This window comes from Amborella trichopoda, chromosome 8 (assembly GCF_054954075.1).
Source record: "Amborella trichopoda isolate Santa Cruz 75 chromosome 8, AtrichopodaSantaCruz75HAP2 v2.0, whole genome shotgun sequence".
Taxonomy (NCBI): domain Eukaryota; kingdom Viridiplantae; phylum Streptophyta; class Magnoliopsida; order Amborellales; family Amborellaceae; genus Amborella; species Amborella trichopoda.
This window is the reverse complement of record NC_142343.1, coordinates 17,090,458-17,378,815: the sequence shown is the minus strand read 5'-3', so window position 1 is coordinate 17,378,815 and position 288,358 is coordinate 17,090,458. Positions and strand designations below refer to the sequence as shown.

Below are 288,358 nucleotides of genomic sequence, written 5' to 3'. Positions count from 1 at the left end.
TCACGAAGGAGATTGTCGCAAAACGATAAAAAAGGATCAAAACGATCACAAGGAAATGAACATCAAGAATATAACAATATATCAACCCATCTCATACTGCAAGTACCCGGGAAGAAGTCTCGAAGTTTTGACTATGGTGACGGGCTCCTCAGAGAAGGACGAGTTTGTCATATTTGTAAAAGAGTTTTAGGGCATTTTTGTCATTATACCCTATTTCGGTACTTTATTTTAATTACTTTTAATTGTATTTAGGCTTAGTTTTTGAGTATCCACCCCTGTTTGTGGAAAACTCTATATAAACGGGCTTAAGTCAATTGTAAAAAGGGGATTACAATTCAATAAAGAAGAGGCATTACGCTTGATTCTGCTTGTCTTTTCTCTTAGCCCTAGCGTCCCAAGGAGAGGAGAAAGAAAATTTTTGCAAGAGAGGGAAATACCCCTGACTGCATGGGTACGTACTTTCCACTTCTTGAAGATGTTTATCGATTCCGAAAGTTTCTCTTTTCTTTTCCCATACATGTAATCCCATGCACGTGCAAGACTGTGCGGACTCGAGCAAACCGGAAAGGGTTTCGACCAATGAGCATTCGTGTCTAATCCTTCCTCCTCACTTAGACAGGCTGATAAGAATGACAAAGTTCCCCACTCGCTTGTTCGATTAACGAAAAAGAAAACCAACCTCGAAATGAAGAATCAATACATCCATCGAAACCTAAACTTGAGAGGAGAGAAGAGGTTCGTAGCGTTTGAAGAGAGTCCTTGACCAAACCATGCTGGTGAACAGCCGGAGTGCTTTCGTAACTGATCTAAGGGGTCGAGCAGCCCAGATGTGTCCCACGAACCTGCAATGACGAGGTAAGAGAATCTTCCTCGTCGTAAAATCTCTCTTTGTTGGTAGCCTATTCGCACACTAGAAAGCTAGCGTGCTCGCATCACCCGACGGGCCATGCACGTAAACCTTCGGTGGTTGTTTGAGAGAGGATCTTCTCCCCGTGCCTCAGCGAGAGAGAGTCAGAGAAAATCAAGCCTCGACCAACTGGCGACTCCACTGGGGACATGCCACCCTATAGTTGGCTCAGACTGTTTCAGATGAAAATCTTCTTCTCCTCTCTTTCAAAAGTTTCGATAGATTCCCACCCTTATTGTCTCCTTCAAATCGAGGATTTTCTCATCCCCATATCGGTGACTCATTCATCTATGAGTGGGTTGACTGACCCTTCTACCCTGGTCCAATCTAGGGTAACACGGAGTATGGGCATCCACGCCGCTACTCCTTCCTCCACCCTTGACTGGAGGGAACCCACTAAGGTTACCTCCAAGGACTACGTCGCGGTCACTCTTCCACACCTTCACGATTGACACGTAGTCAGTCGTAGACTTAGATGTGGGCTTCCCTGCCACTCAGTGGACCCCAAAAGGGCTGCCACCTCCATCGATGCTCGTAGAGTGGGATGATCTATCCCACTTGCCATCTGTGCAGGTCTGTCCTCCTTCACGTGCACTCTCGTCACCGCTAATGGCCTAACCATCGCGATGGCAAGTCGGGGTGGATGGCAACCCATCTCGATCCCTTCACCCACCTCAGGTCTCTTTTGACCCAAGTTCACCACACGCGGTCCGCTGACCACCTCCATGCCACATGACAAACTCATCGCTCGGGGCAATCCACATGGTAAACCCATGAAGGCACACAACCTTTAGATCATTCGAAGGTCACAAAAACCCTTGCACATATATGTCAAAAGCCATAAGGCCCACCAAATCAAACGGCCAGGCATTCCAAGTGTCGAGTTTTGTGCAGCATGAAGGGATGAACCTAGCTCCATCCCGAACACCGTGATAGCTCACACACACCCGTGTAGGGACAGACGCCCTGTTAGCATGAAGAAAGACATACAAAAAACCCAAGCCGACGGCCAAGTACTGACCACCGCCTGGCTCTTGTAAAAATTCTCAGCAAGCACTATCCTTTCAACCCCGCTCACACTATACTCACGGGACCCCCCCCCCAGAAGGAGCTCAGGGCAGGCCGCATCCGAAAATGATCTGTCAGCCGCCCCCTTATTCGAAAACATGACCATCGCAAAAAGCGAGCGCAGGATCATCCACCGCGAAGACCAACCCGCTCCCTCGACAAGAGCAGGAATGGTAGACCTAATTAGCCTTAGAAGGGGGACAAGCTGAACATTCATCCACAGAGGGTCTGCTGAAGAGAAACCAATTCTACTTGCTGTAAGACACATATCCTCTTGCGATGGTTGACATCAGTGAATGTCATATCGTCGAGATATGAGAAGATGAGTCCAACCCGCCCAACTCGCGAAGCTCAGCAGAACCCCATCAAGTTAAAGATATATGATCCAAGGATTCTCACATGCCCATCAAGGACAAGCAATGGCCCTAAAGTCTTAAAGAACCACACTCGACAAAACCTCATCCTTCAGGTCACCTAGAACCTGTGCTCACCCGGGCTATGAGGTAATTTCAGGCTGAGGGAGGACAGGCTCAACCACTTATAACCGGTGTCCCAGCTGAATCGTCGAGCCCTGGCGAACGAGTCGAAGTAATGGTGGTGAACCATGAGGAAGGAGAAAAGGAAGATCCACCTCCAGGCATTGAAAGCATCCTAAGATATATCCTCGACATGATTAAAGTACTGGAGGACATTTGCACCGCGGTGTCTCTCCATCAGGAGGTGAGTTCTCCCTGTAGACCCCAAAATGATGAGAGGAACAGAACACTGCCACTCTCGTAGGCCAAGCATCAGTACACGGTGATCCACCCATCTCCTTCTAAGATCAACATAATGCAGTCTTGAAAGCCGCCTCAATAACCTTCACTCAAGAAGACATCCAAGCGATGATCAACAAGAGCATTCAAGGCCTCCAGGTGTCGAAAATGCCCAAGAATCGCCAATACAAAAATCCTTACTTGCCTTCAATTGACCAAGTCCCCTTCCCCACTGGATATCAAAAAGGGAAACTACCGGCCTTCGACGGCACAGGCTTACCACAACAACACATAGCCCACTTCACGTCTGCATGCTAGGAGTCAGCTACAGACACCAGACTACTCTTGCGACAGTTCTTCGAAACCCTCGAGGGACCTGCATTCAAATGGTATACATGTCTGCCACTAAACTCAATCCACTAGTGGGAAGAAATGGAGCAACTCTTCTACAAACGCTTCTTTGAAGCCAAATTGGAAGTCCAAACCATAGAGCTACTCACCATGAAGCAAGAACCAGAAGAGTCAGTAGGAAAATATATCTAGAGATGGCGTGACCTCGCCATATGTCTGAGAAGCCCTATGAGTGAGATAGAATCCGTGCAAACATGCATAACAAATATGAAACAAGAGATTGCCTTACACTCCGAGGAGTCCAACCCTACTACCGTCTCCAACAAGATCACAGAGGCTGCCAAGATCGATAGCCTATTAAAACACCATGGAGGAGATCGAAGTTCAAGCATCAGTCAGACTCGTAACGCTGCGGGCAATAGGCCCACACAAATCAACCCAAGAATGCAATCAATGCAGCCATCACAACCACACTCCTTGGCGCTAAACCTGCGGCCAATACAACCCCTCTTCCAACCCTAGGCATGTCATGAGGGATACCGACTAAATCCAAGATGGATGTGCAGTTGCAAGCCCCTCAGAAGCAGAATTACAATAACATGCCACCTCCACAAAAATACCATCAAACTGAGGAATTCTTGCACAGATTAAATAAAAAATATAGCTTCAATTAAGAGTGGGTCCCCACCTTCCTGAAAATGCTCCTTGATCAAGAGATGTTGGTACTCCTGACGCTAAGAAGCTGGCGCAAGCAGAGCTCATTGACGACCCCAAATATTGTGCCTAGCATCTGAGCATTGGACACCCAATTCAGGATTGCATCCAGTTAAAAGAACACATCGAAGCCCTGATCTAAAATGGATAGATCAACATAGAAGGCCTCAAAAAAGCTTTTGAGACCCTAGAAACTTCCCACATGGTCACGGTCCACGAGGGATCCATCGACTCTTCTCCAACCATGCTACCTCCCGAGCGACTTGTTGTCTTATTCGACATGATGTCCCATCATGAGATGATAGTGCCCTGCGTTCTCAAAAGACAAGAATTAAACATGCAAAAAGGCCAAAACCCTTGGTGCAACTACCATCAACAACAACTGCAGGGAGTTCCTCTCTATCTTGAAGAACTGCATCCAAATCGGTCAGATAGTCCAAACTGATGGACGACCTTCATCACCACAAGGAAACCAGGAGGAACAGGTTTCCTCGCAACAAGGATCCTAATCAACCTAGCCCTCGCTCTCTACGAGCAAGGAGAATCTGAAGACCTGAGAATAATCCAATCAGTCCTGAAGGCAGGACCTTAAATTTACCTTAAAAAAAAAAAAAAAAATTTAGGGAAGACGATGGATGCACAAGAAAAAGGAAGATCTTCATTACAAGTAAAAGAAAAATAGAGACTATAGACATGGAACAATGGGTACGTCAAAAGAAGAAAAAGCCCTAAATACCGTCAAGGGCCTTAAGCATTTTTCCTTCAACACTTGTACCCTCTCTTGCAAAATTTGCGTCTGCTCTTCCAAATGAGAAATGCCTACCGAAATCTCCTCAAAAGCTGCGTGAGCTGCTTGCTCCTTAGATCGTGCCTCCTCCAAATCGCGAGCCCTCATAGCTGCCCCCTTCCGATAGTCGTCCTGATATGCCTTTAAATTGGTTATGTGCAATTGTAGATGTGCAACCTCGTCCTCCACCTCCACGATCTGATGAGAACACTTCCCCTCTTCATCCACGAATCAGGCATGAGTAGTAATAAGTCATCCCTCCCTCTTTGCATAACACTCTGTGTCAGCAAACCCCTGGGCTGCCTTATCCCACAGAGTGGCCTGATACACATCAAATTTCTCTCGAACTGAGGTTTCGTGCGATAGGACCTCAGCACCCCAGTTGGCCAAATCCTATAATAGCTCCTTCAGTCACCTAAAAGCATCTTCATCATAATACCCAAACATCAAACTGGCTGCACAAGACTCTAGAGCCTCGGCCTGATCCTTCAAATCAGAGAGAGCACAATTCTTGAGTGCTTGGAGCCTTGAGCGGATCATGCAATGTATCGTGGCCTCCTTAAAACCCAGCTCCGAGGGTGGAAAAACTGGGGAAGTAGTTGTAGAAAGAGAAAAGATGTCTAAAGAGGGGCCCCCAGTCCAAACCTCCAGGTTCTCATCAGAAACAGCAGACGAAAGGAGTAAACCTCGGTCATCCCATGCTTTCGACTCTATTTCTGAACGAATAGGAACAGAGCCCCCTCGTCTCATCACAGGGATTCCCTCGATTCTACCTACAATCTCAACATTCGATACAGACACCCCACGAACTGGAGTCGTAGAAGGAGGGGCATCCACTCTTGAACATTTTACCAAAGGAAGCCGCATTGAAGAGCCACCTCTTTTCACACCAACTTCCTTCTCCAAGACCATGACAGATAAGTAAAGAAGCTCCCTTCGTAAAAAGAAGGGTAATTTTCATTCTTTTCTTGGGCCCCTAAAGACTAGGCAAAGCAAAGAAAGGAAGATGTACAAATAGAAAGAGAATGATGATGGTTGCAACTCTTATTCTTTCTCTCCAAGATAGATGAGCCCTTCCTGAGACTAAGAAAAGTCTCCCCCCCATCTCGCTTATAAATAAGAAAATGAGGAAGAGGAATCGTGCTGAGAAATCAGCGGCCTGACATGTGTCTTAATCACAGAGGGAAACCAAGCAACAAGGAAGGCAAACCACCCTGTGGAAAGAGGCCCACGAAGCACCACACATGCGAAACGTCACACAGTTCAGAGGTACAACAGTAATGAGATGCACACACAACAAAAGATGTCACATGAACGAGGTTGATGACGCTCATCCCAAAGAAGAGCAGTCATGCAGCAATTAAAGCACGCCGCCAAAACCTGAGTCGTGGTCCTCCTTTTTCCATGACACACCGAAGAAACAGCACGCGTGCACCAGGCCAAGCGCCACCCAGGTACGCAAACACCCTTGTTTGAAGACATTGGATCCAGCACGTTCGAAAACCCCTACGAGTCAAGTTTCAGCTTAATCAAGCACTTCAAGACAACGTTATGGGTAAAAGACCAAAAATGAGTAGGTTGCACACTATTCTCATGCACCATCTCTGCATCAAATCACCATTAAAGGTGAATTTTTACATTCTTGAGCAGTGACTTTAGGGGCCATATCTCATTTGTCCTAAGTCGAATCGTGCTCAAATTTTGTGAGCGTGTTCTTCTCGTCAAGAAGAGTGTTTCAATATGTGGAACGCCTCTTGAAGACAGCCGAACAGGGAAAAACGCTAGAGAGAAATTGCTGATCCTTGAAGAAAGTTGCAGGAAAATCAGCAACAACATGCCTCACTCGAGCGGTCAAATCACGACACTCACGCATCGGATTGACGCGAGACTAGTTCCATTGTGTGCGTAAGATCTAGGGATATCTTTGGTCCGAACCTCACACATGATTAATGGTCGGATTAATTACACAGTCAATAAAGTGATTGTAAATTTCAACGTTGGAATTCTAGATTCTGGCCATGACCCAAAAGTTACGAAATCTTCGTCCGGACACAAAATCGAGCTGCGTTTGTTACAACGCGATTGTGACGGCATGCTTAGTGTGATCCAGTGAATAAATCATGAAGAAACATCAAGGAATGAGAAAACTATTGATTCGACGTTTTCAAGATTCATCCAGATTTCAAGTCACATGATCCTGGCTTAAAAACACAATCCATGGGTCAAAGTTGGTATCAAATCGATCGCCATGCCAAGCCCTACAAGAAAACAATCATATTTTAGTCAAACGGGCACCAAAGCAACCCTGGATCATCCATGGAAGATCACGTATGTTCTACGGCAGCAATAGGGACTGTTTTGAAATTCTATGAATTGTTAGGCAGGGGGAAAAGTGTCATTTTGTACCCATTTTTAGAATTTTTTTTAATTCAAAATAATTGTAATTATCATCAATTGAGATAGTTTTTGGGCATCCACCCATGTTTGGGCCCAATTTTATAAATACATGCTAAATCTAATTATAAAGGGTTCTTCCCTGATTCCCCCTTAGGCATTCAATTAATCAATAAAGTTTGTGTTTCTTCTTTGAATTCGTGGGTGTATATTGGAGAGAGAAGAAAAGGGTCAAACACCTTCGATAAGGTAATTTTCTCTCTCCTCTTCTCATCTCTATCTCTTTCTCTCTCCTCCTCTCGTCTCTATCTCTTTCTTTTACCTCCTTTTTTTCTCTCTCTTTATTCCTCTCTCTTTCCTTCTTCTTCTTTTCACCGCTTCTATCTCTTCTTCTTGGTGAACACGCACAGCGGTGGCAGAGCCGTACATGTCATCTTTTTCCTTCTCTTTCCCTAACCCACACAGTGTTGGCAGCATTGTGTGTGTCTCATTGTCTCTCTTTCTTCTTCTTCCTCTCGATCTTTCTCTCTGTTTCTCTCTGACTAAATGTGCTTGACGATGGTAGTGCCATGCACGAACCTCTCTCTCTCTATTTTATTTTCTCTATCTCACACACATGGCGATGGCAATGCTGTGCGTGTTTTCTCTATCTCACACACATGGCGGTGACAATGCCGTGCATGAATCTCTCTTTCTATTTTCTTCCCTCTCTGAAACCAACGGTGGTGGCAGCATCGTGCATATCTCTTTCTTCTCCTCTTTCCTTATTCTTCTTTTCTCTTTCCTAATCTCTTTCTCTCTTTCATACTTTCTCCTCTGGCTCTTTCCTAATTTATCTCCTCACTTTCCTTTGCCCTCTCTTCTTTCCTTTCTTCTCTCTCTACTTTCCTTTCCTCTTTCTCTTTCCTAAAATCCTATTTCCTCCTCCTTGTCTGTCTTGCATTCACTATGATTTCTTTTCTCTCTCCCCTTCAGTCGTGCACGTCAATGCTCATTGTCGAATATGATGTTCTCAGTCGTGTTTTATTTTTTTGGAAATATGCGCAGTGAACCGAGCCTTAACCCCAGTGGCCGGCCGAGCCTCTGTCCAAATTTCCCCTTTCTCATGTGGTGCACGACGATGCTCATCACCGTGCATGACCTCCATTTCTCATTCCTATCTCGCTCTCTATCATGGACGGTGGAAGTCCATCACTGTCCATGTTCTTTCTCTCTCCTCTTTTCTCTATCATGGACAGTGGAAGTCCATCACCATCCATGTCCTTTCTCTCTCCTCTTTCATCTATCATGGACGGCGGAAGTCCATCTCTATCCATATTCTTTCTCTCTCCTCTTTCCTCGATCATGGATGGTAGAAGTCCATCGCCATCCATATTCTTTCTCTCTCATCTTCTCTCTATCATGAATGACAGAAGTCCATCGTCGTCCATGTATCTTCTCTCTCCTCTTTCTTTGTCATGAAAGGCAGAAGTCCATCGTCATCCATGATTTTCTCTCTCTTCGTTTCTCTCTTCTTTCTCTCTTATTTTCTCTCTTCTTTCTCTCTCTTCTTTCTTTCTTCTCTTCTCTCTTCTTTCTCTCTCTATTCTTTCTCTCTCTTCTTTCTCTCTTCTTTTCTCTCTTCATTCTCTCTTCTTTTCTCCCTCTCTTTCTCTCTCTACTTTTCTTATCCGTTATCTCCCTCTTTCTTCTTCTTCTTTCTCTCTCATTTGACTAAGGGACAAGTCTGGCACTATCATGTAGTCTCATCGCCACCGGCGTGCCGATCTAAGTTACCGTGCCCGTCTTGCTGCCATGTTGAATTAGTTGTTGTGCCAGGCTGGTCGATGTTGGTGTTCTGTCATCGAGTAGTATTGGTGCTGTGCCAGTCTGTGTTACCGTGCCCGTCTTGCTACCAAGTCAGTTCAATCATCATGCCAATCTAGCCACCATGCTAAGCTAGTCACCCGGTCAAATGTCTCTTTCTTTTCTTTTTCTTCTCTCTTTTTCCTTGGCCCAACCCTCATCTCATCATTTCTTCTCTTTTCTCCTTTGAAATATCACGCCTTGTGTACATTCACCCAACGACAAGGTGGGCCTTTGGCCCCCTTATCTTGTAAAATTAACCATGTGTGTGTTATTGATGAAACAAGAGAATACAAGCCAAGGGAGGTGATTTCGAACCAGTTATAGAATTGGAGGGCTTTCTTTGTGATCTAAGAGGGTGCTCACACGAGCTAGCCCAAGTAAGTCCCGAACCCACCTTAAATTCCTCTCTCATCGGTTGGTATACTTGCCCTTGCTCCTGAGCAAGGTTCCCAAGAGAGCTATCTCAAAGTCCCGGGTTCCCTCGAAACCTGAGATGTGTGACGCTAGATAATCCAGATCTGGAGGGCGAGATCGAGGCACCTAACTAGCTTAGCAACTCCACTGGGGACTTACTACCCCTTTGTCGGATCGTCCTTGTTTGACTATTTTCTCCTTTGTTTGTCGGTTTTCACACGCCACGTATGGCTTATGGGTTCTCTAACCCATTTATCCGAATCGAGGATTTTTTAATCCCTGCATTCGGGAACTTCTCCAGGGAATAAGTTCCTCGAACTTCGTTCCTAACCTTCCTTTTGAGTAAAGACCCAGAGTCTAGCTCTCAGGTCTTAACCTGAATAGCCGTGAGGAGGGACTTAAAGGTCCCTAACTCCCCATCTCTTCGCCTTAGTAAAACTTCCACCAAGGCGCCCTTCATTAAGAGAACGTCTTCTGCCACCCATAGCATGCACCCTCTCACCGGCAAGTCACGTATCGGTCATATTACCGAGGTTTGCAGGAAGGCTGCCCAATCCCTTTATGCAAAAGGCAAGGAAGTTGCCATTTCTTCTATGGGTCACTGTAGGGCTTCCCCTCACATTCCTACACAATCTCGAGTCTCTATGATTTGAGACTCAACACATCGAGGAGGAGACCCTACGGCCTCTACCTCACACGCACACATTAAGGCTCGTGGGTCATCCACACGAGTCACACCTCGGGGCAACCCTTGTGCTACCTCAAGTAAGCGTTCAGGATCAAGCCTCCTTAGGCCGAAACCTGTGCGTATGCATATGCATCCCATTGCTTGGGGCAACGCCATTGCTGCACCAACCCAAGCACACGGGAGATGACCCCTTTATCCTCCCACTCAGCACACACTCGCGCACTCTGTAAGGGGCAGGCTTCCACCTATTCCCTTACAAACACGTGCTCGCAGTTCTCGGCCTCCCAAGGCCGGACCACCTGTTCGAGCCCGGGCTGACCCCCAGGTCACCAGAAATGCTACTTCAAGGGGCGTACATGCGCCACTTTTCCAGGCCACTGCTTGCTCCCGACCTAGGCATCGTCGAGAGCCGCTCCCCTCTTCTTCTGCCCTTTCTCCTCAGGGCAGAAACCTCAAGACCTGGTACTCGAAGGTTTTCCCTAAGAGTACCATCTTCAGCCAACCTCATCAGGTCCGCTATGCCTCTAGAGCCCACCAAGGAGTTCAGGACAAATGCCTGATGATTGATGAAGTTCTTCAACTTTTGAGGCAGCAGCCCAAGTTGACCCCCATCTAAAGTCCATATTCGCTAGCCCACCTTATGGATACTGCCCTCTCATGCTCTAAGAAGGCAGGTCAACCTCGACCCCAGTCTCAGTTTTGGAGAGAGGTTTATCGTAGTCTATAGATTAAGCATGATAGAGGACTGCAGATTCTGATGAAGGAGCTGACCAAAAAAGCCGGGGCACCTCGTTCCAAGGGTCTCCTCTGTCAAAATCCCTTCTCCCCTCTTCGAATCACAGAGACTGAAGAAGAAGTATGGGAATCATGCACCGTGGTCAGCATCATGGAAGACGACCCGACAACCTAGTAGCCACGGTCCTAAGACTGTTAAGAATCGGTCCTCACACGGTTCGCATATAAGACTCGAGTCTAGTCAGAGCATGTTGACCCTTTGTTGACTAATCTGCCATGTGCGATCCGCCACTCTCGAAAACCCTCAACTGCACCTAAGGCTGACCTTCCGCGAGAAACAGTCAGTGTCATGATTGTAAATGAGCCTGGCGACTCTTAGGAAGCTCGCATGGAAAGGTTTGAACAGATGGTGCAAGCAATGATGGAAAAGAGTGATCGCATGGAGGTCGCATGTCACTCGGTTAATCATGAGGTCCACTCCCATCATTCAGATGAGACAACAGCTAATGGAAGACTCCTACTCTGCCAGTTCATTGAAACCCTTGATTGCCCAGCTTTTCAGTGGTATGCTTGGCTTCCCCCAAACTCAGTACATACTTGGGAGGAAATGGAGAAACTATTCCACCAGTGCTTCTATGAGGTTGAGAGAGAGGTTCAAAAAATTGAGCTTCTCACATTGACCCAAGATCCAAATGAACCCGTAGATCAATTCATAGCAAGGTGGAGAGATTTGGCAGCTCGTCATCCCAATCCCATGCTTGAGAAGGAAGCAGTTCAGACCTATGTGCAAAACTTACGTCCTGAGATTGTTCTACATGTTGAGGCCCCAATTCAAACTCCATGTCATAGTAGATCCCTAAATCAGTTCCCATAGAGAGCTTGTCATGCCACCATAGTGGGTCACGACAACAATCTTCAAGCTTGGGAAACAGCCGGGGCAATGGTAGTTCTTGGGCCAACGCCTAGGGCAACCAACAGCTGTTACCGTCATTTATCCAAAGAAGGCTGCCTCTCAGGCTTTGGACCTCCCCAAAGGGGTAAGCACAGCAAAGACAACACCTCAGATAAGTAAACACCAGTCGTCATACAACCGGGTACCCCCACCTGCAAACCTTAACCGAGATGACTATTGAACCAGACATCTTTATCCTTTTGAAAAGGAATGGGTTCATGCGCTGCTCAGACTATTGCTGGAACAGAACATGATTGAGCTGCCTAAGATCAAGTTTCCCAATCAAGCTGGTCTCGATATGCACGCAAGATATTGTGCTTATCGTCGAATGGTAAACCACTCCATAGAAGAATGCTACACACTTAAAGATATCATCAAGGCTTTGATCCAAAAGGGTCAGATCAAGCTCGAAGAAAGCATTTGAGGCAGCAGAAGCATCCCACATAGTGACAATTCAAGAGGAAGATGAGGCACCCAACATCCTTCGCACCTTGTTTGCCATGATTCTTCATGAAGGTCTCATCACGCCGAAACCAACAAGACAACCCAAGAACTAGACTCGAGGAGCTGAGGGTCTCTGGTGTCCATATCATCTGATATTGGGGCATGACCTGAGCGAATGCTCTAACTTCCATAAGCTATTAGCAAAGAAATGTAGAGAGGCCAAGAAGTTGGTGATGTTCCAAACAGAGATCCCCAAATCTCTCCTCCACTAGTAAAAGAGGACCTGTTGACTCAAGACCCGGGAAATGATAATTTGGTCCCTCTTCTAGCCTTTTTTGAGGCGATGCTCCAACAAGGGCTTGTCACTCTTAAGCTAGCAAGGCAACCCAAACACCTTACCCAGGGGATCGAGAATCATTGGTGCCCACACCATTAGATATGGGGGCATGAGCTGAACGAATGTTATGGGTTCGAAGCTGTGGTTGCGTAAAAAGTCTTGGCAGATCACATTGCTTATGCTGAACGCCCACAATTCGATACTTCCACTCAGGAAAGCGTCCCAGTACAAGACTCTAGGAAGGATGCCTCTGATCTTGCTGAACCCTCGACTTCCCAGCCATGGAAAGTCTGTCACGGGTGGAGCAGGCTCAAGTCTTTAAATCGAGAAGCGATTCATCAAGCTAGAGCTATTCACAAACCTAGCAAGACGGACCAAGAACCTCCAAAGGTGACTAGAAGAAGATGAGCACCAAGGGCTGCTCACCGGAAGAACAAGGTTCCTCAGCCACCGGTCGAGCCAAAATTCCTCAGGCCTCTTCCTCCCTTACTGACTTTAAAAGACTTCATCCTGGTCGCCAACGACGTCATTCCTTCATCTCATCAAGAGGATACCCTTGAGTCATCTCTTACACGGGGCACGTCCAATGAGGGTGACGACGTTAAAAGCGCTCCCCAATAGTCAAGGGAAAGATCTAAAAGACTCCTTACACACGTCCAATTCTGGTAATGAAGCAAAAAGCTTCCCAGATCGGTCTAATGAGGGGAACGACCTTACAAGTCCCTCACGTACAGATCCTTCTCCTTCTTCCTCCTATTCTTCTTCTTACCCTTTCGTCTTTTATGTCTCCTGTAGGCACAACCTTGAAATGTCTAGACTTTGAGGCTCTTGATAGAGAGCTCGAAAGAACCAATATAAGAAGGACTTATTGGAGACGACTGAAAAAGATGTTAGACCAGGCGACTGGATTCTTAACAGTTGTTAATGCCTTGACGGCTCGAGCTAAGTCAGAGCCATCCTCTTCTACCACGAAGCACAAGAAGAAGTCAAAGAAATTCCAGTGGCCTCCTGAGCTAGACTTTGAGCAAAGACTGAGAGAATCAAGGGGGCAGAGCTTCTATTCTTAAGAAGCTTGCCACATGGTGTAAATCTCAGAAGCATCACCCAACACGGGGCAAATGAGTCTGAGATCAGAAAAAACGTTGTAACCTCCACCTCAAAAGCCAGGTATATTGAAGTTCCCTGATCCGCCACTTCTCCCTTACCTAAATACATCAAAAAATTTACCCATCCTCTAACTTCCTGGGCTCCTTCCTCGCCCAAATACCTGAAACAATTTACCCATCCTTCAATTCCCTAAGATGTCGCTGGTTCCATGTACTCAGCCATCTCCTAAGCCTCAACCTCAAACATCTACTCAGACTACCCAAACCAAGCCGTCTGCGCAATCAAGCCAGCCAGCAGCCCAAAATAAACTCCTCCCCCATTCGAGGTCATTGAAGCCACAACGACTTGTCATAAAACAAAGCAAGGTGTAGGGTATCCCTCCACGTCCCATTCCATGAAGGGGCAGAAACAATGAACAAGAGCAAGAGGAAGAATGCAGAGAAGCAAATAAAAAAAGAGTCACGCATAACACTGAAGCAAAAGAGAGAATTTTATTCATAAAGCAAGGGGATATTACAAGTGTCAGAATAAAAAAATAGAAAAAGGAAAAGAAAATAAGATGACAATGTCAAAATCGATCAATCACTTCATTGATCTTCCCCCTAATGTTGCGGCTGATGTCCTAGCCTGTTCGATGTGTCCCTTCAACTCTGCCACCATCTCAACCTCATGCTCCATCAAGGTAGTCCCTTCTTCCAAGGAGTCTTCGAGAGTCAAAATATTATTGGCAAACACCTTATCTTTTACTTCCCAAGCTGTAGTCTCCTCCTCCAACTTGTCAAGCTTTTGCGTCAACTTTAATATCTCCGCCCTCAGGGTCATCACCTTATGGTGGTAGGCAATGGCCTCCTCAGCAAGGTCAGATCTCTGGGAGACTGCAACATCCTTTTGCTACAATTGGGCTTCTACCAGTTCGCGATGGCGCATGAGTGAGGACTCCAAACGGGGCAATTGCGAGGTCTCCAGCCATTGCGTAGTTGCTACTTCATGCAAGGCCCTTATTCTTCACCCTTCCAGCTCGTTTATGACATCATCAAAATATGGGAGGACCTCTGGTGCACCCCCTAGAAGGGCGATCTGTCTTAACTTCTGGATTGCATTGTCAAGTTCAGTAAGAGGTAGATCTTTCAGTCTTTGCACACCCAGACAAAGCACATCTATGATTATGCCGGACATCCCACTGAAATTGGGCCTGGGCAATGCTGTTGGGGCCGCTGCAATTGAAGGAGCATCAGACTCAATGGTGGGGCTCGAAAGGATGATAGCCATGTGAGTTGCTGGCTCTTCTCGAGAGATTGAGAAGCCCAAGCTCTCATCATTTGTAAATTCAAAGGGGGCTCCAGTCTCAACCTGCTCGGCCCTCATAATATCAGCCTCCTCACTTGGCCTTTCAGCATCACCGTTATCAGGCTTGATCCCTTCAAGGCCAAGCTCTTCTCCTTGCCCCTTGTTTTTTGGAGTAGTCGCAATATGTCCAAAGTAGCCTTAGCCCTTTCAGAGCCAACTTCTTCTCCCTACTCCCTCTCTTCTTGAACCGCCATCTCCGCCTCGGTAGGTTCGATGCCTCTCCCCTCTTCTTCTTCGCCCTTGTCCTTTAGGGTAGCCATTTTAGCTATCGCTTCTTCTGTCGGGCTCTCTATAAGGCCCTCCACCCATTCATTACCCACTACAGCTACCATCTCTGGGCCCTCAAGATCAAGCCCCTGAGGACGTCCTACCTCTGCATCCACTATAGCTACATTGCCTGAAGCAGCAACTTCTTACTGCTCGGGTAGCCCCTCTTCAGTCCCTAAGGCACCATCCTCCTCTATGACCACAAGCTCTCTTAGGTTTTCCCTTTCCATGACCGCACCCTCTGCCTCGATAGGCACAACAACCTCTTGAGCCTCAAAGGATTTCTCTGCCTCGACTGCCTCATCAAGGCTGACCTCATCAGTCCCGTTGATCTCCATCGAGACTGGGCCTTCCCCCTCAGCCACAGACGTCACTTCCTGGTCCGAAGTAATGTCGATCGGTGCAGTGGGATCTTAGGCACTGACCTGAGTCTCTGAAGAGCTAGAGGAGGGCTCAGGTGAAAGGGAATACGAATCCTTAAGAGCAGAGGGCGATGCAGATGTAATAGGAGACATGTAGGACTCCAAGGAAGCAGATGGCGAAGAACCATTGGCTGGCTCCCGAACAATTGAAAGTCTGGGCCCCCTGCGCTTTGGAGCCCGTGTTGCAGTTCAAACCGGTGCACGAGGTACGACTGGGGAAGTCCACTTCCTCTTCTTCCCCTTCTCTTAAGAAAGTGCAGCACCCCCTCGAGAAGAGCTTGTGGCAAGTCTACTGTGGGGGCCGCTCCCTATCAACTCGTTTAAATCCTGGACTGGGCGCTTCTTGTACTCAGGAAACTTGCAGCCCTCCTTCCATTGGAAGATAGCAGAGAGGTTGTCGAAAATTCTATTCGTCTTCTTCTCCATAGCAAGAAACCGTGGCAGAGACTTGTCCACAGCAATTTGTCGGGGCCTCCCAATGACTCGCCAAACCCAGGGGAAGTCCAGGGTGAAAAGTTAGCCTAAAGGAGGGGTTCTCTCCATATTCTTCTGCCGCGTGTCCTAGCACCAATGGCAGTTTTTCCCTTTCTAAGGATGGTCAACCCCCCAGTATCCACTATTGGTGATCCGCCACCAGTGTTCATGGGCCTCAGTCACTCGCACCATTCTACCGAAGTGCGGCAACATGTACATGTTAATCTCCGTAAACTCTAACCATCTAGCCCAAGTTGTGCGAACATGCCTCGCGAGCCATGTCTCATGATGAGTCCCCAGTTTGTCCTTCTTTCTGCTATTGATCTCGCTGTAGCGCTTCTCAAAGAACACTGAGAAGGGGCAGCCTTGATCAAGCCGTGCTGTCGAGCGAATCTATGAGGGAAGTACCCCTCGAGCTTGGCACTATAGATGGTGCGGTAAGGTTGAACTCCGCCCCTGATGCTCAACATGAACATGAGCTCCTTATGATTAGTGGAAGCACCATTCAAGTTCTTGCCTAGTTCATCGGCAAAGGCAGAGTCTGTAAGGCATCCAATCGGGAAGGCGACCCGGCTCATGTGGAGGTGGTCATTGCTGAACAAGCTATGTGCATGACCAAGAGTATGGAAGATCGGCTTCTGCCCAGCAATCTTTAAGAGAAACAGACACATTGTTTCCTCCAACACCATATTTTTGGTATAGGTGTTGGGAAAATAAGCCCCAAGCCAGTTGTACACATAGTAGACGGGGAAAGGCGTCTTAAAATCCCCTGGGAAGGCTTCACTGTCCACTATGCCATTTCCCCCTTCATCTCCCTGATAGGCCTTCCCCCTAGACACGGCTCTCAGGTCATAGTAGATGCTGCACAAGACTGGCTGTGCAAGCGTGTACTCTCGCCCCCTCGTCATGCCGCAGGCCACATAGAACATGCTTGAACGTATGGTGTCTGCTCCTCCCTAGAGAGCGAACTTGCACAAGAAGAGCACTAAGTACATTGTCAGGAAGACATGGTTGTTCCCTCTTTGCAACTCAAATACCAGAGGGGTTCCCTTCATGGGTGCTTTCCCTTTTCTCCTTAGGCTCGGTCCAACTTCATCAATGCAGTCTCCACAGAAAAATGCCACCCATTGGGTGAAGGAAATGCATCCATTCTTGGACTCGGAGTAAAGCAATTGGTAAATTCCAAACAGTTCCTAAAGTCCAGCTGGTTGTTCTTATTTCCTGACCCGTTCACTTCAAAAAATGACTGAGTTCAGGGGCACGAACTCGTCGTACATAGCATCGATGAGTGGGAGCCCACCGATGAAGTGCAAATCTAGCAGTGAAATCCTTATGTCTCCATGACCAAGCAGCCATGTGTTACTGACGTGGCTCTAAGTTTCCAACAATACCTTGACTGTGTTCGAGCAACAGTTATCGTAGCCTGCCGAGCACTGGATGGCGGCTAGCAGGAAAGTGTGCTTCAGAATGCCTCGATATGGACCCAGCACTTTTATGGTCCATGAAGAATATCCTTTTAAATATTGGTGCTCTTCTTGCACCCGGAGACCAACAGAGGACCACTTCAGGCCCGGGGTCTTTATCATCCTCTTACCTAAGGTAGGCAAGTCCTCGACTGAGGCCACATTCCTACACAAACGGTGGAAGAGGGCTACCCCATCTTCCATCCTTATATTCCAGTCGCTATCTTCTCTGACCTTAAAGCATATAGGGTGACTAACAAAGGTGACACTCAAAGACCACCTTGCTTCACACAATGCATCGGTGAGCTAGATGAGCTCACCCGTCACCAAGCTTTCACCGGTAAACGTGTTGGTGCCAATTTCACCTACCCATGGGAGTTTCTTCACGTCAGGAATGGCTCTTGAAGGCTGGGCCATGAAGCTAAAAGCCAAGGTTTCGCTGTCGTGTGCAAGTCACTGAGGGGCAGTGTTACCGTCGTGCGTAAAAGGCAAGGTTATCTCGAGTTGCATAAATTAAGACTGACACCTGTTGTCCTGTCTACAAACACTAAGTCACACAGCTACTATCGTTTAGGTTCCCAAGGCATAGCACCGGCTGCATTCGCAAGGGCATATCGTCAGCTCGTTGCTTAAAGCCTAACGTCGGCTGTGTTTGTGGAGGCTATCGTCGTCTGCCCACTGAAGTAGTAGCGCCGTGCGTCGATCAAGGCGCAATGTTGTTGCCTGACCAAGAGGCTATCGCTGACTGTTGACTCAAGACGCAGAGTCATGTGCCAACCCATGGAGTTATGCTGTGAGGGGCTAACGCCGCCAGCATTCAGTGCCGACTGTGCTCAAGCTGTTCGCATGCGCCACACATGTCACCTCGAGCCTCGGGAGCATCGTCTGACAACTGGCACCACGACTCGGCCTGATGCATGTTTCACACGTGCGGACTAACAGGCGTTCTCCCCACGACCGTTTGACTACCTGTAGCTGTTCACTTTACCTACAACCTTCGGTTGCCCATCGGGAAACCCTCTCCCCGCTCGCTGGAAACCAAATGTGACACCTTTTCCACTACTTCTCGACGTCGGACAACACTTCCGCTCACCGCTACTACTCTCCCACTACTCCCTACTGACGGAAAACCACCCCAAAACAACAAAAAATCCACAGAAATGCCCCAGCAACCCTCGCTTGCCTCTTTCCCACTTGTCCAGTATCCCAAGAATAATTGCCAGAACCTCAGTTTGCCTCGGCAAGCTGCTTGTTCCTCAATTTCGGTGACGACAACCACCGAGACTATTCCTGTCTACCCTGCTGGTGCTTTCACCTCATAGCCAGAACCTTCTCTTGCTCTCCAGACTGCTTGTAAACCCTCACCCGAGTACTCTGCAGACGCCGGAGTTCTTGTCGGAAGTCCTTTGCTCTCTCTCAAGGTTACTGTTTTACTTAAGATAAAAACAATGAAAAATGGAGTAAATCCCCTTATATAGGTGAAGCTTCACCAAGGTACCCCTCACAAAGCAAGAATACGAGACAGGTCCCTGAAGGCCAATCAGTGATGGGTCGGACAAGGTCGAGCTCAAACCCAAGGCCCGAACAGAGGCTTACCACCAACCGCGTAACGTCGAGCACCAACCTTCAGATGGGCTGGACCGGGTCGGGCTCAGACTCAAGGCCTGAACAGAGGCTTACTGTCGCCTGTGCAACGTCGAGCATGGACATTCAGATGGGCTAGATCGGATCGGGCCCAAGCCTAAGGCCCGAACGTAGGCTCAATGATGGTTTTGTTCCGTATCACCTAGCATGACTAACGTCGTGTGTAACCAACACTACGCGCGCCAGTACTACTACTGCCCATGACCACTCCCATGCATGCCAGCGCCGCTCGTGCTAGCGCTATGTGCGCCAATGACTATCACCGCATATGTTGTTGCTGTCTGTGGCTAGCGCCGCGCATGTCTCATATTGATCATCACTATGAGTATTCTACCACTATCCCTAGTGGAGTCGCATTAAATCCGTAACCTCTGTCGTCCCCAGTGGAGTTTCATCCAAGCCGTTCTACCCAAGCCATGACTAGTCATTCCCAATGGAGTCAGGAGCAGGCCACTGTCCCTCATCCCCAGTAGGAACCACACCCGTACTGCAGCCCATTGATCCCCATCAGAGTTAAGGTCGTGCTTACCCCTTCAATCCCCTTTGGGTCAGTCTCGCACCAGGTTGTCTTATCCCCAAGAGTCGGGTTACCTTCCATGAGCTTATTCCCCATGGAGTTCTATCTTTCACCTTAGGGAGTCATACTTGTCCCCTAATCCTCAGTGAAGTCTGCTTCCCATCTGAAACCCCCGCTATCATTTGACCCCCAGGGAGTCAAATTACTAGCCACATACCTATTCCCCATAAAGCTTCACCTACTGAGCGACCCACACCATGGTCTGAGCTGCATGACCATAAACTGCACAACCTTGGTCCGTGCTGCATGACCTTAAACTGCACAGCCTTGGTCTAGATGCACGACCCTAAACTACATGGTCCAAACTATATGATCTTAAACTGTAGCGGAGGTCTAGTTGCACAACCTTAAACTGCATGGTCCTAGTTGCATGACTTTAAACTGTATAGCCATGGTCCAAGCTATATGACCTAAACGATAGTGCACATCCTGACCGCATGATGTTAAAAGGCTTAGAACCATGGTCCAAACTATATGACCTTAAACTATAGCGGAGGTCTAGTTGCATGACCTTAAACTGCATGGTCCTAGTTGCATGACTCTAAACTACATAACCACGGTCCAAGCTATATGACTTTAAACCATAGTGTACATCTTAGCCGTATGATGTTAAACTGCTTTGCACATGTCCCCGAGGCATGACCTTAAAAATTCCTTCACACAAGCGCACATGCCCTTTACATGCATTTTCACGCACTCTTTCCCAAACCTACCCATCCATATGTGAGCATCACCTTCATCACCTCCCCAATAAATCCACCTTTCTTCATTACTGTTCATCATTCCCCAATGAGTCTCACCCATGCTCATAAAGCGACAAGCAATCATGTCATCCATACTCGTTGTCAGCTAGTGGGTCACCACTTGTCACCTTCCATTCATACATCATCCATCTTTCATAGGTAGCCTCGTGCCATCTCCCCAAAGTGAGTCAAAACCACCACCATACTCACTCCATGGCCTCAACAGACTGCCATCCATCTCCACTATAGTCCAGCTGTATGACCTTAAACTGCTACGCACAGGTCCCGAAGGCATGACCTTAAACGCGCCTTCACAAAAAAATGGGCATGTTGTATACCTGGATAAGGGAACACCATGAGTAAAAATGACGGACGGGCATGGTCACGAAACCATGAGTAAAAGAGTTTTGTGAAAATAAAAACTCGGGCACGGTGAAAACTCGAAAGGGTGTCGTGAGTAAAAATGGAATGAATAAGGGTGGATATGGCCAAAATGTCATGGGTAAAAAAGCCCCAAATAAAAAGGGATTTGGTGAAAACCGTCTCTACGGCGCCGCTTCCCAATTCCAAGTGAAAATCCGCAAAGGACGCTTGGACCCATAAAGAGGTTGATGCAACACTCGCCTCAACAGAGGGCTTCAGCCCACATTTTCAAGAGAAAAAATCCCTAGTGTCACAATACCAGGACCCAAAAATATGAGCATCAAGCAAGATTCCAACAGCCTGAGTCCATTTTCAAAAGGACTTGAAAGATAAAAGACTCGCCAAGAAGGCAAGACAAGTCTCATGAGGAAGAGCATTATTCCCATGAGGTTACAAACACACTCCAAAATGCTAAAGATGCCCCAAGAAGGCCAAACTCAGCTAGAACTTGGACCTGCTATGCAAACAAAACTCCAAGCAGTAGGCCGGGGTTATACCCATAGTTGGTCATCTCGATAAACTAAGGTACCCCACCCACTGAGTACAATCTAGTGCACCACGCAGACGGTCGTCAACCGAATGCCCTTTAGTAGACCACCAATAACAAAACAAACAAACCCAGATCAAAATGGGAAAAATGCCCTTCAACATGGCACTCCACCGCCAAACGGGCCTGATTCTAACCAACGAGGTCCGTACAAAATCCTCAGCTGTCAGAATCACAATTTGTCCCTTGAGGGTGAGGACTTCGACGAGATCCCCCAAAAAAGTATCTTCTCCCCCTAAAGTCTCCATGGATTAACCTATACATTGCATCCAAATGTCAGGGCATCCTAGTTACAGCATTGTGTGAATCTCCTCGGCATTCACGCGGTCCTGTGGTTAGGAAGAAAAAAGTAATAAAGCCTAAGGAATTTTCTGAATGTTGTCCTTCTCGCTTCTCTCGAAGCATAACATTCGGTGGGACAAGTTGTTTGAAGATATTTTTCAACACCTTGGTCCCTGATGCGGAATAAAGAGGAAGTCGATCAATAAAGCCTGAATTACAGTGGAATTCTCAACAGTCTTAGAATTTTTCTAGAACGAGCAAGAATGTTCTCAAGCACTTTAAAAGGCCACTTGCCAAATTTCATCGCAATCCGATATGTCTAAGGTAGTTTAGACAAAGAAACAATTTCGGAAAAATCAATCTTTAGCACCCTGAAATTGACCCCGTAACTAAAGCTCTCATTTCAGTGCATCAAATTGCTGCGGGGCCACTATCATTGGATCCGGTACGGTATGGGTCAAGTTTCGTCTTAATAGAGCACTCAAGAACAAAGTTATGGGTAAAAGACCAAAAAGGGATAGGCCACACACTATTCCCATGTGCCCTCTCTTCATCAAATCACCATTAAAGATGGCTGTGTTTACAGTCTCAGGCAGTGAATTTCGAGGGCCATATCTCATTCGTTTTGAGTCGAATCATCCTCAAATTTTGTGACCCTGTTTGTCTCTCAAGACGAGCGCTTGGATATATGGCACGCCCCATGATGATGCCCATGCAGGGAGAAAAGCTAGAGAGAAATTGCTGATCTGTAAAGAAAGTTGCAAGAAAATCAATAGCGACATGCCTCTCTCGAGTGAACAAATCACGGCTCTCGCCCATCGAATTGATGCGAGACCAGTTCCATCGTGTGCGTAAGGTCTAGGGTTATCTCTGGTTCAAACCTCACGCGTGATGAACGGTCGGATTTTGCACACAAAGCTAATAAAGTGACTGTAAATTTCAGCACCAAAATTCCAGATTTTGATCATAACCCAAAAGTTGTGAAATCTTCATCCGGGCACGAAATCGAGCTGCGTTTATTGCCACACGATCGTGATGGCATGCTTAGTGTGATCTAGTAAAGAAATCATGAAGAAACATCAAGGAACGAGCACACTACCTATCCGAAGGTTTCAAGATTCATCTAAATTTCAAGTCGCATGATTGTGGCTTGAAGATAGGATGCATGGCTCGAAGTTGCTATCAAATTGATCTCCATGCCAACCCTTACAAGAAAACAATAATCTTTCAGTTAAATGGGCACCAAAGCAACCATGGATCATTCACAGAGGATCACGTATGTTTTAGGGTAGCAGCAAGGGCTGTTTTGAAATTCCATGAATTGTTAGGCATGGGGAAAACAATCATTTTGCACCTATTTTTAGAATTTATTTTAATTCAAAATAATTGTAAGTATCATCAATTACGATAGGATTTGAGCATCCACCCATGTTTGGGCCTAATTCTATAAATACAAGCTAATTGTAAAGGGTTCTTCCCTGATTCCCCCTCATGCATTCAATTGATCAATAAAGTTTGTGTTTCTTCTTTGAATTCGTGGGTGCGTCTTGGAGAGAGAGAGGAGAGAGAAGAAAAGGGCTAATACCTTTCGGTAAGGTAATTTTCTCTGTCCTCCTCTTGTCTCTATTTCTTTCTCTCTCTCCTCTCATCTTTATCTCTTTCTCTTTTCTCATTTTTTTTCTCGCTCTTGCTTCCTCTCTCTTTTCTTTCTTTTCTTTTCTCGGCTTCTCTCTCTTCTTCTTAGTGAACACGCACAGCTTTGGTCGTGTATGTCATCTTCTTCCTTCTCTTTCCCTAACCCACACGATGATGGTAGCTCTGTGTGTGTCCCATTCTCTCTCTTTCTTCTTCCTCTCGATCTTTTTCTCTGACTATATGTTCTTGGTGATGGCAGTGCCATGCACGAACCTCTCTCTCTCTCTATTTTTATTTTCGCTATCTCACACACATGGCAATGGCAATGTCGTGCGTGTTTTCTACTTTCTCCTCTCTGCTCTATCTTTCTCTCTGTCTGAACATGCACAGCGATGGCAATGCTATGCACGAATCTCTCTTTCTATTTTCTTCTCTCTGACACCGACGGCGATGGCAGCCCCATCAATGAGCCTATCTCTCTATTTTATTTTCTTTATCTGACACACACGACGATGGCAATGTCGTGCACATTTTCTACTTTCTTCTCTCTGCTCTATCTTTCTCTCTGTATTTCTCTGTCTGAACATGTATGGCGATGGCAACACCGTGCACAAATTTCTCTTTTTGTTTTCTTCTCTCTCTGACACCCACAACGGTGGCAGCGCCGTGCGTACGTCTTTCCTCCTCTTTCCTTATTCTTCTGCTACCGTTCCTAATCTCTTTCTCTCTTTGCTTCTTTCTCATCCAGCTATTTCCCAAATTCTCACGTCACTTTCCTTTACTCTCTCTTCTTTCCTTTCTTCTCTCTCTACTTTCCTTTCCTCTTCCTCTTCCTCTTTCCTAAAATCCCTTTCCTCCTCCCTGTCTTTCTTGCCTTTGCTCTGATTTCTTTTCTCTCTCCCCTCCAGTCGTGCATGGCGATGCTCATCGCTGGGTATGATGTTCTCAGCATTCTTTTATTTTTTTAGAAATATGCGCAGTGAGCCGAGCCTTAACCAGAGTGACGGGCTGAGCCTCTGTCCAAATTTCCCCTTTCTCATGTGGTGCACATCGATGCTCATCACCGTGCATGACATTCATTTCTCATTCCTGTCTCTCTCTCTATCATGGACGGTAAAAGTCCATCGTTGTCCATATTCTTTCTCTCTCCTCTTCCCTCTATCATGGACGACAAAAGTCCATCGCCATCTATGTTCTTTCTCTCTCCTCTTTCCTCTATCGTGGACGATGGAAGTCCATCTCCGTCCATGTTCTTTCTCTCTCCTTTTTCCTGTATCATTGATGGTGGAAGTCCATCACTATTCATGTTCTTTCTCTCTCATCTTCTTTCTATCATGAATGGTGGAAGTCCATCATTGTCCATGTACTTTCTCTCTTCTCTTTCTTTGTCATGGATGGAAGAAGTCTATCATCGTCTATGCTTTTCTCTCTCTTTATTCTCTCCTCTTTCTCTCTCTTCTTTTTCTCTCTTCTTTTCTCTCTTCTTTTCTCTCCCTTCTTTCTCTCTTATTTTCTCTCTTATTTTCTCTCTTCTTTCTCTCTCTTATTTTCTTACTATCTTTCTCTCTCTGCTTTTTTTATCCCTTTTCTCATTCTTTCTTCTTCTTCTTCCTCTCTCATTTGACCAAGGGACAAGTCAAGCACTGTCACAGTAGTCTTGTCGTCGAGCAGTATTGCTGCCGTGCCTGTCTAAGTTACCATGCCTGTCTTGTTGCCAAGTCGAACTAGCCGTTGTGCCAAGTTGGTCGGTGTTGGTGTCATATCGTCGAGTAGTATTGCCACTGTATCGGTTCGCATTACCGTGCCCGTCTTGCTATCACGTCAGGTCAATCATCATGTCAATCTAGCCACCGTGCTAGGCTAGTCACCCGGTCAAATCTCTCTTTCTTTTCTTCTTCTTCTCTATTCTTCCTCCTTCCAACCCTCATCTCATCATTTATTCTCTTTTCTCCTTTGAATGTGCACGCCTTGTGAACATTCGCCCAAAGACAAGGTGGGGTCCTTCAGCCCACTTGTCTTGTAAAATTAACCATGTGTGTGTGATTGCAAAAACATAAGTATACAGGTCAAGGGAGGAGATTTCGAATCAATTGCAAAACTGGGAGGTTTTTTCATGATCTAGGAGGGTGCCCACGCGAGCTAGCCCGAGTAAGTCCCGAACCCACCTTAAATTCCTCTCTCATCGATTGGCATACTTGCCCTTGCTCTTGAGCAAGGTTCCCGAGAGAGCGATCTCAAAGTCCCAGGTTCCCCCAAAACCTGAGACACGTTCCTTCAGATTATTCAGATCCAGAGGGTGAGATCGAGGCTCCTAACTAGCCCTACCCCGGACTACCCTAAGGGACATATCGCTCATCTGTGCAGCTCCGCACACAATCACACACCCACAAGCGAGAAGGACTTTGTTCCTCTCACTACTCACACACTCAAGAGGAGGCATCTGAGCCGTCCAAACGGGGCAGGATATCCCCTGCTAAGGAAAAAGAAGCAAAGAAGAAAAATGCTAAAAAATAATGAAGGAAAGGCGGAATACCCAATCCAGAAAAGAAGAAAGAGATTTCATTCATAAACAAAGGGAAATAAAAGTCTCTGTTATAACAAGGTCATCCTCCATAAAGCAAAAAGGGAATAAAAGTCTCTATTACAACGGAGAAAAGGCTGCTTCTACAGAACTGCTATGAAAAGCTACTTCGATTTCCTCAAGGCACAAATGATCGATCGACCATCTCGTAAAGGAATCGAACATGAAAAAGTCAAAGACATCACTCCACATGATGCAGGATCCTTCACGCAATAGACAACTTGGAATACCTAGATAGAAGGACCTCCCTTGTGCGAATTATGAAACTTCCCCTACCTATGCAGGTAGCCATCTCCAAGGAGCAACCTCGTTCTCCCTTAACAAGGCCTTAGTCCTCCCTCAACAAGGCCATAGAAAAACCAAAGAAGACTCCTTATTCTTTTTCATGACAAAGTGAAGGTGAAAAAGGAGAGATATTCAAAGAAGGCTAGAACAGGACACCCCTCTTGTTATAACAGATGACTCATCCAAGCATCAGTCAAAGACCATGACCAAACTCCCCATTTGGTCGATCTTCACCACCAAAGAGATGGTCGAGTCAAGAGCTTCACGACCCATCCTCGAATGAATGAGACCAGATCTAAATTCGACGATGAATGATGTTGGGCACACGGTGACAAGTATCCTTCTCCAACCCCCAACTAGAGGGCTCAAGCCCTTCATAAAAAAGATGACCCATTTATCGAGCCTCTTGGAGCAAGCTCAACTCTAAACAAGAAAAGGAAAGTTCCTTGTACTGCATTTCAGCCTAAACGCCCCCTTTTATAGAGAAAATTGTAGGCTCACCATAAAAGCACCTGCCATTTCCCAAAAGGATGCCTTGTACAACTACACCAACACATGTCATCGTGCGACGCTCCGACTCCTCAAATAGTCAGTGTCTTCAATGCCACGCCTTCCAAGCACCATTACCACCAGATCACGAGGTGGATTTCGTGTCGACGCTTCACCTGCCAAAAACATCACCTCACTGAAGAAAGGCCTGCCGCGCCTTTCCGAATTCCAGCATCTCCTTCTACCACGTGTCCCCAACGGGCAGCAAGTCCTCCAAATAAAATGATCAGACCCAGGGTTCCCGTCCTGGCTCTTCCTCAACAGCCCACGCTGTAATGTGCGATGGTGAGTAAACAAAACAAAAAACAAAAAACAAAACCGGGCATGGCGAAAACCCAAAAGGAAAAGGGCGTTATGAGTAAAAATGGAAAGATAACAAAAGGTGCACGCGACCCCGAAGTCAGTGGCAAAAAAACCTCAAAAGGGAAGTTGGTGAAAACCATCACCATGGCACAACTCCTAATTCAAGTGAAAACCCAAAAAAGGGCACTTGGAGAAAAAACAAAAAAAAATTCGGCCTTAGTACCACCCCTCAAAACAAAATTTTTGCCTCAGTGCCACCCCTAAAAACCTCTGTGCCACCCTCCAAAAATTTTCGACCTCAGCACCACCCCTCAAAAACAAAATTTCGGCCTTAGCGCCACCCCTAAAAACCAAAAATTCTAGCCTCAGCTCCACCCTCCAAAATATTTCCAACTGCAACGCCACCCCACCAAATAAAAATTTAGGCCTCAGGGCCACCCTCTAAAAAAATCTTTCGCCTCAGCGCCACCCCTTAAAACAAAATTTCGGCCTCAAGAACACCCCTCAAAAAGAAAATTTTGGCCTCAATGCCACCCTCCAAAAAAAATAAATTCGGCCTCAGTGCCATCCCACAAAACAAAAATTTCGGCCTCAGCGCCACCCTCTAAAATATCTTTGGCCTCAACGCCACCCCTCAAAAACAAAATTCGGCCTCAGTGCCACCCTCCAAAAATTCTCCGGCCTCAACGCCACTACAAAGACCTCTTGGCCCAGGGCCACCCCAAAAAAATGATCAAAGAAGAAAGAAGAAGCAGAAAAAGGAAAATCACTCAAACGGGTCGAAGATTCCCCCAAAGGGCACACAATTGCCAAGCCGGAGGAACAACACCCCCCACAAAAAACTCAGGGTAAATTTTTGCCAAAGAGACGGCCTCAAAAGCATTCTTATCAACTAGTTTAGACTAATCGGGACAGGCCACACAAAAGCCCCCAACTGGATCCGATAGGATGGGAACCTGAAGAGGTACCTTGAGCAGCCAAAACCACTCCCAACTCCAATGAAGCAGCTCATGCGCCTGGCAATGGCTCTTCTACCATATATCTAAGGCACAGGCCTCCAGATTGTCTTGGCGATGATTCTAAAACGATGAGCTTCGACATCAAAAACCACTGTTGGAAGACATTTTTCATCATCATGGGTCCTCGGTCAATAAAGCGTATCAAACAGTGGAAATTCTGATGGTCTCAGAATAATGCCAGAGCTGGCCATGATCTTCATAATGACTCTCTAAAGTCTCCTGTCAAGTTTTTTTGCATTCCAACATGTCTAAGACAATGCAGACTGAGAAACAATTTCGGCAGAATCGGCCTCTAGCACCTTGAAATGGACCCTATAATTAGAACTATATTTTTGGTGTCTCAATTTGCTGTGGAACCACCGTCATTGGATCCAGCACAGTTGAAAACCCCCATGGGTCAAATTTCAGCTTGAACAGGCATTACAAGAAGAAGTTATAGGTGAAAGAGTGAAACAAGAGGAGCCTCACGTTATTCCCTTGCGGCCACCCTGCAACTCAACCCCATTAAAGGGGCAGTCACGACCAGTGACTTTAGATGCTCATATCTCACCCGTCTCAAGTCGGATCAAGCCCAAATTTTATAAGCATATTCGTCTCATCAAGACGAGCAATTTGATATGTGGCACACCCCATGACGACTCCCAAGCGTGAAGAAAAGCTAGAGAGAAATTGTTGATTCATGAAGAAAGTGCAGGAAAATACGCAGCGTCATGCCTCACTCGAGCGCCCAAATCATGCCACTCACCAGCTCAATCAACGTGAAACCAGTTCCATCACGTGCGTAAGGTCTACGACCATCACTAGTCCAAATGTCGCGTATGATGAATGGTCGAATTTCGCATATGAAGCCTACGAAGTGACTGCAAATTCTGTCGCTGAAATTTCAGATTCTGGCAAAAACTCCAAACTTGCAAAACCTTCGTCCAGGCACAAAACGAGCTGTGTTTGTTGCCCCACGATCCTGACAGCATGCTCAGTATGATCCAGCAAAGAAATCACAGAAAAACATCATTGAACGAGCATACAGTCGATCCAAAGTTTCAAGATTCATTCAAATTTCAAGTCACATGATTGTGCCCTAAAAACACGATCCATAGCTTAAAGTTGGTATCAAATCGATCGCCATGCCGAGCCCTACAATAAAACAACCATCTTTCGATCAAATGGGCATCAGAATGACCCCGGATCATCCATGAAAAATCATGCACATTCTAGGGCAAAACAAGGATTGTCTTGGAATTCCTCAAATTGTTAGGAAGGGGCAATCTGTCATTTTGCACCCTACTTTCTAATTTCTTTTAATTCAGTTAAATCTTATTTTCCAGCAATTAGGTTTAATTTTGATCATCCACCCATGTTTAGGCACAATTCTATATATACCTCGTATCATCATTGTACCAAAACGGCGTGAACCCTTCACAAAAGAGAGAGTTTTTACTTAATAAAGTTTCTCTTTCTTCTCATTGTTGGGTCATGTTTGGAGAGAGAGAAAGGAGAGAGAAACTACTGGATCGGTATCCTTAGGCTCAAGGTAATATCTCCTCTCTCTTCGTTCTTTCTTCTTCTTCTTCTTCTTCTTCTTCTTCTTCTTCTTCTTCGTTTGAGCCTCCCTCAGAGGCCATGCACGGCAGTGGCAGTGTCTTGCATGCCTCTTTCTTTTCTATTTCCCTCTCCCTGTGGTTTCACAGGTCGCGCATGGTGACAGGAGCATCATGCGCGAGCTCCTCTCTCCTTCTGTTGGTTTGTCTCTATCTCTCAGCGAGGCTGGCAAACAGCGTTGCTCATCGCCGTCCGTAGGGGGGTCCTCAATGCCTTAGTGAAGAACGCAGAAGGTGAAACTCATTGCTGCCTGCAGGGGTCTTCCCCCTATTGCACGCCTATCACAGACGGTGATGCTTAGCGCTGCCTGTGAGAGGTCGCGACAACACTTATCGCCGTCTGGGAGCTTCCTTTGCGTGCTCGGTGCTTATCGCCACCAGCGAACCTCCTTTGTACGATCCTCCAACCTATCGCTGTGCGCAGGTTTCCCTTATGCCCCACACCTATTGTCGTGTGCTCCACAAGAGGTAATCGCCATGTGACTCATGAGAAGTTACCACCGTGCGCCTCGTCAGAAGCAATCGCCGTCCACAAGAGACGTGTGGCCTTCTCGGGTTGCCAAAGGCGATGCTTATTGTCGTTCGTGGGTTTCTCTAGTGTCCCATGTCTAGCGCCGTGTGCCTCATGGGGAGCTATTGTCGTGAGCCTCACCAGAAGCCATCATTGTATGCAAGGGACACGGTGTCTTCTAATGATGCCAACGATGAGGCCCATTGTCGTCTGGGTTCTTCTTCTCTCCCCCGTCTCGCTCTCTCTCTCTCTTCATTCACTCTTCTTCTCTTCATTCTTTTCTCTTCTCACTTGAACGAGGGTAGACTTAGCCTAGCAATGCCATAGCAGTCTGGCTGTCAAGCAGTGTTGTCGTCGCTCTGGTCTCGAGTACCATGCCCATCTTGCTACCACTCCAAGTTGGTAACTTTCCAGCTGTCACACTAGTCTCGCCCCTTCATCAAGTTCTCTTCTCTTTTCTAATTTTATTTGAGCCCTCCACTTCATCACTCTCTCATATGAAATACAGTGCCCTAAGATAAGGGTGGGTCCCTTTGGCCCACTTGTCTCACAAATTAACCATAGTAGTACTGTGCAGAAAACTAGGAGATTGCAGCTCAAGGGAGGTGATTCCGAACTAACTAAGCAGCTGGGGGCCTTTCTTCGTGATCTAAGAGGACGTACACGAGAGCCAACCTGAGTAAGTCTCGAACCCACCTTAAATTCCTCTCTCATCAGTTGGTATACCTACCCTTGCTCTTGAGCAAGGTTCCTAAGAGAGAGATCTCAAGTCTCGGGTTCACTAGAACGAGATACGTGCCGCAAGATCATCTAGATCTAGAGGGCGAGATCAAGGCATCTAACCAGCTTGGCGACTCCACTGGGGCCTTATTACCCCTTCGTTGGTTCGCTATTGTTTGATTAATATCTTCTTTCACTTTCTGCACTACTTCCTATGGCACCTGGGTTATTCAACCCATTTATCTGAGTCGGGAATTTTCTCATCCCTGCACTCGTGACTATCCTAGGGAAGCGAACTGCTGAAGTTTCCTTCCCTACTCTCCTTTTAAGTCGGGACTCATGGTCCGGCTCTCTGGTTCTTTCCTGGGTTGGTGCGAGAAGGGACTTAAAAGTCCCTGACTCCTAGCTTCCTCGCCCTGGTGGATCCTCCACCAAGGCCCCTTGCATTGGTAGCACATCCTCTGCTACCGATAAGTCCCTTGCTAGTCATATTGTTGGGATATACCGAAAGGCTGCCCGGTCCACTCTTGCGAAAGGCAATCAAGTTGCCATCGCTTCTGAGGGCCGCCGTAAGGCAACTCCCCATACTCCTTCACTACCCCGAACCTCTACACATGGAGGGTCAGCACACAGAGGTGGAGATCCTGGGGTCTTCACCCCACGCACACACCTAAAGGCTCGTGGTCCAACCACTCGAGCCACACCCTAGGGCAACCTACGGGCTACCTCGAACTCGCGTTCAAGGCTAAGCCTTCTCAGGCCAAACCCTGCGCACTCCATGCATCCCATAGCTTGGGGTAGTGCCACCTCTGCGCCAGCTCAAGCACATGAGGCTTGACCACACTGTCCTCCCTCTCACCACACACAGCTTCACCCTACGAGAGATAGATTCCTACCCCGTCCCTCACAGACATAGGATCGTGGGTCTCGACTTCCTAAGGTCGAACCAGTTGAGTCAACCCAGGCTAAACCCCAAGTCACCTGGACGGCTAACCCTAAAGGTGCACATGCACCGAATTTATAGGTTCCTCCTCGCTCCTAACTCAATCGGAGTCATGAACCAGCTCCTTTTTCTGTCACTCCTCTCTCACCAGGCAAGCACCGCGAGACTTGGTACTCAAAGGTTTTCTCTAAGAGTACCTTCTTGAGCCAGCCTCAGGTCAGCCGTGCACTTAGGCCCACAAAGGAATTCAGGGCAACAGCCTGATGTGAGACAGGAGCCTTCAGCCTCCAAGGCAGCGACCCAGGTTGCCCTCAGTCCTTAGGCCCCATTCTTTACTTCAGCTAATAGACACAACCCTTGCATGCTCAAGAAAAGTGGGGCAGTCCAAGCTTCAGGCTCGGTTCTGGAGTGAGGTCCATAACCGCCTCAAGATCAAGCAAAAGAAAGGTCTGCATATTCTGACCAAAGAAGCCCCCAAGGTAGTTGAGGTTACCACCATTGGTGATCTCCCGCCTTGTAATCCTTTCTTCCCTCTGCGAATCCTAGAGCTTGAGCCAGTCCAAGAATACTGCTCAGTGATCACAGCCTAGAAGCCACGGTCCCAAGACCATCGAGAATCAATCCTCACATGATTGACATACGAGGCTCGAGTCCAGTCGAGGCATGCTGAGCCCCTGCAGACTGACTTACCACTAGCGACTCGCTAACCCCGACCGTCCATTACTCTACCTGGCTCTGACCTTCCAGAAGAAACGTTCAGTGTCATGGTGATTAACTACAGGGACGACTCCCAAGAAGAGCAGATGAATAGGTTTGAGGTAATGATGCAGTCCATCCTTGAAAAGATGGAACGTCTAGAAGCTTCCAGGTCCCCTTCTTCTCACCATGAGACCGATTCCCCGTCTGGCTATTTACAATGCAAAATCGAAGCGATCTTCGGATGTAGGTCACTCTGATCTGACACTTTAAACTGATTAAAGTAATGAAAAGCAATGGTAGATAAGGTGGGAACAATTGAATTCAGATCTGTAGCGGAGCCAGCGTGATCCGAAGCATTTCAAAACACTATTTTCAATAAAAAACAAATCAAAGCCAAATCAAAATAAAATAAATATAATGAAAGAAAAGAGAAAATGAATTTGAAGAGAATACCGGACCGGGTCGGATGGCCCGAGCTTCCAGAGCCTTCGAGGGCTCGCCCGTATTAGAACTGGTTCCTTTTGCCCTTCGGGTCCAAATGTCTATCAGCAAGTCTCTGGTGATAGTTGTGCCCTGGAAAATGGCTTGGAACTAGGATTCCTAAGCTTAGGTTAGATAGAGTTTTCTATCTGAGTTTTTCTCTCAAATCTCAATCTCTTACCGCTCTATAGGGTTTCTAATCTCTATCTAGGGTCTTTTCTCTCGTCTCAAGCCTCATCCGGTTTATCTCTCTGTCCCCCCTAAAAGGTTCCCAAAAGATGTTGAAAGGGGGGCAAAATTTGTTAAGGATGATATCTTCTCGTCACCAACCAACAAGCTCAGTCAAAAACGCATTTTAGAGGTCTCAAATCTGGGTGACACGGGTCGTGTCGCTGGGGCAGCATGGGGCGTGCCGCCTGGAGGACACGGGTCGTGTCGTCTGGGCGGCACGCCCCATGTCGTACACACCAATGTTTGTCTATTTTTCACTTTTGTGTGTTCCTTAGCCTCTTGTGAAGCTCTCAGAGAAAAATTTGAGTCAAAATGGACTTTTTTACTATTTTTAATGATTTTTTTGGTAAAACAGGGCATTTACAAAAATCTGAGTCAAAACAGGGTTTCTACGGGGTTCTGGATAGGCCAACTGGTTTCGGATCACGAGGTAGGCTATGTGAATTATGGATTTGGGTTTACTAGGTTAAGTGTGGTCCTAAGTGCTCAGAAACCCATAGAATTTACCAAATTTAAAATGGGGTGTCTACAGTTGACCCTCTTTGGCACTCCCTATCCTTCAGGGGATAGGTGAGTGGCAAAGAAGTAGACACTCTAGCATTACCTGTCCTTTTAGGGACAGGTGAACATCAAAGATAAAGCAGATATTTTAAATTTCGTTCTGAAGTAATGTGGTTAAGGGACACACCAACTAATCCCTCTAAGTCATTGTGCTCACCAAGCTCACCGACCTAAGGTATTTTCCTTCCTAGGGTTTTCGACGTGAGATGTCGACGAGTTACACAAGCTTGAAACTCAAGTAGGATTTTCTAGCCATGCCACTTAACTTCAGGGGTTTTCACAATTTGAATTTTTAACCCTGACATTTTTTTTAATCTCCTTAGGGTTTCCTAAGGCTATATATAGGGAAAGACTTTCTATAAGAAGAGACTTGTTTAGCCGAATCTGAAATGAGAGACGAGGCAGCAACACGGCAAACGCGGTATTCATCATATACTGGTGTCCAAGCTCCTTCGTTTTAGAAAATGTTTTAGAAATTTTGAAAGTAGGGGGAGATTTGAAATAGAACCCGGAGAAAGGTCATGTTATGATTTTAACAAAGAAATTAAAGTTTTGAAATCATGACATAGAGTGAAAATTTTGAAAAGAGAAAGATATTTTGAAAAACAAGGTTGGTTAGCATTTTTAACTCCATCAACCATAGAGCCCTCTAAGCAGTTTAGCGTCATGCAGCGATGGACCATACACCCGACCCTTTTACGTCATACGAGGATAGACATTTGAACAAGGTGGTTGTGCCTTGAACACATTGAACATGGTGGTTGTGCCCTGAACAATATTGAATAAGGTGGTTGTGCCCTAAACACATCCAACATTTTACATCATACGGGGCTAGACGTTACCTGTCTCGGCTCTTTTACAGTGCACGAGTTTGACGTTGAGCTGGATATACCTGACCTTTAGCTACGGGGCTGGATGTTTAAACAGGGTGGTTGTGCCCTGAACGAATCTGATAATTTACGTCATATGGGCTAGACGTTACCTGTCTTGGCTCTTTAACGTCGCACGAGTTTGACATTTTTCCTATCTCAGCTCTTTAACATTACAAGCGTTTGATGTTTTTCCATTCTCGGCTCTCTAACGTTGCACAAGTTTGACGTTTTTCCTGTCTTGGCTCTTTAACGGCGCACGAGTTTGATGTTTTTCCTGTCTCGGCTCCTTAATATCGCACGAGTTTGACGTTTTTCCATTGAAATAGGGTGGTTGGGCACTGAATCGGACTTTGGGAGGCATTTTAGGCTCATGCCATCGAGGAGTGCTCTCTCTTTTTAATTTTTTTTTTTTTTTTTTTGAAATTTGGAAACTTGGTTAGTAGTTTAAGCTCATGCCACCGTGGAGCATTTTTATTTTTTTGAATTGCTTTGAAATTTTCTGGAAAATTGGTTGGCAGTTTAGGCTCATGCCATCGAGGAGCGTTGTCTCTTTTATTTTTTATTTTATTTTTGAAATTGGTTGGCCATTTAGGCTCTTACCACTATGGAGCATCTGATAGGATGTTCGAAACCAATGTGCTGCAAAATCATTTGAAAACAGTTTATTTCAAAGAGTCATTTTATAAAAAACTTGATTTTTTTATTAAAGTAATCATTAGAAAACAATTTATTTCAAAAAGTAATTTTATAAAAAAGATGATTTTTTTATTATTAAAATGTCCTGCGATCAGACCGGGACAAAATTTGCGAATAAACATTTGGGTGACATGGACCGTGTCGCCCGGGAGGCAGGGGACATGTCGCCCATCCAAAATATATATATATATGTTTTGATTAAATGAGGTGGGCGACATGGGTCGTGTCGCTCAGGCGGCATGAGACGTGCCACCCATATGCATATATATATATATATATATATATATATATATATATATATATATATATATATATAGAACTTCAGAGATTTTTAGGATGTTTGAACTATGTTAGTGATTTCTATCCTAACCTTGCACTAGACTCTAAACCTTTATATGATAGACTCAAAAAGCATCCTCCTCCTTGGACTGACATCCATACTCAAGCAATAAAGGTAATAAAGAGCAAGGTAAAAACCCTCGAATGCCTTTCTCTGCTACATCCTACTGCTTTCAAAATTATTGAATGTGACGCCTCTGATAAAGGTCTTGGAGGTATTTTAAAACAACAAATTGATTCCAAAGAACAATTATTACGCTATACATCCAAAGCCTGGAATTCCACACAGTTAAATTATTCTATGGTAAAAAAGGAATTATTAGCAATAGTTCATTGTGTCACCAAATTCCAAAGTGATATTTTAAACCAACACTTTCTCATACGCACTGACTGCAAAGCAGCCAAAGACATTCTGCAAAAAGATGTGCAAAATTTGGTTTCCAAACAAATATTTACCCGCTGGCAAGCCATTCTCTCTGCTTTTGATTTCTCAATAGAACATCTTCCCGGGTCTTCTAATTCTTTACCCGATTTTCTCACCCGTGAATTTTTGCAGGGGGCAACACTGACGCCAACGACGAATCTCCACTATCTCTTGCTCTCCAATTATTCCAAGAGAATCAAACCAATACTGATATTTCATATTTAAATATGGGATCCCGAGGCAATTCTCGCAGGGATAAACAACCCATGAAGTCTCTAGTACCTTATGAAGGAGAACCTTCACCTTTGAATATCCGTTCACCCTCTCAATCTTCAATCCATCAAATAACTTACCCAGAAGCACATGCTTCTACTCCTACATACTCACCAGCTCAGTCAAAATCTGTTCCTCCATCAACTATTCCAAGATCTGTATATATTGAAAGAGCCTTTTTAATGGATATCACCATTGATGAACATCAGGTTCACATGGATCCAAGTAAACTTGCACCCTTATACTTGTTCAATCATCTTAATCCTATCAATGGGGTTAAGACTCGAGAATACTATGAAGCCATACTCATGGAAACAGGGTCCATCTCTGTTGTCCATTACTTCCAACAAAATACTAGAATAATAGCTTATTCTAAAGTACAAATAAAGAAACTTCTCTCTTATGATGAGTGGGGTTGCAATCCCGCACAAGGAAAGAAATTGCATAACCCAGAATTTTCTTATAAATATTTTAAATACGCCGAGTATATAGAAGCCTGGCACAAATTCTTTTACTACCAAAATCCCAACAATACTCACAGCTGGTATTTACAGTTTCGGCTGCCTATTTTTGAAAGATTCCCCACATGGTTTCAAAACTGGTATTTTGTGTGAGGTTCAACTGCTTTGATTTTACCTCCTCCTTTCAAGGAGTTGCAGGAACAATTCATACAATACAATAATAGTGATACTTCAGTTGACACTCACCTTTACTTTATGGCATTATACCAAATCCCTTGGATTATGAAACGAGATTATACTATATCACCCAATACCACAAATGATTATACCTACATCCCTCGTTTGGGGAAGACCATATCTGTTAAATGGTGGGATATCTTCTAAATGGATCTCACCAAAACCACTCCAAAGAGAATACCTCCAAAAGCACTTAAATACCAGGAAAACCCAAATACTGCAAACACCTCTTTTGACTTTCCAACTTATCTCTGAAATATGCTACAAACCAATCCCCATGCATCCAAAGAGGAACTGGAAAAACAAATGAAAGAAATTTTTGCTGAAGCCAGAAGAAAGCCAACATCTTCCGAAGAAACCATACAGTCCTCTCCACTCCATACAAATAGGTATCTCCACCTAAGCCAAAATGATCCAAAAGAAACAGATCCGGAAGAAACAGATCCGGAAGAAGACGATCCAGAAGAATTTAGCCAAAGACCATAACATCATCCATGACGGCAGAAAGAGACAAAAAGCAATCAACAATAAACGACGAAATCACCGGCATATACGACAGACAGCATGGTCCTATCAGCTATCAAGAACATTGTGCTCCACTGTGACAATAATGTAATATGGCCAAAAGTGCCACTGTACAAAGATGCTCTTTTCTTTTCTTTTCTTTTCTTTTTTGTCTTCTTGCTTCCACTCTCTCTTGTCTTATTCAAGGCGAATCTCTTTTGCCTCCACTCTCTTATCCTCTCTTGTCGTCTTATACCGACAACCTCCACTCACTCTTGTCGTCTTATACCGACAACCTCCACTCACTTTTGTCATCTTATACCGACAAAACTTTTACAGTTTGTCGTTCTCCAATCTCCCTTTATACCTTTCTTCATGAGGAAGGAATCCCTCTCTATATAAAGGAAGCAGACCCTCTTCATTCGGGAGGGTCTCACTTCTCCTCCTCCTCTCTTCTACTCTCTTGCTCAGATCCCTTCAGGGTCGCTCATTCTCTTCTCTCTCTTCACCTGTAACCTGCAACCTACCTGCAACCTACCTGCAACCTGCAACCTACCTGCAACCTGCAACCTACCTGCAACCTACCTGTAACCTGCAACCTACCTGCAACCCGGAACCTACCTGCAACTTACCTGCAACCTTTGATATTTACCTTCAACCTTTGCTACCTACCTGCTACTGTATAACTCATCTACCTACACCTTTCCATTTCTGAAACCTTTAAACCTTTGTTCAAAACCTCAAAACCTTTCAGATAAGAACCTTTCAGAAGCAATAACAATTTGGAGCTATCCTAGCCCTCATAGCTCGACATAATCAGGTTCTTTCTTACCTTACTTTGTTAATTATGTGTGATTGTAATATCAATGATTTACCCTCATACTGCCCATATCACTGGAAGTTATTTTCCAGTTACTGTCTATGCACACAGTAAGTTTCCCTTCTTTATTTTACCTATTCTCAGTTTGATCTACCTATTCTCAGTTTGATCTCTCTCTGAAACATACTCTTTTCTCTTTTCTCTTCTCTATCTCTTTCTTGTACTATAAAGTCCTGATACTGTACAGTTTTGTAATATGTGTTGAGCACATGTTTGTATGAAATATATGTTTTAATCATGCAATTTAAGATTTTGTTTAATATTAAGATCGGAGAAAATAGTTATGCTCAGTGGATAGTATTAGATATATCAGTAGTCCCCTTATTAGGAATAATCTTGTTTTGCCTTAATTATTATAGAATTTTACAAGCAATAATTACTTACAACGGTTTATTATTCACATACTTATTATAAATTAAATACTTACATTCTGCAACTTAGAAAACAATAAAAATAAGCAAAAAGTGACAGTGCTGTAGATCCTGGCGAAAGTTGGTATCAGAGCCATAACAGCGAAACACTGTCAACAAATTACAACAGCAAAACTGTTCAACAGTGGAACTGTGTAAACAGTTACAACCGTAGAAATAGTAAAACTGTTCTTTTAACTCCATAAGTTAAAGATAAAGTTACATTTTACTATAAGATACTAAGTGAGATTGACCACCAAGAAAGTTGGTCCGAGAGTTAAGGCAAGAGACAAGTGAAAGCCTGAGGCAAAGTACCGCCAAGGCCAGGAAGAGCCGCTTAGGGAAAAAGCTAGGGCCACTGAATGTCCAGATTGTCATTATCCGCAACCTACGGATGGCTAATCTCATAAGGAATCTTACGGGAAAAACTGTAACTTCATCTCAAAAACTTAGAGTAAAAAATAAAAAACAAATTATTATAAATGATATTGAGGAAAATATCCAAAACTGGAATATTCCTAAGGTACCAACTCACGATGTCTATAATAAGGGATCATTTAAACTCAAGATGGGTTATGCCACCAAGACTGTAGAAGAAAGTCTATCAGTAACTCAAAACCAAGAAGACTTTCACCTACTCTCAAAGAAAGTCATCGAAAAACATAAAGAAAATAATTACAAATATTTACACATTGGCCTATTCAAATAGCCGTAAAACCTTTGACCCGTTTAGGGTTGAACACTTCTGTGCTTGTATGCCTAAGAGATACAAGACACAATATTTTCACAGACTCTCTACTGGGCATGGTTGAATCCAGCCTTTGTAGTGGTCCAATATATTTTAATTGTTTTCCTAATTTTTCTGTTTCTTTGACCGACCCAAATATTTTAGACTTATTAACAATAAATCTAAAAACACATGGATTCAACATGATTCATGGATCACAAAATTTGGCCATAGTATATCGAATATACTATAAAGTCATGAATACTTTAAGTCCAAATACTTTAAAACTTGATCAAAAAGACCAAACAATATTGTTTCAAACAAATATAGAAAAATCTAATATGATTGTCTCAAAAACCATAAAATGGTCAGATATAGTATTACCCCAATCATGGGCATTACAAAATGCCAACCAACCACAAGAAATTCCTCAACATCATATTCCCAATCAAATAATAGAACATACAGATGGAAATATTGAAATTAAATTTCAACAACCACAAGTACAGGATGATATTAATATTAATAGGAAAAGAAATATTAAAAATAAAATACCAAGTAGAAAATCCTATTCTCACAATCCAAATGTGATTATATTACCTCCTCCTACTCAATATTCTTCATCCAATTCAGATATTCAATTTCAGGGAACACAATGAACCACAGATAATGTTGTGATTCCTACATACACATCTAAATCTCATACAACACATACTACTGAACCCAGTATTGAAGAGTTACAAGATTTTCAAGTATGTACTCTACAAATAGAAGAAGATATATATGATAATAATCAATATTCAGATGAGTATATAGCAGCCTATCTAGCAGCTAAGCTAGAAAGGAAAAAGAGAAAAATAAATAAAGATTTTATCACAAAAGATTATTTATCCGAAGAAAATAAAAATATAAGAGAATGGTATTTGAAAAAATTTCAACCAAGATTAATAGAATTAATACATAAAAAATATAATAAATTTTTACACAAAGAAAGATTAAATATAGGATTTTTTCAATGGCTCAAAGAGATGTGTATAGAAAAGAATATTACTATTCCCTCATTTTATAAAATTCAAACAATAGAAGAAAAAACATACATTAGTACTGATGGTACTACAACAGCTAGTATACATCCGCCTGAAAAGAGTATTATACTCAAGGCAGCTATTCCAAAAAAGAATGAGCCTACACAACCTCAATCACTATATGACATAGTGGCAACACCTTATAAAATCATACCTAAAGAATTACATAAAAAACAAGAATATATTCCTCATATTGTGGAACAAAACAATTATACAAATATATATTTACAATCCTTAGGAAAGCAAACAGAAAGAATAGAAAAACTTGTATCCCAAGAAAAATCTGTTGTTACCTCTATTCCTAAATCAGTATTATTTAAACCACCTCCATAATTAAATAAAAATAAATTTCACATTGGAGACAATAATAAATCCCTTATGGATCAACTAATATCAAAACTATCCCAGTTAGATATTAAAGGAGTACCATCACCTCAAATTAATATTCCTCCTCCAACCATTATTTCTCAACCACCTGAGTCTTCTGACAAAGGGAAAGCCATAGTAATACCTGAGCATGAAACAATGATGCTTGCAGAAGAAGAACCAATTATAGAAGATACTATCCAAAATCAAGAAAGAGCATTTATGGATACTACTCCTATAACTGACACCATTAATAAGATAGCTTATGGAAAATATTGGAAACCCATAACAGCCTTACCCTATCATAAGAGACCTACCCCTGTTGATATCCAAATGGAAGAAGATCCGATACAACAGGCAGTAGCTTATTCAGGACGATCAATAGTTAATTGGCAAATTGATGGGTTATCTGAGTTAAAAATATTAGATGTTAAGAGGCATATGACAATGTATGCTTCTACAAATAAAATGGCAGGCAACCATGATCAAGAGGTTGCTAAGGTAATAGTTAATGGATTTACAGGATGGTTAAGAGGATGGTGGAATTTTTATGTAGATGATGATACAAAACAAAGGATTCTCAATAATACAAGACAATGGACAGGAAGAAATGAACAAAATCAAGAAGTAATATACACAGAGAGTGATGCTGTAAACACTCTCATATATACAATTACTTTACACTTTGTAGGCAGTACATCATTGCTAGCAGCAAGATCAGAGGATCTGCTATTTAATTTACGCTGTCCTACTCTATCTCATTATAAATGGTATAAAGATGTATTTTTCTCAAGATTATTAATAAGAGAAGATTGTCAGCTAGACCACTGGAAGGAAAAATTCATAGCTGGTCTTCCATATTTATTCGCAGAAAAGGTCAAAGAAAGACTGCGAAAGAAACATAATGGAATAATTGTCTATTCATCATATACACTTGGAGAACTCTCTGCAGAAATATGTGCTGAAGGTTTAGCCTTATGCACATATATGAAATTAAAAAGACAATTAGATAAACAAAAGATCACTAAGAGAAAGGAACTAGGTGATTTTTGTGAACAATTTGGATATTACCTTGATAAGAAAAATATGCCTGACAATTTATATAAGAAAAAGAAAAAATACAAAAAGGAAAAATATAAATATATATATATATATATATATATATATTATAACCTAGGTGAGCAACACGCGGCACGAGACGTGCCGCCCACCCAAAAAAGAAATTTCGGTCTCGAGATCATATTTGATCGTGACAAGGCATGTAATGAAGCCATTTTCAAGGGATGAATAAAATCTGAAATTGTGACCTATCTAGAATTTTATTTTGCATTCTGAATGATTTCCTGGGATTCTGGAATCCTCCATTATTTTTCAAAAAAAATTTTAATTTTTTTTTATTATAATGGGGTGGGCGGCACGGGTCGTGTCGCCTAGACAACACAGGACATGTCGCATAGGCGGCACAAGACGTGCAGCCCAGGTGAGCGATAGGGACTGTGTCGCCCAAGCGGCGCGAGACGTGCCGCCCATGTACTATTTTTTTTTGTCTTCATTTTAATTAAATAAGGTTGAGCGACACGAAGCGTTCTGCTCAGGGATGGGTGACATGGACCGTGTCGCCCAGGCGGCAGTGCCGCCCATGTACTTTTTTTTAGTCTTTTTTTTTTAATTAAATAAGGTTGGGAGGCACAAAGCAAGCCCCCCAGGGCTGGACGACATGGACCGTGTCATCCTGGCGGCACGAGACGTGTCGCCCATATGCCCCCCCCCTACCCACCCTTTATATAAAACTGAGGTGGGCGACATGGACCCCACAGTGGGTGCCAAACTGTTTACAGCGCAAAATCGATGTGATATGCGAATGTATATCACTTTAATTTGACACTTTAAATTGATAAATGAAATGAAAATCAATGGTAGAGAAGGTGGGAGCAATCAAATTCAGATCTGAGATCAGATCTGCCCAGAAATGAGCAGATCTAATCTCGGATCTGTGGCGGAAACAGTGTGATCCGAAGCATTTTAAAACATGATTTTCAATCAAAACAAATCAAAGCCGGATCAAAATAAAATAAATACTATGAAAGAAAAGGGAAAAAGAAGGTGAAGAGAATCAGTTCCTTTTGCCCTTCTAGTCTAGATGTCAATCAACAAGTCTCTGGTGATAGTTGTGCCTTGGAAAATAGCTTGGAACTAGGATTCTTAGGCTTAGGATAGATAGGGTTTTCTCTCTGAGTTTTTCTCTCAAATATCTATCTCATTCCGCTCTCTAGGGTTTCTAAACTCTATCTCTTGGATTTCTTCTCTCGTCTCAAGCCTCCTCCCGTTTCTCTTTCCATCCCCCCCAAATGGTCCCCAAAAGATGCTAAAAGAGGGGGGGGGGGGGGGGGGAGGGGTTATTTGTTGAGGAGGGTATCTTACCGTCACCAACCAAAAAGCTCAGTAAAAAACACGACCCGTATCTCTTGGGCGGCACAGGTCGTGTCACTTGGGCAGCACGGGTCGTGTCGCTTGGGCCGTGTCACACACATCAAGTTTTGTTAATTTTTCACTTCTGTGTGTTCCTCAGCCTCTTGTGAAGCTCTCAGAGAAATTTGGGTGTAAACGGTTTGTTTTACTATTTTTAATGATTTTTTTGGTAAAATGGGGTATTTACAGAAATCTGGGTCAAAATAGGGTTTCTGCATGGTTCTGGGCTGGCCAACGGGTTCCGAATCACGAGGTAGGCTATGTGATCTATGGATTTAGGTTTACTAGGTTGAGTGTGGTCCTAAGGGTTCAGAAAACGACAGAATTTACAAGATTTAAAATGGGGTGTCTACAGTTGCTCCTCTTTGGCCCTCCTAGTCCTTCGGGGGAGGGGTGAGTGGCGAAGAAGTAGACACTCTGGCGTTACCTATCCTTCAAGGCAGGTGAACATCAAAGATAGAGAAGACATTTTAAATTTCATCCTGAAGTCACGTGGTCAAGGGGCACACCAAGTAATCCCTTCAAGTCATTGCGCTCACCAAGCTCACCCACCTAGGGCATTTTCCTCTTAGGGTTTTCGTCATGAGATGTCGACAAGTTACATAAGCTTGAAACTCGAGTTGGATTTTCTGGCCATGCCACTTAACTTCAGCGGTTTTCACAATTTGAATTTTTAAACCTGGCATTTTCTTTGATCTCCTTAGGGTTTCCTAAGGCTGTCTATAGGGAAAGGATTTCTATAGGAAGAGACTTGTCTGGCAGAATCTGAAGTGAGTAACAAGGTAGCAACACGGCAATCGCGGCAAACACTATATTCATCATATACGGGTATCCAAGCTCCTTCGTTTTAGACAATGTTTTAGAAATTTTGAAAGTAGGGGGAGATTTAAAATAGAATCCGGAGCAGGGACATGTTACGATTTTAACAAAGAAATTAAAGTTTTTGAAATCATGACATATAGTGATTATTTTGAAAAGAGAAAGATATTTTGAAAAACAAGGTTGATTAGCAGTGTTAACTTCTGCAACCATAGATCCCTCTAAGCAGTTTAGCGTCATGCAGCGATGGACCATACACCCGACCCTTTTATGTCATACGGGGATAGACGTTTGAACAATGTGGTTGTGCCTTGAACACATTGAACAGGGTGGTTGTGCCCAAAGCACATCCGACATTTTACATCATACGGAGCTGATGTTACCTGTCTCGGCTCTTTTACGTTGCACGAGTTTGATGTTGAACTAGATATACCCAACCTTTAGCGTCATACGGGGCTAGACATTTGAACAGGGTGGTTGTGCCCTGAACACATTGAATAAGGTGGTTGTGCCTCGAACACATTGAATGGGGTAGTTGTGCCCTAAACACATAAGACATTTTACATCATATGGGGCTAGGTGTTACCTGTCTCGACTATTTAAAGTCGCACGAGTTTTGACGTTTTTCTTATCTCGGCTCTTTAACGTCACACTAGTTTGACGTTTTTTCTGTCTTGACTCTTTAACGTTGCACGAGTTTGATGTTTTTCCTGTCTCGACTATTTAACATCGCACGAGTTTGACGTGTTTCCATTGAAACAGGGTGGTTGTGCCCTGGATCGGACTTTGGTTGACAGTTTAGGCTCATGCCACCAAGGAGTGTTCTCTCTTTTTAATTTTATTTTTTATTTTTTGAAATTTTGGAAACTTGGTTGATAGTTTAAGCTCATGTCACCGCGAAGCGTTTTTATTTTTTTGAATTATTTTGAAAGTTTTGGGAAAATTGGTTGGCAGTTTAGGCTCATGCCATTGAGGAGCGTTGTCTTTTTTATTTTTTATTTTATTTTTGAAGTTGGTTGGAAGTTTAGGCTTGTGCCACCAAGGAGAGTCTGATAGGATGTCCGAAATTCAAAATCATTTGAAAACAATTTATTTCAAAGAGTCATTTAATAAAAAACATGATTTTTTTATTTATTAAAATAACCATTAGAAAATAGTTTATTTCAAAAAGTCCTTTTATAAAAAAGATGGTTTTTTTATTATTAAAATGTCCTGGGATCAGACCGAGACAAAATTTCCAAACAAAAATTTGGGCGGCATGGGGCGTGCCGCCCATCCAATTTTTTTGTCTTTTGTTTTTATTATTAAATGAGGTGGGCGACACAAGTCATGTTGCCTGGGCGGCACGAGACGTGCTGCCCATATGCAATTTTTTTTTTTTATTAAATGAGGTTTTTGGCGGCACATCTTGTACCGCCTAGGGGGCGACACCGAACGTGTCGCCCAGGCGAAACGAGACCTGCCGTCAATATAAGTATATATATATATATATATATATATATATATATATATATTATTTTTTATTTTGTAACCGAGGTGGACAGCATGGGACGTGCCGCCCACCTAAAAAAGAATTTTTTTTTTTTTGAAATAGGATAAAAAACGATTTCTCAAAAAAAACGTGGGCGACATCGGTCGTGTCGCCCTGGCGGCACAGGGCATGCCGCCTATGTTCTGGTACGGAATTGGGCGACACGGGGCGTGTCACCCAGACCTTCGACCCTCCAAATAAGTTTTTTTTTATTTTTCTTGATTTTAGTGTATCTAAACCCGCAGTCGGGGGAAGTGGATAACCATAGGGCACGTTTTGGGTTGGATTTTTTTTCTATAAAAAACATTCCCCTCCCATTCTTCCCTCATCTTTCAAACTCAATTTTCTTCCTCTGAATTTCCTCCTCTCCCTTCTTCATCATCTTCCCTCTGTTTTTACAAATTTTTCGTGCTCTCAACTTCAAGCTTTCATGGCTCCTAAGAAGGACAACACGATCTCCATGGGCAAAGGAAAGGTTTTTGAGCGGGTTGACAATGAAAGAGAGGAGGAGGCTTTGCCACTTTTCCCTAGGGTCAGGCACTTCCCTGAAGGTCTGCCCTCTCATATTTCGCACGGCCTTCGATCGGGTGAAGTTCCTCGACGTGGCAATGGCTTCCCTGTTATTATTAAAATGTTTGTGCTGCCTGGGCCCAGGCTGGGCGACACGGACCGTGTCTCCCGAGCGGCACGAGGCGTGTCACCAAGCCCAGATGGGTTTTGAAATAAAAGGGGTGCCCCTCCCCCATTTTTCCTTCACTTGTTTTGGGGTCTCACCCCCGTCTTTTTTTTTAGATTTAAAACTTTCCAACCCTATCCTCTTGGGTTTTCCTCGCGAAAATTCCATTTCATACCAAAATCGGACTGATTGTCAAGGATGGACGGCGAGGAACGTCAGTGGACACTCGGATTGGGTCATATCTCGAGAACAAAGGGGCAAGAGAAGGTAAGCCTCCAGCTTTTGAAATGTTTGATGAAATGCACTAATAAATGTTGGTATTTTTGAGGATTGCACATTACCTGCCTCGACTTGGAAGGGTCTAAAAAAAAATGATCTTGTTTTCCAATTTTCGAACTAAAAGATGACTTATAAAGATTTCATGGTATACTTTTGTTGTGATCAAATGTTTTTCGAAAAAGATGCACAGACATGCTCGTAATCTTCATTCGAAAAACTCTTCTGACATGCTCGTGAACTGTTGGTTAAAAGCCCAGATCATTGGGAGCTAGGTTGAGATGGTTTGAGATAGCCTTGGTGAGGATGATTAGCCAAGGATGTGGACAAGTCCAGAATAAGCTAGAATTGAGAATGACCAAACTACTCCTGAGTGTAAACACTACCCGTTGCTGATAATTTTGAATGACTGTTTCTGCCCCCATAATCTAGGGATGGTAGGATGACGATATTACTCTTCTGGGTGTAAAACGATCAAACTACCCCTAAGTGCAAAATGACCAAAATACCCTTGAGTTTGAACTCTATTTTTCTGGGGTAATTTTGAATGATGGTTCTACCCCCCTAGTATAGGGTGGTAGGATGACCATACTACCCCTTTGGGTGTAAAATGACCAAAATTCCTATGACTATAAAACGACCAAAATACGAGTGTAAACACTACCCGTTGGGGGTGATTTTGAATGACTGTTTCTGCCCCCATAATCTAGGGATTGCAGGATGACCATAATGCGCTTTTGAGTGTAAAATGATCAAAATACCCCTAAGTGAAAAATGAGCAAATTACCATCGAGTGTGAACTCTGTTCTTCGGGGGAAAGTTTAAATGACTATTTCTGACCCCATAAACTAGGGATGGTAGGATGACCATACTGCGCTTCTGGGTGTAAAATTCGCAAATGGGTAGCGTTGTTGACTCTTGGGCAGAGGCAGGCTCTTGCCCAGATTGGTTTATGGGAGGTCTACTGGATCGGGCCTTTTAGCTTAGATTGTCCTTTGATTATGGAGTTATGTCTCTGATATAGACCAGAGACCTGTTCCATTCCACTGCGATGTGGCGAGCTTGCCCCTACCCTTGAGGATGTTACCCGTATTCTTAGTGTTCAGAGTGAGGGCGAGCCTTTTTTTAGTATTCCCCCAGGGATGTCTATCAGTTATGCCTCCGACTGCAAGGAATTACTTGGTATTCCTTTTGAAAAGATCAGGGGAAGGCATGATTCAAAGATCAGCCTTGGGAAGATAAGGTGGGAATTTACTGGAGTATCCCACCGTGCAGAGAGGATGATAGGTGGTCGTGCTTCCCGCGTTTCAGTTTCTGTGAGTAGAAGACCGTCCCATAGGGGGAAGGCCCCTATGGAGGAGGATGCTGCTGAGGTGAGTGAGTCGGTGCAGGGTGAGTCTAGTCACCCTTCGACCGAAGGTGCTGCTCGATCATCAGGGGATGCAGAGGTAGCTGGGCATGACACTCCCGATCTTGGTTATAGGAGCGCACTTTTTGATGAGGATATGGTGTCTCCTCAAGTGTCGCTTACTGATGAGGAGTGGCGAGAGCAGGAGAGAGAGGGGATCTGGGATGCACATGAGTGGGCTATGAAGGACGAGTCGAAGGTGTTCCGGGAGGGGGTGGATCTTACCATTGATCATGGTCCTCTTTCAGATAGTGAGATATATTCCCTGCGGGCCTTCCTTGCGTACTTGTTCAAGGAGTTTCTATTTGTGGATTGATCCAAGGGTCGGGCCCATTTGTCAGTGGTTTGGGCGACCAGGCGGCTAGACTACTTGGAGCGAGTGGCATGAGGTCTAGCGATCGTGGGCTGGCTGCATCATCACCTTTGTAGTGTGGCCAGAGAAGCCCACTACTTGGGGGGTTGTTCGATCTTCTTCCAGGTCTGGGCATGGGAGCACATCATCATTCCTCACCCGCTTCCCGGTCGACCGGCACCATCATTCCTGACGGTTCATTACTGGTCATATGGAGTGTGAGATTCTGAAAGGATCCCTTTACAATTGTATTACTCGTTGTTCTTGGACACTCAGGCCGTAGGAGAGGTGAGTTATGTGCTTTATCAGTTCTTTCTTTGTTTTCTTCTTCTTCTTCCCCCCTTTCTCCTTCTTTATTTGACTTTGACATATCTTTTGTTGATTTCCAAATCGACTGGACTCCCATGAGGGTTGAGCCTGTCCCTACTATTTACACGTCTTCTTTTCAAGATTTTAGGACTACGGTTCACCTGATTTGCATATTTCTGGTGATGCCCACTTTCCCTGGTCGAGTCCGCCGTCAGCTTGACCTTCCTCAGACGTCTTGTGAGATTACCCTGCCCTGAACTCCCATAATTGTTAGCACCGCCGATGAGAATGCCTATCTAAGAGAGATGGCTCCTTGGATAGAGGAATGGAGGAGTAAGGCCGCCTGAGTTATTGGCGAGGAGGAAGAGGAAGGTATCTCTCTGCCTCAATATGAGGATAGATATAGGGCTCTTTTGAGAGATATAGCCACTCTGACCGAACATGGTGAGGGGGTGATGCGAGAGCTAAGGATTGCTTATCTTGATGAGGTCGATCGTCTACTAATGCAGTCACTTCCCTTCGTGCTAAGCATGATTCAGCGGTCTAGGAGTGAGATTCAATAGCATAGGATTTCGAGCATCTGTGCCAAAATTTTGATAGGATGGTGGTGGAGCGTGACTCCCTGAGGGACGAGCTGGAGAGCGTACGATCAGTACTCCTCTTTTGTTGCTCCTAGTCTTCCTGGACCATCTCTCGATCGCATTAGAGATTTAGAGAGACGCGTGCGCCACTATAGATCGGAGAGGGTATGCTTTGTTGTTATATCTCTTATTTATTTATTTATTTATTTATTTATTTATTTATGTCTATATATATATATATATATATATATATATATATATATATATATATATATATATATATATATAGATATATATATATATATCACAACCTCTCTCATTTCATGTTATTGTTTCAACAGAATTCTGTCAGAGATGAATGTCACGAGCTTAAGGAGGACGTGAAGGGTCTTATGGACAGGTGTGGCAGACTGTCAGGACTCCTATTGGCTGTAGGTGGCAACTCTTCTTTAGCAGATATGAATCCTTATGTGAGGGTGCCTTTACCATCTTCTGTTCAGAGTCAGTCACAGTCTTGGGCATCTACTCAGATGATGAGTGGTCTGAGGCAGGTTTGACTGAGATTGGAGGGAGAGGCGACCAGTCGTACAGCGGGGGTTGAGGAGCATTCAGTATAAAAAAAGTGACCTTCGTCTCTTTTTTTTTTTTTTGTGTAGGGACTAATCTAGAACATCATATGTATATATTGCTTCACTTTTCGTTCTACCCAGGCTTCTTTCTCTTGCTCGGTATCCTTCCTCTTTTTTTTTTTTGTGCGATTGATTCATCAAAGTAGAGGGGAACATGTTATTTGCACACACTTTTTAAACTGAATTTTTTTATTTTCTTTACAAACTCAGCCCCCTAGTTGTAGGGTTTTTGTTTCGAATTCCTAGCAATTAGGTCATCACACGCACACACAGGGACAAGTTTGCCTCATTTTGCCTCAAGGGATCCAATCGAGAAAAAAATGCTCGCAGACTAGCCAATTTCGTCATTGGCGAGGTTCACCCATCTCTGATATGTGATAGTTGGTAGTTATGTTCATACAACCATGGAGTGCCTGACTAGTTTTAAGCCTTCATAACAGGCATAGGAAGTTGGCGTCAAGAACGAGGCTAGATCGACTAACAGTTTAGCCTCTTGTAGTGGTGGAGGAAGTCCCTTCTAAAAGGAGAAAGCTTTTGAAACTAAATGATTTTAACAATCAAATTGAAACAACATTTTCAAAAGGGATGGGCCTTACAGTTTTCCCACTTGTGGCCCCTTTGGTGGTTATTTTCTTTATTATATTCTACCCAAAGATGATGAAAGGATTCCCTTGTGGGATCGTGAAAACTCAGAAATCATGAAGATGTCTTTTTACCTTTGGAGCTTTCATCTTCTGCTTCACAGATCTATGAAGAGTCCTCTAGATTCTTGTCGAGTTACGTTTTCCAAGGTTCATCGAAATCACTTTGGTTTTTCATTCATGTCACCCTCCTGCATCTTTCTGAGTTGGTTCTGTTGGGAACCTGCAAGGTTTAGGAGGAGTCTTCATCCTCAGGGTATGCTTGTGCAGTATTATTGAAACTTGGAAGTACTTGTTTGTACTTGAGTGCTTTTCATCGAAAGCTCCTTCTTGGAGATATTTTTATTCATTTTACCTGTGGTGCCTTTTCGGGTTTTCACCATGTCCCTTTTTTTTTTTTTTTTTTTTTTTTTTTTTTTTGTGATGCCTTTTCAAGTTTTCACCATGTTTTTTAGCCCATTATGGGTAGTATTTTCTAAGATACATTGCATTAATGGGATCGTTGAGTTCGTACCCCTCCTTATTTTTGACCTTATAATAATTGCATGAATGCATTCGGGTAACCACGAATGGCCCCTCCCAATTAGGTTTGAACTTGCCTAAAGTGTGTGGATTTGCAGGAGTGTGGAAGATTTTCTTGAGTACCATGTCTCCTTCTCTGAATTGTAGAGGAACAACTTTTCTTTGGTATACCCTCTCAGTTCTAGTTGGTAAGCAACGATATTCTGTGTTGCTCGTAGTCATTTTTCATCCAAATTAATGAGGGCAGTGATTCGTGCTTCGACCTTTTGTTCCTCATCTGAATTTTTATAAATACGGATTTGGAGAGATGGTATCTCAACTTTGATGGGTAACACTGCTTCCATACCATACACCGATGAGTATGGGGTCATGCCAGTAGGAGTCTTCTCAATTGTCCGGTAGGCTCATAGGGCGTCATTTAGCTTTTCGTGCTAATATTTCCCGCGTCCTATAGTTTTGTCTATGATCCTGAGAAACCCTTTATTTGTGGCTTCTTCTTGTCCGTTTCCTTGAGGTTAGTAAGGTGTGGAGAATTTATGCGTTATCCTGAACCTTTGCACACCTTAGTGACCTTTTCATTTTTGAGATTGGATCCATTGTCAGTGATGATTGACTCAGGAACACCGAATCTGAATACGATATTGTTCTTTACGAAACAGGCAACATGTTGGCTTTCAATTTTAACAAATGATGTGGCCTCTACCCATTTGGTGAAGTATTATGTAGCCTTTAATATAAAACGGTGGCCATTTGAGGCTTTTGGTGATATCATTCCAATGATATCAAGACCCCACATGGTGAAGGGCCATACGGGCGATGTTGAGTTGAGTGATACAGATGGTGCATAGATGAGTTCTCCATAGAGTTGACATTTGGGACACCTCTTAATGAACTTCCAATAGTCTTCAGCCATGGTGGTCCAATAATAGCCTTGGCGCCTGATTTTCTGAGATAAGGCGGCTGTCCCAGAATGACCTCCTTGATTATGCAGCTCTATCAGTACTTGGTCAATTTCTGGCTGATCAAGGCATCGTAGAATGATGTCATCGAAGGATTTCTTGAACATGAGGTCACCTCTTACCAAGAATCCCATCGAAAGCCTTCGAAGGGCTTCTTTATCCTTTTTGGTGGCTCCTTCAGGGTTAACCCATCTTTTAGTAAGGACAGAACATTGTGGAACCATGGTTTTGCCTTAACTAGCGCATTTGAATCACAAGAGACACTTCCTTATCATTCTCATTCTCTTGCTCTATTTCTTTTTCAATCCTCGATGGGGAAGGGTCATGTTTATTCCTGATGTAGAATGGCAGCATGGTGATTTTTGGAGGAATATCGACTATTGAAGCAGGGGTTTTAAGGGTGTCGACAAACCGATTATTTTCCCTAGTTACGTGCTGAAAAGTGATTTTGTTAAAGTATGGAATCATCTTTTCCACCTTTTCTTGATAGGGTTTGAGACTTTCTTCTTTCACCCTTCAAATCCCTTGAACTTGGTTTATGATGAGTAAGAAGTCACCAATCACTCGTGTTTGTTGGATTTTCATTCCCATGGCAGTCTCAAGCCCGGTTATCAAGGCTTCATATTCAGCAACATTATTGATACATGGAAAATTCAATCTGATGGTTGTTGGTATTAAAATCTTCTCAAGTGCGCATAGTATAACTCCTACACCTGACCCATATTCATTCTTTACATTGTCGAAGTATAGCTCCCAAATTGAGTCCTCAATTGTGAAGAGGTTCTCATCAGGGAGATCTGTGTTAATGGGAATGTTATCTGGCAGTGTGTGTTCAGCTAAGTGGTCAACAATGGCTTGTCCTTTGACTGATTTTTTAGCAACATATTCGACGTCGAACTCACTCAATAGCATGTTCCACTTCGCCAAACGTCTATTGAGGACTAGCCTCTCCAATGGTACTTGAGTGGGTCAATTTTTGATATGAGCTTGACTGAATGAGATAAGACATAATGTATTAGTTTCTGCATGGCCCACACAAGTGTTAAGCAGTGTTTCTCCACATCTGTGTATCTTATCTCATAGTCGACCATGGTTTTGCTAATATAGTATATCGTTTGTTCTTTTCCATGACCGTTATATTGTCCTAACATTGGCCCCATGGTCTTGTCTTTCACTGACATGTATAGGAACAGGGTTTATCTGGACTAGGAGGACAAAGGATGGGAGGTTTAGTGAGGTACTCCTTGATTTGATCGAACACTTTTTTGCATTCATTGTCCCATATGAATGGGGTGTCCTTTTCAAGGAGTTTATTGAATGGTGCACAGTTGTCTGCCAGTTGTGAAATGAAATTCCTTATGGCTTGTATGCGACCTTGAAGCCTACAGATTTCTCTGATGTTCCGAGGAAGAGGCATTTCAGTGATGGCTCGTATTTTGGACAGGTCCACCTCAATGCCTCTTTGGCTTACTATAAAGCCTAGTAATTTTTTGAATTCAACCCCAAAGGCACATTTTTGTGGATTGAGTTTGAGTTGATGTTTCCGGAGTCCTTCAAAAATGGTTCTCAGGTTGGTGAGATGATCAGACATGGTCTTTGACTTGACCAGAATATTGTTGACATAGTCTTCCATGTTGGTATGCATTAAATCGTGAAAGATGCTAGTCATTCGTCAACTGACAAAGGAAGAGAGAGAACCAGTCGGCACTAGGTCTCACTGATTGATAGAATAGGAGAGAGAAAGTCAGTTGGCATTGGGTTTTATCGACAAACAAACAAAAGGAGAGAGAAAACTAGTCGGTGTTAGGTCTTACCGACTGACAAGAGATGAGTGAGAAGATCAGTTGGCGCTAGGTTTCACTGATTAACAGACAGAAGGAGAGAGAAAACTAGCCGATGCTAGGTCTCGCCAACTGATAAGAGAGGAAAGAAAATCAGTCGGTGCTAGGTCTCATCGACTGATAGGAGAGGAGAGAGAAGACCAGTCGACGTTAGATTTTGTCGATTGACAAAAGAAGGGAGAGAAAACCAGTCGACGCTAAGTCTCACCGATGGACAGAAGAGGAGAGAGAAGATCAATCGGCATTAGGCTTCACCGATTAATAGGAGAGGAGAGAGAATATCAGTCGGCGTTAGGTCTCATCGACTAACAGATAGAAGGAGAGAGAAAATCAATCGGCACTAAGTTTCACAAACTGAATGAGGAAGTAGAAAACCAATTGGCGCTAAGCCTCGTCAGTTTTGACAGAAGGATAAAACCAACTGATGTTGGGCGTCACCGTTTGCATTAGAAGAGGACAGATGGAGATAGAGATGTGAAGAGAGGAGAGAGAAAGAAGAGAGAGAAAGAGAGGAGAGAGAGATAGAGATAGAGATAGAGATGAGAAGGGAGGAGGAGAGAGAAAGAGATAGAGATGAGAAGAGAGGAGAGAGAAAGAGATAGAGATGAGAAGAGATGAGAGGAGAGACGAGAAGGGAGGAGGACAAAAAAAGAGAAAGAGATGAGAAGAGAGGAGAGAAGGAAGAGAGAAAGTGATAGAGATGAGAAGAGAGGAGAGAGAAAGAGGGGAGGAGAGCAAAAGTTACCTGCTCGAAGGGTATCAACCCTTTTCTTCTCTCTCCTCTCTCCTGCTCCAAGATGTACTCACAAACTCAAGCAGAAATGGAAATTTTATTCAATCAATCAAAAAATGAACCGAAGGCCCTTATAATTTAGCTTTGCATGTTTATGTAGAATTGGGCTAAAACACGGGTGTACGCCCAAAAACTAGCTAGAATTGAAGATAATTACAATTTAACTGAATTTAAAGATACTCTAAAAATGGATGCAAAATGACTGTTTTGCCCTTGCTTAACAATGTGTAGAATTCCAAAACAGTCCCTGCTGCTGCCCGAGAACTTGGGTGATCTTTCATGGCTGACCCGAGGTTGTTCTGATGCCTATTTGATCGAAAGATTATTGTTTTCTTGTATGGCTCGGCATGGCGATCATTTTGATGCCAACTTTGAGCCATGAATCTTGTTTTTGAGGCATAATCATGAGACTTGAATATTAGATGAATCTGGAAAACATTGGATCAATTGTGTGCTCATTCCTTGATTCTTTTTAGTGATTTCTTCATTGAATCACACTGAGCATGCCGTCACGATCATGTTGCAACAAACGTAGCATGATTTCGTGTTCAGATGAAGATTTTGTCATCTTGAGTTTTTTGCCAGAATCTTGAAATTTGGCAGTAGAAATTTACAGTAGCTTTGATGCCTTCATGTGTGAAATCCAAATGTTCATCGTACACTACGTTCAGACGAGAGATAGCCTCGGACGTCATGCACATAATACAATTAGTTTCGTGCCAAGCGGATATGCGAACATCATGATCTGGCTGCTTGAACGATGCGTGCCGCTGCTGAATTTTCTGCAACTTCCTTAATGGATCAGTGACTTTCAATTAGTTTTTCTCTTTGCTCGGGCATCGTAACGGGATATACTAAATATCGAATTGTTCGTCTTGATGAGACGAACACACTCACCAAATTCGAGAGCGGTCTGACTTGGAATGAGTGAGATATAGGCCCTGAAAGTGACTGCCCGTGACTGTAAAAACAACTACTTTTAATGGTGTTATGGTGAAGTTAGGCCACACGGGAATAGTGTGCGGCCTATCTCTTTTTAGTCTTTTACCCATAACTTTGTCTTAGAGTGCCTGATTAAGCCGAAACTTGACCCATAGGAGTTTTCGACAGTGTCGAATCCAATGGTAGTGGTCCCATAGCTATTTGATGCACCAAAAATATAGCTCTAGTTACAGGGTCCATTTCAGGGTGCTAGATACCGATTTTACTGAACTTGTTTCTTTGTGTTCACTGCCTTAGACATGTCTGATTGTCATGAAACTCGGCATGTGGCCTTTTGAAGTGCTAATGAAGATCTTGACCAGTTTTGGGGCCATTCTGAGACTGTTGGGAATTTTCATTGTTTTGTTAGTCTTTATTGACTTGCTTCCTACCAGGGACCAAGGTGTTGAAAAATACGTTCAAATAGCTTGCTCCACCGAATGTTGTGCTTCAACAGAAGTGAGAAGGACAATCATTTAGAAAACTTCCTTCAGCTTTTACTTTTTGCTTCCTAGCCATAGGACTACGTGAATGCCGAGGAGATCCACGTCATGGTGTAACTAGGCTGCTCAGACGTAGGGATGCATTGTTCGTGGGTCCGTCTGTGGAGACTTTAGGGGGAGAAGAGAATTTTTAAGGGATCTTTTCGAAGTCCTCACCCTTTATGACTGTTGGTGATTCTGACTCTGATGATTTTGTAAGGACCCCGTCAGTCAAAATCAGGCCCGTCTGACAATGAAGTATCATGTAGAAAGGCATCGTTCCCATTTTGTCTAGGTTCGTTGGTTTGCTTTGGTAGGCACTGTTTGCTGCTACACCAGGTTTGCTTTTGACTTTCAAAGTACCACTATGGGTCTCGTCTACCGAGTCCAATTAGGGGCAGGTTCTATTAGCCGATCCCAAAGGTCTGATCGTGCTGATTAGACGAGTTGACGTTCTAGGAGGTAATCCCCTCGCTTTGTCAGTTTCTTTCCGTTGGCCTATTTGTTTCTAGAGTGACCTCGTGGGAATAATGTTCTTCCTCATAAGACTAGTCCTGCCATCTTGGCGAGTCTTCTGTTTATCAAGTCCTTTTGGCAACTGGACTCAGGCTGTCGAAATCTTTTCCTTTAAGCTCATATTTTTTGAGTCCCGATACTATGATACCACGAATTTTTCTTCGTTTGAGCGAGGGATGAAGCCGTCTGTTGAGATGAGTGCTACATCAATCTGTTTATTAGTCCAAGCATCCTTTGCGGATTTTCACTTGAACTTGGGAAGTGGCGCCGTAGAGATGGTTTTTACCAACTTATTTTTATTTTGGGGTTCTTTTACCCATAGCCTTTCGTCTATGTCCACCCTTTTCATCCATTTTTGCACACGAGGCCCTTTCGAGTTTTCACCGTGCTCGGATTTTATTCACGGAACTCTTTTACTCATGGTTTCGTGACCATGCGCGTTCAACATTTTTACTCATGACGTTCCCTTGTTCAGGCATACACCATGCCTGTTATTTTTTCTTTTCTTTTTTCAATGCCTTCAGAACCCATGTGAAACAGTTTAACGTCATGCAGCTTGGACGTGCACTATGGTTTAAGGTCATACAGCTAGACCGTGGTTATGCTGTTTCAAGTCATACAACTAAGACCGTGCAGGTTAATGTCGTTTAGCTAGACCTCCTCTATAGTTTAAGGTCATATAGTTTGAACCATGGCTGTGCAGTTTAGGGTCATGTAGCTAAGACCACAATGGAGATGGATGGCAGTATGTGGAGGCGCTGGAGTGAGTTTGGTGGTGGTTTGACTCACTTGGGGAAATGGCATGAGGCTACCTATGATGTATGAAGTGTGAGTGGATGATGGTGACCCACTAACTTACAACGAATATGGATGGCGGGATGGTTCACCGTTTCGTGAGCGCGGGTGAGACTCACTGGGGAATGAGGTGTAGTGATGAAGTGAATGAACTCACTGGGGAGGTAATGAAGGTGGTACACGCACACTAACAAGTAGGTTAGAGAAGGCATGCGTGAAAGTGCACGTAAAGGTGTGTGCGCATATGTGGGGGCTAGTTTATGGTCACGCCTCCTAGACCTGTGCAAAGCATATTATCGTCATGCGGCTAGGACGCGCACTATGGTTTAAGGTCATACCTGCAGTTTAAAGTCATACAACTAAGACCGTGCAGTTTAAGATCGTACAACTAAACCTCCGCTGCAGTTTAAGGTCATATAGTTTGGACCATGGCTATACAGTTTAAGGTCGTGCAACTATACCATCGCTACAGTTCAAGGTCATATAGTTTGGACCATAGTGTTGAGCCTTTTAATGTCATGCGGCTAGGATGTATACTATGGTTTATAGTCATACAGCTAGACCGTGGTCATGCAGTTTAAAGTCATACAACTAGGACCGTACAGTTTAAGGTCGTACAACTAGACCTCCGCTACAGTTTAAGGTCATATAGTTTGGACCATGGCTGTGTAGTTTAGGGTCATGTAGCTAAGACCATTGTATGGGTCGCCATGTAGGTGGAGCTCTAGGGGGAATAGGTCTGTGGATGGCAATCCGACTCTCTGGGGATAAAATGGTTAACGTCATACACAAGTAGAGGGATCAGATGGAAATGGTGACCTGATGAAGGATGGCCAACAAAGGCGGTCTTCACTAGGGCTTAGGGGGACAAGCTTTCTCCCTGGGGTTAAGATAGCTTGGGGTAAAACAGACCCGCCAAGAATTGAAGAGGTAAGAATGATTTAACTTCAATGGGGATAATAGGCTGCAGTATGAGTGCGACTCCTATGGGGATGAGGGATAGCTCCTGACTCCATTAGGGATGATGGGTCACAGTTTGGGTGCAACAGACTGAGTGCAACATCAATGGGGATGACAAGTCATGGCTTGGGTGCATCCTCACTAAGGATAAGTGGTAGGACGCACAAGACTTCAACTTGGAGTAGGTAACTGTAGGCTACTGGAAATACGCCAGCGCCAGGTGTATCGTTAGTGGTTTCTGGCGAGTGTTCAACTGGTGCTGAGTTCTAAAACACACAATCGACGCTGGGTTGTTAAAGATTCAGTTGACACTGTGAACAGCCTAAAATATTGTTTGAAGACAACTGACACTAAGTTAACTAGCGCTAGGGTCATTTGGAAACTCACCCGGTGCTAAGTCAACCAGTGCTAGGGTTGTTTGAAAGATACCTAGCGCTAAGTCAACCGACGTTAGGGTTGTTTGGAAGGTACACGGCGTTAAGTCAATCGACGCTAGGGTTGGGTCGATGAGAGTTACCTCGGGCCTCGAGCCAAAGCCCGACCTGTCTCATTGTCGCTTGGCTTCCCTTGGACGCGACTGGAATTCCCAGTTTCTGAGGGGCATTTAAGGGTAGTGCAGGCTATATAAGGGGGGTAAAATCCTGTTTTCCCTCGTTTTTCACCAGGGGTAAAACCTTAAGCACAAGTTTTCTTTAACCGTGAGGAGAGAGTGTTTGGTTGAAGTTCTGACGAGCAGCGGGTCTTCAGCAAAAGTTTCTACATGGAAGGTTTTCGGCCACCTTTGGGATTTCAAGCAGTTTTTGCAGGGAAAGTTCTTAGCAAATTTTTTGCCAAGAATTTGGCTAAGTTACGAGAGGAGCTTTTTAGCACAGGGAATTTTTCGGTGAGGGGAAGAGGTTCCGACTGCAATGGTTTTTGGTAGAAAAGGCAGGAAGTTAAACTGTGATCATTTCTGCGTGTTTTGGGAGTTTTTCGAAGAGTTTTTAAGTAATTTCTTGGGGATTGTCGCCACTTTCTGACACTGTTAGTGGTGTTGCAGAGGTTTCCGAGAACTTAAAGAAGTTTGCAAAAATTTTCTGTGAGGTATTGGTGCTGTCCAGGCCAAAAACATAGGCGGGAAAGGTTTTCAGTAGGTTTTTTGACCGTGTAGCAGAAGTGTCGTCGGGAGACGAACAGTTACAGGAGGTGAACCGTCGTGGAAGGTGTACGGTTTGAAGGAGGTGAACCGTCACAGGGGAGGTGTATGGGACGTGGTGACAGTTGTTAGTCGCTCGTGTGTGAGACGGCACCAAAGGATGTGAAGACGGTTGTCAATCGGTGCAGCTAAGTTTGAGGTGTCACGACTGAGATTCGTGGTACGTGCAAGAGATTTGATAACAGTCTGTACTGGCCTTAGACAAGCTCAACCGGCACTGGGTATTAGCAATCTCAGCTAGCACTGAGTATTGGCAATCTCAACCGGCGCTAAGTACTGAAAGACGCAATCGACGCTAGTCGTCTGGCATGCAACCGGTGCTGGGTGTTGGCAATTCAACCGGTGCTGAGTGCTAAACGGCTCAACCGATGCTAGTCATCTGGCATGCAACCGGCACTGGGTGTTGGATTTTCAACTGATGCTAGTCGTTAGGCACGCAATCGGCACTAGGAGTTGACAATTCAACCAGTGCTGAGTGCTAAAAGACTCAACCGACGCTAGTCGTTTGGCACACAACCAATGCTGGGTGTTGGCAATTCAACCGGCACTGAGTGCTAAAAGACTCAACCGACGCTAGTCGTCTGACACTCAACTGCCACTGGGTGTTGACAATTCAACGGGTGCTGAGTGCTAAAAGACTCAACTGGCACTAATGGTCTGGCACGCAACCAGAACTGGGTGTTGCCAATTCAACTGGCGCTGAGTGCTAAAAGACTCAACTGTCGCTAGTCATTTGACATGTAACCGGCGCTGGGTGCCAACGCTAAGCATTTGAAAGACTCAACTGGCACTAAGTGTTGTCAAACTTAACCGGTACTGGTCCAGTGTCTTAGGAACATTTTGGGAGTAAAGCACCAAGCCCTTTATAATGGTTGGCTCTACTTACCAAATTCCCAATGTGAAGAGGCATCCAAGAGAGGGAGAGATCGGCGTCTGTGATTTTACAGGTGAACTTTTATCAAGGGGTGAGCCCATTTGGCTGACCCAGCCAGTGTGCGAGCCAAAGTGGCCCCTTAGTGTCACTTTCATTACTGACCCTGTTTATTTCGAAGTGCACGAGGGTAATGGCGGCAATGTCAGTATTGAAGAAGGGATGGCACTTCTTCATTGTATGCATCAGAACATAGTTTCCAGGGAGAATTTGCGTACATTAAGGAAGCAGATGGTACAGGCAAAGGGATTGCTAAGGTGGTCAGGAAAAGGCCTTCAGATTCAAGGGGAGCATCAATACCTGAAGGGATACACTTCCTGAACTGCCAAGGTATTGGCGTCATACAAAATTACTCTTGAACGTGCTTCGCTATTGGCAGCGGTCCAGTGTTTGGGTAATTACTATGAGCGTTGCTCCAATACAGTAAAGGTGTTATTGGAGACATGGAGCCATGTCAGCAATACTTGGCTTCTTGGTCATGGTGAAGCGGGGATCTCTTTGCTAGATCTTTATTTCATTAGAGGCCCCCCGAGGATTGGGGCTAAGTATGACGAGTTTGTGCCCCCAAACTTGGTCATCTTCGATGGTTTTAACTTGGGGGATGAAGAGCCACCTGTCAGCCTTCAAAAGATCTTTGAGGTCTATCAGTCGATTGTCGGTTGATCTAACAATGGTAGGGTCACCTTTACAGAATGGGTGAACTTCTTTTTTGGGGATTATCCCGAGGGCAGTCAGGGTACTCCAATGGGAAAGGGAAGGTTGTCACAAAGGAGACACCTCCCATATATCAACTTGAGACTGACAATGACTGTGTCTTCTTGGCTGCATAATTGGCCTTATTCTTATGCAAATTCGTGCTTCCTGGCTGGGGGGATGACATTCATCCAGGCGTACTATATGTGCCTTGTGACATGGCCTGAGGGTGTGAGTATGCTCTTGCTCAGTCGGTCTTGTGCAACATATACCATGGCTTAGGGGCCATCTCCCACGGAAAGGCATACAGGAGACAAGAGGGAGGAAGTGGTATTATTGAAGGAGAGGCTTTACCCGGGGATTTCAAGACTCCATTTCCTGTGCATTATGTGTACATGTGGCTAGGGGCATATTTCCTTGATACCTACATCAAGCATCAGTGCTGGGGAGATAAGTTGTGGCCCTTCTTGATGAGGATTTCCAACCAGAGGGCTATCTTCCATACCCTAGGGGAGACTCGAGGTCTCTTTGGGCATGATTCTCTAAACATGAGGTGGGTCCCTTTTCTGGTCGGGAGCTTCACCGACCCTATTTTCATTGCTGAGTTGGGGAAGGAGCTAGACGGTGCTCCAACAACTATTAAGGAACTCATGTTCATCCTGAGCATTAGAGGGGGAGTCTTACCCTATCGGACTCCGCACAATGATAGGTTAGAGGGGTCTTTCCCTCTCCGGTTCGCCCGTCAGCACGTGCTTGATCAAGGCTGCCCCTTCTCAGTATTCTTCGAAAACGTCGGAGTAAGGCGATAAAGGGGAAGACGGAAGATTTGGGAACTTTTCATGAGTGTTGGCTGCCAAAGTATATACGAACCGCTTGGTCCATGTGTCTAGAGATGACAAAAACCTGCAAATATGTCATACCTCACTTCAGTAGAAGGGTTCGAATGACGAGGGCCTATGTGAACTTGTGGAGAATCATCAGTAAGGGATATTGGGATCAAGATCACCCCTGGAAAGGGGTGAACGATAACTAGAGGCAGGATACCAAGCAAAGGAGACTGGCGGATGCTCCCGCTCCTGATCAGGTGTTTGTCTTGGATTATCCCTCCAACTAGCGGGCTTTGGGGCTTCCTCCTGAAATAACAGCTGATGAGGCCTCGTCAGAATTCCTTGCAATAAAGACGAAGACAGGGAGAGTTTTCGACAATCTCAGTTCCATCTTCGAATGGGATGAGGGGTGACGAGTTCCTGGTTATGAGAAGCATCCCCCCACAGGATTTGAATGCCCTCATTAGGAGTGGTCCCCACAACAAATTAGCTGGAGGGTCTTCTCAAGGAGGTGGATCTACTTCAGGAGGGGGAAAGAAAAGAAAGTGCTCGACTGCTGCCGATACTCATGCCCTGCTTTCAGTTAGTGAGCGTATACGGAGGCACAAGAGTTTCAAGCTTCTTATGGCTTTAGAATCAAAAGGTAGCTCTTCCTCTTCTGGTCTTTCAAGAACTACTCCAGTATCACCTTCTGCGCTCTCTGGACCACCTTCTGCTTCTCCTGAATTGTTTTCTTTTTCTTTAGAAACTGAGGCAGACGATTCTGGCCATTCTGAGCCTATTGTCATTACTTCTAATCGGGAGATGACTCCGGATCTTGGGGAAGCGCCCTTGAGTCCCGGGATAGTTCCAGGGTCAGAGGCGGCTCGAATGGAGACTGATGAGGATGAAGGTGTTGTAACCACTGCTCCAGATAGGGGCTCTGATGTTGATGTGGCCTCCATGCCTCAGGAGCTTGGTGCCCTGACCGAGGCAGGGGCTATGACTCAAGGAGAAGAGCCTGAAGTTATTGACGTATCTGAGCACCAAGAGGTTGCTGCCCCCATGGACATAGGTCGTGAAGATGAGGGAATCGAACTCTTCGTAGCCGAGGTTCTAGCTGCTGAAGGCATAAGCCAAATGGAAGAAACCGTGGCTAGAGATGAATTAGCTAGCAAAGGCCAAAGAGAAGAGGCAGTTCCTGAACTTGATAATGCTGAGGCGACAGTTCAGGTGAATGAAGAAGAAGCAGAGGTCCCCATAAGAGAAGGTCAAGACAGCGAGACTAATATTATGGCCATTACTTCAATAAGCCCAGTCATTAAGGTCGAGGTTTCTTCAGTAGTCGTGGTCTCAGCAGCACCATCTAGGCTTGTTTTTAGTGGTGTTTCTAGCATGATTGCAGGCATGCTTAGAGCATGCCTTCAAGGCTTGAGGGAGCTGCCCCTTGATGAGCTGGGCAAAGCCTTAGCAAAACTTAGGGAGTTCACCATGACTACTGCAGTTGGGAGTGCCCCTGAAGTGCTTTCCTATTTCAATGCAATTCTAAATGAGTTGGAGAGCTGGCGGTTGCGAACGCTTCATCATGAAGAAGAAACTGGCAAGCTAGCCTCTTTGGAAGAGTCAATATGGAGTCGTCACGAGAAAATAGATTCCTGCATCGAGAAGAAGGCCATGATAACTGGCCGTCAACAAGAACTCAAGAGGGAGGGACAAGGAAGCTTCAAGAGAATGATTGAAATCTGAGAGGCGATGCTAATACTAAAGCAAGAATTCAAGGGCCTCGAAACAGAGATGATCCAGAGGAAGGCCATGGAGCCCTCATTGGTCGAAGATTTGTCCAAACTCAATGGCACAATTGGGTCAGAAACTGTGGCGATGACAGAGGAGACTCAAACGGTGGTGGAACTGAAGGAACGTATCCAGGGCACCAAGAACTCTCTTGCAACGTGCAACGCAGAGATCAACGAGATGATTGATCGTTTCTGAACATGTCATTTCCTCTTGGCAGTACTTTGTTAAAATTTAAATTGATGAATAAAGGGCTTCTCTCTTTTGACTTTGTTGCATGGTTTCATTCTCTTGTTACTTTTACTGCACCTCATGTGATTTCTTGTTTGAATCCCTCTCAACACTTTCATTGCCCCAAGAGGCTAATACCTTAGGCCTTGTCTAGCCCCATGATGGGTTGTCGTGGCTTGGATAGCTTTGAAATGGGGAGTTGTTGCTTTTTCTCCTTTTAGTAGCTGATTGGTCAAGGGCTCATAGTTCATTTTCCTCATGATTTGGTGAGCCTGGTCACTATAGATAGTCCAGTCAGGAGGGGCCTCGACCTCCATTAGTGGCGCGTTTACCTCAAGCTAATCAAAGCTTTTATCTCTGGCACGAACTCTTTGAGATGCTTTGAAGTGATACGCATGACCTCCAATTGACTCTGGAGAATGCGGACTTCGGTTCTTAAGTTTGCTAGGGGATCCTGCCCTAGAGGGGAAGAAAGTTGCTCTTTATTGAACTGCTCTCCTGAGAGGTAAGGGAGAAGTAACACTTTTAGCTGGTCACCGGTCTGAGGAGTATCCTCTATACTTATAGCAACCGAATTTTGAAAATAATTTCGTGGTAGTTACTGCGCCGCTTCGGCTCTCAAGAGCGCAATGGGGATATGCAAGACTTTCTACTGGTCTGGTGTATAGGTGATCCTTGGAGCTAGGAATTCTATCCCGATGGTTTCTCAATCTCAAGAATGACCTATGGTTCATCTTCCCATCAAGGTGGCTCAAACCTGGGGGTAGAGGGCGAAGACTCCTTTTCGGGCGAAGAAGGAGTTTCTTGAGGGATGATGGTTGGGATGTTAGAATGAAGAGTAGTTAGGGGTACAATTCTACTCTGCCTTTCTTCTTCTTTGAACATGTTCACCAGCGTCCTCCCAACATCCTCAACATCTTCATGAGACAAGGGCGCAGTCTTGCTTGTAGACTTGTGACCTTCATCATTCGGCTTCTGAGGTGAGGCTAAATCTGTGAAGTAATATTTAACATCTTCATAGTGAGTTTCGGCCACAGGGAACAATCTCTTATCGGCATAGACCGTATGATGTCTCCCATCTCAACTATATTTGAAGCACTGATGTAATGTTGATGGAACCACCCCCTGGGCGATCGAGGAGAATATTGTTATAAGTATCGGTGTCAATTACATGAAACTGGGCATAATTGTTCATCTCACCGATCTTAAAGCGAAGGCGTACTGTGTCGGTTGGCTTCTCTCCTGACTAGTTGAACCCTTGAACTATGACGTGGGTCAGGGTAAGATCTTTGGATCCCAACCCTAATCGAATTAGGATCCTCCTTGAAATAAGGTTGACTGCTGACCCTCCATCTAACATTATTCTGTTGATGGGACATGCATGTAATTTGCCAAAAATAAAGAGAGGGCGATTATGGAATTTTTCCCCTAGTTGCAGATCATCCTCTGAAAAGGTGATTGGCATACATCCTTGTAGAATTACCGGGTCTACCTCAATGGGTTCTACTTCGATTTTGCACACTTTTGGGTTAGAGAGTACCTGAATTAAAGCCATCTGGTAATCCTTCGAGAGCATGAGGGCATCATAAACACTGAGAAGGGCAGGCAGCTTCCGTAGATGCCCTATCACATCATATTTCACCGTTTCATGATCAAGGCCTTATTCTCCTGGTCCTGCCACCGATTTGGGTGGTATGTTGGGTTAAGGAGTAGGTTTGGGTAGAAAAAGTTTATTTTGTCCGCTGGCTGACTTGATTGCACAGCAGGCTTGGTTTGAGTGATGGAAGTTTGAGGTTTTGGAAGAGATTGGGTGCATGAGAAAAAGAGGTCCCAAGAAATTAGAGAATAGGTGGACTGCTTGAAGTATTAGGATTAGGAAGGAGCCCATGGAGCTGTAAGATAGGCAGACTAGTCTTTGGATTAGGGGCTAGTGGCCGACTGGGGAACTTTAAGGTGCCCGACTTCTATAGAGGAGGCTGCAGCATCCTCCGCAATCTGAGATTTATCTGCCCCGTGGTGGGTATTGCTCCTGAAATTTGCACCATGTGGCAAGCTCCATGAGAATAGGAGCTTTGCCCGTTTGATTCTCTCAATCTCTGCTCAAAGTCAAGCTCAAGTTGCCACCGAGGTTTTTTTAGCTTCGACTTCTTGTTCTTCTTTGGAGAAGGTCGCTCTACCTTGACTTTATCAGCCAGGGCATCGACAACTGTTAGGAATCCTGCTACCTGTGCCAGGGTCTTTCTCAATCTTTTTTACTGTGTCCTGCTTATATTGACTCTTGTAATTTCTCGGTTCAGATCCTCGAAGTCCGGGCATATCAAGGTTGTGCCTACAGAAGAGACAGAAGAGGGAGAATGAAAAGCTGGAGAATAAAGAGCATAAGGGTTAGAAGGTGGGGGACTTTTAAGGTCATTCCCCTCATCAGACGGATCTGGGCGGCTTTTTATGTCATCACCAGGGTTGGACGGGTGCAGGGGGTGTTTTAAGTCTTTCCCTTGCTTAGACCATTGTGGAGTGCTTTTAACATCGTCACCCTCATTGAACATATGCTGAGTGGGAGATGGCACAAGGACGTTTTCTTGATAGGATGAAGAAGGAGGAAGGATCGTGTCAGGGATGAAGTCCAGTAAAGTTAGCAGTGGAAGAAGGGGCTTGAGAAATTCCTGCTCAATTGTGGGTTGAGCCTTCTAGTTTCTTCGGTGAGTAGCCCTTGGTGCCCGTCGTTTTTTGGTTTTCTGAGGTGATGTTTGATTCATCTCGCTGAGCAGGCGAACAGCCCTAGCTTGGAAAACTGCTTCTCTTCTTAAGGACTTGAGTTTGCTTTGACCATGGTAGACTCTCCATGGCTGGGGAATCAACGGTTCCATAGAATCTAAGTCATTGATATGAAGGTCCTGCTCAGTGAGACCTTCTTGCCCCGATAGGGGAATGACTTGGGGATCACTTATAGAGAGAGTGTAGAACTCTTGAAACTCCCGCATTTTCTTTGCGAATATATCAAGGAAACTTGTGCACTTTGATAGATAATGGCCTCTTATCTAATGGTATGGGCACCAACGATCTTTAGTCCCCTTAGCAAGGCGACGAGGCTGCCTTGCTTGCTTCAATGTGATTTATGCCTTCTTGAAGCATTATAATGAAGAAGGCATAAAGGATACTAGGCATTTCATCTTCCTCTTGGATGGTTACAACATGAGAGACCTCGGCTACCCCGAAGGCTCTCTTTGAGTCTTCGAGCTTTATCTAACCCTTCAGAATCAAGGCCTCAATAATATCCTTCAGTGTGTAGCAGTCATCTGTAGGATGATTGATCCTCCGATGGTAAGTACAATAATTCTCCTAAGTGTCAAGGCTAGGCTGCTAGGGAATTTGGTTTCTAGAAGCTGGATCATATTCTGCTCCAATAATAACCGGAACAGCGTAGGGACCCATTCCTTCTCGAAGGGGTAGACCTTGTTCCTATGCCTAGTGAAATAATCACTTCGATCAAGGTTGGCTGGTGAGGGTACCCGATTGTACAATTGTTGTTGCTTGCCAGCCTGGGGTGTTACCTTCACTATGCCCCTTTAGAGAGGTCCAAAGTTTGGGAGGGAGCCTTCTTTGAATCAGTGACCATGACGGCCGCACTGATTACTCCTTTCTGTTGGCTGCCCCTTGTATTATTCCAAGAGTTACCATTGCCCCAATTGTTTGCTGAACTTGTAGATGGTTGTCGTGTCTCACCATGGTGGGGTGATAAACTTTTTATGCAGACTGATTTAGAGATCAACAGGTTGGATTAGAGGCCTCGACATGTAGAGCGATTTTGGGTCGCATGCTCCCCACGCAAGTTTGGACTGCTTCCTTCTCAAGCATAGAGTTAGGATGGCAAGAATCCAAGTTTCTCCATCTTGATATGAACTGATCCACAGGCTCATCAAGGTCTTGAGTCAGGGTGAGAAGTTCGATGGTTTGATCCTCTTTCTCGACCTCATATAAGCATTGATAGAACAAATTCTCCATCTCCTCCCACGTATGGACTAAGTTTGGAGGGTGTCGGGCATACCATTGAAATGCTGGGCCATCGAGGGTCTCAAGGAACGGTCGGAGAAGAAGTCTCCCGTCAGCTGCTGTTTCTCGACATGCTGCTTGGAAGTGGGAAATATGCTGGTTTGGAGACGTGGTTCTGTTGAATAAAGGAAACTTCCCTTTCTTATAATCTGAGGAAAATGGGACTTGATCAATATACAAGGGGTATGGCCTTTGATAAGGCGTTGCTCCCTGTATCCCCAAGATTTGTCTATTCTTTAAGCTATGGGTGACCATAGCATCAATGTCTATTGAGAGACGGGATGGGGGACAGAATTGTCTTGTGAGGTAGAAAGAGGGGGCTCCCTTAAAGGTGTACCATCAGAGTGATGGGAATTAACCTAATGGTTGGCCGACTGTCGTGCAGCATCGATACGATCGATCTTTTCCATCATCAAGCGCATCATATCCTCGAACTTGTTCATGCGCTCTTCCTGCATGTCGTCGGGCTTGCTTACGACCATTACACTAACCGTTTCACTATGGAGGTCAACGTTAATGGCAACAGAGGGCCTACGAACCTAACAAGTTGTACGTGGTAGGTTAGTCAGCAGGGGGTCAGCATGCCCTGAATAAACTCAACTCTTGTATGCTGATCGTGTTTGGATCGGTTCTCGATGGCCTTAGGACCGTGGAAGCTAAGCGGCTGGGTCTTTTTTTACAACAGTAACCACAGCACAGGGCTCATGGAGCTCTTCTTCAGGCTTCATCATCTGAAGGGGGTAGAAGGAATTCAGGTAAAGAAGGTCGTCAGAATTTTTTGTTTTGACTGCCATGGTCACCTCCTAGTCAAAATTTGCAGACCCCTATCGCATTTAGTCATGAGGTTCTGATGGACCTCACGCCAAAACTACGATCTAGGTCATGACTGGTTAGCTCTTCTTGCACGGGAGAGAGCTGTCTCCATCAGGTGCGGCAATAAATGAGAGTCAGGAATTGGAATCATCTTTCATCAGGGAGGATGAAGGACTCAATCTTCCATCAAGTCGATGCCCCGAGGTCTCTTGTGGGCTCAAGTGACACGACCAAATTGATGGGGTTGGTTCAGGATGGTACTCTTAGGGAAGACCTTCGAGTACTAGCGCTGAAGGGGCTTGCTCGATGAAGAACGAGCGAGTCACAGCCGGGTTGACTCATGAAGAGACCTGAGTCAAGGATGAGAGAGCATCTGTGATGGCGATGAGTGTACGCCCCTTGAAGAAGGGTTACGGGAGACCTGGGTGTCAACCCGGGCTCGAGCAAGTGTCTGCAAGGGAACAGGTATATGACTTCCCCTTACAGGGTGTGCTTGTGTGTGCAGAGTAGGAGGACAAGAAGGTCGTCTCCCGTGGTTGGCATGGCAATGGCATTGCCCCGAGCAGTGCGATGCATATGTGTATAGTGCGCAGGATGTGGCCTTAAAAGGTTCGATCTTGGACACGGTCTCGAGGTAACAGCAGGGTTGCCCCGAGGTGCGGCTCGAGCAGGTACCCCACGAGACATGTGGTGTGTATGAGGGGTGGAGACCGTGGGGCTTCCACCTCGACGTGATAAGCCTTTGAGGATAGAGAGAAATGGTGTAGAAATGTGTGGGGTAGCCCTATGGTGACCCATAGAAGCAATGGCATCTTTTTTGCCTTTTGCAAAAAGGAACTGGGCAGCCTTTCAATGTACCTCAGAAACACGACCGACAAGTGACTTGTCAGTGGCTGGGTGCATGCTATGTAGGGCAATAAAAGTGTTGCCAATGCAGGACGCCTTGATGGAGCTTTCGCCAGAGCGAGGAGATGAGGAGTGAGGGATATTTAGGTCCCACCTCACGCCAGTCCAGGTTAAGATCTAGGAGCTAGACAAGGGGTCTTTGCTCAAGAGGATGGTTGGAAAATAAGTTGAAGGAATGTGTTTCAGAAGGACACTCTCGAATACGGGGATAAAAAAATCCCCGATCCGGATAAATGGGTTATAGAACTCGCAAGCCATAATAAAGTGTATAAAGACAATGAAAGTAGATAATAAAAGAAGAAACTAGCCAAACAAGAACGATCCGACTAAGGGGTAGTAAGTCCCCAGTGGAGTCGCTAAGCTGGTTAGGTGCCTCGATCTCACCCTTCGGATCATTTTGGGATCGGGCAGCATGCGTATCGGGTTTCGAGAGAAGACCCAGGTTGTTTTTGAGATCGCTCTCTCTAGAACCCTGTTCGAAAATGGGGGAAGGTGTTACCAACCGGTGAGAGAGGAATTTAAAGGTGGGTTCAGGACTTACTCGGGTTGAGTCACGTGGGCGCCCTCTTAGATCACGAAGAAAGCCCCCCAGTAATAAAACTGGTTCGAAATCGCCTCCCTTAGCTTGTATTCTTCTTATTTTCTGCTTTTCTGCAATCACACATATATGGGAAAGGTTATAAAATAGGTGGGTCAGACCTTACCCTTTTCCTCTTTGATGAACGTATACAAGCATGCGCATTCAAAAAGAAGAAGAGAAGACAGATGGGGGAGAGAAGAATTCGACTAAGCGAGAGGATCAAAGCGGTGACTAGGCTGATGGATAATTGGCTTGACGTGGTAGTAAAACGGGCTCGATAACTAAGACCGGTTCACAGTATTACTACTAGACGTTGTTACCAATACCGACTAGCTAAGCACGGTGGCAGTCTTTCGTGGCAATAAAGCAGGCCAAGTAACCTTGGCATACCAACATTACGGCTAGACGACAGGACTGCTATGAGAGGCTAATCTCAATCCCTCTTAGTCGAACGAAAGAGTAACAAAATTAAGGCTATGAGGAGAGAATAAGAAGAGAAGAAGGGAAAGAAAAAAGGAATGAGAAGAAAGGAAGAGAAGAGTATGAAAGACAAGAGAATAACGGAGAGAGAGGGAAGGAAGGCGCAGTCGGGGTTAAGCATTGCCGACTGTGTTTAGAAGGAAGAGAGAGAGATCCAGCCGGTGCTAGGTTTTACCGAATGACAAGAGAAGAGAGAGAAAATCAACCGACGTTAAGTCTCGTCGACTGACTGAGGAAGAGGTCGGTGTTAGGTCTCACCGACTGATAAAAGAAGAGAGAGAAAATCAGTCGATAGGTTTCATCGATTGACAGAAAAAAGAGTGGAGAGAATGGGAGAGGACAGAGAAGATCAGTCAACACTAGGTTTCACCGACTGACAAACATAAGGAGAGAGAAAACCAGTCGACACTAGGTCTCGCCAACTGATAAGAGAGGAGAGAAAACTAGTCGGCACTAGGTTTCGTAGACTGATAGGAGAGGATAGAAAACCAGTCGGCACTAGGTCTCACCGACTGATAGGAGAGGAGACGAAAGACCAGTCGGTGCTAGGTTTCACCGACTGACAAAAGCAGAGAGAGAAAATCAGTCGATGCTAGGTCTCGCCAACTGACAGAAGAGGAGAGAAGACCAGTCGGCACTAGGCTTCACCGATTGACAAGAAAGGAGAGAAGGCCAGTTGGCGCTAGGTCTCAGCGACTTACAGATAGAAGGAGAGAGAAAACCAAATGGCGTTAGGTTTCACCAATTGACAAAGGAAAGAGAAAATGAACCGACACTAAGCCTCGTCAGTTGTGACAGAAGAAGAAAACCAATTGATGCTGGGCCTCGTTGTTTGCATTAGAAGATGACAGATGGAGATATAGATGAGAAGAGAGGAGAGAGAAAGAAGAGAGAGAGAGAGAGAGAAAGAGAGAAGCAGAGAGAAAGAGAGAGATGAGAAGGAGATAGAGATGAGAAGGGAGGAGGAGACAGAAGGAGATAGAGATGAGAAGAGAGAAGAGAGATAGAGGGGAGGAGAGAGAAAGATATAAAGATGAGAAGAGAGGAGAGACGAGAAGAGAGGAGGAGAGAGAAAGAGATAGAGATGAGAAGAGAGGAGAGATGAGAAGGGAGGAGGAGAGAGAAAGAGATAGAGATGAGAAGAGAGGAGAGACAATAAGGGAGGAGGAGAGAGAAAGAGATAGAGATGAGAAGAGAGGAGAGAAAGAAGAGTGAGAAACAGGGAAGAAGAGAGAAAGAGATAGAGATGAGAAGAGAGAAGAGAAGAGAGAGAAAGAAGAGAGAGAAAGAGTGAAAGAGAGAGAAGTTACTTGCTCAAAGGGTACCAACCCTTTTCTTCTCTCTCCTCTCTCCCTCTCCAAGACGTACTCTTAAACTCAAGCAGGAATGGAAATTTTATTCAATCAATCCCAAACTAAACTGAAGGCCCTTACAATTTAGCTTTGGATGTTTATATAGAATTAGGCTAAAACGTGGGTGTATGCCAAAAAAACTAACAAGAATTGAAGATAATTACAATTTAATTGAATTTAAAGATACTCAAAAAATGGGTGCAAAATGACTATTTTACCCTTGCTTAACAATCTGTGGAATTCCAAAACAGTGCCTACTGCTACCCGAAAACTTGTGTTATCTTCCGTAGCTGACCTGAGGTTGTTCTGATGCCTGTTTGATCGAAAGATTAGTGCTTTCTTATAGGTCTCGGCATGATGATCATTTTGATAGCAACTTCAAGCCATGAATCATGTTTTTTAGGCATGATCATGAAACTTCAATCTTGGATGAATCTTGAAAATTTCGGATCGATTGTGTGCTCGTTCCTTGATGTTTCTTCATTATTTCTTTAATGAATCAGCAAAAGCATGCCGTCACGATCATGTTGCAACGAACGTAGCTTGATTTAATGTCCAAATGAAGATTTTGTCGTCTTGAGTTTTTTGTCAGAATCTTGAAACCAGCGGCCAGAATTTACGGTATCTTTGATGTCTACGTGTGTGAAATCCAACTGTTTATCGTACACGAGGTTCGGACCAAAGATAGCCTCGGACCTCACGCGGATAATGCAATTGGTTTCGTGCCAATCAGGTATGCAAGCATCATGATCTGGCTGCTCGAACGAGGTGCACTGCTGCTAAATTTTTTGCAACTTCCTTTATGGATCAGTGAATTTCATTTAGTTTTTATCTCATCTCGAGCGTCGTCACTAGGCGTACCATATATCGAATTGTTCGTCTTGATGAGACAAACATGTTCACCAAATTTGGGAGCAATCCGACTTGGAACGAGTGAGATATAGGCCCTGAAAGTGACTACCCGTGACTGTGAAAACAGCCACCTTTAATGGTGTTTTGGTGCAGTGAGGCCACATGGGAATATTGTGAGGCCTACTGTTTTTAGTCTTTTACCCATAACTTTGTCCTAGATTGCTCGATTAAACCGAATCTTGACCCATAAGTGTTTTCGACCGTGGCGGATCTAATGGTGATGGTCCTACAGCTTGTTGTTGCACCAATAATATAGCTCTAGTTACGAGGTCCATTTTAGGGTGTTAGAGATCAATTTTGCTAAAATTGTTTCTTTGTGTTCACTGCCTTAGACATATTTGATTGCGATGAAACTTAGCAGGTGGCCTTTTGAAGTGCTGATGAAGATCTTAACCAGTTCTGGGGCCATTCTGAGACTATTGGGAATTTCCACTGTTTTGGTAGGCTTTACTAACCTGCTTCCTACCAGGGACCAAGGTGCTGAAAAATACGTTCAACCAAAGTCCCTAGCTAAAGAAGGTCCTATGTTCAGGAGTTGCATTTTCTAAGGCCATGGAGATTTTAGTGGGGTCCGTAAGTGGACATTCGATGACCCGCATCGCCGCCTCACGGAATCGACCGATAAAATCCTCGAAGGATTCTCCTGGGTTTTGATTGGTTGCACTGAGTTCACCCAGGGAAAGAGATCTTGGTGTCGACCCACGATAATGAGAGACGAAAGGGTTGAACATTTCGTCTGGAGTTATGTGTGGTTGAGCGGCCATTATTCTACGATGTCAGTTTAAAGCCTCGCCGATCAAAGTTTGTGAAAACAGGGCCCTCAACTAGTTAGGCATGTCGCGCAAGGCTCGGATGGAGAGGAGGTCTGCATTGATGTGAATATCTGGGTCACTGAATTTTTTTTAAAACTCTAGGATGACGAACCCAGGGGGAGGGCCTTCCATGCCTCAAAGGATCTCTTGAACATAGGACTTTGGGGCGAGAATATCATGCATTACGAGCATATCATGCATCGCTTTTGAAGTGCCTTCTTGTTGAGTATTTGGTGTGATGTAGGCCCACCGGTCGGTGGGTTCCTAAGTGTAGATTGGTAATTTGAAATTTTGGGTAGATGTGGCCCTGTATGGACCTGAGGTTGATGGGCCGCGGTCACCAAGACATCTTGATACATTTGTGCTTGAGGGGCATACTGACCCATAGGTGTCGCCATCGGTTGCAGAAATGGCACGGTTTGTTGGACCGGGTGAACTATGGGGGCCGATTGAAGAATCAGTTGACTCGGTTGTGCTAGGGGTTGGCCTATACCGCTAACTTGGTTTGGGTTTGACTCGTGAGCTGGGGCATGAACAGTGTAACTTAAGTCAACCATACTTTTAAGGGCAGCTTGGATGCCCATCTCGCCTAAGGGTTGATCTAAATTGACGCCTTTGCTCCGTACAGTGTTAAGAACATCGTGAGTGGTACTATGGTGGGTCGAGGTTGGATTGGATATCCTAAACCTAGGTGGGTCTTGGTTCTAAGACCACTGCATCTCGGGTTATCTTGGTTCTAGTTGTGGGAATTGGCGTTGGATGTCGCATGAACTTATTCCCTTTCATGGCTCTTGCTTTGATTTCCTAAGGTCAGACGGCTCCTACTATGGCTACATAAGGTTCCCTGTAGGACAATGGCTGGCCAGACCCCCTGGCTGTTCAATGTTTTTTGGGTGGAGCCAACTTTTCGAACCATACAGAACTCAGGGTTAGGAGTGGATCCCTAAGACTCGGCTTCTAATTGAAGACTTGGACGATGGATAATGGATTGGCCCGAGTTCTGGCCGTAATCCCAAGGGACTATGGCATACTGGTCCTTAGGTTTAGGAAGGTTCGATTTAGAGTCAGCCGTGGAGCTGTCATCATAATCGCCTTGGGAAATCGACATGATGACTTTCTTTGGTCGGGTTTTAGAGTCTAAACTTAGGTAAGATCTAAACTCGATGACTTAGGGCAGACTCAGCCTGACTCTAGGGGCAAAACCTTAACCAAGGTTAAGACTAACTCGGAATCTAGACTTGCTAAACTCAATGGGTTTTGGTTCAGATCCTAAACTAGGGTAGGCCAAGTCTAGCTCTAGAGGCAACTCTAAGCAAAAACCTATGCTAGAACCTAGACTTAGATCTAGACTAGATGGGTGCGAGTCTCGTCTCAAACCAAGGGTGGGTCCAGGTTCGAACTAGGGTGTGAGCCTGGTTCTGACCTGGACTGAGCTGGGTGCAAGCCTGGGCTTGGACCTAGAGGGTTTTGAAACTCAGATCGGATGTGGACCTGGACTGGATCAAGATTGAACTAGGAATGAGCCTTCGGCTTGGACCAAGAGGGGGCCTAGGTTAGGACCTGGGTGTGAACATGGTTCGGACTGGGGCTAGGCTGGGTACAAGGCTGAACTTGGACCCAGAGAGTTTTAATGATCAGACCAGCTGTGGACATAGAATGGATCTGCTAGGAATGAGTTTTCGGCTCGGACCAAGAGGGGGCTTGGGTTTGGACCTGGGTGTGAACTTGGTTAGGACCTGGGTGTGAACCTGGTTCGGACTAGGGCTAGGCTGGGTACAAGGCTGGACTTGGACCCAGAGAGTTTTAATGATCAGACCAGTTGTGGACATAGAATGGATCTGCTAGGAATGAGATTTCGGCTCGGACCAAGAGGGGGCCTGGGTTTGGACATGGGTGTGAACCTGGTTAGGACCAGGGCTAGGCTGGGTACAAGCTTGGACTTAGACCCAGAGATTTTTAATGATCTGACCAGATGTGGACCTGGATTGGATCAAAGATGAGCTAGGAATGAGCCTTCGGCTCGGACCAAGAGGGGGCCTAAGTTCGAACCAAGGCGAAACCTGGTTCGGACCTGAGCTAGGTTGGGTATAAGCCTAAACTTAGACCGAAAAGCTTCAGCTCAGACCAAAAGTTCCGGACTGGAATCTAAGATTAACATATCAGAAATAAGCAAGCAAGCACCCAAAAATGTTTGGCCTAGTCAAATTATGGGTAGGCTTGGCTTGAGAGTGGGTTCCTAACTATTGAAATGCGGCTAGGCTGATATAGGTCCCCACATAGGTCTTGGCCTCCTGTTATAGGATGTTCACCAGGTCCTACTATGCGCGGAGTTGCTTTGAGGTAAACGATTACGGAGGGGTGCTCACATTTAAAGTTACGTGAATCCCAATCGTCTCGGCTCTCAATGCTAGGTTCCCCTCACGCCGTTAACAGAGATTTTGGGGGTTTCAAACAAAAAATTTTCTTGTTTTTCGAGATTCCCAGTTGGTGTGTACTAGAGTGTGTAAAGAAGCACGCAAATGAAAATAAAGTCAAGCACACAGGAACACAATAAGAAAGAAAACAAGTGAGCGCTCGACACTGATCGCTCCTATCGATGCACGCTTCGAGACGAAATTCGTTCGAGGCACAATATAGATGAAAGAAGGGAAAACATGGTTTCAGTCAAAATTAACACACTAAATAAAAAAGAAAAAGTCAGGAGCAAGACAGACTTATCTGAAGCAAAATATTTTTTTTATATTTTTAAAATTTTATTTTAAGTCAAAAGTTGGTCAACAGGGAGCCAAAAGTCCCTAGAACAATCCTATGGGGTCCTAGGAATTTTCTGGGACCTTTGTGATAGAGCAACATGGGCCGTGTCGCCCGGGCGGCACGAGTTGTGTCACACCTACAGGTTGGGCAGCATGGGTCGAGTCGCCCAAAAAATAATTTTTTTATTTTTTATTTTTTTATCTTGTTGATATTGATGAAATAAGACTATTGAAACTTGCAGAAGCAAAAAAAACAGACTTTTTGATGAAATAAAATTAAAACAAAGTGAAACAGAAGAACGGCAAAATATTTTTTCCAAAAGAGACCTAGGACCCAGCCTGCAAAATTTCAAAAAATTTATGAATTGGGTGAGGGGGGAACTAGAGAGAGTGTCGCCCTAGACCTGAGCGACACAGTCCGTGTCGCCTGGGCGGCATGGTTCATGTCGCTTGGGCGGCAAGCCGCGTATCGCCCGGGCGACACGCCTAGTGTCGCCCAAAAAATTATTTTTTTTTTATTTTATTTATATCTTTTTCTTGTAAATCCTGATAAAATAAGCTTACTGTAAACAAACAGCAAATAAAATTTTTTTGATGAAAATAAATTAAAATAAAGCAATAGGAGGGGACTGCAAATCTAACTGAAAAATATATTTTTTTATATTTTAAATATTTTATTTTGACCTGAAACTTTGGGAATAGTCACAAAATGGTTCCTAAAACATGCCTGCAAAGTTTCAAAGTATTATGAGATTTTTGAAATTTTGATGCTCGGATCACGCTCTGTTTACCCCACGGTGGGTGCCAAACTATTTACAACTCAAAAAAGAAGAGATCTACAGATGTAGATCACTCTGATCTAACACTTTAACTGATAAATGAAATGAAAATAAATGGTAGAGAAGGTGGGAACAATCGAATTCAGATCTGAGATCAGATTTGCCAAAAAACGAGCAGATTTACTCTCGGATCTTTGGCGGAGCCAGCGTGATCCAAAGCATTTCAAAACACAATTTTCAATAAAAAAATCAAACCACGATCAAAATAAAATGAAAGAAAATAGAAAATTAAGGTGAAGAGAATACCCGACTGGGTCGTATGACTCGGGCTTCTCGAGTCTTTGAGGGCTCGCCCGTATCAAAGCCGGTTCCTTTTGCCCTTCTGGTCCAGATGTCGATCAACAAGTCTCTGGTGGAAGTTGTGCCCTGGAAAATGGCTTGGAATTAGGATTCTTAGGCTTAGGTTAGATAGGGTTTTCTCTCTGAGCTTTTCTCTCAGATCTATATCTCCTATCGCTCTCTAGGGTTTCTAATCTCTATCTCTATGGTATTTTCTCTTGTCTCAAGCCACCTCCTGTTTCTCTCTCCGTCCCCCTTAAATGGTCCCCAAACGATGCTAAAAGGGGGGGGGGGGGAGGAATTTGTTGGGGAGGATATCTTCCCGTCACCAACCAACAAGCTAATTCAAAAATGTGTTTTAGAGGTCTCGGATCTGAGCGACACGGGTCGTGTCACCTAGGCGACATGGGACATGTTGCCTAGGTGGCACAGGGTGCGCCACTTAGGTGGCACAAGTCACCTGGGCAGCACGTCCCGTGTCTCACACACCAATTTTTTTCGAAACTCAGATTTTTCACTTCTGGTTCCTCATCCTCTTATGAAGCTCTCAGAGAAAATTTGCGTCAAAATGGATTTTTTTACTATTTTTAATGATTTTTTTGGTAAAACAAGGCATTTAAAGAAATCTGGGTCAAAACAGGTTTCTGCAAGGTTCTGAGCAGGCCAAATGATTCCGGATCACGAGGTAGTAGGCTATGTGAACTATGGATTTGGGTTTACTAGGTTGAGTGTGGTCCTAAAGGTTTAGAAAACTACAGAATTTGCCAGATTTAAAATGAGGTGCTACACTAGCGAAGACACAATTCCCAGGCATACTCCCCCACCGGTCTCCTAAGATAGCTCTCGTTCTTGTGGGTGACGTAGATGCCATGGTGGCCCATAGCCTCAAGAACAAGGTCTCAGGCATGCAAGAGGCACTACTCTATCAGAAGTCGTACGCCTCGTACATCGATCAAGTGTCATTTCCCCCTAACTACCAAAAGGGGAAGCTCCCCCTGTTCAACGGTACTACGTCCCCACACCAGCATATTGCCCACTTCCAAGCAGTCTATGGAGAGACGGAAACTAACGTGTGACTCCTCCTTCGTCAGTTTGTTGAGACTCTCGAAGGGCCAGCCTTCCAGTGGCATGCTCGGTTGCCTCCAACCTCGTTGCACACCTGGCAAGAAATGGAGAAGTTGGTTTACCAACGCTTCTACAAAGTCCAAAGGAATGTGGAAACCATTAAGCTCCTCACTCTGACTCAAGGCCCTGGTGAGCCAGTTGACAAGTCATCACCCGATGGAGAGGGCTAGCGACCTTTCATGCCACTCCCATGATGGAGAAAGAAGATGTTCAAATCTTCATATGAAACATGCTTCCTAAGATCACCTTGCATGTCGAGGCCTCCAATCCACCCTCCATGTTAGAGCTCATCTCTAAAGCAGTTCGTATTGAGGGTCTGTCCAAACACCATGGCGGATCTCGTCAGCAACCCTCTTACTCAAACTCCAGCTCCAACAATCAGGGCAACCAGAAGAAAGCAATGATCAGTGCAGCTGTCACCATGGCTGACACTAACAAAGTCGTTTCTCAAACCCTGGACCTCTCCAAGGCACAAACGTCTCAGGCCGGGGGCAAGCAGCAGTCCTACAATAAGGTCCCACCTCCCAAAATAATTAATCGAAGCGACTTCTCGATCCAGCACCAGAATAAGGTGTACCCCTTCGATAAGGAGTGGATCCTTGCACTGCTTCGACTACTACAGGAGCAAAACATGATCCAGCTACCGGAGGTCAGCACTCTAGAACAAGCTGGACAAGAGATACCCTAAAGGTATTGTGCCTATCACAGAAAAGTAGGCCACCCCACCTAGGACAGCTTTAAGGTCAACGACACCATCGAAGCCCTTATTAACAAGGGTCAGATAACACTCGAAGAGTTAAAGAAAGCGTTCGGGGCAACTGAGGCTTCTCACATAGTGACAATACAAGAAGATGATGGGGCATCCGCTATCCTCCGTGCAATATTTGCCATAATGCTCGAAGAGGGACACATCATACCGAAGCCGACAAGGCAGCCCAAGTTCCTACCTCTAGGAACTGAGAACCTCTGGTGCTCGTATCACCTAATACGAGGCCATGATGTGAGCGAATGCACTGGTTTCCACGAGCTGCTGGCAAAGAAGATGTAGCAATGCCAGGAAGCTCATGGTAATTCAGAAGGACGCCCTCAAGTCCCGCTTCCAAAAGTGCGAGAAGAACTCCTAATGCAAGCCTCGGGAAGTCCTCTTCGAGGCAATGCTTCAGCGAGGTTTCGTCACTCCGAAGCCCGCCAGTTAGCCTAAATGCCTTGCCCAAGGTATGGAAAACCTCTAGTGTCCATATCACCAAGTATGGGACCATGAGCTGAAGGAAAGCTCTGGGTCCGAAGCTATAGTCACTCAGAAGGTACAGGATGGACACATCATTTGTGTCTTTCTCCCAGAGCACTCCCAAGTCGTCACCCCCAAGCATGGCTATCGTCGTGCTCATCCTAGAGACACACGAAGGCAGCACTGCATGCAACTTAATGTCACGCATGCCTTTGCAGTGCCCCAGTTCCCACCGTTTCCAATTCCATGGAGGAATTAACTCCCACGCCTTTTCAATTCCCCCAACCATCACTTCTCGCCGACGGTCCGCCCTCTCACAACCTTTCGCCTCCCCGACACTCCTTCGAGTTTCACCAAACACTCCTCCGTCCATTGGAAATCCCCATTGACCCTTGTTCTTTCCCTTATCCGATAGTCGGGAAAATCGAAAAAACCACCGGAATCCCCAAAAAGCCTCCCTGAGACCCTACCGGTTTCCCTTCTCCATGCCTTCGTACTTCAGCAGTTCGCCACAAACTCACCGGAATTCCACTAAGTTTCGGTGAGCACACTACTGCTCCTTCTTCTTCTTCTTCCGATAGCAAGAAGATCGTCAGCTCCCCTGATTTCCCTGCAACCTCCCTTTTAGCCAAGGGACTATCGATAAGCTCCACAACTCTGGCAAAACACCATTGCGACTCCTGCAGCTTCACCGAAAAAGTCTCGGTGAAGCTCTAAGTAGCCCCCATCTCTTGCTCAAGAAGCTTTGGTGCTCCTCGAAAACCAACCGCAAACACGGTGTGAAGCTCCACGACCTACTCGAGCTCGTCAGAAAGCTCCTAAAGGCCTGGGTATTACAGATTTTGGCCAAAAAACTCTAGCCGGGAAAAATCTTGACAAAGGCTCCTGCTTTCTCTCTCTCTATAACATCTCTTCAACTATTCGGTAAAATAGTAAAATGAGGTTTTCCCCCTTTTTATACTCAATAGTCTTGCAAACTGCCCCTTACAAATTCGAAAAGATGTTGCAGTCCCCATCTTTAGACAGCAATAAGACCGGGTCAGGGCAAGTCAATTTCAAGACCCGAAAGGGCTTTCGTCGTGTGCCTTTGTTAGAGGCTATTGTCGCGCGCCTTCGTCAAGGGACATCGCCATGTGCCTTCATCAGAGGCTATCGCCCCATGCCTTAGTCAAAGGCCATCATCGCTTGCCTTCATCAGAGTCTATCGTCACGCTCCTTCTTCAAGGGCCATCGCCTCGCACCTTCGCCCAGAGGCTATCGCCGTGCCCTTCGTCAAGGAGCCATCACCCTGCGTTTCGCCAAGGGCTATCCCCGCTGCACACGTCATCAAGTGGCTAACGCTGCACGATCTTCATCAAGGGCCTAATGCCATGAGCGCCATCCAAAACTTAGCGCTGTGCGCATGCCACGACACTCCCACCTGGACCTTTGTCCTACACCCTCAGGAAGTTCATTCCTTGCACCCCAGCCCCACTCCTCCAGGGGTCGGATTCCCAATGACGACTATATTCCCCTTGGAGTCACATTCTCCCCACACAACGGTCCGTGCTGCGAGACCTTAAACTGCATAGCCTTGATCCGTCTGCATGACCCTAAACTGCACAGCCATGGTCCAGATGCACGACCCTAAGCTACATGGTCCAAACTATGCGACCTTAAACCATAGTGCCAGTCCGTACTACACGACCCTAAACTAAGCTGCATGGTCCAAACTATATGACCTTAAACTATAGTGAAGGTCTAGTCGTACGACCTTAAAACTGCATGGTCCTAGCCACATGAATTTAAACTGCATAGCCATGGCCCGAGCTACAAGACCTTAAAACTGTAACGCATGTCCCTGTAGCAAGATGATAAATGGCGCGACAAATAGTCCATACGCATAACTCTAAACTATGAAATGGGCACACCTCTTCGCTAGGTGTATCTCATCAACATCCCCAGTGGAGTTAGGCGTATGCAAAAAAAAAAGAAAGGGAGTCATGCTTACCCCTTCAATCCGCAGTGGGTCTATTTCACACCAACACCTCAGTAGGAGTCACACCCTATTGCGACCCACTACCCCTAGTGACGTTGCATCTGTACTCTGGCCTATCATTCTCAGCAGAGTTACATCATACCATCACTCATCATTCCCAGGGAGCACACTTACCCTCTTAATCCCCCGTGAAGTCCACTTCTGCTTGCCACTCCTTGTATGGCCACCATCTTCATTTAAATATCTCTGCTTGTGTATAGCCTAAACTATCTTTATCCCTAGGGAGTTAGATTGCTATCCACGGACCTATTCCCCATGCAACATCACCTACATGGCGACCCACACAATGGTCTGTGCTGCATAACCTTAAACTGCACATCCATGGTCCATGCTGCATGACCTTAAACTGCACAGCCCCGGTCCGTGCTGCATGACCATAAACTGCACAGTCCTGGTCCGTGTTACGTGACCTGAAACTGCACAGTCCTGATCCGTGCTGCATGACCTTAACTGCACAACCCCGGTCCGTGCTGCATGACCTTAAATGGCACAACCCTGGTTCGTGCTGCATGACCTTAAACTACACAGCCCTAGTCCGCGCTACGTGACCTTAAACTGCACAGCCTTGGTCCTAATCGCATGACCTTAAACAGTACAGCTGTAGTCCGTGCTACATGACCTTAAATTGCACAGCCATTGTTCGCATTGCATGACTTAAACTGCATAGCCATGGTCGAAACTATATGACCTTAAACTATAGCGGAGGTCTAGTAGCACGAACTTAAACTGCCTAGTCCTAACCGCACGACTTTAAACTGCATAGTCACGGTCCAAACTATATGCCCTTAAACTGTAGCGGAGGTCTAGTTGCATGACCTTAAAATGCCAAGTCCTAGCTGCATGACTTTAAACTGCATAACTATGGTCCAAACTATATGACCTTAAACTGTAGCGGAGGTCTAGTTGCACGACCTTAAACTGCTTGGTCCTTGTTGCATGACTTTAAACTGCATAACCATGGTCCAAACTATATGGCCTTAAACCATAATGCGCATCCTGACAACATGGCGTTAAACTGCTTTGCCCAGGTCCAGAAGACATGACCTTAAAGATGCCCCCAGACATAAGTGCACACCCCCTTTACGTGCATTTTCACGCACGCTTTTCCCTAACCGACCCATTCATGTGCGCACACCTCCTTCATTGTTTCCCTAGTGAACCATTCATTTCACTACCACTATTTCATCATTCCTCAATGTGTCTCAACCATGCTCACAAAACGACATGCCTCTTCGCCACCCATACTCGTTATCAGCTAGTGGGTCACCATTTTCCACCCACCATTCATCATCATCAATCTTTCATAAGCAGCCTCGTACCACCTCCCAAAGTGAGCTAAAACCACCACCATACTCACTCCATGGCCACCACAGACTATCATTCATCACCACTACGGTCCAGTCGTATGACTCTAAACTATATTACACATCCTAGCTGCATGACGTTAAAAGGCATTGCACAGGTCTCAAAGGCATGACCCTAAACACTCCTTCACAAAAAAAGGGCATGGTCTACACCTAAACAAGGGAACACCATGAGTAAAAATGATGGACTGGCATGGTCATGAAACTATTAGCAAAATATTTCCGTGAAAACAAAAACCCAGGCATGCTGAAAACCTAAAGGGCACCTGTTGGAAGAGTGAAACAAGAGAAGCTGCACGTTATTCCCGTGCGGCCACCCTGTAACACTATACCATTGAAGGGACAGTTACAACCAGTGACTTACGATGCTCATATCTCACTCGTCCTAACTCGGATCACTCTCAAATTTGGTGAGCATGTTCATCTAGTCAAGACGAGCGATTCGATATGTGGCACGCCCCGTGACGATACTCGAGCCCTAAGAAAAGCTAGAGAAAAGTTGTTGATTCGTGAAGAAAGTGCAGAAACTTCAGCAGTGTCATGCCTCACTTGAGTGGCCAAATCATGCTGGTCACAAGCCCAATGACACGAGACCAATTCCATTGCGGGTGTAAGGTCTCGAGCCATCTCTGACCCGAACCCCATACATGAATAGCGGTCGGATTCTGTAGACGAAACCGATGAACAGACTGCAAATTCTATCGTCAAAATCCTTAATTTCGACGAAAATTCCAAACTTGCAAAATCTTCATTCGGCTACGAAATCGAGCTGCGTTTGGTGCCTCGTGATCGTGGTGGCATGCTCAGTGTGATTCAGTGCAGAAAACATAGAAAAACATCAAGGAACGAACACACTATCGATGCAAAGTTTCAAGATCTACTCAAATTTCAAGTCACATGATCGTGCATCAAAAAAATGATCCATGGCTCCAAGTTGGTATCAAATCGATCGCCATGCCGAGCCCAACAAGAAAACAATCATCTTATGATCAACCAGGCATCAAAACGACTCCGGATCAGCCATGCAAGATCATGCAAGTCCTAGGGAAATACAAGGACTGTTTTGAAATTTCACAACTTGTTAGGAAGAGGCAAATCTGTCATTTAATCTTAAGGTTACTTTTGATCATCCACCCATGTTTGGGGCACACTTCTATATATACGTTCCATCATTGTATGTAAAGAAAAAGCAGAGACAGAGGCATACACACACAAGAGAGAGTTTTCACTTAATACAAATTTCTCTTTCTTACCATTGTTGTGTCACGCTTGAGAGAGGGAGTGAGGTGAGAGAAACTTTGACTAATACCCCTAGGCTTGAGGTAAACCTTATCTCTCTTCCTTTTCTTTTCTTCTTCTCTCTCTCTTCTTCCCTCTCTTCTCCTTCTTCGTCTGAGTTCCTTACAGGGGTCATGCACGGTAGTGGTAGTGGCAGTGCCTTGCATGTCTCTCTCTTCGTCTTATGGGGCGCGCATGGCAATGGCAGTGCCATGCACGAGTATCCTTCCCCTTCTACTCATCTGTTCTTTCCTTCAAGTGAGGTCTGTAGACAGCGCTGCCCATCGCCACCCACAGACATAGCTTTGACATCTCGATGAAGAACCCTGACGGTAAGGTTTGTTGCCGCCTGTAGGGGTCTCTCCCTATCTTGCGTCTAATGTAAACGGTGATACCTATCGCCGCTCGCTAGGGGCTTTGGAAACACCTATCACTGTTCGCGAACCTCCTCCACGTGCTCGGTGCTTGTCTTCATTCTCCCTACGTCCCGTGCCTATCGACGTGTGACCTAGGAGAAATTATCACCATGTGCCTCGTCAGGAGCTAGCGCCGTCCACAAGGGATGCGTCGTCTCCTTGCATTGCCCACTGCGACGCCTATTGACATCCGAATTTCCCCTTCTCTTTGTCGTCTTGTTCTTTCCTCTTCACCTCTTTCTCCTCTCACTTGACTGAGGGTAGACTTACCCTATCATCGATGCACCGACCTCAGTTTCAAGTAGTATTGCCGCAATGCTAGTCTTGAGAACCATGTCTGTCATGCTACTACTCCGAGTCAGTAACTTCTGGTTGTCATGCTAGTCTCACCCCTATGTCAAGCTCTCTTCTCTTTTCTATCTTTCACCGAACCTTGCTCTTCATCGCCTTCTCATGTAAACGTGCATTGTCCTAAGACAAGGGTGGGTCCCTTCGACCCACTTGTCTTACAAATTAACCATAGAAGTGTTGTGCAGAAAACAAGAGGATTACAGGTCAAGGGAGGCAATTCTGACTAGCTCAAGCAGCTGGGGGGCTTTTTTTGTGATCTAAGAGGGCGCCCACGAGAGTCAGCCCGAGTAAGTCCAGAACCCATCTAAAATTCCTCTCTCATTGGTTGGTATACCTGCCCATGCCCTCGAGCAAGGTTTCGAGAGAGTGATCTCAAATCCCAGGTTCACCAGAAACCCGAGACACATGCCACCAGATCACCAAGATTCGAAGGGCGAGATCGAGTCACCTACCCAACTTGGCGACTCCACTGGGGACTTACTACCCCTTAGTCGGTTCGCTCTTGTTTGACCAATTTCCTTTTCACTTTCTGCACCTATTTCTATGGCACTTAGGTTGTTCAACCCATTCATCCGGGTCGGGGACTTCCTTATCCTTGCACTCGTGGCAGTCCCAGGGAAGCGAGTCGCTCAAGCCTCGTTCCCTACTCTCCTTTTGAGTCAGGACTCACGCTCTGACTCCCAGGTTCTCACCTGGATAGGCACAAGAGGAGACTTAAAGGTCCCTGCCTCCCTACTTTCTCGCTTTGGTGGACTCTCCACCAAGGCCTCTTGCATGAGTAGCACTCCTGCTGTCGCACACCCTGCTGCTGGCAAATCTCGTGCCAGTCATACTGCGGCAGTACGTCGAAAGGCTGCCCCATTCATCCCTATGAAAGCCAAGTAAACTACTGTCACTCCTTAGGTTCGCTGCAAGGCAACCCCCTGTGCTCCTTCACTACTCCGAGCCTTCACACCTGGAGGGTCGGTACATAAAGGCAGAGGTCCTAAGGTCTTCACCCCTCGCACACACTCAAAGGCTCATGTTTATCCACTTGAGCCACACCTCGGGGCAACCCTCATGTCACCTTGAGCTCACATCCAAGGCCAGGCCTCCTCGAGCCATACCCTACATGCACCATGCATTCACTTTCCACAGCTCAGGGCAACGCTAGCTCTATGCCACCTCAAGCACAAGAGGGTCGACTGTTCTGTCTTCCCTCCCGACACACACAGCTTCACCTTGTGAGAGACAAGCTCCCACCTCATCCCTCACAAACATAAGCTCGTGGGTCTCGACCTCCTCAGGTCGGACCCATTGATCAGGCCCGGGCTCAAGTCACCCGGATGGATAACCCTAAAGGTGCACACGCACCATCTTTATGAGTCCCTCTCGGATCCAGACTCAGGCAGAGTCACGAACCAACTTCTTCCTCTATCGCTTCCTCGATGCCAGGCAAGCACCTCGAGCCCCGGTTCTCAAAGGTCTTCCCTAAGAGTACCATCTTGAGCCATCCCCAGGTCAACCAAACACCAAGGCCTCACAAAGGAATTCGGGGCAACAGCTTGATGTCAGACAGAGGCCTCTAGCCTCCAAGACAAGAACCCAAGCTGCCCTCCATCCTTGGGTCCCCCACTCCCTGCTCCAGCTCATAGACATGGCCCTCGCCTGTTCGCAGGAAACAGGGCAGTCCATGTCTCAGACTCTATTCTGAAATGAGGTCCACAACTACCTAAGGATCAAGCAGAAAAGAGGCATGCAGATCCTAACCAGGGAAACCTCCAAGGCAGTCTAGGTCACCACCCCTGACGACCTCTTGCCTTGTAATCCCTTCTTTCCTCTTCAAACTCCGGAGCTTGAGCAAGTTCAGGAATACTGTTCGATGATCACCACCCAGAAGTCACGGTCCCAAGACCATCAAGAACTAGTCCTCACATGATCGGCATATAAAGCCCGAGTCCAATCGAGGCAAGCTGAGCCCCTCCAGACTGACTTGCAACGCATGACTCACCAGCCTCAGCAGTCCACTGCATACCTGACTCTGACCTCCCAAAAGAAACAGTTAGTGTTAGGGTGATCAATGATCTAAACGACACTTAGGAAAAGCAGATGAACAAGTTCGAGGAAATGATGCAAGCCATCCTCGGAAAGATGGAGCGCCTAGAGGCCTCCAAGTCCCCTTCTTCATATGATTCCCTGACCAGTGAGGACACAGCTCCTAGGCAGACTCCCCCTCCGGTCTCCCAAGACAGTTCCTCTTCTCGCGGGGTCTCCCAAACCAATATAGATACTATAGTGGCCCATAGCCTCAAGAACAAGGTCCCGGGCATGCAAGAGATGCTACTCTACCAAAAGTCGTATCCTTCGTACATTGACCAGGTGTCATTTCCCCTGAACTAGCAAAAAGGGAAACTCTCGATATTTAATGATACCACGTCTCCTCACTAGCATACGGGCCACTTCCAAGCGGCCTGTTGAAAGACGGCAACTGACGGACATCTCCTCCTCCACCAGGAGAAAGAAGTAGTCCAAAACATGCTTCCCAAGATCGCCCTACATGTCAAGGCATCCAATCCACCCTCCATGTCAGAGCTCATCTCTAAGGTAGTTCATATCGAGGGATTGTTCAAGCACCACGGCAGCCCTCGTCAGCAATCCTTCGGCTCAAACTCTAGCTCTAGTAGTCAGGGCAATCAAAAGGCAGTCATCTGCATGGTCATCATCGTGACTGGCACCAAAGGCGGGGCTCCCCAAACTCTCTACCCCTTTAAAACACAGACACCTCAGATCGGGGAAAAGCAGCAGTCCCATAATGTGATCCTGCCTCCTAAAAATAATAAGCAGAACGACTACTGGAACCAACACCAGAATAAGGTCTACCCCTTTGACACGGAGTGGACCCCTGCACTGCTCTAACTGCTATTAGAACAGAACATGATCCAGCTGCCAGAGGTCACCATTGTAGAGTCGTCGAGAAGGCGTCAAATGAGAAGTATTGCGCCTATCAAAGGAGAGTAAACCACCTCACTCACGACTGCTACAAGCTCAATGACACTATCTAGGCCCTTTTCAACAAGGTCCAGATAAAGCTCGAAGAGTTGAAAAAGGCATTTGGGGCAGCTGAGGCATCTCACATAGTCACGATCCAAGAGGATGACGGGGCACCCACTATCCTTCGTGCATTTTTCTCTATAATGCTCGAAGAAGGGATCGCCACCCCAAAGCCGACAAGGCAGCCCAAGTTCCTACCTCCAGGGACAGAGAACCTCTGGTGCGCATACCACTTGATACGAGGTCATGACATCAGCGAGTGCACCGGCTTCCATAAACTCTTGACAGAAAAGAGGCAGCAGTGTCAGGAGGTTCAGGGAGATCTGACGGGACACCCTTAAGTCCCTCTTTCGCCTGTGCAAGAAGACCCCCTGACGCAAGCCCTGCAAAATACTGAGCAAGACCCTCTGCAGGCCTCTTTGAGGTAACGCTCCAGCAGGGACTTATCACCCCCAAGTCAGCCAGATAGCCTAAGCATCTTGCCCAAGGCATGGAAAAACTCTAGTGCCCCTATCACTGAGTGTGGGGTCATGAACTCAAGGAGTGCATTGGGTTCAAGGCCATAGTCACAGAGAAAGTCCAGCAAGGCCACGTCGTCTATGCCGTTCTCTCAGGACGCATCCAAGCCCTTGCTCCCGTCCAAGAGGAAGCCTTGCTGCAAGCCCCTCATAAGCATGCACTTGACCTTTCATAGCCCTTGACCTCTCAGCCCAGGGAAGTCTACCATTGGCGAAGTAGGCTCAAATTCTTGAAATGTGAAGCAATCTACTAAGCTAGGGCCACTCACCAGCCTGATAGGGATCCCGAAGGAGACGGCAAGCACCTAGGTCAGCTCACCAAAGGAATCATCTTCCTTCGCCACTAGTCGAGGAAGAATTCCTCAGGCCCCTTTCTCTGCTGTCGACCTTGCGGGAATTCATCTCAAGCACAGCTCATCTCTTCTTCTCGTCCAATCAAGCAGACAGCCCTAAATTATCAATATCTCAAGAGTCGAACAAAATGGGTGATGATGTTAAAAGCACCCCACAGCGGTCAAATTCGGGGCATGACCTTAAATACCCCCTACAAACGTCCAATTTCGGCAACGACGTAAAAAGCTTCTTGGAACGTTCTTACTCTTCTTCTCCTTACCCCTCCTCTTCCTTCTGCAGGTACTATTAAACGGTGCCCAGATTTTGACACTCTAAACAAAGAGTTCGGAGGCACTAGCCTCACCACAGCCAAGGTAAGACTGGCCTCTTCACCTGAAGCTGCTAGCTTAATTCTCATGATTCACCACAGCAGCTCCCTCCTCTAGGGTAGCGACCACTCCCTTTGGTCCCTCTTCTCGGACCATCCCCACCTCAAGAGGATCGACACCCTCTCCCTCTCTTTCCTCGCCCATGTCTTTCATGGTGATTATTTCAGCAACAGTCTCCTCCACAGTGTCTGCCTCCTCTACGGTCAAGGGTGCTACGTCGTGACCCCCCAAGCCTAGTCCCTCAAGGCATCCTACTTCTACACTCCCCATAGATGCATCACTCGAGACAGCCACCTCTTGCTCTCGGATGACCCCTCTTCGGTTCCTAAGGCCCCGGCCTCTTCTATTATCACAAGATCTATCGAGATTTTCCTTTCCTCGATAGGCTTGATAGCCATCAGCACTCCAGGGGCCCTCTCTGCCTCCACCGCCTCATCAGGAGCAGCCCTATCACCCACGTCTACCACCATTGGGATTGAGCCCTCCCCTTTAGCCTTGAGTGTCGCTTCCCAATCTGAAGCAATTTCAATTGGGGCAATAGGCTCTGAGGCATTGGCTCAAGTCTCTAAAGAGCTAGGAGAAGATTCGGACGCAGAAGAAGGCGAAGCCTCAAGAGCAAAGGGCGACAAGGAAATATCAGGAGACGCACAGCCCTCCGAAGAAGTCGAGGGTAAGGAGCCATCTTCTGACTCATGAACCACTGGGATCCTACGCCCTTTGCCCACCGAGGCCCTGGTTGCCTTCTTGGCAGGAGTGCGAGGAATCGCTAGGGCAGCCTGCTTTTCCTTCTTTCCCTTGGTCGTCTCGGGCTCAACAGCTTGCTTTTTCTTCTTTCCCTTCGTCAGCTCAGGGGCAGCAGCTTGCTTTTTCTTCTTCTCCAGCTCAGGCTCGGCAGCCTGCTTTTTCTTCTTTCCTTCCATTGGATCAGGCACAGCAGCCTGCCTCTTCTTCTTCGCTAGCTCGGGAGCATCAGCCAGCTTTCTCTTCTTCCCTTTCGCTTGCTCAGGCGCAGCAGCTTTTGAAGTCCTTGACTTGAAAGAACTAGCAACCAATTTGCTATGAGGGCCGCTCCCTATCAGCTCATTTATGTCCTGGATCGGATGCCATTCATACCCACCAGGACTTTACGGCCTTCCTTTCAATTGAAGATCTCAGAGAGGTGGTCAAAAATACTCTTTGTCTTCTTTTCCAAACTAAGAAACCACGGCAAAGACTTGTCCATGGTAAGTCAGCGAGGCTGCCGAGTATGCGCCAGTCATAAGGAAAGCCTAGGGTAAATATTTCTCCTAGGGGAGGGGTCTTAGCCAATTTTCGATGTCGGGTGTCTTGGCTTCAGCGGTCATCCTCCCTTTTTTAGGGGTGGTCCGCATTCCAGTACCCCTTGTTCGTAATTCTCCACCAATGATTGTGGGATTTGATCGCCCTTGTCGTTCTGCCGAAATGGGGCACTACATACTTGTTGACCTTGGTGGCCTCCAAGCATGTGGCCCATGCAGTGCGAATGTGCCTCGGGTGCCAAGTCTCCAGACGGGTTCCCAATTTGTCCTTCTTCCAGAGGGCTGCCTTACTATGCCACTTCTCAAAGAGCACAGAGAACGGGCACCCCTGATCTAGCCCATGCTGTTGGGCGAACAGGTGAGGAAAGTAGCCCTTAAGCTTTGCACCATGGACAGTGCGATAGGCGAGAATGCCGCCTTTGACACTTAGCATATACATCATTTCTTTCGAGCTTGTGAAGTCACCATCCAGGTGATGGCGCAGCTCGTCGACGTACGCGCCGTCTGTGAGGCTTCCAACCGAAAATGCCGCCCGGGTCATGTAGAGGTGGTCGTTGAAAAACACGTTGCGCGCATGGCTCAGGGGATGGAAAATTGCCTTCTGCTCAACAATCTTCAGCAAAAATGGACACATGCTATCCTCTAGCTCCTTGGTTCTAAGGTATGTGTCCCGAAAGTAAGCTCCAAGTCAGTCGTACATGTAATGAACCAGGAAAGGGGTCTTGAAATCCCTTGGGAAGGCCTTACCCTCTACTATGCCATTTTTCCCCACATTATGCCCCTGGTACGGTCTCCCCCTGAAAATGGCACCCTGGCCATAATAAATGTTACACAGTACGGGCTGTGCGAGCTCGTATTCCCTCCCCTGCATCATGTCACAGGCCACATAAAATGTGTCGGGATGAATGACGTCTAACCCTCTTGATATGGCAAATTTGCATAAGAAAAGTGTCAAGTAAGCCACCAAGAAGACATGTCCATTCTTCTTCTGCAGCTCGAAAACCGATGGGATTTCCTTCCCCTCTTTTCTTGGTGACAGACCAGCTTCATCCGTATAGTTGCCATAAAAGAACGCTACCCACTTGGCGAAGGCAACCCGCCCCTTCTTGGGCTCATCATAGAGTTGTTGGTAGACCTCGAACAACTCACGAAGCCCAGCCAACGGGGATTCTTTGCCTACCTTTTCCCATCCGAAAATGACGGAGTTTGGGGGAATAAACTCATTATACATTGCACCGAGGAGTGGCAGCCCACTGACAAAGTGCAGGTCCATTAGCGAAATCCTTGCCTCTCCATGACCAAGTAGCCATGTGTTGCTAGCATGGCTCCAAGTCTGCAACAAGACTTTGACCGTGTTTGAACAACGGTCATAGTAGCCCACCGAGCACTGGAGGGCAGCCGGTAAAGAAGCCAGTCTCAAAATATCCCTGAAGTCCCACAGCACTTTCAAGGTCCAAGACGAATAGCCCTTTAGGTACTGGTGCTCCCCTTGCACCCACAGACCAGAAGAGGACCATTTCATGCCCAGGGTTTCCACCATTCGCTTGCTTAGGGTCGGCAAGTTTATGTTAGAGGCTACGCTTAGGTGCAGGCAATGCAGAAGGCCCAGAAGGCCTACCCCTTCTTCTATGCTCACGGCTCCATCATTATCTTCCCTCGTCACCAACTGAACGGGGGCACTCACAAAGGTGACGCTCAGAGGCCACCTGGTTTCACATAAGGCTTTGGTGAGCCATATTGGTTCACCTCTCACCCTGCTCTCGTCAGTGAAAATGCCAGTGCTAAGATCCCCTTCTCACGGGAGGTTCTTCACGTCTGGAATGGCCCCCGAAGGTTCGGCTATTAGAACAAAAACGAAGGACGTTAGGTGGCCACGAAGAAACTATGCTCACTAGGGCGGGACTATCGTCATCCGCCCACTGAGATTGAATTGTCGTCTCACAGTGAAAGGCAAGACTATCACCAACAGGAGGGAATCGACGTCTCGCGATCAGTCAAGGACTATCAACGTCCCGCAAACCAAGGGGTATTAATGCCTCGCTCCAGCTGTCAGCACGCGCCACAAGTGCGCTTGAAATTCGGACATGCCGCCTGACACTTGCGGTGTGGCCTGTCACCACACATGCGAAGGGTAACTGTTCGCCGCTCCATGACCCTTTGTCTTTGCGACCTTTACGATCCCCAACCCTTCGGTTTCCCACCGGCATTTCCCCTCTTCACCAGGAATTCACTCCTGCCCACTAGGAAAATTACTCCCACCTTCTGCTCGTTGCTAGAGTTAGCAAAAAAACCACCGAAAGTCCCCAGAAAAATCCCCCCTAAGTCCCTGCGACCCCGCAGATTGCCTTCTCCTTGGTTTCCCACTTCAACAATTCACCAAAGCTCACCGGGATTCTGCTAAGTTTCCGATGAACTCAATGCAGCCCCTTCTCCTTCTCCGCCAACAACCAGAGAGCTAACAAAGCCCTCTGAACTCTCTGTGACCTCCACTTTAGCAGTTAAATGGTAGGAGCAGCACTCGAGCCCCGGCAGGGCACCTCTGCAAATTCTGCTAAGGCCCCAAGAGACCGTCTTCCTCTCTCAAAAAGCCTCAACACTTGCTGAAAAGTCTTCGCAATCACGCTGCAATGCTTCGCACCTCCTAAAGCTTGCCATAAAAATCCTTAAGGACCTATCTCTGCAAGTTTTGGCTGGGAAGTGCTCACTGGAAAACCCTTGCCAGAAATCTTTGGCTCTCTCTCTCTGTCACACCCCAAGAATTTACAATACTAATATTCCTTAGATGTAACAGTCAAAATATATATACATCTCTTGATAGGACAAATTTACAGTGGCGAATTCTTACAAGGTAACAAAAGAAAGTTTAAGCACAACTACAATATCTTTCAAGGTTGATCTTGACAAGCACTCAAAATGAAATCGCAATTATCTTGAAAAAATGTTTACCATATTTTGATGAGTTTGGCTACTCAGTAAGTGATCATCATAATCCTAAAAATAATCATGATTGAAAGATATCAATATTTTCAAAAAGGAGATCTATTTACAGAAATGCATTAACAGTTTCACTTTAAAAAAAAAAAGCATAATTAAGTATAATTCGAATAATTGAAATGCGTATAACATTTTAACGGCAATGCATAATTCAAAGGATTTCACAAATTTACCCTACTGGCGTCCCAAGTAGGTCACCTATATACGCCACCAGCGTCCTGATGGGTCCACTTAATCCCTATTGGCGTCCAAGATAGGTCCACTTAATCCCTGCAGGTCCACTTATACCTCATCGGCGTACCGGATGAGTCCACTTAATCCCTATCAGCATCCCAGATAGGTCCACTTATACCTCACCGGTGAACCGGATGAGTCTACTTGCATACTTAAAGTATTTTTAAATCTCTTTAAACATTCGAAAGAAGCAATATCATGTACCCAACATATCATTGAAATTATTAATATGAATTCACTGAAACCATTAATAACAATCATTTTCAATAACACTTCAAAAATAACCAGTCAAATATTTTGGCTCAAATTTAGAAAGATAGCAGTTCGTAAAGAAATTCTAGCATAATTGCCAATCTAATATGTATAAAAAAAATTCTTATCGAAATTCAAGAATACGGAATTATCACAATTTATGGGATGTCAATTTGTAAATAAACATTTCACAGACAATGCTATAATCAAATGCAAAAATATCAGTTTTCAAATAATAAGGCAGACATTTGCACATGAAATTTACAGTGTCTAAATGTTCAAAAACAATAGAAAGAAATCTCACAATTTTAGTAAAAGCAGAACTATCACATTTATTTCTAATAATTTTATTTCTAAAATTTTCTAACAATAGACAAGAAAAATAAATAAATAAATTTACTTCTAGGAATTTACAGCATTTAAAATTTCTAATAAAATAAATAAATAAATAAATTTATTTTTAAGAATTTACAGCATTTAAAATTTCTAATAAAGAAAAATAAATAAATAAATTTATTTCTAAGAATCTACAGCATTTAAAATTTCTAATATAATAATTTTATTAAAAATATTATCTTTCAAAATAATGAGGTCGCTTGCGCGTAAAATTTATCGCGCCTAAAATTCAATATAATAAGAAGAAATAATTATTTCATTTCATTTTTATAATGAACGGATTATTTTTCAAGATAATAAAGTCACTTACCTAAAATATTTGAGAGGGAGCTTCCGATAAAAATTCGGCTAGAGAGAGAAAGAGCTCACTGTGTTTCGACTAAAGAGAGAGATCTTAAAACTTTCTAGGGTGGGAATCCTCACCTCTCCGAATTTAAATTCTTATAACATATTATTATATTATTTTATTAGGCTCCACCTCATACCTGAGGTGTTACCTTAATATTATGCGAGAGACGATTAAGGCCCACGTCAACTAAGGACGTGGTAAGAGAAAGGAAAAAGCTTAGACCAAAAGCTTTTGAAGATAGTGATGGCCCCTAAGGACCATCATGCTCATATGGACCATCACTTATTAAAAGTTTCTTTTCTCTCTTTTTTTTTCTTTTTTTTTCTTTTTTTTTGAAATTTTAGAATTATTACACTCTCTCTCTAAAAATTCTTTCTACTATTTTACCCTTTGGTAAAACAACAAACTGGGGTTTCTCCCCTTTTTATACCCCGCAGTACCGCGAACTGCCCTCGACAAACATGGAATGATGCTCCAGTCCCCAACTCTTGATGGCGATAAGACCAGAGTGGGGCGGGCCAAGCCCGAGACCTAAAGCATCATCGTCGTGCGCCTCTTCAAGACTTGTGTTGCCTGCCTCATTAGAAGGCTAGTGCCGCATGCCCCATCAAGACTTTTACCAAGCGCCTCGACCAGATGCTATCGCCACGAATCTTTTCTAGAGATTATCACCATGTGTCTCATCCAAGGGCTACTCCCGGGTGCTTAACCAAGGGACTTAACACATCACTTAGGCTTATTGATGAATGTGCCACTCCACACTTAGTGTCACACACAGGCCTTGGCACTCCCCTTTAGGCCATTGTCTCTCATCCTTAGGAACTTCATTCCCTGCATCACAATCTCACTCCTCAGGGAGGCTAGTCTCCGGTGAAGGCTCTATTACTTCATGGAGTCACATCCCTTCACCGCTACCACCATGGTCCATGCTGCATGACTTTAAATTGCACTGCCACGGTTCCTACTGCACGAATTTAAACTACACTGCCACGGTTCATGCTGCATGACTTTAAACAACACTGTCAGGGTTCGCCCTGCATGACCTTAAAATGCACTGCCATGGTCCATGTTGTATGACCCTAAACTACACTGCCATAGTCCTTGTCACATGACTCAAAATTATACGACCATGGTCCGAACTATATGACCTTGAACTATAATGGAGGTCTAGTTGCACAACCTTAAATTGCAAAGTCCTTGTCACATGACTCAAAACTATACGACCATTGTCCGAAGTATATGGCCTTAAACTATAGCGGAGGTCTAGTTGCATGACCTTAAACTACAAAGTCCTTGTCACATGACTTTAAACTTACGACCATGATCCAGATGTGTGACCTTAAACCATAGTGCGTGTCCTGACTGCATGATGATAAAAGGCTTAACACCATGGTCCAAACTACATGACCCTAAACTGTAACAGAGGTCTAGTTGCACGACCACAAACTACATGATCCTAGCTGTATGGCCATGGTCTGAGCTACAAGGCCCTAAATCTGTAACGCGCAGTGCGACAAATAGTCCATACGCATAACTCCAACTAGACCCCCAGCGGAGTTAGATGTATACAAGGGTCGTACTCACCCCGTCATCTCCAGAGAGTTAAGGCCATTCTTACCCCTTCAACCCATGGTGGGGTTCATCTATGCTCTGGCCTGTCAGAGTTCCATGCACACCGATATTCATTATCCCTGTGGAGTCACACTGGCCCGCCTAATCCCCAGTGAAGCCTCTCCCGTTTACTACTCCTCGTAGGGTCACCACCTTCATCTACATCCCTTCGCATGTGTATAGCCTTAACTATCTTTATCTCCAAGGAGTTAGATTGCTAGCCACATACCTACCCCCCCTGCAGCCCTACTGACATGGCGATTCATACTCGGTCCATGCTGCATGACCCTAAACTGCATAGCCATGGTCCAAACTATATGACCTTAAACTGTAGCAGAGGTCTAGTTGTACGCCCTTAAACTGCACGGTCCTAGTTGCATGAGCTAAAACTTCATAACCACGGTCCAAGCTATATGACCTTAAACCATAGTGCATGTTCTGGCCGCATGATGTTAAACTGCTTTACCCAGGTCTAGGATGCGCGACCTTAAAACATGCCCCCGTTAATCGCACACCCCTTTTACACGCATCTTCTTGCATGCTTTCCCTAACCGACCCATTTGTGTGCGCGTACCCTCTTCTTCTCCCCAGTGAGCCTACTTAGGTGCACATATCCTCTACAAGCATCTCCACACACGTCTTCCCTAGCAGGCCCATTCGTGTGCCCAGGCCACCTTCACCATCTTTCATCATCCCTCAGTGAGTCTTACCCATGCTCACCAAACGGCAAACCAGCTTGGCATCCATATTCACCGTCAGCTAGTGGGTCACCACCTTTCACCTACCATCCAATCAACTCTCCACATGTAACTTCATGCCATCCTCCCAAGTGAGTCAAAGTCATCACCAGACTCACTCTGTGGCCTCTATAGACTGTCATTCCTTACTGCTACGGTCCAACTGTATGAACCTAAATTATAGTGTGCATCCTGACCGCATGACGTTAAAAGGCTTCGCACAGGTCTCAAAGGCACGACCCTAAAACACGCCTTCTCAAACAAAAAACGGGCATGGTGTACACCTGGACAAGGGAATGGCATGAGTAAAAATGACGGACGGGCATGGTCATGAAACCATGAGTAAAAGAGTTTCGTGGAAAAAGATACCCAGGCTCGGTGAAAAACCTAAGAGGGCACTGTGAGCCAAAATGGATGAAAAGGGTGGACATGACCACAAAGTCATGGGTAAAAGGTCCCGAAAATAACAAAAGTTGGTGAAAATCGTCCTCAAGGCGCCGCTTACCATGTTCAAGTGAAAACCCGTGAAAGAGCGCTTGGACCGACAAAGCAGGTTGACGCACTTCCACAGCCTCAGCCGACTCCCCAGTTTCATGGCTCATCAGGGAGTGAGAGCACATAAGATCTCCTCAGTTTCATGGCTCATCAGGGAGTGAGAACCTCATAAGATCTCCCTGGCTTCATGGATCATCAAGAAGTGAGAGCATATAAGATCTCCCCGATTTCATGGCTCATCAGGGAGTGAGAGCACATAAGATCTCCCCAGTTTCATGGCTCATCAGAGAGTGAGAGCCTCATAAGATCTCTTCGGTTTCATGGCTCATCAGGGAGTGAGAGCCGCATAAGATCTCCCTAGTTTCATGGCTCATCAAGGAGTGAGAGCCTCATAAGATCTCCTCAGTTTCATGACTCACCAGGGAGTGAGACTCGCATAAGATCTCCCCAGTTTCATGACTCATTAGGGAGTGAGAGCCGCATAAGATCTCTTCAGTTTCATGGCTCGTCAGGGAGTGAGAGTCGCATAAGATCTCCCCAGTTTCATTTCTCATCAGGGAGTGAGAGCCGCATAAGATATCCTTAGTTCAACAACAACAAGAGTCCTTGAGGGTTAGGATGATGACCAAAAGATCCCTCCAAATATTCTCAAAGCCACCATGAAGGCAAGAAACTAATGAAGCTAAGGTCTAACCTGCCACAGGCTTTAGGGTAGTCTTCGTCAAACCCCTTAGCGTACATAGGACCAGACTTTCGGGTTAGGTCAGAAGCCCCCGACTGGACCCCACTAGATGGGAACTATAGGAGATACTAAAAGAAAACCAAGTGCACTAGCAAACAACGTCGATCGAAGGTTCGTAGCATTTGGCCTTCAAAAAAGGCCTGGTCCTGTACGAGGAGGTCTTGACAAAGGCCTCATGCTCCAGAACCACAGATAGTCTCTTGACGGTGTGGACTGATCCCTCAAACTTCTGTAATGATTGTACTTCTCGATTCTCTCTAAGCACAACATTCAGCAGGGCATGTTCTTGGAAGGTATTTTTCAACAACATTGGGAGCCCCGTTAAATAAAGGCCAAGCAAGTAGTGGAGATTCCGACAGTCTTAGAACAGCCCCACAACTAGCCAAGATCTTCATGACGTCTCTCAAGAGTCTCTTGCCAAGTTTCATCATATTTTAGCATGTCTAAGGCAGTGCAGAATGAGAAACAGTTCCGGTAAAATCGGCCTCTTGCACCCTAAAACGATCCCCTATAACTAGAGCTACATTTTCAATGTCTCAAATTGCTATGGGACCACCACTATTGGATCTGGCACAGTTGAAAACCCCCCGGGATCACGTTTTAGCTCAAACACACATTCTAAGAAGAAGTTATAAGTAAAAGAATGAAACAGGAGAAGCCGCACGTTATTCCCGTGCGGCCACCCTGTAACACTTCACCTTTGAAGGAACAGTCACGACCAGTGAATTTTCACCCTCAAATCTCACTTGTCAAATTTGGTGAGCATGTTCCTCTAGTCAAGACGGGCGATTCGATATGTGGCACGCCCCGTGACGATACCTGAGCGCGAAGAAAAGCTAGAGAGAAGTTGCGGATCCGTGAAGAAAGTGCAAGAAATTCAGCAGCATCATGCCTCGCTCGAGTGGAAAAATCACTTCGTTTGCCATCCCGATCGATGCAAGACTAAATCCATTGCGGGCATAAGGTCTCGGGCCATCTCTGACCAGAACCTCGTACATGATTAACGGTCAGATTTTGCACACGAAGCCGACAAACAGACTGCAAATTCTGTCACCGGAATCCTTAATTCTGACCAAAATTCCAAACTTGCAAAATCTTTGTTCGGCCACACAATCAAGCTGTGTTTGGTGCCCCGTGATCGTGGTGGCATGCTCAGTGTGACTCAGCGAAGAAAACATAGAAAAACATCAAGGAACGAACACACTATCGATCCAAAATTTCAAGATCTACTCAAACTTCAAGTCACATGATCGTGCGTCAAAAACACGATCCATGGCTCGAAGTTGGTATCAAATCAATCGTCATGCTGAGCCCTACAAGAAAACAATCATCTTACGATCAATCAGGCATTAGAACGACCCCGGATTAGTCATGCAAGATCACACAAGTCTTAGGGCAACGTAAGGACTGTTCTGAAATTCCACAACTTATTAAGAAGGGGCAAATCTGATATTTTTCACCCTATTTTCTAATTTCTTTTAATTCAATTTAATCTTAATTTCTAGCAATTAAGGTTACTTTTGATCACCCACCCATGTTTGGGGCACACTTCTATATATACGTACTATCATTGTAAGCAAAGAAAAAGAAGAGACAGAGGCATACACACACAAACGAGAATTTTCACTTAATACAAGTTTCTCTTTCTTATCATTGTTGTGTCACGCTTGAGAGAGGGAGTGAGGTGAGAGAAACTTTTGATCGGTACCTTGAGGTTTGAGGTAAACCTTCTCTCTCTTCTTTTTTCTTTTCTTCTTCTCTCTCTTCTTTTTTCTTTTCTTCTTCTCTCTCTTCTCCCCTCTCTTCTCCTTCTTCTTTGTCTGAGTTCCTCATAGGGGTCATGCACGGCAGTGGCAGTGTCGTGCATGCCACTCCCTTGGTCTCACAGGGCGCTCATGGTGATGGCAGCACCATGCGCTAGTCTCCTTCCCCTTCTACTCGTCTGTTCCTTCCTTCAAGTGAGGTCTGTAGATGGAGCCGCCCATCGCCACCCACAGGTGTAGTTTTGACGTCTCGGTAAAGAACCCAGACGGCAAGGTTTGTTGCCGCCGACAGGGGTCTCTCCCTGTGGCATGTCTGGTATAGACGGGATACCTATCGTCGCCCGGCAACACCTATCGTCGTCTGCGTGCCCTATGCTCTTCATCGTTCTCCCTGCGTCCCGCACCTATCACCGCGTGACCTAGGAGAAACTATCGCCCCGTTCCATGTCAAGAGCTAGCGTCATCCACAAGGCATGGGCTGTCTCCTTGCATTGCCCACCGCGATGCCTATTGACGTCTGGATTTCCCCTTCTCTTTGTCATCTTGTTCTTTCCTCTTCACCTCTTTCTCCTCTCACTTGACTGAGGGTAGACCTAGCCCATCACCGACACGTCGACCTCAGTTTCGAGTACTATTGCCGCCATGCTAGTCCTGAGAACCATGCCCGCCTTGCTACCACTCCGAGTCGATAATTTCTGATTGTCATGCTAGTCTCACCCCTCGTCAAGCTCTCTTCTCTTTTCTATCTTTCACCGAACCTTGCACTTCATCGTCTTCTCATGTGAACATGCATTGCCCTAAGACAAGGGTGGGTCCCTTCAACCCACTTGTCTTACAAATTAACCATATAAGTGCTATACAGAAAAACAAGAGGATTACGGGTCAAGGGAAGTAATTTCGAACCAGCTCAAGCAGTTGAGGGGCTTTCTTCATGATCTAAAAGGGCGCCCACGCGAGCCAGCCCGAATAAGTCTCGAACCAACCTAAATTTCCTCTCTCATTGGTTGATATACCTACCATTGCCCTCTAGTAAGGTTTCAAGAGAGCAATCTCAAATCCCGGGTTCACCAGAAACCCGAGACACGTACCACTAGATCACTTAGATCCGAAGGGCGAGATCGAGGCACCTAATCAGCACCGTGAGCAAAAAAGGATGAAATGGGTAGACATGGACACAAGGTCATGGGTAAAATAGCTCTGAATAAAAGGTAGTTGGTGAAAGCCGTCATTACGGCGCCACATCCCCAGTCCAGGTGAAAACCTGCAAAAGGCGCTTGGATCAACAAAACAGGTTGACATGCTACCACAGCCTCAGCAGAGACACAAACGTCAAACAGTCATAACTCTGGCTGGCGAGGTCTACTTAAAATCCTCAACTGCTAACATCCAATCCAATTAAAACACAAAATCTCCGAGAGTGAGAGCTTCATAAGAACTCCCACACTTCACTTCCAAAAAAAAAACAACAAGAGTCCTTGAGGGTAAGGACGACGACCGAAAGATCCCTCCGAAATACTAAAGATCCCCATGAAGGCAAGAAATTAATGAAGCCAGTGCCCAACCTGCCAGAGACTTCATGGTTATTCCTCGCCATGAGATCGCCTCGCCTAAAACCTTCCTAAGCCAACAGGCTCAGACTTTCGAGACATGCCCTCGACTGGACCCAGCAGGATGGGGCCCACGAGGCTGCCTCGCCTAAATGTCCTTAGCTGACAGGCCCGGACCTTTGAGACGTGCCCCCAACTGGACCCTACTAGACGGGACCTACAAAGATACCCTGATCATCAAAAGCAAACCTGGTGTAGCAGCAAACAATGCCAACCAAAGGTTCTTAGCACGTGGCCTCCAGAAATGCCCGATTTTAACCAATGAGGTCCCTACAAAATTCAAAAGTTGTCACAATTGTAAATAGTCCCTCGAGGGTGAGGACCTCCACAGGATCCCTCAAACGTCTCTTCTCCCCCTAAATTCCCCATGAATGGACCCGTACATTGCGTCTAGACGTCTGAGCATCCTAGTTACATAATTGTGTGGATCTCTTCAGCGTCCACGTAGTCTCGTGGCTAGCCAGGAGAAATTTCCCAAATGATTGTACTTATTGCCTCTCTCGAAGCACAACATTCGATGGGGCATTCTATTGGAAGACATTTTTCATCATCATGGGTCCCCAGTCAATAGAGCCTAACAAACAGTGGAAATTTTGATAGTCTTAGAATAGCCCCAGAACTGGCTAAGATCTTCATAAGGACTCTCCAAAGTCTCTTGCCAAGTTTCGTCGCATTCTGACATGTCTAAGGCAGTGCAGACTGAGAAACAGTTTTGGCAGAATCGACCTCTAGCACCTAGAAATAGACCCTATAACTAGAGTTATATTTTTAGTGTCTCGATTTTTTGAGGGACTACTACCATTGGATCCGGCATGGTTGAAAACCTTCAGGGGTCAAATTTCATATTGAACGGACATTCCAGGAAGAAGTTATAGGTGAAAGAGCAAAATAAGAGGAGTCGCACGCTATTCATGTGTGGCCACCCTGCAACTCAATTCCAATAAAGGGGCAGTCACGACCAGTGACTTTTGATGCTCATATATCACCCGTATCAAGTCGGATCATGCCCGAACTATGTGAGCGTATTCGTCTCATCAAGATGAGCGTTTCGATATGTGGCACGTCCAGTGATGACGCCCGAGCACGAAGAAAAGCTAGAGAGAAGTTGCAGATTTGTGAAGAAAGTGCAGGAAAATCAGCAGCAATGTGCCTCGCTCGAGCGACTAAATCACGCCGCTCGTAAGCCCGGTCGACGTGAAACCAGCTCGATCACGTGCGTAAGGTCCATGGCCATCACTGGTCTGAACCGCGTGTATGATGAACGGTCGGATTTCGCACGAAGCCGACAAAGTGACCGCAAATTCCGTTGCCGAAATTTCAGGTTCCTGCCAAAACTCCAAACTTGCAAAACCTTCGTCCGGGCATGGAATAGAGTTGTGTTTGTTGCCCCACGATCGTGACGGCATGCTCAATGTGATCCAGCAAAGAAATCACAGAAAAAACATCAAGAAATGAGCAAACAATCGATCTAAAGTTTTAAGACTCATTCAAATTTCAAGTCACATGTTTGCGCCCTAAAAACAAGATCCATGGCTTGAAGTTGGTATCAAATCAATCGTCATGCCGAGCCCTACAAGAAAACAATCATCTTTCGATCAAATGGGCTTCAGAACGACCTTGGATCATCCATAAAAAATCATGCACATTCTAGGGCAACACAGGGACTATCTTGAAATTCCACAAATTGTTAGGAAGGGGCAAATTTATCATTTTGCGCCCGATTTTCTAATTTATTTTAACTCAGTTAAATCTTAATTTCTAGCAATTAGGTTTAATTTTGATCATCCACCTATGTTTGGGCACAATTCTATATATACCTCGTACCATCATTGTACGAAAAAAGGCTTGAACCCTTCACAAAAGAGAGATTTTTTACTTAATAAAGTTTCTCTTTCTTCTCATTGTTGAGCCACGTTTGGAGAGAGAGTAAGAAGAGAGAAACTATTGGATCGGTACCCCTAGGCTCAAGGTAAAGTATTCTCTCTCTTCGTTTCTTTCTTTCTTCTTCTTCTTCTTCGTCTGAGCCTCCCTTAGAGGCCATGCACGGCAGTGGCAGTGTCGTGCATGCCTCTTTCTTTTCTCTTTTCTTCTCCATGTGGTTTCACAAGTCACGCATGGTGATAACAGCGTCATGCACGAGCTCCTCTCCCCTTCTGTTGGTTGGTCTTTATCTCTCAGTGAGGCTGGCAAACGGCGTTGTTCATCACCATCCGCAAGGAGGTCCTTGACGCCTTAGTGAAGAACGCAGACAGTGAAATTCACTGCCGCCCGCAGGGGTCTTCCCCCTGTTGCGTGCCTATCGTAGACAGCGATGCCTATCACCGCCAGCAAGAGGTCACGGCAACACTTATCGTCGTCCACGAGCTTCCTTCACGTGCTCGATGCCTATCGCGGCTTGCGAACCTCCTTCGTGCGATCCCCCAACCTATCGCCATGCACAGGCTTCCCTTGTGCCCCACACCAATTATCGTGCACTCCACAAGAGGTAATCACCATGTGACTCATGAGAAGTTACTGTCGTGCGCCTCGTTAGAAGCTATCATCATCTACAAGAGACGTGAGGCCTTCTCGCATTGCTAACGGCGATGCTTATTGCCGTGCACAGCTTTCTCTCGTGTCCCACGTCTAGCATCGTGTGCCTCACGGGGAGCTATCGCCGTGAGCCTCACCAAAAGCCATCGTCATCTGCAAGGGACATGGTGTCTTCTCATAACGCCAACGGCGAGGCCCATTGTCATATGGGTTCTTCTTCTCTCTGCCATCTCGCTCTCTCTCTCTTCTCTCTTCGTTCCCTCTTCTTCTTTTCATTCTTTTCTCTTCTCACTTGACTGAGGGTAGACTTAGCTTAGCACTGCCATAGCAGTCTGTCTGTCTAGTAGTGTTGTGGTCGCGCTGGTCTCGAGTAACATGCCTGTCTTGCTACCACTCCAAGTCGGTAACTTTCCAGCTGTCACGCTAGCCTTGCCCCTTCATCAAGTTCTCTTATCTTTTCTATCTTTATTTGAACCCTCTACTTCATCACTCTCTCATATGAACTACATTGCCCTAAGACAAGGGTGGGTCCCTTTGGCCCACTTGTCTCGTAAATTAACCATAGTAGTGTTGTGTAGAAAACCAGGAGATTGCAGGTCAAGGCGGCAATTCCAAACCAGCTAAGCAGCTGGAGGGCTTTCTTCGTGATCTAAGAGGGTACCCACGTGAGCCAGCCCCAATAAGTCTTGAACCCACCTTAAATTCCTCTCTCATCGGTTGGTATACCTGCTCTTGCTCTTAAGCAAGGTTCTTGAGAGAGCGATCTCAAGTACTGGGTTCATTAGAAACCCGAGATACGTGCCAACAAATCATTTAGATCCGGAAGGCAAGATCGAGGCATCTAACCAACCACTTCTTTCTGAATGTTGCACTTATGACCTCTCTCCAAGCGTAGCATCCATTAAGGCAAGTTGTTATAAGTCATCTTTGACGCACCTCAGGCCCTTAATCAAATAAAGGAAAAGAGTCAGCTACAGCCCGGTCACTGTGGCGCACAAGACATAGTTAACAGTAGCCGTAGAGGAAATATGCCTCGAATAAAGATGATCAAAGAATAAAGATGCCTACTCAAATAAGAGTCGAAGCCTTATCCCCGCCCCCATATGTATATGAGCCAGATGGGCATGGTCGTTGTCATCTTCCAAGAAAAGAGAAGTGGGTCTGATCTCAAACGGACCGACGTAGTACCCTAAGCTCAGACCATCATGAAGTAGGGTAGAGGCATGCCTTCCACCGTACGATCTCACCAAACCAGTCGATGGCCATGGCGATTCCTTGGCCACCCCTCGACGAGCTCGCATCTTCTTCCTTGTAGCAAAAGAGTAGCCGAAGGCCTCAGACACCCACGAAAAGTTTCGATGAAATCTCTCCCTCTGATGAACAAGTGCAAAAAGACAAGCCCCCTCCACGAAAGAGACAGAAAGAAGGCCTAAAACCATGAACGCCAGAATAATTCAGGACGATGTCTTGGCCCTTCGCAAAAAGAGGACTCGGCCGTGCGAAAACTAATATCGAGAAAAGAATACTTTCAAGAAGAAAACCCAAGTCAAAACATGACAGGCAGCATTCAAAGCAAAATAGAGAAAGGCACGAAACCCAAGGTCACAGCAATAAAAGAAATAAAACCCCAATCGTCGGAACTTCCTTTTTCGACGATCCACCAAAAGTTTAAAAAACAATGCAGAAGCAAATCAAAGCCTCCTACAAAAGCACTTAAAGAAAACCTTCTCCAAGCTCGCAATCGACTCAGAAATGCCACAGAGACCATCAAAGAGTTCGTAAAAACCAACCAAGTACCTCCACTCACAAAGGAGATTGCCGCAAAACGATCAAAAAAGACCAAAACGATCACAAGGAAACGAACATCAAGAATAACAATAGATCAACCCATCTCATACTGCAAGTATCGGGGAAGAACTCTCGAATTTTTGACAATGGCGGCGGGCTCCTCAGAGAAGGAGTTTTCTTTGTCATTGTACCCAATTTTTGTCATTTTTGTGCAAAAGAGTTTTAGGACATTTTTGTCATTATACTTGGGGACTTTATTTTAATTACTTTTAATTGTATTTAGGCTTATATTTTAGTATCCACCCCTGTGTGTGGAAAACTCTATATAAACAGGCTTAAGTCAATTATAAAAGAGGGAATGCAATTCAATAAAGAAGAGGCATTACGCTTGATTCTACTAGTCTTTTCTCAAAGCCCTAGCATCCCAAGGAGAGGAGAGAGAAAACTTTTACAAGAGAGGGAAATACCCCCAACCGCGCTGGTACACACTTTCCTTTTCTTGAAGATGCTTATCGCTTTCGAAACTTTCTCTTTTCTTCTCCCATACACGTGCAAGACTGTGCGGACCAAAACAAATCAGAAAGGGTTCGGACCAATGTGTGTCCGTGTCTAATCCTTCCTCCTCACTTAGACAGCCTGATAAGAACGACAAAGCTCCCCACTCGCTTGTTCGATTAACTAAAAAGAAAACCAACCCCGAAACGAATAATCAATACATCCATTGGAACCTAGACTTGAGAGGAGAGAAGAGGGTCGTAGCGTCTGAAGAGAGTCCTTGACCAAACCGCGTTGGTGAACAGTCGGAGGGCTTTCGTAACTGATCTAGAAGGGCGAGCCGCCAGGACGTATCCCACGAAATCGCAACGACGTAAGCGAATCAACCCTTCCCCATCATAAAATCTCTCTCTTTGTTGGTAGCCTATCCGCACTCTAGAAAGCTAGCGCGCCCCCATCACCCGATGCGCCATGCGCGTGAGCCTTCGGCGGTTGTTTGAGAGAGGATCTTCTCCCCACGCCCCCGCGCGAGGGAACCAAAGAAAATCAGGCCCCGACCAGTATGGTTATCCCCCAAGTTCATCCCAAGATCTCCCTCATCCAGTTACACAGGCTGACATTGATGCCATGGTCAATCACAGCCTGTGGAACAAACAGATTCCTGTGGCACGAGAGACAGCTCTGTACCAAAAGCCTTACCCCGCATTCATTGACTCGTTGCCCTTCCCCCCAAACTATCAAAAAGGAAGATTCTCGATCTTTAATAGTATGGGCTCGCCTCATCAGCATGTTGCACACTTCATATCAGCATGCCAAGAAATGGCCTCAGATGGCAGACTCCTCCTTTGGCGATTTGTGGAAACTCTGGACGGGCCGCCATTCAAGTGGTGTGCTCACCTCGCTCTAAACTCTGTCCACACATGGGAGGAGATGGAGCATCTCTTTTATAAATGTTTCTATGAGGTTGAGAGAGAAGTGCAGCTCATAGAACTGCTTACTATGACCCAAGGTCTAGACGAGCCCGTTGATCAGTTCACTACCAAGTGGAAAGATTTAGCAGCACATCAGAGCAACCCTATGACAAAAATTGATGCAGTGCAAACTTGTGTCTGTAATATGCGGCCTGAAATCTCATTACATGTTGAATCCGCAAACCTCACTACCATTACCGAACTTATCTCCAAGGCAGTCCGAATTGAAAGCTTGTATAAGGGGCCATGTCACGAATCATGGAAGGAGGAGCTAATCGGTATGCTGACAATAATCTCACCAACTCATGGGGCAATCAGCAAAAGAGTGTGGCTAGTGCAGTAGTCACCATCTCCACAGCCAAACAGACCGCTGATCAAACCCCTCTTCTAACCTTAGACATTTCCATAGGCTTGCTACCTTCAAATACTCAAGAAACCCTCATTAAGGACAGCAACAGCCACAGTCCTATAATAGGATGCCACCACCCCAAGTCCTCTATCAAAAGGACTACGGAGAAGAGAAGAGGAACAAGGTCTATAGCTTCGATAAATAATGGGTCCAATGCTCCTCCGGATGTTATTGGAACAAGGGATGATTGCCCTCCCTAAAGTAAAAAAGGTCAGAAAAGCTGGATTGGAAAATAACAAAAGCAATTGTGCATATCACCTGATGTTAAGACACCCAGTCCAACATTGCTTCACTCTCAAAGACCATATCGAGGCTGTGATTCAGAAAGGGCAAATACAGTTGGATACCCTCAAAAAGGCGTTCGACAGCACTGAGGCCTCCCACATGGTCGTGGTTCAGGAAGAAGAACAAGATCAAGGGATGCATCCTGATGAGCTCCCACTTGACCTTCTTCCCGCAATATTCACCATGATGGTCCAAGAGGGAATTATTTCCCCTCTTTCGTCACGGCAACCCAGACACATAGTTCAGGGGACTGAGGATCTTTGGCGTCCATAATATCAGATAGCGGGTCACGACATATCTCAGTGCTTTGATTTTCAGGCCTTGTTAGAAGAGAAGATAAAGAGAGGGCGAAATTGTTGTGGAAGTCTCAATCCCGGGTACAGATTCGCATGCTCAAGAGCCAGACCCGGTGGACCAAAAGGTCACTCAGGAGCAACCTTCACAAGAAAATACACCTCTTGAATCCCCCGACTCGAGCCTTCTACTTCGCAGCCATGGAAGACTTACAGGGGGCAAAGTAGGATGAAGTTCATGAAGAGAGAGGCAATTTGTCAAGAAAATATGGCTCTTAGACCCCGCATGCCCCGCCAGCCTAATCCTGTCAATAAGAAAGCGATAACCATGCTCCAGCCTTGCACACCGAAACTACCCCAGAGGGAAATCTACCTATGTCTCTACTCACACTTCTGATAAAGGTGAGGACTTAAAAAGCACCCCTCAACGGTCCAAACAGGGTCAAGACCTTAAAGACCCCCTGTACACGTCCGATAAAGGTGAGGACTTAAAAAGCACCCCTCAACGGTCCAAGCAGGGTAAAGACCTTAAAGATCCTCTGCAAACGTCCAACAAGGGTTATGATGTCAAAAGATCCCTGATCACGTCCAATAAGAGTGAAGGCTTTAAAAGCCTCTTTGAGTCCAATGCAGGTGACGACCCCAAAAGCTACTTGTCTTGGTCCAACTTGAGTGATGACCCTAAAAGCTCTCCCCCTTCTTCTATCGCCGAATCTTCAAGTCCTTCTTCTCTCATCCCATTTCTCACAACAGTTACTCTTGAATTCCCAAACTTTGAGGGTCTTAATGAAGAGCTTAAGAGATGTAATACTACTAAGCAGCATCGTAAGCAATTAAAGAAGATGGTAGCACAAGCAGCCGGATTCTTAATGGTTGCCGATGCGTTGGCCTCCAGGTTAAAGAGGATGCCCCTCCCCACTTCGGAAGAGCTGATTGAGCGGTACCGAAACCCAAGATCCAAAAAGTCTCGATGGCCCCCTGAGCCTGACCTGGAGCAGCAATGGAGAGATACTAAGGGGCAAAGCTACTCTTCTCATGACACATGCCACATGGTGCAAGTCACTGAGGGAGCGGTCAATGTCAATCAGATCGATCTGAGATCTGGAAAGAAGCTCCAACCACTCGTACAAAAACTAAAACTCTTGAAGTACCCAGGTCCACCACTGATACCATACCCAAATTCTCCAATCAATCCACCACCCTCCTGGTCCACCATTAGTCCCATATCCAAACCCATCCCCAACATTCCTCTTGAACCCTCAACCTTCTCAAACTACACTAACCCTAATTCCATCACCACCCACCTCGACTGTGTCAACAAACAAGCCAGCATCCATTCCCGCTAATCCATCTAACCAACCTATGCCCACCTCGGCTGTGCAGTCAAGCCAGTCTACCCAAGCCCTCCCCGCTACACAATCCAGCCAATCCACGTCTGCTCAATCTACCTCAGCTATGCAATTAAATTAGCTCTCATCCACCAACAACCCTCCTAAACCCGTTGTTTGAATGCATTTTTCAGCACCTTGGTCCCTAATGCAAAATAAAGAGGAAGCATGTCAAAACTTTTCGCTGTCGGATTTCAAGATTCCAGCTAAAAACTTAAGACGATGAAATCTTCGTCCGAACATGAAATCGAGTTGCGTTTGTTGCAACGTGATCGTGACAGCATGCTCAGTGTGATTCGCATGATCATGGCTTAAAAACATGATTCATGGCTTGAAATTGGTTGTGCAAGCTTATCGCCGCCTATTTTCCTTCTCTTTCCTCTCTTTTATCACAACCAGCACAAGCCTAGCACCGCCTATGTTTTCTTCCTTGTTCTTCCATCACAAATGGCACAAGTCCATTGTCGTCTGTGTTATTTCCCTCTCTTCTTTCTTCTATCACAGATGATGCAAGCCCATTGCTACATGTGTCCCTTCTCTCTCCCCCTTCTTTCACAACCGGCACGAACCCATTGCCGCCTATGTTCCTTCTCTCTCTTCTTCTTTACTCGTGGTTTTCTCTCCTACTCTGCTTCTTCTTCTCTTTTCACTTCTTTTCTTCTTCTTCTTCTGTTTTCTCTCTCTTTCTCTCTCTCTTTCTCACTCTTTTTCTTCCTTTCTTTTACTCTTTCATCTGATTAAGAGGGTTCGACATTAGCCTTTTATGGTAGTCATGTTGTTTAGCAATAATGTCATTGTGCCAATTAGAGTTACTGTGCCTGCTTTATCACCACGACAGACTAGCCATTGTGTCTAGCTAGTTGGTATTGGTATTGTCATTTAGTAGTAATTCTGTCGAGCCGGTCTGAGTTACCGAGCCCGTTTTACTGCCATACCGGGTCAATTACTTACTAGTTTAGTCACTTGTCGGTCTCACCGTCTGGTCAAATTCTTTTCATCCCAATCTTAATCCTCTCATTCTTCTCTTCCTCTTTTTTGAATGTGCACGCCTATGTACATTTTCCCAAAGGCAAGGTGACGTCCCTTGACTCACATGTCTTATAACATTTGTCATCGTATGTGAATGTAAAAACAGGAGAATATAAGCCAATGGAGGCGATTCTGAACCAATTTTATGACTGGGGGGCTTTCTTCGTGATCTAAGAGGGCACCCACGCGAGACAGCTCGAGTAAGTCCCAAACCCACCTTGAATTCCTCTCGCATCGGTTGATCCACCTACCCTTGTTCTTGAGCAAGGTTCTGGAGAGAGTGATCTCAAAGTCCCTAGTTCCCTTGAAACCCGAGACGCGTGCCGTCAGATTATCTAGATCCGGAGGACAAGATTGAGGCACGTAACCAGCTTGGCTACTCCACTCCCTTAGTCGGATCGTGCTTGTTTAGCTAAGTTTCTCCTTTTATTTTCTCCATCTTATGGCTTCCAGGTTCTGTAACCCATTCATCCAGATCGGGGATTTTCTTATCGCCGCATTCGCCAGTGTTCCCAGGGAACAAGTACCTCGAACTTCATTCCCAACCCTCCTTTTGAGCAAAGACCCCGGATCTAGGTCCCAGGTCTTAACTTGGATTGTTGAGAGGAGGAACTTAAAGGTCCCTAACTCCCCTTCTCCTAGCTCTGGTGGAACTTCTGTCGAGGCCCTTTGTATCGGTAGCACTTCTATTGACGCACACAGCACGCACCCTGCCACCGGTAAGTCACTTGTCGGTCGTATTGTCGAGGTATGCCAGAAGGTTGCCCAATTCCTTTCTGCAAAAAGGAAACAAGTTGCCATTACTTCTATGGGACGCCGTAAGGCTAACCCCAACATTCTTGTACCACCACGACTCTCTATTCCTAGAGGCTCAACACATCGAGGCAGAGACCGTGGGGCCTCCACCTCTTGCACACGCAATAAGGCTCGTGGGTCATCCACTCGAGCCACACCTCGGGGCAACCCTTATGTTACTTCGAGTCAGCATCCAGGATCAGACCTCCCAAGGCCAGGTCATGTACACGTTGTTCATATGCATCCCACTGCTCGGGGCAACGCCATCATTGCGCCAACCCGAGTACACAGGGGATGACCTTCTCGTCCTCTTGCTTAGCAAACACTAACGCACCCTGTAAGGGGCAAGCTTCCACCTATTCTCTTACAAACACCAGCTCATGATTCTCGACCTCCTAAGGCCAGATCACCTGCTCAAGCCCGGGCTGACCCCCAGGTCCCCCTTGATCCTTCTTCAAGGGGCGCACACACGTCACCGTCACAGGTAGCCCCTCGCCCTCGACTCAGGCGTCCTCATGAGTCAACCCTGCTTTTGCATGCTCCTCCTTCTTCGAGCAATCATCTCCACCCTTAACACTCGAAGACCTTCCCCAAGAGTACCATTTTGAACCAGCATCATCATTTCGGTCGTGTCTCTAGAGCTCATAAGAGAGCTCGAGGCAAATACCTGATGGACGATCGAGTCCTTCATCCTCCCTAGCCTAGGATGGCTCCAATCCTTGGTCCTCATCCTTTACCGCACCTGATGGAGACAACTCTCTCTTGTGCAAGAAGGGCTGATCAGCCGCAGTCCCAATCACAGTTTTGGCACAAGGTCCATCAAAACCTCAAAGTTAAACATGATAGAGATCTACAAATTCTGACCAAGAACGTGACCAAGACGGTCGGGGCAACCGGCTCTGATGACCCTCTTCGCCTGAATCCCTTCTACCCTCTAAGAAGGACAAAGCCTAAAGAAGAAATCCATGAGCCCAGCATTGCGGTAAATGTTGTAGAAAATGACCCAGTCACTCAGTAGCCATGTTCCAAGCCCATCGAGAACCAGTCCTCACGCGATCGGCATATAAGAGGCGAGTCCAGTCGGGGCATGCAGACCCCCTGCTGACCGATCTACCACGCGTGACTGATCAAGTTCGCAATCCGTCAACTGTAATTAAGGCTGACCTCCCTGGAGAAACAGTCAACGTGATGGTTATCAATTAACCTGACTCTCAGGAAGACCACATGAACAAGTTCGAAGATATGATGCGTGCAATGATGGAGAAGATAGATCGTATAGATGTCGCACGACAATCAACAAACCATGAGGTCAATTCCCACCACTCATATGTTGCACCTCTAAGGCAGTCCCTTCCCTCTGCCTCACAGGAGAATTCTGTCCCTCATCCCATCTCACAGGCAGACATTGATTCTATGGTGACCCATAACTTAAAGAGCAGACAAATTTCCAGGCATACAAGGTGCCACGCCTTATCAAAGGCCATACCCTTCATACATTGACCAAGTCCCGTTTCCTTCAGACTACAAGAAAGGGAAGTTTTCCCTATTCAACGGAACCACGTCCCCAAACCAACATATCTCCCATTTCCAAGCAGCGTGCCGAGAAACAGCGGCTGATGAGAGACTCCTTCTCTGTCAATTTGTTGAAACTCTTGACGGCCCAACTTTTCAATAGTATGCTCAGCTTCCCTCAAACTCAGTGCATACTTGGAAGGAAATGGAGAAACTGTTCCACCATCATTTTTATGAAGTCAAGAAAGAGGTTCAAACCATCGAACTTCTCACCCTGACTCAAGATCCCGATGAGCCAGTCTGAGAACGAAACAGTTCAAATTTGTGTGCGAAACATGCGACTTGAAATCACTCTACATGTTGAGGCCTCCAACCCGACTTCCATGTCAGAGTTGATCTCTAAATCAGTCTTCATAGAAAGCCTATCATACCACCACGGCGGGTCACAACAATCGTTTGCAAGCTCAGGGAACAACCGAGGCAATGGTAGCGCTCAGACTAACACCCGAAGCAGCCAACAAAAGGAGTAATTAGTGCAGTTGTCACAATCACTGATCCAAAGAAGTCTCCCTCCCAAACTTTGAACCTCTCCAAAAGGGTGAGCACAGCAAAGACAACACAGGCAAGCAACAACACTCGTACAACAGAGTACCCCCATCTGCGAATCATAATCGGGATGACTATTGGGTCAGGCATAGGAATAAGGTTCAACCCTTTGCAAAGGAATGGGTCCCTGCACTATTCCGATTATTACTGGAACAGAACATGATCGAGCTTTCAGAGACCAAGTTCCCTAAGCAAGCTGGCCTCGATACTCAGGCGAATTACTGTGCTTACCATCAAAGGGTCAGCCACCCCACAGATGGCTGCTTCACGCTAAGGACATCATCGAGGCCCTGATTCAAAAGGGTCAGATAAAGAAGGCGTTCGGGGCAGCAGAAGCCTCCCATGCAGTAACTGTCTGAGAAGAAGACGAAGCCCCTAGTATCCTTCACGCCTTTTTTGTTATAATGCTCCAAAAAGGCTTAATCACACCGAAACTGGCAAGGCAGCACCGATGCCTTGCCCGGGGAACTAAGAATCGTTGGTGCTCATACCGCCAGATATGGGGGCATTACCTCCGTGAATGTACCGGTTTCCCTGATATAATCAGAAAGAAAATACAGGAAAGGGAAAGAACCTTTAATGGACTTTATCACTGGCACGAGCCTCCTTCCTTCTCCATCCCATCAAGAGGAACGTTCCCGAGTCATCTTCTCCTCATAACATGTCCAATGAGGGTGACGACGTTAAAAGCACTCCACACTGGTCTATCTCTAACCTGGAACCACGCCACTAGGTCAACCCAACCCGGAGGGCGAGATCTAGGCACCTAACCACACGCGCCTTTTGCGTGAGAGTCACGCCCTCGATTGAAGCCCACTAAACCCCTCCTCCATCACACGCTGCCACAGATACGTGTGCCTTCTTCCCCAAGGGATTGAGCTAAACCCTTCTACATTGAGCCCAAGCTCGTTCCCCCCCTTCTCTCCTGGGTCCCTTCACACACTAGTATTTTACACACGAGCCAGACTCACGTCCCCGGCTCAAGCCCACCTAACCTCTCTTCTTCTTTTATGCGCATTTACTCACGTCAACCTCACACATATGCACACACGTGTGCACCTCATTCATGTGCACGTGCCACCATGCTCACCATCCCCAATGAGTCACACCACCCTCACTCACCTTGTCCCTCAGTGAACTGTCTTCTCCATTTCACACAAGAGCTCACTTCAACCCCTTGTGAGTCACAACCATGTTCATAATCCCCAATTGGTCACATCATCCACCGCTCACCATTACCTGATGGATCAAATAACCCCAAACCCATCTTCCACCTCCATGCCCACCATCAAACCACTGTCACCTCACCATTCCCCTCGTCATGTCTAAAATTTGCCATCCCCTAGAAAACCATCCTCATCACCCAAATGCTTGTTCCATCCCCGAGCAAGCAGCACCCTCCATTACAACTTCATTCATCCTCCACAGAAGTCCCATATCATTACCCCAGTAAGTCACACAATCCGTTATCAACCCTTCATTCCTCATAAAAACTCACGTCATTCCCCAGTGAGTCGCACCCTCCATCGCCATCCCATTCACCTCTCATAAAAGCTCACTTCACTCACCAGTGAGTCGAACCACAACTAGTTCCATTTATATTTATGTTTATATATATATAATAGCAAATAAATATGAGCGGGCATGGTCATGAAACCATGGGTAAAAGTGCTCACAGAAAAAAACAGGCACGGTGAAAACCTGAAAAAGCCGCCGTGAGTAAAAATGGTAGACAGGCATGGTCATGAAATCATGAGTAATAGTATTCTGCAAAGAAAAGGGCCGGGCACGGTGAAAACCTAGAAGGTGTGAGTAAAAGTGAAAAGAAATGTAGACGTGACCATGAAGCCATGAGTAAAAGAGCTCAATAATTGAAGGAAGTTGGTGAAAACCATTCTACGACGCCGCTTCCCCTATGTTCAGGTGAAAACTCGAAAGAGCATCTGAACCAATAAGCAGGTTGATGTAGTGCTCGCCTTCACAAGCGGCTTCAGCTAGCAATCCAGACAAGAAAAGCCCGATAGTTTGGGAACCAATACCCCCCAGAGGGTACCCTGCTACTGAAATCACAAATAGCTTAGGAAAAATCCAATAGTCTGGATCCGTCCATGAGAAGATTCAGAAAAATCAACAAGATGGCAAGCCGAAACTCCATGCCGAAAGAGTTCATTTCCAAGAAGTCACCAAAAACAAGAAAGTTATGCCGACAAGCCAAAGATACTCCCAAAAGGCAATTGATTGTCAAGCCAAATCAAGACCTCCACCGACATCCAAGGTAGCAGTCTCCCTAAGGTTCCCAGTTGCTGGAAGTCTAGACTTTTTGGGACGACCAACAAAAAGCCATTGACTAGACCCGCTAAGACTAAGGCTTCAAGCCCCAGAGAGTCTTCCTCGTCAAAGCCCCCTAATGACGGTCCAAACTTTTTAGGATGGCCAACAAAAATCCCCTGACTGGATCTAGTAGGCCCAGGCATGAAGAGGCACCCCCCCTGTCAAACAAATTCCAAACCCTAGTGTAGCAGTTCATACGCCCCATTAAGGGCCCTCGACTATCTATCAAAAACACAAACATCTCCTGAAGTGGGGAGAAAGCCCTTAAGCAAGGCCCTCACCAAAAGATTAAAAAGAAACCCTCTCTTTAAGGGAGAAGGAAACCCTTAAGCAAGGCCCCCGACTGCCATACAAACTTCGATTTTGGCTGATTGGGTCCGCAATCTGTCACATCCCAAGAATTTATAATACTGATATTCCTGAGATGTGGCGGTCAAAATATATATATACATCTCTTTTTAAGACAAATTTACGATGACGAATTTTTTTTTTTTTAAAGTAACAAAAGAAAGTTTAAGCACAACTACAATATCTTCCCAAAGTTGATCCTGACGAGTACTCAAATGAAACCGCAGTTATCCTGAAAAATGCTTACCATAGTTTGATGAATTTAGCTACTCAGTAAGTGATCATCATAATTCTAAAAATAATCACGGCTGAAAGATATCAATATTTTCAAAGAGAAGATCTATTAATGGAAATGCATCAACAGTTTGACTTTCAATAAATGCATATTAAGTATAATCCGAATAATTGAAATGCAAATAACACTTTAACGGCAGTGCATAATTCAAAGGATTTCACAAAATACCCTACTGGCGTCCCAAGTAGGTCACCTATATACCCCATCAGCGTCCTGATGGATCCACTTAATCCCTATCGGCGTCCCAGATAGGTCCACTTAATCCCTGCAGGTCCACTTATACCTCATCGGCGTACCGGATGAGTCCACATAATCCCTACCGGCGTCCCTGGTAGGTCTACTTATACCTCACCGGCGAACCGGATGAGTCCACTTGCATACTTAAATTATTTCTAAATCTCTTTAAACATTCGAAAGCAGCAATATCATGTACTCAACATATCACTGAAATCATTAATATGAATTTCACTTAAACCATTAATAACAGTCACTCTTTATAACATTTCAAAAATAACCAATAAAATATTTTGGGCTCAAATTTAGAAAGGTAGCAATTTGTAAAGGCATTGTAGCATAATTGCCAATTTAATATGTATAGAAAAACTCTTATAGAAATTCAAGAATACGGAATTATCACAATTTATGGGATATCAATCCACAAATAAACATTTCACAAGAATACTATAATCAATTGCAAAAATGTCAATTTTTAAATAATAAGGCAGTCATTTGCACATTAAATTTACAATGTCTAAATATTCAAAACAGTAGAAAGAAATATCACAATTTTAGTAAAAGCAGACATATCACATTTATTTCTAACAATAGACAAGAAAAATAAATAAATTTAATTTTCTAATTTACAGCATTCAAAATTTCTAACATATATAAAATATCACAATTTTTATTAAAAATATTATTTTTCAAGATAATGACGTCACGTGCGCATAAAATTTATCGCGCCTAAAATTCATGATAATAAGCAGAAATAATTATTTCATTTTATTTTTAAAAAGAATGGATTATTTTTCGAGACAATGAGGTCACTTACACACAAAACTTATAAAATAAAGATCCTGGATGGAAATATCACTATTTATTAAAAACAGACTATTTTTCAGGAAGACGATGTCACTTACCCACAAATACTTGAGAGGGAGCTTCCGAAAAAAATTCGGCTAGAGGGAGGAGTTCATTGTGTTTCGACCAGAGAGAAAAATCTCATAAGTTTTCTAAGGTAGAAGTCCTCACCTCTCTGAATTTAAATTCTACTAATATATTATTTTATTCTTTTATTACGTTACAGGTGTGAGCATTAGCTGACGCTTTAAACGCTTAAAGCCCACATCTTTTAGTGGACGTGGCAAGAGCAAGGAAGCAACAAAGCTTTTAAACAAAAAGCTTTGAAAAGTAGAGATGGTCCCTAAGGACCATCATGTTCAAAAAAATCATCATGTATTAAAAATTTATTTTCTTCTTTCCTTTTTTTTTCCTTTTTTTTTTTTTTTTTTTTTAAGTTTAGGATTGTTACATTCTTCCCCCCTTAAAGAAATTTAGTTCTCTAAATTTGTGTACCTGATTATTGAAAAATATTTTTAAATTTTCTAAGAATCTTAAACTTATTGCTCTGATACCATAATTGTCACATCCCAGGAATTTATAATACTGATATTCCAGAGATGTGGCAGTCAAAATATATATATACATCTCTTTTTAGGACAAATTTACGATCACGAAATTTTTTTTTTTTAAAGAAACAAAAGAAACTTTAAGCACAACTACAATATCTTCCCAAAGTTTATCCTGACGAGTACTCAAATGAAACCGCAGTTATCTTGAAAAATGTTTACTATAGTTTGATGAGCTTGGCTACTCAGTAAGTGATCATCATAATTCTAAAAAATAATCACGGTTGAAAGATATCAATATTTTCAAAGCGAGGATCTATTAACAGAAATGCATCAACAGTTTGACTTTCAATAAATGCATAATTAAGTATAATCCGAATAATTGAAATGCACATAACACTTTAACTGCAGTGCATAACTCAAAGGATTTCAAAAAATACCCAACTGGCGTCCCAAGTAGGTCACCTATATACCCCATCAGCGTCCTGATGGGTCCACTTAATCTTTATCGGCGTCTCAGATAGGCCCACTTAATCCCAGCAGGTCCACTTATACCTCACCAGCGTACCGGATGAGTTCACTTAATCCCTACCGGCGTCCCGGGTAGGTCCACTTAATCCCTACCAGCGTCCCTAATGAGTCTACTTGCATACTTAAATTATTTCTAAATCTCTTTAAACATTCGAAAGCAACAATATCATGTACTCAACATATCACTGAAATCATTAATATGAATTTCACTTAAACCATTAATAACAGTCACTGTCTATAACATTTCAAAAATAACCAATCAAATATTTTGGGCTCAAATTTAGAAAGGTAGCAGCTTGTAGAGGAATTCTAGCATAATTGCCAATTTAATATGTATAGAAAAACTCTTATAAAAATTCAAGTATACGGAATTATCACAATTTATGGGATATCAATCCACAAATAAACATTTCACAACAATACCATAATCAATTGCAAAAATGTCAATTTTTAAATAATAAGGCAGTCATTTGCACATGAATTTTACAATGTCTAAATATTCAAAACAGTAGAAAGAAATATCACAATTTTACTAAAAGCAGAAATATCATATTTATTTCTAACAATAGACAAGATAAATAAATAAATTTATTTTTCTAGTTTACAGCATTCAAAATTTCTAACATAGATAAAATATCACAATTTTTATTAAAAAGATTATTTTTCAAGATAATGAGGTCACGTGTGCATAAAATTTATCGCGCCTAAAATTCATGATAATAAGCAGAAATAATTATTTCATTTTATTTTAAAAAAGAATGGATTATTTTTCGAGACAATGAGGTCACTTACACACAAAACTTATAAAATAAAGATCCTGGTCGAAAATATCACTATTTATTAAAAACAGACTATTTTTCAGGAAGACGATGTCACTTACCCACAAATACTTGAGAGGGAGCTTCCGATAAAAATTCGGCTAGAGAGAGGAGTTCACTGTGTTTCGACCAGAGAGAAAAATCTCATAAGTTTTTTAAGGTAGGAGTCCTCACCTCTCTGAATTTAAATTCTACTAATATATTATTTTATCCTTTTATTACGTTACAGGTGTGAGCGTTAGCTTACGCTTTAAACGCTTAAAGCCCACGTCCTTTAGTGGACGTGGCAAGAGCAAGGAAGCAACAAAGCTTTTAAACGAAAAGCTTTGAAAAGCAGAGATGGTCCCTAAGGACCATCATGTTCAAACGAATCATCATGTATTAAAAATTTATTTTCTTCTTTCCTATTTTTTTTTTTTTTTTTTTTTTTTTTTTTTCAAGTTTAGGATTGTTACATTCTTCCCCTTTTAAAGAAATTTTGTCCTCTAAATTTGTGTACCTGATTATTGAAAAAGATTTTTAAATTTCCCAAGAATCTTAAACCTATTGCTCTGATACCATAATTGTCACATCCCAAGAATTTATAATACTGATATTCCTGAGATGTGGCAGTCAAAATATATATATACATCTCTTTTTAGGACAAATTTACGATGACGATTTTTTTTTTTTTTAAGTAACAAAAGAAAGTTTAAGCACAACTACTATATCTTCCCAAAGTTGATCCTGAAGAGTACTCTAATCAAACCGCAGTTATCCTGAAAAATGTTTACCCTAGTTTCGTGAGTTTGGCTACTCAGTAAGTGATCATGATAATTCTAAAAAATAATCACGGTTGAAAGGTATCAATATTTTTAAAGAGTAGATCTATTAACAAAAATGCATCAACAGTTTGACTTTCAATAAATGCATAATTAAGTATAATCCGAATAATTGAAATACACATAACACTTTAACGTCAGTGCATAATTTAAAGGATTTCACAAAATACCCTACTGGCGTCCCAAGTAGGTTACCTATATACCCCATCAGCGTCCTGATGGGTCCACTTAATCTCTATCGGCGTCCAAGATAGGTCCACTTAATCCCTGCAGGTCCACTTATACCTCACCGACGTACCGGATGAGCCCACTTAATCCCTACCGGCGTCCCGGGTAGGTCCACTTAATCCCTACCGGCGTCCCGGATGAGTCCACTTGCATACGTAAATTATTTCTAAATCTCTTTAAACATTCGAAAGCAGCAATATCATGTTCTCAACATATCACTGAAATCATTAATATGAATTTCACTTAAACCATTAATAACAGTCACTGTCTATAACATTTCAAAAATAACCAATCAAATATTTTGGGCTCAAATTTAGATAGGTAGGAGTTTGTAAAGGCATTCTATCATAATTGCCAATTTAATATGTATAGAAAAACTCTTATAGAAATTCAGAAATACGAAATTATCACAATTTATGGGATATCAATCCACAAATAAACATTTCACAACAATACTATAATCTATTGCAAAAATGTCAATTTTTAAATAATAAGGCAGTCATTTGCACATGAATTTTACAATGTGTAAATATTCAAAACAGTAGAAAGAAATATCGCAATTTTACTAAAAGCAGAAATATCACATTTATTTCTAACAATAGACAAGAAAAATAAATAAATTTATTTTTCTAATTTAAAGCTTTCAAAATTTCTAACATAGATAAAATATCACAATTTTTATTAAAAAGATTATTTTTCAAGATAATGACATCACCTGCGCATAAAATTTATCGCGCCCAAAATTCATGATAATAAGCAGAAATAATTATTTCATTTTATTTTCCAAAAGAATGGATTATTTTTCGAGACAATGAGGTCACTTACACAAAAAAATTATAAAATAATGATCCTGGACGGAAATGTCACTATTTATTAAAAACAGACTATTTTTCAGGAAGACGATGTCACTTACCCACAAATACTTGAGAGGGAGCTTCCGAAAAAAATTCACCTAGAGAGAGGAGTTCACTGTGTTTCGACTAGAGAGAAAAATCTCATAAGTTTTCTAAGGTAGGAGTCCGCACCTCTCTGAATTTAAATTCTACTAATATATTATTTTATTCTTTTATTACGTTACAGGTGTGAGCACTAGCTTACGCTTTAAACGCTTAAAGTCCACATCCTTTAGTGGACGTGGCAAGAGCAAGGAAGCAACAAAGCTTTTAAACGAAAAGCTTCGAAAAGTAGTGATGGTCCCTAAGGACCATCATGTTCAAACGAATCAACATGTATTAAAAATTTATTTTCTTCTTTCCTTTTTTTTTTTTTTTTTTTGAAGTTTAGGATTGTTACATTCTTTCCCCCTTAAAGAAATTTAGTCATCTAAATTTGTGTACCTGATTATTGAAAAAGATTTTTAAATTTTCTAAGAATCTTAAACCTATTGCTCTGATACCATAATTGTCACATCCCAAGAATTTATAATACTGATATTCCTGAGATGTGGCAGTCAAAATATATATTACATCTCTTTTTAGGACAAATTTACGATCACGAAATTTTTTTTTTTTAAAGTAACAAAAGAAACTTTAAGAAAAACTACAATATCTTCCCAAAGTTGATCTTGACGAGTACTCAAATGAAACCGCAGTTATCCTGAAAAATGTTTACCATAGTTTGATGAGTTTGGCTACTCAGTAAGTGATCATCATAATTCTAAAAAATAATCACGGTTGAAAGATATCAATATTTTAAAAGAGAAGATCTACTAACAGAAATGCATCAACAGTTTGACTTTCAATAAATGCATATTTAAGTATAATCCGAATAATTGAAATGCGCATAACACTTTAACGGCAGTGCATAATTCAAAGGCATTCACAAAATACCCTACTGGCGTCCCAAGTAGGTCACCTATATACCCCATCAGCGTCCTGATGGGTCCACTTAATCTTTATCGGCATCCCAGATAGGTCCACTTAATCCCTGCAGGTCCACTTATACTTCACCGGCATACCGGATGAGTCCACTTAATCCCTACCGGCGTTCCGGGTAGGCCCACGTAATCCCTACCGGCGTCCCGGATGAGTCCACTTGCGTACTTAAATTATTTTTATATCTCTTTAAATATTCGAAAGCAGCAATATCATGTACTCAACATATCACTGAAATCATTAATATGAATTTCACTTAAACCATTAATAACAGTCACTCTCTATAACATTTCAAAAATAACCAATCAAATATTTTGGGCTCAAATTTAGAAAGGTAGCAGTTTGTAGAGGCATTCTAGCATAATTGCCAATTTAATATGTAAAGAAAAACTCTTATGGAAATTCAAGAATTCGGAATTATCACAATTTATGGGATATCAATCCACAAATAAACATTTCACAACAATACTATAATCAATTGCAAAAATGTCAATTTTTAAATAATAAGGCAGTCATTTGCACATGAATTTTACAATGTCTAAATATTCAAAACAGTAGAAAGAAATATCACAATTTTACTAACAGCAGAAATATCACATTTATTTCTAACAATAGACAAGAAAAATAAATAAATTTGTTTTTCTAATTTACAGCATTCAAAACTTCTAACATAGATAAAATATGGCAATTTTTATTAAAAAGTTTATTTTTCAAGATAATGAGGTCACGTGCGCATAAAATTTATCACGCCTAAAATTCATGATAATAAGCAGAAATAATTATTTCATTTTATTTTTAAAAATAATGGATTATTTTTTGAGAGAATGAGGCCACTTACACACAAAACTTATAAAATAAAGATTCTGGACGGAAATATCACCATTTATTAAAAACAGACTATTTTTCAGGAAGACGATGTCACTTACCCACAAATACTTGAGAGGGAGCTTCTGATAAAAATTCGACTAGAGAGAGGAGTTCACTGTGTTTCGACCAGAGAGAAAAATCTCATAAGTTTTATAAGGTAGGAGTCTTCACCTCTCTGAATTTAAATTCTACTAATATAATATTTTATTCTTTTATTACGTTACAGGTGTGAGCGTTAGCTTACGCTTTAAACGCTTAAAGCCCACGTCCTTTAGTGGATGTGGCAAGAGCAAGGAAGCAACAAAGCTTTTAAACGAAAAAGTTTGAAAAGCAGAGATGGTCCCTAAGGACCATCATGTTCAAACGAATCATCATGTATTAAAAAAAAAATTTCTTCTTTCCTTTTTTTTTCTGTTTTTTTTTTTTTTTTTTGTGAAGTTTAGGATTGTTACATTCTTCCTCCCTTAAAGAAATTTAGTCCGCTAAATTTGTGTACCTGATTATTGAAAAAGATTTTTAAAATTCCTAAGAATCTTAAACCTATTGCCCGTATACCATAATTGTCACATCCCAAGAATTTATAATACTGATATTCCAGAGATGTGGCAGTGAAAGTATATATATACATATCTTTTTACGACAAATTTACGATGACGATTTTTTTTTTTTTAAAGTAAAAAAAGAAAGTTTAAGCACAACTACAATATCTTCCCAAAGTTGTTCCTGACGAGTACTCAAATGAAACCGCAGTTATCCTAAAAAATGTTTACCAAAGTTTGGTGAGTTTGGCTACTCAGTAAGTGATCATCATAATTCTAAAAAATAATCAAGGGTTGAAAGATATCAATATTTAAAAAGAGAAGATCTATTAACAGAAATGCATCAACAGTTTGACTTTCAATAAATGTATAATTAAGTATAATCCGAATAATTGAAATGCACAAAACACTTTAACGGCAGTGCATAATTCAAAGGATTTCACAAAATACCCTACTGGCGTCCCAAGTAGGTCACCTATATACCCCATCAGCGTTTTGATGGGTTCACTTAATCCCTATCGGCGTCCAACATAGGTCCACTTAATCCCTGCAGGTCCACTTATACCTCACCGGCGTACCGAATGAGTCCACTTAATCTCTACCGTTGTCCCGGGTAGGTCCACTTAATCCCTACCGGCGTCCCGGATGAGTCTACTTGCATACTTAAATTATTTCTAAATCTCTTTAAACATTCGAAAGCAGCAATATCATTTACTCAACATATCACTGAAATCATTAATATGAATTTCACTTAAACCATTAATAACAGTCATTGTCTATAATATTTCAAAAATAACCAATCAAATATTTTGGGCTCAAATTTAGAAAGGTAGCAGCTTGTAGAGGAATTCTAGCATAATTGCCAATTTAATATGTATAGAAAAACTCTTATAAAAATTCAAGTATACGGAATTATCACAATTTATGGGATATCAATCCACAAATAAACATTTCACAACAATACCATAATCAATTGCAAAAATGTCAATTTTTAAATAATAAGGCAGTCATTTGCACATGAATTTTACAATGTCTAAATATTCAAAACAGTAGAAAGAAATATCACAATTTTACTAAAAGCAGAAAAATCACATTTATTTCTAACAATAGACAAGATAAATAAATAAATTTATTTTTCTAGTTTACAGCATTCAAAATTTCTAACATAGATAAAATATCACAATTTTTATTAAAAAGATTATTTTTCAAGATAATGAGGTCACGTGTGCATAAAATTTATCGCGCCTAAAATTCATGATAATAAGCAGAAATAATTATTTCATTTTATTTTTAAAAAGATTGGATTATTTTTCGAGACAATGAGGTCACTTACACACAAAACTTATAAAATAAAGATCCTGGTCGGAAATATCACTATTTATTAAAAACAGACTATTTTTCAGGAAGACGATGTCACTTACCCACAAATACATGAGAGGGAGTTTCTGATAAAAATTCGGCTAGAGAGAGGAGTTCACTGTGTTTCGACCAGAGAGAAAAATCTCATAAGTTTTATAAGGTAGGAGTCCTCACCTCTCTGAATTTAAATTCTACTAATATATTATTTTATTCTTTTACTACGTTGCAGGTGTGAGCGTTAGCTTACGCTTTAAATGCTTCAAGCCCACATCCTTTAGTGGACGTGGCAAGAGCAAGGAAGCAACAAAGCTTTTAAACGAAAAGCTTCGAAAAGCAGAGACGGTCCCTAAGGACCATCATGTTCAAACGAATCATCATGTATTAAAAATTTATTTTCTTCTTTCCTTTTTTTTTCTTTTTTTTTTTTTTTTTTTTTCTGAAGTTTAGGATTGTTACATTCTTCCCCCCTTAAAGTAATTTAGTCTTCTAAATTTGTGTACCTGATTATTGAAAAAGATTTTTAAGTTTCTTAAGAATCTTAAACCTATTGCTCTGATACCATATCTGTCACATCCCAAGAATTTATAATACTGATATTCCTGAGATGTGGCAGTCAAAATATATATATATACATCTCTTTTTAGGACAAATTTACGATGACGAATTTTTTTTTTTTAAAGTAACAAAAGAAAGTTTAAGAACAACTACAATATCTTCCCAAAGTTGATCCTGACGAGTGCTCAAATGAAACCGCAGTTATCCTGAAAAATGTTTACCCTAGTTTGGTGAGTTTGGCTACTTAGTAAGTGATCATAATAATTCTAAAAAATAGTCACGATTGAAAGATATCAAAATTTTCAAAGAGAAGATCTATTAACAGAAATGCATCAACAGTTTGACTTTGAATAAATACATAATTAAGTATAATCCGAATAATTGAAATGCACATAACACTTTAACGGCAGTGCATATGTCAAAGGATTTCACAAAATACCCTACTGGCGTCCCAAGTAGGTCACCTATATACCCCATCAGCGTCCTGATGTGTCCACTTAATCCCTATCGGCGTCCCAGATAGGTCCACTTAATCCCTGCAGGTCCACTTATACCTCACCGGCGTACCGGATGAGTCCACTTAATCCCTACCGGCGTCCCGGGCAGGTCCACTTAATCCCTACCGGCATCCCGGATGAGTCCACTTGCATACTTAAATTATTTCTAAATCTTTAAACATTTGAAAGCAGCAATATCATGTACTCAACATATCACTGAAATCATTAATATGAATTTCACTTAAACCCTTAATAACAGTCACTCTCTATAACATTTCAAAAATAACCAATCAAATATTTTGGGCTCAAATTTAGAAAGGTAGCAGTTTGTAAAGGCATTCTAGCATAATTGCCAATTTAATATGTATAGAAAAACTCTTATAGAAGTTCAAGAATACGGAATTATCACTATTTATGGCATATCAATCCACAAATAAACATTTCACAACAATACTATAATCAATTACAAAAATGTCAATTTTTAAATAATAAGGCAGTCATTTGCACATGAATTTTACAATGTCTAAATATTCAAAACAGTAGAAAGAAATATCACAATTTTACTAAAAGCAGAAATATCACATTTATTTCTAACAATAGACAAGAAAAATAAATAAATTTATTTTTTTAATTTACAGCATTCAAAATTTCTAACGTAGATAAAATATCACAATTTTTATTAAAAAGATTATTTTTCAAGATAATGAGGTCACGTGCGCATAAAATTTATCGCGCCTAAAATTCATGATAATACTCAGAAATAATTATTTCATTTTATTTTTAAAAAGAGTAGATTATTTTTCGAGACAATGAGGTCACTTACACACAAAACTTATAAAATAAAGATCCTGGACAGAAATATCACTATTTATTAAAAACAGACTATTTTTCAGCAAGACGATGTCACTTACCCACAAATACTTGAGAAGGAGCTTCCGATAAAAATTCGGCTAGAGAGAGGAGTTTACTGTGTTTCGACCAGAGAGAAAAATCTCATACGTTTTCTAAGGTAGGAGTCCGCACCTCTTTGAATTTAAATTCTACTAATATATTATTTTACTCTTTTATTACGTTACAGGTGTGAGCGTTAGCTTACGCTTAAAGCCCACGTCCTTTAGTGGACAGGGCAAAAGCAAGGAAGCAATAAAGCTTTTAAACGAAAAGCTTTGAAAAGCAGAGATGGTCCTTAAGGACCATCATGTTCAAACGAATCATCATGTATTAAAAATTTATTTTCTTCTTTCCTTTTTTTTTCTTTTTTTTTTCTTTTTTTTTTTTTAAGTTTAGGATTGTTACATTCTTCGCCCCTTAAAGAAATTTTGTCCTCTAAATTTGTGTATCTGATTATTGAAAAAGATTTTTAAATTTCCTAAGAATCTTAAACTTATTGCTCTGATACCATAATTGTCACATCCCAAGAATTTATAATACTGATATTTCTGAGATGTGGCAGTCAAAATATATATATACATCTCTTTTTAGGACAAATTTACGATGACAAATTTTTTTTTTTTTAAAGTAACAAAAGAAAGTTTAAGCACAACTACAATATCTTCCCAAAGTGTATCTTGACGAGTACTCAAATGAAACAGCAGTTATCCTGAAAAATGTTTACCATAGTTTGATGAGTTTGGTTACTCAGTAAGTGATCATCATAATTCTAAAAAATAATCACGGTTGAAAGATATCAATATTTTCAAACAGAAGATCTATTAACAGAAATGCATCAAAAGTTTGACTTTCAATAAATGCATAATTAAGTATAATCCGAATAATTGAAATGCACATAACACTTTAACGGCAGTGCATAATTCAAAGGATTTCACAAAATACCCTACTGGCGTCCCAAGTAGGTCACCTATATACCCCATCAGCGTCCTGATGTGTCCACTTAATCCCTATCGGCGTCCCTGATAGGTCCACTTAATCCCTGTAGGTCCACTTATACCTCACCGGCGTACCGGATGAGTCCACTTCATCCCTACCGACGTCCCGGGTAGGTTCACTTAATCTCTACCGGCGTCCCGGATGAGTCCATTTGCATACTTAAATTATTTCTAAATCTCTTTAAACATTCAAAAGCAGCAATACCATGTACTCAACATATCACTGAAATCATTAATATGAATTTCACTTAAACCATTAATAACAGTCACTCTCTATAACATTTCAAAAATAACCAATCAAATATTTTGGGCTCAAATTTAGAAAGGGAGCAGTTTGTAAAGGCATTCTAGCATAATTGCCAATTTAATATGTATAAAAAAACTCTTATAGAAATTCAAGAATACGGAATTATCACAATTTATGGGATATCAATCCACAAATAAACATTTCACAACAATACTATAATCAATTGCAAAAATGTCAATTTTTAAAGAATAAGGCAGTCATTTGCACATGAATTTTACAATGTCTAAATATTCAAAACAGTAGAAAGAAATATCACAATTTTACTAAAAGCAGAAATATCACATTTATTTCTAACAATAGACAAGAACAATAAATAAATTTTTTTTTTTAATTTACAGCATTCAAAATTTCTAACGTAGATAAAATATCACAATTTTTATTAAAAAGATTATTTTTCAAGATAATGAGGTCACGTGCGCATAAAATTTATCGCGCCTAAAATTCATGATAATAAGCAGAAATAATTATTTTATTTTATTTTTAAAAAGAATGGATTATTTTTCGAGACAATGAGGTCACTTACACACAAAACTTATAAAATAAAGATCCTAGACAGAAATATCACTATTTATTAAAAACAGACTATTTTTCAGGAAGACGATGTCACATACCCACAAATACTTGAGAGGGAGCTTCCGATAAAAATTCGGCTAGAGAGAGGAGTTCACTGTGTTTCGACCAGAGAGAAAAATCTCATAAGTTTTCTAAGGTAGGAGTCCTCACCTCTCTGAATTTAAATTCTACTAATATATTATTTTATTCTTTTATTACGTTACAGGTGTGAGCGTTAGCTTACGCTTTAAACGCTTAAAGCCGACGTCCTTTAGTGGACATGGCAAGAGCAAGGAAGCAACAAAGCTTTTAAACAAAAAGCTTTGAAAAGTAGAGATGGTCCCTAAGGACCATCATGTTCAAACGAATCATCATGTATTAAAAATTTATTTTCTTCTTTCCTTTTTTTTTTTTTTTTTTTTTTTTTTTTTGAAGTTTAGGATTGTTACACAATCCCTTAAGCAAGGCCCTCCGTTGTTGGAACTAAAAGAAAAAGGACTTCTGAAGTGGGAAGAAAGCACTTAAGCAACACCCCCACCAGTAGTTCATGTCTCTTCTCTCCAAAAGTCTTAACGCCACTAGGTCTACATCCCCTTAAGCCAGGCCCCCAGTCATCTAAGCACCTCGGTCATCCCCCAGGGAAGAAGCTTGACACAATTTCCCCTTTTTTTGTCATGCCGATGCCGATGTCTGAGAAGAAAAATGAAAGCCGAATGACCAATTTTGATTTTGAATGTTGTCCTTCTCGCTTCTCTCAAAGCACAACATTTAGTGGGGCAAGTTGTTTTAAGGTATTTTTCAACACTTGTATCCCTGATGTGAATAAGGAGGAAACCAATCGTGACCTAGGTTCGCAGGTACCAAAACGCATGTGGACCATGGACGCACTATCGAAATAAACCCTGATCTGAAGCAAATTTGTGAAAGACAATAGATAGGCCCCAAAAGGAATGAAGAGGTGGTATTTCACTCCCTAAGAACATCCATCAAGTTTCGTCGCAATCTAACGATGTTGAGGCGAATTAGAGACAAAACTGATTTTCAGTTGTAGCCTCTAACATGCTGAAAATACACCTTTTAACTACATCCATGTTACCGAAGCTTCAAATGAGCACCAAACCACTTCCATTGGATTCAAAAAGTTTGAAAACCCCTAGATATCAAATTTCATCTCATTCAGATGCTTCTGGACCATTATGTGGCCAACTTACCTAAAATGGGTGGGTTATAGACTATTCTGGTGCACCTTCAGTGAACCAGTTTTTAAATGAAAACTGCGTAATGAGATTTATGGATCACCTTTGAAGGGTCATTTCTTCTTTATCTTAAGCCGGATCAAGCTCAAATATCATGAGGATCTTCGTCTCGTCGACGCGCACGTTTTGATATGTGGCATGACCCATGGCGTGGCCCGAGATGGGAGAAATATTATAGATAAGTCATGTAAGAAAACTCGTGTATTGCAGATTTTTGGAAGAAGAAGATCCCTTCAATCAAATGGCCACATCATGAAGCCCAGATGTCGGATCGACTTGAAACCGGGTCTGTTTCCACCACAAGGTCAAGGGCTTCGATTCAAGTAAGCATCATGCATGATTAATGGCCAGAAACGTTGCATTTTAAGGTAGAAAAAGAGGCATTTTTCGATGATTGGAATCCAAATTCCAACAAATTCCCTAATTCGGCAAGTGGCGATTTGAGCACCAAATCGAGCCATTCTTGTCACCAAACGATCGTGACGACTTCCCCATCATTCGAAGATAAAAAATTCGATAAAAAAAGGGCAAATAATGGCCAAGATTCGAGATCTAAGATTACACATTTCTCATCTTTTGACGAATCTTGCCGAGAGCTCAATGCTTCGATTTAAGGATCAAAAGATATATCACAACGAACGTCTCGCCGAGACTGTAATTCTTGCGGCATTCTTTTCACCCGAAAGGTTCGAAACAAACCTCGAAAGATCATAATGGTTCATGGCTACTTTTTGGGGACCATATTGCCATTTGGAAGATTGTGGGTAGGGGCAAAATCGTCATTTTGCCCCAAAAACGGGATTCAAATTTAATTCATAAAAGATGTATTTTATAGCAATTGTAGTTATTTTTGAGCATCCACCCTTGTTTTTAAGGGGAGCTCCATATAAGCATTTGTAACCCTAAGTTCAAAAATGGAGAAATTAATGAGATTTGCCCCTTAAGCTTAAGGTTTTCAATTTGAGTTTCCTTTGGTTGGCAATACTTTTCACTACCCCTTTTTCATTCCAAGAGAGGAGAGGGAACAAATTTCCCCTAAGGCACTACCCTTGGAACTTCTCACCTCTCATTTGGGACTCCCCACTTCCGACCTAGCCACCGGTCCGGTCCAAGGATCCGACTAGGTAATCTCTCTTTCTTTCTCTCTCTTTCTCCTCTCTTCTTCTCTTTTTCTCTCTTCTCTCTCTCCCCTCTCTTCTTTTTCTCCCTCTTCTCTCTCTCTCCTCTCTTTCTTTCTCTCTCACTCTCTCCCACGACTGACCGGGCTGACGACCACCTCCTCTTCTCTCTTTTTATCTCTCCCTCTTCTCATTCTCTCCTTCTCCTCTCTCTTCTCTTCTCTCTCTTCCTCCTCTCCTCCTCTCTCTTTCTCTCTCCCCTCTCTTTCTCTTTCTTTTTCTCCTCCTTTTTCTCTCTCCCCGTCTCTCCTTTCTCCTTCTCTTTCTCTCTCTCTTCTCTCTCTCAACTAAGCTAGCGGCTAAGCCGTCGGCTCCCTCCTCTGCTTCTTCTTCTCTCTCCTCCCTCTCTTTCTCCTCTCTCTCTTCTTCCCTTCTTCTCTCCTCTCAATCCTTCTCTCTTCTTTTTTGCTATTTCCTTCTCTCCTCTTTTCCTCTCTCTTTTCTTCTCCTCTCTCGCTTGAATGAACCGGTGACTAAGCCTCTCTCTCCCTTCTTCTTCCCTCTCGCTCGACTGAGCCTGTGGTTAAGCCGCCAGCTCCCTCCTCTGCTTCTTCTTCTCTCTCTTCTCCGTCTCTTTCTCCTTGATTTCTTCCCTTCTTCTCTCCTTCCTCTCCTTCTCTCTTCTTTTCTTCTCTTTCCTTCTCTCCTATTTTCCCCTCTCTCCTCTTTTGCTCTCTCTCTTCTTCTTCCCTCTCGCCCAACTGAACTGACGGTTAAGCCACCGGCTCCCTCCTCTTCTTTTTCCCTTTCCATTCTCTCTCCCCTTCTCTCTCCTTCTCTCTCTTTCCTTTCTTACTCTCTCTTTCCTTTCCTTCTCTCTCTCTTTCCCATTTCTCCCTCTCTTTTTCCCTTCTCTCTCTCTCCCTCTCTCTATCTCTCTCTCGGTTTGATCGAGTCGGTGGCTAAGCCGCCAGCTCCCTCTGTTCCCCCCCCGCTCTTTCCCTTCTCTCTCTTTCTTGGTTCAACAGAGTCGGTGGCCTCTCCCTCTCTCTCCTAGCTCAACCAAGATGGCGGCTAAGCTGTAGGCTCCCTCTCTTTCTCTCCCTCTCTAACCCAGCTCAACCGAGTCGATGGTTAAGTCGTTTGCTCCCTCTCTTTTCCCTCCCTCTCTTTCCCCTCTCTCTCTCTCGATCTCTCTCCTTCTCTTTCTTCTTTCTCCCCTTTTCTCTCACAATCAATGGAACCAACGGCTAAGCCGTCAGCCTGATCTCTCTTCTCTCTCCCTTTTCTCTCTCCCCTTTTCTCACACAGTCAGTGGGATCAATGGTTAAGCCGCCAGCCTGATCTCTATTTCTCTCTCTTCTCTCGTTCTTTTCTCTACTTCTCTTTTCTCTCTCTTTCTCCCTCTTTCTTCTCTCTTCCTTCTCTTCTCTTCTCCATTCTCTTCTCTATCTCTCTTCTCTTCTCTTTTCTCTCTCTCCCCTTGTCTCTCTCATAGTCAAGGGGATCGACAGTTAAGCCACCGGCTCGATGTCTATCCTCTTTCTTTTCTCTTTCCCCCTTCTTTTTCTCTCCTTCTCTTGCCTCTCTCTCTTTCCCCCTCTTTCTCCTCTCTCTCCCTTTTATTCTCTTCTCCTTTCTCTTCTCTCTCTCTCTTATATCTTTGCTCTTCTCTCTCTCCTTCTCTCTCTCACTATCAGTGGGATCAACGGCTAAGCCGTCAGCTTGATCTCTCTTCTCCCCTTCTTTTTCTCTCCTTCTCTTCCCTCTCTCTCTTTCCCCTCTTTCTTCCCTCTCTCCATTCTCTTCTCTTCTCCTTTCTCTTCTTTCTCTCCTTCTCTCTCTCACAGTAAGTGGGACTGCCGACTAAGTCGCTGACCCCAACTCTCTTCTCTCTTTCTCTCTCTTCTCCCCTTCTTTCTCTCCTTCTCTTCCCTCTCTCTTTACTCTCTTTCTTCTCTCTCTCCCTTCTCTCTCTTACTCTCCCTCTCTCTCTCCTTTGCTCTCTCTCTCTCCTCACTCTCTCTTACTCTCTTTCTTTTTCTCTCTTACTCCCTCTTACTCTCTCTCTCCCCCTCGGTCTCCCTCTCCCACTTACTCTCTCTCTCACCCTCTCTTTCCCCCACTTTCTCTTCCTACTGCTCTCTCTCTCTCCATTTGTCACCCTCCTTTTTTCTCTTCTCTATCCCCTCATTTTCCTTTTATCTTAACATTTCTCCCTCCCTTGATCCTTATACTATCATCTCCACCATCGTCATAGAGTCCTTCTTTAAGATGACATTGTAAGAATGCCAAATTGATAATGGACTCCATAATACCATCACCCCATTTTTACCTTCACCCATTCATACATATACTCACCTAATGACAAATCAGGGTCTTCTGACCTGCTTGTCTTGACGTCTTAGATGTGTGTGTGTCAAGGGAGTTGACGCCGAACCAGCCTCAGGCTTAGGGGGCTTTATTCGTGATCTAAGAGGGCCCCCATGCAAAACGCCCGAGCGTGTCACGGACCCAACGTGAGGTAAGTCCCACCTCACACCACACAATCCTCTCTCACTAGTTGGTATCCTGCTCGTATATGTGCCACATGTGTCGCAGTCCCGAGAGAGCGATCTTGAGCAGAACCTAATTCGGGTCCCCGAGCGGTCGTTCACAACCCGACGAGATCGAGGCACCAAATATCTCTTTTAAAATTGTAAGATTTAAAATATAATATTATTTTCAAATTAATTCCTACAAATGTAGGACACATAATATCTTATTTTAAATTTTTTCCTTTCAATGATTATGTGTCTAACTTAAAACTTAATTTAAATCAAACTTTTGAAACAAGGACCATAGGCATGCAACCCCCATGGGAGATAAGTGGGCTCTAAGGGCTCCACGGCCCACTCGTGATATTATGAGGGTGGTACACATGTGGGGTTGGATCTAAGGGCCCCACATATACCCTTCATTACAAACAACACAATGAAAATACCTTTTGAGGACTTTACATCATAAAATGATTTTTAAAATTTTGAAAATTTTCTAAAAGTTATAAAAAATATTATGAATACAAAAAATATAATATCTAGCAGGGACTAGTACTAATAGGTTAAAATAAATGGCTATAAGAGTTGTTGGAGTTATGTGGCCATTACGATCGAGAGGGACCAAAGGATTATGGTTTAGAGGGGCCGAAGTTGGCAACATTGATTCCAAGACTCAAACTAGGCTTTACGAGTTAGGCTAAGTTGAGATCCAAAACCCTATGACACTTAGGCGTATAGCACAACCTAGAATAGTTTGCAGGATTTACCTTTGATGAGGTTGAAGAGATACCCATGGGAGTTGGCCAAGGGCCTTAATGACCATGGTGTGTGATTTGGTAGGTCTGAAGGGAGAAGGACCAAATCCTCATCATGACCATCGCATGATATGCATGAGCTTACTATTGACTTGTTAAAGCCAGCTAATAAATAGTGGAACCACAGTCCCCAAATAGGAATTACAGTCCACCCTTTCCACCCTAAGAACAAGTCAAACACATGTCACTATAGTGCAAGGTCGACTCTCTCTATGTACATATATACACATCTAATGTAGAAAAATTCAAGGGAACAATAAAATAAGCAAGGAACAGCCAAACACAAGTACAAGTCAAAGAAACGATAGGTTTATTTTCCATACCCCGAGCTAGGGTTCCAAAAGCCTAAGCTTTCCTCTTTTTTCAATTTCTAAGAATCATGTGGAGTTGACGCTCTTCCCACACTTTATATATTATAATTAATTGTTCAAAGACATTACATGTCCATACAATTATTGCAATAACTTATACATCCTAACTTAAACTTAAATTTTGTGATAATAATTTTACCCCTGTGAAAAGTACCCGTGAACAATATTTGTGAATAGTACTTATCAAATAGAAAGTAAAAATAAAAACTCTAGAATCCATATAAAACTAAAAACCCTAGAAATAAATCCTAAAACTAAAATTATAATATACATATTTTAACATTTTCTCCCTCCATCATTCCCTATTTGGAGAAAACTCGTCCTTGAGTTCTAAAATGTGCTAAGATGAAATTGACGTTTGTTTGTCCAGCAACATTCTTCAACTCGAACACTGTAACATGATCCTGGGACTTGTAAGTTATTGCACTAATCAAAACATAATCATTGTGCATTAGAACTGAGAAACTCTAGAGGAAAGGGTCATTGTATATCGGTAGAATATTTTTAATCACATAAATTTGTTGAAATTGCAACACTTAAGTCATGTAACCCTGTTGAATTGGACAATTTTTCCTAGTTTGATCAAATTCGTAATAAAATATTAAAGAAATTATATAAAATATATCTTTTGGATCATTAGAAAGAAACCTCAAACTTTTTAAAACCCCATTCATACCCATTTTCTTCATTTTTTATTTTTTATTTTACCAAAATAATCTTCATGGTAGTCCTAGAACCACAAAGACATCATGGTAGACTCACTATCATGATGGTCATAAGCGATTTAGTGTTTTGAGGCATTACAACACTTAAACAGCCGTGATAGTTGTTAAGAGGCCTCATGACACTTAAAAAGCCATGATGGTCATAAGAGTTCTTTTGCCCCGTGACAAAGGTATAACGGTTAAATTAGAATCGTGAAACAAACCCTCACTTTTTTTTAAGTACCGTGATGCTTCAAAACTACATTTGACTTACAACTAGCTATGATCATCATGGTATTCAATAGACCATGATGCCCTTACCGGGAAGACTATATTCCAAAAATTAAGGTATATTTTTTTTATAATTTTCTTAAAATATTATTTATTTAAAGAGTCCTAATTGCATTTGGAGTCCTATTTGGATTATGATTCCTACTCGGACTAGAATGCCCACTTTATATGAATTAAAATCAAATTAGAAGTTTATCTTATTTAGAAGTGGATATGGGTCAAAGATTCGGGGGGATTAGGTTCATTAAATTCTTTCTCAATCGTGATGACTGATTTCAGGGGTTGATGACTCAAATTCTCTCTCTCTCTCTCTCTCTCTCTCTCTCTCTCCCCTAATAGATTACCTAAATATATTCTTTAAATAATGTTGAATTATAATTTGATTGGAGCACCTCCCTGGCCCCATTCTCTACACACTTTGCCCTCTCTCTCATGCTCTTTCTATCCTCTCCATGTCATCTCTCTCTCTCTTGTCTCTAGTTGGCATGCCACCTCTATAAAGACATTGGGTGCGATGCACCACTCAAACTAAACCAAAGGAGAGAGAAGGGAGCATGCCCAGCCCCATTGATTTCGGACAAGGATGCTCCAAAGGTGCTTCCCCATTCTGATTTATGAATTCAACATGATCTAAATATGAAATGCACCATCAGTCAAGTGATCGGGTGTGGGGGTGCCAACTCTTAAGAGGGTAACCCTAGGCAATATTTTAGTAAGTCTTCGCAGTTTTATTTATTTTTGTTGTTCCAGAGTACTATTTGTTTCCCAAGTTGTAAGTACGAGTTCATTTTCAATTGAAGTTTTTTTTCTTTTTTGTAGTAAGATTTAAATATATTAGACTGTAGTAGGTTTATTTCTGAATTCTAGTAAGCAATTGTACGTAGAAATTATAGTTATTAATAAAGAAAACAAAGAGAATTTTTTAACTTATACTTTGGAATTCTACACTACTACAACTTTCACTATTGACGTGCTTCCAAAAGTCTTCTCCCATAGTGATCCAATAATATCTGTGGTACTTGATCTTTTATGCTAGGATAGTTGCCCCAACGTTCATCCCTTATTATGTAATCCATTTAATACTAGGCTGATTTCTGGCTTACAACATATATGTGGATGACTCTATCAAAAGACTTCTTGTACAGATAATTGCCCATCACTAGAAAATTGATTCGAAATCTTTTCAGAGGTTCTCTATTTATTTTGATGGCACCATCAGGATATGCCATCTTTTAGTAGGCCAATACATCTTGGACCCACACTTTGCTTTCACTACCATATTTGAATTCACTACAAATACCTCTCCTTCTTCTTTATCTTGATCTTTTTCTTTTTCTTTTTTTGGTGGGGAAGGATCATGTTTGTGTTTGATATATAATGGTGGCAAAATAACTTCTTGAGGAATATCAAGCATTGAGGCAATGGTAGCAAAGGTGTAAGCGAACCATATGTTTTCCTCAATCACGTGCCAAAAGCTTACTTGCCTAAAATATTTAATCAAGCTTTCCACCTTCTCTTGGTAGGGTTGAAGTTTTTCATCTTTGACTTTCCACTTTTCTCGGACTTGACTTATAATAAGCAAAGAGTCACCAAAAACTTGCAATTGTTGAATTCATAGTTCAAGGGCATTATAGAGTGAGCTATTAGGGTTTCATATTCGACGATGTTGTTTGTGCATGGAAAACTCAGCCTTATGATTATTGGCATCATGATTCCTTCGGGTGAGCATGGGTATGATCCCTTTATGCTTGTACCACGCTCATTTCTCTCACCATAAAATATAATTCCCAAGTTGGATCCTCAATAGCAAAGAGGTCCTCATCATGAAGATTTGTATTAATTGGATATTATATGACGACATATGATTGGCTAAGTTGCCTCCTCAATATTCTTGCATGACATACTTAGTGTCCAACTAGCTCAGCAATATTTTCCATTTTTTCAGACATCCATTAAGGGTTGGTTTCTTGAGCAGATACTTGAGTGTGTTTATTTTTGAGATGAACTTAATGGAATGAGACAAAACATAGTTCCTTAGCTTTTGTGTTGCCCACACAAGTATCAAACAATGCTTTTCACATCTATGTATCTTGTTTTATAGTTAGTCGTGGTTTTATTGATGAAGTGTATGGTTTTCTCTTTTCCTTAGTCATCATATTACCCCAACATAGCCCCCATATTTTCATCTTTCAAAGTAATGTACAAGAAGAGGGGTTTGTTGGGATCAGGTAGATTGAGGATGGGAGGTTTTGATATGTAATCCTTCATTTGGTCAAATGCTTCCTAGCATTTGACATCCCACACAAATGGCATACCTTTATTAAGTAATCAATTAAATGGTATACATTTATCTACTAATTGTAATATAAATCGCCTTATGGCTTATATCCTTCTAGTAGCCCATGGATTTCACAAATGTTCCTGGGTGGTGGTATTCTGGTGATAGCCTTGAACTTTGATGGGTCTACCTCAATGCTTCTTTGGTATACTATAAAGCCTACCTCAATGCTTTTTTGGTATACTATAAAGCTTAACAATTTACTAGACTTGACTCTAAAAGCACATTTATGTTGGTTCAACTTAAGTTGATGTTCTTGGAGTCCATCGGAGACCAACTTTAAGCTGGTGAGGTGGTCGCCCCTAGTCTTTCATTTGACTATGATGTCGTTCACGTAATCTTCCATTATAGTATATGCATTAGATGATGAAGATGGTCGTCATAGCTTGTTGATAAGGTGTCCTTGCATTCTTGAGGCCAAAGGGCATATGACTCTATAGGAATATGTTCCCCATTATGTGATGAAAGATGTTTTTTTTAGTCTCCTTTTATCAAGAGGATTTGATTATAACCGGATAAACTATCTATAAAGGCAGTATTTCATGACTCATAGTGTTGTCGACTACGGCATCCATATTTGGCAATGGGAAATTATCTTTAAGACAACCTTGTTTAAATCCCTATACTTGATCATCATCATCATCATCATTATTGCCAAAGCCTTTTCCCAACTAATTGAGAAATCTCTGTAGTCGATACACATCCTAATTCTCCCGTCCTTCTTTGGTACAACAAACAATTTTCCTCAATTGGTCTGGATAGTCAAGGGAGTGATAAATTTTACTTCTAAGAGCTTATCAATTTCTTTCTTGATTTTGAACTTGCGATGGAATTTCTAGCGTTGGAGCTTTTGTTTTACTAGTTTTGCCCCGTTTCATGAAATACTAAGTGGCATTCAACCAGGTTAGAATCTAAGTATATCATTATAGGACCATGCGAAAATGTCCCTATAGTCCTTTAGGAAAATGACCATCTTTTCCTCTTCCTTGGGTGATAAAGAGGACCCAATCTTAGTTACTCTTGGATTTCTTCGACCGTAGCCACTAGATTCCCGTCGAATCTCTTCTTGAACAATTCAACGTGGGACATAAGTTCCCACATTGAGAGAGATCTTCAGCTTCTTGTTCCCCATGTCCCTCGTTCGAGTTGCCCAATTTGTTGTTCTTTGTGTTTTACACTGTTAATGGGCTATCTTGATAAGTTTTGATTTTTTATGGATTTTTATCTTGTTTTTGGTCCTCATTACGCTATGAATATTCCTTGGGTTTTTTGATGTTACCCCTATGGGACTTGAATGCAAATTATTGAGGGTTAAATGCACAAGGTGTTCAAATAAATACCATGCGTTGATCCGTTTTTTTTTTTTTTTTGCTATAGGACTCAGAAGTGTCACTGGCATCCTTCCAGTGATTCCAGTGGTAAGGGGACAATAGACCAATTTCATTCGGCTCTTTAGAGCCGATGGTGAATATAGCTAAGTTGGATTTGAACTAATCATATACATTTGTAATATTTGGTGGAAAAATGGTCCTTGATCTCTTGGCATTCTTTGTGTAAGCATCAGACCGTGGAAGAAGAAGTCTACATTGATGGAGAGTACAAGATCACTTTTGGCTGAAAAAAAGGGATGATGTCAAGGAGATCGAGGCTTTGAATGCCTCCAAATACGAAGCTGGGGTGGCATGAAAGCCCCTTTCAGCTTTGGAGAAGAGTGAGGGATTCAGAAGATCCAATTATGTTGTTTAGAACACTCGAGGAGCTCACTAAAAATACAATTTTTTTTATCCTTTGGGAAACTGGGTCGATGGCATATGAGCATAACATGGGTCAATTGTCATGGTCGAAGCTAGCATTTGGATTTCCCTAGCCTTGGTACCTTTGGCCCCCTTTCCCTTCCTATCCTAGGAATTAGAATAGGAGATAGAAGAGAACATACTTTGGCAATTCCTGCTTAGGTAGGGATTTTGAGACATTGATGAAAGGTAGAAGCTATAATGAGGTTCTCATGTAGCAATGGTCTTCCAAACAACAATAAAAATGAAAGACTCCACGCTATGGGACCATTTCCTCCATTCACTCCCCAATGTTGGAGTATTTTAGAACAACTAGTAACTAATATTACAGATGTAACATGTTTAGACTAGCCACGAACCTCGATATAATGCTTTAAGATTTAAGTTTTTAAGAATGCAAATTTATTTATTTTAGAAAAAATTATATCAGTGGATTAAGTATATCCTAGAATTATGGATTAAAAAACTCTGCATTTGTGGCTCTTTTACTTGAGAGAGTAAGTGCACATTGGGGTTAGGTAGGATAAACAAATTAGAGTTAAGCCCCTGCTAAAAAAATTGCCTACCGACCCAAAAGTGGTGGGGTCTAGTCCAACTCCCCTTTAAACTTGGAACTTGGACTAGGTCATCCTAGAATTCATGTTTTTATAAGTAAAATATAATAAAAATATAATGGGAAAATTTCTCCATACCCCTTATTTTTAGGTTTCATTTCTTGATAAACCCAAGGTTTCAAAAGATATCTTCTAACCCCATGGCCACTTTAAAGTTAGTTTTTAACCTAAACAAATGTGAGAAAGGCATGCTCTTTCTAAACCCAATCCTTTCTCTCTGTTCACTTATATACCCCAAACTTCTATCTTTTTCTCTCTTCTTCGGTCTCTCACTCTCTCTCTCCTCTCGCATTTCTCCAAACACCTCTCAATCCTCCCGATAAACTTACTCTTCCATGAAGCCCGTCTCTCTCTCTAGAAGTTTGGGAGGATGAATTTTAGAAAAAAGCATGTCTTTTTAGATTTGTTTGGCTTAAAAAAACATGTTTAAATTAGATATTAGGACGATTAGTTTCTTGTCTAGTCTTTATAAAATTATTGCAAAAGTTTTAGCAGAGAGACTTAAATTGGTTCTCCCTTTTATGATATCTGATGAACAATCAGCCTTCATTCGAGATCGCATGATCACATATAACATTCTTATTACCCAGGAATGCATTCACTTTAGAAATCGCCATGAGCAACCGGGAGTAGTTATTAAATTGGATATGGAGAATGCCTTTGACAGAGTTGAATGGCAAGTGCTCAGTGAGATTATGAGAAGAATGTGTTTTGGTGTCATATGGATTTCTTGGATTATGTGGTGCATTCTTCGGCTCATTTCTCAGTTCTTATTAGTGGATCTCCTAATGGGTTCTTCCAAGCTTCTAAGGGCATTAGACAAGGAGACCCTCTATTTATTTATTTTTTTACCTTAGTAGCAGAAGGTTTTAGCCTGATGTTTAATAATATTGTAAATGCATGTCTTCTTACAGGTTTTAAAGTTTCCTCATCTAGGCCTACTATTTCGTATTTGCAATATGCAGATGATACCCTGATTTTCTGTGATACCAGTGAAGAGCAAATACATAATCTGAGCATATTCCTCCTATGTTGTCAGCTAGCTTTGAGCCTCAATGTAAATTTCCATAAGACTTCAATTGTGGGCATCTTTTGCTCTAATAGCCTTTTGGATTCTCTTGCTTTAATTTTGGGTTGCAAAGTTGAGAAGTATCCCCTTAAATATTTAAGGGTTTGTATCTCTTATCGCAAGCTTACTCATGCAGCTTGGGACCCTCTTATTCGACTTATGGAATACCAAAACTTTATCTTTTGGTGGGCGTATCACTTTGGTTAAATCCACCTATGCACACCTTCCTATTTACTTTATGTCAGTCCTACAAATATCTAGTGAAGTAATCAAGCTTATTGAAAAATAAATGTGAAAGTTCATTTGGGGTAATATAGAGGATAACCACAACAAGTTTCATTCGGTGAACTGGGATCAGGTTTGTATGTAATCAAAGCTAGGTATCAGAAAGCTTAAATTTGTTAACTGGGCGCTTCTATCCAAATGGTGGTGGAGAATCTTTCAAGACTTTTTTCATCTCTAGAAGGATGTGCTAATTGCTAAATATGATTTCGATCATCTTACCCACTCGATTAAAAAAGGTAGAGGACGCAAATTCACTTCACAGATTGGGAATGATACTTATAGCTGCAGAAATATTGTTTTCTGCAACATCCAATGGCATATTGACAATGGAGATAACACTCTCTTTTGGTTCAACAAATGGCTTGGTGATGCACTTGTCTCTTCTACTTATCCTGACCTCTTTGCCAGAATTACTCAACATGATGCAAAACTTTCAGAGTTGATTTCTCTTTTCCCCTCTAATTGTATGGTCTAGAACATCAGACGTCGCTACAATAGGCTATCAGACATGGTTATTTCACAGCTTCATAATCTCCTCCAACAACTTGAACATATTTATATCTCTTCTAATGTCGAAGACTTGGTCATATTGGAATCAGAAACTGATGGATTTTTTTTCTGTCAAATAAGTGTATAGGCTCCTTTTTTATGGTAGGGTCCGTAGTGTTGATACCTCTTTGGGTTCCATTTGGAAATGACCAATTCCAATTAAAATCCAAGCCTTCCTATGGGTTGCATGTCAAAGGAGATGTTTAACAATCGACAATCTGCAAAAGAGAGGTAAAATTCTTCCAAACATTTGCTTGATGTGAAAAAATGATGAAGAATCTTGCTATCATCTTTTCCTTCAGTGTCTTTTTGCCTCTAGCTTATTGCTCAGGGCCTTCTCTATATTGGGTTTTTTCCTCATGAAACCTTTGAATCTCATCAACATTATTAACCATCTTTCTGCCATTGGATTACCAAAAAAAGGAGTTGTGATTTGGAAATTTAAGAAGTGCAATATTATGGTAGATTTGGTTAGAACGTAACAAGAGAACGTTTGATGGGGTGTCTCAGAGTATTGAAAGGGTAAAAAATCTCATTTTACAATCTCTTTGGAATTGGTTTTCTTCCACGTTTGAAGGATGGGGTGCTCTTCGGGCTGATATTTATATAAATCTGAAATTTTTGGCTCATTCATCTTCTCGCTCTAGCCGTCGCCTTAGAACTTCGATTGCACCTCTAGAAGCTTGCCTCAAACTTAAATTTGATGGCAGTGCATTTGGAAATCTAGGCCTGCAGGTGTTGGTAGGCATCTTCACAATAATTTTGGATCGGTTCTTTTTTCTTATTCCGGTCCTTGTGGGTTTACAACAACCAATCATGTTGAATTGGCTGCTCTCCTTCAAGCCCTTCATACCATCATCGACAGAGGTTTCATTGGTGATATTATAATTGAAGGGGATTTCCTGAATGTTATCAAGTGGTGTATAAAAGAGCAAAAGATCCCCTAGTCCCTATTTACTATTTGGTTAAAAATTCAAGACCTATATGCCTGGTCTAATTTGATGATAAGCTTTGGCCACACCATGCTCGAAGCCAATGATGTTGCTGATGGGCTTGCTAAACATGGTGTTTCTCTTTCCTTTTTGCAAGTTTCTAACTATTTGATCCAATCTTTGCAATCTTATGCTCTTGAAACATTGTTTTAATAAAAGTTCATGACATTTATATATAAAAAAAAAAATTAGCTCAAGGGATTAGAAGCAATAAAATCTACAATTTTTATGCCTCAAGATATCTTTTAAAACCTTGGGTTTATTGTGAAATGAAACTTAAGAATAAAAAGTAAGGATATATTTTTCCAAATATAATTTTTAGATTGATGTAAGCATTTTAAGTCTTATTTAAAATTTTTAAATAGTAAAAATTAGAAGTTTTTATTTCGTAGATGAATAGAGAAGTCCCCCACCCCACGGTAAAAATAGAAATCAAGTCCGTCTTTGGAAAAAGGAAATTTTCGCATTATGTCGAGTGGACGATATGGCTCGGCACAAGATGGACGGTCGGTCCGACCCAGTCTTACGTTTAAAACATCGGGAAATATTTCCATCCTTCGAGCAAATTTACATTTAAAACATCGGGTTATGCTTCGGGAAATATTTCCACCCTTTGCAAATTTCCGGGGAAGCGCGCTATTTTGCCTTTTCATGGCGACCCACAGTTACGATACAGTGAGAGAGCGGTTTGGACATCCATGGCCTGAACTCAACGACGGGATAGTCTACTCTGATACTATCAAGTCCAACAACCCTGCTGGTTTGGTTTACGAATCTCTCTCTCCACAAACAATTTGGTTAGGTTTCTACAATCCTAATCTCCATTTTCTCTCTTTCGCTCTCTAACTGTAGCTCTGACTCTCATCGGCTTCTACTCTTCAAAGTACATTGATTCAGCTCCATTGGAAGGGTAGGTACTCTAAGTTCTTGATCATCCTGCCTGGGTTTTTGTCTTTTTTCTTTTTTCTTTTTCACTGTACTTTGTTAATGAACTTGAGTATTGGTTACTCACCATGAATGTCAATTCGTGAGGAAATGCTTAATAACAACAATTGGTTTTCTTCTTAGAGATTTTCTCCTCATCCTGTTGCAGATGGCTCCAGCGGATACGCAACGAACAGGTTGGTTTTTGAAAGGAATTGAGGATTCATCCCTAGAACTGTATTGCAGATTGTGCGGCCCTTTGTATTCTTAGTCCCTGTATCTCTCTCTCTCTCTCTCTTTCCTCTCCTCCTCCTCCTCCTCCTCCTCCTCCTCCTCCTCCTTCTTCTTCTTCTTTTGTTGCCATGCAGATTAAGATTGATAACAAAGTTGTGACGAACCCAGACACACTTCTCAGGTTTGCGTCATAACTTCCCTCGCTGTTTGCCATACATGTAGACCTCTCTGTACATTTCTATCTGGGGATATCCACATCGAAATATTAATATGCAGAGGGGTATTGTCTTTCCTTTTACCTATTTCCTTGTCTGCTTGTTACTTAACAGCATGTTAATAATCTCACATTGTTTATGGCTTGCCATACCGTTCCATGAAATGATTGACAAATGATTTTTTATATTTTTTGTGGAAGGATTGACAAATGATCCTACATCAGCCCTATTGCTATTCATGACCATCATCTTCAATTTTTTTGTGGAAGGATTGATGAATGATCCTACATCAGTCCTATTGATATTCATGACCATCATCTTCAATCATGGTAACCTTGGGGACATGTTTTGGGAATTCTATAGATTGTTGCTGAGATATATGCCAAACATGATCATAAACTTGAATGTTGATCTTCATGATAGGAGGTTTTCTTGGTGCATCTTTACTTAGTTCCAGCTGACTCGAAAATAGAGCTTGTTGAACTTTTTTGTGATATCTTATCCTTTTCGTTTCAAATATTCCTCAAATTTACCTACTTCTCTTCCTAGGATGTGCATCCTATTGCATGGTCATTGGGCTGCTCAAGTTCGCACTCAAATTCTCCCCGATGCTTCGCTTTTGAGCTCCTTTACTTGTTTTCCCTTCATTGTGCCGTAAAACAGTAGCTTGTCAAGCTTTTACTTTCTCTCTATGGAACCTATCATCTTTGTTGTTTGAGTAGTCAGGGCTTGAGGGGCCTCAGAAGCTGATGACCTGACTTTCTGCTAGCTACCCTAGCTAGAAGCATTGGTGCCGGCATTCATAGTGGAAGAAGAGGGAAGTTAAAGGGTACTGTGGCGTATGATGTTGGGTAGAAATGTTGGTTAAGGTAATTCAATTAGCGGTAGAATGCTGGGGCTTTTGAAGATCAGAGGGCTATTGGGCTTGGCTATGATGGGATGTTGAGTTTTATCTTCAAAATATTTCCGACTTCACTTAGGAGACTAATTTAACTTGGCTATGGAACTGAAATGTGTTGGTATTTTGGCTGTTTTAAGGGAAGATTTGGTGATTGCTTTTTTCATGGGAAACTCTCACATCATTGCCTTTCTGCTTGAATTGTATGACGTGGTTGTTGTGGGCCACGATCAACAGGAAATCAGTCACACTCAAGTTGTATGACATTATGTAAATGTATAACGGCATGCATTTTAATACAAGTATGCTTGTCAGCTATTTTTGAAAAGTTTCATTTGATGAATCAGTTGGTTGATGACTCGAGCCTATGACCAATGTTCAAAAAGGCGGATTCGGCCACCTAGGCAGCTAGGACCTAATGCCTTGCCCGACTGGTAGGGTGCCTCTTGACCAAGGCGCCTATATATAATATATATTCAAAGGGGATGTTTTGAAAAGTGTGTAACTTAGTATTATTTTATATAATATTATATTGTGTATATAATATAGCAGAAATAATAGTATATACGATAGTGTTATATGATGGCATAATAAGGGCGAGGACTTTAAACTTTCCCCTAACCTGTCCTAGGCCCGGGTAAAGGAGGTGGGTTGCCTTAGGTAAGCAGCCAATCCTGAACTTATGAGAGAAGAATGGAGGAACAAGATTCATGTAGCCACCCCAAATCATTGGGGTACGGCTTGGATGATGATGAATATAATGTTCTATGACATATATAATAAGGTGAGGTCTTTATAAGGTGCCCACCTTATACTATACAAGTAAGGCTTCAATAGCTTTGCCTTGGTTATACCAAAACTAAGATCTCAAAACTCACTCTGAATGGAAAACGTTAATAGAATCTCTATTTATAATAAAAGACCTTATTTAGAACTTAATAAATTCTAATTCTAATTGAAATGGAAGTTCTAACTGAAATAAAATTAGTAATGACACTTTTACCCTTAAATAAAACAAATACTTCCATAAGCGTTCTAACTATTTTTCCGAACAACCCCTAAAATCCTAAAAACAAAAAGCCCTTAAAGCCTTGAAAAACTTTAAAAAACTTAAAGCCAAACACTTAAAATCCCCAATGCACATCCTACTATTTAATAATAAAAATTTTAAAATTTGAAGCATCTTGTTCTACATTAGACTCCCTTGGTGGGAGAAAACTCCCCGTTGAGTTTTGAAGTAGGCTAAGATGTTTTCTAGTATTATAACGACCTTCTTATTGTACCTTCTTCTTCTTTGTTGGCTCAAAGATTATTTGCAGTTAGAGAAGATAACCTCAAGAAAAGGATCTTGATATGCGTGCTGAGAAATTGATTCAAATGTTTCAAATTTGGCTGTCCTTAATTTTCACTAAAAATCACATTGGAAACTTAAAACTCAATATTTGGCCCTTTAGATTCTTTTTCTGATGAAATTGGTTAGGGAAACCAACATACTTGGTTTAAATGTTGTAGATCTCTAAATAAGATTTTTGACAAGTACCTGCGAACGAGTACCAATGTTTGCATTTCGAAGTGGGTGTGGTGATCCACATGTTGCACTAATTCTTTGTATCTTCTTATCAAGTTTCCATTATCTTCTTGTGTTGGTATAGCTCCACCACCTTGGGCATGATCGCCATGCCTTCCTATTGTTGCCATTGTGCACAATTGTACTGGATCTTTGGGGGCTTTGAGAGACACAACTTTGTTGGGGTTTGTGGCTTTTAAAGGCCTTAGATCATGTAAAAATCATTATCATAGTGGATATATACTCTACTGGGATTGTAGTTGACCAGGATGGTATTTTATAATATGTTAGATGACTAACCTGAGTTGAGCGGTCTAGGCTTGGAATCAAGTTCAAAACCCTTGGCCGTGGGCATATGGCTTAACCATTTAGGGTTTCATAGTAGGTTTATCCCTTGTTGAGGTTGGAGAAATGTCAAGGGATGATGTTTGTAAGCTAGGAGGCTTGTGATCTCCTGCATGCGGTTGGAGGCTTGTTAAGGCAATGGTCAAATCCTCGACAATCATTGTATGGTGTGTACTATGATAGCTCAATTTGGGAAGCAGCCTGGGAAGGTTGTGCATGTGCTGAAGAGAGTATTTTGCACTATCGTGACACTGTGCATTCATTAGATTCGTGTCCCTGCTATTTATTAGCTAGCTTTAATGGGCCAATCATGAGCCCCTACGATTAATTGGGGGTCATGGTTCCTGTTGGGTTGGTTTGAGGTCAAGAATTCTTAGCATAGGTGGAGTTCCTTAGAGATCGCATATTCTTGTCCTATTAGTACCAAATACCATTCCTCTTCTAGAAGGATTTATTTGTGATATAGAAAATTAGGAGATACTAAAAATATTTTTTCCAAATTTTATTTATGGCCTCTGAATTTGTAAATTCAAGTAAAATATTTTTCTGCAATTAGAAATTCATTTTATTTTATAAAATTGTTCTAAGTCCTTATTTTTCTTTTCTAAAATTTTCTGCGTATAAGAAAAAATGTGGGAACGACATGGCAGGCCAATGGCTAGGGCCCACCACGTGAGTAGGCCGCACTTTTGTGTGGGACATGTGCCCCATGTGGGATTCACGCCTCACGCTATCCTACCCCCTTCTCTCCTTATGGGATAAACTTACAAAGAGAGAGAGGATTTTAACAGGGATAAGATATCCTTTCATATAATTTTATTTTTGAAAAGGAAAATAATATTTTGTTTATAAAGGATAACGACTTCTAAAAGAACATTGTTTCAAGAAGATTTAAAGTCCTAATCTTAATGGAACTTGGATTTTATAAATAAACCTAGTTCTAGTGAAACTAGAAGAGGAGAAGGATCAATGATGCAAGGGATAATGGTTCTAGGATTCATGCCTTAATTATGATGGCTGATCTAGAGATTAGATGGCTCAGATTAATTCTCTCTTCATCTCACATATCACCTAGGAATCCTTGGTCAAAGTTTAATCCTCTTAGAAGATGGCTTACCCTGGACCCCAGAAACTAGTATAAATAGAGGGTCATCCACCAATTCCCCATCATCAGTTTTTCTAGCCTCTTTCTCTCTCCTCCCTTTTCCACATGATCTCTCTCTCTCTAGCTCTCTAGGGATTGGATGGCTTGGATTAATTCTCTCTTCACCTCAGATCACCTAGGACTCCTTGGTCAAAGGTCAATCCTATTAGAAGATTGAGAAACTACTAGAAATAGAGGGTCACCCACCAATTTCCCATCGTCTTTTGTAGCCTCTCTCTCTTCTCTCCCTCCATGTGATCTCTCTCTCTAGCTCTCTAGTTGGGTGGCACGCCCCCCCCCTAGACCGGCCTTGGGTGGCGCACAACACCTAGGCCATTCTTTAGAGGCATGCCCAACCCACAAAAGGGTGTTGCCGCATTGTGGCATACCCCACAATATAGGGTAGAAAAGAGACCCTTAGTGTCAAGAGGGTTGAAAGAAACCTATGTCCATCTTGGTTATGCTCTCAGCGCCAGTTTGCTGAACTCATCCTAAAAATAACCTTGAAAATTACCCTAACTACGTGTACGCCTAGTTTTTGCTCGGACGTCGAAAATCTCAGAAACTGCGGGTAAGAACTATGATCTAAAAGCCAACTTTGTCATCGTTTTGAGAAATCAGGCCCAAAAATGCGTCTAAAGCCTGAAAGTTGGATCTGAAATTGGTTCCATGAAGTCGGACTGCATTAATCCAGCCCTCCCTAATAGAACTTCCGTTAATCAAACGCGGGAGTGCTATTGCTTTCTGGAAGTTTCGGCTTCCAAAGTGGAGAGTTCCAGGAAATGAATGCGCCCTTATTGTTAAATGATGTCATTTCTCTATCATTTAGCAGTAAAAGTTAACCTCAAGTTAAAATTTTATTACTCTGTTCACCTATATTCTGACTAGGGAATGAAGAATGTCATATTTCTTTGTCGAGAGAGGCTATTCTGGCATTTTCACTGGTTTTGCTGCATTGTAGATATCTTAAAAAAGAGTTAAATTTTATTACTCTGTTCACCCATATTCTGACTAGGAATGAAGAATGTCATATATTCTTTTTCGAGAGAGGCCATTCGGGCATTTTCACTTGTTTTGCTGCATTGTAGATATCTCAGCTTTTTTTGCGTTTTATTTTATTTCTGTTAAAAGGAACCATGCTGATTTCTCTTGTCTCCTGAAGCATTGGGTCCAATTTGCTATATCACCGTATTCCTTGGAAAGAACTTGATGCACCCTATATGCTGGATGTGCTCTTCGAAGATTCTGATATGGTAATCATTCCCATTCTTGCTGGTGTATCCATGGAATGAGTATATATCATTTCAAACACATCTTCATATGTTATTTATAATTTGTGGGGAATACATACACTGATTCACTGTCATGAGTGCAAGCTACGTATTATTCTTTTCCCAAACTGTGTTCTATGCCCGTGCTCTTTCTTTATGATACTGTATTACTCAGAGTCCAGGCCTTTCTGTAAAATGAGATGCATATTCTAAAGTGGGTGGATCACCAATAATGCATACATTTTAGGGAAAATATTACCATGTAAATGTGATTTTATGAATTTTACTTCTGACTTTCGTTTTTAAGGCACATTTGCTTTGTCATCTTGATGGTGATTCTTATTGCTTCAGGTTGCTGTAAATAAGCCATCAGGTTTGCAAGTTCTTCCTGGAGGACTTTTCCAACAGAGAACAGTATTATCACAACTTCAATGGCGAACTTATGGACCATATTGTTCCTCACAAACACTTAGGTTAACTTCCTCTTCTCAAGTAACTCATCCCATTCCCGTTCATCGTTTGGGAAGGGGAACATCTGGTATGCATTAGCAGATATGGATTGAATTGCCTATCGATCTTGAGTTCATGATAGAGTTTTTTGTATTATTTTTCAAATGCCAAACTTGTTTCAATTGTGCATATTAAACATGTTTATCTGATTATGAAAAAAAATAAAATAAAAAAATCACTTTGAAACTTAGAGGAAGCATAAATCACCTTTTCCTAAAGCCCTAATTATTTAAAGGACAGTGGAATCTCTTTCTATTTTTTCTGGATTTATAATACTTAAGTATAATATAACCTGTTATTGGTTATTATAAATAGAAAAGACATCCTGTTATTATCTCTCGTTTAAAATTTCAAGAATGATGGAATGCTTTAGTTGATGGAAAAGCAAGAGTCGCATTAACATAAATTGATTTTACTAAAAAACAATGTAATTTCATCAAGTCTGAAGTTAATGAAATCTGTCCCATCCTTTCTTTCTTTTGCTATCTTTTCTCTCTTCCTCTCCTTTTCTGTCTCTACTTGTCACTCCTCTCTCTACTTCGTCTACTTCCCTTCTACTTCTTCTTTTCTCTCTACTTACTCTACTTTCTCTCTGTACTTTTTTCTATCTTTATTTCTATTTTCTCTCTACGTCCTCTCCTTTTCTCTGTACTTCTCCCTTCCTTTGTCTAGTTCTTTACAACTCTATGCTATCATATGCAATGGCTCCACCTTTTTTGTCTTAATGGTATTTTATATATTGTACAGTTCTGGAGAGCACCCGACATGTGGAATGCCACATCCCACCTCTTGGGGGATACTTTTGTAAACATATTATATATTAATATATTGTCATCAGTTTTTGGAAAAAAAACAGAAAGAAAAAGACAAAAAGAACTGCATATGGTTGATGATCGAGGACCAATGTAATTGGACCCCATATGAGCGTACAACCTTTGATAGGCTTGTTTGGAGATGGCTAAAGTGAATTAGGATTAGATTAGGAATACTAGTTGGGTTAGGAATTATGATCGGAATTGGGGTCCTAATCAAGTTGGGTTACCTAATTGCTATATAATTCCTACTTGAGTTGGTATTCGTAATAGAAATAGAAGTCCTAGGAGGTTTGGGAGTACAAACTTCATGGGACAGCAGCCTTTTGGTTGCTTAAAGCTCTCTTGGTTCTAATAGAGATTGGGGAATCCATATTCTACATAGAATAGGACTAAATATGATTATGGAAACAACTAGGCTTTGTTTGAGAGTGTGTTAAAGGATTGGAGTTGCCGGATTAACAGGTCTAGCAAGGATAATAGAAGGGTTTGAAGGGATTGAGGTAATATTTTGGATAATTTAACGTTTGGGGGCGTCGGGGTATGGGAGATGGGTTTGGGAAGAAGGTTGGCTATGTTCCTAGGGCTTAGGAATGGTCAATTTAATGGGGTAGAAGTAGGGGGATTTTGGAAATGGGAGCACCAAAATGCAAGTGGAAAAAAAAGCTCCAACTTGTTGCGGTGACTCTCCCAATCTTGAGCTAAAGTTATAGAATCTGTCCCGTCCACAGAAAGAGTTGAGGAATTTCTCCTCTAAAGACCATAAAAAAGAAGAGAATCAAATACCATAAAAAACAGGAGAGATTTTGGGGAGAATAGAATCTAATCACGCTAATGGATTACCAAACCAAGCAAGGATTTTCCCATCTGTGCTGCTTTGTCCGCCACCTTTACCTTTCCTCAAGTTTCTTCCTCTCTTATCTCCAATATCATAATCCTTTATCTTTTAGCTAAGCTGTAACCTCTTGCCCTCCCCCATCAAGAGGAGGACTCAAGTTTGTCTTCTTCCACGGATAAATATCCCTTCACCCTTTTCTGAGGGCTGGTACTCAATTTTTGCCCCCCCACCTTGCATTTCGGCAGCAACACAATAATCACAAGTTCGTTAACCCACCTAACTATCAGAAAGCTGTCACCTCTAAACTATAATATTAAAAAATCTCAATGGACTACATGGCTCTCTCCGACTTCCTCGATGCAATTTTCTACCAAACTAAGAATGAAATCTTCATCATGTATCTTGTCCGACACGTCAATAGACTTTGGAAACATTGTGCCCATTGAACAATTTACCAACAAATTCATAATGCTCCTATGCCCTTATATAGGTCCATGAGTTAGTCATTTTAGTGACTCCATATCTACCCCTTATGTCTCTGTGAGTCTTGAAATATTCATTCATGAGTTCCACCTCTTTTTTAAGCAAGGGCTGTCTGAGTTGATATTGTGATGGCACTTTATATCGTGGCACATATTGCCCACTGCTTCCATCATGATCTGGAAGCTCTTCAAACTAGTGACATTAAATGAAGTGCCACCTTGATAGACCCATCTTGCAACATATTGATCAACCTTTTCTTTTTGTTCTTTTTTGTACCGGTTTTCAATAGTTGTATGCCCTTTTCGCGAATTTCAACCTCAGGAGTAGGGGTTGGAAAATAAGTATCCATGGGCCCCCGTGCTCTGGGTCTTCTCTGCCCTATATCCAATGGCGTATTAATAGAGCCCCATTCTTGAGCTACTTTATCATCCACGCTATCTCCCCAAATATCTATTGACCTAGGGATTATCTTCGAGGTTTTTTCTTTGCCGCTTCTGTCTTGTTTTTGACCCCTCCTAGATAATTCAACATCTCCTTCCTAACATCTGTAGGGAATTGTATATAGGGGGCCACATCCCCTCTCATACCGGCTAAATGGTTCTTCCGCTTATTAATGCCTCCATTGTATTCCTTCTTACAAAATTCGCACTCCACACAATTTTTATCATTGGGATTAGGGCATGTGCCATATTTCCTCCCCGAATCAGTTTGTTTGCTAGAACTAGAAGAAGACATCTTCACCTAATCAAAACCTGAAAAGTGAAAACAAATTGAAACTTCGTTTAAAATAGAATTAACTTAAAAGAAAAAATTACAAGAACAAAGGAATTGCTAGGGTCAAGGCGGTAGTAGCTGGGTTTTCATAGCATTACGTCTCAAGTTCCATTCCTATGTAATCTTGTCAAAAAAAAAAAAAAATACAAGACCAAGAAACCAAACAAGAAAAATTAGAAATAAATAAACAATTTCCATTAAGTTTCACTATTTAAGAGATTTTAATAAGATTGGGCAGCCCAATCTTAGTAAAATGCCACTAAGCACAAAGAAAAACCCACTATGAAGTATGGGCCACAAATCCAGACATTAGCTTCAAAAAAAAAAAAAAAATACAAGAACAAGAAACAAAACCAGAAAATTAAATAGAAATAAACAATTTCGAGTTTCAGAGATTTTTTATAAGATTGGTTTATCAAATCTTAGAAAATTGTCACTAACACAAAGAAAAACCCAGTATGGATTATGGGGCACAAATTGTCATGAACTTCAAGAAAAAGAAAAAAACAAGCACACCTTCCACCCCATTCTCTTCCGGCCCTAAAGCATGTACCCGCTCGGTTTTGGACAGTCGAATGCTTGCCAGCTCCTGACCAATACTCGAGGACCCAGCATCCTTCTGCATATTACTTTCTTTAGTCCCTAACCCCCTTTTCCTTTGTTATCCTCTTCTTTATTGTATTCCTTCTGACCCTTTGGGCCTCCCTTCTCCCTATTTCCCTATGCTTTTTGTGCCCGTGTTTAGAGGGTCACATCTTTTTTCTCCTCTTTTTTCGAGCTCTTGCAGTTTCTTATTTTCTCTTCTTCTCCTCCCTATACTCTCCCACCCATCTTGTGGGTGTCGATTGGCCACATCTTATGGATCTATGTTCTTTTTCGTTTATTATAAAAGTTAATTAGTTTAAAAAAAAAAATACAAGAACGAGAAAGCAATCAAGAAAATAAAATAGAAATAATCAAATAAACAATTTCGATTAAGTTTCAGAGATTTTAATAAGATTGGGTTGCCCCATCTCACTAAAATGGCATTAAACACAAACGATAGCCTATTGTGGAAATTGGCCTCACCATTCCAAACATAAATTCAAAATAAAAATACAAGAAAAAATCCAAACAAAACAAAAATATACATTATTGGTTATTTGGTCCTTATTCAATCAAGCATACAAGAACATGCATACATTCCTAAACTTGAAGTTCTTTAACTAATTTACAATGAAAAAAAGCAAAGAAGAATGGGTAGAAAACGACTAAAGCAAATATTCATAAATATCATATAAACTATAAACCAAAAAGTTGAAATATGCGAACCTTTTTTGATACGCACAAGATCTTTGCTTGAATCGATGCCCCATGAGAGCTAAAATTCTTCTATTACAACCAAATCGATCCACAAAAAGTTTGGGATTGATTGCTTTTCGATTTTAGAAGAAATCGAAAATTTTGAGAAAATTTTGAATCTTCAAGAAATACAAAAAAAATCATTTTTGAGGTGTTTTTCTCTCTCTAACGCAATTAAAATATGTTTTGGGGGTTTGCAATGTGCCCCAAAACTTTTTACCCCCTCTTTAGAGGGCGGAAATTACATGTTTTACCCTCCACTAAGGGTTTTTTCTACCAAGCTGAGTGAGGATAAAAGGCGGCGCCTTGGCGCTCGCTTGGTGGCAGCTGCCTAGTTGGCTTATTGGCTGCTTAGTGGGGACTAGTCCCCACCTCCTTGGTAACCTGCCTTTTCCCTAATGTGTGTGGAGATCCCTGTGTCGGACTAATCGGACTACCTTGGAGGCAAGGCCGATGCGTTTTTTTAACATTGACGGACATTTCCTGTCCCTAAGGGGTCATATCACTCTCATCAAGGCCATGCTCTCCAATCTCCCCATCTACTATATGTCTCTCTTCCTTATGCCGAGTGGTGTTTTCCTTTCCTTGGAAAAGATCATGAAATCCTTATGGTCAGGAGACAAGTGTCCTAGGGAGATTCATCTAGTGGCATGGGATCACGTTTGTACCCCTAATAGCCTTGGCGGGCTCGTGACTCAAAACCTCACATGTATGCACCTTGCTCTCCTTGGCAAATGGTGGTGGCGTTGCGCCACAAACCAAGACTCTCTTTGGTGTGTGGGTGGTTTTTATGCACAAACTCCCACTCCCTTAATTAGTTTCCTTTTAAAAGGGTTACTTCTCGGTCCTCGGGTATCTTTTAGAGTATCTTTGCCTCTGGCACAAGCTTTTGGTCATTGATTAAGTTCAAGGTTAAATGTGGAAACAGGGTCTCCTTTGGGTCTGCCTCTAGATTGGGAAGTTCCCCTTTACGGAGAGATGGCCAAATCTTCTTTTAATCTCAAACACACCCTTTGTTTCTGTTGTTGAGTGTTTCAACGCTTCCCATCAACCCTTGATGCGAAACCCAAGCTTTAGAAGGCCTCTCACTGATTGTGAAACTGCCAACCTACTTGCGCTCTACAACATTTCATTAAACTATTCCACAAATACCTCTGCTCCTAATGAACTTGTTTGGACTCCATTTCATACTAGATCCTTCACAATTTCCTCCTATAAAGCTCTTTTTACCATCATTATCATAAAAGCCTTTTTCCAACTAATTAGGGTAGGCTACATGAATCCTGGTCTGCCATTCTCTATTAAGGGACATACCCTTAGTGAGGCCATTATTTTGGATTCATGAGAAATTTTCGCAAAGTTTGCGTCGACTACCTACCTAACACAACCCACCCCCTTTACCCGGTCTTGGGATGGGTTAATGGAAAGGTTAAGGTCCTTAGCCTTCTTAGACCATAAAGCTCTTTCTATCATCCCTGCGTTATTCTCCTTTCAACAGAGATTGGATTGGCCCCCTCCCTCTGAGAATCCAGGCCTTTGGTTGGCTTACTATCTGCAATCAAAACCTCGGGTTTGATCGTCTTCAAAGGAGTTTTCCTCTAGCTAACCATTGTTATTTGTGCTTTGAGGTTGAAGAAACACATAGCCTCCATTCATTCACTATTCCTTTGCTGCAGTCCTTTGGGCGACATATTTGAGGGAGTTCAACTGGCCATGGGTTATACCCATTTCCACAGCAAAACGTTTTCTGCCTCCCCCCATCTCAAGGCCAGTCTCTCCCTATGGGGAGCTACTGTCCGTGCTACCCTCTAGGTTATTTGGAAGGAGAGAAACTATAGGATCTCTCAAGGCATTCATAAGTCCATCCCATACATCTTGGATCAGGTCTGCAGCCTCACCATTTTTTGGGTGTCCAATGATAAGCTCTCCTCATGCACTTCTCAAGAACTGATTTCTTAACCAATTGGAAGGACATCATTTCTCACAATCCTATTAGATTGCCTTGATCCTCTTTGTAGTTACCCCAAGCCATGCCTCAGTTAAGCTTACTTTCGAAGGTTGTTCCAGGCCAATCTCAGACCTTGTGGCTTGGGGGGAATTTTCAGGGTTGAGGAAGTGAACTTGTCATCCTTTTGTGGTTCTCTTACCACTAGCGACTCCACTTAGGCAGAGGCTCAGGCACCTTTTGAAGGTCTCTAAGGTTTGACCTCCCTTGGGGTGAGAAAACCATCATGGGAGGGCTCTATAAGAATACGATTTTATGAGCTGAAAGGAAGTCTCAGCACCCTTGGCATCTCTCTCACATTTTTGACAGGGTTTTCCATATGTGCAGGTTTCTATTCGTTGGTTTTAATCATATTTGGCATGAGGCCAATATGGCGGCGGGTGCTCGACCTAAGGAGGGAGCTGCTGCTAGTGTTATCCCATCAGTTCAGCGAAGCCGAGTCCCTTTTAGTTTGTTTTTTGGGCCTCACCTCAGCTTTTTGTGTCTCACATGGATCTCCCTCTCCTCTTTCTCTCTCTCTCTCTCTCTCTCTCTCTCTCTCTCTCTCTCCTCCACCCCCCCTTCTTCCCCTACTACTTCCCTTTTCTCTCCTTTTTTTCTGATAATCCTGCACAGTACATGCCTTTTCACTTGCTACACTCAGTCCTCTCTTCTGACTTTTTCTCTCTCTGCAAAGCACTATCAAGCACCGCCGCCGTCTAGTCCTAGCATCTTTCTCTCCCCCCTTCCATTCTCTCCCTTTCCTCTTACTCTTATTTCATCTTATTTGTCGTTTCTTCTCGATCTCCCCATCTTTCTTCCTTCATCTTGATCTTCTCTCTCTCTCTCTCTTTTGTTCTTTCTCCCCCAACACTTTTCTTGTTCTTATTTGTCCTCCCTCCCCTTGTTCTTTAATTGTTTTTCTCCTCAATCCTGTCCTTTAACCACATGCTTCTCTGAGTTTGTATTTATGGAACTTTTTTTCGGTGAGGCCTGAGCACCTGGCCTGTGAGCTGCCACCCTCCGGGGCGACTTCTGTGTGCTGAGCACCTGATACCTATTTTTTGATCTCTTAAGGTTCGAGTGCCCATATCGTGTAGTGCTGAATACCTTTTTCTGGCCTTCATTCCTTTTGTTACTAAGCACTTAGCATGTGGGATGCCTGAGATTTACTTGTTTGAAGAACTCGTGTACACCATATATATTACTACCATATTGCGAACAGTTTAAAAAAAAAAAAAAAAAAAAACTCTGAAGGTGGCCTTTCACTGCATTTGAAAAATTCAAATATTATTTCTTAAGAATGCTTTTTTTGGACAATAGCCTGTACATCTATTTTTAGTGGTTCCTATGTCCAAATTTATCTATACTTGTACTCTAAAACAATCAAGAAGACTTCCAAATCAAGCGAGAAAATAATTCTAAGGGTAATCCACATGGGAATAGAACTTTTATTTCCTAGAGACACTAACATTAGACTCATTGCAACCAGGAAATATTTGCAGCTTAGAAATCCTAACTCACTTATGCAGCAAAATTGGTCACTAATTTTTCAGCAGGGTTTCAGCCATAATTTGAACCTTAGAGCGTCCCTGAAATTCCCATGAAATATGGGTTGTAGATCTTGAAGAGATCTTCAATCTAAGCTTTGGATCACCTCTAATGGACATCTAGGTAAAAAGTTATGCCTCTGGGGAGTGGTCGAGTGTTGACATCAGTTGACCATGGTGTATACAAAATTTCTGCCCAATTATAGTATCTAGTCTTAATCAAATTTGCTGCCAAATAAATTTTTTTTTTTGATAATTGTAACTTTGTATTGATGACAGAGATAGATACAAAATGGTAAAAGTAAATCTAGGAGTACCTTAAGTACATAGATCTCCTGGTAAAAAGAATAGGTCATCCGACCCTATAAAAAATAGGTTTATAAAATAATCCCCTTACACCGTATTCCGGAAATGTAAAAAGAAAGTAGAGAGAAAAATGGGGTTATAAAATTATCCCTTAACACAGTATTCAGGAAATGTACAGAGAAAGTAGAGAGAGTAGATCACAAAAAACCCCAAACCAAGAAGGATGTTCGTGCTCTGTGGCCGACCCAAACCCAACTGTGGTATGGCCTATTGATCAATGTGGGCCTTGGCTCCGCCCTTGGCCAGCAAGTCCGTGAACCCGTTCGACGTCCGCGAGATATGCGTCCATAAGACGGGCGTATCCATGTAAAGATGCTGACTCTCATCATAAATAAACTCAAGATACCAGGGGGGTAGCAATCCTAGAAGCCCAAGAAATAATGTTTCTAGTGTCACCCTCCATTAATAGTAACTGTCCCCAAGATCGGTCAACGTTTTGTATGCCTCTGAGGACAGCCATAGGTTGAGCGTACTGTGAATCTTGGATGCCGAGATATTCGGAGAAAGTAAATAGTACATTCTGATGGTGATCTCTGAAGACCCCTCCCGCACTTGCATGTCTTGGGTTTCCCGAAGAGAAGCCATCAAAATTCAGTTTGGTTGCTTCTTGGGGGGAGGTTCCCAGGCCCTTATAACTTTATTTTTCTTTGGTTTGTGGAGGAGAATTTGCTCCCACTGCAGTATGAATGAGTCAGTTGGGATACCAAAGAACAAATGATGGTTTGATGCCCAGAAGGTTACTAAGGATGTATCCTTGTGGAATAGGGAAGGGGCTAGACAGGACTGTCCCTGAAATATTATGGCATATCTTTCTTTCCAGATGGTCCAAATTGTTGCTGCCACAGTGGCTTTCCATAGGGTTCTACCCGCCTCTAGCCAGTGCGAGGCCAAGTTCAAAGGAAGAAGGTCTTTAACTGTTGGAGGTATTATCCAAAGGACCCCAATGGGCCACGTTACAATGTACAAAAAGGTCGTTGCTGGATTCCTCTTGACTCAAGCACATGATGCACCTATTGGGAATTGGGATTCCTTTCTTTTGTAGGTGATCCACTGTAAGAGCCTTGTTGGAACCTTGAATCCAGTTGGAGGTTTGTACCTTTGAGGGTGCAATTGATTGCCAAACCTGTGATAGAATCGAGATTGGCTTCAGGGGGAAAGTAGGAGTTGGATAAGCTTTTTATAGAAAGAAGCCACAATAAACTCCCCTGAAGGTGCAAGGGACCATACCAATTTATCTCTATCAAAGGTATTGTGTAGCAGTGAGGAGAGAGAGAGGAATTGATTAAATTCGCCCTCAGAAAGATTCCTTCTGAAAGATGGCTGCCATCGTCTTCTGCCTTCCTCCATTCTGAACTCGTCCTCTACGGTAGCCTCTCTATTAATGGAGATGGAGAACAGAGAGGGACATCAGTCCCTCAAAGGGGCATGACCTATCCATAGGTCAGTCCAGAATCGAACTCTACTGCCTTCTCTTAGGAAGAATCTGATAATCTTCCTGAAAAGTTCAAGGGTGGCAGTAAAGGACCTCCATGCACCTGAAGCATTAGACCAGGGCTTTGTTTCTGAGATCCAGGTATGGTCTGGAATATTATACTTATTCCGCAACAACTAGGCCCAAAGTGTGTCTGGTTGGGTGGCCAAGCGCCACCACCATTTCCCTAAGAGGGCAAGATTTTGTTTTCTTAAGTTTCTAATCCCCAGTCTGCTTTGGTGTTTAGGTAGGCGTACCTTCTCCCCAGAAATGAGATGGAACTTAGTTTTTTCAGCCTGCCCTGACCAGAGAAAGTTCCTTATGAGCTGGTCAAGGCGGTATACCACAGAGGCCGGTATTTGAAAAAGAGACATCATGTACGCTGGTGCATTGGCCAGAGTAGCTTTGATAAGGGTGGTTCTTCCTGCTTGTGATAGGTATCTCCCTTTCCATCCTGCCAACCTTCTATCGACCTTATCTATCACATGGGACCAATGTCTCTTTTTTGGTTTTCCGAGACCTAGTGGAAGACTTAGGTAGGACGTAGGGAGGTCGTCCACTTTACATTCCCAATCAGGAATGAGCTCCCTAGTTTGGCTTATGGTGATAGCGATGCCCATCATTTTCGATTTCTCCATATTAACCTTGAAACCCGTGGCCAATTGGAAGCATTTGAGGTAAATTCTGTGGTTTTCCACTTCGGGAGAGGAGGCGTTTAGAAAGACCAGTGTGTCATCTGCGTACTGCAGATGTGACACAATAGGCCCTCGACGTGAGGACTTAAAGCTTGAAAGAAGGCCAGCTTGGTAAAGGCGACCCAGTGAGCGGCTGAAAACCTTAGCCGAGATAACAAAGAGGAAAGGGGATAGAGGTTTCCCTTGGCGAAGGCCTCTCGATGAGGGAAAGTAACCTTTGGGAGTTCCATTTATGAGGATCGAAGAATTGGTGTGGGAATAGCCCCCTCTTATCCATTGCTGCCACCTGTCTCAAAAACCCATTCAAGCCATTGTTTCGTCTAGTATCGACCAGTTAACATGGTCGTAAGCTTTTTCCCAGTCTTTTTTAAAAATAAGACCAGGTTTTTTTTGGCACGGTGCCTGGAATGGATGCATTCGTTGGCAATCAAAGCTCCATGAAGGATTTGTCTATATTTGATAAAGGTCGATTGTGAGGGAGAGATGACCGACAGGAGGACCTCTTGAAGTCTAGAGGCCAGGACCTTAGATAAAATTTTATAGGAGGAGTTGAGCAAACTTATGGGATTAAAATCCTTAAGTTCCTCTGCCCCTGCCACCTTAGGAATCAGAGTGATGAATGTGGCATCGATGGAGTTGTTGAGAATACCCCGTTGGAAAAACTCTACAAAGAAATTTAAGAAATCCAAGCGAAAGGTATCCCAAAAAATCTTGAAAGGGGCCACGGGGAATCCATCAGGCCTAGGAGCTTTGTCTTTGGCTAGGTCGTCCAAGGCCTTAAGGATTTCGTCTTCAAGGAATGGACGGTCTAACCATGTTGCCTCTTCTTCCGAGAGGGTCAGAAAATCTAAGTCAGCCATAGCTGGTCTAGGACTAGAACAAGGTGAGTATAGGTTCTTGAAAAAATTTAAGATTGCTGATTCAATCTCTTCTGGCTGGTCCAAATAATGGTTGTTAACCTTGATGATCAAGATTGAATTGTCCCTTCAAATTTGCTGCCAAATAATTTACAAATAAATTTCTTATATTCGTGTCGATGATCATGAATCAATGCATTTTCTGATGCAAACTACTGCCTAAAGACTTTAATGCTAACTGCCCTTGTTTTTCTCCCTTGATCCTTCAAACATTACATTAGTGTTTCCTCTATTATAAAAAAACATTAATGCTAATTTTGAAATAGTCCCATATCCAGTAGTAACTTGGTGAAAATTCTATGGAGCTACCGAGACTGAATTATGACCATTAGTTTTCTAACATGCTTATTGTCCTCATGGATCTGTTCTTAGAATATTGGGTTCCTGGTGTCATCCTTGCAACCCTTGCTTTTCTATCTTCAGTTTGTGTAGTCATAATTTCCTAGCTCATTATACCTTATTCTGGTTTCTAAGTTGGTTTATTGATCTTCAGGCATACTGCTCTGTGCGAAAACAGTGCATGCAAAAGTTCATCTAGCTGCTTGTTTTGCTGATGCCACTTCACTTGCTACAAAAAATAGGTTGATACACATCCTTTTCCATTTTGTTCCATTCCAGAATTCGTAAACATTTCTATGTTATTTTAATGATTTTGCATTATGGAAAAATATCTAGATATTAGTTTTATTTAGTTTGCTTGACTGAAAATTCGTCTTCTCTTTGATTGACGATATTGTACCATTTTAAGCATTATTTCAGCTTTGTACACAATTGATTGTGTTTGCTTGTTTACAAAGATGGAAGGCGCTCTTACCACCTCCAACTTTGCTAGTTGCAGCTTATGTCATATCACCAGCTGCGATTGGGTTTGTTGTTCAAATAATTTGAGCTCAAGTGATGTGACGTATAAGGTGCGACCAGAAAAATAGGCAGCGTTGATGGGACTCCCAAGTAGAACATCTGAAGGCTCAAACTACTAACTACTCTCTAATGTCAATCAAACAATTGAATCCTTTCATTTGCTTGGTTTTCTTCTTTGGGCTAATTTCATTTTTACCTTTCTAGGGAACTTAATTCAAATAAGGCCTTGGATACTACTTTTTCTCCTGCAATGGCTCCTTATTACTCAATATATTAAAGAAATGAGATAGAGAATGATGTACTTCTGTAAGTTTATTCAAATTCCATGCTTGAAGTACATTCACAATGGAACAGATAAGGATTTCGAAAATTCGTCATTCATTCATTAAATGGTCATTGTTCTATCTATAATTATAAAGGAACAACCATTTCATTTCTTATAATTAATGTAAAAGGGAATCACATACAAAATAGGTGAGAAAGGAATTAGAGAAAACGACCTTCTGACATTAGCCTTAAAGCCCTAGGAAATGTTTCTAGATAAGATTAACAAAGATATCTTTTTTGAAAATCTCTTACTTTAAAGACTTGGTTGCTATGATCGGAAGTCGTTTTTGTCAATATCGTCAGAACTTCCTTCTTAGTTTCCAGTTTTTAGTCAGTAGGCCAACCATTAATATATCTAAGGGCTGTAAGCTGGTTGTGGTCCCCCTTGCACAGGGCCGGGAGGGGTAGACTGGATACAGGCCTAACAAAGTGGCTGCTCTCAGCCCCTAATATCAATACCTATTTAATTATGCAACTTATTTTAATTGCAGAATTATGTATATTATGAAAATGGGATATGTCATACCATGGTTGTTGGGAATGGGATTGGGAACTGCAGTTGAGATCCCTTTGTTTGGGATCGATGTCCGTACAATCGCAAACGTAGGGAACAGTCCATGTGTGTTGGGGATCGAGTTCCTCTATTAGATGGGATCGATTACAATAATATTGGGGAGCGGAATCCTCTGATTTGGAAAGTTCCCAAGTGCAAGTTTTTGGGTTTCTTGACTTGAATAGGAAAAATGACCCAACATAGTATGGAGCGAGCGATATATTTTATAGGAGCGAGTTCCATTTACTTGAAAAATGAGATCCTTGTCCAAGTTTAAATAGGGCTCCCTGGCTTTACAGGGTAGTTCTCAGTGTTGACAATTAATAATATGTAATCTTAAAACATCTATTAAATAAATCATAAACTTCTCTACCATCCTCTAAAGCAAGGATTATGCCTCTTTCCTCTCCTCCTCCTTCCTCTCACCCTAAGGAACCTAGAGTTCACTCTCCCCCCCCCTTTACCGACATTACCGACAATTCATCTACCCCCAAGCTCAACTTTCTCCATCTCTCTCTCCCACACTCAGGTCCCCCCCTCTGACCACATATAACTCTCTACCCTCCCTTACTTCGAAAACCTTTGCACAACCTCCCCCTCAGTTGAACTAATCCGCTCAGCCTTCAACCTCTACTCAGCCTCCCCCTCAGCTGAACCAATCCGCCGTCCTGCTTAGCTCCAACCCAAGCACTCATGTAACCTTTGTAAACTCTACTACTCATGTCGGGCTCTTCAACACTTTAGAGATTACAGACTGCCTCTCATCCATGACAAACTCTTTTATTTGTTCTTTCTCCCCCACGTAATGACATTAAGGGAATCACCAAGTGGCTCCAACACATTTTTGAAACTTCACAGATAACTTGTGGACTTTTGTTTGACTCTCTTAGCCCTCTGTCGCACCCTGCTTCACCTCCTCCTCGTCTATTCCTTCCCTCCCTCTTACCTTCTTCTCTGCCTCCCTCTTTCACTATGGACAGACCCTTTCCTTTTGTGTTACCTGCCTCTGCTAACCAGACCCATTCTGAACCTTTTGTACATCCTACTTCGGCCCCGGCCCCTTATCTCATCGAAGTAAGCATGGTCTTCTCTTCTCATCACCTTGTCCCACCACTATGTCTCCTCTACTCAGTTTTACACCTTCTTGGTGCCCCCTCCCCATCCATCTTACCTCCTTCCTTCCTCCACCCCTCTCCCTTATCCCTGCCCCCTCTTTGCCCCACCTGTTTCCCTTTCTCACTCTGGGCAACAGGCACCTATTCAGCCTGAGGTCACCCCGTCCCCTTATCCTGTCCCCCCTCCTCCTATGCCCTCTTCGTTTTCTGGCCATACTGATCCTTCCCCCCACCCTTCCGCCCTACCTCCCCTTCCCCATGACCTTTACCCCCAGCTTCTGGACACTTTCGTGGACCAAGGCTCGTCCTTCTCTCCCCCCTCACCTGACGCTGAAGATGAGGGGGTCGACGGGGATGGGCTCGACTGTGACATGAAAGAGCCGGCTTTGCGTCCCTCTTCATCTTCCTCGATGGCCAACAATGATGATGAAGATGGGAAGGAACTCAACCGCGACCTTGACAAAATGAAGGAGATTTTTTGTATCATGGGTTCAACTACGATGGGCCTGAAGGACCAGCTCATCGCTTTATGTTCGCAGATGCCCATAGTCGACAGAAGGTGGGGTTCAAAGGCCAAAGGAGCTTCTCAATCTTTTCTCGTCATCTCTTTCGAGGGTCCCTCCACCTCTGGGGGTCCCCCCACCCTATCCTCCACTCTTTCATTGAGGCGATCAACTCGATTAGCCTCACTCTCTTCTCCTTCCCCCAAACCATGAAGATTATCACTTGGAACATTAGAGGTCTAGGCCATCCTTCCAAAAGGAAGGCTGTAAAGGACCTGTCCTCGAAATACTGCCCAACCATTCTTGCTTCACTGAAACCAAATCACAGGAGCCTCTGATCAGGGGGCATTTAGGTGATCTGGGATCCCTCTGATCAGCTCTTACTCTCCTCTCATATCAGGGAATTTTCTGCATCCATTTTGCTATCTCGTGTTTCTGATGGTTGAAATTGGAAATTCTCGGTCATTTACGACCCTTGTTCCTCCTCCGTCCAACCACGTTTTTAGTCTGAATTGGACTTGGTGGCCTCCCTCCCTCACTTTGTTTGGTGTTTGGGGGGAGACTTTAATATAACATGGTGGTCTCATGAGCGACTTTTCAGACTTCCAATATTTCTAAAGGCATGACAGACTTTTCAGACTTCATTTTTAGGAATGATCTCTTAGATGTTCCTCAGCAGAGTAACCGCTACACCTGGTCCAGCCATTCGGCTCAAACCTCTCTTTCTAAACTAGACAAGTTTCTTTTAGCCATTGACTGGGAGGAAACTTTCTCGGGCTCACACGCCCTCACCCTACCAAAACTTGTCTCGAACCACTGTCCCATCCTCTTTTCCACCGTACCCTTGAATAAAGGACCCAAACCCTTCAGGTTTGAATTGGCTTGGCTTGTAGAAAAGTCTCTTTCTTCCTTGATCCCAAATTGGTGGAACTCCTTTGATGGCCCAGGTGACCGGAAGAGCTGGTTATAGACTGCTATCTAAAATCCAATTGCTTAAGGCCTCCCTCAAATCTTGGAGTCGTTCTATTCTTGGCAACTACTCCTTGACTAAGTCCAACCTCCTTAAGACCCTACAATACCTTGACAGCCTAGAAGAATCCCGCCCTTTGACTACCAGTGAAGCTGAACTCAGAACCCAATCTAAATTAAAATATCTCTCCACCCTAAAAAAGGAAGAGCTTTACTGATTCCAAAGATCAAGAGTTAACTGGCTGAAAGTAAGGGACCACAACACCCGTTTCTTTCACAGAATAGCTAACTGTCGAAGGAGGTACAACTCAATCTCCTGCATTAAAGTAAATAACCAGTACCTGGATCAGCCTAAAGAGATTGAGTCAGCCATCCTAGCTTTTTTCTAGAACCTTTGCTCTACCCCAAATGTATCGAGTTCTTCACCCTTACGGAAGATCAGGGTATTTGGCTGGAACGTCCTTTCCAAGAAGATGAAATCCTTAAAGCTCTCGATAATCTAGCGAAAGACAAAGCTCCAGGTCCGGATGGGTTTCCCGTAGCCCCCTTTAAAATCTTTTGGGACACCTTTCGCCAGGATTTCTTAGACTTCTTCTCAGAATTCTTCCTCCGGGGTACACTCAATAAATCCATTAATGCCACCTTCATTGCTCTTGTACCCAAAGTTGAAAGGGCCGAGGAACTTAAGGACTTCTGTCCCATCAGTTTGCTCAACTCCACTTGGCCTTTGGACTGCAGTAGGTCCTCCGTACTGTCATCTCTTCCTCACAGTCAGCTTTTATATAAAATCGTCAACTCCTTGATGGGGCTCTGGTTGCCCATGAATGTATCCATTCAAGGCACTTGTCTAAAATGGCTGTTCTAATCTTCAAGATTGACTGGGAGAAAGCCTACAACCATGTTAATTGGTCAGTTTTGGACGATGTTACGAATGGGCTTTGGAGATAGGTGGAGAATGTGGATGAGAGGCTGCTACTCCCATCCTTTCTTTTCAATCCTCATCAACGGAACCCCCAAGGGTTTCTTCCCTTCTTCGAGGGGCTTTCGCTAAGGGGATCCTCTTTCCCCATTCCTCTTTGCTATTTCGGTGGAGGTCTTTAGCCTGTCTCTCGCCCGCCTTTACCAAGCTGGGACTGGTTTTCGAACTTCACGTCGGGGCCGAATAGTGTCGTATCTGCAATATGCTGATGATACACTAGTCTTCCTTGATGCCTCCCCGATTGACGTGGAAAACCTGAGACTCTTTCTCAAGTGCTTCCAATTGGCCACGGGGTTCAAGGTCAAATGGATAAGTCCAAAATGATGGAAGTAGCAATTGACAACAACCAAATCAGAGAGCTAATTCCATCTTGGGAATGTAAAGTCGATGACCTCCCAACAACCTATCTTGGTCTACCTCTTGGGCTGGGAAAACCGAAGAAGAGGCTCTGGTCCCATGTTATCGACAAGGTAGACAGAAGGTTGGCTGGATGGAAAGGGAGTTTTCTTTCCCAAGCAGGAAGAACCACCCTTATCAAGGCAACCCTTGCCAATGCACCTGTATATTTTATATCTCTTTTTTGAATGCACTGAAGCCTTGATCAGCTCATGAGGAACTTTCTCTGGTCAGAACAGGCAGACAAGACAAAGTTTCACCTCATTTCTTGGGACAAAGTATGTTTACTCAAGAACCAGGGAGGTCTGGGTATCAAAAATTTGAGAAAGCAAAACCTCGCTCTGCTCGGAAAATGGTGGTGGCTTTCCCAAACGGATAGTCTTTGGGTGAAGGTTCTTCGAAATAAATACAATATTCCAGACCACTCCTAGGCCCCAAAGAGAAAACCTTGGTCCAATGCATCTGGTGCGTGGAGATCCTTGGTCTCCTCTCTCGATATGTTCAAGAAATTCATCAGGCTTTACCTCAGAGAAGGCACAAGAGTTCGCTTTTGGTTTGACCTTTGGATAGGTCACACACCATTGAGGGAAAGCTACCCTTCTCTTTATGCAATAACAACAAAGAGAGACTCCACAATAGAAGAGGAATTGATACCACAGGGAGGTTTCGTTTAGGAGGAATCTATCCGAGGATGAAATAAATCACTTCATCTCTCTTTCAGCACTCGTGCATGGAACTTTTATTCCAGTTCATGGAAGAGATAAGTTGGTGTGGTCCCTGGTCCCTTCAGGAGAATTCACAGTGGCCTCTTTTTACAAGAACTCACCCAACCTCCTACTCTCCCTCTCAACCCCACTTTGGTACTTTCTCAGGTGTGGCAAACTGTAGCACCTCCCAAGGTGCAAACTTTCAATTGGATAGCTGCCTCCCATAAGGCACTAACAATTGATCAATTGCAAAGAAAAGGGATCCCCTCCCCATCCCTAATAGGTGCTGCATGTGTCTTTGCGAGGAGGAGTTCAACCTCCATCTCTTCCTCCTCTGTAATGTAGCACATGACCTTTGGAGTTGCCTTCTGCAGCTTTTCAGTATAAATTGGGTGATACCACCAACGATCAAAGACCTGCTTGCCTTGAAGCTCGCCTCACAATGGCCGAAAGCTGGGAAAATCTTATGGAAGGCTACGGTGGCTGCGATCCTTTGGACGCTCCGGAAAGAAAGAAATGCCAGGACCTTTAGGGGACAAATCACCCCGGTCCCAGCTCTTTATCAAAAGGTTACAGCCTTAGTAACCTTTTGGGTGTCAAATAATCATCACTTCAAGGGTATCCCAGTGAACCACGTCATACCTCAATGGAAGAATATTCTCCTACACAGACCAAAAAGAAAGAAATATCCGCCACCTAAAAACCTCCCCTCTAAGGAGTTATCAAACTAAATTTTGATGGATGCTCTTTGGGCAATCTAGGCAATGCAGGGATGGGAGGAGTCTTTCGAGATTATCAACACAATGTCGGTTTCACCTTTTCTGAATACTTAGGTGTGTGCAAGATTCACAGCATGCTGAATCTCTCACGCTCCTCAAAGGCCTACAAAGTTTCAATAGATCTTGGGGACAACATTTGATAGTGGAGGGAGACGCCCAAAACATCATCACCTGGGCCTCCAGGCAAGCTCCCCCTCCATGATATCTTATGCCTTTGTATGACGAGATAGAACTTATATGCAGGGATACACCCGTCTCATGGATGCATATCTTGAGGATGTCAAACGCCTTCGCCTACCTCTTGACGAAGGACAGAGCCAAAGCCCATGAGGGAGACTAGGCTCGCAACACCTCTCTTGCATCGCGTGGGCCACATGCAGTTTAGCATAACTTTTGCTCTCTCTGTAAATTTATAGCAGACCTTGTAAGGGGACTTATTTATACCCCATCTTTGTATATTTTGTAAATGGGCGAACCTATAACCCCATTTTGTATAGGGCCTGAGGGTCTATTCTTTTTGGTTGAGAGTCTTGTCCTCCAGGGTGCTCTTGTACTATCTCAGCATTGTAACTCCTCTTTTATGGTAATACAATTGTCAACATCTCAAAAAAAATGAAAAAAAATAAAAAAGTAAATACCTTATTTCTCTTCTGGCCGATACATCTATACCCTCAGAAGTTTCTAAATCCAAGCTTTCAGGGAGGACTCTTATCATTGAAGAAATAGAATGAGACGTCGGATGGTCGGCGAATAGGCAAGTTCTGGATCTCGATAGAAAGAATTTCGATGCACCTCTGGACTCATCAAGTATTCAAAACAATAGGAGATTGCTGTGGATAATTTGTAATGGTGCATCGGAAATCTTTTGGCTCACTTCCTTTAGGGGTCGTTATTATCCTGATAGCCTCTGAGACGGCATATCTCATTCCTAAATTCCTACACTTGCATTGCAATGGCTATTTTTACCATGTCAAGGTTTCAATACATGGTTCTAACCGCCATGAACATCCCAATCTTGACCACGAAGGCTGGACTATGGTGTACTGAAAGAGATCTGCAACAATACTGCCAAGGTGCCACCTAGGCATGGTGGTCCTCACCACCCTTAGGACCATACTCCCTCAATCCCATGCTCCGCTCCCTATCCCTGCAATCCACCTAGTATTCCCCATCCTATCATGACACAGGATCTGCCAACGTGTCTTCTCCTCTTAGTCCTCCTCGTACTTACTCCATCCCTCTTTAATTCCCCCAAATGTGTTGCCATCCTCATCTGATGAGCCAAGTCAGCCATTAATTGCCCCCATTAATGTCAATGGTACCCCTCTGACACACGCACAACACGCTTCTTCACGTGCTCCGTCCTTGACTTATCCGCTCTCTCTCCTCATTAATTTTGCCCCCATGCATCGAACCCCTCCATTCTGCCACGTTTTCTTCCCCTCCGCACGCATTTGTTCATCTCCCTCTCCTGCCATCACAGGCTCTAAGCCCGAGGGCTCTCTTTGCTCAGCTGTCAACCCCTCCCCAATCCCACTCGCCCCTATCGACACGTGGTCTCTAGCCCGCATCCTCCCTCCACCTCTCGAGCCCCTCCACCTCTCTCCCTTCCGTTCTTCTGCCTCCTTCATCTTCCCCTCACCATGTCCCTTCGCCTTCCACCACTGCATGTCCCCTTGTCTCTAGAGATGTCCCTTCAGTACAATGCCACTTGCTCGTACACTTGCCCAACTCCTATCCCGTTTCTTCACCTTCCTCTCTAGACTCCCTTACTCTTCCCTCCCCTTCCCTTTTATCCCTCTCCTCTCTTGCTCTCATCCCTTTGCCCACTCCTTCCTCCCCCCTGTTCTTCTCCAATACTCCTATACAGCCACTCGCATACACCCCGCTTGCCCGTCTTACTCCCTCCATGCGGCGTCGCCAGAAACAACTACCTTCCTACCCTGGGTGGCTCCGCCATCAACCCCCTACCCCCAAACCTGCTCCCTCAAAGGCTGAGATCCCTCCCTCTCAGGACTCTAGGCTCTATCACCTTGCCTTATCCCTGACATATATCAACTTCCCGGGATTCCCATCTTTACCTACCGATGAAGTGTCCACCGCCTTTTTCTTTATCTTCTCAGAAGCTTCGCCAGACACCCCTATTCCTTTCAACTCCTTTGCCATCTGCCTCCCCAACCCCTTTAGCTTTGGCCTCCAATACTCTGACTTGGATAGTCTTGTTCCGCTTCCTCTTAAAAATGCACTTTGCTATCAATGTCACTCACAACTCTGGTGGTCACTGCCCTCCTTGCATTCCACCCTTAAATTTCTTCTTTTCTCTCAGCCTGCAACACGTCTTCATACTACCCAACAGCCCCTGTCTCTTTCCCCTCTTCAAGTGCTGCCTCCAGGAGATTCTGTTCCCCTTACTTCCCCGCACATCTCAACCTAAAGACGACTTCAATTCAGGCATTTAGTCCTCACCTTCAGCTGACTCTCGAGAGTTAGCTAGGATCGATAGGGGAGAATCCAGTCTGTCGGAGATCGACACCATGGGCCTTATCTTCGATGGTAATATCTTTGACCACAGGACCACCTCAGGGAAGTTGCTGGAGCACCTCAAGTAACCCCTAAATCTAAAGTTCTTAAGAGGTATCAGGAAATTAGCCAACTTAGACTCAGGGGTAAACGATGACACCCCAAAGAGTTTGGCCTAGCCGACCTCCCTTGTCTCTGCCGTCTCTCTTAGCCCCCAAACAATTAGATCCAATTGGATATCCTCCCGCCACCCAAACTCTCCTTGATGAATGTTCTTTATTACACAAGGGGTCTTAGCAGTCAAACCAAGCGTAGTGTCATCCGCTTTCTAGTATCCACCAATAATCTTGAAAACGTCGCACTTTTTGCGACCATGCTGCCTGCCCCCAACGTTGCCTTGGTTAGGGAAACATGGGGTTGAAAAGTTTGTGACTGGACAGCTAAAAACTCTCTACGGACTCTGGGGGCATTAGGATTATTTGGATCCCAACTTTTCTTCAATCCCTCTCCACTCAAGTCATGGATGATTCTGCGAGCATTCAATTTAGTAGTGGCTCTGTAACCTCCTTTCTCGGTCACCTTAGTCTATGACCCCAACAGCTGGCCCCATCTTCAGGATCTATGGTCGAAACTTAGATCAGTGGCTCCATCAACTGATCTTCCTTGGCTCCTTAGACGAGACTTTAATTCTGTTAGATGGACCCATGAAAAATCTAATGGTGGTTGTATGACTGCCAAGATGAGAGCCCTCTCAGATTTTATTGACAACATTCCACTCATTGATGTTCCCCTCTCAGGGGCATCTTTACCTGGTCCAACCATATGCTACTAATCCACTAACGACCAAAATAGATAAGTTCTGTCTCCTAGTCTTGGGAGTCAATTTTCCTGGGGAAGTGCTCCCATGCCTTACCCAAGGTGACTTCTGACTATAAGTCCATCCTTCTGGACACCAATCCCATCTAGCGCTCGGCTAAACCTTTTAGATTCGAGCTTTTCTAACTGAAAGAGCCTTCTTTGGCTCACCTCTTCAGATCTAGTTGGACCTCCTCCGTAATAGGTTGGACATGCTTTAGACTCTTTAGGAAACTTTTGCTTCTGAAGGTCTCCATTAAGCAATGGAGTCGTTCCCTCCCTACTAACTTCAGGGAGCAGATTACTGCATTTTCTGCTACTATTGAATCCTTTAACTCTTTAGAAGAATTCCGCGCTCTCACGCCTCAGGAAAGTGCGGAAAGGGTAACCACCAACCTCAACCTCTTGCACACTTTCAAGCAAGAGGAAACCTATCGGTACTAGAGATCCAGGATTAAATGGCTTAAAGTAGGGGATGGAAACACTGGCCTTTTCCACAAAATGGTGAGCTCTAGAAGGGGCAATGCAATTACCCATGTCTCTGTAGGCAATCCTTCCTTCTGCCAACTTGAACATATGAACTGTATTTTTATTGGATACTTCGAAAATCCTTTCTCTAAGCCTCATTACCCCTCACCTCCTTGACCTTGTCCAAACTCTTTTGGGCTGTGGCACTAGATGGAGAAAGTGGATTAAAGCTTGCATTTCCAACCCTTATTTCTTTATCCTCCTCAATGGTACCCCGTTTGGTCTAAGGCAGGGAGACCCCCTCTTGCCCTTTCTTTTCACTCTTATAGGAGAGCTTCTCTCCAGAGCCATCTCCAGACTCTATGATAGGGGTATTCTCATGGGTTTTAGGTCCTCCCTCGAAGGCCTTGTCCTTTCCCATCTTCTCTACGCAGATGACACCTCATCTTTTGCTACGCACACCCTTATCAAATCGACAACCTTTGGCTTTTGTTAGGAGCTTCGTGTTGGGTTTTGTGGCCCTTAAAGGCCTAGAGAGTTTGTAAAGTGGTAATTTATAGTGGAATATGCACTTCAGTGGGGGTGTGTTGACTGATCATGAGTTGGGCGGTTTTGGGCCCTGGTTATGTTCAAAACCCTTATTACTGAGAAGGGTTTACATTGAGTCTACCTTATTGAGGTTGGAGAGATGCAGGGATGATGTTTGTAGGCCAGGAGAACTGTGTGGTCTCTTGTGTGCGGTTGTGGGCCTGTGAGAGCAAGGGCCAAAGCCTCAACAACCTTCCACACGGCAGGTACACTTGACAACCACATTATTGGGAAGAAACATTATAGAGTGAGACACGTACATGTGCATAAGGAGTCCCCTTTGCACCGTGGTGACAAGTGCTAGAATTGCTCTTATAGGGGGAACTAAAATGTACATTTCATGATCATGGTTCCACTGTTTATTGTCCAACTTTGATAAGCCAATCATGAGCCCCTACATCGAGACTGTAGGTCATGGGTCTTTGTTGGGTTGGACCGGAAAATAGTAGTGGATCATGGTTCTTGGGTCAAGTGGGGTGCCCTTATGGTCGCTAAATTTGACTCATTGGTACCAGTCTACTTTTATAATATTTTATTTTGGTATTATAAATGTTTTTATGATTTTTTAACAATTTTTTCAGAATTTTAAAATTTTATTTCTACTGTAAAATCCTTCAAAAGGGAAAGTTTGTAATTTTTAAAATTTGAAAGGGCACATGTGGGGTCCAAGATCTAGCCCCACATGTGTGCTACTCATGAGTGGGACGTGGGCCATTATGGGGACCACTTAGTCTCTCTTGGGTGGCACAACCTCTTGCTTTTATTTATGTGATTGTTTTTGTTAAAGGTTTTATTGGAGAATATTTTAAATATTAAAAGACCATTTTAATTTGGTGTTTGGTTTGACCAAACTTTAATTATTTTGGCTTCTTACAGATTTTGTAAAGATATTAGGAAGTTTTGGATTGGTTGTAATTTTAATTTAAATAGAAGTTGGACTTGGGTCAAATTATAAGAGGATAAGGTTCCTAATAATCCTCCCAAATTTATGATGACTAATTTGTATGATGGATGGCTCAGATTTGTTCTCTCCCCTCAGATTTTTTAAGTTCATATATGTCAATCTATGTCATCGGATATGCAATACCTAAGGAAGGAATTCTAATCCAAATAGGAGAAGAAATTCTTTCTATTTAAACAGCATTGAGTCCCTCTCTCTCAAGGCACATATTTCTCTCTCCTCCATGCACCAACTCTCTCTCTCTCTCTCATTAAAAATACGTTTTTCTCTCCCCCCTTCTAAAATGGGTCATGCCACCCAAAATTTAATAAGACAAGGGTGGCACATTGAAACCCTAATTAGGGTTTTTTTGTTTGAAGAAGAAAAAGGGTATGCCCAACCATATGAGGCTTCTATGCCTTCAAGTCCAGCCTTAATTTGTTCCCAAGGGTTCTTACAAACCCTAGTTAGGTTTTCATGTTCTCTAAAACCCTAGAGTAATATATATTGCCTATGAAAGCTTCCCATCCCCGAATTTCCAGCAAGATCAAAAGTGACAAAAGTGCACCATCGGTCAGGGGATCGGGTGTGTGGTGGATCAAGACCTGTGAAGGTAACTCCAGACACTTAGTAAGTCTTTTCAGTAGATTTAATTATTTTTCAGTCTTATTTCATATTTTTTTGTGAATTTTTAGGAACATATATTGTCCTCAAAACTGTAGTGGAAGATTGTTTATTGCTCTTGGATGGTTTTTATTTTCTTTGGAAGTAAAAGTAAAGATCCTAGGCTATATTTAGGGTTTTAAATTTAATTGACATCAGTGTATAGTGGCCCATGTAAGTGGAATTCAGGTATATTGAATAAAAGAAAAGAAATTTTTTTGAATTGAATACCTTGAGTTCCACATAGCCACTCCTGCCTCCATATTTTACTGCCATAGTCTAGGATTCTTTATTTTTATTTGAGTTAAGAGATATGACATCAAAAAGTTTTTTAGCTTAGTTTATTAAGTCTGAAAGATTTGATGGGAAGAACTATGTTAGTTGGAAGAGAAAAATAGGCTATGTCCTCTTCGAAGAAGGACTTAGGCAAATGCTTACTGATGATCCCCCTCTTACCCCAAGAGGTAATGTTTGTGAAAGCTAGTCCATAAGAGATGCTTATGCTCAGTACGAGCGCAAAAATACTCTAGTAAAGCATGTTCTAAATATGGCCATGGTTGACACCCATACTCTAAAGTATGAGCACCCGAAGATTGCAAAGGAGATTCATTAACGTCTTGAGACCTATTATGCCTCTCCTTCTCTCACTAGGAAAACTATTGTTCTGAAACAATATTCAAACTTGAAGATGAACAAAGGAGACCAATTAACCGAGCTTATACAATAGTTCAGAACTTTAGTTTGTGAACTTGAGGCTGCACAAGTTAAGCTGGATGAAAACATGCAAATCTTACAGAAGTTTGCCAGTTGGAAGGGTCTGTTCCTTTCCCTTGGAGGAAGAATCACCCTTCTCAAACCAACCCTAGCCGACATCCCCATTTACCACATGTCCCTCTTCCAAATCCCCGTCTTAGTACTTCAACATTTAGAGAAGCTCATGTGAGACTTCCTGTGGTCTGGTTCTGTTGGTAGCCAATTCCATCTAGCAGCTTGGGATAAAGTCTGCGCCCCTAAGAAATTTGGAGGACTGGGCATTTAAAAGATTAGAACAATGAACCTAGCCTTGCTGGGGAAAATGGTGGTGGAAATTTTCCTCCCCCCACCCCCTCCTGTGGAAACAGGTCATCCAAGCCAAGTATGGTCTTTGGAGATGATAGGGGGCTACCTAGACCCCCCTCCCATAGATCCTCAGGAGCTTGGAAGTGCATAACCTCCTGTAAGAATGTTTTACTTATTTGCATCAGATTTAGGGTTGGGAATGACCAAATAATTAGATTTTGGATAGACAAATGGATCGAAGATCTACCCCTTATGCATGTCATCTCCTCCATGTACCTCCTGGGTTATGACCAAGCAGCTGTGCTTCCCTACTATGTAGAGTTTAGAGGGTCGGCCTTGGTCTGGACACTTATTTTTAGGAGGAACCTCCCTGACCAGGAACCCTACTCCTTGAATTCCCTTCTTCAAATGCTCGCACCTCTATCATGACTCTATCATCTCGACCCGTAACTCTATTGGTATTTTGTTAGTCTCCTCTTTTTACTTTTCCTTACTAGCTTGACCCCTTCACCCTGTCTCAAGAAAACCTGGTCCCTGCTGGTGCCTCATAAAATTCATGCCTTCATCTGGGTGCTCTTGCAAGGTAAAACCGATACCTTAGACCAACTGTAGCGAAAATGGCTCTCCTTACCCAACCGCTGCATCATGTGTCTCCAAGATGATGAGACAACCCCCACCTCTTCATTCACTGTGAAGTCCCTTCCTGCCTCTGGTCCTCTCTCATCAAACTCTTTCGCCTTCCTCAAACTTTTTGGCCTTCAATGGGTCACTCCCCCTTAACTTGATAATATTTTCTCAGCCTTCATATCCCCACCTTTCACCTTTTTCTAAAAATGGGAGAAAGCTACGGCAATTATCTGTTGCTGCACTCCTTTGGAACCATTTGCTCAAGAGGAGCTCTAGAACCTTTAGAGGCATTACGAGGTGTCAATACTCCATCTTTGACTGTCACTACCTTAATCTAGCTCATCCCTGTGCTGGCCTCTCTCCCCATCTCCCACTTCCTAGCCAACTGGGAATCCCTCTTGAACCTCTCAGTCCCATGCACAAGAATTAGAGCTGAGTGGACTTCCCCCCCGCTTGCTATCGCAAATTCAATACGAATGGCTCATCTCTAGGAAATCCTGAACCCTCTGGCAGTGGTGGCACCTTGGAAAATTCAATTGGCATTTTCATTTCCTTTACGGAACATATTGGGACTCCACCACTGCTGAGGCATTGGGTCTCCTAGAAGGCCTCAATTAAGTGCCTCAAATTGGATCTCACTTCCAAGGACTGATAGTTGAATCTGACTCCGGCAACACTATCCTTTGGGGAACTCACCGACTACAACTGCCATGGCACCTGTACTCTACATTTGAGCATATCTATGTTCTTTGCAGCTCGATCCCACAGGTTATTTTCAAGCATACATCTTTCAAGAGGCCAACACCGAAGCAGACAGGTTGCCATGGAAGGAGTGCACAATACCATAGGTGCACCGCCTATCCCTTGAAATTCGATACCCTCTAATCCTCTCCCTCTCCTGTATATTTAATATAAGAATTTTGAAATAGTCGATCCATATCTTTGCTGCTAATAAATTGATTTTGTTGATTTTTATCTTTCTTTGTTTTCAAGACTTGAATGTAACTTTTTACATGATAACTTGAGGAATGCTTTTAATTCTCAACTTTTCGCACGTGCAGTAGGTTGCTAAATAGGTTTTGATTTTTTCTTTTGTAGGTTGAAATTCTGTCATTTTTCCAATGTTCTCTTTCCTTTGTTGCTTTGCTGAGTGAGCTTTCCTAATTTTTTTTGAATTCGTTTTAACGATGCATGTAGACGTATCATTTCTTTGTGTTCTAACACTTTTAGAAGTATTCCTAATGTGATGGCTGCTTGTTGACTCTTTTTTGTGAGTACACTGGTTGTTGTGTAGAGCTGCAATTCCGCCATGAATTATTGTATTTTGGACGTCCCCTGCCTCTTGCAAATCTTATTTTATAGCAAAGAAGAGTAAATTGTTCGCATATTGAGCATAGCAGGTGTTGTTACTAAATTCAGTTCAGGTGAGAGAGACCTGTGGAATTCCTTCCTTATCATTGATGTCGTCTCCTCTACTTCTCTTCCCTCATCTCTCATTGGAGAGGAAAATAAAAAAAAAAATAAAAATTTAGGAAACAATAAAAAAAGTGGAGACAATGGAAATAAAGAGAAAAAAAATGAAAAAGCGAAAAAAACAAAATAAAAAATAGAAAAAAAAGAAGAGAAAAAGAAAAAAGACTAGAAACAAAGGCTCCCCCTGTTTGCAGCTCGTCCCCTCTCTAATTTCTCACTTCTTCTTCCTCTCTCTATACTCTTGTGTAACCACCCTTCTCCCTCAGCCCTCCCCTCTCTTCTCAAGAGCCCTTCTTCTACATGCCACTCTTTTCGACTCTAATCTTTATCACCCCATTCTCTCTCCTAACTCCTTACTCTTACCACCCTCATCACCAATCTCTCTCGTACCCTTCAATCTCATACCCTCCTCTCCTCTCTTCATCTCATTACCCCTTGCTTTTCCTCTTCTACTGTTTTTGCCCTCCCTTGTTGCTTTTCGTGCAGGGTCTCTATGGGCAGAAGTAAATCGAGGTCCTACACTACTTCTGTGACAACACCAAACAAAGCGCCCATTCAAGACGTAACTGTTTAAGCAGTGTAAAAGGCTTCCACAGGCTCTTTCCTCTTGTGCCACCGTCTACTTTTTCGTTTTCTTTCGAGTTGTTGGTTTTTCCACTACCCTCTATTACTGTATTTTTCTTTCTTTCTCTCCTCATTCTCCAACTGTATTCTTCCGTATTTTGAGCACCGAACATGTGGGCTGCCTTCTTTAGAGTTTTTTGATGTAATACATATTTTACATATATAAAGTTAACCTTTACCTCAAAAAACAAAATAAAAATTACTTCATGGTTCATTATACTAGTATAGTACATCAATCAATTAATTTCATAAGTTATGACCTTTATAGGTTTAAGTACAAATTATGCTGCATTGCTGCCATCTTTTTCTTTGAGTGGCTATGTGTAAGAAAATATAGCCCAAAATTATATATACATGAAATAATTTGTTTTTTATTATTGCTTATAAAATTAAGCAAAGGAAGACCGAGCATTCATTTTGGAGGATCGTGAGGAATCTGGATGCATTATATAGTGATCCTTGTGTTCTAGTGTAATGGAATCTAGATTCGACGACTCCTAGGATTGAGAGCCATATCCAAGGGTGGCAATGGACTTGGACCCGACCTGGGACCCGCTAGGTATGCCCGACACAGGTTCGGGTATGGCTTCAATATTTGGACTTGGAGGGTCGGGTTTGGGTTCAAAATGTGGACCTGAGCACTATTCCCGAGCACTATTCTGGTCTGAGTTCGGTTGGACCCGACTTGTGCCTGTAAACTATTGGTGATAAAATACTTCAAGCCTTATTCATTTGAGTGTATTAAGGATCATATACAATAAGAACTCGTAGTCATTTTTGGTTATTAAATGATAAATCAGACGGCTTGAAATCTAATGGCGGGTGATGGCAACCTTGTTGCCAATTATATGGGTATATGACGGTAAAAAAAGGGCATAAAAAAGAGAAGCTCATAGTGAGGATTGCAATGGACTTGATCGGACCTGGGACCCGATGGGATAGACCCGGGACCCAATGGGATAGACTCGGGACCCGACAGGTATGGGTATGGGTCCAACTTTTGGAACCAACGGGTCGAGTCTGGGTCCAAATCATGGACCTGAATACTATTCGGGCTTGGGTCTGGGTCTAGTTGGACACATAAAGGGCACTCGTTTCCTTGAGAAAGGGAGCAAGATCCTAATGGCCAAAAAACCTGGATCCCTGAGAGATCCCTATCACTCACTTGTCACTGTATATTTACTAATGATCTACATCAGTCTGTTTGTAGCCTCTGAGTGAGAGAGATGTGCGATCCACTTTCCACAGATATCGAATAGCCTGGTCCTCAACCTTTGAAATCAATAGCAATAGAAGTTGGATCTGCTTAAGAGAGGAGACTCAAGAACCTGCTTAAAACTCCTTTTGCAACCATTCTTTCCAACCCCGCCTTGCCCCGTTCATGTTACATGTGAACATTTTCGTTGCAAATGTCATTGAGCTCGTTTTCTGTGCGCTTTGTTTCTTTGTAGTTTCTTAGAGCTATAACTGTTCTTGCTCATTGTTGTACTTTCTATATTCTTGAATTCAAAAGTGATATCTATACTGTCATGCACCAGTTGTTTTGAAGGAATCTATCAAAAGGCCACTATTGTTTATGGCTCTTCACCATTTATGTAACTGTTGCAAATTCATGCTTTCCATTAGCAATGTGCCTATGATCTCTTCTGACCATCTTGTGCTGTTGTAGACAGAGCAGTGAAGAGCTTCATATAAGAAGAATTTCAAAAACATATCGAGCACTAGCCACTGGGATTCTAGAGAAGGATGAGGTAAATCATATCATAGTGAATAAATAATGCCTTTGTTTTTTTTCAAGTAAAATTATTCTTTGAATGGATTAAGAAATCATTTATAGAAGCTCATATTGGAAAATGATTCACAAAATTTCCAAAAAATGCTATGTTTCGGATAGCTCTTATGAATTGTTTCAATTTTGTTGTAGTTTATGAAGAGATTTTTTGTAATTTCTTCTTCTTCCATGCAGATATTTACATGGAAAGGAAAGTTAAGAAAACATTTGAAAGAGAAGATCTTATAATTTGTTGATATGTTTCATCTGGTTTAAGTATGAAAGATGAATCCGTCAATATGTTATTTTGAAAGGGAAAATGTTTTGGAGCTTCCTCATGTAGGATTTGAATTGCATGTGGGATCTCCTAATTATATAGATTGCATGGTCTTCACATGGATATACGTGCCGACACATTGTGAATATCTTTAGGCATCATTGACTGAGTCATTTATGGCCAGTAAGAGGGTTCTACACTCTTTAAATCAAATCTGTTCTTAAATTTGTGAAATGAAGAAGCAAATTGAAATTCATGAAGCCTTGGTTTCGGCATTGAAGGAGGAAAATGAAGACCTTCGCTATTTTATTGAAAATCATGTACATGAAAATTAAAAAAAAAAGGAGAAAAAGGAGAAAATTTTGCATCAAGGGGATGTGTTGTATGGGTAGTTAAGATAGTTTCCCACTATCTTTCCCACTATCTTAACTCCCCATACATTCCACTTTACATAGAGAAATAGAGATAACTTCCCACTATCTTAACTATCCATATATTCCACTTTTTTTGCATCATCTTTAACACTCCTCCTTGATGCAAACTTTTCTCCTTTTTTCCTTTTTTTCCTTTTTTTTGTAATTTTCATGTACATGATTTTCAATAAAATTGCGAAGGTCTTCATTTTCCTCCTTCAATGCTGAAACCAAGGCGTCAAGCTTTTCAATTTGCTTCTTCATTTCACAAATTTCTTCTTCCCTTGCAATCTTAATCTTCTCTTCTTCGTCATCTTTAATTTCAATTACTTCTTTCATTTTTGCCAATTGTGATATGGCAAAATAGGCTGCATTGTGTTGCGCTTCTTTTTCGTATCTATATAGGATCCTGAAAATTCTTTTCCTCCGACTTCTACCTCACAAATAAAGATAGGGCTATGGTCGGGTCCTCCCTTAATAATTTTGTAAATTGGTTTTTCAATTTTTTGCTTTTGACAAAATTAATTTAACTTGCTTTTTGGTGTAGCAATTGTCATATTTCTTGATGTCTTATCTACAACAAAACAAATTGCGGCAATTAGTTTTCTTTTTAATTCATTTTTTGAAAAATGGTTTTCTCCCATTTTTTTTATGCCTTCTCATAGCATCATCATGCCTTTTCATGACATGACAACTTAGGATTTCAATGTCCTGTTTTTCTAAACACAATTTCCTTTTTTTTATGCCTTCTCATTAGGCACCCTCATACCTTTTCACAACATCATTATGCCTTTCCATGGCATGCCAAACTAGAACTGCGATGTCCTGTTTTCATTTTTTCAAAACTCATTTTTCCTATGCCAACACTAGGCATGGATTTCCCATCATGCCATTCCATGGCACGACATACCAGGACCGCGGTGTCCTGTTTTTCTTCTTTCCCAAAAAATTATTTTTCATGTTTGCTGTGCCTACATAGGTATAGATTTCCCATGAGGACTACTCATGTCCCCCTTTCAGATATTCTTTTTTTTTAAATCTCATTTTTTGAAAACTTTTGCAAAAATACCACATCAAGAGCTCTCCAATTTTGTTTCCCCAGTTTTTTTTTAAATCTCCATCTTCGTTTTCCAAGAACATCACATTTTAAAATTTTTTTTCTTTCCTCTTTTTTTTTTTTCATTGCAAATCACCTAACATTTTAATCAAAATATTTTTTTTTTGTTTTTTTTTAATCACCCTTTTTTTTTTTAAAATCAAGACCCAAACATTGTTTTCATTTTAATTTTCCAATACTCATAAATTTCAACTTTGAAAGTTGGAATCAATAGTTAAAACATATTTTGACTACTATGGTGTGCCATATGGAATAAAGCAAGAAATTGAATAAAGAGATTTAAATTTTTTATCACCTTTCCCTTGAATTTTGTTTCTAACCTGGAGGATTACACGAACTTCTTTGGCAACCTGTGATCTCCTTTACCCCCTTTTTTGGCACATCTTCTACTATGTAATCAATATTTGATATAGAAGAACTCCAGTGGGATATGGTCCATTGGGACCGAGATTGGTAAATGATGTTTGCCAAGACTCAGAGTAGGTTTGACGAGCTAGGCTATTTGAGTTACAAAACCCAAAAAAATTTACAAAACCCAAAAAAAAAAAAAATGTAAGACAGTGGGAATTTGGGCCCCCACCCTTTGGTGAGAATGAACTTAGAAACTTCATCGTAGTTCTCGTTGGTACTACCACCAAAGCCCTAGCCCATTCTCAATTACAAAACCCTAAATGCCTGGGCATAGTGCACAATTGATGAGGGTTAGCAGGGTTATCCCTTGATGAGGGACTGTATGACCCTGATGTGTGATTGGTAGGCCCGGAGGTACGACGACCAAAGCCTTATCTTCAACCATCACACGACATATATATATGATAGATGTATTAGGAAGCAAATCACCATTCAGGGTGATACATGTACATGTGTGAGAGATAACCCCCATATGCACCATAGAATTGTGTGAACACAGGTCTGTATGACCTTGGACTTGTCACTAGGGGGAACCTATAATCTATAAATTAGGATTGTATCCCCTCACATATTAGCTGGCTTTGGTAGCCCAATCATGAACCCCTGTGTTAGATTGTGGATCATGAAAATTGCTGGGTCAGTTTGAGAAAGTGGGTGTGGATTATAATCCTTAGTAGAAGATGTGCTTCAATAATTTTGATATTCCTTACCATAGACGGATCCAAATCCCATCAAATTAATTTAGAATTAATTAATTCGACTTTAAATGATTTTTAGATTAATAGAATGAATTTTTAGAAGACTCTGGATATTTTATTTTCTCAAAATGGATTTATAAATAGTCTAAAATTGAATTTTCATTATTTTAATACTCAGAGAGAAAATAAAATAATCCATTTTCTAAAAATCATTTTATATATTTTATAAATAGTAAAACACATGGGACCCCATTATGGTCCATGGGCCGCACCATAAAATGGATGTGGGAAATGCGTGGGGCCCACCCATGGCCACCATGAGAGGCACGCCCCACTTATGTGTATAGTTTCCTATTTTATGATGAGGCCATCAAGGCAAACAATTTGAAGCAAGATGGGAAGGTTTTGAAAATTAAAGATTTTTTATTTTCAATTAAAGAATGTGTTAGAAATTTATGGGAAAGAAAGAAAAATGAAATATATTTTTCATATAATATTTATTTGATGGGATTAGATTAAGGAAGCTGAAGGATAATGTTCTAACACATTCCTTTTAATCATGATGGTTGATCTAAGGATTGTAAGGCTAAGATCCCTCACTGCACAGGTCTCCTATGGTCAATGGTCTGGATCTATTTTTCATAAGGATGGCTAATCTTAAAAACCCCAACTCCAAGAGAAAGGCTATAAATACTCTCATATTGGGACCCTTCTCTTTATTCATTACATCTCTCTCTCTCTCTCTTCCTCTAAGGAGCCACATGCCCCTATCTCTCTGGTCTCTCTCTTGTCTCCCTTAGATAGAAAATATTTTGTGAGAAAGAAAAATTGGGGGCAAGCCCCAACCCTAGCACATGAGAGGGGCACTCACCATACTTAGGCATTGCGGCCCGGTCTTGCTTTTGTGTTCCACCATTGCTCTCTGATTTGAAAGGGTTAATAGCTTAGGCTTCCTATACTTTGAAGATCTGAGATAGACCTTGATCCCGTGCCCAATCGGAGGAGGAGATTCGGAGTGGGGTGTGCAAAGTCCAGTTGAGGTAAGCTTATGGCAGTTTACTTTATGCTTTGCAATTTGTGTTTTTTTGTTCCCAAGAGTTTTATGTATTTTTTATTTATTGAATAAAAGAGTTTTATTTAGTGGCAGCAAGTGATAACCTCTTTTGTAATTCCTCTTTGTTTATTTTGAGTTTATTTTATTATATTTGGACCTTTGTAAGTATTCTAGCCTGTAGAAAAGAGAAAAATTAAAAACTGTATTTACCATGCTAGTTCACCCTGTCCAACTTTCACATAACTCCTAAAACCCTTGGAGAAATGTCTTGGGCTGCAGATATATTGCTCCCTACTGCGAGGGCTTTTTGTCAAGGTATACATCTTATGAGTTCCTACTAGGGATCATGAAGAAAATCTAGAGAAAAGTTGGGATGTTTGTGACTTTATGCAGTTTGCAGGCTGGAGACCTCCAATCACCTTTCCGGCGATTTGTCCTTATCCGGAGGAGTTTTATGATGAGACTTGATTCTACGTACTCTTTCCATACATATAAGATTTGTTTCCCTTGGAGATTCCTAGAGATTTATTAGCCCAATAACTTCTAAGTTTACTGCTGTGGCTGAACCATGAATTCCCACCCACAAAATCATTCATATCCCTTTCAAATCTTGTAATTCTTGAATGAGATGCAAAATGCTCCTAGAGTGATTCTTCACAATTCTATGCAGCCGGAAGAAGCAAAAACCGGTGAAAAGATGGCGACATGAGCAAAAAACGTGTATGGAAACATAGTTTTGCTGATATTTGGATACAAGCCTGTAAAAATACTCATAATTCCCTCAAATCTTGGGGGTTTTTGGATGAAATTTGTTGAAAAATGTTCCTTGATTAATGCTTTACCATTTTTTGGGAGCAAAACGACTGCAAACTAACAAGAAAACGACGAAATAAGTGGTATACTTGAAAGGGATATGGTTTCCCAAGGTTTGCAAAGGTAAAAGTTGAAATTTCATTAATATGCCAACAAAATTACGCTTTTGGACAAAGCCCCAGACCTGACGGTTTCCCCATCACAATTTTCCAAAACCTCTGGGAAGTTACTTCCCCTGATCTTCTAGCATTCTTTCATGAACATTTTCTGAGAGGTAGGCTAAATTCTGCTCATAAGTGTACCTTTATAGTCTTGATTCCTAAAATTGAGGGAGCCCATAGGATGAAGGACTTTCACCCAATCAGCCTCCTTAACTCCTGTAAAATCTTAGCTAAAGTGTTAGCTACTCGGCTCTAACATTCCCTTGCCTCCATCATCTCCCCGTCTTAGTCAACTTTTGTAGTTAACAGACAAATTCTGGATGGGGCCTGACTGCTCATGAGGCCATACACTCTCAATCCCTCTCAGGGCAGCAAGATCTAGTCATAAAACTAGACTGGGAAAAGGCTTACGACAGGGTAAATTGGGATATCCTTGATTCTATCCAATCTAAAATTGGCTTTGATCCCACCTGGAGAAAATGGATCGTCGAATGCATTTCAAATTCCTTAATCTCAATTCTCATTAGTGGCTCCCCTGAAGGGTTCTTTCAAGCGAATAGGGGCCTTAGGCAGGGAGACCCCCTCTCGCCCTTCCTCTTCACCTTTGTCGGTGAACTGTTCAGTCAAGCAATTCTCGTCTTTATGACTTTGGATCCCTCACTGGCTTCCGGACTTTCCACCAAGGCCCAACTATCACTCATCTACTCTATGCAGATGACACCCTCATCTTTTGCGATGCTAATCCTTCTCAAGTCGACTGTTTATGGCGCTTCCTGAGAAACTTTGAACTTCTTACTGGAATGAAAGTCAAATCTCTCTAAAACTAAACTGATGGGTATACATGTGGAAGTTTCTGTTCTTTAGAGTTCGGTCTCTCATCTTGGATGCGCCACTGATACCTTTCCATCCTCATACTTAGGTCTCCCATCGTGCATAGGCAAACCAAAGAAAAACATGTGGGACAACCTTATAGAGGATTCACATGGAAATTCGCCTCTTGGAAAGGCAGCTATCTATCATTTGGAGGAAGAATCACCTTAATTTGAGCAACTCTAGCTACTATTCCCATTTATTCATGTCTCTTTTCCAAATCCCCATTTCGGTCATTCAGAAACTGGAAAACTTATGAGAGACTTCCTTTGGTCAAGGGTGGAAGATATCAGGAGAATTCACCAAGTGCCTGGGCCTAGTATGTTATCCTAAGAAATTCAGTGGCCTTGGTATTAAAAATCTTAGACTTATGAATCAAGCCCTTCTAGGGAAATGGTGGTGGAAATTCTTTCCCCCCCGTCCCCTCCTATGGCAAGAGGTCATTCATGCTAAATATGGCCTAAATGGGGATGATTGGCTACCTAGATCTCCTCCTCATAGATCTTCTGTGGCCTGGAAAAGTATCTCTTCTACCAGGTCAGAATTTACCAACAGAATTAGTTACTGTTTAGGAGATGGCCTTAGAGTTCATTTCTGGACAGATATCTGGTTAGGAACTTCTCCACTCTCTCTAGCTTTCCCCTCATTTTTCCTTGTAGCCAGTAACCTATCGGCCCTAGTTGCAGAGTACGTGGCCTTCTCAGGCTCATCTCTAGTATGGACTCCCATCTTTTGACGCAATGTAATCGATCAAGAATCCTCAGCCCTGTCTCACTGCTGCAAACCTTAGGAAGCTCGTTTAGCACCCTATCATGACCAGACTCAATGATTTGGTACCCCCCTCAGGCTTTTCCTGAATCTCATCTTTTTATTCTTCCCTCATTCCCAACCCCAATCCTAAACCTTTCTCAATTTATCTTGGTCATTGCCCATCCCTCACAAAATCCAGGCATTTATTTGGGTACTCCTACAAGGCAAAATCCTTACCATTGACCAATTCAAAAAAATAGGCTTTTCATTCCCCAGCCGCTGCATTCTGTGTCTCCAAGAAGGGACAATTTCTCACATTTTTCTCCACTGTGAGGTGTCACAAAACCTCTGGTCTTCTCTCCTTAACCTTTTTGGGTTACAATGGGTAACCCCTGAAAATTTAACCCATTTATTTCAAATTTACTTTGTACCTCCTTTTTCAAATCAAGGAAACAGGTTATGGCATCTTGCCATCGCAGCCCTATTTTGGAGTCTTTGGTTAGAGAGAAACGCTAGGACCTTTCAGAGGTATACATAAAACAACTCATTTTGTTTTTGACTCTATTACTGCTTTGATCTCATACTGGATCAATTCCATCCCCATTTTTGTCACTATGTATATTTCCCACTTCCTCAACAATTGGGACAGGCTTTTACACCTTTCTGTCCAAACGAACAGTTCTAGACCTCCCTGGAACCACCCTCCACAAGGCTTCCTCAAACTCAATAAAGACGGTTCCTCCCAAGGTAACCCAGCCCCCTCGGGCATTGGTGGAACCTTGGCTGGACCTCCTTCAACGATTATGTCTTTCTCTGAATTCATAGGACACCAGGACTCTACCTATGCGTAAGCTATGGCCCTCTTGGTTGGTCTCAACAACGTGCTTGAATTAGCACCTGAAGCTCTTGGAATTTTGGTGGAGTCGGATTCATTTAACATTGTTAGATGGGCTACATAAGAGCAACGACCTCCCTGGAGGCTATTTTCCATTTTTGATAACATCTACTACCTTTGCAATCGTCTTCCTCTGTTTCCTTGTCACTCATGCTCAGAGAGGCAAATACAGAGGCAGATCGACTAGCTAGGGAAGGAGCTTCTCTCGGTCCATCTACTCAGCAAGCACCCTAATCTTCTCATTCAGCTGTATCTCCTTCTCTTCCCCAATTCTCTCTTCCCTCTCCCCCTAGACTTCTTCTTCTTCCTCTTCAAAAAAATAAAATAAAAGAGGAAAACAGAAAAAAAAACAAGAGGAAAAAAGGAAGGGAAAAAAAAAAGAAAAAAAAAGAAGCTCAATCACCTACCTTCTTATACCAAAACTATTACATAGCTGCAGAGGTCTTGCTCACCCACAACCTTTCTCCCTCTTTCATCTCTCCCTCTCTCCACAATCTTCCCATAGATCACGCCTGCTCCAACCCCTTCCTCCACTAATACCACTGCAGCTCCACTCAACATACTCCCCCCCCTCATCCCTTCTCTTTTCACCCTCATCTCCTCTACACTCTTCCCCCTCTCATCCCTCCTCTTTTCACCCTCTCCAGTTCTTAATTCTCCATCCCTTTATCTCCTACCTCTATGTACTCTCGCCCATTTTCTGAAACCTCATATCAACTCTAGGGAATGGATAAGGACAAACTTGGGTGGGGTTTTACTATGGAAAGTAGGTGCCCCCTGGACCTCGTCACCGATTACAGTGGGTCTGTCACCTTCTCACCCCTTACGTCTAATTTCTCACGCCTGGCCCTCGAGACTTCTCTGCATCGTTCTCTGGAGTTCTCACCTTCCTACCGATCCTCCACTCGCCCCCATAAACCCCACGTTTGCCTCCCTGGTTCTCTATGCTTAGTACAGTGGGGCCTACTGCATTTGTGCTGCCTGATGCTCTCACCAGCTCTTTCACCAGCTAGCAGAGGCTTGATGCTCACACCAGCTCTTCCATCAGATAGCAGAGGCCCCTACCTGACTATCTTTAGATTGGCGTCATTTCTCTCTCATCAAGGCCAGTTATCACTACTCGAGGCCCAAGCCTCACTCCTCCAGGCCCTCTACTCTGCGCAAGGATTTTGCATCTTTTAAGCATATGAGGGATCTGCCCACTTTTTACGTATTTTGCCCCTTCGTTTTTCTATATTTTTTCTTCTTCTTTTCTTGTCTTTCCCTATCTCAAACTTATGTAGTTTGAGCACCTAACCTGTGGGATTGCCGTCTTTAGGATTAGAAAGAAATGTAATTCTTTACTCTTTTAATGTAGTCAACCTATTTCTCAAAAACAAAAATTATCCTTTTGGAAAATGACGGGAAACATAGTTGATTGTCCACCCATGTATCTTCTAAAAAGTTAACTTTCCACCCTTGTTCTAAATCCCCTCTATGTAAAGCCCAACTCGAAGTCATTCTAAAGGCAAGTGATCATTTGTTAGATTAGAGTTTTTAGTGAGAAAAAGAGCCCTGGAGAGAGAAACCCTAACCAAAGCTCCAACCCGAGGTTAATTTTCCAACCCCCTTTTTAACCCTCTGTGAGCTTGTTGAAAAATAACAAAATAGTCCCTAGAGCACAATTGTAGAGGGAAGACAACCTACTTTTCGAAGGCATGTTGTAAAGAGAGGCAATGGCACACTCTCCTCCAAGACTCATATTCCATAGGCGGTAGTTGGGAGGGCTCGTATTCCCCCCCACCCCCCCCATTGTCCGAATGGAGATATCTTGTGTTACCTCATACTCTTTGACCTCAATCCGCCCCTCAGCATCATATAAGCCTGGAGGTTTAATAGGGCTCACCCAACTGAGCTTAGGAGGATCTAAACTCAATAGTCATGTAAGGGCCTTGATCAGTGATTCAAAAAGCGGACCGCCCAGTGCCTAGCCGGTGCCCAGGCCTAGGTGGCCAATCTGGGAGGTCGATCCTTGGGCGGCCGCCTTGGCTGTATGGAACTCGCCTAGGCGATCGCCCAGCGCCCAGCCCTGGGCGGGTCTACGCCCCACCCAGGGGCAGAAAAACCATTTGGTTAGGGCATTTTTCATCTTTTTTTTTTGTTTTTAAGGGCCAAAAATTAGTTTAGGTTCATTTGCAACGTAAAACTTGTTGGAGCCAAATTTAGATAGAGAAAGCCCCTAAAAAAACTAGATTGTGGTGAATTTTTTAGGATCGAAGGGTTACTCAAAGTTAACAAAAATTGATCAAAACATCACCCATTGGTATTATATTTACTTTTTGATGTTTTGCAAAGTTATTAGGGGTTTTTTTAGAAGATTTTGAGTATTTATGAGCATATTTGAGGTGGAAGTTTGAAGATTGAGCAATCCAACTCAAAGTAAGTGATTTTTTTATATTGTGTTTGTAATTTGCATTATTTTTGAGACGTCTTGTTCAGGATCTAATAAGGGTGGTGATCCTGGTTGGAAATATGGCTATAACCCAGATGCTAATGATAAAAATTGCATAAGATTTAAGTTTTATGAAAAGGATACAAAAGGGGGCATAAACCAGTTCAAGAAACATATTGCCGGTATCAGGGGGGATGTTGCCCCATGATTTTCTGATGATGAATGAATTATGATTGATGAATGTTGATTGTTGAATAATTATTAAACTTTGAAGTTTGAACTTTGATTGAAGTATTGTGTATTGATTATTGCACTATTGAAGATTCTTTTTGAGTCTTCAAGTATTACTTTCATAGTTTCATAATTCAATTTTGTTTTCTTCTTCATGGTGGTGTACTGCAGTACTGGTATGATACTATTTGATAACTTGGTTTGATAATTTGGTTGGTTGGAAAATTTTAAGTTCTAATTGGATATGGAGTATGAACCGACTTATGGATTATGGTTATGCTTTTGGAGTGTGTACTAAATGCTAAATAATATGTAGTATAATTTGAATTATGTACTGCAATACATATAACGGATACTAACATAACTACAGAATACCAGAATCCTTATTTGGATTCAACTGGGCTGCTCAGGTTCTTGGCATCCGTCTAGGCGCTGGGCGGCCTGGACCCCACAGGCCGCCTAGGACCCGCCTAGCGCTTTTTGAAACTATGGCCTTGATACTACACTTGCATTTTAAGGAAGATTTTGTTTGCCTTTTTTATGTGGTTTTCTTTGCTTTATCCATATTTGCATTTTGGGTCTCATAGATATTCGCACACACAAAAAGCAAGCAACATCTCTCTGGCAACTTCACTGGGGGTCCTCCACCTTGTCTATGTTGATTTCTCCCCAAGACCTGCCTGGGGCAGACAGACCAATTGTGTGACTGATACAGCCACTGAAACCGCCACTGACACTGAAATTCTTGTCAATGACACTGCACACTGCTGTCTCACTAGCTAGCACCGCACGTTTCAAGTACCTACCAGCTATGGACTAATGTAGGAAATTTATAGAGAGATAATGACATCAGCAAGGAACAAGCCAAACACAAGTACAATTTGTTTCTTCTCCATACCCCAAGCTAGGGTTTAAAAGCCTAAGCTTTTTTTCCTCTTTCAATTTCTGAAAATCTTATTGAATGATCCCCATAAGGCCCGACACACCTTTTATGTGTTATAATTTAATGTTCAAACTTCAAAGACATTAAATGTCCATACAATAGTTAAAATGACCCATAAGCCCTAACGTAAACATGAAACTCGTAAAGTAACGATGGATTCCCCCCCTTTCTTCCTCTTGACCTAGGGTTTCTCTGTCCAGCTTGGTCGGCTTCACAATAACTAGGACTGCCATAAATATGGAAAAGGGTAAGGAGAAGCATGCTCGCACTTACCATCATCAGCCACCACCTCACTACAGCAATCACCACCACTTGGAGTGGCGTGTACCTAACCACCATCCCCAGCCACCACCACATCTCAACAGATATCACTAGTTTCATCCAAGTAACCCCCCATCCTTCAAACACCATTCACCAGAAACCACCACATCTCCACGTCACCACCCCCTCCCAGAAACCCTAAGAACCCTCACCATTTCCAGCCAACTCCCTACCTCAAAAACCCCCACCATTAGCACCCAGAAAATACAATCCCCCTAAAAATCCATACAATCTCAAGCCACAACCCTCCTCTCCCCAGAAGCCCAACTACTATACGCCTTATAATCCTACACCTGCCCTAGAAAACGCTTCTACCCATCTAATACCTTAAGCTATGGGAAGGTGACTGCCTCCAAAGCTAAACCTAACCTCCAAACCCCAATATCCCCCCATCCTTCTCCTAATCAGCTTCAAGACCACCATGTTTCCTACTCCCAGTCCTCTTCCCAGATATGGTTTAATAAAACACAGGAGATTTCAGAACGCATCGCTTTTTTGGAAAATTCATTCATAGGAACCTTCCAACCACAGCATAAAGATATCAGAGGTATAACAATCTGGCTGCAGAAAATCTTCAACAACTCACACATAATTTGCAAGTTCCTCATAATGGTAAATACCTAGTATCATTCCCAGAACACTACAGTTCTCACCTCCCTCCTAAAGCTCACCTTAGGTTCAAAGCAGCTCAGTTGTCCTTACTGAAATAGAACATGTCTTTTGACTTTCAACAGTCTAGGAAACTGTGGATCACACTAGAGGGTATTCCTCTGCATCTTTGGACCAACCGAGTCTTCAAAGTTTTAGGAAATAGTTGTGGCCATTTTATTTCAGTCCATTGGAAATCGATAGGTTCTCTACCATTAGGGAAAGTTGTTCTTCTTATCGAGTCTGTATCTGCAGAATCCATCCCGTCTTCGCTGTTTTTGCATTGTAACGGCCTAACCTACCTCATTGCGGTCTGTGTTCAGGGTAGCACTCACCATGAATGATCAGAAACAGACTACAAAAGGCTAGAAAATGGTCCATCAAGGGAAAGGTGCTCCGCATTAATAGCCAATACCTCATTAATAGCCAATACCTCATCATTGCCACCGGTCTCTCCCCTGCTATCCCAGAGGACGTCTGCATTAAATATGCAGTCATCATTGTCTGAACCTTCCCCCTTTTTCTCATTAACACCTGTCACTTTTCCTTCGTCAATCAAGGATCAAAATTCAAATCCAATCCTTGAACTCTATCTCCTCCCTCCCCCGTCCCCCCCCCCCCTTGTCTTCCTCAAAGGACCCCACGTCTTCACCATCTCCTCGGGTAAGCAGCCAATCTGTTATGGCTCCTAAAGCTCTTACTGTCACGGTCTTAATTCTTCCCCCTTCACTACATCTCTCATTTCATTCCCCTACACTCCATTGGTGGTGCATCAGTGCTCCAGCTCCTTTCCTTCCCATATGCCTTTCTCCATATAACAATACCCTCCCTCTCCAATCGCAGCCTCAAAATCCCTTCTCTTCCCCACCAATGCCCCGCTAAAAGCAGAAACAATCCTATCCAGGATAGGATCGACATCAGCCCTACCCTTCTAACCAAAACAGAATCTCCCAGCCCTGCCTCTACTTCGCGCTCTAAGCCCCACCTTTCTGATGCCCCTTCTCAACTCCCAATATGTAAGTTGTCCTGGTTTCCCGTCTCCTCTTGATTCCTCTAATGTTCCTCTGCTATGCCTCTTTTCTAAAATCAACCCCAGATAACCCATCCCCTTCCAATCCTTTTGCCACCCCTCTCCCAAATCCACCTAGCACAGGTCTACTGTTCTCCGACCTAGATGACCTTGTCCCAATTCCACTTGAGATGCGATTAGCTCCCAATGCCCCAATCTTCAGATGGTTGCCTACCCCCTTGTATCCCCCCTCTCAACTATTTCTTCCCTCCTCTCACTCCGTCTTCCACTCTTTTAAAAGAAACCCCTCTCTCTCTCTCTCTCTCTCGTTCTCCTTCAATCTTTCCCCCCTGGTTCACAAATCCCCTTACACCCTCAAAACTACTTTCATGAGCCTGAATTTCACTCAAATGTCTAGTCTTCTGCTTCTGTTGACTCTAGGGAGTTGGAGAGAATTGATAGGAATGAGCCTCACTTGGCGACCATGATTGATGACTGCAGCCTTGAATATGCTGGGGACATCACGGACATTTCGGACCAACTTAGGGAATCTGTGGGGATGCCACAGGTATCACTTTCTCCTAAAGCTCTTAGAGGGTTCAGGGAATTAACTAAGCTTTATTCGGGGGTGAACTAGGACACCCCAAGGAGTTATGTTGAACTGATCTCTCTCTCTCTCTTCTATTCTTCCACTTAGCCCTAAAAGGAGGAGATTCGCCAGGAGATCCTCTGCCACCCTAGCTCACCTAGATGAAAGTCCTCTGTTGGAATATCAAAGGCCTTAACAGTCATGCCAAGCGCAGTGCAGTTCTTTGATTAGTTTCATCCAACTACCCCACTATCTTAGCTTTTTTCCCTCTCCTGATCTTTCTCTGGTCAGGGAAATTTGGGGTCGTACCCCTTGTGCTTGGGTCGTCAAAGACTTCCAAGGAGCATCTGGGGGTATTTGAGTCATCTGGAACCCAGTTGTCCTTGATGGAATTTCGTCCCAAGTTTTGGACTATCTATTACTTTTCATAGGATATCAGATAACTTCCTTTTCATTACCACTCTGATCTATTGGCCCAAATAGCCGATCCCTTAGGGAAAGTCTCTGGCAGGAACTTAGTACCCTTGCTGCTCCTACAAACACTCCCTGGTTTTTAGGGGGAGACTTTATCTTAGTCAGATGGCCTCACGAGAATCAAATGGTGACCATCTAACCTCTTCAATGAGGTCTTTCAATGCTTTCATTGAAAGTATCCCCCTCATTGACATTCTCCTATTTTGGTCATCCTTCACTTGGTCTAATCATGCTGTTTTTCCTATATTGACCAAAATAGACCTTTTCCTTGTCAACCACTCCCGGGAACTTGTTCTTGGGTCCTCCCAAATTCAACCTTAGACCACTGGCCCATCCTTTTAGACACCAAACCAATTCAAAAAACCAAGAAACCCTTTAGGTTTGAATTTTTTTTGGATGGACGAACCTTCTTTCGTCCCTCTCTTCTCCTGTACTTGATCCTCCTTTTTTGTTCCTGGCAGGGCTGCCTTTAGGCGAACCCCGCAAACTTCAAATCCTCAATGCTACATTGAAACAATGGAGTCGCAAATTGCAAACTTTGGACCCTATCAGAACCTTGTAGGCATCTATCTCAGCTTTGAATTTTGTAGAAGAAACCCCTCCCCTCACACCTCAGGAAAGTGAGCCTAGGTTTCAAGCAAAAATCCACCTCTCGCTTACTCTTAAGCAAGAGGAAACCTATTGGTTTCAGCGCTTTAGAATAAAGTGGCTCAAAGAAGGGGACAAGAACCTGCTTTCTTCCACAAGATACAAGCTCTAGACATAGGGGGAATGTTATCACTCAAATTTTAATAGGGACCAACTCTTTCTCCCAGCCTTCCCAAATTAGCAGATTGTTCATTAGGTTCTTTTAAAATCTCTTCTCTAAACCGTTTAACCAGCGCCCTACTCTAGGGAACCTAACCTTCCAAACCATCTTCCAAGTTGATTCAAGCAGAGGGCTTAGGCAAGGTGATCCCCTCTTGCCCTTCCTCTTCACCCTAATTGGAGAAATTTTTTCTAGATCCATTTCTAGATTATACGACGGGGATCTACTCTCAATGTTAGATCTTCCCCACATGGTCCAATTATCTCACATCTTCTCTACGTAGATGATACCCTAATTTTTTGTGATGCCAATCAAGATTAGATGGACTGTCTGTGGCGATTCCTCAAAACCTTTGAACTACTAACCGGGATGAAAGTCAATCTCGCCAACACCAAAATGATTGGGGTTCTGCTTGGAAACGCAGAATTAGAGAATCTCGCCAACTGCTTAGGATGCCCATCCTCTTATCTTCGTCTGCCTCTCTGTCTATGAAAACCCAAGAAGCATCTTTGGGATCACTTGATTGAAAAATTTACTTGGAAGTTTGCCCCCTGGAAAGGCCGTTTTGTCTCTTTTGGGGGTAGAATCACCCTTATTAGAGCTACACTTGCCAACATTCCCATTTATTATATGTCCCTCTTCAAAATCCCAATATTAGTCATCCTCCAATTAGAAAACCTTATGCGAGATTTTGTCTGGAACATAAGGTTTGAAAAAACACGACTTAATTACCTGGGAAAAGGTGTCTCAAAAAATTTGGCAGGTTGGGTGTAAAAAATTTAAGAACAATGAACCTTGCTCTTTTGGGTAAATGGTGGTGGAAACATTGCTCACCCCTCCCCCTCCTATGGAAACAGGTCACCTGTGCTAACTATGGCATGGATTTTGCAGGTTGGTTGCCTAGCTCTCCTCCTCATAGGTCTTCTGGTGCATGGAAATGCATTTCTTTAACCAAAAATGCCTTCCTTAGTATGATTAGATTCAAAGTAGGCATTGGTCTTTGCATCAAGTTTTGTTCTGACCTGTGGACATGTCATACACCTCTCAAGATATCTTTCCCCTCTCGTTTGCAACTGGTCAGCAAGCAAGCAGCTCTGATTGCTCATTGTGTTCAATTTTTTGGGTCCATGGGTCCAACCTAGTTTGGACCCCAATTTTCAAGAGAAACTTCTCGGACCAGGAATCAAATTCCTTTACTTCTCTCCTCCAACTTCTGCAGCCCATCTTCACCACATTGACCTGACATGATGCCTTGATATGGTTCTTGATCCCCTCAGGCTCTTCTGTAGTCTCTTTGTTCTATAATTAAGTGCTCCCACCACAAAACGTACAACCTCTACTCAACAAATCTTGGTCCCACCCCATACCTCAAAAAGTCTAAGCATTCATATGGGTCCTCCTCCATGGGAAGACATTTATTTTAGACCAACTTCAACGTCGTGGTGTTTCCTTTCTCAACTGCTGCATTCTTTGCCAACTGGAAGAATAAAATATCCCTCACCTTTTCATTCTTTGTCCAATCTCCATGGGACATTGGTCATCCCTTCTTAACCTGTTTGGTCTACAAGGGGTCACTCCCCCCCGTCTCTGAATACTCGAACTCCTTTTTTCGCCGCCTTTCTCTAGAAATGGAAAACTGTTATGGCACTTATCTATTGCCACTTTGCTATGGAGTCTGTGGATAGAGAGAAATGCTCGCACCTTAGTGGCCTGATTAAAATCCAGTAGTCAGTTTTTCAAACCATCTTAACCTTAATATCTCTTTGGGCCATTAAGATGCCTATTTTTGCAAACATCCCATCTCCCACTTTTTGACAAACTAGGATTGTCTTCTTAATCTTTCTACCTCATCGAATAGATTCCAGCCTCACTGAACACCCCCACCCCCAGGCTGCCTGAAACTCAATGTGCATGGCTCTTCCTTAGGAAAGCCAAGGCCCTCTGATATTGGAGGGCTACTTACAGATTCAAATGCATCATAGGGGCCATCTCGGAGTTCACTGGAATCGAAGATTCCACCTATGCAGGGGCTTGGGCCTTACTTGAAGGCCTCAAGAAAGTTGCACAGATGGGATGCAACCCTTAGGGTATAATAATCTAATCCGACCAAGGCACTACGCTTTGGGCTACACACCAGAAGGATCCCGCATGGAGGCTTAGCTCAATTTTTTATCAAATTTCATTCCTATGTAGTAACCTCCCACAGATTCAACTCAAGCTCATTTTTTGAGAGGCTAACGCAGAGGCAGATCGTCTGGCAAAAGAAGGTTCTTCTTAGGGCACATGTACACTGCCTCCCCCTTGATATCTGTCTTTGTCCTTCTTCTATATTCTTCCTGGCCCCTTATATTACTCTATTTTACTCTCTCCCCCTCCTTTTCTTCTACCTGGAAAAAGGAAAAAGGAAAAAGGAGAAAACCAAGGGGGGGGGGGAAGAAAAGGAAAAGGAAAAAAGAGGAAAAATGCCAAAAAAAAGGGGGCAATTTTTGCCTTACTGTAATTGGTTCTCTTTGAAAATCTCTTTGTTTCTCTCCCTTTTGATTTGGCTCCGTGTTTTTCCTACATCTTTAGGGCTCTCTTCTGCATCTCTGGTCTCGCTCTGTCTCTGCCCCTTCTTTCTCTCTTCTGCTTTCTTCCTCTCCCCTTTTAGCCACCTTCGTCTCACACTTGTATTCTCCAACTGTCATTGCTCTCTCCCCTTCATGCCTCCCTCTTCGCTTCCCTCAGATCTTTTCATCTCTTTCTATTTCTCTCCATCACATCTATTGAGCTTCTCTCAGTCACTGTTAGTTGTAGCAGAGGGCTGCTAGAGCAGAACCAACCCACAATATCTCCCCACTTCACCATCCCCTCCCTCATTTCGCAATCAGGTGCCCTGCTTACTGGATACTGCAGCAGATTCCTCATACTCACCCTCTCCTACTCTCAATCCTGAAGAATAGGGTTTAGGGTTTAGGTAACTCTGATTCGTGACTAGTAGAAACAGAGGCCCACAACGTGCAGGTTTAGTCCAATTTGTCTCCCCTCCAAGCCCCCACCACTAAGGAGTGTGCTTAACCTCAGCCTACCCGTTGCTGTTGAGGAAGGCTTTTTAGAAGACCGGTTGCAGAATACTCAACATCCAGTCTCTTCCTCTAACCCCTTCTTGTTAGACTCTAGTGTTGTAGCTGAGACGATACTAAGGAACTCTACCCTATCTCCACAGCCAACTGAGCTTGAACGTAAACACAAGCATCCCTCGATAGCCTTTTTGTTTTTTTTTTTTTGTATTGCTTTTAGGCAATTCTGGTTCTTAATGCTCTTTAGGTCTCTTTGGTGCACCATGTAAGGTCTTTTTGTATTATGGACCCTCTCCCTCTCCTTCTTTAACTTTCTGGTTCTTTATAATTTTCTCACTTTTTATAGTCTGAGCACCCAATTTGTGGGTTGCTGTCTGTTTTCTTACCTTCATGTAATCTCTCTATAAAAGTCAACAGATATAAAAAAAAATGAACACAAAACTCGTAAAGATAATTTTACCCTTGTGAACAATACCTTGAATAGTACATGTGAATAGTAACTAACAATTAGTAAATAAAAAAAAAAAATAAAAACATTAGAAACCCTAAAAATACTTAAAACCCTAAAAAACCCTCAAACTAAAATCAAAATATATATCCTTTGAAATTGAATAAATTTTTTTTGAAGTATAATTTTTCCCTACATCATGGACCCACTCGCGGTGCACCCATTGGTGATGACACCACAATGCTGGTCTCCTCAACGTAGCCCCACCAGCGGTGTAGGCTACACTGCTGGCAGCCCCTCTCCCCTACTCAACAATGGTGTGAGCTACACTTCCTGTCCCCTACTTCCTTACATCGGGGGTGCCCTAGAGCCATGCATTGCTAGCCCTTCTCGCGCCGACACCGTGGGTCTTCCAGTTTGTACCGTCGGACCATCAAGCCACATCGTTGGTTCCCTTGGTCCCTCTCCCTCACGCACCAATAGGCCCTTATGTTGTTGCATTGACGGTCCACTTGGCCCTTCCCCCACCGGCATCGTCAATCCTCCGGTTTACATTGCTGGCCCTTTGAGCCATGCTGTTGGTCCCCTTAAGCCCCTCTCCCTCGTGCATGCCAGTGCCCCACATTGTCGCACTGCTGGTCCCCCACGTCGCATCGCTGGCCTCCCACAAGCCCACGCTGCTGGTCCCCTACTTCCCCATTGGAGCCATGCCGGTGCCCCGAAGCCTAGCATTGCTGGTTTGGGCTGTCATACCTCTCGCACCGCCCGTCCTTCCTCCCCCACCATCAGTGTTGGAGGTCAAGGGTAAACTCCGGCGGTCTAAAATCTTTCTTGACATGCCAACATTGCTTCTCCCTCTTCTCGAAAGCCATTGCTCATCTTCCCACCCCATCTGTCATTAGATCACTATTCTTTCAGGCTGGTGGGCATCTAATACCCAGTCCACTCTCGCTCGTTTGACTCAATTGGTAGCAATGGGGTTTGTAGCCCTTGTAGAACCGAGACAGGCTCACGAGCAACGAGAGTTTCTCATGGCAACCAGTAGGGCTGCTACCACCACCATTCTCGCTCCTTTAAGTTCCTGTGGGGGCTGGTTGCACTATGATAGGGGCAATCGTTATGCCTGCACATGATTGGGGGAAGCTAATGCCCCCAGTTCGGAGGTCAGTCTACCTAAGCCTGGATCATTCCATCTTCCTAAACATAACGAAACCCCGAAGCAAAAAAGACCATCCCTACATGTAAACTACCTTTAAACCCTCAACCCTTGAAGCTATCCCCTAAACTCAGTACCTTTCCCATGACCACCTGGTACTCTATAACCTTTCCTTCCAGTTCCTTACTCTCAAACCCACCCAACACACTGAAGGGGCCATGCATTAGCAAAGGTTAGCTTCCATCATGGTGGAGGCCAGAGACACGGACTAATTCCCCTTATGCAACTCTGCCTATGGCTGGGGGCAGGGGGCAGGGGGCACTCCATTAAGGCCAAGTTTTGCCACAGACTACGCGAGGTGGTCATTTTTCGTCTAGGGGCAATACCACCAGGCCATGCAGCTGGGCTCTGCAATACAAGTAGAGTTCTGGGAACAAGTGTTTGGGAAGCTAAAAGCCCAGCTGAAAAGGCATGTTGAGTTGCCCATCGAGAAGCCAAGCTAGTGGAGAACCAGCCTTTGGAAGAAGTAAACTCTTCTTCCCTTTAACCTCACTCATGCCTAATGAAGTTGGGAAGTTGATACTTGTTGTGTCATAACCGGAAGAAGAGGAGGATGTTCCTGAACTGTTAGGCCAAGAGGAGCTAGCCCACGATGGGGGTAAAAGGGAGAGGATGGGCTCTACATCACAAGTGGTCTACCACAAGCCCATTCGCACTGGGGGCCTGCACCAAGCACAAAGCCAAGAAGACGTTGAGGACCGGATATGTTTGCCTAGGCGGTCAAGTCATCAGCTAGGCGGAACCTTCGGAATCTTATAGACTGCTTTTGCATAAGATATTGAGTTGCACAGAAGTTCAGTATTGAGTTGGCATCAACATGCCTGGAGTGTAAGATGTGGGGTTTTAATTTGTAACATAAACATTTTTCTGATGTTCCCTACTACTATATGAAGATAATTCACTGTTACTAGGACAACCCTCAGAAATATTCAAGCACATTGTTATTTCTGCTGTCATTATTGAAAGTCAGAGTAATATCCCTAACTTAATTCTGGATCTTTCTTCAAAAGGAATAGCATCCACTTGATGGGTGTACGTAACGGAGAGAGTGCAGGTAATGGATTTTTTATTGTTAGGCTAGGATGTGTCCTGAAGGTAGTTGGTTTGTATTGAATGCAGTTGTGCCTTCTCTCGCTCTCATTATGTTCTACTAGAAACTGGCATTCCTAAACCTAAACTTCAACTTCTCCATGGTCAATTGAAATTATTGTTCTATTATTTTCAAAATTCCAGATATTGTTTTGAAACGAGAATGTTCTATCAGAGTTTTGGAAAGGAATCTATTCTGAGATGAATAAAAAAGCTCAGGCTAACTGAATTTTCTGCCCTAAATTTGTTATCATCCTTCATTTGATAGCATCTGCCAGTTGTTGTATCCTTTTTCTTGTTCATTCTGTAATATTATTTCTGCTTGTGTTACTCAGCCTATGGATGTCAATTGTGCATTTCTGATTCCTAATTGAACTGAACTGCAGAGGTGTTGTGACTAATTGTTCTATATGTTTTCTAAGGTCCTGGTGAAGCAGCCAATTGGATTAATGAGATATTCTGGAGTTGCAAGTGGAATTTATGTGGCTTCTTCATCAGGTATAATCTATGGGTTGTGAATCTTCTTTTGATTCTCATCTGATATATGTAGTACCTGCGAACTGTACTTCAGGACATCAATTAGACATTGTTGGTATTTTCATTAGCATGCCCACTTTGTGGCGTTCTTTGTTTGAACGCTTTGATGTTCAGTGGTGCTAATATGTTTTAGCACATATTTTCCCCTTTTTCTTAGGCCTTTTGTTCTGTTTTGCAACCAGGCAAACCTGCTGAAAGTAGAGTGAAGGTTCTTCAGCGTGATTTTCGAATGAACTGCACATTGGTTCAGGTGAACTTTAAGAAAGATGCTTTGTTTTGGATATTGTGATATTATTGACCTTAAGTCAGTTTTTTCTTATGTTTTGATAAGTGCCTAATTCATCATCTGCGGAAAGGAATCTTGCATAAAATCATTAGGGATGGAAATGGGCCGGTCCTAGGCCAAGCCACCCCTGGCCCTCGTTCCCATTGGGCCGCCTGGCCAGGCCCTGCTCTAACCCAAGTTCCCATAGGGCTGGCATGGCCCAACCTAGCTCAGGTCTAGCTCTAGCCCTATAGGCGCCAGGCTGTACCGGGCCGGCAAATAAACTCAAAATTAACCGCATCAGAGGTGAAATAAAAAATACAACATCTAAAGAGCCATCATTATTACCATCATCACCCCCCTCCACTTATACCTCTTCCTCAGTCTCATTTGAGACAACTTTCTCCTCTCTGATCTTTGGACCTGATGTGGACCCAACTCCCTTCCTTCACGATCTGGTGCGAGGCTTTACTTCTTATCCAGTCTTTGTAGCTTGCTTGATAACCAACCAAGTATGAGCCTCACCGTCTAACATCCGCTAAATTGTGGATCTTCTGTGCATTCACTTGCGCCTTGAGGTTTATCCATTACAAATGGGTTGACATCCATTCGGGTGCTATTATATACGACATACATAAGATCATTTGACTTTTTTTGCTCCAGCTTGTTCCTCTTTTCACTAGGAAGCTGTGACAGATAAGCCAGGAATAGACAATGGAGAAAACATTTTACTTAAGGGACTGTTCCTCTTTTGTGCTCCAGCCTCTTCCTCTTAACAGTTTTGTCCTTTACCCCATTCTCAGTTGAGGGACCCTCATTCTTATCACTTCCCCCTTCACACCATTCTCAATCCATTACCTCTTTTTATGCCACTTCCATGTTGGTAATGGCTGCAATCCCCAAAAACCCTTTCTTTCCTTTCCTTTTATGGACTTACTTTTGCACATAAAAGAGTGGAGTGGCACTTGTGACTTCTAAAAGAGAGGATGAGGGGATAAAACTTGCCTCTCTACAATAAAACCGAGAGAAAGAGAGTGAGATGAAGCAGAAATGGTGCAACCATGATTGTGCAGAATCTTGATGAGAGTTATGGGGTTTTTGGCCTTTTACTACTGCTAGTCTTCAACATCCAAATAACTTCTAACATCAACATAAGAGCCATTGCCAAGTGCAACAAAAGAAATTCTATTTCAGAGAGAGAGGAAGGGGTAGAAGGACACACTATATGTCTTTGAGTTTCATGTTTCGTAGAGAGATGGAGAGAAAAGAGTCATATTTCTTATAGAAAAAGAGTAATGAAAGTGTCATTTTTCTTACAGATGAAAGGCCATATTTTTGAAGAAACAAGCTACACAAGGTGGAATAAAGACTCTGCCTCCTCCCATCAGTTTAAGTCGTTGCCTTTAATTGCAATGGCGTTTGACTTTTTATAGGGAATGACTTTGTCCCCTCAAAACCCGCAATGGCATTTGCCTCTTTTAAGGGAAGAGCTTCATCCCCCAAAACCTAAGTTTGCAATAGAAGAGGGGCAAAAGAAAAAAAGAAAGCTGCAGATTGGCTTGGTGCAAAGACATGAAGATTTTGCATGAGAGAGAGACGGAAGAAATTGAGCAAGAGAGTGGCGAAAGGAAGTCTGGACATGAGGGGCATTTTTCAAAAGAAAGGGTTAAAGGCACTCCAATTACATGGTCTTACAGTGTATTTATAATACACCGGACTATTCTCAAATGTATAATATATATTTATGAAGCAATAATATATTTGTACAAAAGAAAAACATTCTGTGGGGTTCAAACCTATGACCATGTGTAGGGTCGCAACACGCTAGCCACTAGCGCCCTCTAAGCTTTTTGGTCTCTACATTATGTAATATATTGTGAGTAAACAGCCGGATCCTTGCCTTTTTTCTTTTTTAAGGCTTCAAAGAAGGCCTATACAAGTGATCTATACAAATGTATATATATATTATAAATTATAATAAATACATATATAAGAGAAAATCACTTACATATATATATATGAGAAATCACTGCTAGGGGTTTGAACCTGTGACCTTGAGCATAAGTTTGCAGCGCTCTAAGCACTACAGCCCTCTAAGCCTTTTGATAATAATTATCTTCATTATATAATTTTCTATGGGTAAACAGCTGATTTGAGGTCATTATATATGTAAAAAAAGTGAGTGCTAGGTTTGGGAATCAAACCCTCAACCAAGGGTCAGTAGCCTGTCAATTCTAGTCCACTATGCTATTCAGCTTAGATGACATGATATATTAAAGAACCTGCCAACTTAGACAAGGAACCAGTGTGGTTCCCACCTATTCTAGATCCAGATAGGGCGATACCTGATTGGGATCGCGATTTTATGAATACTGTTGTTACTAGAACCCCTGAATGTTCGGTTGACACACTTTGTCCAAGATGACCAAATGGATGTTGCGCTTGGAGGTGTGACCGACCACAAGAAAGATTTCATGAGGCATTCAAGAGTGTGGGCGACACAGAAGGCATGAGGAAGAGAGACAGGAAATAGATTCAGATATTCTAAAGAGTGGCTTTGATGAGGGTCCCATGGGAGAGTAAATGACCTTTCCCAAAGAGACAGACGTCCTTGGAACTTTCCGTAGGCAGAGTTTATCTCGCTCATCCATCTAGACTGTAGATACTCAACATAAACTCCAATATTGCACCTAATCTCTCTCTCTCTGATAACATCTATATTCTAAGATCCTTCTAGAAAGCTACATGTCATTGAAAAACCAACTGTTTCACTTTGAAGTGCTTATGAATCTCTCTCTATAACTCTCAACGTGATTTAGTTTTAAAAATAACTTCATCTCACCACTCTATAAAGGGGTCTTCTCCAGTCACTTCAAACATACACCTCTGAGAAATAGAGAAAAATACTTTAGAGTGAGAGAGAGCTCAAAACGAGAAAAGAGTATCCCCTCTTGTCCATTCCTCTCAGTGTTTCCTGATCGAGCACCAAGATTTGTCAAAAACCCATGTGGGTCTGTCCTACTTTGAAAAGTTCCAGATTTTGTCTCAAGATGTATAGGATCCATCCAGGTTCTTCTATTCCTTTTTTAGCGCATATTTCCAAAAAATATCCAATTTAGTCTTATAATTCGCAAAGTTCCATTTCTAGTTCCAAATTCTTCCAAAAATCCTATTTCCACTCTAGATGTTCAAAACTCCCCATTTTCAGCCAAAAATACCTAGAAATTCGAATTCCAGCTCAGATTCCTCCAGAAATTCCATTTATAATCTGATTTTTCTATAAATTCCTAACTTTAAGTTTCCATTTCTAGTCCAAATCTTGTCGAAATTCCATATAGTAATTCTTGAATTACCTATCTAAAAATCCCTAAAAATTCTCCCAAAAATTGTTTAGAAATCCTGCAAAGTTCCTAATATTGTTCTAAAGCTCAGGTTAGAAGGTTTTTGTATTATATCAAAGAATCAGGTTGGATTCCTTCGAATTTTTTCTGGGGTATCGTGAACCGGCAATGTGGAACTCTAACACCCTATTTTGTCTGGTGATTGTGAACCAGGTTACGGCGAGGTAGAGAAACTGCTAATGCACCCATAACTCTGTCTCGATCTCTTAGTAGGAATTGGACTGCTTGGGTTATATCATGTGGCTGGGGTCATATGTCTAACAAGTTTCATTCAGTTTGTTGAATTATTGTTTGATTTAGACTCAGTGTTCCTACATAAGAACCTATGTTGTTTAAATATTTTTTGTACATGATAATCTGCTCCTTAGGCATGTAGTTTGGGTAGATGAGTGCTAGAAATCAAAATTGGGACGTAGTGATGCAATCATCAAGAACTAACTAGCTGTGAAGCCCAAGCCTATTTAAAACTTCCTCCCAAGTTTTCTAATAGTGAAGAGCTATTTGTCGTTGATTTTGTTTTTCTCGTGCACTTCAAGGGCTGTCTACTAGCTAATCAACATTATTACAGTAATATGTACGTGATGCAGATGGCTAGAGTACCCTTTACGGTAAAGAAATGAAGACCCCTCGGTTGTTGATAGAAATAAAGGTCAAATGTTAATCTATCTATTCAAAAGCCCCTAAATCAATAAACAAAAATGAAAACTGACATCTTCTTTACCACTTTGTGGTCTTTTGGCCCAATGTCTTGTGAACATGCTTGCATTTTGATTATATTTAACATGTGAATGACTGATAAATCCTTTTTGAAAGAGTGCAATGACAATAACATGATTGTTAGAAAGAGTGGTGGGTGGTGTAAGATGGACTCTCAAATCATATTAACATTTTCTTAAGACGGAAAATCCCACTGCATTTAAATGGCATCATATTACTCAACTCTTCTTTTAGACTTAGTGTGACTTGTTTCTTATTGTGCAATGAAATCATACTACTGTAGTCATCAGAATTGTAGCAAATATAGCTGTAGATTGTCCTGTATTGGGGCATGTCACCTAGTCAGAATTGGCCAAATCAACTTGTCTGAGATGATTTATTGACGACTGCATTGGGCTACATGTCACTGAAGAACCAACTTGTCAGATGATTTATTGATGACTGCATTGGGCTTTATATCACTGATGCACTGTGATGTCAAATGATATGGTGAAGAGCAGTCAAAAGTGATCCTGGATCCTGAACAAATTAACGCAGTCCTTGAATCAAATGAGAGATCTCTGGTCCATTAATTGTCAAAGAGCAGTCAAAAGTGATTCCTGGATTCTGAACAAATTAATTCAGTCCTTGAATCAAATGAGAGATCTCTGGTCCTTGCTCACGTTAACTAAAACTTTGTTTGTTTAATATGAGTGTTTACAATTTATTGTCAATGTGGCAACTGTCCATCACATCCGGAGGTTTTGAAGATATCCTCATGTAGTTTTACATTGATGAATCAATGTTTCACATTAGTTGATAGAAATTTTGACCTTCTACGGCCATGCATGATAATAATTTGTTGATGAGTTTGATGATGGCCAAAATTGTTGCTTCATTGTATTAGCGTTAGTTCTTGGGTATATCCTTTATTTACCAACTATGATTTCTATTTTCCAAGGGAACCATCAGTGAAGTTTTTAACTCATCTTTCTGATTACAACATAACAAATTCTTATAAGCGGGAAGATGAATGACATCTCTGAGATGGTTCTATTCTAAGTCCACTCTTGCTGCGTTGCCTTTTTCCTAATATAATACTAATGCCTTGTTTGACCCCTATTTTTAGCCATTATAGTTAAATGCTCTATCTGTCTGTATCATGCTTAAACATTAATTTATTCTCTAATACATTATGTTTTGACATTCAATCCTCCTTTTTAGGTTGAGATATATACAGGACGCCCACACCAAATTCGCATTCATCTTTCATTCATTGGACACCCCCTTTTAGGTATATTTCTAATGTTCTCATTTTGTTATCTCTCTATTCTAAATATTTGTTTTGTAGCAATGCATGTCTAATGTTCTCATACTCTTTACTACATTAAGGATATAATTCCCTGTTGGATCAATTGGTGAATTTCTCTGATGGAAATGGTTATTCATTCTTATTTTCTTTGTTCTTTGATTTCTCTTTTATGAAACATCATATTGTAGTGAAGACATGCGTAATAGCAATGGAATTGTACAAATATCAAATGATTGGCATTTGACTTTCCTAAATCAGCTTGTTTTGTAATATTTACTTCCCTAAATATTGGGTTCTAGTGTCAAATGGTTTCTTTAGTGTCAAAGCATGCTATTGAGTTGTGACTGTCAAGATGTATATTATTCTTGTATTTAGCATATGTACTTTGTTACTAGTTTGATTTTAGTTTTGTCATATTATTTTACATGGTATTTATGCGGGTTGTACTACCCTGCCATCTGTATGTATGGGATTAATATCTAATTCTAATGAATGAGTACTCTGTCCAAGTTTCTCTAATTCTTGCACATTTGTTTTTTTTTTTTTTTTTTTTGAGGAAATATTTCACTGTATTATTATACTGTATAATTATTTTGAAAATACTAAAAAATGGCTACCTGTTGGGAGCTCTATATAAGAAGGGGTACCTGAAAATTCCTCCCCTACCAGAGTCATACACGTCGTTAAGGATAAGAAATGGCAGCACACTGTGACTCTCATTCAAAAAACTAGCGTAAGGATGAAAGGAGGGGGGCTGGGTGGGGGGGGAGGGGAGAAAGAGAGAGACGGTGAAGAGAGGTAAAGGATATGAGGTGGAAATATAAGAGGGATGTAGCTATAGTAAGGGTAGAGGAGCAGAGGTGGCCACTGTAGAGGGTTGCATGCTGCTGCCCTGCTTGCTACCCTGCTTTGCTAGTTCATCTGCAGCTAGATTGCTTCCCTGGGCACATGGTTGAATGTCACCTGAAGTCTCCTGCATAGAAGATGGTTGTGAGCAAAACGATGTGCCAATCTCATTCTGAGTAAGTCAAAGCTACGACATTTCGAGAATCCACTTACACTATGAGGTGATTGGGGGAGATATTGGAGTGGCGGACTCATTTTAGGCTTCCTACAATTGTTACAGTCTCAGCCAGAGTGGAGTCAGCATGTCCTATGAACCCTGAGAAAGAAAGGAGGACCACACCCTTAGTATTCCTAAGGACTACCTCCAAACCTGGTGGGGCCTGGTTCGGCAAACAACAGCCGTCTACTTTCAGTTTCAATGAACTTGTTGGAGTGGATGACGAGAGTGGGTGGGCGCTCTGAGTTGAAGGATTAAGGGACGGAAGGCATTCCCCACTGTTTGGTAGGAGTGAAGTCCATAAATTTGCTTATAGATGTTGTCCCTTAGCCCAGAAAGTGGGTTCTGACATTATTTGGTGTTGAAGGTACATACAAAGGCGTTTCTCAAAAAAAAAAAAAAAAGGTTACATACGAAGGCACCTTCTCCTGGAATATCTGGGAAATTCTTTCCGTCCTATTCCCCAAAAGATGAATATTACAGCTGTCTTCCCCAGTAAATGACCCAATGTTGGGAATGGGGGGTCATTAAGCATCTAACATTTGGTTAAATGTGACGCGAGTTACCCATTGGCACCAGAAGGCTAAAATTAAAAACCCTAGTCTTTTGAATTTGTAGTGCAAATCAGTCCAACAAACAAAATAATCGGTTAAGACTCAGTGGGGATTTAGTCTTTGATATTGAATAAATGATCTTAATCTGTTTACAATCCAAAATCCTAGATTTGTGATTAGCCACATTGTAGTGGTACTATAGCAATCGCTGTAGCAGAACTATGTGATCATCGTTGCAGACATATGGTGTTAATGTAGCAGTCCATACTAGTGTCAGTACATTTCCGTATAATCTCTTGAAACACTAAGGGTGTTTGATAGTTTCCCATGCAGTTTGTCTGGGAACTGAGAGCCCTGGAAAAGGGGAGCTTTGGAAAACGAGAGCCAAATAAATTGAGAATGCTTGTTTGGTGATTCATCTAGATTTCATGGTGATGTCAATTGTCTCATTCATCCTGGTATGCAAATTGCCTGTTTTAGCTATCCATGATGTACTACATTGATCAAAGGTTGATTTGTGTCTCTTCAACAAGATTTTGTGGTTGTGACCCCTCTATAACAATTGTAACATCTTGATTGATTTAATAGGTAACTCCCTCTCTTTCTCTTATACACCCTTGATTAGTTTCTCTTAGTTGTGTCTTCTCTTATGTGTAACTTGTATTTGCTGCATTTGGTATTCACCTCTTGATAAAATTTGAAATCCATTAATCATTGAAATAGGATTTTATTGGGTGTGTAAAGTGGGACATCCACAATATGCTCACAAGCTTATTTTAAATAAGCAGTCAACTTTCAAAGCTGTGTAGCATTTTGAAATTTTTTATCTCAAGTAACGATGTAAAATAATTTCATCTCAAACAATTTGTACTAATGTCTTCAATATGTTAGGAAGTCTTGTGAAATCGCAAAAATTTTATTACATGACAATATATCAAAGGCCTATCAACTAAACTGGTCGCAATTAACCATTTCAATTACATCTTCAATATTCTTCAAAGGCCTGTCAAATATATCTCAAATGGTTTACTAATCTTGCCAATAGTTCAAAGTCCTTTAAAAATAATTTCTTTTCAAATAACCATTCCAAATAAGTATAGGGTTGAACAAGGGTTTCCAAGGACACATGCTATGATAACGGTTTCAAAGGATATTGTACTTCTATGATGTAAGATTATCTTTGATGTCAATACAATTGGGTCTTAAGGTGAATGGAGAGCCAGACAATGTCATGCTTAGCAGCTTAGTTCAAATTATTTGTATTGATTACCATCAAAATAGAGAAGACAACCAGTGAGAAGTCAAAAAGATTCCAGTGGCATCTGAGGCAGCTAGATCCTTCAACTCGATCCTTCCACCACCTCACGTAGAACTCCCTTTGCTTTATTTGATGCCTACTTAAACAGATTGTCTTTTTAACTGAAATTTTCTTGTGTTCTCACCAATTGCATTTTCCATGTTGATAATGCAAAGTACACAATTTCTGGCATGATTTTTCTGCTCACCGAATGATGCGAAATGGGCACGAGAAATTAAATCCAACCTCTTTGTTATCCTAGAAAAATTTCAGAAGAAGTATGGCTGTGATCTCACCAAAGGTTTGGAAACACACTTTCTTCCTTCAATAAAATTTCATTCCAAATAACATTAGCCATCAAAAGAGGCATAAAAGAGGTTTCTAATACAAGAAAAAAAGTAACCAAAAAGAAAGAACCCAAAAGTTACGCCTGTTTAACCCATGCACCCACTTGCTATATATCCTATTATTTAGGATTCCTCTAAGAAAATCATGTACTTTCCCTCTCCTTCTGAAAAATTGATGAAACTTATCATGATTACCTATTTTCTTAGTCATCACATGACCACCTCTTCCAAAATCCCTTTAAAGTAACCCTATCGAATTAGCGATCCTATGTAATCTCCTCGCTACCTTCCACAAACCTAGGCCCTATGTGAATTCCATCTTTAAAGGACACTAACAAACTTACCAAACCATGAAAAATCTCATGCTAATCCTAAAACTAAGAAATTCAGCACCTGCCCATTAACAATAACTTAAAATGCAGTACAAATCCAAAAAACGAACCCCAATAAAATAAATAAATGAGTGCGAACCGCGCCAGAAATTTCTCCAGTAAAAAATTATAGATAGGAATCTTAATCATCCTGATTCTTGAACATTTTGGATAGGGTTTGCATCACGGATCATTCAAGAGTCACTGTTTAGAGGTTCTTCTTTATCTTTACTTGCATGTAATCCATAATCCATGAAATTCTCAGTTTGTATCACCTCGGAAAGGGCAAAAAAAAGAAGCCATAAATCACCTCCTTTAGGTATTAGAGAAATCAGTACAATCTCTATAAAATAATCAGAGCAATCTGTATAATCACTAGAAAAAATGTCAATATAATGGGTATATACTCGGTGTAATCTGATTTTATAATCAGTTATCAGTATAATCACAATAAATAATCAGTATATAATCAGAGTATATAATTCTTATACGCAGATTTATAATTAATCAGTATTTACGAGTAATATCAGTGTACTGATTAATTAGTGTTATCAGTCTACCAATATAGAGTATAAAAGTTAATAATATACAGATCGAGGTTCTATAAATAATCAGTATATAATCAGAGTATATAATTCTTATATGCAGATTTTATACTTAATTAGTGTTTACCAGTAATATCAGTGTACTGATTAATTAATGTTATCAGTCTACCTATATAGAGTATAAAAGTTAATAATATACAGATTATGAGGTTATATTAACAGTATACTGAAGTATATTATAAAATATTTAACAAATTCACAGTACATTGATTTACGATACACTGAAAATATTCTATTAATTAACACCACAGTAACAGCATACTGTTTAATTAGTACAGTGATTAACAATATACTCCTTATGTGTATACAGATTAACAATACGTATATACAAAATATCTAAAGTTTGAAAGCCCTAAAACCTTCAAAATGCTCTGATATAAGATGTTTATCAAACTAATCTGTTTGTCAGAGCATAATCAGATTATTAGTATGTCAATAATAAATGGTGCTGAAACATAACAAAAATTCAAAGTCCCTGGAATCTTCAAAATGCTTTGATGTGAAAACTAAAAACCTAGTATTCAATATGCTACTAAAAATGAAAACCAAAACCCTAATATCTTAAAAATTTGAAACCCTAAATAAATAGACCAAATCTGCAAATCAGGAAAGGAGAGAGAAAGTGTCCTACCTTGCAGAGAAGAGAGAGATTTGAGAGAGACACGAGTTTGTAGCAGAGGAGGGAGAGGGAGATCTCCAGTGAAAGTAGTAGTTGAAGAGAGAGAAGAGAGGGCCTTTCCTAAGAGAGAGAAGAGAAAATGGGGCAAATTGAGCGTAGGGACTCCCAAGGGGAGGGCCTTGGCTGATGCACTAATAGCCGACTAATATCCCCCTTCAGCTGAGCCACTCCTCCTCCCCCCCCTCCCCCCTCCCAAAAAAAAAATACAAACAATACAAACAGACAGGGGACGCGTTGCTCCAAGTAAGAAAGTTCTGGAAGGTATTAGGAAGGAGATAAATTATATTTTCTTCTAGAGTAGAGATATATAAATTATTATTCTTTTTGAGAATTGAGATAAATAAATTAATTTTTATCCTTATACATCATTGGGCCATGGGTAGCCTAGGGGCTTGGCTGAGGTACGAATAACTGGCCTAGGGGGCCGGTCCTTGCCCTAGGGATTCGAGGATCGCACTTTCTAAACCATTGATTATCAATGCAATCAGGATTGGTACCAATCCTCTATTTTATGATTGGACAAAGCATATTTAGGCTGATTGTCATTCCATTCTAGATAGATTTGCTTGTGGCCTTCTCAATTTATAATTCCTTTAACGATCAACTTCTTGACCAATTTACCAAAGCGCTTTTCTAAATGATGACATGATTAATTTATGAGCAAAATGTCTATCATCTTTATGGTGCTCCGGTTTGAGGGGAGTTGTGAAGATGTATCTCAGTCTTGTATTTGTAGCCTGTGTAGTTTCTTAATTGATTTGTGGGTACTGTTGTCATATTATTGTACGTACATGGGTATTTATGTACTTTGTACAACCTTGACATGTGTATATATGGGGATTAATTCCTAATTCTAATGAGTGAGAATTTTATCCAAGTTTCTCTGATTCTGGTAGTGACATCATTGTTGTGGTCAAGTTATAAGGACTTCTGAGAGAGAGATTGACGTTAGGTAGAAAAAGCTAGTTAGTTCTCTTGTGGATCCGATGATTCATCTGAATTTAGGATGCAGGAAGTCCTACATGGGTGATGCTCTATCACCATGTAGCAAGGTAGTTGAGTTTGGCTTTCGTTTAGTATAGGTTAGGGGAAGGAGTAGTGACATAAAGGGTTGGTAATTCCATACAACGACACAATTTTGATGAGAAGAATTGAGTTTCCACTTGAAGTGAGAAGGTGCCCACCAGCCATGGCATCCAGGGCAACCAGACTGTCAAAGACCATCATTTACATGGAGACTTAACACTTTAATTAGAATTGCCTCTTGTTTGTTCCAGGTTTGGAAACTAAAGCGAACTAGGTTTTGTGTCATCGAAAGCAAGAGACTAGGACTTCTAGTTTTCGGAGCTCAAGGTTTAGAGTGTTTGATGACTACCATCAAAGGCCTCAATGTAATCTAGATCTTTGTTCTTGAGGTCTTGGACTTTCTGTGCCATAGGAGATTTGAGCAAGAGAGTTGTACAGGCCGATGTTCAGTAGGTGAATAGTTTTATATGCTCCCGGGCATATTCTCTTTAGACGTTTCATTGCCTGTTTCATATTTGACTATCTTCATGTTATGATTTGTCGGTTTACTTTTGGGTTCACGGATTCATAGTTGGAGGTATCAGGGGCTGGTGGCTAAGATCAACTTCATTTGGGTGGTAAGCAACCCTAGCCCAATGTTATTGGTTGCAAAATATCCAAGGGAAGGGGATGGAATACTAGCTCTTCTATAGGAAAATGCCTTATGTAATTTGAAGTTGTTTGTGAGAAAGCGTAGCATGTCTATTATACTGTATCTCATTTGTACACTTGTTAGGTTGTGGATTGCATTCTGCAAGATGTTATTGTACTTTAATATTACAAAGTTATTCTATGGTACGTTACATCACTCCCAATTAGCCTGCAAAGTTTGTTTTCATTTTACTAGAGCATGGTCTGTTGGCCTCAATCTGATAGATGCTTGAGGAACATATATCTTTTCTAGATAGTTAAGGGAACTGTGGGGGTAGCGTGGCATTCCCGCTCCGGAACCTTGATCCCACTGTTCCTCCTAGGGATCTCTTAGGGACCCTTGTTTTTCAATTTTGGGATCTCTCCCAAATAGAGGGGACATGTTCCAACCATTAGTGGATTCCAGTACTATTTCGAAATTGATTTTCGCTCCCATCAAACATGGTCCAAGGTTTTGGTACATTATAGTCTTGGGTTCCATACATGTGAAATCGACTTACAAAAATAGATGACTCCAGTTCCACTGTATATTTACACCTCTCTCTCTCCCAATTCCTACACCTCTCTCTCTCTCTCTCTCTCTCTCTCTCTCTCTCTCTCCCCCTTTATATTACTGACAAGTTGTATAACAGAGCAACAAATTCAATATTCATGTAAACAACAAGTTTTATAATAGAGCAACAAATTCAGTATCCGTGCTCTGATCAAATACCAGATTATCCAATAAAATTTCAAATCAAGACAAAGTAACCAACACAACATTCATATTTTGATCCTAAATCCAGATTTATCGCACAAATCTTAGAAATTCAATGCATCGAAATCCATGCAACATCCGTGTTTCAATCCAAATACCTGTTTATGACATAAATCACAAAATATATACGTAAAACAAAAAAAAAGCATTCATCTCGTCACTATCTCTCCACTCTCACTCTCTCTCCCTTGTTCTCACTCTCATTCTCACTCCTCCCTGTGCACACCTCTCTCTATTGCACACAACTTTCTCTCTCTACTGCGCACACACGCACACAACTCTCTCTACTGCACACACTCAACTCTCTCTACTGCACGCGCACACACACACATCTCTTTCCCTCTCTATCCACTGTGCACACATACACTCAACTCGCTCTCTCTCTCTCTTATGCACACACAAGAGTCATAGAAATACATTAGGAAAGAGCACAAGCGCACATACCTATAGCGTGGGAGAATTGGGAGGAGCAACTAGATTTACCAGAATGATCACCACAAGCTAATGGCGAAGGAGCTGTGTGGGCTGGTTTTGGGGTAGGGGGAATTGGGTAGGGAAGAGGGAATGTGGGGGGGGGGTGGTGGTTTACGTGTTGGTGATCTAATTGTGTACTTGTAGATTATTTTTTGGATTTATATGTAAGGAATATCTTGGTGGTCCGAGGGACTATGTTATTAAAGTTATACCTCTAATGGGATTTGGAGTATATAGAAGAATGGAGTACGTAAGTATATTATGGCTATCTAATATAGTGATTTATTCGTTTAGCATTTATCAAGTAGTATATAGGCACCTGATGTATCAAATTTTAGTAATATGCATTTAATTAAATAGGTTATGTCATACACATTAGATTTTGGACCAAGAACCATGGACTAAGTAGCCAAATAATCCATACTCTGTTGATTTATCAAGAATATAGGCATGTGTTGCATAAGAATATGGTTGGATGCACTTATTTAAGCATAGGATGTCATACATATTACATTTTGGACTATAGACCACAAACTATATAGTAATGTGCCTAAAAATATTTAATATTTCATCAAGTAGCATGTATGCCTAGAAATAGGGCACTATGGATTTATTTAATTAGATGTTGTCATACCCTAATATGTACATATTGGATTTTGAAGCATGGACTATGGACACATACAATAAGGTGTTCAGTAGTATTTCGCATTTATCAAGTAGCATGTAAGCATGTGATGTATAGAAATGGGGCACTATAGATTTATTTAACTAGAGGATAGGACTCGTTCCCTTAACCAATGGTAGTTGCGGACTTTGGAGCCAATCAATTGAGGACCTTGATTCTTATACTTGAAGAATCTCGATCTTAGAACAAGAGGAACCCCGGTTATGACAAACGGAAGCCTTGATCCCTTAACTAAGGGAACCCGTACTAGCTCTACTTAACCTTTTTTAATGTGTAGTGGAGCTTAGATTCTTGCCAATCAAAACTTCAAACCCATCGATATGGAATCTCACTCCCATAAACCTGAGGATCTCGTTCCCTCTCTTTTTTATTGTACAGACGCTGATCCCAAATGCAGGGAACTTTCGCAATAAGGCGGTTCGACGATTCTCAAACCCATCCCACTCCTGTAGCCAACAACTATGTTCTGCATGTTCTACTTTTTAGCAGCCGAATATCATTTTTCTTATTTATTTGTATTTAAACATTTCAACCTCAATAGTTCTATATAGAGAGATTAGATGATTTTTTGGGAGCACAATCTTCTACAGTAATGCTTTTGTCCAGTTATGCGAACCCTTACATGTTACTAAAATTAAAACCCTTAGCACTCGCAATTTCATTTTGTAACTTTATCACAATCAGTTTGATATATAGAAATTTTTGAAGTCTACAATTTGCTTTATTTGAATCTGATGCTGCTGTTTACCCAAAAATAAAAAATAAAAAATAAAAAAGAAAAGAATCTGATGCAACTGTTTCATGACTGATGAGGCAAAATTAAGAAGCTGCTGTTGATGTGTAAAATATGTACATTTGAAGCTCTTATCAGTTGAATCAGGGTTCTGGTGGAAGATGTCTTATGTTATTTGAAGTTATTAGGACCTGGGTAGTTTTTTAGGAGATCCTACAAATACATCAGAAGTCTTTGCCACATACATCTTTTCTCCTATGAGACTAACTCCATGGGATTTTCAAATGAACCTAATTCAGACCTCCTCCATGAATGCTAAATTTTCTCTGTTGGCTGCTCAATACTGTGGATCCTGTGATATCAAGGAATGTAATGAAGATTAAACAAGCATGCTTGGTATTGGAAATCTCAAGAAAAGACAACCAAGATATTGATTTATGTTTCTCCTTTAGCAAGTCTTATTTGTCATTAAGCAAGGGGATGTACCCATTTCTGGTTATTATAATATGAAAGCTGGCAATGTAGAACAAGCATGGTGTATGAATTAAAAAATTTTACTTCATTAATAATGGTAAGTCCACCTACATATGCCGCTTACAATTCAAATAACATAAAATAAAACCCTACTAATCTAAGGTTCTACTCTTACTGCAACATACAAACTTTTATTCTTCAAAGAAAGACAATTACAAATCAAAACTTGAATCAAGAACAAGGGAAGCCTTATTACTCGAAACAAGATGCCTCAGTATCACTTCCTAAGGACTTTGGGATAACTAAGGCCGGATCACCAAGTTCGATGGCACACTTATATCTATCCCTGCGGAATCCCCTTGAGATGGGGAGGTCTTATGGAAAACCTATAAATACTTGGGGCAAGATAGTATAACCAAGAAAACAACATGGATTTAGGGCTAGGCAACCCACCCTAGGCTTCCATGGATGGGACGTGCGACCCTAGGGTAAGAGGGCGAGAGAGAGAGAGGCATGAGAGAGAGAGATAAGAGAGGCTCTGATCTATTATCTTGAAAGGGGGTATGTCCCCCTATTTATAGTGGTGTCAGGTCTTGGGTTTGTCATGTTATTTGGGATTTTGTCTGGACTGTTGATCCGAGGTGATATGTGGGGTGATGAAGGGATTTAATTCTCAGCCCTCAATTCGTTAAATCAGCAATCATTGTTAAAGGAAGGATCTAGAATCATTATCCTATAGTTTGCTTAACCCATTCTCTCCTAATCCAAACATAGGAAAGTTCTCATCAAAAAGATTTTCCTTTATCATAAAATCATCTAGAAGGTTTCTAGAACTCCTTGACTTTCTAGAAGACTTTCTCGAGGTTTTACAAACTTTCCAAAACTCCTTTAACAAAATATCACATAATATTAAAAAAATTTAAAAAATAAGAAATATGGATCCACAATTGGCCTCATGCCCACACTAGCCAGGCATCCATACATGTGGGCCCTTGGTCACCATGTCCCATTGAGGCCTTACGTAATTTTGGTGGGTGCCCTCGAAGACTTTTTTAATTCCACAGGTACCCAACAAAACCCATGACACATAATCAATAGCACGGGCTCATGATTGATCCATTAAAGTTGGCCAATAAATAGCTTCAGACATTGGCCAATAAATAGCGTCAGACCCGAGTGAGTCACTACAAATATGCCCACACTCCCATTGGAGTACAAAATCACTATATTCATGAGTTTTTACTTGCTTTGTAGCTCCTTAAAGGCCACAAACCCGAACACAATAAGCTCAAATTTGTTCGAAATGTTCTGGATTCCTTTAGGCCAGTTGTCTATTGTGACAACTACAAATCTGGATGTACGTAAGTATGGAAAGAAATAAAACATGTTCGAACTATATTGAAAACCACCTAATATCAAGGTTCAACCTTACCTATCTACTATCCTATCAGCTGAGAACTGTCACACGGTTATGATGTCCTGAAAAAGTCATTAAATAGGATAATTTTGTTAGTCGAGGGGCACTTCTGCATAATACAGATTAACCATACTATTTGATAGAGGTGGAGGACATGGTGTGTCTCTTTATGGTAACGGTTGAGGCCTTGGTCATGGGCAATCGGCCTTTCTTCTCTCTTTTTTCTATGATAATTTTGGTCAAATTAATCTTGTTGGAATGCAATTTACCTTACGTTCCAATTCCATGATTTACTTGATCAGTTCCGAAAGAAGAAAAGAACTCCATGATTTACTTGATACAAAATCCTTGAACTGATGGAGGTCGCACCGGTCTTGTTAGATTTGTTTCCTTCCAGGTTGATGTTATGCTATAAGTCTATGGCATTGTTCTACCTTCAAGTTTCGTTTGGATGGACTTCTACTTCCAGCTAGTGTTCGTCTGGGCACCACTTACAGACTACTAGTGCTCTTATTATCTTTGATTTCATAAATTGATGGTTGCCCAGGGCCTTTGGATTACATGACTGAATTACTCGATTGTTCTTTTTCACATAACCATCTTATTTTTCTGTGGCTACAGTATATATATATATTTATATATATTTTTTTTCTTTTTTTGTGTAAAGTTAACTACATGTGGCTACAGTTAATTCTACAAGCAAACAAGAATTAGAACTGTAAAGGGCTTACTGTTCCACCTATCTTTTCTGTTTCCTTAATTGTTTCGTTCTTTGAAATAAAACCTAATTTTGCTCTCTCTTTTTTTTTAAAAAATAATAATATTTCCTTGTCAGCAAGAATAAATATCTGCAATAATAATTAAAAATATTAACATACATTTGAATGATATCTGTGCTGCAACCTATATTGAGGTGTTTGTAGTAGGGAGGCTTCACTTTCTCACTTTGTTTCTGAATATGAAAGCCTACTTAAGAGCATACTTTTCAGTTCCATTAGATTTTACAATAGTTAGGTTATCTGTGGTTACTCTTTTATATTTGATAATGGTTTTCATTTCTTTTTGCCTGTTGTCTCTTTAAGCATGATGGAATTTCTTTTACACCTCCTGGCCCTTGTGACGGCAAACACAAAAAGTTTGATTTTTGACCTCTTATTTTGCCATTATAATTCACTGTCCTGTCAGCTATGTGAAAGTCAATATTGTATTTTATTACTTTGGGAGAGAGTTCCGCAAAGATGGATTACATAAGTAACATGTATATTGTGGTCAGATATGAGCTTCTTTATCATATTGTCTATCTGATGGTAGCTGCTGAAGCCAAAATAAATATTTGTCTATTTTCTTCTTGGGGGGAAAAGGTCAGACATGAAAGGGATCTCAATCAGCCTCCATCCCACCATCTCATTCAATCTGTCTACAGCAGATCTAGAAGTCAATGCATCTGAATGACATAATAATAGGGGCTTTTGGTTCGTTTTCTAGCATTTGAAAGGGAAGATTGATGGAGGGAAAAATTGTACTTGTTTTAAATTTCTAATAAATTGTAAAGGATGTATATTTTGATTTTAGTTTTAGGATTTCTTTTGGGATTCTTGGGTTTTCTTATATTTTCTTTATTTACTATTCATGAGTACTATTTGGGGTTTTGTTCACAGGGGTATTTTTGAAATTTTAGTATTGTTTAAGGTGTATTTTAGAGTTTTCAATGTTACTTCGATCTCAAGTTAAATTAGAGTTTCATAGGCTTATAAAAGGTTGGATGTCATATTTTAGGAGGCAGATGTTATAGGAATGAATTTTATTATATGAAAGAAGAAAGTTATTCTCATGTCTTGATTTACAACCATGTTTTTTCTCTATTATTGCTTATTTTATTTGTTGAAGGTTCAGGAAAAGGGTGCATTCAATTTTCCACCTTTTATTCTTGTATCAAGTGGTATTAAAGCATGGTCGAGGACGGCTGGAGATTGTGATGGCTTGTCGTGGAGATCTTAGTCGTAGGGTTGCTGATTTGATTCAACTGCACAAGGAAATCAACAACTTGACGGAGAGGGTTACAAAGCTATTGTTGCGGAAGCAGGGCCAGCATCACTGCGCCCTAAATGAAGAGGATTATACTGGGATTGATCCAAATCATGAGGGTTTGTTTAGAGAATGGCAAGAATCAGAGTCCGACTCAAAGTTGGAGTGGAATGATGAAGTTACCTTCAACCATCCGTTCTATGCACACGCTTTGCATTGGGAGCCTCATGTTTGGAAGAATGGATCATGAGATTTAGTTGATCTTATATATTTGAAAGAGAATGAGGTTGATTTTTGTGTAGGTCATATCGAAAATCAGCAGGTTGTAGATTGAGATCTACCACCGATTTTTGATACATACTTAGATGATGAAGAAGATCTTGTAAGAGATGCAATCTATGATGATAATCAAGATTTCGTGGGTAAACTGATTTTTGACAGAGAAAGAGATGAAGATCTTAAAGATATCGAAGAGGTGGAGTATTTAGGAGATTTAGGGCATTAGGATCAAAGTAGTGCAGTGGAAGCATGTTCGACTCAAAATCTGCAAATTGTGGCCCTGGTTTCAGAGAGTAATGAGATAGATTTCGAAAAAGCCTTTAAAGTACAAAAACTTTGGTTTGAAGTTTCCTACATGATTTTCAATAGGAGCTCCAATATAGCCGAATTTGATAAATTTGCATCGATTCCTCAATATACATATCATAATACATTTCTGAGGAATTATTTTTAGTAGGAAAAATATTTAACCCAACAAAATAAAAGAAAGTTGAAGAAGGTGGTTTCGATGTTGAATTCATCTTAGCACACTTCAAAACTCGAGGACGAGTTTTCTTCAATCGGAGGAGAATGATGGAGGGCAAAATTATATTTATTTTTAATTTCTATCTAATTTTAAAGAATGTATATTTTTATTTTAGTTTTAGAATTTATTTTTAGGATTTCAAATTTTTTTTGGGATTCTAGGGTTTCGTATATTTTCTTTATTTTACTATTCATGAGTACTGTTCACATGTTACTGTTCATGCATTATGTTCACATGAGTATTTCTAGAATTTTATTCTTGTTTTAGGGGTACTTTAGAGTCTTAAATATTTAATTAGATCTTAAGTTAAATTAGGGTTTCATAGGCTTGTAGAAAGTTGAATATCATATTTTTGGAGGCAGATGTTATGAGAATGAATTTCATTTTATGATAGAAGAAAATTCTTCTTCTCTTGGCTTGATTTACAGCCACGTTTTTTCTCCACTATTGTTGATTTTACTTGTTTAAGGTTCAGGAAAAGGGGGGATTCAATTTCCCACCTTTTCTTCTAGCATCATTGATATATCTCTTTTCCTTCTATTGTTGCAGTGCTTCCTGCTGAAAATGAAATGCAGAGAGTAGCAATCAACCCATTAGATTGCCATATCTACTTGTACTTTAGGACATGTTATTTGAAACATACGTAGTTTCTTACACACATACTTGCACCAGAACACAGTTGATGATTTTTTCACTTTATATTTAGAATATTGTCTGTTATATTACTTCAATGCATAAATGTAGTAATCGATGTTTCAAAATATGATTGAACAGGGGATCCCCTTTATATAAGCAGTGGAGGTCCAAAGTGCTTTGAGTCTGAATCGAGTGTGGACATTATTGGTTTCAAGGGATTTGCACAAGACGGGTACTACATAATTTTAGTTTAAATTGAACTGAATCTTTCAGGGATCGTTGATATGATTAGATTTCTATAGTCAATTGTATTATTTTCTTGAAATTTTTGTTTATCCTTCAGCATAATCTTAAAATCTGTGAAGTGTATGTCTTAATTTTCTCCTTTGCATAAATAATGGTTGACAACAACTTTATTCATCTGGTTTGGACTTCTCTTTTTATTGATTAATATTCCATTGTTCTGGAAACCAAAAAATGGGATTGTGGAATGTTGAGCAGACCTATAGAATATTAGGATTTTTGTCTTGAAGGCCTCTCACCTGTTTCTTGTGTCAATCTTTTCTTATCCTTAAAAGAGTGACATTTTCTTCAAAAAACTTAGAATAAGTTAATCTTACTACTTTTTTTCCTTGAAGTGGACATTTGCGGCCATCAAAACCTGTTCCTGGTGATTGTGGTTATCACTTGCATGCACACCAGCTGGTACTCTACCACCCAACCGCATATGAGGTGCATATTGCATAAGTTTGTAGCATTTTGAAGCTTGCATGTTGCATAAGTTTGTAGCATTTTGAAGCTTACTTTTTTTTTGAAGTTTTGTCAATGTTTATGTTATATTGCTTGAAGTATACTCTACTTGTGATTGTCAAAGATGTATTTGAGACAGAGAGAAGCTTACTTTTTTGTGAGATTTATTAGTGTCTATGTTAATCTGCTTGAAGTATAATCTATTTGTGATTGTCAAAGATGTTTTTGAGAGAGAGAGAGAGAGAGAGAGAGAGAGAGAGAGAGATGAATAGAGAGTTGCATGAGAGAGTCCAATGAAGCTCATGCGTCTCTCATATCTTCTTTTATATTAATGAAATATCAAAAAGGCAATACTACCCATACAATTTAGAAATAGGACATTTAGGTCCTAATAACTTAACTGAAAGAGAAATAAAGATGAAGGGGATTTTTAATACTCCCCTCAAGCTACAACATAAAGTCGTCCATGCCCAACTTGGAACAACTTGATTGGAATAGATTACGACTGGGGTTTTTGGTGAAGATGTCTGCAGTTGATCCTTAGATTTCGCATACGAAGTAGACACCAGCTTACCGGTAACTTTCTCCTTTAGATTTCGCATACGAAGTAGACACCAGCTTACTAGTAACTTTCTCCTTAATAAAGTGATAGTCTACTTTAGTTTGCTTAGTTTTCTCATAAAACACTAGATTGCTTACTATATAGGTTGCAACTGTATTATTACAATACATCTTCATAGGCCTAGCAATAGTAAACCGCATCTCTGGCATCAATATCTTAAGCCACATCAATTCTCATGTAGTATGTACCAATGCTCTACAGTCAGTGTCTTTAGCTTTATTATCACAACATTTGTTTCTTACTTTTCCATGTAACGAAATTCCTCCAATAAATATACAACAACATGTGGTAGAGCGCCTGTAAGATTTAAGATGGACAACCTACCCAATAAGAATCAGAGCAACTCCCAATATTCAAATGGTTATTTGGCTTGTAAATTAGACCTCGACTTGAGCTCCCTTCAGATACCTCAACATTATACAAACAGAATCCATGTGGGGAATCTTGGGAGAGTGCATAGACTGACTCACTACACGTATTGCAAAAGCAATATCGGGCTTAGTGATGGTCAGATAAGTCGGTGTTCCTACATGTCTTATACCTTCCTGTATCCTCAAACAACTCCCCCTTATTGACGAATAATTTTGTATTTAGATCCACAAAAATATCAATTGGTTTAACTCTTAACATTCTAGTTTTTATCAACAAATCAATCACATAGTTCTTTAAGACAAGCTCATGTCATGCTTTGATTTGGCTACTTTATTTCCTAGAAAATACATTAGCTGTCCCAAAACCTTTGTCTAATCGTATTGTTTTAGATGTCTCTTCAAATGACTGATTCCTTCTTGATCATTGCTTAGAATGACAATATCATCAATATATAAAACCAAGACAGTTATCCTGGTGTCCTACTTCTAAATAAATATTGAATGATCTTCATGGTTGCATCAAAATCCATATGCAGCAACAATTTAACTAAATTTCTCTAACCATGAATGTGGGGATTGCTTCAGACCGTACATGGCTACCTTCAACTTACATACCTTGTCCGACTTCACCCGAGCAACAAGCTTAGGTGTTGGGTGTTGCTCCGTATACAACTCCTATTGTAAATCATCATGGAGGAAGCCATTCTTCACATCGAGCTACCACATTGGCCATCCTTTGTTTGTTGCTACAGCTATAACTCCTCGAACTGAAATATGTTTGGCAACTGGAGTAGAAGTTTAAGAGTAATCAATGTCAAAAGTTTGGGTCTATCCAATGGCATCCAATTTGGCTTTTAATCTCTCGACTGTGACATCGGGCTGATTTTTTACTGCATAAACCCAGTGATACCCAACAATCCTTTATCTAGTTGGTAACTCAGTGAGTTCCCATGTATCATTCAAGTTGAGTACATTTGTTTCCTCTTCCATTGCTTTCTTCCATCTATCATGAGAAAACATTTTCTTTTAAGACTTAATAAAAGAAATAGATGGAAGAGTTGAAGAAAAACTTCGATAGGATGGGGACAATTTGTGAAGGTAACAAAATGAGCAATAGGATGTTGAGTAGAAGACCTTGTCCTTTACTAGTGATTGGTACATTATTATAACCAGACACAGACTGTGAGTTAGAAGCAGGAAGTGGATCTATGAAGACGATGATTAAGTGGTTAGCTGAGTCGGTGGAGGGTGTTGATCCTGTACTTTTCTTCTCGTGTAAACCTCTATGGGCTGCTCTTAAGGGACATCGTGATTTTTAGAAGTTCAGCAGTCTAGGTAATTGAGGTGGTAAAGAAGTATCAACATGAATAACACGAGGAACTATAGAAGAAGAGGATTTTGAGTCTTCTTTTGGAGCAGGATAATAGAAATTTTGTATCAAGCATACGACCCCTCTTTTAGAAAATAAGGAGCATTTTAAAAATAAATTAGCACAAACAAATTTCTTTTGTAAGCCCAGATAAATACGAATAATAACTTTTCTGGAAACATGAATACCCCTGAAAAACACACTTGGTAGCTCAAGGATCCAACTTATCATTACCAGTTCGGTTCTTAACACATGAATAATGCATACACACCCAAACACTCGAGGAGGAACAACAAATAATAGAGTGTCAGGAAAGAGAATATAATGTAGTGTTTTTCCATTCAAAAGTAAAGAGGCATACGATTTGTTAGATAACATGAGGTTTGCAAGGCATCTCCCCCAATGAACTTTTGGAACATGCATATTAGTTAGCAAAGTGCCGGTTGCTTCAAGTAAATGTTGGTTTTTCTTTACAGCAACCCATCCTTTTGAGGAGTATGCGCACAACAAGTGTGATGTACAATCCATTTTTGAGAAAAATAATTTGAAAATTCTTGAAAGATATTCTTTAACATTAATAGACCGTAAACACGCACATTCTTATTGAGTTGGGTTTGAATCTCCTTGTGAAACAATTAAAAAATGGAGAAAATCTCAAAACTCTCTTTTGTTAAATATAACCACATAAATAGTCATCGACGAAAGTTATAAAATGTCTATGACCAGACAAACTTTTAACTCTAGTAGGACGCCAAATATCCGAATGACCAACTGCAAATGGAATAGATCTTCATTTATCAATCCTAGGCTCAAATGACACCCTATGATGCTTGCTTAACTGACAAGCCTCACATTCTAATGTAGACACTGACTCTAATAGTATAGACCGCCTGACTCATACTTCAACCAATCATCCTCTTTGTCTTAGGTCTTGCAAGACACAAGAAGAATGATAAAAGTTTAGAATGCATTAAGAGATTTGGTTAATTTACCATAGACAACAAACTAAAAGGAAAACTTGGAATATATTGCATAGATGATATAGAAAGGCAAGTAGGCATAATTGTACCTTGTCCAGAGAACCTAGACAGTGATCCATCAGCCAAAAATAGAGTACTCACCAGTGATGTGGTTGGTAGCTCTTGAATCAATAACCTAAGGAGTAGGTTTTTGAGATGCAAGAAGCATTGAAGTACTTGAGTTAGCAAGGATGGCAGTAGAAGTGGAAGGGTGGACAATAGGTTGCTTGCTTGTTTAACAAGTTTATCTTATTCTTCGCTTGAAAGCACAACAATGTCACCAGTAAAATTTGACTTTGTTTTTTTTTTTATAACTGTTAACAATTGTATAGATATGAAAAGATAGATACAAGTGAAGAAGTTTAATCCAAGAGTGCCTAACAACTAGGACTCCTGGTAAAAAGAATAGGTCAACAGACTGTAAACAAAATGGGGTTACAAGAATTTCCCCTTACAAAGTGAACTGTAGATGTACAGAAAAGATACAATCAGGACCGTATAAGTAAAGCTAAAAAAGGACCTAGTCCAGAAGGGGTTTGAGTAGGGTGCAAGCTTTGTGCCCATTCCAAAAACAAACCGTTAAAGTGCCAAATCTTCAGCTCAGGCCATGGCTCCGTCCTTAGCTAGTAGATCGACGAACCTTTTCGACATCCTTGAGATAGGCGTCCATAAGATTGGCGTATGCCAACAAAGATGCTCGATTTCATCATAAATGGGCATGAGGTACTAAGAGGGAGAAGCTGTTTTGGAAGCCCAAGAGATAATGTTCCTGGCGTCACCCTCCACAAAGAGAGTATGTCCCCAAGACCGATCGAAGCTCTGTAAAATTTGACTTTGATGATATCACTAGATCCATTCAAATAAACATCATCACTCTCAGAGATATACGTTACATGATTTGCTCAAGCTGGCTTACCAAACTTAATACTTGTCAATCGTATGATTTGTATTCCCACAGTTCATGCACTTTCGAGTTCCACGACCCTGCCACCATCACCTTTACTATGGCCCCTTCCGGAGTAACTACCATGTCTCCCACCTTTGTCCCCATCACCTTTTCCCACAGATGTATTCAATTTTCATCCATCACTAACACTTAGTCAAACGAAGGCGTAATAGGGGTTAGATATATTGACATGTTGAACGCATACATACACATTATTGAGGGATGGTTGCTCACTACTTGCAAAAATCTATCTATGGACAGGATGGTTATCAGGATTATGACTTGATAAAATTTGGCAACTCTGAAATCATCATGTTGCTTCCTCCGTAATTCTGTATCTCTAGATATAGGCTAATACAGATTCAGTTCCCACATACCTCTATGGGCACTACAATATTCACTCACATTCTTTTTACCCTGGTGCAATTGAAACATTTTCTCAAACAGTTCATATACCTGAGAGACATTCTTATCTAATATGATTTATTAGTGTCGCCAAATTTATTTAGCCGTGTCGAGAAACATTGCATTCACACTTATTTGAGGTTCCATATTACTCGATATCTAAGTCATGATTATGTAATTTTCTTTCACCCACTCTTCCTGTCTACTGTCAAATTCACTAGGCTTGTCCTCAGCCAAGTATTTCAATTTCCCCCTTAGCACCAAAGGATACTTCAACAACTTGAGCCAATACAACACATTTAATTTTGCTGAAGTATTTTTATCCCATGTCTTCGAGAAGACTGAAGCTTTTGGGTTTAGTTTCATTAGCCATGTGTGTATCAAATAAAAAATTGAGGCAATCAGGTTCAATAGAATAAATCACTCACACCAAGCCTAGTAATGCTAAGACAAGGAGAAAGATACTTATTATTCAGATCTGAGCATAATCACTTTCTCATTCTTGAACAAACTAGGACAACACATTATGTGAATTTCAGCATCACCATTTTGTCACTCTTTGAGTAGACTTAGGCAACAACATCTATACGCGCACAAAAAAATTATGTTTTTAAAGAGAGAACTCTGGCGGATCATTCATAATTTGCTGCAAAAATAAAAAAATAGGGAACGATTACTCTTTTATATCGATCCTTAAACAACAATCACATAAACAGTAGCATCAAAAAACCCTAGGAAGTAACTCTAGGTCTATCCTAGGGTTTCTGTAAGAATAGATCTGGCAGTTTAAAAAAATATATTTAGGTTAGAAAACATAGAGAAAGAATAAAGAACAAAAGGATCAATATTCCGATACTTTGCTAAGAGACGGAGAGAAAGAGTAGCGAGAGAGTTGATTAGATTGGTGTGAGAGTCCAATGAACCTCACGCATCTCTCATATCTTCTTCTATATAATGAAACATGAAATATGGCAATACTGCCCTTACAAACTCGAATTAGGGCATATATGTTCTAACGACTTAAATGAAAGGGAAATAAGGATAAAAGGAGTTTTAACAACAACAAAGCACTTGATGCTTAATGTAAGCATAATGAGAAATTGATTTTCCATTTTCTGTTGATGTTCTCCATTAGTATGGCTAAAATAATGTTCGAGTTTTCTTGACATTAGTATATGTTACTGAAAAATATGAAAAGAAGTGCAATTTGGAAAGAAATGTTAACTTTGGTCGAAATTTTAACTATGCACGCATTGGATTGTTATGGGCATTGAAAGCGACACTTTATTACTATTCTGATTCTGGTTTGCTTTAGACTTCCAATCTCCTTTCCATGGGGGTAATGAATCATATGCATTCATGTAGGATGCTACATGAGGCAATTCACAGGATTCTGTAATATCTATAATCTTCTTCTGGATACAGGATGCTATTTTTCACATCATGGGCATCTCTGTACCAAATTTTGGTTTTGCTTTTTCAATTGCAGACAGGAGCTCGGCTTTGGGCTAATGTGATTTGTAGGTGGCAATCCTGTCACATAGGAAAGGAAGAAGCTATATATGTGTTAACTTGCAATGAAGGCAATTTTGTAATTTCTGTGTATTTTAAGTAGTTTATATATTGTAAAGTCATTTTCTTTCATATAATACAGGAATTAGAGCATTGCCCTAGTATGCGTTTTTGTGGTATAATAGTATGTGCCTCTCTTCTCTCTTCTTCTCTATGTTTTTTGTGATATCTGAGCAGGTTTGAATATGCTCTCAGCGTAATCAACTTAATCAAGGTAACCCATATTTCCTTTTTGAAGATTCATTATATCTTTCTCTTCTAGTCCCAAACTTTTTGTTCTTCGTCTTTACTCTCATCATTTTCATCCTTTATTCTGGGGGCACCCACTATTCATTCTACTGTTCACACTACTGTTGATGCTAATATTCATGATACTGTTCTTTCTGTCGGAGCTTCATATGTCAGCCATAAAACTCTTGATTCTCTTCATCCAATATAAAGCCCTACAGCTCGTCTAAATCTATAATAATGCTCTTCACAACCTATTTCTCTCTTAAAAAAAAAAGGAAAAAAAATCCTAACTGTTGATCTCCTTCTCAATTCTCGAAATCTAATCCAAAATCCGAACTGCTTTTCTCTTACTCATTAAATTTTACCAGCTGGTTTCTTTCCCTTCTTTCTTTTTTCTTGAAATCTCATGTTCTCTTGCTCTCTTATTTTGTTAAAAATGACTTGTCTTCTTTTACTTTCATTGGTCTTCCTAATCCTGAATACATACTTGTTAAACTCAATTTCTCATATTATTTTACTTGGAAATGTTTAGTTCTAACTTTTATAAGAGGGCAGCCATTACTGGGGCACATTGATGGTTCGTTACAGTCTCCAGTTGAATTTGTTAATTTGTTACAAAAGAAGAGGTTAGTAAGAAGGAACAACTAAGAAAGTTGTTCAATTCAGCCTTGCTTATGATAATTGGATCTCTAAGGACCTCTTCAGTTGGACCTCTAAGAAGGGCTTCCTGAAAGCCCTTTAATTGCTTAGAAAATCTAGAAAATCAAATCCAAACCAAAAGGATGATGTTTGAATCAATTTCTCAAAAGTTTGAATTAACCTACAATTAGGACGTGCGAGTGAGTTCAAATGGAAGGACTGAAAAGGGCAAGGGGTCGGCCCAAACGGATGTGATTGGAAATAGTTCCAAAAGATATGGGGACTTATGTCCTCACTAAGGATATGGCCTTTAATAGAGCAGAATGGAGAACCATGATTCATGTAGCAAGCCCCAATTAATTGGGAAAAGGCTAAAATGTTGATAATGATGAATAACCTAACCCCCCCCCCCCACCCCCCCCCCCCACCAACTTTCCTTTCTCCCCTTACGTAGGGGAAAGTACAAAAAATGCGCCTCCACGAGGGTCATTTTTTCCCTTGGGGTGGGCACAACCCCTACACGGTAGGAGCTCGTCGAGGTGGGCTCCTAGGGTTCAGTGCCCTAGAGGGCTGTATTGGCCTAGTCGATGTGCCCACCCCCTTTTTTGGAACATAGTGTAACATTTGGGAGGCCCTTCATGACTTATTTTTCTCAGGAAGCAGAAGCCTTAATTATGCATCTTCGAAAGTGAACTTCATGTTTGCAAAAGAAATAATATGTCAGTAAGCCTCAGAATTTTATCACAAGATAAAAGCCCTATATGATCAGCTTTCTATAGTGCAAGATCCTCTAAGTGACAATGTCCATAATGTTTTGATAGTTTTAAGTGATGATGATAAAGTCTTTGTTTCCTCTGCGATGATGAAGACACCATTTACCTCATTTGCTGATTGCGGCCATTATTGTTGCAACTTCAAGTACTATTCAGCCTTAAACCCTCATTGGAACCGTCTTCTACTACAAAATCTCATCTTTTATTGTCAAACAATAATTCCAATATTAGTAAAGGCTGGAAGTCAAATCATGGTGGAAGAGGTAGAGAATACGAAGGCAAAGGACGTAGAGGTTGAGGCGGAAGAACTAATTTTCATCTTAATTAGGGTTGTGGTTTGCTAGCTACTCCTCCAGTAGGATCATCAGTTGTTTCAGAGGTTGGTGTTGCTTGCCAGATATGTGGAAAGAAGAATCATACAACCAATAAGTGCTTTGATTGTTATAGAACTCAGCTAGTTGGATGTCAAGTTGCTACTCTAAATCACTCTTGAGAACATAGCTCTCCTCGTGGATAGTGGTGCTATAAGTTATGTTTCAGGTGATAGTGGCATGTTCTTATCTCTAAGTCCTTACTCTAGTATTGGCTCTTATGTGATTGGTAATAGAACCTCCCTCACTATCACTTATGTTAGGAAGTGTCAAAATTCACTCCTTATGTGGTCCTATCTATTTATCTATTATTATTATTTTTAAAATGTATTGAAATGTTATTTTAGTTTCTCAATTAGATTGAGAGAATTCTTTTTTCATGTGTATTTACCTCCGATTTTGTTTTTTCTGAAGGAACAACAAGTGGAGATAATGTGCACTAAAGGATTTTGTCGGGGACAGCTTTGTATTATCGATGACCATGTCAAGAAGAAGCTCCCATTATTCTTTTCTTCTTTTCGTTTAGGTCATTGCAGTTCTGAGCCTTTGAATAAATTATTTAAAGGCATAATTTTCTTTCATCTTGAGATTCAATCTTCGTTTGTGTGTCATTGAGAAAGTTGGGTAAATATGTGAAACTTACATTTAGTACTCTAATAAACAAGCTTCCGCTCCCCTCCAATTAATTCATTTTGATGTTTTTGGGTCCCTTTCATAGTTATGAGGATTGGAAGCGATTGAAGATCCTGGAGCGGAAGCGGGACCATGGATTGAGTGATGCTCGAAGATCCATAGTTGAGCAAACGAGATCCATATATTGTGTGTTATAGGCATTAAGATCCCGAGATCCCCAATATGTAGGGAGTGGGATTTAAATTTTTCCAGGATTGAATCATACAGTATATGGGCTTGGGGTTCGTGAGCATAAATTGAGAGGCTACTCTAGTTCGAGAATGACATCTGAAATGAGGATTCAAATCTCAGTATTGACCTTGTTGTCCCTCCATTGGGTCCTTTCACTTAGACGCCGTTGGGGTCGACGAGAGGGTAAATGTCTCTTTCACTCTCACTCTTCCTCTCCTTTATATTGTCATTGCTAAAAATTAATTATTTATACTGTCTCTCTTTGTGCTTTCTCTCAAAAAGTGGTGGGCTCTGCCATTCTCTACTTTGCATTCACATTCTAGCGTCCTCTCTCTATCAAGTGGTGAGGATCTCTCTCCCTTTCTCAGATGTACACACATTGGGGAGTCTTGTGTACTATCTCATTCTCTCCAAATTCCTCATTGGGGTACATTGTGATCGCTGCCCTCCAACCCCCCCTCCCAAATGAGAGGTGGACAGGTCCCGGTAAATTAGCCTCAAGGAAGTTAAGCCTATCAATTGGGACCTCTTTCCCCACTTATAATACCACAACTACTATCTTCTTCCTTCTCTCTCCCTACGCTCTCGTCTCCTTTCTTTGAAACTAGTTGCAAGTCATAACTCACAAGGAATGTAAATTGTAAATATAAATTATATATAAGAAATCAAGGCCTTTAAATAAATTGTAGGTCATAAAAAAAATAAAGAACCTCTATAAGTAGGTAATCTGTATGAAATTGTTTGTACTTCATAGTTTAAACCATAGTTATCGGAATCTCTTTGCCAAAGGCTGATTCCAGTTCGGAACCCGACTCGGCGATTCCAACAAGGAATCTTCACGGAACCCATTTCCTGGAACTTAGTTTAGGAATCTCATTTCAAACCTTTTCAGAATCTTGATCCCATTTTTTATGGAATCTCGGTCCCAACTGTTTGAATCTCGATTGCAACATTGAATCTTAATTCTACATCTATTGATTTCTGATTCCACATATAATGAATCTCGATTCGTTTTGGTTTTGAATCCAGAATCCACAACATCAATTACCTTGGTTCGTAGGTGCAGGGAACTACAATTCAATCAACATGGAATCTTGCTTCTACCCCTATAGAATCTCGATCCGAACCATTTGGGAATCTTGATTCCATGAAATCAAGTACTGTAGTTCATAGGTGCACAAATCTGCGATTTGTTGTATGTGCAATCTCACCTCAAATATTATGAATTCTGATTTAAGTTATTTGAAAACCCAATTGGGGGACATTATTTCCCATGGTTTATAGATGCTCCAAATAGTAATCCGATGAACACGTAACGAAGTATTTGTACCTCTAATCAACTTCAAATGGAAATGTTTAGAGTTAAGTGGTCCTCAACATGTATGTATCAATGTCTTTTGCAGGTAACAAAGGTAGGTATAACTAGGCCGTTGGAGCATTAAGTTCAGGAGATTTTGGTCCATTGAGAATTAAAATTTGAATAATTCGCATCTTCAACCTCATTATCACAAGGCACAAAGCTGTCAGTATGTATGGGATTTGCATTCTTTTATTTATTTATTTTTGGAGAAATGATGTTTTCTACGTCAAACCTTTCTTTGTTTTTGAACAACTGATGTTTATGATATCAAAGCATCAAATTACTCGGCACTCAATCTGAAGTTATAAGATGCAATCATCTTTATGTCATATTTTTTGACATCGAATGACAATAAAAATTAAGTGGCCTATGTTTTTTATAGATTGATTTCATTAATTGTGCATTGTATTGATCCATTAGAGAGATTGTAAGTCGAGAAATTTAAAAATAATGTACACGTGTGCCGAGTTGATCAAAGATTGGCCTTGAAACTCCTTGTTGTATAATTTAATCTTGTATGACATTATCGGACTATCGTTGTGGTAATAAGTTATAAACTGTTTGGTAATACTTCATTGCCAAGTGAAACAAAGAATCAAAACTAACTATCCATGTCTCTTCTTGATGCTTGATTATAAAGGGGTTATAAATCTTGATTGCCAAATGGGTCGAAACTCAAATCCAAAATGCTATGAATTTTGATTCCAATTTGAGTTGAATTTCGATTCCAAGGTGCTTTGGAATCTCGATTTCATAAACTGAAGGAATCTCAATTCCATATTGGTCAATTTCGAAATAGGTCGGAAACTCAATTCCAATTGGCACAATACAATGTGGAAATTATAAAATAAACCTACTACAATCTTGATTCTTTTACTTTGACTGTCTGTATAAAAACTATATTCAAGGGTTGAATTCAAAACGTCAAATTTGAATTCTAATAGAAATAGGGTGTCTGTAAATAAATATAAGTCAAGACCTTCTAATATGAAAATAAATGAATTATGTTGGGAAGATTTACTAAACTTTGCCTAGGATTATCTTCTTAAGACTTAGTACATCTCACACCCAATTACACTTCTTGGACCTCTAGCCCTGCTGAATTCTATAGATTGGAAGTTCCTTAAGAAATACACGTTAGAGGTTTGAGAGCATGAACTGGGTCTAAGGCTCTCTTAGGGAACGCCCTATGTGGCACCACACTGCTACAACGTGAGCAGGGCGTGCTCCCTTCCTTAGCACTAGGGTTGTCGTGCCACCCTTGGTGGTGCGTGCCACCATCTAAGGAAGAGAAATGAGAGAAAACTATATATAGAGAGAGAGATGAGGCATGGAGAGGAGAGAAAGTAGGAGAGAGAAAGGGGCTAGAAAACTGAATGAAGAAATAATGGGTGACCTCCTTGTTTTGAGTTTTTCTTAGGGTATATAATTAGAATTCAATTTGACCAATAGGATTCCTAGTTTGTGACATGAAAGGAAAAATGAATTTGATCCATCCAATCAAAAAATCAGTTATCATGATTCAGGGAGTCTTAGGAACCTTAGCACCTGAATCTTTGACCCATATCCACGTTAGTCAAACTAGGATAAGGTCCTTCTAGTTTAATTTGAATTCTGATTTAAGTAAGTAGGAATCATAATCCAAATAGAAACTCCTAATACAATTAGGATTTCTATTTTAATTTGAATTCTGATCGAAGTAGGACTCCAAGTCCAAGTAGGAATCCTAATCCAAATAGCACTCTATTACAATTAGAACTTCCATTTTTCTTAGAATTTTGATCTGAGTAGGAGTCCTAGTCCAAGTAGGAACCCTAATCCAAATAAGACTCTTAAAAGCAAATATTTTAAATTCAAGTAGTGGCATCCCACTTAGTGTCCAGCATGTAGCCCTTGTGGCCCACACGTGTGGGAGTTGGGCCCTTTGCCCCCCACGTGGATCCCAGTTAAGGCCAAGTCTTTATTAATTTGCAAAATTTCAATTTTGCCCTTTCTAGGCTTTTACAACAAAAAATAAGTTTTTAAATTTTTTGAAAGAGTATGAAGAAGTCATAGAATCATAATTAAAGTTAAAAACAATATTACTTGAGTTTCTTAATAAATTCTAAAACATTGAAAAATACATTTAGAAGTGCATTGGTACCAATTGGTCAAGAAAAACAAATGTCAAGGCACTCCATCTGAATAAGAAACCGTGATCTACAATTATCTTTTCAAACCAAGCCGATGGGACCCATGACCCACAATCAGGGACAGGGGCCCATGATTGACCTGTCAAAGTTGGCCAATAAATAGTGGAACCACGATCCCGTTATTTGGATTACAGGTTTCCCCTAAAAGCAAGTCAGATGCACCTAACACTATAGTGCAAGGGGGATTCTCACTATACATCATCGTGCGAAGGAATGGTTTTTATCAACTGTAGCAAATTCCCCAGGGTAGAAAAACTATAGATGCAAGATATGGCTAGGAAGTCAATGCTTTCTTTTTGGCCACTTCGAATCTGGGAATTGTTAATGAACCTGATTCATTCATCTACTCTGTTTGATATTTGAATGCAAAAGCAAAAAAAAGTGCATGTTGGGTTTTTGAAACAGTTCGAATCATTATGATAATAATCAGTTTGATCTGTTTTACCGAGAATTAATCCTCCTGGTGCTACATCGTAAGCACACTGAGAACGTAGGTAATTGTAACCATATACATATGAAATGACAGCAATGGAGTACCAATCTTCGGATTTAATTTGTAAAGTTTCTATTCTTTGGTAATCGAAGCCCAAAGATCTATGAACTAGCTCATGCCTACACAGTTGCTTCCCAATATGCAACTGTCACATGTACATGCCGTGTTGAAGTTTGTTGAGGATTTTGGCCTTTACTTTCACAGGCCTACATTCGCACACAAGAGACTGCAAAGCTCTCCTGGCCTACCAGCCATCCGTAGGCATTTCTCTAACCTCAACAAAAGACAAAGCTCTTGAAACCCTCAATAGTAGTGTTTATTCCCAGGGAAACAGAGTTTTGGACATATGACCTTGGGCCATAGATCGCCTAACCCTGGGTATGTCAATCAACATACACTCCCATTGCAGTGTACAATCTATTATATTTATTATATTTACAGCCTCTCGAGCTTTAAAGGCCACAAACCTAACAAACCTTGGTCTTAATGTAAAAGAAGCATGGTGCCAAGTTGGTGGAGGTTCAATTCTAATTAAACATGGACCTGTGATTTGGATAAGTGGAATCTAGATCCCTTTAACTAGGGATCTAGATGCCCAATTTTGTGGATCGAGATCCCAAAAATAAATAAACGCTTGGATCGAGATCCCTTATCCTAGAGTGTGGGATCAAGCATCTGTAGCTTGAGCGACCACCTCCTTGGGAGATCCCAATCCATAGTCTTCTTTATCTAATTCTTTATATTATGTTACATTTGTGGATGATTTCTATCGTTTCATCGGGATATTCTTTCTTAAGAAAAAATGTGTTTTCTCATTTATTTGTTCAAAATCGTGGAAAAATACCTCTAGTCTTCTTTTGTAGTGATGGAGGGGAGAGTTTTGATCCCAGAACTTTAGAACTTATCTAGAAAATAATGGTGTGAAACAACAAAAATAACGAACACACAACAGAACAAAATGGAGTACCAGAGAGAAAACATATGCATATGAATGAAGTTGCATTGTCCATGATGTTTATGAGTGGAGTTCCTAAATTTTTATGGACAGAAGCATCTCATATAGAACTTTATCTCATCAATAGGTTTCCTACAAATGTTCTACATGGGAAATCACCTTACCAAGTTCTACTTGGGAAGGACCTTGATTATTCCATGTTGCACTGATTTGAATGTTTATTCCTATGTTCATGTTGACAAGAGCCAGAGAAATAAGCGATCCTCAACGACGAACATTTGTGTTTTTACTGGATATGCTAATGGATAAAAGGGATACAGGTGTGACAGTCCTAGATTGAAAAGCGTTCCTTCTCTTGAGATGTATCTTTAATGAAAGGAGGATGTATAGCCTCCTTATATTATGGATGCAAATGTTAGTAAATAGGAAGTGACACCACTTTTTGTTGATAAAGATGTAGATAGAAGTGGTGAGCAACACAGTCTTGAGGACGAGATAATTGATGAAACTCCTCCAAGACCTGGGGAAGAGTTTGGGGGATATATGTACCGAGATCTAAATCAAGGCTCTAATAAAATTGAAGAATTTATAAATCACTTGTAATATATTATATCAAAGAAGAAGGTGTGAAGGGCAGCAAGAAGATGGTCCAAATAAAGAAATAAGCCAAGAATAGCATGTAAAAGAAGAAAGCGTGAAGGGTGGCAAGAAGATAGGCAAGTTGAAATTAAAGAGAGCACTCAAAGCCCACACAACTCTACTAGAACAAAGTATTCAATTGATCGATGGGTAAGTTATGACTACTTCACTCATGGTTTTCAAGTTTTTATGTATGAACTCAAATTCGAACAACCTAGAGCTTTTCTTGAGGCAATATATATAGGGATTGTTTGCAAAATACCATTTATCTGTTGTACATAGAGGTCACAATCTTTCCCACTCATTAGATGTCAAATTGGATAGCTTGGGGTATGTCACGTAGTCTGGGTTTTTTTTTTTTTGGAACTTTTGTCTATTCAATGAAATTTAAATGACAAGAATGATTATGACCTCCATGTACAAAAGATAAATGTTCTCTTTCTAGACAATCCTATATATATATATATATATATATATATATATATATATATATATATATATATATATTATATGGCAAGAGAAAGGTCGGCAGTGGATTGAGGATCTGGTAGAAGAGATTAAGACTATGTACATGAGCAAGACTTGGGAGATAGTTCTTAGACCTGCAGAGAAAAATGTAGTGCGCTTGCAAGTGGGTTTATAAAGTGAAGTACAAGTCAAATGGCACCGTGGAAAGGTTTAAAGGAAGGCTGATTGCAAAAAGATTTAATCAGCAACATGGACTTGATTAGCTTTAGACCTTTTTGAATAAGCAAATATGACCGATCGCAGGCCATATTGTATGCCGGCTGATCTGATTAAAAGATTAAGGATATTTGAAGGACCAGCTTTCTGTAGTCCAACGATACAGAAGTTTAGTAGGGGCATTGCAGTGTGTCACTCTTACAATGCTGGATATATCATATGGTGTTAACCAATTGTGTCAATTTATGCATGCTTGCACTGACAATTTCATGGTAGCATTGAAGATAATAATCAGATGTGTAAAAGGAACAATGAATCTTGAGCTGCTTTATAAAAGAAACAACATGAGTAAATTGATTACTGCGTCCATAGTTGGGTACTCTGATGTAGACTAGGCTGGAGATCTAGATTCTAGAAGATTAGTTTTAGGTTATTGTGTCTTCCTTGGTAGAAATCTAATTTGACGGATGAGTAAGAAACAAAAAATTATTGCAAGTTCTAGTACTGAGCCTGAGTATCTAGCGCTTGCAGATATAGTTTTTGAGATTTCATGGATATGAGATATTGTTTCTTGGAACAAAAATATGCAAGTCAACATTTTTACTGTGACAACAAGAGTGCTCTGGCAATATCAGAAAATCCAGTATTTCATGATCGTATTAAAAACATTCAGGTAGATAATCCTTTTGAAAATGAGAAAATTTAAGAAGAGATAGATGCTTGTTTTATTGGGATCGAAAATCAAATAGCTGATATCTTCACGACAGGGCTTGCAAAAGATTGGCACAAGTTCTTAAAGAACCAGTTGTGCATGTTCAAACATGATGTGCAGCTAAAGGGGGAGTATTAGAATGCAACAAAGGGCAATTCTGTAATTTGGGTGTATTTTAAGTTGTTTTATATATTGTGAAGTCATTTTCTGTAATGTATATGGGCACATATGTCGTTACTCAGGATGTAATATTATAGATGTTATAATACAAGAATTAGGGCATTGCCTTGGTATGTGTTTTCATGGCAGAATAGTGTGTGCCTCTATGTTGTTCCATCTGTCTCAAAGCAAGGGGGCATAGACTCACACCATGTAAACTTATAATCCTTGGGACATGCGTTATGACAATCAAGCTGCCATTAAAGGACCAAACCAAACATATTGTAGTCGGTTGTTAATTTGCAAGAAACAAGAATGTTGCTAAAGAATGTTGGTCTTCTTTGTAAAAAGATCAAACTAGCTGACATGTTTATAAAGGCCTTAGAGAAGCAATGGTTACGTGTTAAGCCAGCTTGTATAATTGATATTTGTGCAGTGTCTTTAAGGAGTGCTGAAGTATAGTGGTTGTGGTATGAGTGTCTTGGTTATTTGTTATCCTTCTGTACTCCATTTGTAATACATAAACCTACATGGGAACAGCCTTAAATTAATATGTAATAATAAAAGGCCTAACAAGTTTGTAATTCTGTTACTCACTTTTGTACTTTTTATTAAAAAAGGAAAAGGAAAACTATAATACCCCTTAAGTTACAATATGAATAACATAAATGGCTGTGACACATGTATCAAATGAAGTACACAAGATGTACATGTCTCAGTGATAGACATGCAAGAAGGTTGGCATTTGTGAAACAAAAATAAGTTGCAAATGCTCCGACTAAATCGTAATCAACTCATAGTCCTCATCCTGAATGTGCCTCAGATTGAACTTGAAAAACTAACATTGCTGGGAGGATCAAAATCCCTAAATCTAAGTTCTGAAATGGTTCCATACTTGTAATACAAGTGATAGGTGTTGCAATACAAGTGGTAGGTGTTGCTAATGTGACCCTTGGAATAACAATAAATAAAAAAATAAAAGCTTCAGATTGCCTGGATTTTGGACTGTGGAATTACGATGGAAACTTCCCCTTTGAATTTAACACCCCATGAACACCCTATTACTATGGATAAGGGTCTTACCAGATAGAGTGCCAGGTCTGATACTATGTAAAACTGGTATTGGAATGAGATCTCAGAAATGATTCTCATTATGAAATGAGCGATCAAGTCCCTTAAATATGAATGTAAAACAAGATAAAATAACAATGACTTTAGTTGAGCTTAATACAATAATATAGCACTAATTTAATAATAGAATGTTTGTTTCCGGCCAAAAAAATGACAAAACATGACAATTACTGCTGTGACTCTTGATTATTTTAAGTATGGACAAGATATATTTACTCTCAATGGGCACTATGTTATTTATATAATCTGCAACATGTTTGTTCTAAAAGGTACTTGGTAAAAATGCACCTCAAAATAAGTAGCATGCTTGTTTTGATGAGTAGCTTTTCCTTGAAGTTCATTCTATTGTGAAGTTATAGTTCTCCTCTCTATAGTTTTTCACACTCCATGAGAATATAGACAAATCTTAAAAAGAGTAACATAATATAGTGATCCTACTTGAAAATCAATATTAGAATGAATCGAATGCATCAGTATCATTAACTTTAATAGTGTAAACTAGTAATCCGGCCAGTACTGTACAGGTATAGAGGAACTCGCCTTCGGCCAAGTCCTATTAGACTCGGCAGAGTTTTTCAACACTGGCTTTAGGAAACTCTTAAATGCTTCTGGAGTAAAGGGCTACGCCTACAAACCTCAAATTTTATGTTTTCCTATTAAGAATTTAAGTAAAAGAAAATATCTTAACTTGCGTCACCTATATGATCCTGGAATCCTAAAGCCTAACAATGGCGTTCCCCCGCTCTTTCGCGCAACTTTTCTCCTCCAGCCACCCCACCACCCTTTCTCCCCTGCCCTCCACCCTTTCCGCCTCCCTCCCCTCAGCTTCCCTTGGGTCTTTCCCCTCATCGCCTCTGTCTGGGTCCTCGGTTATTCGAGTTCAGGATTCAGCCCCCCCCCCTCGTGTGGCCTTGCTTAACTCCCTCGTTGGCTACTTCTCTCCCCCCCGTTCTGACCTTCGTGCCATTGAGAAGTAGGCTCAACGGTCCTGGAATGACCCTAACATTGGCTGCCGCTCCCTTTAGTGTGGAGGCATCCTGTTTTCCTTCCCTTCCAGGGAAGGGTCGGAGATGGCCTTACGCTCTCCCCCTTTGGCCTTCAAAGGTGCTACCCTCTCCATATCTTGTTGAAACCCTAGCGTGGGAGCCTTTCTCCCTCGCCGTAATTGGCTTCGAGCTTTCAACATACCCCTCCATGTGTGCAACTTGGGAACTTCCGGGTTAGCTTGGCCTGGATCCCGTCTTTGCCGCCTTCCAAACTCCACTTCCAAGCTAGCCCATCCCCCGCCACACCCTCGGGACTCTGGTTCCCCTTCTCCGGATGGTTGGACTGTGGTTTGCGATCGAAAGCGGCTCTGGAGAGGTCGTCTCGGCATTTCTGGCCACCAGCGTCCTCCTTTCCAGCAAAACTTCGGTAAGTTTGTGGTTGTTGTCCCTCTCAGTCGTCGTACGCCTTCTGTCGAAGCCGTGTTGCCTGCTGCTCCGCCGTCACTGCCGTCAACCTCTTCCCTTGACCATCCCCCATTGGTTGAGAGGGTGCCCTCTTCGATCTTGAACTCCCCCTTGCCCCTATAAGTTGGTTATTTTTTATGCAAGTTACTTGTTGGCTCCTCTTCTTCCTGCCATGTGTCGTCTATTGTGGCCTCCTCTGGGTCTTTGCTTTTTGTTTCCTCTTTTGCCCTTGTTGTTTCTTCTCTTATGTCGTCTCTACCCCCTCCTTTCTCCTCTATTCCTCCCTCCCCCCCCAAAACCTCTCTTTCACTGCCTCTCTCTCGTCACTTGCCCCATCCTAATCCCCCTTCGTGGTAGACTTCCCTGGCGACACATCTGCTCTGGTGTTGCTACCACCTGGTGCCACCACCTCTCTTAGTTTATGCTCCACTTTGCTGTCACCACTTGGTGCCAATCCTATCTTCCCTTTTGTTACTCAGCCACTTGGCACTAACCCTTCTTCATTTTCCTCCTCTCCCTTGATCGCCTTCTGGAGTCTCATCCTCCATATCGTGCTCGTCCCCATCCCTTCGTCAGTGCGGCCTCCTTCTCCGTCGACTCTTCCGGGTTTCCTCGCCTCTTCGTCACAAGGCTCTGCTCGTCGGCTCTCGCCTGCTTCATCGCCTACCCTTTCTTTGTGTGAGGCCTCCCCTTGCCTGTCGACCCTCATTCACCAACGACCCCCCTCGATTCCGGCAAGGCTCAAGCCCTCTTGTCAGTTAGTCTGCCCCCTAACAGCTCTCATCCCCCCACTTTGGCTCCTGCCCGCCCGCCCCCTGATGCCCCACCTGGGTCTCGGCCTTCCTCCTCCTCTGTTTCAGCCTGGCCTCCCTCCTCTTTCGCCTCTCCCCTCGCCTCTCGTGCCTCCTGCCGGAGGGGTAATCTCTGCCTCTCTCTCTCCACTGGGGTCTCCCCTTCCTCTTGCCCTTGGTGATTGCCCCATTTCCCCTTCCCTATCTTGTTCTAGTGGGGAGCCCCTTGGCACCATCGTCCCTCCCTCTGACAATTCTGATTCCACCAAAGCTTTTGACGCTGCCCTAGGCGACACCCTCAAGGTAATCAAGGTGATGGGTATGGCTTTTCCTGGCCATCAGGAGGCCCTCATCAATTTCATAAAAAATGACCCTTTCTTCCGAGTGAACTTTAATTCCAAAGGCCGAAGGGAAATGGTTAATCTCATCTACGACATCAACGTTGATCGTGATGGTCCATTCGCTGACCCCCCAAATGCCGATTTGCATTCTTCGAGTGGTCGACCCGTCATTCGTCTTATAGGGAGATGTTCTGCTCCCTCTCTCTCCCTTCCATGAAGATTTTAGCTTAGAACATCAAGGATCTCAGTGACCCTTTGAAACGCCGGCACATTAAACGGAACTCTAATTCAAGGATTTTCCCCACGGTGATGGCGTTCTTTGACTTCATTACCAGCAATCAACTGCTGGATGTACCCCTTCAAGGGGCTCACTTCACCTGGTCGAACCACTCGGAAGACCCCTCTCTGTTAAGCTTGACTGGTACCTCCTTTCTCTTGAGTGGGACTCATCTTTCCCCAACTCCCACTCCGTAGTCCTCCCCAAGCCTATCTTCGATAACCAGGCTATCCTTCTCAACGCTATTGTCCTGGGCCGAGGTCCCAAGCCCTTCCGTTTTGAGCTGTCTTGGTTGGAGGAGCCCCATCTCCCCTCCCTCGTTGCCTCGTGGTGCCTTTCTTTCTCCCCTATTGTTCGTGGTTGGCCTGGCTTTCGCCTTCAGTGTAAGCTACATCTTTTAAAACTCGCCCTTAAGCACTGGTGCAAAAACCTTCTGGGGAATTTCTTGGACCAAAAGCAGCTTTTCTCAACACTATTCTCCTCCTTGATTCTCACGAGGAATCTGCAGCCCTTTCTCTTGCTAACCAAATTGAGTGTCGCGAAGGCAAGTTAGCTCTCCATTCCATTCTTCGTCAGGAGGAAATCTTTTGGGCGCAGCGCTCCAGGGTCAAGTGGTTAAAACTGGGCAATAATAACGCCGCATTCTTTCATAAGATTGTGAATTGTCGCAAACGTGACAATACCATTTCCCTTATCAAAGTTGGAGATCAGCATCTCGACCAACCGCAGCTCATTGAGCAAGCCTTCATCAACTTCTTCCAGACCCTTTTCAAGGTGCAGGAAGGCCGAGGCCTTTTTGTCATCCCTTAGTTTCAGGGCTCTCCCACCCGACAAAGCAGTGTGGTTGGAACGCCCTTTCGAAAAAGCTGAAATCCTTGAAGCAGTCAAGTCCTCAGGCCACGACAGAGCCCATGGCCTCGACGGCTTCCCTGTTGCGCTCTTTCTTCAGTTTTGGGACACCCTTAAGACTGACGTGGGGGCTTTCTTTGCTGATTTTCACTCTAGCGGAGTAATCAATAGGGCCTTGAATGCTACCTTTCTGGCTTTAATCCCCAAAATCAAAGGTGCGAAGGAGTTAAGAGACTCTAGGCAGCCTAGTCAATAGCTCTTACAATATCCTCTCCAAGATTTTAGCCACTAGAATCCATGAGGTACTGATTTGGGTCATCTCACCTACTCAAGGCGCTTTTGTCAAGGATCGTCAAATCCTAAACGGTGCCCTTATTGCGCACGAATGCCTTCATACCCGTCATTTGGCAAAAACCCCTGGTTTGGTTATTAAGCTGGATTGGGAGAAGGCGTATGACCACGTCAACTGGGATATTCTCGATGAGACATTACATCGCATGGGCTTTGGTGCATGTTGGCAGAGGTGGATGAGAGGGTGCATTTCCTCACCCACTTTCTCGGTTATCATCAACGGCACATCCAAGGCCCTGTTTCAAGCTTCTTCCTTTTCTCTATTGTTGCTGAAGTCTTCAGTGGTTCCCTTTCGAGTCTGTACCATGCTGGCCTGGTCAAGGGCTTCAGGCTAGCCCCAAGGGACCTTCGGTCTCCCACCTTCAAATGCCGATGACACCCTCCTTTTTTGTGACGCCTTACCTGATCAGATCCACTACCTTCGCATTTTTCTCAGATGCTTCCAATGGGCTACGGGCTTCAAAGTTAACCTTGCCAAGACCAGTATGATGGGGGCGGCCATGACTTTGGAGTCGGTGTCCATTTTCGCTGATCTTTGGGGTTGCAAAGCTCAACCATTTCCTGCCTCTTATTTAGGTTTTCCCCTATGTATCGGGAAGCCTAAAGCTAGTCAGTAGTCCCATATTATCGATAAGTTCGATAGTAGATTCGCAGGATGGGAAGGCCTTTTCCTCTTCCTTGTAGGTAGACTCACCCTGATCAAGGCGACTCTCTCTAACACCCCTATTTACCGAATGTCCCTTTTCCCAATCCTGGTCTCTGTGGCAAATCGGCTCGAACAACTCATGAGAAATTTCCTTTGGTTTGGCACTGATGGAAGGAAATTTCATCTCATTGCTTAGGTGACGGTCTGCGCCCTGAAATCCCTTGGAAGCCTAGGCATTCGCAACATTAGGAAGACCAATGCTGCACACATTGGTAAGTGGTGGTGGAGGGTTGCATCCCAAACAGATCACTTATGGCAAGAGGTGGTCCGTCTCAAATATCGGTGGCCTCCGGAGGCTTGGTTTCCTGACTCAGGGTCCCCTACAATGCCTCAAGTATTTGGAAGCATTTCCATTCTTGCCTTCACCGCTTCCTCTCCCATATTCGCTTTCATCCTAGAGAGGGTAACCGTATTGCCTTTTGGTCGGACATTTAGTTGGGCCACACCCCACCCAGGGACTGATTCTCCACCTTTTACCGGTTGGCTAGAAACTAGTTATCCACCATTGCTGAGAATTTTGAACCCTTTCCCTGGGGAAGGGTTTGGACCCCTGCCTTCAAAAGGTCCCTTAATGACTCCGAGTTACCTGATTTTCTTGATTTTGCAGACCCTGCTCAACATTTTCCTCCCTTCTTCGGGTTTTGATAAGGTGGTTTGGACCCCTTCCCCTTCAGGAGTGTTTTTGGTTGCCTCTTTTTATAAGGCTTTCCTCTTGTCCTCCCTTGCTCCCCCCCTTCCTCTCCTGCCCATGTTGCTGCTAAGGCCTGAAATTCTCTGGGTCCCCTAAAATCACCTTCTTTATTTGGGTGACCACCCGTGAGAGAGCCTTAAACGTGGACCATCTTCAAAGAAGGGGCCTACAACTACCCAACAGATGCATTATGTGTAAGAAAGAAGCTGAAACCAATGCTCATCTCTTTCTACATTGTGAGATAGTGCCTTTCCTCTGGAACTCTATCCTCCAACTTTTTGGCTGAAACCAATGCTCATCTCTTTCTACATTGTGAGATAGCGTCTTTCGTCTGGAACTCTGTCCTCCAACTTTTTGGCTAGGTTTGGGTCACCCCTCAGACTGTTCCAGAGCTCTTCTCTTCTTACCTTTCACTCTCGTGGGCTAGATCAGGTATTATTCTTTGGAAAGCTTCTGTGCCAACCTTACTCTCGACTCTGTGGTTGGAAAGGAACCAGAGAATCTTTAGGGGAGAATTTTCTAATCCTGTCACGCTGATGGAAAAGGTGAGATCTTTGGTCTTCTTTTGGGCAACCAACTCTAAAGCTTTCAAGTGCTTCTCAGTGGCGGACTTCCACCAAAATTGGAAGGCTATGCTTCAGTTATGGCCTACCCAAGTTCCTAGATCAGCCTCTTGGTTGCAATTAAGCTTATTTTCGATGGTTGCTCCCTGGGCAATCCTGGACCCTCAGGTGTAGGTCGCATCTATCACAACCATGCAGGCTGCACCCTCCTCTCCTTTGAGCAGTCCCTCAGTAGCTCAGACTCCACCGAGGCAGAGGCAATGGCTCTCCTTCATGGCCTTCGATACTTCAACAAGGACTGGGGAAACTCTCTGGTGATCGAAGGAGATTCTGCCAATGTTGTCGCTTGGGCTTCTACCCCAGCCCAGTGCCCTTGGAGGCTAGAGTCCGTGTTTGACGAAATCCAATATAGGTGGTCCCTCTTGCAAAACACTTGGAGGCATACGTGGACAGAGGCCAGCTCCATCGCTGACTCTAGCCAAATCTGGAGCTCTGGGCTCAAATTCTGTGGACGGTCCACCGGAGATCACCTAGTTTGGTTTTGATCCTATTATAGCTTTGTACTTCTGCTGCCCTGTTATGGGCTCTATTTCTGTTGTCCTGTAAAGGGTATTACTGTCCTTCACTACTTGTGGGAGGGCAACCTTTGTGTTTTCTTTTTATCTCAATACAAGTAAACATTCTCAAAATAAAAAAAAAAAAATTATTAGTGTAAAACACTCAAATGTGTTTAACAAAGATTAATGACTCCAGGTTTTTTAAGATCAAATATTTAGTTTATCGAATAAAAGTCCTTGTTTAATTTGGAAAACTCGCCAAATCAACTTGACGTACAAGTCAGGGCGGTCATACCAGCACTAATGCACTGTCAACTCGATATCCAAGTCATGTTGTTTTATAAATGGAAAACTTCAGATGTACTATTTAATAAATAAATGTCACTTGTGAGAATGCGGGATTAATAGAATCAGAATATGCTGTCAATTTGAACCCCATAAACAATTTCCCTCTTTTAAAGGATTTTTGCAGAGCTTGAAAAACTTGGTCCAAGTTCCATTTCTGTGAGTCTACACCAAAAATGCTAGCTTAAGGCATTTAAGGCTCTTCATGAAGAGTCTGGGCAATGTTCTAGGTATTTAAATCAACTCGATAGTCTCTCTGAATCAGCTCGAGTTGAGTAGTCGTGAATATAACGTACATCATTAATAAAAAACACGAACAATTTTCTCTAATGGTTGCTGACGTAGTTGACAATTCATAGTCAAACGTGTTGGCCCGGTTCCAGCCGGTCTATTGGTTTTCGAAAAGCAGATATAGCTATTTTTAGCATATAAATTGTATTTCAGCTCAACCAGGAAATTCAACAATCACTTGGCAAGCAAGGATATAAAAAATCAGTCATTATAACTTGCTGTAAATTTCATTAGTACTCTATAAATGATGCACTAAGATGACAACTTTGTCATGCATAAAAGAATCAAAACTCAATATTGATCATGAGTGTTGTGAATCTCATAATGAACATAAACCTCATAATGAAGTTTACTCTTTTGAAACATGCATTCTTTTGTTCTATTTGTTTCTCTCAATTAGAATGGTGTACAGGTAATAGAAATTATTGCGCCACTCCCACGTATCCTCCAAAGTGAAGAAGAGCGTGATCAGTATACAGAGACACTGATGGAAATTCAGACAACTGATGCTTCTAATTCTCTTTAACGTGATGTTGTATTCAGAGAAGGTTGGCAAATCTGCAAGCGATAACTCAATATCCTACTCCAATGATAACCAACATTTCTCCTGCAAAAAAGAAAAGATATGTTGCTCCTCCTATTGTGGCTTGAAAATTTCAAGAGAACCACATTCTAATATCTTACTCTTTTATGACCATCGTATTGTTATATTCTTTATCTTGAACATCTTTACTGGTCTTTAGTCAATGAGTTATTTAATAGATAGTTTCTCCTGCTCTTTAATGCAATGATACATACTGGACACTCAAATGGATTGTAGCAACCATGCTTCGTCCTGTCCTTCATACTGAAGTTCTACATGTTTCATTTATCCTTCCATGGCAACATTTGCCTGTTGTCTACTTGTTGAATTTTGACGACAATTTATGAGATTACATACTGTGAGTAATCCAGTTATCTAGAGATCCATGCATTTTTCTTTCCAAAACATTGTCTTTTCATAAGAAGATCAAGACTTTTGGTGCCACCTAAGAATTTTTTTTTTCTTTTTTCCATAAATTCTTTTGGGTATGGTAGGGGTTCGTGCATCTGTTAGTCGTACAAAGAAACTCGGGTTCATGGTCAATGATTTACAGTTTTCGGTGTGGTTTGCATAAGGTTGCAACATTCAAGCACCTCCAACCTTTGTCATGAGATACAATTTTGGTGTTAAAATTTTTTAGGATTTTCTGGTAATAATCTATTTTTTTCTCTAATATAAAATTTTAAAGTAAAAAAATGTTTCAAATCAAGCAGATTTATAAGCACATAAAAATCTTGAAAGTACATGGTCTAGATAATGTGTAGCAAGATGTATTATTTTTATGACTTGAAATCTCTTGTTTTCTCTGTATCTATGAATCTCGATGTCAAGATAATCAATAATATGTTTTCCTAATATTGAAACAACTTTTTTTGAAAGATTTTTTTTGGAAAGATTTTAGAGTTGCACTTTAGTTCTACATTTCAAGGTGTCAATCTTGCTAATTTTCATATTTCTATTCGGAGATACAAACTTTAATGCTTGTGATGTTCATGCCTGTCTTAATAAAAAAATGATGTAACTAAAAAAATAATATAAAATAGTCTCTAATACTTTACTATTATTATTATGTAATGGGAAAGTATAGAATGAAACCATTTGCCTTTGGTACAAGGTCAGACATTAATCTTGACCATTGGATGTGAAATTGGGTGGAAGCAATTATTCCATTAGACATTAAAATTAGATGGATGCAATTATTCCATTGACCAAGCTCAAACTTCAAAGGAAGGTTTTGCAAACTTCATATCGGATGGTTGTAAGCAATTGCGACCACCTTGTATCAAAGGTAAATGGTCTCATTGTATATAATCCTTTATAAAATAACTTTTCAAAACATACATTTTTTCATGTCATATAACTTATTTAACGGAACAGGTTCTAAACTTCAGTCTAACTCACCTCAAACTCTGATCGAGTTTGAAAGAAAGACTAATGCGATCTTGTGAGAGGATATAGTTTTTTATTTTTTTTTCTTTTTCACCCTTTTTCTTTTTTACTTCTGGCCAAGATTAATTACAAGTAGGTAAACTCTTGTTTCAAAGAAAATAAAACTAGCAAATCTAAAATCTTAAAAATCTTGATGCCAGTAAACTAATTTTCTTTAATCAAAGAAATAACCATAAAAAAAATAACCATAATTTTTATGTTTGGGAAAATAAAAACAATGTAATTAAATATGGTAATAAACAAAACGAGTGTTGGAGATTATCTCAATCGGGCTTATTATGTTCCACACTGCGCCACCATCATCCGATGGTACATGATCAATTATTAACTTTCAATTTCAATCGGGAAAGTAAGTTTAGGTCAAACCTTTCAATGGAACTTTTGAACTCCTCTTGATCACAAATTTCAAATTTAGGTATAAACTATAGAATCTAGTTTAAGAGAGATAGTATCTGCTTACTTCTACCCAACCTTTAGGATCAACATAACATTACATAAGAGAGAGAATACCATCTAGGTGGGACGTGCCCTTTAGATCTTATTGAGAGAGTGATAGATGATCTAAGTGGAACGTGATGCTTACCAAAATTCTAGAGAGAGAACTAGGTTGCGGTGTTCCCTTTAAGCTTATTAAAAGAGTGAAATATTTAAAGAGAGAAGAGAGATATTTGGGTTTTTCATGGCTTGCCTTTTCTTGTGAGATTGAATATGTATCATTGATCTTGGGTGAATTGTGGGGTGAGAGATTTGAGCAAATCCATTCTATAGATAGGTTATCAATATCATATGGAAGATGTTAGAACTTTTATCTCTTATTTCTTAAATCATTTTATCATCAATAGAAATTAAATAAATTGATTTCAATCATAATATTGCTCTTACCAAAATTATGCACAAACCTTCTCATGTTTTCCAAAAATTCATTCAAAGCTTCCTTAAAGCAAAGGCTTTCTAAAACATCACATGACTTTATTTCCAAACCAAAGCTTGATATAAAAAATGGAAAGTTCCTTGGAGTGGGGCGTTCCACCCTAGGTGGCACTCATGGTCCCCAACCACATTGGAATGGTGGTCCCATATAGCTTATTGAGTCTCCCATACAATAATCAAATTAATTTAAATATTATATGAATTGTAAAAATTCATAAAATTCAATTTAAATAATTAAATCAATCTAAAATCAATATATTTATTTTTATAAATCCAAATTTGATAAATAAAATATCCAGAAATCTAGAAAAATTCAAATAAAAAATCTAAAAATCATCTATTATTAAAAAATATAATTAAATTCATTACATAGGAAATGATCCATATGGTTTAGGAATTACATAAATAAACAATGGGCCACTCCACCTTTAACTGTGGACTATGGTCTACAGTTGTTTTCTCAAACCGATCCAGTATTGCACGTGATCCACAGTCCACGTAGAGGATCATTAGTGGATCACCAAAGTCTAATCAATGTGTAAGGGCCCGTAATCCCAGTTTGTGGATTTCAAGTTCTCTTCTAGAGATGTATCAAGGTCACTCAGACCTGATGCCACTACAACTCATATGACATATAGGAGTATCTCTCGTACATGCATAAGCTTCACTCTAAAAGATGATTCACTTTTTTTAAACAACTATCATATATGCATGTCGTGTGATGACACGCAGATGAGGTTTTGGCCCCCGTCTTTGAAGGCCACCATCACACATAAAGATTACATAATCCCTCGGCTCACTCATCCGGACATACTCCGACCTCATCAACGAGATAACCTATTAAAAACCTTATCGGATAGTTTTCTATGCCCAAGTAGCTTAAGTTTTTCCCAACCGACTAGCTTAGTTTGTAAAGTTCAGTTCGATATCAACAAATGTTATTTACTTAATATGATCCATGAAGGATTACACTCTCACTCAGTTCATGTTCTATCGTATCAAAATGTTTATTACTAGTACTCGTGAAGCTTTTAATGGCCACACTCACCCAGCAAAGTCCACGTACTATGTTGGCCGTGAGTATTGGTTTGAGACCTAAACCAGATTGCATACAATCTCTGAAGTAATCTCTAAAGTAGATCCCTTAACTTTCTATCTAAGAAACACTTAGTGGATCTTTTACTCGAGGGAGCAAGCATACACGAGGATCGTGCAAGAGCATTCCACGAAGCAAACGTTTGGCATTTCTCTCTTAAGAGGGACACAGTGACAATAAATGCTTAAGAATTTAATGCGCCATCCTGCACAAGCAATTGTTTTATCTTTTTCCAATTTTACTAATATTTTTTCAATAGAAAACTATAACATTTTTTTAGAATGTTTCGTTAATTTTACAATTTTTTTTTTAAAAAAGTACCTTATAAAAAAATAGGGAAAATTACACATATATATTATATTTTGTGTTATTACGGATGTACCGAATAGTTTCCATTATTACATGTCTGTCCGTTTTTTACCTTTCATAACGCAAATTTTAAAAAAAGATGACTTTATCCTTTGTCGGGTGTTGAATAACCGAATTGAAGGGTTTTTCGGATATCCAAAAATAGCCCGAAAGTTTAACGTTCACATTCTCATTTTCGATTATCCGAAAATAGCCCGAAACCTTATGGAATTTTACAGTCATATTTTCGGATGTTGAACATCCGAAAATGTCAAACGTCCGAAAATGAAAATGTCATATTTTTGGATGTTGATCATCCGAAAATGAGAATGTAAACGTTAAACTGTCGAGCTATTTTCAGATGTTGAACATCTGAATAACCCTTCAATCCAGTTGTTCAACACCCAAAAAAGAGTAAAGTCGTATTTTTTAAAAAATTATGTTATAAAAAGTAAAAAACGGACAGACATGTAATAACAGAAGCTATTTGGTACATTGGTAATAATGAAAAGTATAACAGATATGTATGTAATTTTCCCTCAAAAATAAATTTGAGAGATTTAATGAATTGGGTAAAATTTATGGAAGTGCCATTTGGTCCATAATATTCAAAATTTTGTGATGAGGTCATTTTAAATATTATTTTTTGTTTTCTAGAATTTTTTTTTGCTCAATGTTGGAAACTTTGAACAACTTTTTTAGTAATTCTTCTATTTTTGTGGTTTTTAGGGTAGTTAGATAACTGAAATATCGAACTGGTCCATTTTTAGGACAGTCTGATGTTAAAAACATCAGCCGCCCTATAATTTCACTCGATATTCTTAAATGTGATTGTTTGATGTTTGAAATATTGAATCACTTTAAACTTAAAAAGTAAAAATAAATAAACAAAGGTTTCTCCAACGTTACCTAAAGGAAAAAGTTTATGTAGAGCCGAGCATCTAAACAATCAAATTAGAGCGCACTTCAAAACTTTTACTAGAAGATGTTGTTTTAATGCCCAAATATCCTCAAATTGATCATCTCGACATAAAGATGCATGGCCATAAGAAAAAAATGGATTTCAAGTTTTAAAAATAGTATATCTTAATAGAAACAAAATTCAAACAAGATAGGAAAGTGCATTGCTCTTTCCTTTTGAGAGGAGAAAGTCACGAGATAAGAAAGTGCATATTGCATGTCACAAGATAAGAAAATGTCTATTGCATCTTCTAATGCATTTTTGGATCGTCAATTTATGAGGTTTTCAAGTTTTCACATATTCGTTCGCTCTATACTATTTTTGGAGCTTATAAATATATTTAAGGCTATCACAAAGATTTCCAGTATTGAAACTATATTTCTCGACTCTAAATGAAGATGTCTACTTTGATTGTTTAGAGCCTCTGCTCTATGCAAACCACACCCAGGCCTAAATCTAACACGGATTGTACATCTAGTTCTCTCTCATTTGAAATGGATTGTACCAAAGCACGCGGTTATTCTGGCTCTGCCACATAAAATGGGCTTCATGTCCCATCTCCTCATCCCTACCTTAGGCAATTTGAAGTTAGTAAAGTTGGTTTGCCCAATTTATTTATTTATTTTTTAACATAGAAGTAATTTGATGTTTTAGACATTGGATTGCCCCATTCAAGTCCACCAAATAGAATTAATAAAAATGAGCTAGTTTCGATATTTTGGGCATCCAACCCTAGAAACCAAAAAACTAAAAATAAATAAAAATGTGCTTATATGTCAACAACATCGAATTGTGGTAAAATTGGAAAAGAAAAGAAAAAAACATAAAAGGGTCTCATAATAAATTTCGAAATATTGTAGATCAAACACTAATTCCATAAATTTCACTAGGTTTGTAAATATCCCTAAATTTAAATTGTATAGTGAAACACAAAACTCACTTTAAATATTGAAAATTTTCAATAGTTGTTTTAAAAAGTGATAACGTTTTAATATTAAAGGATAAAATTTTGGAAAAAATTCATATTTAAAATAATTTCATTTTATATGTGTAATTTTAAAAGTTAGATTCTTGAATAATTTGACATTATAACCATTAAACTTATATGGGAGAAAGCATAGTTCTAAATTTTGAAGAAAGATGGCATGTTTCTTTAGAGAGAACTAGAGAATCACACTATTAGAGTGAAATATTTTAAGTACTATAAAAGATAGGCCAAGTCCATTTATATAGGGCCAAGTACTACAAAATTGGATAGAAAAATGACGATTTGGTCTTTAGCACAAGCCTAGCCCATTTTCGCAGGCACCCATCTCCGGCGCTCGCTCATGGGCGATGCCCGTGTCTCCACAATTTGCACAGGCCTACAGACTCAGTTCAGGCCTCCTAGAAACTCCCTGGAGGAGTTCTTGAGGCAGTTTTTAGACAGGATAAACCCAAAAATTAACTGATTTGCCCCATCCCAGTTGGATTAGGACTTTAGGATCAATACCTTGAATTTAAACCATTCCCCTAAGCTAGTTCTACATAAAGTACCTTGAATAATTCTTGAAAAAAAAATCTGGATAATCCTTAAATGTTCCCCTAACAATTATAGAAATTAAGAAAATACCTAAAAAATAAAGATATACCCAGAAAATTAGAATTGTTTTTTAGAAATTTAGAGAAGTTATGACATTTGTCTAAAAATCCCTAGAAAAATAAAAAAATCCTAAAACCTTAAAAAATTAGGGAAAATCCCTAGAAAACTTTAGGCTAATGACCCTAAGCTCAAATCCTCTCAATATTTCTCTAAAATCAAAATCCTAGGAACAAGATCTCCTTCATCGATACCTTTAAAGTCATGCTTCATAAAAGCAAGAAAAAGCATCCAAAGGTGTAAATCAACCCGCAGTCTTGATACGAAGCACAATTCCAGGTTTTTCAGGTATGTGATCGGCCTTTCCCCTTTGTTTATTTTGTTTATTTATTTATTTTTATTTTTCTGATTATTTCTTTATTTATTAGTTTAAGTAAGAATTTAACTTTTTAATGATCAAGTGGGTGGAGTTTATTGTTGGCGCCTCCAATAAGTTTAAAAAGGATAAGATATGTGATAGTTCGAAATACATAATTTAAGTGGCGCCATTTATCTATCGATTTCTTTAGGTTTTAACTCGTTTTGCACGAATTTGAGTTGATCTCACATCAGAGAATGACACATATACGTGTGGGAACAACTTGATGCTTATCATGGGGCTCTCGAGCTGTAGCTCCGCATATCCATATCACTTTTGCATAGTTATTAGTCAAAAACAGAAAGTACAAGGCCCAAGAATGCAAAGTGAGCATGAGCTGCATCGAATCGCACTGGCACGAGTCTTCGCAAGTCCTGCAATACGGCCAACTACCAGAAAAATTATTTGGCAGCCTTTTTCCCATTGTTTTGGTTCTTGTGCCTTGTGTTTTTACTATTTCTGTTTTTTAGGAAGGTAAAAATTCCATATATATATAGGAAAAAGATATGGTAAGCAGCCTCGTGAAGATAAGGAAAATGCGCCAATGGTGATAAGGGAGTGGTCATTGAATGGACGGTGAGAGATATTGTTCTAAAATTCAAACTAAACACATTTAATGTTTCATACTCTCTCTCCTGACAGCCTAGCTCTATCTCACCTCAAGACTCTCTCTCTGAACTATGCCAACAAATGTGTCTCGCAGCTCACGAGGCTCTCTCTCTCTACCCAATGTAAACAAAATCAGAGCCTTGCCTCCTCCCCTATCTCTCCCCAGCCAAGCTCTTCCTCCTCCAACCTCACAACGCTCTCTCTCTCTCTGCCCATTGTAAACAAAACCAGAGCCCTGCCTCCTCTTCTCTCTCTCCCTAACTGTGCTCTTCCTCCTCCAACCTCACAAGGCTCTCTCCCTCTGCCGAATGTAAACAAAACTAGAGCCATACCTCCTCCTCTCTCTCTCCCCAGTCGTGTTCTTCCTCCTCCAATGCACAACGATTCTCGACAGAGGCTGCTTCGCCACGTACACTCCTCCTCTCTCTCTCTCTCGGCTTTACTTTTCTCTCTGGGCCTCTCTCTCTCTCTCTCCCCCCAGTAGAGGACAATATCCCTCTCTCTCTCTCTCTCTCTCTCTCCCCAACCGAGGCTGCAGTCTATCTCTCTCTCTCTCTCTCGCCCCAACCGAGGCTGCAGTCTATCTCTCTCTCACTCTCTCATGCCCCATAGAGGTCCCTCTCTCTCTCTCTCTCTCTCTCTCTCTCTCTCTTTCGGACCCCCAATCCCAATACCCTGATATGAGGAAATCTTTGGATGAGTAATGGAGTTCTCATGTCATAATGTGTTCTCTGATAAGACATTGATCCCTCTTCACTAACGGTTTTCATTTTTAGGTTTTTTTTGAGAAAAAAGTATTCCTTTGTTCTTAGATAGAATTAATGAGTGAGGTTAAAGCATGTGTCCCAAAAAGGATTACGAGGACATTGTTTTGACATCCCTTTCCCAACATCCTTGCCTTGTTGTGTCTCCTTGGCATCAATGTGAAGCTTTTTACTTTCTTACAGGAATACTCATCAATACATTATGCGACCGTTTTATGGTTTCTATTTAGTATTGATTTATGTATTTAATTATATGATATATTTTCACTTTAAATAATAAAGAAAATAGAACATGTAAATTTCCATTTCTTGGATACTTAATCAGTTAATTTCAATGGGCTTATACATTAATTACATGATCGCTGATATTATTGGAAAGCAATGGAAGATAATATACTAGGCTTTGTCTCTCTCTTTCTCTTTCTAACATTTCTTTCTCTAAAGATGCAGAAAGGTATTGGGCTCGAGCTATCACTTTCTCACTTCGATCTGGTAAGGAGAACACATTAGATATTGTGAAGTACAAAAAAGGATGTGCTGAAAGGGGTTATACTAGACGAAAGAGGCAAGAAAATTCAAGTCTCTTCTGATCTAGCCCGGTCCATTCGTTATAATGAAGTTTGTCAAATGGCTCGAAAATTCGCAAAGAATGCCTCAAAAAGCATGGAACTCTATTAATTGATAATGTCTGATTTTGCTGCTACACGTGCAAAAGTTGATGCCAATATTGTGAGTAGGGTAGAATCAAGTGATGTTAACAAGACCTCTAGTAGTAGCATAAGAAATGAGGGTTACTCTCCTCAAAATATCCTTGAGCCCCCACGGGCATGAGCAAAGGGACAACCTTGCCTTACAAGATATAAATCTTGGTCTGAGGTAGAGTCAGAGGAAGCGAAAGCTAAAGAAAATGTGAAGGATGGTATTCGAAAGTGTGCAGTTTGTAAGAAGAGTGGACATGACAAAAAAAATTATCCATCATTTGCTCATTCAAAGTATGCATAAATAATTGATCCATCTTTGTACTCTTTGTGAATGTAACATGGATTTATTAAATGTTTATAAGGCGTTTTCTTATTAATGTGATGTAATGATCATTTGTTACAGGAAGTAGAGATGGAAATCATCTTTTGAAGTCCAATATGTTATATTGTGTTGTCCGATATTCTAGTTTGATCGAGAAACCCAACTTCACTATTCAAGAAGAAGCTAAGAAATGCCAGAAACATAAGTACACAATTCGGCCCTAGGACCATCTTGGAGGGAGGAGACTGTTGTGGGTTTTTTTTATGACATGATAATTCGAACTTGGAGTTATATTTATAGCTATGAAATATTTTGTTTCATTATAAGTTATATTATGTGCTAAACACTAGAAAAATATTTGGTAAGACAACAAGATACTTTGGCTTGGTTGCATCTTTATGTTAAAATTTCATATGGGCAATGGCATTAAAATACTCTCTCTCTCTCTCTCTCTATTCTTTCTCCTTAATCATAGTTTTCGACAAATTTATTGTGGCCATTTGTGGGATGAGCTTCTTTGCTTCAATCAATTGTAGGAGCAAAGAATGAGCAATCTTCTGTGAACCATTATTTTGTTGATCATCAATTTTTTTTAAATCAAATTTGATTGGGGACTATATTTTTAAACATTTTGATACAATTCCTCAATCATCATCATATTAATCTAAGACATGGTAGTCAAACACTCATCAACATGCACATGACCACGCCCAAATGGTTCACTTTTAATTACTCTTAACAATCCACATATGTAGACACTTTTCCAAACTATCATCTCATCTTCTCATGCAAAGCTAAAAAATTGTTGATCACACCCAAATGGTTTACTTGTAAAGTTCTAAGAATTGTTGATGGGTCCAAACCTGCTTTGGGTTGTGTTTTTAGAATCCATGAATTAGGTATATGACTCTATAAAAAACTCTAGACTAATAAGGTTGTCTGCCACTATAAATCCAGATCGTTTGGAGCATAATCTTAAAAAATAAGTACATTTGCGCTCAATAGCAAGGCAAAAATGTCTTTGCTTCACACAAACTCGAAATAGAAGTACACGGAATAACTTTGAGGCAAAAAAAATGAGAGACACATTGTTTTTCTTTTATGCAAAATGTAGTTTATTTACGACTAAGTTAGAGAAGTACACCTTAGTCCTTTTTTATAAGGAGAAAGAAATATACAACATAAAATACTAATATACATATGATTACACGCTTCTCATAATTCTCTTGGGTAGTCAAATGTCGTTGGTTCTTTAATAACTTGATCAATGACTCGAAGTTAGATGTCGTTGGTTCCAATATATTGCAGTCTTGGGAGTACCAGAGTTGCATATCGACCCACCCATTCCATAAATTACATGATTTGTACTTAAGGTACTTCCTATTTGGGTTTTGTTCACTTTTAGATGTGTACATCTCATATTTGTGGCCACAATTTCTGCAAATCTTGACTGGATATGCCATGGAGTTGCTTGTGGATGAATTTGCCATCTTCCCACCTACACCAAGTAGAACACAATTTTGTGAATGACACTATCAATCATCAAAAGCGAGAGCCCAATAACTATTCAAGTAACATGACATGTTTTGTTCTAGAGAATAGATAAACAAGTAATTCTAGAACCAATTATGTTCTCGAATAGCGAACATTGTTGCATCTATCTATACAACAAAAGATAGAGTGAGAGGAGAAGCCTGCTACCATTAGCACTTAAAGTGGAGATAAACACAGACAAGGCAAAATCACAACTATTGTACCAAACGATATCTCTTTATAAGAAAATGAAGCCAGAGTAAATAGAGAGAGAGAGAGAGAGAGAGAGAGAGAGAGAGAGAGATAGTTCACATGAATTCACAGATTGTACCCAGTCACAACGATAAAATTTAAAATGATAGTTCTTGAAATAGTAGTATTTTATTATCATTGTTATTTCTAAAAACCTAGACCTCAAAAAGAAAGTACCAACCAAATCTCAACGCTTTTAAAGATATTATATCACTTACGTGAAGACGCAAAGAGATATCATACCACATAAGCATCAAATGAAGGCCAAACACATGATGCAAAATTTGTAATACCATGTAAACACCAGTTTCATAACAAATTGAATGTGTGAAACTCTACAAAAAAAAGAAAGAAAAGAAATGAAAACGTGAAAATCAAGAACAACAAACAAATGAATGGTAAGGAATCGAGTTTCTATTAGAGAGATGAATCCTAAAACGCATCGACGGAGTGCAATCAATGGCTTATCATACCGAAGATAGAAAGTGATAGCTCGATGTTTGAAGATATTTTTAGGCACCTTGGGTCCCCGATGCAAAATAAAAAGAGAAGCCGGTCAATAAAGCCCTGACATACCGTGTAACTTTTCATAGTCTCAGAATTGCCCCATAACGGGTTAGAATCTTCATAAGGTTTCAAAAGGCCACCTGTCAACTTTCGTCGTAATTCGACATGTCTAAGGTAGTGCAGACAAAGAAACAATTTCAGAAAAAATCAACCTCCAACACCCTGAAATTGACCCCATAACTAGAACTCTATTTTTGGTATGTCAAATGACTGTGAGACCATTGCCATTGGATCCGATACGGTTGAAAACCCCTAGGGGTCAAGTTTCAGCTTAAACAGATGTTTCAAGATAAAGTTATCGGTAAAACATTAAAAAGGGGTAGGACACACGCTATTCCTGTGCGGCCTCCCTGCACCAATCTCCATTAAAGGAGACTTGTTTGCACAGTCATAATCAGTAATTTTGGAGACTCATATCTCACTCATTACAAGTCGGACAACGCTAAAATTTTGTGAGTGTGTTCGGCTCGTCAAAACGAGCATTTTGATATGTGGCATGCCCCGTGACGATGCCCGAGTAGGGAGAAAAACTAGAGAGAAGTTGGCTATTCGTGAAGACAGTTGCAGGAAAATCAGCAGTAGCACGACCCACTCGAGCAGCCATATCACGACATTCACGTACCTAATCGACGTGAAACCAATTGCATCATGCACACAAGGTCCGAGGCTATGTCTGATCTGAACCCCGCGTATGATGAATGGCTGGATTCGACACACGAAGGCATCAAAGTTGCTGCAGATTTTGGCTATCGGATTTCAAGATTCGGCCAAAAACTCAAGACGACAAAATCTTTGTTTAAGCACGAAATCGAGTTGTGTTTGTTGGAACGCGATCGTGACGGCATGCTCAGTGCAAATCAGCGAAGAAATCAAAGAAAAACATAAAGAAACAAGCACACTATCGATCAAAAGTTTCCAAGATTCATAGAAATTTTAAGTCGCATGATCGTTCCCTAAAAATGCGATTTGTGGTTCAAAGTTGATATCAAATCGATCATCATGTCGAGGCCAACGAGAAAGTAATCATCTTTCGGCCAAACGGGTGCCGGAGCAACCTCGAATCATCCATGGAAGATCATGCATGTTCTAGGGTAGCAGCAGGGACTGTTTTGAAATTTCATGTATTGTTGGGCAGGGGTAAAACTGTCATTTTGCACTCATTTTTATATTTTTCTTTAATTAAAATAAATTGTAATTATCATCAATTAGGTTATATTTTGGGCATCTACCTCATTTTACCAAAAAGGCTTAAACCCCTCACAGAAGAGAGTTTTTACTTAATAAAGTTTCTCTTTCTTTTCATTGTTGGGTCACGTTTGGAGAGAGAGAGAGTAAGGAGAGAGAAACTAATAGACCAGTACCCTTAGGTTCAAGGTAAAATCTTCTCTCTCTTTGTTTCTTTCCTTTCTTCTTCTTCATCTGAGCCTCTCTTAGAGGCCATGCACGGTAGTGGTAGTGTCGTGCATGCCTCTTTCTTTTCTCTTAGCAATTGGGCCCAAATTGGCCCAAATTGAGACACCAAAAATATAACTCTAGTTATAGGATGCGAGAGACCGATTCTATCGAAACTGTTTCTCAGTCTGCACTACCTTAGACATGTCAAAATGCAACAAAACTTGGTAGGAGACTTTGAAGAGTCCTTATGAAGATCTTAGCCAGTTTTGGGGCTATTATAAGATTATCAGAATTTTCACAGCTTGTTAGGCTTTATTGATCGGGGACCCATGATGATGAAAAATATCTTCCAACACTCTTTTACCCTTCTCTCTCTCTACTCTTTTTCTTCTCTCTATCTTTTTTTTTGCTCTGATATTTCCTTCCTCTCTTCTCTCCAGTCATGCATGGCGTTGTCCATCGCCAGGCATGACATCTTCTTTCTTTTCTTAATCTCCTAGAACATACATAGTGGGTCGGGACTTAACCCAAGTGGCAGGCCGGGCCTCTATCCAAGTTCCCCTGTCTCCATGTCATGCACGATGATGCTCATTGCCACACATGATATGTCTCCCTGTGTTCTCTGACAAATACATTGATCCAGGCCCTTTTCTAAAGTGGTAGGTCGGGTCGTGTTTGAGTCCCTTCTGACACACATGGCGATGCCTATCGCCATGCATGTCTTCTTTTTTCTCTCTCCTATATCTTTCTCTCTATCATGGATGACGAAACCCAACCGCTGTCCATGTTTTCTTCTCCTTTCTCTCTCCTCTATCATGAACGATAGAATCCCATCGTCATCCATATTTTCTTCTCCTTTCTCTCTCCTCTATCATAGATGTTAAAACCTCATCGTCATCCATGTTTCCTTCTCCTTTCTTTCTCGTCTGTCATGGATGGCAGAACCTCATCGTCGTCTATGTTTTCTTCTCTTTTCTCTCTCTTTTATAATGGACGGTAGAACCTCATCGTCGTCCATCTTTTGTTCTCCTTTATCTCTCCTCTGTCATGGACAGTGGAACCCCATCGCCGTCCATGTTTTCTTCTCCTTTCTCTCTCCTCTGTCATGGACGGTAGAACCTCATCGTCATCTATGTTTTCTTCTCGTTTCTCTCTCCTCTATCATGGACAGTGGAACCCCATCACCGTTCATGTTTTCTTCTCCTTTTTCTCTCCTATTCTCCTTTCTCTCTCCTATGTCATGGGCGGTAGAACCTCATTGCCATCCATGTTTTCTTCTCTTTTCTCTCTCCTCTGTCATGAACGATAGAACCTCATCGTCATCCATTCCTCACGCCTTTTCTCTCTCCTCTATCATGGACGATAAAACCTCATCACTGTCCATGTTTTCTTCTCTATTCTCTCTCCTCTGTCATGGATGACAGAACCTCATCGTTGTCTTTGCCTCTCTCCTTTGTGATGAACGACAAAATTTCATCATCATCCTTACCTCCCTCCTTTTTCCTCTCCCTCTCTCTCTCTTTCTCTCTCTTACTTCTCTTTCTCTCTCTTCCTACTCCCTCTTCTTTCTTCTCTCTCCTTTCTCTTCTTTATCACTTCTCTTCTTTTCTTCCTCTCTTCTTCTTCTCTCTGTTCCTTTTTTCCACCCTCTTTTTCCCTTCTCTCTTCTTCTTCTCTCTTCTTCACTCTTCTTTCCCTTCTCTTATCCTTCTCTCTGTTTTGTCTTCTCTCTCGATCTCTTATTTTCGCCTTTCTCTTCTCTTCTTCTTTATTTTTCTTTCTTCTCTCTTATCTCTCTTTATTTTCTATTCTCTTTTCTTCTCCTTCTCTTTGTCCCTCTCATTTGACCAAGGGAGGCTAAGTCAAGCACTGCTATGGTTGTCTTGTCGTCGAGTAGTATTGCCGTCCTATCGGTCTAAGTTACCATGCCCATCTTGCTGCCATGATAGGCTAGCCATCATGTAAGGCTGATCGATGTTGGTTCTATCGTCGAGTAGTATTACTGCCATGCCGGTCTGAGTTACCGTGCTTGTCTTGATACCATATCTGGTCAATCACTTGCTGGTCTAGTTACTGTGTTAGTCTAGCCACTTGGTCAAATTATTCTCTTCCCTTTTCCTCTATTCTATCTCTTTCTTCTCCTTTCTTCATCTCAATCTCTATCCTCTTCCTCTTTTCTACTTCCTTTGAATGCGCATGCCTATGTGCATTCACCCAAAGAAGAGGTGGGGTCCCTTGGTCCACTTGTCTTGTTTAATGAACCATGTGTGTGTGATCGCAGTAACAAGAGAATACAGATCAAGAGAGGCAATTTCGAACCAGTTGAAGAACTGGGGGGATTTCCATCGTGATTTAAGAGGGCGCCCATACGAGTTAGCCCAAGTGAGTCACGGACCCAGGTGAGGTGTGTCTCGCCTCACACTAAAATTCCTCTCTCATCGGTTGGTATACCTGCCCTTGTTTTGTAACAAGGTTCCCAACAGAGCAGTCTCAAGTCTCGGGTTCCCCTAAAACCCCGAGACACATGCCACTAGGTCAACCCGACACAGAGGGTGAGATCGAGGCACCAAACCAGCTTAGCGACTCCATTGGGGACTTACTACCCCTTTGTCGGATCATCCTTGTTTGGCTAGTCTTTCCTTTGTTTTCTAAATCGCATGCACATGGCTTATGAGTTTCTTAACCAATTTATCTGGATCGGGGATTTTCTCATCCTCACATTCGTTAGTTTCCCCTGGGAGAAAGTTTCTTGTACTTCGTTCCCAACTTTCCTTTTGAGCAAAGGCCTAGTATCTAGCTCCCAGGTCTTGGCCTGGATAGGTGTGAGGAGGGACTTAAAGATCCCTAACTCCCCATCTCATAGCTCTGGTAGAACTTCCATCAAAGCACTTTGCATTGGTAGTACATCAACTATTATTCACAATATGCACCCTGTCACCGACTTGTCACTTGTCGGTTGTATTACCGAAGTACGTCGAAAGGTTGCCCAATCCCTTTCTGCAAACGACAAGGAAGTTGTCGTTGCTTCTGTGGGTCACCACAAGGCTACCCCCCACATTCCTGCACCACCTTGAGGAATAGAGTCGTAATTGGGGACTCGACTCCTGGAGAAGTGAGGCTATGGTGCAGAGAATGAACTTCCTAGGGATGAGGACAAATGTCCATATGGGAGTGTAATGATGTGTGCACGACAATAAGTTTTGGATGGCGCACGCAGCATTAGCCCTTGATGAAGGGCACATGGCGTAGCCACTTGGTGAGGCGCACGATGCTAAGTCCTTGACGAAGCGTGCGGTGATAACCCTTGATGAGGTGCACGGTGATGGCACTTGATGAAGCACACGACGATAGCTCCTTGACAAAGCGTGCGACAATAGCTCCTTTGGGGTCTCGGGCTTGACCCGCCCCGACCTGGTCTTATTGCCATCTGAAGATGAGGACTGAGCATCATTTCTAATTTTGTGAAGGGTAGTTTGTGGCACTGCTGAGTATAAAAGGGGGAAAACCCCATTTTACTATTTTATCGAAGGGTAAAACATTCGAAGAGATTTTTAGAGAGAGAGAGTTGGAGCTTCTGTCAAGACTTTCCCGACTAGAACTTCTCGGCCAAAATTTACAGCAGACTGGCCTTTAAGAGTTATCTGACCAGCTTGAGTAGGTTGTGGGCCTTCGCAACGTGCCTGCGAGTGTTTTCAGAGGGTGCTGAGACTCTTTTAAGAAAGGTAGAGGGAGCTTCACGGAGACTTTTCCGGTGAAGCGGCGAGAGTCACAGTGGTACTTTGCCAGAGTTGTGGTGCTTTTCCGATAGTTTCGAGGCTGAAGGGAAGGTTATAGAGAAGTCAGAGGAATCTGACTATCTTCTGGTTATTGGTAGAGAAGAAGGAGCAGTAGTGGGCTCACCAAAAACTCAGTGGAATTTCGATGAGTTTGTGGAGAACTGCTGAGATGCAAAAATAGGGAGAAGGGAAATTCGCAGGGTCATAGGTAAAATTTTTGGGGATTCAAGTGGTTTTCGACCAACTCTGGTAACGAGTAGAAGGCGAGGGAAGGGTTTTTTGGTGAACAGGAGTGAGTTCCCAGTGAGATGAGGAGGCGCCAGTGAGAACCTGAGGGGTCACAGGCCTGTAACGATCGGGAGACGAAGAGTTGTGAGATGGTCAATGATCACCTTCTACACTCGCGGTGATGGGCCACATGGCGATTGTCAGGTGGCGTGCTCAAATTTCAAGGGACATGGTACGCCACACGTGTGATGCATGTGAGCAGCTAAAGTGCAGGCGGCATCAAGTGCTTTACTTCAGCAGACGACGATAGCCCCTTGGTCGCGAGACGGTGATAACCCCTTGGTTACGAGACGACAATATCCCCTTAGCCGTGAGGAGGTGATAGTTCCACCTTCTGCGCTTGACGATACCATCTCAGTGGACAAACGATGATAGTCCTGCCCTTGGCAGCGAGACGGCAATATACCCTTGTGAGTGCATTTTTACGCAGTCCCTTAACGTCCTTTGGTAGCGAAGCTATTGCTCTAATGGCCCAACCATCGAATGCTATTCCAGATGTGAAGAATCTTCCGCAAGTAGGGGAGCTCGACACCAATGAATTCACTTGCGAAAGCTTGGTGAGAGGTGAGCCACTCTGGCTCACCGAGGCTTTATGTGAACCCAGGTGGCCTTTAAGCATCACCTTTGTGAAGAGGGAAGATAATGACAACAATGTAAGTGTAGAGGAAGGGGTAGGCCTCCTGCATTTCCTGCACCGAAACGTAGCCTCGAATGGGGACTTGCCGACTCTAGGTAAGAGGATGGTAAAAACGCCAAGCATGAAATGGTATTCTGCTGAGGGAGCACCAATATTTGAAGGGTTACTCCTCATGGTCTATAAGAGTGCTCAACCGGTACAGGGACATTATGAAGTGTGCTTCCCTGCTGGGCACCATTTAGTGCTCGACGGACTATTATGACAGTTGCTCGAACACGGTCAAGGACCTTTTGGAGACCTGGAGCCATGTTAGCAATACATGGCTGCTCGGTCATGGGGAAGTAGGGATGTCTTTGCTAGATCTCTATTTCAATGGTGGGCTACCACTCATTGGTAGTATGTATGACTAGTTTGTGCCTTCGAACTCGGTCATTTTTTGAGGGGAGAAAGTAAGGAAAGAAGCTTCACCAACTGGGTTTCAGGAGCGGTTTGGAATTTACCAGTTGCTCTGGTCTGAGAACAAGAAGGGATGCGTCTCCTTCACCAAGTGGGTGGCCTTTTTCTATGGGGACTGTGATGATTAAGCCGGTCCATCACCTAGTAAAGGGGAGAAGGGGCCCCACCAGTTTTGTGGTTGCAGAAGGAGAATGAGCACAGCTTCTTGGCTGCTTGTCTAGTGTTTTTCTTGTGCAACTTTTCTCTCCTTGGTGGAGCAAAAATTATCCGTCCAGGTACTTTCTATGTGGCCTGTGACATGGTGAGGGGGTGAAAATATGCAGTTGCACAGCCTGTCCTTTACAGTATCTACTACAGCCTAGAAGCCATGTCTAAGGGAAAGGTCTATCAAGGCGATGAAGGAGGGAATGACATAGTGGATGGCGAAGCCTTCCCAGGGGACTTCAAGACGCCTTTCCCCATCCATTATGTATATGGCTGGCTTGGGGCTTATTTCCCGGGCACCTACCTCCGAATCAAAGAATTGGTGGAAATGATGTGTCCGTTTCTACTGAGGATTGTCGGGCAGAAAGCAATCTTCGATACTCCCGACCACACTCATAGTTTGTTTTACAATGACCACCTCCACATGAGGAGGCTTGCCTTCCTAGTAGGGAATCTCACAGACTGTGCCTTTGTTGATGAGTTGGGTAAGAGCCTGGACGGTGCTCCTACTACTCATAAGGAGCTGATGTATATGCTGAGTGTCAAGGGCAGGGTTCTTCCCTACCTTACTGTCCACATGGCGAACCTCGAGGGGTATTTCCCTCATAGATTTGCTCGGCAGCATAGGCTCGATCAAGGCTTCCCATTCTCCATTTTCTTTGATAACCGGCATAGAAAGGCAGCTCACTGGAAGAAGGACCAGTTGGGAACCCACCAAGAGACGTGGCTCCCGAGGCACATTCGCACAACTTGGGCCATGTGCTTGGAGCTCACAGAGGTTAATAAGTATAGGCTGCCATATTTCGGAAGAAGAGTGCGAGCGACTGAAGCCCATGAACTCTGGTGGTGAATCACCAACAAGGGGTATTGGGATGTCGGCCACCCTTGGAAAGGGGAGAATTCTCGCTTGAGTAAGGAGACGAGGCAGAGGAAGATGGCAAAGACTCCTCCACTAGGGGAGGTATTCACCTTGGGCTTTCCTTAGGACTGACGCACCCTTGGGAGGCCTCACCATATTGTCGTGGATAGGTCACTGCACCGGTTTCTCGACATGGAGAAGACAGAGCATTTTTGACAATCTCTCTGCTATTTTCAAATGGAAAGAGGGCCTCAAGGTCACGGGGTATGAAGGGCGCCCGGTTCAAGATCTGAATGAGTTGAAAGGGAGTGGCTCTCATAGCAAGCTTGCCGTCAGTTCCTCCAAATCAGGCACCTTGAAAGCTACTGCGCCTGAGCAGGCAAGAGGAAAGAAGAGAAAGAGGGCTACCCCAGCCGCTCCTCGCACTCCAGCTAAGAAGTCACCCAAGGCTTCGAAACACAGAGTGGTCCGCGAGCCAGAAGATGGCTCCTCACCCTCGGCTTCTTTAGAGGGCTGCGTGTCTCCTACTATTTCTGCATCGCCCTCTGCTCTTGAGGATTTGATTTCTCATTCACCTAAACCTTCTTCTAGCCCTTCAAAGGTTCAGGTTGGTGCCTCAGATCCCACAACCCCGATCAAAATTGCTTCAAACCAGGAAGTGCTGAAGGGGAGGGTCAGTCTCGATGGAGGTGAACGGGGCTGATGAGGCTGACCTTGATCAGACGGTTAAGGGGGAGAGAGCCACAAGAGCTCTAGAGGTTGTTGTGCCTACCGAGGAAAGGGAAACCCCGATAGAGATTGTAGTCGTAGAAGAAGGTTGAGCCCTAGGGACTGAAGAGGGACCACCCGAGCAGCAAGAAGTTGCTCCCCTGGGTGATGTAGCTGTAGGGGATGCAGAGGCAGGACATCCTCGAGGGTCAAACTTTGAGGGCCCAAAGGTGGCACCACTGACTGCAGAGGAGGCAAGCCCCATGGGAGAGCTTGTAACTGAAGTGGTCACCATGAAAGACAATGGGGAAGAAGGTGAGGGAGAAGGTGTCGAACCTGCCGAGGTGGAGATGACGGTTCAAGAAGAGAGGGAGAAGGGAGAAGGGATTGGCCCTCAAGAGGAGGCTACCATGGTGCAGCCTGATACTGAGGTAGTAGCTCCAGGAGAGGAGGTCATCCTTGCCCCTGCTTAGGTTGCAGAGCTTACAGAGGGTGAAGCTACAACACTTGAGCATGAGAGGGTCAAGCTTGAAGTGGTCATGGCAGGGGATCTAAGAGAGAGATTTGTTGCTGAGGTACCAGGGAAGCCTGAGGTTGTCCCTGAATCTGGGGTGCTTGAGGCCTTGGCTGCAACTGGGGATCCTCTCTCTGTGGTCGCTCCTATTGTACTGCCCAGACCCACTTTCAGTGGGCTGTCAGTCGTCATTTTTGAGATGCTTCGAACTAGCCTCTAGAAGCTGAAGGACTTGTCCCTTGAAGAGCATGGAACAACGATCCTATAGTTGAGAGAGATCACTTTAGGGAATGCGCCCGACGTCCTTCCTTACTTTGACAGCGTTTCCTATGAGCTGGAGGGATGGAGGGAAAAGGCCTTGTGCGAAGAAGCAACTATGCAATAGCTAGAGAGCTTGTAGGTGCCCCCTTTCGAGTCTTCACTTTTGTGCTACTGTGAACTGGTAAACACTCAATCACAGCAGATGGATGCTACAGTCTCCTAGAGATCAGACCTCGCTGAGGAGGCCATGACTGACCACCGCAAAGTGATGGCTCTGAGGACGAAGATATTAGAGCTGACACAAAAACTTGACAAGCTGGAGAAGGAGACGACTATTTGGGAAGCGAAGGACAAGGTGCTTATTGATAATATTTTGGCCCTCGAGTATTCCCTGGGAGAAGTGACCTCCTTGATGGAGCATGAGGCGAAGCTGGTGCAGGGTTGAAGGGCGAAATCGAGCGACAGAAGGTATCAGCCGCGACATACAAGGGGAAGATCAATGAAGCAATTGATCGATTCTGATGATGCCTTCTTTCTATTTTTCTTTTCATTTATTTGTTTTGTAAAGAAAAGTAGTTTGTAATGCCCACTTGATTTATGAATGGAGCAGTTCTTTTCTCTTTTTTGTGTGTGGCATGTCTTTTATTCTTCCTTCTCTTTTTTATTGCTCCTTCCCTTTCACCGTGTGAGACGAAAAAGGATATCCCACTCCTTGCTTCATCTTTTGACCACTTGTCGTGGCTTCAATGTCTTCGAATGGGGGAGCAGTTGCTTCCTCACCCCTTAGTGTTTGATTAGACAGGGGCTCATAATTCATGGTTCTGATGATTTGGTGAGCCTGTTCGTTGTAAATACTCCAATTTGGGGGAGCCTTGGCTTCTATTCGAGGTGCATTGATTATGAGCTTGTCATAAGTCTTAGTCTTGAGGATAAACTTCTTCAAGTGCTTTGAAGCGATGCACATAACCTCCAACTGATTCTAGAGGCTACGAAACTCGCCTCTCAGCTCTGCCATGGGGTCTTGTTCCTGAGAGCCGGACGACTGACTCTTGTCCACCTGTACCACTTTGGGAGCCTCTAAGAGGTGTAAGACCTTCTCTTGGCTACTGGTGATCCCCTGGTTCAAGGAGGATGGAATTTGGAGTACCTTCCATGGTGGTTGGTGTGCCAATTCTACTTGTAAAAGAGTGATGGGGACATGCAGAACCTTTTGCTTGATCGATGTTTAGGTGACCCTTGGTGCTGTAAGTTCTACCTCTAAGGCTTCCTTAGTCTCAAGAGTTACTTTTGGCTCGCCATTTTGTTCTGGTGCATTAGAAGTAGAGGGGGAAGTTCCATCTTTGGGGGATGACATCATGACCGCGGAGAGGTGGCAAGGTATACTTGGGTAGATAAGAGTCAAAGGGAGGATCTTGCCTTGTCTTTCCTCTTCTTTGAAAATGTCTGTGATCGTTCTCCCTAGGTCTTCAACATCATCATGAGATGAGGTTTCTGTCTCTCTCACAAGCTTCCAATCAACATCCTTTGACTTTTCTGGTGTTGGAAGGTCTGTGAAATAATACTTAGCATCAACATAGTGATTCTTGGCTACAGGGAACTGTCTCTTGTTAGCATAGACCGTGTGCTATCTCCCATCTCATCTGTACTTGAAGCATTAGTGGAGAGTGGAAGGAACCACCCCCTGATCATGAGGCCAAGGGCGACTGAGGAGGACGTTGTTAGATGTATCGGTGTGGATAATGTGGAATGGAGCGTAATAATTGAGGTCACCGATCTTGAGGTGAAGGCTCATTGTGTAAGCTGACATTTCTCTTGATTGGTTGAATCCTTGCACGGTGATGTGGGTAGAAGTGAGGTCATCATATTGTAATCCCAATCGGGTGAGGATCCTTCTTGGGATCAGGTTGATTGCCGATCCTCCATCCAACATGATTTGGTTGATAGGGTAGGCATGTAATTCACCATTCACAAAGAGGGGGCAGTTGTGGAATTTACCTCCCAACTGAAGGTCATCTTCGAAAAAGGAGAGTGCCAAGCACTCACTCAGGATGGCTGGGTCAACCTCAATAGGCACCACTTTAGTTTCATATACCTCTGGGTTAGAAAGACCTTGCACCAGGGTTATACGATAGTCTCTAGACAGTAGAAGGTCATCATAGATACTTAGAAGGGTCGAAAGCTTTCTCAAGTGCCTAAATATCATATTTCACTTTATCCTCATTATTCTTCTGTGTTCCTGATCTAGTCACTGGTGTAGGTGGTAGGGTAGGTTTAGGAACAGGCTTTCATTGAGTTTTGGTTTGTGACACTGGCTGACTTTGTTGTTCAGCTGGTGAGGTTTGGGTTGATGGGGAGGCAATAGGTATTTGTATTAGGGATGTAGAGGTTTGAGGTTGAGGCTTAGGGAAAAGTGAAGGATAAGGAAACTTGAGAATCTCGAGCTTTTGAGGTGTGGGCTATAACTTCTTCCCCGATCTCAGGTCCATTTGCCCCATGCTAGATGGTACTTCCAAGATCTACACCATGTAGGAGGCCTCTTCGGATGAGGAGCTTGAGGGTGGCTCGGTCTTGGCTTGGGTTGACAGAACGTCGGCTAATATTAAGAATCGAGCCACCTGGTCCAACATCTTTCTTAGGCACTTCTGCTATGACCTGCTAAGACTGGTGCCTCTGAGCTCTTTGTTTAAAGCGTCGATGTCTGGGCGATGCCGAGCTGTACCTGTGGAAGAAATAGAAGAAGAGGGAGAAGAAGAAGAGTTAGAATGTTTCGGGCAGCATTTTACGTCACCACTGGAATTGGACGTGTGCAGGGGGTATTTTAGGTCTTGCCCCGGCTTTGACCGTTGTGGGGTGCTTTTAACGTCGTCACCCATATTGGACAACTCCCGAGCTGTTGATGACTCAAGGACATCCGTCTGATTGGACGACAGGACAAGGCGTGCTATGCCTGGGATGAAGTCTTGTAAGGTTGGCAGTGGAGGAAGAGGCCTGAGGAATTCTTCCTTAACTGGTGGCTGAGGGATGTAGTTCCTTTAGTGAGCTGACCTTAGTGCTCATCTCCTTTTGGATCCTTGAGGAAGTGTTTGGACTACCTTATCTAGTTGATGAGTAGTCCTAGCTTGGTGGATTGCCTCACGCTTTAGGGACTTGAGTCTGCTTCGCCCATGATAGACTTCCCAAGGCTGAGAAGTTGAGGGCTCTGAAGGGTCCAATGTAGGCTCATAGGGGACCCGTATTGGGATTTCCTCTTAGACAGGGAGTGATGGCTTGGAAGTGCTTCGAACTCAGAGTATTCTTTCAGCTCGTGGCCCCATACCTGGTATATAGGCACCAATGGTTTTCCGTGCTTTGTGCAAGGTGCTTAGGCTTCTTGACGGGTTTGGGAGTGATGAGACGCTGTTGAAGCATCGCCTCTAAGAGGGCCTGCAAAGGGTCCAGCTCGACACTTCCCGGAGCTTGCGTCGGGAGTTCTTCTTGCATTGGTGGAAGAGGGACTTGAGGGTGTCCTTCTGGGTTACCATGAGCTTCCTGGCATTGGTGCATATTCTTTGCCAAGAGTTTGTGGATGCCAGTGCATTCGCTCACGTCATGGCCTCGTATCAGGTGATATGAGCACCAGAGGTTCTTAGTTCCTGAAGGTAGGAACTTGGGCTGCCTTGTCAGCTCTGGCATGATGTGTCCCTCTTCGAGCATTATGGAAAATAGTGCACGTAAGATGGCGGGTGCCCCATCATCTTCTTATATTCTCACTATGTGAGAAGCCTCAACTGCCCTGAACGCTTTCTTTAACTCTTCGATCTTTATCTGACCTTTGTTAATAAGGACTTCGATAGTGTCGTTGAGCTTATAACAATCCTTAGTGGGGTGGCCTACTTTCCTATGAGAGGTGCAGTACCTCTCGTGTGTCTCCCATCCAACTTGTTCTGTGCTGACCTCCGGCAGTTGGATCATGTTTTTCTCCAGTAGTAGTCGAAGCAGTGCAGGAACCCACTCCTTGTCAAAAGGATACACCTTGTTCTGGTGGTAAGTCCAAAAGTCACCTGACTTTAGGTTTTTGGGAGGCGGGACCTTGTTGTAGGACTGCTGCTTCCCCCCGGCCTGAGACGTTTGTGACTTGGAGAGGTCCAGGGTTTGAGGGGCAGCTTTGTTAGTTTCAATCATGGTGACGGCCTCACTGAGTTGGTTGCCCCGATTGTTGGAGCGGGAGTTCAAGCCTAAGGGTTGCAGACGAGATCCGCCATGGTGCTTGGAATAACCCTCTATACGAACTGCTTTGGAGATGAGCTCTGACATGGAGGGTGGATTGGAGGCCTCGACATGCAGGGCGATATCGAAAAGCATGTTTCGTATGCAGGTCTAGATAAGCTTCTATCTCAATCATGGGAGTGGCATGAAAGGTTGCAGCTCTTTCCATTGGGCGATGAACTTGTCAACTGGCTCACCTGGGTCTTGAGTTAGAGTGAGGAGCTCGATGGTTTCCATGTCCCTTTGGACTTCATAGAAGCGTTGGTAAAACAACTTCTCCGTTTCAGCATGCCTCGACTGGACTAATGGACGGTTGGGGTTGGCGAGTTGTGCATGGCAAGTCAGTCTACAAGGGCTCAGCATGCCCAGACTGGACTAGAGCCTTGTACGCCGATCGTGTGAGGACCGGTTCTTGACGGTCTTGGGACCGTGGCTTCTGGGTAGTGATCACCAAGCAATACTCTTAGACTAGCTCGGGCTATGGGATCCATAGAGGGAAGAAGGGATTACGAGGTAAGAGGTCACCAAAGGTGGTAACCTCAACTTCCTTGGGGGCTTCTTTGGTTAGAATCTGCAGACCTTTCTTTTGCTTAATCTTAAGGCGGCTTTGGACCTCACTCCAGAGCCAAGCACGAGGCTTGGACTTCCCCACATTTCTTGAGAAGGCGACGGCCGTGTCTATTAGCTGAAGTAAAGAATGGGGTCCAAGGACTGAGTGAAACCTGGGTCGCTGCCTTGGAGGCTGGATGCTTCTGTCTGACATCAGGCCGTTGCCCCGACTTCCCTTGTGTCAGACTTTAGGCCGGGGTGCATGTCAGACTTGAGGTCGCTAACTCAAAATGACACTCTTAGGGAAACCTTTGAGTACCAGATCTCGAGATGCTTACTTGGTGAGAGAGGAGTGGTGGAAGAAGGAGTTGGTTCATGACTCCGCCTGAGCCTGGATCGGGGAGGAACCTACAAAGTCGGTGCATGTGCACATTTAGGGTTAGCCTTCCTGGTGACTTGGGGGTCAGCCCGGGTTTGCTCAATTAGTTCGACCTTGGGAGGTCGAGAGCTTGTGTCTGTGAGGGACTGGGTAGAAGCCCATCTCTCACAGAGTGAAGTTGTGTGTGGTGAGAGGGAGGACAAAGTGATCAACCCTCATGTGCTCGAGCTGACGTCGAACTGGCACTGCCCCAAGCTGTTGGATACATGGGCCGTGCAGGGTTTGGCCCGAGAAGGCCTAGCCTTGAACACGAGTTCGAGGCAGCTTGATAGTTTCCCTGAGGTGTGGCTCGAGTGGTTGGACCATGAGCTTTTAGGTGTGTGCATGGGGTGGAGACCCCAGGATTTCCACCGCCATGTGCCAAGCCTCCAGGTGTAGAGGTTCGGGGTGGTGAAGGAGTATGGGGGATTGCCTTGCGGTGACCCTCAGAAGCGGTGGCAACTTGCTTACCTTTTGCGAGACTGGTTAGGGCAATCTTCCTGCGTATCCCAACAATATGACCGGCAAGGGACTTGCTAGTAGCAGGGTGTGTGTTGTGTGCGGTAGCAGATGTGCTACCGATGCAAGAGGCCTTGGTGGAGGGTCCACCATGGCGAGGAAGCAAGGAGTCAGGGACCTTTGTGTCCCTTTTCGCACCAACCCAAGAAAGAACCTGGGATCCGGACTATGAGTCTTGATTCAAAAGGAGTGTAAGGAAGGAAGCTTGAGCAGATCGTTTCTGTGGGATAGCCACGAGTGCAAGGATGAGAAAATCTCCAACTCGGATGAACGGGTTGAATAACCCCGAGGCCATAGAAAGCAGTGCAAAAAGTAAAAGAAGATACTGATCAAACAAGAGTGAACCCACGAAGGGGTAATAAGTCCCTAATGGAGTCGCTAAGTTGGTTAGGTGCCACGATCTCGCCTCCCTGGATCTAGGTGGTAGGGTGACACGTGTCTCAGGTTCGAAAGACCTGGGACTTGAGATCGCTCTCTCGAGAACCTTGTTCACGAACAAGGGTAGGTATCCAACTAGTGAGAGAGGAATTTTGGATGTGAGGTGGGGAACAACCTCACCTGGTTCCGTGACTTTCTTAGGCTGACTCTTAGATCACAATAGAAAGCCCCCCAGTTGTTTCAACTGGTTCGGAATCGCCTCCCTTGACATGCAATCTCCTTTATTTCTACACAACACTACTATGGTTAATTTGCAAGACAGGTGGGCTGAAAGGCCCACCATTGTCTTAGGGCAACGTACATTCGTATGGCTAAGAATATGAGAAGTTAGGGTGATGAAGTGGACGGTTTGAACTAGAGGAAAAAAAGAAGAAGGGGGTACTTGATAAGGGGACGAGGCGAGCATGATAGCTGTATCAGTGCAATGATTGACCTCGAGTGGTAGCAAGAAGGGCACGATACTTTGGACTGGAGCGATGGCAATATTACTCGAAACCAAGGTCGATTTGATGTCATAATCTGGTGTGGCAGCAAGATGGGCATGGCACTTAAGACCAGCACGATAACAATACTGCTTGACAACCAGACCACTATGGAAACACCAGACTGAGTCCACCCTCGATCAAGTGAGAAGAGAATGAAGAGAATGTACGAGACGATGAAGAGATGAGATCCCGACGGCGCTAAGCGTCACCACCCATAATCGTGGAGTAGCAGTATCACGGACCTTAGATGGCACAAGGCATTACTGGTCACGACTAGAGGGCAAGAAATGAACTACGGGCGGCGCTGACATCGCCATTGGGCAACACGAGAAGGTAGCACACCCCTGTGCAAGAGGCAATAGCCTCTCTTGAAACATGCGGGGACAGCCATTTGTGTGTCGCGCGACGACAGTTCTTGCTAAGGCGCACAGCGATAGGTGTGGGACGCAAGAAGAGCCTGTGCACGGTGATAGGCACCAAGTGCACGAAGAAAGCTCACGAACGAAGATAGACACCGAGCGCGTGAAGGAAGCTCGGGGATGGCGATAGGCACTGAACGTGTGAAGGAATCTTGGGGACGGCGATAGGCACCGAGCGCACGAAGGAAGTCATGGACGGCGATAGGCACCGAGCGCACGAAGGAAGCTCGCGGACGGCGAAAGGCATCGAACGAATGAAGGAAGCTCGCAGACGGCGCGACGATAGGCACCTAACGCATGAAGGAAGCTCTTGGACGGTGATAGGTACCAAGTGCACGAAGGAAGCTCCTAGATGGCGATAGGTCTTACCGTGACCTCTCGAGGGCGACGATAGGCATCGCCGTCTGTGATAGACCCACAATAAGGGAAAATCCCTGCGGGCGGCAATATGTTTCGTTGTCTGCGTTCTTCATTGAGGCATCGAGGATACATCTGCCACTGCCATGCATGGCCTCTGAGGGAGGATCAAACGAAGAAGAAGAAGAAGAAAGAAAAGAAGAGAGAAGATTTACCTTGAACCTAGAGGTACCCGTTCAAAATTTTCTCTCTCCGTACTCTCTCTCTTCAAATGTGATCCAACAATGAGAGGGAAAGGGAATTCTATTCAGTAAAAATTATCTTCGGTGAAGGGTTTCAAGCCTTGCATACAATGATGGTACGTGGTATATATAGAATTGTGCCCAAACTTGGGTGGATTGATCAAAATTAAACTTAATTGCTCAAAATTAAGATTAAAATAAATTAAAATAAATTACAAAATACGGTGCAAAATGACATATTTGCACCTTGCTAACAAGTTGTGGAATTCCAAGACAGTCCTTGTGTTGCCCTTGAAGGTGCATGATTTTTCATGGATGATTCGGGGTTGTTTTGATGCCCGTTTGATCGAAATATGGTTGTTTTCTTATAGGGCTCGGCATGACGATCGATTTGATACTAACTTCGAGCCATGAATCGTGTTTTTAAGGTACGATCATGTGACTTGAAATTTGAATGAATCTTGAGACTTTTGATCAATTGTGTGCTCGTTCCACGATTTTTTCTATGATTTCTTTGTTGGATCACATTGAGCATGCCTTCACGATCGCGGGGCAACTAACATAGCTCGATTCTGTGCCAGGACGAAGATTTTGCAATTTTGAAGTTTTGATTCCGACGATAGAATTTGCAGTCACATCTTCGACTTCGTTTTCGAAATCCGACGGTTCATCATGTACGGAGTTCGGACTAGACAGAACCCTTGGCCTTACACACGATGCTGTTGATTTTCCTTCACTTTCTTCACATAATAGCATCTTCTCTCTAGCTTTTCTTTATGCTCGGGCATTGTCGAGGGGCGTGCCTGATATCAAAACACTCATCTCGACGAGACGAACACGCTCCATCATGTTTGAGCACGATCCAATTTCGAATGAGGGAGATATAAGCATCGAAAGTCACTGGTCGTGACTACCCCTTGAATGTAGTTAAGTTGCAGGGTGATCTCACGGGAATAGCGTGCGGCTTCTCTTGTTTCACTCTTTTGCCTATAACGTCGTCTTGGAATGTCCGTTCAAGCTGATCATGCCAAATCTAATGGCTGTGGTCCCACATAAAATTTAGACACCAAAAATATGACTCTAGTTATAGGGTCTGTTTCAAGGTGCTAGTTATAGGGTCTGTTTCAAGGTGCTAGAGGCTGATTCTGTCGAAACTGTTTCTCAGGCTGCGCTGCCATGGACATGTCAGAATGTAATGAAACTTGGCAAGAGACTTTTGAGAGTCCTTATGAAGATCTTGGCCAATTTTGGGGCTATTTTGAGACTATCGGAATTTCCACTGTTTATTAGGCTTTATTGAATGGGGACCCATGATGATGAAAAATTTCTTCCAATAGTCACTCCTAAGATTGAGGAAGTCATGGGAACAGAAATCCCATCTTCAAAGGTCACTTACACACCGGACCATAAAAAATTCTTGCATGTCCCCATTGCACTCTTGAAAGCAGAATTGGCATGTCAGCCGCCGTGGAAGGTCCTTCAAACCCCGGTTGCTATAAGCAAAGAGGATGCTCCTCATCCCACCATAGGGTCAGTTTAGACTAGTAGTCAGCCACACGGAGGAGAGCAGTTCGAGAAAGGACAACTTTCTCGCCCTCAAGAGCAGGATCCCCTGACAGAGTTAAGAAGAGAAGTTCGCAGTCTCCAAAGCCAATTTGAGGTTATGCGTTTCGCTTCAAAAAATCTAAAGCAGTTTGTGCTTGAGACCAAAAGCTATGACGAACTTGAAGTGAATGTGCCTTGAATAGAAGCTAAAGCCCCTCCTGATTAGACTATTTATAGTGAGCTGGCTCATCAAATAATGAGGAAAATGAATTATGAGCCCCTGTCCAGCTAAACGTTAAAAGGAGAAGAGGAAACCGCTCTCCCATTTGAGGTCATTGAAGCTATAACAGCTTATCGTAAGACAAAGTAAGGCATAGGGTATTCTGTCTTGTCCCCTTGAGACAATGAACATTTTGAGAGGCGGTCAAGCTCAAAAGAAGCAAATGAAGTGCAGCGAAGCAAAAGAAGAATGAAATCATGCAGCAAAATTAACCAGAGGAGAAAAAGAGGCATTTCATTCATGAATTTAAATTTTTTACAAGTGTCGACATATAGAGAAAGAAAAAGCAAAGAAAGGACACTCTAAAAAACAATCAATGATCTTATTGGTCTCTGCGCTGGATGCTATAGAAGAAGCCTTGGCATGCTGAATACGCCCCTTCAGCTCAATCACCATTTGAGCCTCCTGTTCCATTGAGGTGGTTTCTGACTCGATGGTGTGAATGAGCTCTGATAGATCCTCAGCCAAAGAGGCATCCAAGGCCTTCCTCTGATTCATCTCTCTCTCAAGATCATCAAATTCGCTCCTCAGCCTCCACATCTCCATCGTTATGGCTATCATCTTGTTAAAATAAGATCTTCCCTCCATCTTGAGATCGAGCTGATGAGAAACCATAACGAACTTCTTTTATGCACAGGAATCTATTCCCTTACGATGATGTTCGATCGACTCCTCTAAGGAAGCCAACACGCTGGTTTCTCCCTCATGATGTAACCTTCCCAATGACCACAACCCCTCTCTCAGTGGGGGCAACAACCTCCTGAGGGTCAGAGGCCCTGTCAGTGTCAGGTTCCTCTCCTTGAGTAAAAACTGCGGGGCCTTCAGCCTCATTGATTTCCATTAAAATTGGATCTGAATTAGGAATCACCCTTGGACTTAGAGGCATCACCTCAAGTTCCGACGCCACTTCTCGATCAGAAGTGATGAAAATAGGCTCAGAGGGGCCAAATTCATCTACCTCAGTTTCTGAAGAGGTAGAAAATAGTTTAGGAGAGGCAGAAGATGATGCAGAAAGGGCAAAGGGTGACTTGGAAGGGGTAGCAAATGAACCAGAGAGGCCAGAAGATGAAGAGGTACCTCCTGATTCTAAAATTACTGGAAGTTTCACACCCCTATGTCTTCGAGCAGCACGAGGTGGTGCACGAGTGCCGGCAGGGGTAGGGCGTTTCCTTTTCTTCCCTCCTGCTAGAGAAGGAGCAGTAACTCCAAAACATCCCTCTTGAGAAGAGTCCACAACAAGAGCACTGTGGGGGCCGCTCCCTATCAATGCATTCAGGTCTTGAATCAGGCACCCTTCATGACCAGGGACCTTTCGACCCTCCCTCCATTGAGAAATAGAGGTGAGGTTGTAAAAAAGGCTCCCTATCTTCTTCTCCATGGTAAGAAATTGTGGTGAAGTGTCATCTGCCGCTATCCCTCGAGGTATCCTAAGTCAAAGACCTCACCAAGAAGGGGAGTGCTGACAATCCTCCTTTGTCAGGTATCTTGGTTCCATTTATAGTTCTACCCTTTCCAGGGGTGATCAGCTTTCTAGTATCCCCGGATGGTAATCCTCAACTAGCGTGCATAGGCCTCGATCACTCTGACCCTTTTGCCAAAATGTGCACCACATACTTGCTGACTTCTGTCATCTCCAAACATGTTGACCATGCAGTGCAAATATGCAATGGCCGTCATGATTCTCAAAGAGTCCTTAGCACTTCCTTCCTCCCTATGTTCACTCTGCCATGATGCTTTTAGAAGAACACAGAGAAGGGGCAATTCTGATCTAGCTCGTGCTAACGAGCGAAGTGATGGGGCAAGTACCCTTCAAGTCTGGCACTATATGGGGTACGATAGGCTAAGACCCCGCCTTTAAAGCTCAAAATAAACATGAGCTCCTTGACGGTTGGGGGAGCACCATTCAGCTCCTTACCCAGTTCATCAATAAAGGCATGGTCAGTAAAGCCCCCAACTGAAAAGGTGACCCGATGCATACTGAAGAAATCATTCCCAAACAATTTCGTGCTTCCCCCGAGCTGTGAAAGATAGCCTTCTGACATAAGTGGCAGGGAAATAGGCTCCTAGCCACCATACACTTAGTGAATGGGGAATGGTGTCTTGAAGTCTTCAGGGAAAGCTTCTCTCCCGACAAGGCCATTACCCCCTTTCTTGCCCTTGTAGGCCTTCGCTCTCGAGATGGCTCCCAGTCCATGGTAGATGTTGCAAAGGACTGGTTGTGCAAGGGCATACTGGCACCCCCTCACCATGTCGCATGCCACATAGAATCTGCTGGGACCAATCATATCGGCTCCTCCAGGGAGCACGAACTTGCATAGGAACAAGGTGAGGTACACGACCAAGAAGACACAATCATCACTGATCTCAGATTGATTAATTGGAGGTGTCCCCTTCACCACTGCTTTCCCTTTTCCCCTTGAAATAACTGGACCAGCTTCCTCAGGGTAATCCACGCAAAAGAATTTTAGCCATTCGGTAAAGGTCACGTGACCATTGCTGGTCTTGGAGAAAAGCAGCTGATAAATCTCAAAGATCTTTTAAAGATTAGCAGGCTGTTCCTCTCCTCCTAGGTGAGCAGCACCAAAGATGACTGAGTTCTGAGGTACGAACTGGTCATACATTGCTCCGATTAGGGGAAGGCCACCGATGAAATGAAGATCCAGCAAGGAGATCCCTGCTTCACCATGATCGAGGAGCTATGTATTGCTCACATGACTCCATGTCTCTAACAATACCTTGATGATATTTGAGCATCGGTCATAATAGCTGGCTGAACACTGCACAACAGCTAATAAAGAAGCGCGCTCAAGAATGCTTTTGTGTAACCGCAACACCTTGATGGTCCAGGAAGAGTAGCCTTTTAAATATTAGTGCTCCCCTTGCACTCAAAGGCCTGCAGAAGGCCACATCCAGCCCCTTTGTCTTCACCATTCTCTTCCCCAATGTGGGAAAATTCTCTCCAGAGGCCACATTCCTATGCAGCAATGAAGGAGGGTCACCCCTTCTTCAACACTGACGTTACCATCAATGTCTTGTTGGACCTCAAAATGAACTGAGTCGGTAACGAAAGTGACCTTAAGTGGCCACTCTGTTTTGCATATTGGTTCCGTCAACCAAATGGGCTCACCCTTGATTAGGCTCTCCGCAGCAAAATAATTTTTGCCAAGCTCTCCTCCTCTTGGAAGATTTTTCATGTCAGGAATTCTATAAGAACGCCCGATCATTATATAAAGCTTAAGGACTCACTGCTGTATGCAAATCACTAAGGCGTTAACTATCGCCGCGTGTGAAATGGTACTAGCTAGCACTGGCTGTGTTTGTCGAATCCCAGCACTGGCTGTGTTCTCAAAAGCTAGTGCCGGCTGTGTTTGTCAAGGCCCAGCATCGGCTGTGTTCTCAAGGCCCAACACCGATTGTGTTCTCAAAGGCCCAGCACCGGCTGTGTTCTCAAAGGACCAATGTCGACTGTGTTCTCAAGGCCCAGCACCGGCTGTGTTCTCAAATGCTCAGCACCGACTGTGTTCTCAAAGGCCTAACACCGGCTGTGTTATCAAAAACCCAGCGTCGGTTGTGTTCTCAAGGGTCCTGCGCCGGTTGTGTTCTAAAAAACCCAACGCTGGCTGCGCTTCTCAAAGGCTAATGCCGACTGTGTTTTGGTCACAGCCCAATGTCATCCGTGTTCCAATCCCTCACACATGCCACAGATTGCGCATGTGTCACCTCGAATCTCAGGTGCGCCGCCTGACAACTGCCAGCCGTGACGTGGTTTGACGTGCATCCTCGCACGCGTTGATGGCGACTGTTACCTTCCCCGAGACCCTTTTTCTACTTCCATTGACTATTCACTACCCGGTGACTCGGTTTCTTGTTGGGAAACCCTTTCACTTGCCGGGAACCCACTGTTGCGCCGTTCCCACTCCTCCACACCACCAGAAAATCCCTGAAAGCCGGTGGAAGATCACCAGAAGCTCCCTATTGCAACTTGTACCCCTTCTCCAATACTCCAAAACTACTGTCAGAATTTCTACAGACCCCAATGAACTCCCTGCTTTTCTCACTCGGACAGCAACCCTCGCTGGCAAAACTTCTACAACCCTCACGAATGCCCCTGTGCTCCCTCGACAGTTCTTTCTCTTCTCGGCCAAAAATTTCTTGCCAAAGTTCTCGCCAGTGAACTCTTGAAAACCTTCTTGAAAGTCCTTGTGTACTTGCCAGATTCCTAGCTGGAAGCTTCCCCCTCTCTCATTGCTGAAAAATTTCCTTAACCGTTTTTACCCAAAGGTAAACGGTAAAAGGGGGTTTCCCCCCTTATATAGGTAGCACTTCCCAGAATTGGCCCCAACAAACTGAGAAAATACCAGCCAGATCCCTAAGAGCTAAACGACAATGGGCCGGACCGGGTAAGGCTCAGACTCGAGGCCCGAATAGAAGTTGACTACCGCCCATGTAGCACCAAAGGTCAAATGGACCAAGACCGGGTCAGGCCCAAGCCTGAGGCCCGAACTCGGACCAATGCAGTTTACGACTAATGTCGCATGTGAAAGACCATTCAGCACCGTTTGTGTAATTTCCACTGTGCACTACTAGCGTTGTGTGTGTTTTCGTCGCCCATGCTATCGCTTGTGTGTTGTCATCGCCCATGCTAGCATCACGCGGGTTATTGCTGTCCACGCTAGCATTGTGCATGTTTGAACCTGGGTACTGTCGTGAGGGTTCCGCCAACATCCCTAGTAGGAGTTACACTAGTATTGCAGTCTGTCATCCCTAGTGGAGTTAGGTGTATGAAAAAAAGAGTCATGCTTACCTCTTCAATCCCCAGTGGGTCTGTTCCGCACCAAGTTATTAGGTTCACTTAGACCCTTTCCCATCTTATCCCCAAGGAGTCGGGTTACTTTCCTTTAGCCTATTCTTGATAGAGTCTTATATTTTACCCCAAGGAGTCACACTTGCCCCCTAATCTTCAGTAAAGTCCGCTTCTGTTTACCATCCCTCATCGGGTCGCCATCTTCATCCAAGCCCTCTGCTTGTGTATGGCCTTAGCCATTTTATCCCCAAGGAGTAGGACTGTCATCCATGCTTCCATTCCCCATGGACCTTCACTTACATGGCGATCCATACAATCGTCTATGCTGCATGACCCTAAACTGCAATGCCACGGTCTAGATGTATGACCCTAAACTGCATGGTTCAAACTACACGACCCTAAACTATAGCGGATGTCTAGTTGCATGACCTTAAATTGCATGGTCCGAGCTGCATGACCTTAAAATGCATAGCCATGGTCCAAACTATATGACCTTAAACTGTAGCGAAGGTCTAGTTGCATGACCCTAAACTATATGGTCCTAGATACATGACTTTGAACTACATGGCCACGGTCCAAGCTATATGACCTTAAACCACAGTGTACGTCTTGGCCGCATGAAGTTAAACTACTTTGCCCAGGTCCCGGAGGCTTGACCTTAAACTCGCCCCCACAAACGTGCACATGCCCTTTACGTGCGTCTTCACACACACCTTCCCTAACCTACCCGTCCGTGTGTGCACACCACCATCATCAACCCCCTGGAAAATCCATCTTCCTTCACTACCATTCATCATTCCCTAGTAAGTCTCACACGTGCTCACGAAACGGCAAGCCATCCCGCCATCCATACTCGATGTAAGAAAGTGGGTTACCATTTTCCACATTCCATCCATGCGCCATTCATACCTTATAGATAGCCTCGTGCCATCTCCCCAAAGTGAGTCGAACCACCACTATACTCACTCCATGACGTCAACAGATTGCCACCCATCTCCACTATGGTCCAGCTGTATGACATTAAGCTATAGTGCACGTCCTGGCCACATGACATTAAAAGACTTCACACATATCCTGGAGGCATGACCCTAAACACGCCTTTATAAAAGAAAAAAAGAATAACTGACATGATGTATACCTGTACATGGGAACGCCATGAGTAAAAATGACGGATGGGCATGGTCACGAATAAAAGAGTTCCTTAAAATAAAAACCCAAGCACGGTGAAAACCAGAAAGGGCACCGTGAGTAAAAACGGAAGAATAAGAGTGGACATGGCTGTAAGGTCATGGGTAAAAGAGCCTCGAATAAAAGGAGGTTGGTGAAAATCATCTCTACGGCGCCACTTCCCAAGTCCAAGTGAAAACTTGCAAAGGGCGCTTGGATCAATAAGCAGGTTGATGAAACACACACCTCATGGGAACCTTCAACCAGTATTTCAATAAAAAAATCCATAGTGTCAGAATTTCTTGATTCTAGGACCCGAAAAGCTGAGCATCAAGGAAAGATTATGACAGCTTGAGTCCCAAGGACTTGAAGGACAAAAGACTCGCTAAGAAGGCAAGACAAGTCTCATGAAGAAGAGCACCATTCTCAGAAGGTCACTAACACACTCCAAGATGTTGAAGGTGCCCCAAGAAAGCCAACTCAGCCAAACCTTGGTCCTATTATGGAACAACTAGGATTGAGCGCCCAAGGGTCGCCTCAGATGAAGAAAAGAGGTATCCTGATTGTTGAAACTGCTAGAAGTAAGCAGGGTTGTGCCCACAGCTGGTCACCTCGACAAAATGAGGTACCCTGCCCGTCAAGGAAAATCTAGTGTGAAAAGTAAACGATCGCCAAAAGGAGGCCCTTCAGCAGACCACCCAGAACAAACAACAAAACAAAGAAACCCAGAATAAATGGAAAAAATGCCCTTAAGCATGGCACTTGACCCCCAGATGGGCTTAATTCTGACCAACGAGGTTCGTACAAAATCCTCAACTATCGAATCACAAACAGTTCCTTGAGGGTGAGGACTTCAACAGGATCCCTCAAAAAGTCTGTTCTCCCCTAAAAGCTTCCACGGATGGACCTGGACATTGCATCCAAATATCTGAGCATCCTAGTTACATCATTGTGTGGATATCTCCTCGGTGTTTATGTGGTCTTGTGGCAAGGAAGAAAAACGTAATAAAGCCGAGGAAAGCTAAGAAAATTTCCTGAATGTTGTCCTTCTCGCTTCTCTTGAATCACAACATTAGATGGGGCAAGTTGTTTAAAGACATTTTTCAGCGCCTTGGGTCCTCGATGCGGAATAAAAAAAGAAGCCGGTCAATAAAGCCCTGACATACAGTGTAACTGTTAACAGTCTCAAAATTTCCCTAAAATGGGTTAGAATATTTGTACGGACTTCAAAAGGCCACCTGCCAAGTTTTGTAGCAATCTGACATGTTTAAGGCCATGCAGTCAAAGAAACAATTTCAGAAAAATCAGACGTTAGTACACTGAAACGGATCTCATAACTAGAACTCTATTTTTGGTGCATCAAATAGATGTGGGACTACTGCCATTGGATCTGGCACAGTTGAAAACCCCTAGGGGTCAAGTTTCGGCTTAAACGGACGTTCCAAGACAAAGTTATGGGTGAAATAATAAAAAGGTATAGGACGCACGCTATTCCCATGCGGCCTCCCTGCACTAATCTCCATTAAAGGAGACCGGTTTGCACAGTCACGAGCAACAGCTTTAGAGGCTCGTATCTCACTCATTCCAATTCGAATCGCACTCAAATTTTGTGAGCGTGTTCGTCTCGTCAAGACGGGCGTTTTGATATGTGGCTTACCATGTGACGATGCCCAAGTAAGGAGAAAAACTAGAGAGAAGTTGACAGTTCATGAAGACAGTTGCAGGAAAATCAGCAGTAGCACAACCCACTCGAGCATTTCTATCACGACACTCACGTACCCAATCGACGTGAAACCAATTGCATCATGTGCGTATGGTCCGAGGCTACGTCTAGTCCAAACCCCGAGTATGATGAACAGTTGAATTCGGCACACGAAGGCGTCAAATTTGCTATAGATTCTGGCTGCAGGATTTCAAGATCCAGTCAAAAACCCAAGACGATGAAATCTTCGTTTGGGCACAAAATTGAGCTACGTTTGTTGGAATATGACGGCATGTTCAATGCAAATAGGTGATGAAATAAAATAAAAACATCAAGAAACAAGTACACTATAGATCAGAAGTTTCCAAGATTCATACAAATTTCAAGTCTCATGATCGTTGCCTAAAAACGCAATCCGTGGTTCGAAGTTGATATCAAATCAATCGTCATGCTGAGCCCAACGAGAAAGTAATCATCTTTCGACTAAACGGGCACCAGAACAGCCCTGAATCATCCATGGAAGATCACGCAAGTTCTACGGCACCAGTAAGGACTATTTTGGAATTTCATGTATTATTGGGCAGGGGCAAAACTATCATTTTACACCCATTTTTATATTTTATTTAATTCAATTAAATTGTAATTATCATCAATTAAGATAGATTTTTGGCATCCATCATGTTTGGGCCCAATTCAATAAATACATGCTAAACCTAATTGTAAAAATCCTCCTCAGTTTTCAATCTCATGAATAAAATTTGAGAGTTGCACATTGAAATTGTGGGCACGTCTTGGAGAGAGAGAGAGGAGAGAGAAATTTTTTTTTGACTACCTTTCGGTGAAGTTAACGTTTTCTCTCCTACTCTCTTTCTCTCTCCTCCTCTCTTCTCTCTCTTTATCTCTCCTCTTCCCTTCTCTCTTTCTCTTCTTCTCTCTTCCTCTTCCCTTATCTCTCTTTATTTCTCCTTCTCTCTTCTC

At 42.3% G+C, this 288,358-nt stretch overlaps 1 protein-coding gene across 44 annotated transcripts; it reads left to right on the top strand.

Annotated features, from left to right (window-relative positions):
* The first annotated feature begins 145,319 nt into the window (after positions 1–145,319).
* Positions 145,320–249,988, top strand: LOC18440454 (Pseudouridine synthase family protein). Of its 44 annotated transcripts, none has more exons than XR_016061237.1 (15): positions 145,322–145,600; positions 145,693–145,750; positions 145,934–145,961; positions 146,133–146,179; positions 151,330–151,420; positions 151,790–151,976; positions 163,673–163,760; positions 181,859–181,936; positions 203,104–203,179; positions 203,401–203,468; positions 208,805–208,874; positions 223,669–223,762; positions 224,169–224,262; positions 230,762–230,798; positions 249,413–249,988. XR_016061237.1 is itself a non-coding variant. In XM_020671036.2 (15 exons), the coding sequence occupies exons 1-14, from the start codon at positions 145,429–145,431 to the stop codon at positions 230,765–230,767; spliced, it is 1,134 nt and encodes a 377-aa protein (XP_020526695.1). In that variant the 5' UTR covers positions 145,322–145,428; the 3' UTR covers positions 230,768–230,798; positions 249,413–249,988. The 44 variants fall into 44 exon arrangements, 32 of the variants coding, with proteins under 32 accessions (XP_011625648.2, XP_020526695.1, XP_020526694.1 ...); XM_020671036.2 differs by having other exon boundaries at positions 181,855–181,936; positions 224,169–224,235; XM_020671035.2 differs by having other exon boundaries at positions 181,855–181,936.
* Positions 249,989–288,358: the final 38,370 nt, after the last annotated feature.

Bases quoted from the DNA above. Each gene is read 5' to 3' on its own strand.
- LOC18440454 (XM_020671031.2), top strand. From the start codon at position 145,429: ATGCTTCGGGAAATATTTCCACCCTTTGCAAATTTCCGGGGAAGCGCG. The intron at 146,180-151,329 runs GTTTGCGTCATA...TGTCTCCTGAAG, and splicing joins AACCCAGACACACTTCTCAG to CATTGGGTCCAATTTGCTAT. The intron at 224,263-249,400 runs GTGCATATTGCA...TCTCTCAATTAG, and splicing joins ACCACCCAACCGCATATGAG to AATGGTGTACAGGTAATAGA.